Genomic DNA, 267,812 nt, shown 5'->3' with positions numbered 1-267,812 from the left:
CAGACCCCGGGGGTCATTCCAGACTTTCCGCTCCCTCAGCTCATCAATCATCAATAACAACCATAATAATCGGAGATCATCTATACCCTGCTTCTTGTAAATCACTTTTGTAATGATAGATGATGTTATTAAATGATGATAGCTAACATTTATTGAACATTATACGCTGGGGGCATTAATTTCACAACTCTGTGTTAACTACTGTTAGTATTTCTATATATTTTTAAGTTTACTTATTTATTTTGAGAGAAACAGAGATGGCGGGGGTGTGCAGAGAAAGGGAGAGAGAGAGAATCCCAAGCAGCCTTCATACTGTCAGTGCAGAGCCAGATGCGGGCTCGATCTCACTAACCAGGAGATCATGACCTGAGCCAAAACCAGGAATCTTATGTTCAACCGACTGAGCCACCCAGGCGCCCCAATATCTCTATATTTTTTACAGATGAGGAAACTGCAAGCCGTGTTTGATCAAGAAGTGCGACCTGATCACACAGGTGATAAGAGATGGAGTTGGGCAACCACTGATCAGGGTTCCTTATGACAAATAAGTCAGACACAATTTTCTTTCTTTCTTTCTTCCTTTCTTTCTTTCTTTCTTTCTTTCTTTCTTTCTTTTCTTTCTTCTTTCTTTCTTATGTTTATTTATTTTTGAGAGAGAGAGAGAGAGTGCAAGCAGGGAAGGGGCAGAGAGAGAGGGAGACACAGAATCCACAGCAGGCTCCAGGCTCTGAGCTGTCAGCACAGAGCCCGACGCGGGGCTCAAACCTACGAACCTCAAGATCATGACCTGAGCCAAAGTCAGAGACTTAATCGACTGAGCCAGCCAGGTGCCCGGAGTCAGACACAATTCTCAATTCAAATAAACATGCAAACCTGAGACAACCATCTCACATCTGAATTCTGACTCTGATGGCGATGGATGGGTAAATACAGCAGGGAGTCTAAATGAACTACACTCCTATGCTTGTATAAGCTCCACAGTGAGGGCTGTTTCTTCCGGTGAGTTCTCTCTATGGTAGCCCTAACCTTGCAGGATCAAGGATACCCTTGCTGTGTTTCCCATCCTGGAGAACTATAACTTTTGTCTCTGTTATCTCTAGCATCTGGCACAGTGTCTTTTCCATTATAATAAGGGTAATGATAATTCTCGTTTATTCTCGGCTCACTCTATGCCTAGAACTGTACTAAGGGTTTTACATGTGCAATCTAATTTTATCCTCAAATTTTACCCTCTGAAAAGGGTAATATTAAGCCACACCTTCCACAAGAAGAACAAAAGCTAGGAAAAAAGAAAAAAGGAAGGAAGGAAGAGAAAGAAAAAAAAAGAAAGAAGAGAAAAAGAAAGGAAAAGAAAGCTTAGATAGCTTAGGCCATTTGCCTATGAGGACGAGGCTAATGGACAGTGAAGCAGAGATGCCAACATTGTCCACACACCAGGCTAGATGAGGAAGCCCAGACACCATGCCCTGACTCACTGGACCTGTCGCCTGGTCTGAAAAATTGTCCTGAGCTTGCTTCTGTCTCCCAAGCACTTGAACTGGAAATATACAATCAGGCCCTTGTTAGCTACAGGGATGCTGTGAAGTAGACCCAGCTATGAGGTTTCACGGCCTGAAATTATGAGGTAGAACTGTCTTAAACTGTGGAAACATTCATTCAGATGTGTGACATTTCCATTATCATTTTACTTAAGCTAGTCCAATTAACAAAACAAGGGGGAAGACTGTAAGGAGGAAAATTGTATTTATTTTCATTTTAAGTTTATTTATTAACTTTTATTTTGTTTCATTTATTTATTTATTTATTTATTTATTTAAAAAATTAGATTTTGAGAGAGAAAGAGCAGAGGGAAGGGGCAGAGGAAGAGAAAGAATCCCAAGCAGGCTCCACACCCAGCAGAGAACCCCATTTGGGCTCGATCTCAAGACCATGATGACATGATGACCTGAGCCGAGGTCAAGAGTCGGACACTCAACCAGCTGAGCCACTCAGGCACCCCTAGTTTATTTATTTAAGTAATGTCTACACCCAGTGTGGGGCTCAAGCTCATGATCCTGAGATCAAGAGTTGCACGCTCTTCCAGCTGAGCAACCAGGTTTCCCTGTAAGGAGAGAAATTTAAACTACAGCCAAATATGCATCCACTTGTTTTCCCAAAGGATCAGTTACCTCACAAATATCCCCAAATTCCTCCCAAATGGAACACGTCTTAAGAGTTCATGGAAAGGGGCGCCTGGGTGGCTCAGTCGGTTAAGCTTCCAACTTCGGCTCAGGTCATGATGTCGCGGTCTGTGAGTTCAAGCCCCGCGTCGGGCTCCGTGCTGACAGCTCGGAGCCTGGAGCCTGTTTCAGATTCTGTGTCTCCCTCTCTCTCTGCCCCTCCCCAACTTGCGCTCTGTCTCCCTCTGTCTCAAAAATAAATTAAAAAACGAGTTCATGGAAAACAAGGTCTCCAACCTGAATGGCCAGTGTTACATGGCAAAACTAGAGAAACAATCTTCTCAGGGGCCCTCCGTCTTTGCGATCTCTGGAGACTAGACACAGAAACGTTTTTAGAAGATGGATTTGGTATCATTCTCCACTTAAAGAGGGACACAGTAGTCAAACTAAAAGGTACACTAAAAAGTCTCATGATAAAAGGATTTTTAAATAATTTTTTTCAGTGAAATCTATGCCTGAGAAAGAACAAAGTCATTCTAACACTATATATACATCTAAAGAACATGCTATGTAGTTAAAAAGATTGAGACAGGGGCGCCTGGGTGGCGCAGTCGGTTAAGCATCCAACTTCAGCCAGGTCACGATCTCGCGGTCCGTGAGTTCGAGGCCCGCGTCAGGCTCTGGGCTGATGGCTCAGAGCCTGGAGCCTGCTTCCGATTCTGTGTCTCCCTCTCTCTCTGCCCCTCCCCCATTCATGCTCTGTCTCTCTCTGTCCCAAAAATTAAAAAAAAAAAAAAAAAAAAAAGATTGAGACAAAACTTTATGTATTGATTGATACAAGACAGTATCCCAGAAAGCTATATCTGTATCTATATCGATATAGATGTTTTATGTATGTATGTATGTATGTATGTATTTAGAGAGAGAGAGCCTGCACTCGCATGAGTAGGGGACAGGCAGAAAGAGAGGGAGAGAATCTCAAGTAGGCTCCACACTCAGCCAGACAAGGGACCTGATCCCATGACGCTGAGATCATGACCTAAACCAAAATCAAGAGTTGAAGCCTTGGGGTGCCTGGGTGGCTCAGTTGGTTGAGCGTCTGACCTCAGCTCAGGTCATGATCTCACAGTCCGTGAGTTCGAGCTCCGCGTCGGGCTCTGGGCTGACAGCCTGTTTCAGATTCTGTGTCTCCCTCTCTCTCTGACCCTCTCCCATTCATGCTCTGTCTCTGTCTCAAAAATCAATAAACATTTAAAAAAAATTTTTTTTAAAGGGTTGGAGCCTTAGCCGACTGAGCCACCCAGGTGCCATCCCCCCAGATGTATTTTTTTAAGTAATCTCCACACCCAACGTGGGACTCAAACTCATGACCCTGAGATCAAGGGTCACGTGTTCTTCTGACTGAGCCAGCCAGGCACCCCCTCCCCAATATATTTTGAAGTAAAAAAGAAAGGTAGACCCACTACTTGCATTTAAAACATGGGGGGGGGCGGGGAATGGGCATATATATTCATGTTTGGCTGGAAAATCTCTGGAAGGGTACATAAGAGGCTGGTCATCACAGGGGTCATCTGTAGAGAGAGGAATGGGGAACAAGATCAAAGGAAGGCTTATTTTTCACTGTGTATTACCATGTGCAAATACTTGTTCAAAAAATACTTTCAAGGGGCGCCTGGGTGGCTCAGTCAGTTAAGCATCTGACTTCAGCTTGGGTCATGATCTCCCGGTTCATGAGTTCAAGCCCTGCATTGGGCTCTTTGCTGTTAGCACAGAGCCTGCTTAAGATCCTCTGTCTCTCTCTGCCCTCCCCTCACCCTCATGTATGCTCTCTCTCTCTCTCTCTCTCTCAAAAATAAACATAAAAAAAAGATTTCATTTGGTTCAGAAAACAACCTGAAGGAGGAACAAAAGCATGCCTGCTACATTTGTAATTGCTATGGAAGATAAACCTGATCATTTGATGCTCATATCTTCCTGGGGTCTGTCCTGAGTAGAGCATTCAATGCTTCTCACACTCTAACCCCAGCCTGTCTTTCTAGCTTCATCTCCATTTCTATCTTTGCTCTACTCCTGCAATCCACACAAGGACGGGGTACTCCGGGTACACAAAATTGCACATCTTCCTGTGTTTTTGCTCACATTATTCCATCTGCCTGGAAGGCTTTCCCCCTTTCCACCAGGTGATATCCTCCAAAGCTCAGCTCGTGAAGCCTGGGACAAATCCAGCAAGGTATCATCTGTTCTTGGAGCACATTGTTAACCCTTTTATAACCCCTGTGTGTTAAGGGCTGTAATACTTAATTATCTGTCTCATCAGGCAACCTGAGATTCCTGGAGGGCCGGGCTCCTGACTGACTCATCTCTGTCACCCAGCACATAGTCCAGTACCTGAGCCGTAGATTCATTCTGCTTGCATCAAGTCCAGTTTAACTAGTACTCCATCTAGAATAACTCCACTTTTGCTGCTTCCCACTAGCCTGGGGTCATCACACACCAAAGCATTTCTGGGTTGTGGGTGAGTCACAGGAAGACCTGGTTATCCAACAGCCAACGCCAGGGCAAAGCCTCAAGGAATAGACACACCCAGGCCATACCCACACATTTGGAGTGCAGTGGTTTCTCTGGAGTCTGTTTACAGCACACATGTTACACTGAGGATGATGTTTTGATGAACTGCTTCAAAATATTTTTCCCTACCAAAATTCATCGGGCTGAAGGTCCTCCCCCTTAACTCAGAAAATCAAGCTTTAGGGCACCTGGCTGGCTCAGTTGGTTGAGCAGCTAACTTTGGCTCAGGTCATGTTCTCGCAGTTCATGAGTTCAAGCCCAGTATCCAGCTCTGTGCTGACAGCTCAGAGCCTGGAGCCTGCTTCGAATTCTGTGTCTCCTTCTCTCTCTGCCCTTCCCCGGCTCGCACTCTGTCTCTCTCTCTCAAAAATAAATAAAACTTTTAAAAAAATTTTTAAAAAGACAATCATGCCTTGACATCTAAGGCTGATTTAGAAATCATTTTCTGTCTGGCTTCTCGTTATTTATGACCATTTCTGCTTCCACAGCATGTTTTTTCCCCTGTTGCAGAAAAAAGGAAAGAAAGAAAGAAAGAAAGAAAGAAAGAACAAATCCTGGAGACTTTTGTTTGTATTTCTCAAGGAGCAATGTGAGGCTTTGCTAAGCAACTGTGTTGATGCAAAGAGCAGAGAAGAGGAGGTGGGGGCAGGGGAAAGGCATTTAATACCATTTCTTTACACACACACACACACACACACACACACACCACAAATTACCTCCATTATTCTAGCTCCATTATTCTAGCCACTGAACTCAGACAATACAAGACTCTGGACCATGGTAGCCTTTCCTTTAAAAAGAGAGTAAAAGTACTTAGCCAACCTAAGAACGTCTTAGGGTCCCTTCCAGCTTCCTGGTGCTACAACTCCACTTTCACACCCAAAGATAGAAACCCAAATGTAGTTTAAATAGTCATTGAGTCCAATGAGACACTAAGGGACGCAAATTCAGAGGCTGAGAGCCGGATATCCCAAAGCTGATTCTGATTTGCCTTTGAACAGTCCACTTTATCTCTCCAATGGCAAGAGGCCAACCGAGAAATAAATATTGGAGAAAAAAGGATCCTTAGTTTGGAACACTTAAAGGCTAAGAATATTGGAAGCCCCATGATTCTGACGTGAGAAGTGTTCAAGAAAAAATTATTCCAACACTTGCTAAACTCGTAAGGAAGACTTTATTCAAAACTTTGCAAAGTCTAGACAGCAGAGAGTTGTAAAGCAAAGATAGCAGAGGAGTTGGGATTTCAGCCAAGAAGCAGAGTGAGGGAGTTAGTGGATAGAAAATTACTAACAAGACTTCTGGGGTAGGGGGTTTCTTGCTAAACTGACCTAGTAGGACTCCTGGCTACGGGCAGGTCAAGGATTTACACATCAAAGGTGGGGAGTGAAGAACTTGATCAGATATCAAGGGCCAGGGATTCATACTAAACTGACCTTGGCAGGATTCTGGCTAAGGCTGGACTGGGCAGGCAGAAGACACTTTGGGGCCCAAAGGTGAGGCTTATCCAGAAAGAAGGCTTGGAGGAGAGGCACCTGGCTGGCTGACTCAGTGGAGCACCTGACTCTATCTCAGGATCCTGAGTTCAAGCCCCACTTTGGCTGTGGAGTCTACTGAAAAAAAAAAAAAAAAAAAAAAAAAAGGAAAAAGAAAAAAAAAAAAGGAAAGAAGGCTTAGAGGAGCCTGACCCAAAGTTTGGTCAAGGAGAGTCTTTGTCAGGAACCAATACTAACTTCCTGCACTCTGCCCCTCCCCACTGGTTAAAGGAACTAACACTCAGAAAACATTTAAAACACCCTCATAATATTTTTTTTTAATGTTTATTCATTTTTGAGAGAGAGAGAAAGCAGGGAAGGGGCAGAGAGGGGGACAGAGGATCCAAAGCAGGCTCTGAGCTGTCAGCACAGAGCCCTATGAGTGGCTTGAACTCATGAACCACAAGATCATGACCTGAGCTGAAGTTGGAAGCTGAACCGACTGAGCCACCCAGGCGCCCCAATCCTTTTTTTTTTTTTTTTAAATAATCTCTACCCCTATTGTAGGGCTCAGGGCTCAAACTCACAGCCCTGAGATCAAGAGTCACATGTTCTACCCACTGAGCCATTCAGGTGCCCCTATAACCCTATTTTTGTTTGGGGAGGGGGAACTGGAATTTTATCATTATATTACAAAAGATTATTTCTAGAAGGTGGAATTGCAAGCAATTTTTATTTCTTTCTTTGAGTTTTTCTATACTTACCAAAAAAAAAATTTTTTTTAAGGCCCCAATAATGTTTACTTTAAAAGAAGTGAAGGCAGCTGGCTCTCCTGCACTGGGGCCATCGGTGCCACTAAGCCTTCTAAACAAAATGAAGAGACTCTGTCATTCCACTTACCCATTGAACTTGGGGTCAGAGGGCAGGTCTCAGAGCTGGAAAAAATTACTTCCAGAAGGAAAGCTGCAACGCCAGCCTGTTTAAAAAACATGCAGTGAAGTGCCCTGGAACCAGAGCAAGTCAGCAAAATTCTTATTATTTGAAACATGGAAAATCAAATTAACTCTTTCCCTACACCTTAAAAAAAAAAAAAAAAAAAAAAAAGGAATAAAGTATGCAGGCCTAAGGCAAGATGCCAAACTTAGTTTCAGGATTTTAAAGGAGAAACCACTTCTCTTTAGTTTTATTACAGCACAGGGTATAAAGCTGGGCCTCATATCCATTATTTCCATGCAAATCCCTTCAAAAATGAGTTGGCCGCACTCCAGATGCCCAGATCTCAAAGGAACTCTGTTTCCAGTGAGGCCCCTACCCTGTAGCTAGGAGTCTCTTTTCTCTACTTTCTTTTTTTTTCTTTTTTAATTTTTTTAATGTTTCTTTTTGAGAGAGAGAGAAAGTGCAAGTGGGGGAGAAGCAGGGAGAGAGGGGGACAGAAGATCCCAAGCAGGCTGCACGAGGACAGTGGTGAGCCTGATGTGGGGCTCGAACCCACGAAACATGAGATCATGACCTAAGCTGAAGTCAGAGCTTTAACTGACTGAGCCACCCAGGTGCCCCTCTTCTTTGCTTTCGTATGAAGGGAAGGGAGAAAAGATGCTGTCTTTTCTGTCACACACTGAAATTGTCTTGGATTGGGGAACAAACTGTTACTTTGTCCCTTCTCACAAGCTACCTGTTACCAGTTGTTTAAGCTTCTTAACAGGAATGCAGGATTACCTCATGTTCATCTGTACCTTCTAGAATCCGCCCCCCCCGCCCCCCGCCCCGCCAACCCCAGCATGGCTCAAAAGCCAGACAATGGTTCTCTGAACAAGATGGTTAAAGAACAACAGTGTGATACGGAAGGACTGCATGTTCAAGTCGGTGCTAACCAACCCTGGTTTGGGGCTGCATGGATGCACTTCATTCAGCGTTCACTAGAGCATCCAAATAGAACAGGAGGCTTTGTAGAAGTACCTATAATACAACAAGAAAAAGTACTTGGGGCGCCTGGGCGGCTCAGTTGGTTAAGCATCGTGAGTTTGCGCCCTACATCGGGTTCTCTGCTGTCAGCATGGATTCTGCTTCCAATCCTCTGTCTCCCTCTCTCTCTTTCCCTCTCCCCCCTCTCTCCTGCTCTCAAAAATAAGGAAAAAAAGAAAGAAAAAAAAAACTTATTGAGCCTGCTAAATCCCAGGTGCTGCTTTGGTTAATAAAGAGGAAGACACAGGGGTGCCCTGGGGGCTCAGTCGGCTGAGCGTTGAGCTTCCGACTCTTGATTTCGGCTCCAGTCATGATCTCATGGTTTGTAGGGTCAGGCTCTGAGCAGACAGTGCGGAGCCTGTGTAGGATTCTCTCTCTCTCTCTCTCTCTGCCCTTCCCCTGCTCTCTCTCTCTCTCAAAATGTTTAAAATAAAGAGGAAGACACGAAGATGGAAGAAACATTTCCATTCACTCAGATAGCTTGCAATCTAGTGTTTTTCAAAACATCAGAGCCTTGGGGCTCCTGGGTGGCTCCTGGTTGAGCGTCTACTTGGGCTCAGGTCATGATCTCCTGGTTTGTGAGTTTGAGCCCCATTTCTGGCTCTGTGCTGACAGCTCAGAGCCTGGAGCCTGCTTCAGATTCTGTGTCTCCCTCTCTCTCTGCCCCTCCCCTGCTCATGCTCTGTCTCTCTCCCTCTCAAAAATAAGTAAGAAAACTAAAAAAAAAAAAAAAAAAATCAGAGCCTTCATAACAAATTTATGGTGAGAAAAACAAAGCAGGGGAAGAGCATAAAGTAAAAAGAATGAGCTATCAACTAATGCAATGGCTAGTGTAGACCTTACTTGGATCCTAATTTGAACAAACCAAATGTGAAACAATTATGAGAAATTTGAACACTTGACGGGGTATTTGATACAAAGAACAAAAGGAAAAACAAAGGGATACATGAATGTGATTTATGAAGAAATGAATATGTTCTGAAAATACTTCCACCTTAAAAAAAATCAGCGTGTTGGGTAAGCTGTTTGGTGATTTTCTTTTCTGATCTTCAGTAAAAATGATTACTAACCCTCCGTCATCACCTCCTACAATAAGGTATATCCGGTAGCAGAGAGCTTATAAAATATACTTGCCAATAAGTTGCAAAAACACTAACAATTTTTTAAGTTTATTTATTTATTTTGAGAAAGAGAGGATATGTGCACAAGAGAGGGGAGGCAGAGAGAGAGAGGAGAGAGGGGGGTAGAAAGAGAGAGAGGGAGAAACAACAAAAAGAGAGAATCCCAAGCAGGCTCCACACTCTCAGCACAGAGCCCAATGTGGGACTCGAACCCACAAACTGTGAGATCATGACCTGAGCCGAAATCAAGAGTTGGATGCTTAACTGATCCACCCAGGCACCCCCCCCAAAACATTAACATTTTAAAATAACACCTTTGAAGGAGAAACATTTCCGTTTTCCAATAAACTCTGGGATCATACTTTCCCCACCCACCAGAAAGAAAGAAAGAAAGAAAGAAAGAAAGACCCAGGAAAGAAAAAGAATAGCATTGGCAAAACAAAAAGAAAGGGTGTGAGCCTTCAAATAGAGATAGGAGGCTACAAATTTTGGTCTTGCTCTCAGGATGGTGACATTGCTCCTCTTACTAGGACAAAGAATCACATTGAGAATATTAAGATTTATGTGTTTCCTTTAACTTAACTAATTTCCATTCCACATACATAACATTGCTTGTGTTGACTTACACTCCTAGAATAGACTCAGGAAATCTAATATAGCTAAAAGGAACTTTGTTTCATTTGTTTCTGTTCCTCCCCATTCTGTCAAAACACACTGGATAAAGAGACCGGGGCCCACGGAAGTTAAGCCAGTGCTCAGGGTTCCACAGCTCAGTCACTAACTAGCTGGCGTGGGAGCGAGGGAAAGTTCCAAGTCTTGGTCGGAAGCAGAGGTCAGCAGTGCTTGCTCCCGTAGCACATATACTGAAATTGGAATGATACAGAGATTAGAATGGCCCCTGAGCAAGGATGACACACAAATTTGTGAAATGTTCCACATTTTTTGGGTGATATAAAGGGGGTTCAGAGTACACACATCTTGATGAGCAGCGAGAAATGTATAGAATTACTGAATCATTATATTGATTCTAATATAATAAAACTAGTATAACACTGTATGTTAATTATACTTGAATTAAAAAAGAATTATGGGGGCATCTGGGTGGCTCAGTAAGTTGAGCGACTGACTCTTGATTTCAATTTCAGCTCAGGTCATGATTCCAGGGTCGTGGGACCAAGCCCCAGGTCAGGCTCCTTGCTGAACATGGATTTCTTTCTCCCTTTGCCCTTCTCCTCCACTTGCTCTCTCTCTCTCTCTCTCTCTCTCAAATTAAAAAAAAGAATTATGGCCTAAAAATAAAATAAAATAAAATAAAGCAGAGGTTGCAAATTATGGGTGGTAGGCCAAATCTGGCCCACTGCCTGTTTTTGTATGGCCTGTAAGCTAAAGATAATCTTTATATTTTTAAATGCTTGAAAGGAAAAAAAAAGGAAGACTATTTCTTGACATGTGAAAAGTATATAAAACTCAATTTTTCACGTCCCTACTGTTGTGTTGGGAGATCGGCACATGCATTCACATACGTATGCTATGTGGCTGCGTTTGTCAGTCGAGTTGAGTGGCTCCAACAAAATCTGTATGGTCTGCAAAACCTAACCTATCTCTGTCTCCTCTCTGGCCCTTTACAAAAAAAGTTTGCAGAATCCTGGTCGAGAGCCCTATCGGCGCCAAGACTGCTTTGCAGAACAGGGCCAGACGTTTGGCAAGGATCATTCCTTAGTGCACACACGACAGGCCTTCAGACCTCCCCGATCTAGTCCGTTGCTTTACATGTTCGATGCCGCTGAAGAGGGGAGAACTGGTAGCTTCCCCCTCGGTGTCCTTCAGCCGACATGCGACGTGCGGAGCTGAGGTGGGGTAATTTAGTTTCTGTTCTCACTGCCTACTCAATCACGGGCTCTCAGTGAAGCCTGTCAACAGGGAGACCAATTAGTGCCAATTTCTGTGTAAAAGGCGTTTCCTTCAGGCAAGACTGAGATCACCACTTCATTTCACACAAACAATTCAGGGTCACAAGGTTAACCCGGGTTAGATTCAAACCAGGGCTTAAAAAGTGCAAGGCAGCCTGCTTACCAATCCTTAGAGCTCTCCAGACTCCTTAGGAAAAAAGTGCCAAAGAATTCACCTCATTTACCAGACGGGGACCTAACACTTCGGGGGTAAACAGCCAACAGGCCCTGCAAATTTAATACCCCTCTACAAGATTATCCCCAGATTTCCCACAGATGTTTACGGCAAACTTTATTCGAGCCCTGTGTAGCAATCAGTTTCCTTGGAATTCAAAACCACCAGAGAGCAGGCCCTCTACTTCAGAAAACTGAATTTTTTAGGAAATCAGAGAACTCCAAGGGCCAGTGAGTTCTCAAAGCACATTTCTTTCTTTCTTTTTTTTAATGTTTATTATTTTTGAGAGAGAGAGAGAGAGAGAGCAGGGGAGAGGCAGAGGACCTGAAGCAGGCTCTGCACTGACAGCAGAGCCTGATGTGGGTGGGGCTCGAACTCAGGAACCTTGAGATCATGATCCAAACTGAAGTTAGACATTTAACTGACTGAGCCACCCAGGCTCCCCTCAAAGCACATTTCTTACGAGTGTAAATATCCTTTTGCATGAGGGGAGAAATGCATTTATAGGCAACCTTGTTTTATACTAGATTGTCTAAAAGTTTACTGTAAATAAATTTGCATGTGTATGTTAGAACATTTTAATAAGATGAGCAGAGCAAACTCTTTGGTAGATCATTTCATAAAGAATATCTCTTTTTGGGGCACCTGGGTGGCTCAGTCAGTTGAGCACCCAACTTTGGCTCAGGTCATGATCTCACAGCTCACAAGTTTGAGCTCTACATTGGACTCTATGCTGACAGCTTGGAGCCTGGAGCCTGCTTTGGATTCTGTGTCTCCCTCTCTCTCTCTCTCTGCCCCTCCCCCACTCATGCTCCGTCTCTCTCTTTCTCTCTCTCTCTCTCTCTCTCTCTCTGTCTCTAAAAATAAGTAAACTTTTTAAAAAATTAAAAAAAAAAGAATATCTCTTTTTGGGGGCCACCTGGGTGGCTCAGTCTGTTGAGTGTCCAGCTTTGGCTCAGGTCATGATCTCACAGCTCAGGCATTTGAGCCCAACATTGAGCTGTCAGCACAGAGCCCACTTCGGATTTTCTGTCCCTCTCTCTCTGCCCCTTCCCCGCTTGCACTCTCTCTCTCAAAAGTAAATCTTTTTTTTTTTTTTTAAAGAACATCTCTTTTCTTTTTTGAGAACTCGTAGTTATGTTATTCAAAAGAATCACATTGTTTTTATTTTTTTTTAATTTTTTAACATTTATTTATTTTTGAGAGACAGAGCACCAGTGGGGAAAGGGCAGAGAGAGAGGGAGACACAGAATCTGAAGCAGGCTCCAAGCTTTGAGCTGTCAGTACAGAGCCTGAAGCAGGGCTCGAACCCACGAACTGTGACAACATGACATGAGCCAAAGTTAGATGCCTAACCGACTGAGCCCTCAGGTGCCCCAAATCTCATTATTTTTAAAAATTAAAATGCCATTGATGTAATATAACTTACTTATTCTACCTACATCAAAAAATTGTTCATTCTTACGTGAACAACTCCATGACATTCACGATATCAGGATTTTTTTTTAATCATTTTTTAAAGTTTATTTATTTATTTTGAGAGAGACAGAGAGAGTATGAGCTGGGGAGGAGAAAGGGAGAGAGAGAGAGAGAGAGAGAGAGAGAGAGAGAGAGAGAAAGAGAATCCCAGGCAGGCTCTGCAGAGTCAGCACAGAGCCCGACAAGGGGCTCCAATTCACAAAACTGCCACGATTTGTTTTAACATCAATGTAGCCTTTTTTCATTTGCCTAAAATTTCATTTATATTTTGAATATTAACAGTGTACATACACCCACAGTGTACCTGCTGCTCAGAAGAATTTGAAGCCAATAATTGTTTTCTAATTCCTCACAGATATTCAAATTGCCAAATGATGGTAAATAATTCACACTAGCAGACAACAGGAAAAGAATTCTTTTAAACTGATTACAATCGCTCAGAAAGGAGATTTGCTGGGGTTTTGTAATTTTTTAAATTTTGATTTAGTTTTATTTTTGGGGGGAGACAAAGCATGAGTAGGGAAGGGGCAGAGAGAGAGAGAGAGAGAGAGAGAGAGAGAATCTTAAGCGGGCTCCAGGCCCAGAAGGGAGTCTGACGCAGGACTCATCTCACAGTCGTGAGATCATGACCTCGGCCAAAATCAAGAGTCATGAAGGCTCTGGGGGCACCTGGGTGGCTCAGTCAGTTAAGCATCCAACTTTGATTCAGGTTATGATCTCACAGTTTGTGGGTTCAAGCCCCAGATTGGGCTCTCCACTGTCAGCGCAGAGCCCACTTTGGATCCTCTGTCTCCATCTCTCTCTCTGCCCCTTCCCACTCCCTCTCTCTCTCTCAAAAATAAACATTAAAAAAAAGAGTTGAACCGATTGAGCCACCCAGGTGCCCCTAATTGATTTTTTAAAAAATCCTTATTTTTGAGAGAGAGCACGCATAAGTGGGGGAGGGGCGGAGAGAGGGGGACAGAGGACCCCAAGCAGGCTCTGTGCTGACAGCAGAGAGCCCGATGTGGGGCTGGAACTCAAGAAACGCAAGATCACATCTGATACAGCCAAAAGGCCAAGAAGCAATGATGAACCGTGAGATCATAACCTGAACTGAAGTCAGATGCTCAACCTATTGAGCCACAAAGGCAGCCCTGATTTTTTTTTTAAAGTTTATTTTTGAAAGAGAGAGAGAGAGCATATTCATATGTGAGTGGGGAAGGGGCAGAGAGAGAGAGAGAAGGAGAGAGAGAATCCCAAGCAACGTCCATGTTGTCATGCTGTTGTGGAGAAGATACGGATTGTTCAAGGTCTAAGAGGTGAGTGTCAGCTCTCAGCAGCACTCTCCCTTCATAATACTTGGGGCTGTTCTCTCACTGGAGATTGGAGCTTTCCCTCCATTTTATATTTGTGTATTTTTAGTAGGTATGAAGAGAATCATGAGCAAATATGACTTTGTTTCACAGTTTTTAATTCAACATACCATTCCCCACCCCAAATATTTGGGACAGCCGCTTGCTAAGCATCCGGAATGAAGAGGTGTGCTCTCTTAGCTTTCATCCATCCACTTTTCATCTTCAAACATTTTATGTACATGTGATTTTTTCATCATGGTTGATAACATCTCCATTCTTCGACCCCAAGCTCAACATTCGCAAAGGAAAAGGGGAAACCACAAAGGACTTCTGTGAAACAAAGTGCCTTACTCAGCTGGTTGTGAAACAGCAGTATAGAAGCCCTACATGAAGTTTATGGTAGGAGGGCACCCAGCTGGCTCCGTCAGTAGAGCATGTGATTCTTGATCTTGGAATCCTGAGTTTAAGCCCCACATTAGGTGTAAACTTACTTAAAAATAAAATTATGGGGGCGCCTGGGTGGCTCGGTCGGTTAAGTGTCCGACTTTGACTCGGGTCATGATCTCACGGTGTGTGAGTTCGAGCTCCACGTCGGGCTCTGTGCTGACGGTTTCAGAGCCTGGAGTCTGCTTCAGACTCTGTGTCTCCATCTCTATTCCTCCCCCACTCACACTCTATCTGCCTCTCAAAAATAAGTACACATTAAAAAAATATTTTAAACAATTATGATAGGAACCATGTTAAGTGCCAAGGAAACACTCTGAGCAGGAAAAAAGAGGACAGATGTGTGAACCTGTTACTGAAGCAGCAACATATGAGTTTCTGATCAGTTCATCATAGCTACATCATTCTTTGTTTTTAAGTTTTTTTTTTCCCTAATATTTACTTATTTTGAGAGGAGGGGGTGAGAGCAGCAGAAAGAGAAGGAGAGAATCCCAAGCAGGCTCAATGCTATCAGCACGGAGCCTGACATGGGGCTCAATCTCATGAACCTGTGAGATCATGACCTGAGCTGAAACCAAGAGTCGGACGCTTAACCGACTGAGCCACCCAGGCACCGCACCCACAGCTACCTCATTCTTAAACTACATCGATTGTAAACTGCTTTTCCAAAAATAGCATAGGCTCTCAAAGAAGAATTTATAGTAAATTTCTCCGAATTCCAGTTCATAATGAAAAGAATCCAAGACATCTTGTTTTTATTTGGTATCTCTCATGAGAATTAAGAAAAACAATCCAAATGTTTTCACTTCCTTAAAAAGCCGGGGAGAGACTGCAGCTAGTGTTACATGGTTTGGCAGGCAAACATTCCTCACAGTCCAAGTGTGATCTGAGCTAGGTCCCCACGGTTTTGGTTCATTGCCAAAGTATTCTCAGCTGCAAAGTGGGAGGATGAGAAAAAGCCCTACCTTGTAACCTGAAAAGGTGACTGAATGAAAGATGATTTAGGGTAAGGACTGGGGTAAGAAAGGTGTAAAACAATATTGAAATAAGATTAAGATTATACAGTATACTTTGAAACATAGATTTTATGAAATAAATATAATTTCTTACATCTATCTTAGAACTATAAATATCTATCTTATTTACACAACATTCCAGAATTATGTCACAATTTTTTTCTTATCCAAACCTTTTTGGTTATGATTTATATTTCCTCTGTCGTCCTCTCAATTAAAGTTTGAATGTAAAACCACTTTCATTTGAGACAGTGTTGTCTTGAAAGTACTCAGTAAAGCTTTGAGCATCTTTGCAGTGACTAGAACAATGTAGTTATCTATGGGATTACATCATTTAGGGATAATATATATTTGCTCAAAGTAATTTACATTAAATTTGAATCATTATGTTGTATACCTATAACTAATGTAACATTGTGTATCAACTATAATAAAAAAAGAAAAAAATTGGGGCGCCTGGGTGGCCCAGTCGGTTGAGCGGCCGACTTCGGCTCAGGTCATGATCTCGTGGTCCGTGAGTTCGAGCCCCACGTCGGGCTCTGTGCTGACCGCTCAGAGCCTGGAGCCTGTTTCAGATTCTGTGTCTCCCTCTCTCTCAGACCCTCCCCCATTCATGCTCTGTCTCTCCCTGTCTCAAAAATAAATGTTAAAAAAAAAAAAAAGAAAAAAAAAGAGAACAAATTAATACTCCCTTTACAAATGGGAAGCATTTTAAGATGGGCGAGATGACACTTAAATAGTTACCGCAAAAAAAATAAAATAAAATAAATAATAAAATAAATAAATACATAGTTACTGCAAGAAACAGCTCTGAGCCTGCAGCTTAGACTTTCAACTCTGCTGTTATCTTAATAAAGAGTTTTACTGTCAATATAAGTACTATTAAATCACATCTGGCCCGAATCAGCATTTTTTTCTTTTTAGTGTGGAATAGAGCTGAAGGTTGAACTCCTAATTTTTTTTTTTTAATTCCAGGAAAAATCCATTTTAGTTTGCTAGGTCAAATCAATCCTTCATATCTACACTGACTAAACCCCACCCACCATACCTTTATTAGTTAAGTTTCTCTCTTTTATACTGTGACACTTCAACTTTTTACTTTTTCCGACTGCCATTTTGGATACAGGTAAAATTAACAGAGTAACTGCCAATCCTCTCAATAATTATAACAGAAGTGTATGTGCGACTTCATAATCTTGGGCAATGGAATCAAAAGAAGTGATGACTTTCTTCTATTCAAGCAGATAAAGACTGGCTTTCAGGAAACAGGAACTGATCTGCTATTTATTAAAGAGGAATCTTTACTTATAACAAATCCTTAATAATTAAAAAAATTTTTTTTTAATGTTTATTTATGAGACAGAGAGAGACAGAGCATGAACAGGGGAGGGTCAGAGAGGGAGACACAGAATCCGAAGCAGGCTCCAGGCTCCAAGCTGACAGCACAGAGCCAGATGTGGGGCTTGAACTCATGGACCACGAGATCATGACCTGAGCCGAAGTCTGATGCTCAACTGACTGAGCCACCCAGGCGCCCCACAAATCCTTAATAATTTAAAACAAAAGTACTGCTAGAACTATGCTGAATGCACAGGAAAGCAAGAAGCTTGTGGATCATAGCTTCTACCTCTAGGCTTCAATTTCCTCAATTTATCTGCAGGCGGCTGGAAGGCGCAGGCAACCGAGAGCTAACCACGGCCATACCTTAAAATAGATGCAAATTAACTACGGAGCTAAAGAATTAACTTTAGAATGGTACACGTCTCATTTTATTCCAAATTCCAATTCTTTTTCTCCTCCTCCCCCTCCTCCTTCTTTTTTTAATGTTTATTTATTTTGAGAGAGAGAGATTGAGCACAGGCAGGGGAGGGGCAGAGAGAGGGAGGGAGAGAATGCGAAGCAGGCTCCGTGCAGTCAGTGCAGAGCCCAACGGGGGGCTCTCACAAACCATGATATCATGACCTGAGCCCAAATCAAGAGTCAGACACTTAACCGACTTAGCCACCCAGGTGCCCCTCCAAATTCCAATTCTTACAGTGATGGTTGATACTCTTCTGGAAACAATAGCTAAAGGTTAAACATTCACCTCTTGTAAACATTTCCAAAAGCCAAGTGACTGCCTCCTGAATTTGCAAAGCTGATAAAAACTCTGGGATAAATAACAGATGGTTTGGGAAATGGCTTAAGTGTATCCCAAGGCTAGTATATTTTATACCTTAAGGAAGAATGGTTCAAAGTAGGTTTTAATTAAATATTTATGTTATAGCCAGAAACAGCAAGCGTTCTTTGTATGGCCAGGGACTGGCTTTCAACAGGTCTATCTATCTCAGCAAGGAAATGAATGGACATTAAGTATTTATTCTATACATGTTAAAAATAGATTCTGCTTTTTCCCTGCCTGAAGGAAGATAAAAAAGGCTAGAGATAACCAGTGAGCTCCATTTGGAAATATAATATTAAAAAAAAAAAAAAAAGGAAATATAATCTCATAAAAAGACTGGGAGGCCAGGTTCAAGTAGGAAGCAAACTTGAGGTTTTACTAAGGCAAGATGATGCGAAATATTAAACCCTATGCCATTTATCTGAATTATTCAATAAAGGAATAACTTTTTTGGTTGCATTTTCTCACCTTTAGAATGGGGAAATATGATCAAAAGAATTTTTTTCTGCAGCATAAATAATTGTTATAAAAAGAGTCAACAGGCCCAAGATGGAGTCATTTGTGCTAAGTCCACATCACCAAATCAAGACTTAATGCCAACTTAATTACAGTTTTAACTTTTCCCAGAAGTAGAAACTTAAACTAGTCAATCTGGAATTATCTAGTCAACTCTAAATGAGGCAATCTGCTTGAATGACCCCTGCCATCTCCTAAAGGAAGGTGACCTCGCCACAAATAATCCACTTTGCTAGGAGGCTTCCTTGTCCCACCCCCAGCTCTTTGGAGTTCGTTTAAAAAAATTTTTTTTGTTTGTTTAATGTTTATTCATTTTTGAGAGACAGAGTGCAAGATGGAGTGGGGCTGAGAAAGAAGGAGACACAGAATCTGAAGCAGGCTCCAGGCTCTGAGCTGTCAGCACAGAGCCCGACGTAGGGCTCGAACTCACGAGCCGTGATATCATGACCTGAGCCCAAGTCGGATGCTTAACCGACTGAACCACCCAGATGCTCCTGGAGTTCCTTTTCATTTGCTAGATGGAATGCTACCTGGCTCATAAATCATTGAATAAAGCCAATAAAATCTTTAAAATTTTCTTAGTTGAATTTTGTGTTTATACTAATTGCTGTATCAAGTCTCCAAACTTCTTTTTTTCATGTCTCTAAACTTTTATATGACTATTCCAAAGGAGAATTTGGAATTAATTAGCAAACTAATCCCAAGACCATCTTTTGGTTTATTTTGAATTAGAAAATTTAGAATGATCATGAACCATAGGGCATGCAAATTCCTCATATTTTGTCTCTTTAGATGTGAGAAAATTCCAATAACCTCCATTTAATGGCTTTCCATAGATTACACTTCAAGTTATTCCCTGCTCAAAGGGGTGCCTGTCTGGCTCAGTCCGTAGAACATGCAACTCTTGTTCTTGGGGTGGTAAGTTTCAGTCATTTTGGGTGTAGAGTTTACTTAAAAAGAAAAAAAAAAAAGTAGAGCACCTGGGTGCCTCAGTCTGTTGAGTGTCCAACTTCGGCTTGGGTCATGATCTCATGACCTTGCAGTTTGTAGGTTCGAGCCCCCTCATCAGACTCTGCTGTCAGCACAGAGCCTGCTTAGATCCTGTCTCCCTCTCTTGCTGTCTCTTCCCCACTCAGCACTCTCTCAAAAATAAGTAAACATTAAAAAAATAAAGCTATTCTCGCATTTCATGAAGCTTCATTTGACTGAACTACAATGGTACAATATCAATTATTGTTGGATCACATGCATATGTAACCAAAGTTGAAACTTCCACCCGATTTAGTAGTTCAGAGAGTTTTTAGGGCAAAGGTCATGAAAATACAAATAAACACCAACTTTAAAAAAATGTTTGGAAAAAGTCCAAATCTGAAGTTAAATTAATCCCCCAAACTTGAGAACCTAGAACAAACTTCATACAAAGAGGTACCCTCTTAGCCATATGTTAATAACAACATTGGCTATTGTTACAGCCAGTAACAGTATTGCCTTTAGTGGCTACTGCAGTAGTGCAATAAAGGATAGAAATTAACATGATTATATGACATTCTTTGATGTTATGTCCAAGGCACATGCATCCTAAAACTGATGAATTAGAAAGCCATCTGTTCTCAAGACTCTTTAAAACAATGTCAAGAGCCAAATATTTAAAAGATGATTGAGATATCTAAACCTAGACTTAAAAAATTTTAAGGTTTAAACACCTTCGCTAAGAATAGATGTTTTATTTATTCATTTGTGTTTATATATTTTTGAGAAAGGGAGGGAGAGAAAGAGAGAGCACATGAACAAGGTGGGGATGGGCAGAGACAGAGGAAGACAGAGGATCTGATGTGGGGCTTAAACCCACGAACCATGAGATCATGACCTGAGCCACAGGCTTAATTGAGTGAGCCACCCAGACACCTCATGATTAGATGTTTTAAAATATCCACTTAGGGGTGCCTGGGTGGCTCAGTCGGTTAAGCGTCCAACTTTGGCTCAGGTCATGATCTGACAGTGTGTGGGTTTGACCCCTGCATTGGGCTCTGTGCTGACAGCTCAGAGCCTGGAGCCTGCTTAGTATTCTGTGTCTCCCTCTCTCTCTGCTCCTCCCCAGCTGGCACACTCTCGATCTCTCTCAAAAAATAAACATTAAAAAAATGTTTTTCTTAAAAAATTTTTTTTTAACATTCATTCATTTTTGAGAGAGTGTAAGGGGGAGAGGGGCAAAGAGAGGGGGACACAGAATCAGAAGCAGGTGCCAGGCTTCCAGCTGTCAGCACAGAGCCCAACACAAGGCTCGAACCCAATGAACCATTAGCTCATGACCCGAGCCCGAGTCAGACGCCCAAGCATCTGAGCCACCCAGGCGCCCCTAAAAATTTTTTTTTACAATATCCACTTAGAGGGCACTTAGGTGGCTCAGTCAGTTAAGCATCTGACTTTGGCTCAGAGCCTAGAGCCTTTTTCAGATTCTGTGTCTCCTTCTCTCTCTGCATCTTGCACTCTCAAAACTAAACATTAAAAAAAATTTTAAAAATATATTAAGATGTTTATACATATTTTGAATAAATAGTGGTGTGAACCCAAATGCCCCCACCCACATAAAGCTCTTGTCTTCAGTCAAACTGATCCATTTCCCTGGAACTGAGATTTTTCAGTCCACAGCCTAGAGGATTACTACCTCCTCATCCCCTTTATTCTCTCCACTCACCAGATTATACTTTCAGGCAATGATGTCAGCCTGTACACGGGAATCTGGACTATCAGCCTGCCCTGGGTTGGGTCTGGGGGAGTGGCACAGTTGGGATGACCCCCACATCACCAGATTCATTGATTATCGACATATTCTAGTTCCTTAAATGCTCGATGGAGCAACATTTTAGGATTTATCTAATTTAGCCAAATAAAGTTTCTCCCACCATTTGCTTTGCCCAGTTCAAAGCAATTTCTCTAGGGGGTCCTAACTAGTCCTGGAAGCTCCCCTTCTGCTTCAAGGAGAGAACACAGCCTTTTCAGTTGAGGTTTCAAAGGATGAAGCCAGTCTTGAAGAATAAATAGTCCCTTTAAATCCAGGCAGACGTTAGACTAAACTCTGGCTGGGGACACACAGAGAACCTGGAATCTGTGCCTTCGCACGCAATTCACACCGCTTCAAGAGAACCTCCCCCATAGCTTGTTGTTTGCCTAACTCTTGCCTTGCCATTTTCTTGACCTCTCCGTTGTCAAAAATACTTTGTTGCCTACTGTTTACCCCTCCCTCTGCTGACCATCTCAATTCTTTAATTTTTTCCCCTCTCAGCCCAGCAACCCAGTGTTCTTGCCCAACCCAGCTGATCGGCCCCTTTACCACCTACCTGTTCTCCCAACCAAGCACTTAACCACCTTCACAAACTATTATGTCTGAGCATCCTGCTTGTCACCCATCCAACCACACACAGACACTCCACCTTAGATTATGTTCAGAATGATACCTCATAAGGGATTATATAGTCATGTCAGCTTGAGGGTGAGAAGTGAAACAAAACACTATGAAGAAAATTGATTTTTCCCAGATTTGTTCAGTAGTTGTGACCCTTCTCATAAAAAAACTATCTCAAAGTAGCTTTTCAAAGTCAACATCCTGCAGGTTCCTAGACTTGCTTATCCAATGTAGAAATATTTACCCCTACAGAAAATGCTCAAATTGCTCAGATCATATCTCCAAGACAATTGCTATTTTCCTTGGAGTTAGTTTTAATGTTTTTTTTAGATTTTATTTTTTTAAGTAATCTCTACTCCCACCATGGGGCTTGACCTCACGACCCCAAGATCAAGAATCGCATGCTCCACCAACTGAGCCAGTTAGGCGCCCCCCTCCTTGGAGTTGTTTTTTAAAAATCACGCATTAATGGGGCACCTTCGGTGGCTCAGTCAGTTAAGCATCCGACTTCGGCTCAGGCCATGATCTCACAGTCTGTGAGTTCAAGCCCCGCATCAGGCTCTGTGCTGACAGCTTGGAGCCTGGAGCCTGCTTCAGAGTCTGTGTCTCCGTCTCTCTGCCCCTTCCCCACTCACACTCTGTCTCTGTCTCTCTCAAAAACAAATAAACATCAAAAAAAATGTTTTTAATGAAAAAAAAGCAGATACTAAGTAGGGAAACCTATTATATATACCTTAGTTAGGAGGGTCTCTAAGTACGTTAAGCTAGAACAGCATCAGGCCCCACCCCAAACCTTCTCAATCAGAAATTCTGAAAGTAGGCTTGGCCTATGAGTTTTAATTAGCCTGTCAGAAAAAAAGCAAAAACAAAAACAAAAGAACACAAGCCTGTCAGGTGATTCTGATGAGTACCAGTTTGAAGTACCATGCCTTAGTTTAGGCATAATGATCACATTCACACTCCATCATTAACGGGCTCAAATAGGAGCTGACTCAGTGACTTAAGCAATATCCTGACTATCTAATAATATATGTTCTCTACATACACAAGAAAAACTAATAATTTATGGTCAAAAGTACTTTGGGATGTAATCTTCATTCATGTATAATAAGCTTGAGGCTTGTTTTTAAACTAGTGAACACCAAGAGAGCAGGTCAATATTACCCACAAGATGAATAGTAGGCAATAATTAATTTGACTTAATCCTGGTTTATACTCGATGTCTTGGTATAATTCTTGGCATCGTCCTCTCAAAAGAAGTTGCTGGTTTAACAATAAATTATGGTCTATATATCACCCATTCTATTAATATATCATAAAACAAGGCAGTGAAATGTGTCAATGATTCTTGAAACATTCTCATTATTCCATTAAGCTTCATCTAATAAAAACAATTAGTAAAGATATTCTTAGAAATTAATTCTAACTAACGTCAAAACAATCTGTTTATGAAATTATAGTGGGAAACACTTCTTTTCTGGAACCCACAGATACGGCAACTATACTGCAGTTAAATTAAGAAATGTGGTACACACTACATGGCCTATAGAGGAGCCTTTTACGGTGCCTCTACTTACTGTGTTCACTTCAATCCTTTGCTTAAAACCAATACATGTTTTTTGAACTTACTTGCGGACTTGCAAAGGTCTCCTGAGATGGGTATGCTGGGCTACAAAGGCTGCATCAAGGAAGTAGGTATAGGACTGTCACAGAGTGCTCTGAAATCCCTTTTAGTATTAGGTCAAACTCTTATCTATAGTCCTCACTATAGTATTTTATTTTTTATTTTTAAATTTATTTATTTTTGAGGGATATATAGAGAGGAAGAGAGCACACGTGGGGAAGGGGCAGGGAGAGAGACAATCCCAAGCAGCTGGAGCCCACTGTGGGGCTTGAACTCACATACAGTGAGATCATGACCTGAACTTAAATCAGGAGTCAGATGCTTAACCAACTGGGCCACCCAAGTGCCTCTAGTATTTTTTTTTTTTTAGGTTTATTTATTTTGAGAGAGCACGCACACGTGAGCTGGGCAAGGGCAGAGAGAGGAAGAGACAGAATCCCAAGCAGGCTCCATGCTGTCAGCAGAGACCCTGACACGGGGCTTGGATTCACAAACTGTGAGATCATGACCTGAGATGAGATCACCTGAGCCAAGATCAAGAACCAGACACGTAACCTACTGAGCCATCCAGGCGCCTCTCCACTATAGCATTTTTGATGAATTCTAGTCAGTATTCCAAAATATCAGGCTCTGAGTAGCCTCTCAAGGTCAATTAATACCTGGATTACAGAGAACTCGCCAAGGTTGGCTTGGATCCAGTCAACCACAAAAGAGATCATTCCTTTCCTGCTGGAATGTCAATAACTCTATCTAGATACCTAAACAGAGTATCTTTACTGTTTGCTATATACAAGTACCACTATCTGTTTTCATCAAATTCTTTAATGCCTTTTGGGCATAGATATCCATGGGTAAATTCCCTAATACATTTCTGATAAATTTTGTCCACATTCTAATAAGCAAATTCATCCATAGTTAACACATTTCACATTTCTATCCATTCAAATGGATAATTTCCAAATGGTTTTTTGCTTTCTACATAATTATTGTACTTTTTTTTTTTTTTACCAGAAAGTGACCACCACTGTATGAAGGCACAACACAATTACATTGTCATTGTAGCAGAAACCCATTTTGTCCCCTTGATCTCAGGTAAGGCTCTGAGTTGTGGCCCAGAGACTAAGGCCTTGGAAATTTTCCCCCCAACTGAAGCACAGGGAAAGTTGAGACTCTTGGGGCTGTTGTGGTCTTTGGCCCTGTGTCCAAGTTTACTTGTCTCCACTGGTGCTAAAGATGGACATTAAAATTTACCAAAAATGTGAAAGCATCAAATGGCTTTCCTCTTGAGTCTACCTTTGGCAGTCTCCAAAGCTTGACCCCTCCACAAAGGTGCAACCCCGTATCCTGCCAGTCTTAGGGTCTAGAGACAATGGCCCAGGGGTACACAATTGGGACATTCTCTGTGAATCATGCACCTGTGCAGAAGGTGAGGTGCAGTTACAAGTGACACACGCAGTACTACCATAAACTCTCAGAAGGCAGAGAGGGCAGGTAAAAAGGACATGAGCAACATCTGTCCGACCTAGTCCAGCCCGTGAAGTTCAGGGTGTTTATGTTTCTTTTGCTTTCCACTTACAGTAAGACAATGTTTTCCAAGGAATTACCATTGAAGAGTGAACTATTTAGGTTTCACTCTGCTGAAACATGAAAGACAAGGTGGAAAAGTCCTATGTTAGCTCTTAACTTTGCCACCATGATTCTGGAATTCCTTGGGACACAATTTGTTCAAGGTATTTATATAAGCTGTATCAATTATATAAAAATATTCTTCTATCTATAAAATTTATTGTCATCCCAAATCTGGTGTTATTAGATAAATACCAAATCACCTCTGAGATTTTAAAAGGCTATTAAGTGAATGTTAGTGAGAAGTTAATTCTAACTTTATGCTGAGCTATTCCCCCTTGATCACTTCTATAGATTGTTTAGAGAAGGCATTCCAAATATTCTGAAATATCCTGTAACATTAATTCTCTGGTCTGCATTCAAAATTTTTATGGTTTTACCTTGCTATTTTCAGACAACTAAGGCCTAAATCTTTTATTTCTCTAATATACAGTTTTGTTCATCTAGATTCTGAAGTTAAATTTTATCAAGAACAATAAAGATGCTGGGATTATTTGTACAATGTACTTCCACTGTCCCGCGATGGTTCATTATCAATTTCATCAGAAATAGAAGCAGGAAGTTCTCGCGGTACCTGGGTGGCTCAGTCAGTTAAGCGTTTGACTTTTGGCTCAGGTTATGATCTCACAGCCTGTGGATTTGAGCCCTGCATCAGGCTCTGTGCTGACAGCTTGGAGCCTGGAGCCTGCTACGGATTCTGTGTCTCCCTCTCCGCCCCTCCCCTGCTTGTGCTGGGTCTCCCTCCCTCTCTCTCAGAAATAAACAAATATTAAAAAAAAAAAAAAAAAAGCAGAAAGTTCTCCTTTACTAATATAAGACCACTGATACCAAAGAATCAGCACTCTTTTACCACTTTAGAGGATGTTTTGCATTTTATAATAGGATTAATGTTATTTACTTCATCAGTAACATGATCCATTTATTCAAGCTACAAGACTTTATGATTAAGGTTATAGAATTGTTAGGATGAAAGGCAAGAGCACCTCAAACTTTCTTAAAGTGGCATACAAACGACTTCAAGTTGAATAATCCTACAGTTTCTGAATAAACACGGATTCATAAGAAAATATTAGTTATCTCTAATTCCAAGTTGTGATGTAATAGGTTGCTGTTGGGGATCAGACCAGGTGAAATATTTAAAAGTATGTGGCTGAGGGCCACCTGGATGGCTCAGTCGGTTAAGCATCTAACTCTGGCTCGGGTCATGATCATAGTTTGAGCCCCACATCATGGTCTCTGTTGTCAGCACAGAGCCTGCTTCAGATCCTCTGTCCCTCCTCTGCTCATGTTCTCTCTAAAGTAAGTGTCCAACTTTGACTCAGGTCATGATCTCTTGGTTAGTGAGCTCGAGCCCTGTGTTGGGCTCTGAGGAGCCTGACTGGGATTCTGTGCTTCCCTCTCTGCCCCTCCCCCACTTGTACTCTCTCTCTCTCAAAAAGATTAAATTTTTTTTTAAATTAAAAAATAAACATTAAAAAATATGTGACTGAACAGTAGTATTTTGAGAGGAATGAAAAATGTACCTACTAAAGTCTAAGTGCCACTTAAAAGATTTTTTGTGTTGCTACATTTCTACCTTGACTTAGACAAATTTCAAAAAAACACCTGAAATTCTTAAAATTTCAATTGTTCTACAATGACCGAATCAAACAATAGAAATGCAAAAACAGGGGAACCTGAGTGGCTCAGTCAGTTTTAGTATCTGACTTCAGATCGGATCATGATCTCAAGGTTCATGAATTCCAGCCCTGAACAGCCCAAAGCCTGCTTTGGATTCTATGTCTCCCTCCCTCCGTCTCTATCCCACCTCCGCTTGCACTCTCTCTCTCAAACATAAACACTAAAAAAAAAAAAAAAAAAAGCAAAAACAGGGGGCACCTGGCTGGCTTCGTTGGAGGAGCATGTGACTCTTGACCTTGGGTCATGAATTCAAGCCCCACATTAGGTGTAGAAATCACTTAAATAAAACTTTTAAAAAATGCAAAAACAGGTATCTAGAACATAAAAAGGATGGGAAAATAAAACTAAATGTTTTCATAGTCCTGCTTTATCATTTTTGTTAATTTTTTAACTTGGTCAAGGTCAGATGACAGTACAAAGATATTTACTTCTGAATAATATTCAAAGCAGTTATCTATTTTTTAATGTTTATTTATTTTTGAGAGAGAGAGAGAGACAGACAGACAGACAGACAGACAGAACATGAATGGGGAAGAGGCAGAAAGAGAGGGAGACACAGAATCTGAAGCAGGTTCCAGGCTCTGAGCTGTCAGCACAGAGCCCCATGCGGGGCTGGAACTCATGAACCCTGAGAACATGACCTGAGCAAAATTCAGTTGCTTAACTGACTGATCCACCCAGGCGTCACTAATGTTTATTTATTTTTGAGAGCAAAAGAGAGACAAAGCGGCAACAGGAGGGGGGCAGGGAGAGAGGGAAACACAGAATCTGACGCAGGCTCCAGGTTCCTAGCTGTCAGTAAAGAGCCTGATGCAGGGCTCAAATCCACAAGCTGGGAGATCATGACCTGAGTTGAGGTAGGATGCTTAACTGACTGAGCCACCCTGACACCCCCAACGCAGTTTACTTTTTAATTTTAATTTTTTACAAAGCAGTTTAGAAAGGAAAAAATAGGTCCCTTCTCTTTCCTTCATTTTCTCTAAAACCATTTTTTTATATGTAACTTGCTTTTCTTTTTTCTAAATGATCTCACTTTCCACTTCCACTGAATTTATAAAAAGTTTAATACAATTTAAAAATCTACACTTTTTCTTCATTCTCCCAATATTACTGACTTAAATATCTGGGAAAAATAAGTCTAACAAGTGGACTTTACAATGATTTTTCTCATTTACAAACATACTCTATTAAAGAACTATACTGTTTATTTTTATTATTCTTTAATTTAAAACAGTATTTATTTTTGAGAGATTATGAGCAGGGGAGGGGCAGAGAGAGAGAGGGATAGAGGATCCAAAGCTCGCACTGTGCTGACAGCAGCAAGCCTGACATGGGGCTGGAACCCATGAACCATGGGATCATGACCTGAGCTGAAGTCAGAAACTCAACAAACTGAGCCACCCAGGTGGCCCCTTTTAGTCTTTTAGTTGAAAAACTTTCCAACTACTCAGAAATGTTTCATTTTACCTTAAAAATGGAGAAATGTTTATTTTATGATAGAGAGTGAGGAAGGGAGATACAGAGAGTGAGAGAGAGAGAACCTCAAGCAGGCTCTGTGCTGTCAGCACAGAGCCTCAACTTAGGATGAGATCATGACCTGAGTGGAAACCAAAGTCAGATTTAGCTTAACTGACTGAGCTGAGCCACTCAGGCCCCTGGAGAAACATTTATACAGTAACAGTAAAATTATGGATTAATCATTAATTGTTCTTCAAAGAAGCTCAACAAACCCTAAGACCAGAAAGCGCAGTTTAAAACAAAAATCAGTTTGAAAGAATTTCAGGTATTTTAATCTATTTCTTAATAAGAGCCACGTGGATTCAATTTAGCTTAAGACACATATAACATGGCACTTACATTCTCATATTAATCTATTTGGAACACCTTGCCATTATCCTAGCAAAATAAGGTAAAATGAAGTAAAATAACCCTAATATGGCATATATTTCTATGATAGAGAAACATTCCAGTAAGGGTTAAATACAAAAAAACCCCCAACCATCTGCTAAAGATGTGATTCAATTTTCACCAGTGTTAAAAGACATGTCATTTAATCCTAGATTTTTCTTTTCTTTTTTTTTTAAAAAAAAATTTTTTTTAAACGTTTATTTATTTTTGAGACAGAGAGACACAGAGCATGAAGGGGGGAGGGGCAGAGAGAGAAGGAGACACAGAATCGGAAGCAGGCTCCAGGCTCCGAGCCATCAGCCCAGAGCCTGACGCGGGGCTCGAACTCACGGACCGCAAGATCGTGACCTGAGCTGAAGTCGACGCTTAACCGACTGCGCCACCCAGGCGCCCCTCTTTTCTTTTTTTAAAGATTGTTTGTTTATTTAGGAAGGCTCTGCACCCAACATGGGGCTCAAACTCATCACCCTAAGATCAAGAGTCACATGCTGTAGTGACTGAGCAAGTCAGGCACCCCTAATCCTAGACTTCCTTTTTCCCCCCCAAGATTTTATTTTTAAGTAATCTCTACGTCCAATGTGGGGCTCAAACTTACAACCATGAGATTTAAGAGTCACATGCTCTACCAACTGAGCCAGCAGGTACCCCTCCTGTATTTCTTTAGACCAGAGTTTCTCAACCTGCATACTGACGTTTTGGGCTAGATAATTCATTGCTGTTGGGGGGCTATCCTGTGCAATGGAGGATGTTTAGCATTTTACAACTAGATGCCAGTAGCATTCACCCAGTTGTGACAAGCAGAAGTGTTTCCAGACATTGCTAAATGTCCTCTGGGACAGATGATAGGATATCCCCTGTTAAGAACCACTGCTTTACAGTATATCACATTTCCTATGCTTTTCACTCAACGGTTAATCAACTCTTATATATTCACTTAAATTCTGAAGGAAGTACACAGACTAATAAAAAAATTATTTTTAATTAAAGAAGGCTTAACTTAAGACACCATACTGACATCTACTGGCTTGGTACTAAACTGTACATTTGACATATACTGCATTTAAAAAAAAAAACCCTCAAAATTAAAATATAGGTGCTATTTTGGGAAAGTAGAACAATTAACTGAAAGTAGTAACATTAACATCAGTACTGTTCGTTTTTCGTAAGTCTAACATATAATAACAATGGTAACGGTCTATTATTTTCTTAATTTTTGATGTACTGTCTTTTGGATAATTGAATTTGTAATGAACGGCTTAGAGACTGATAATTAAAGGGATTTTTTTAAACAAGTAAAAAAGTATGGTTCAAAAACTTACAAAAAATTAAGCAGCATGCTATTTTATGATTTATACTGAAATTTTAGAAGACTGAAAAATTTATATAAAAACCTAATGGTAATTCTATAAATAAAATTACAATTTTCTAGATATTTTAATAAAAGACATTTGGTAATTAAATACTACTATCAATTAAATTGATGAACTTTATTGGGGTTAAAACTATAACAAAGTTCATCCTAAAACATTTTGCAATGCAAAATTATTTCACTCAAGGAGTGTTTAATATTTGAATGCCAGGAATTACAAGCAATTTTCAAAAGCAGAGACTCTTCACATTCATAAAACTTTATACATCATTTGAACTAACAGATATTTATACTACTAAAATCAAACATGCATCACTTTCAAACATTCTTGTATCATGATTTTATATATTACATTATTTAACACCGTTCCTCACTGCTACATGTATTTATCATACGCTTGCACCATTCTCCTTGGATTTCTGATCTTTATCTTCATTCTTCACGTTATCCTGCAACACAGTAGACAAACAGATTTTATTAGATTCTCTTAAATGTTACTTTAAAAGTAAACATTAGTAAACAGATACTCTAAATAGTCCATTTTACCATACATAAAAAACTGACTCAGGGGGCAACTACGAAAGAAAGCTCTCAATTCTACTACGCAGAATGATTTCTAGTATGTGAGAAAGCTATCTAAGTCCTAAGAAATTTAAAGTTCTTAGGAGTAAGAGCAGTATATTAGGAATATAGCAGTATAGTAGGAATTTTTACTCCATGTTCTGAGTGACACTGAGGATATGGCAGATCTCTCAATTACTGAAATTATTTTGTAATGGCACTGAGTCACAGATTTGTCTTTTAGTGACAAAGCACACATAAACCACATTGACATTTCAATTAAGTTCTAGAAAAATAAATCTTTTGGAAATTGCTTGTAGTTAATCTAACAAAGGACAGAATGATACCATTATTTAAGCCTAGAAAAACTACTAGGAGCTTAAGAACATTAAAATTTCCAAACACAAATTTAAAAGTTGAAATAAATTGAAAATACGAAAGTACAAAACTGCTAACCTTCTTCAGAACAGTGTGGATTTCATCCATTACTGTAGATAAGTTTCTGATTGTCTTACTGAGTTGGTTTTCAAATTGCAAATTCATGTTTTCTGTAATCTTTAAGTTTTCTTGTAACTGACTAAAGTCCTTTTTAACTTCTCTGAGTTCACCAGAGAGGCTTTTGTTGGAATTCTCCAAATTTAATATGGTTTTTTCATCCTCATCTGTTAAAAAAAAAAAAAAAAAAAAAAAAAATCATCTTTCTCCTGTAACATCCCCAATTTAACTTAAAAAAATTTTTTTTTTTAATTTTATTTTTGAGAGAGACAGAGTGAGAGCGAGGGGAGGGGCAGAGAGAGGGGGAGACAATCTGAAGTAGGCTCCAGGCTCTGAGCAGTCAGCGCAGAGCCCGACATGGGCTCGAACCCACAGATCATGACCTAAGCCAAAGTCATATGCTCAACCGACTGAGCCACCCAGGCACCCCTCCCCCAAATATAACTGTGAAGTTAAAAGTATAATGGGGCCCCTGGGTGGCTCAGTTAGTTGAGCATCTGACTCTTGATTTTGGGCTCAGTCATGCTCTCATGGTTTGTGGGTTTGAGACTCCTCCTTGGACTCTGCATTGACTGTGTGGAGCCTGCTTGGCATTCTGTCTGTCTGCCCCACCCCACTTGTTCTGTCTATCTCTCAAAAATAAATGAACTTAGGGGCACCTGGGTGGCTCAGTCCATTAAGCGTTCAAGACTTGATCTCAGCTCGGGTCATGATCTTACAGGTTCATGAGTTCCAGCCCCACAATAGGCTACATGCTATCAGTGTGAAGCCTGCTTGGGATTCTCTATCTCCCGCTCTGTTTCTGTCCCTCCCCCACTCTCTCTCTCTCTTTCTCTCTCTCTCTCTCAGAATAAACTTAAATAAATAAACTTAAAAAAAAAAAAAGTAGGGGTGCCTGAGTGGCTCAGTCAGATAAGTGGCAGACTCTTGATTTCAGCTCAGGTCATGATCTCATGGTTCCTTAGATCAAGCCCCACACTGGCCTCCACACTGACAGTGTGTGAAGCCTGCTTCTGATTCTCTGTCTTCCTTTTTCTGCCCCTACCCAGCTAGTGCTCTCTCTCAAAATAAGTAAACAAAACAAAACAAAACAGGGATTTAAGGAGGGGCACATGGGTGGCTCAGTTGGTTAAGTATCCAACTCTTGATTTCAGCTCAGGTCATAATCTTACAGTTCATGGGTTCAAGCCATGCACTATCCATGTGGAACCTACTTGCAATTCTCTCCCCCATCGTTGTCTGCAGCCCCCTACCCCCTGCATTCTCCCCCTCTCTCTTAAAATAAAATAGATAGATAGATAGATAGATAGATAGACAGACAGACAGACAGACATGCCTGGGTGGCTCAGTTGGTTAAGCATTCAACTCTTGATTTCAGCTAACGTCATGATCTCACTGTTAGTGAGATCAAGCCCCACATTAGGCTCCATGTTGACAGCATGGAGACTGCTTAGGATTCTCCCTGACCCTCCCCTGCTTGCATGTGCTCTCTCTCTCTCAAAATAAATAAACATTTAAATAAACAAACAAATAAATAAAAGATGCAACAGAATAGGGATGCCTGTCTGGCTCAGTTGGTGGGAGAGACAACCCTTAATCTTGGGGTTTTAAATTTAAGCTCCACGCTGTGTAGAGAAAGACTGTTTAAAAATAAAGTCTTAAGGGTTAAGGGGCACCTGGGAGTTTCAGTTGGGTTAAGCATCCAATGATTCTGTCTCCCTCTCTCTCTCTCTCTGCCCCTCCCCTGCTTGTGCTGTCTCTCAAAAACAAATAAACATTAAAAAAAAAATAAAAAATAAAGTCTCTCCAGGCTCTGAGCTGTCAGCACAGAGCTTGATGTGGAGCTTGAACTCAAGAACTGCAAGATCATGACCTGAGCTGAAATCGGACACTTAACCAAGTGAGCCACCCAGGCGCCCCAAAAATAAAGTCTTAAAAGATTCAACAGAACAATAAAGGAATCTAAGAATGCACATGAAAAATCAAAGATTCTTCTACAGCTAAGCAATGTTGTAGTTTTTATTAAAGTGGTCAAAAGTAAGTTACATTATGTGCCTACTCTAAAAGGCAAAGGATGGATATGCAGGTGTATGTAAGTATGTATACATATGAGTACATGCATAAATCCCAACAGGGTGTTAAAAGTACCAAAATACCCAATGCTGTTCCTTACCCGTTTTTTCTTCTAGCAATTGCAGCTTCTGTTCTACTTCAGCTCTTACTTTTTCACTTTTTTCCAATTTTTGCAAGAGGCTTCCTACATCTACCATTGCACCATTGTACACGATAAGACCAACATTTTCTTCCACATCCTTTGGTTCCTGTTTTACTGTTGGTGTTGGAAGTAACAACCTGTTTCCTATTAAAAAATTTTTTTTATCATTATTTTTTCTTTAATAACATAATTATAAAATGACATAATCGTAAAATAATACACTCAAACCTAGCATATCTTCCTGCAATGCTTCAGACTCTTCATGGTTTTCTTCATCTTTTGAAGTGTCTGTTAATTTCCGGTAAAAGCAAGATTCACGGAGTACTACTTTATTCAGAAGTTTCTTTACCTGTTATTCAAGCAAGTAAACAAGTTAAAAAGAATATGTTTTTGATTTCCTTAATTGTGTTATTTTCACATTATGAGGAACATCAATGGCATTTGTGTTCTTAGTACCTCTCCCTTTGAAACACTTCTGCTTTTTTTTATAACTGTCTTCCCCATAAACCTAAAATTCAAATAATCTTTTGAAAAAAATTTGTTAAAAAAGAAAAAGTGTAACACTGATAGAAACACTAACACATATATTAAGGTATATGTACAAAGATATGACAGCATATAGCCTGTAATTCTAAAACATGGAAACCGCCTAACAGAGACTACTTAAAGGAAATTATAGTACATCTATGTTACACAATGCTATGCAATCATAAAAAGAAAAAAGTGGGGTAATTGTGTGTGCCTGGGTGGCTCAGTCAGCTGAGTGTCAGACTCCTGAGTCTGGCTCAGGTCATGATCCCAGGGTCTTGGGATCATGACCTGTGTTGGTCTCTGCACTGAGCATGGAGCCTGCTTATGATATTCTCTCTCCATACCCCCAACCCCCTGCTCACACACACTCTTTAAAAACAAAAACAAAAACAAAAACAAAAACAAAAACAAAAACAAAGTGGGTCTCTATTTTCGTGGCAGAATAGCCACTATACATCGTTAAACGAAAAAAGCTGTCCAGGGGCACCTGGCTGGCTCAGCTGGTAGATCATGGAACTCTTGACCTCAGGTTGTAAGCTCAAACCCATGGTGGGTGCAGAGGTTAGTTAAAATCTTGAAGAGAAGAGAAGAGAAGAGAAGAGAAGAGAAGAGAAGAGAAGAGAAGAGAAGAGCTATCAATAACGTATAAAATGGTTTTATGTGTTGTATCTGTGTACACACAGATCGTATATACATGTATATGAGTTGCTTACAAAAAGATCCAGAGAACTATATATGAGGCCAGAGGTGTAGAAAAAGCTTTTTTTTACTTCACACATTTCAATATTTCTTGACTGTATTACTTAAAATGGCTTTTCGTTTTAAATATTCATAAGACAGATTACCTGAGCCCGAGAAAGATGTAGTCCAAGAGTATAAAGTATTTCTTCCAAATCCTTTTCAAGAAGGTAACCACAATGGCTTTGATCAAAATAAACAAATGCCATTAACAAATCCCTGTTAATTGTGATCATCTGAGTCTTTTCTTTTTCCTAAAGAAAATGCAGAAGATAACAGTGAAAAGTAAGAAACTGAGAGTGTGTCTATATAATAGCCAAAATCTGAAAAGACCTTTGTCTCATGTTAGAAGTTAAAATGAGTTGGGGCGCCTGGGTGGCGCAGTCGGTTAAGCGTCCGACTTCAGCCAGGTCACGATCTCGCGGTCCGTGGGTTCGAGGTCCGCGTCAGGCTCTGGGCTGATGGCTCAGAGCCTGGAGCCTGTTTCCGATTCTGTGTCTCCCTCTCTCTCTGCCCTTCCCCCGTTCATGCTCTGTCTCTCTCTGTCCCCAAAATAAATAAACGTTGAAAAAAAAAATTAAAAAAAAAAAAAAGAAAAGAAAAAGAAGTTAAAATGAGTTGATCTGGTTTATGTGTATGGGAGAAAGGAATAAGACATACCAGTTTACCTGACATAAACATAAATACCAAAATACAACTGGCTGAATTTTGCTCCAAGTGGTAATATATACATATACAAGGATGAATAAACTTCATGTGTTATGCTTAAGTTTGGATTATGTGAGTAATGGAAATTATTATATTATAAAGAACACAGTATCCAATAAATACCTTATCTTTAGAGGGTCTCTCCTTGCAGTACCTGTTGACATCTCTTTTGTCATCTCGTTTGTTTATTTCTTCCTCATCCCTATCTATAAAATCAGAACAACAGCAAAATACTCATTAATACAGATATTTCCAACTATTACAGAGGCCAAAGATAGTTTTCTATTACTTACTTTCAAAAGACATAAGGGCAAAAAAAATTATATGAATAAAAATGGTTTGGAATTCATAGGAAAGAATTATGAAGAAAAATGGGTGCCTGGCTAGCTCAGTCAGTGGAGTACGTGACTCTTGAACTCAGGGTTGTAAGTTTAAGCCCCATGTTGGGTGTAGAAATTACCTAAAACATTAAAAGAAAAAAAAAACTATAAAGAATAATAAGAAGAAATGTATAAAGAGGCTAGAAGGAGGAAAAATTTAACTTTATTAAATCAATTAACTTTGTTCCATAAAAATTTCGAGGACATAGTTCAAAAAATGAATGTTTTATACATAAAATTAGAAATTATAACACAAATTTAAACAAAGCGAAATATATTTTCTAAGAATTAAAAGGAAAAATATTCAACACAATAAAACTAACTGCAAACAGATTATTGCAAAATAAAACGTGAGCATCTGAGATGTTAAGATAATTTTAGAAGACCTAACTAACAGTATTAATATCCAGAATTTGCTGACATTTACATATCTATTCCACAGTAAAAGATGGGAACTTGGATAAATCATTCTTTTTATTTTAAAAGATTTCTTTTTTTAATTTTTTATTTTTTAGAGAGAGAGAGAGAGCGAGCATGAGCTGGAGAGAGGGGCAGAGGAAGAGTGACAATCTCAAGCAGGCTCCATGACCAGCACAGAGCCTGATGCCGGGTTCATGACCTGAAAGGAAATCAAGCTGGATGCTCAATGGACTGGGCCACCTGGGCACTCATTCCATTTTAATTTTTTAAAAAAGATTTTATTTTTAAAAATCTCCATACCCAACTACGGGGTCTGAAACCACAATCCCAAGATCAAGAGTCACATGCTTCATCAACTTAGGCAGCCAGGTGCCCCTGAATTGCACTCTTTAAAAAAACTTTATTTAAAAAAACTTTATTTATTTATTTTCAAATAATCTCTACACTCAACCTGGGGCTCAAACTCATGACCCAAGATCAAGAGTCGCATGCTCATGACTGAACCAGCCAGGCACCTGAACTGTACTCCAAATTTTAAATGAAGGAATTACATAGTATGTGAATTATATCTCAACAAAGCCATTATTGTAAAACATAAATAGGCAAAAGGTCTAAAACTGGACTGTGGTGATGGTTTCAAAAAAAGTTACTAAGAATGATTAAATTGCACATTAAAAAAAATTTTTTTTTTTTTAACATTTATTCATTTTTGAGACAGAGAGAGACAGAGCATGAGCGGGGGAAAGGCAGAGAGAGAGGGAGACACAGAATCTGAAACAGGCTCCAGGCTCTGAGCTGTCAGCCCAGAGCCCGACGCCGGGCTCGAACCCACAGACCACGAGATCACGACCTGAGCCGAAGTCGGACGCTTAACCAACTGAGCCACCCAGGCGCCCCTAAATTGCACATTTAAAATGAGTTTTGTAGTATGTATTAGCACCTCAACAAACTGTTTAAAAACAAATATGTCCTTGGAACCATACTACAGTACAGAGCAGTTCAGCTGCTTTATTAGGTTTATTACTTTATAGGGTAAACTAATTTACTGCTAAGAGCTTCAGTTTCCTCCATCATAAAATACAGAAAATACCCTCTGAGTAGAACTATAATTACAAATAATTTTTATCAAGAGTATTATCATATACTACACAAATGTTAAATTCCCTTCCTTAATATTTTATAGACATGATCCACCTTATTTGAGTATTTAACTTGAAAGCTGTCATTTTGAAAACTTTGACTCTCCTGGAACTTAGATTTTTTTTTTTTAATTTTTTTTTTTAACGTTTATTTATTTTTGAGACAGAGAGAGACAGAGCATGAACGGGGGAGGGTCAGAGAGAGAGGGAGACACAGAATCTGAAACAGGCTCCGGGCTCTGAGCAGTCAGCACAGAGCCCGACGCGGGGCTTGAACTCATGGACAGTGAGATCGTGACCTGAGCCGAAATCGGACGCTTAACCGACTGAGCCACCCAGGTGCCCCAACAATTTTATTCTTAAGTAATCTCTATACCCAATGTGGGTCTCAAACCCACAAGCCTGAGATCAAGGGTTGCATGCTCTACCGAATGAGCCAGCCAGGAGCCAAAAAAACCTCCCTCTTTTCCTTACTAAGAGCTCGTATGTATTCAACTAGGAAAAAGACAGTAAGTAAAATAAGTAATTAGTGTTAAGAAAATAGGCTTAAAGTTCTATAAGTAGAACAGAATAAGGAAGGATGAGGAATGTGTACTGGTGGGGAGGACTACATTTTTTTTTTAAAGAGGGCTGAGTGCAGAGTAGGCCTTACTGAGAAAGTGATAGCTGAACAAAGACCACAAATGTGAAGGAGTCAGGAAGGCAGATCTCTGGGAAAGAGTGTGCACATAGAAGGAACTGCCAATGCAAAGGTCCTAATATGGGGGCATACACAATGGGTTCAAGAAACAGGATCCATTAGGTGCAATGTGCAAGTAGAAAGAGTGGTAAGAGATGAAATTACAGACTTGATGTGGTAGAGCCTTAGACAGATGTCACTGTAAACACTTTGGCTTTTAACATGGAGTGAAATGGAGACCCACTGAAGGGAGTCTGAAAACAAATGAGAAAAAATAAATGAAATGACTTAAATTTTACAAAGGTAATTCTGTCAATTGTGTTGAGAAGAGACTTTATTTTTTTTTACTTTTTAAAAATTTTTTTAATGTTTATTTACTTTTGAGAGAGACAGAGAGCAAGAGAGAGAGGGAGACACAATCCAAAGCAGGCTCCAGGCTCTGAGCTGTCAGCACAGAGTCTGACATGGGGCTTGAACTCATGAACTATGAGACCATGACCTGGGCCGAAGTTGGACACTCAACTGACTGAACCACCCAGGCGCCCCGAGAAGAGACTTTAAAGGAGAAGTGAGCAGGCCAGGAAACCAGACAGGAAGATATTTATTTATTTAAATCTTTATTTATTTTGAGAGTGAGTGAGCGAGCAGGGGGTGGGGAGAGGCAGAGAGAGGGAGAGAGAGAATCCCAAGCAGGCTCCGTGCCACCAGCGCAAAGCCTGACTCGGGCTCAATCCCACAACCCATGAGATGATGACCTGAGCTGAAATCAAGAGTTGAAAGCTTAAGCAACTGAGCCAACCAGATGTCCCCAGATAGATTTTTAAAAATAAACTATGCAAGGGGCAGCTAGGTGGCTCAGTCAGTTAAACATCCAACTCTTGATTTTGCCTCAGGTCCTGATCCCAAGGTTCATGAGATAAAGCCCCATGTGGAACTCTGCACTGACAGCAGGGAGCCTGCTTGGGATTCTGTCTCTCTCCCTGTCTCTGCCTCTCCCCTGCTTGTGCTCTCGCTCTCTCAAACAAAACAAAACAAACAAACAAAAAACAAACACTTGGGGCATCTGGGTGGCTCAGTCAGTTAAGCATCTGGTTATGATCTCACAGTTTGTGGGTTTGAGGCCTGCGTTGGGCTATGTGCTGACAGCTGTGGTGTGCTTCAGATTTTGTGTCTCCCTCTTTCTGTGCCCCTCCCTTGCTTGCTCTCTCTCTCTCTCAAAAATGAATAAACATTAAAAAAATAAAAATAAACTAGGCAAGAGAAACATCGCTTGGATTAAGGTTAGATTAGTGGAGCTGGTAAGATATGGTCTGCTTCTGGATTTTTTTTTTTTTTTTAATGTTTATTCACTTTTTGAGAGAGACAGGGTGCAAGCAGAGCAGGGGCAGAGAGAGAGGGAGACACAGAATCCGAAGCAGGCTCCAGGCTCTGAGCTGTCAGCACAGAGCCCAACGCGGGGCTCGAACTCACAAACTGCAAGATCATGACCTGAGTTGAAGTCAGATGCTCAACTGACTGAGCCACCCAGGCACCCCTGGATGTTTTTAAGACAGAGAAAATATGACTTCCAGATAGGATGGAAATGGCATATGACAAAAAAGAGGAGTTTAGGAGGATTCCTAAATTTTAGCTTGAGCAATTTAAAGGATGAAGTTGCCATCAAATTAGTGTAATAAGGCTGAGGGTGGAAGGTTTTCTGTTTTCTTTTTGGTAAAGGGGGAAAGCAGGAGTTCAGTTTTAGATACATTTATTTTGAAATGTCAGATAACTTAATGGAGATACCAAGTAGGCAGCTGATAGGGAAATATGGGAGAGAGGTCTGAACTAAGACATACCTTTGAGAACAGTCAGTATATAACAGTACTTTATATATAGTATATATATAAACAGTATATAACAGACAGTACTTTAAGCTAGGAGAATGGATGAGAAAACCACCAAGGTAATTATATACTAGAATAAAGAAGACAAATAAGGATTGAGAGCCAGAACATTCTGACACAGACAAAATAATGAGAAAACAGTTTAGTGATTTAATTAAAGCAGTGATAGGACCATACTGGAGAATGGGGTGGGGAGGTGGGGGGAACCAGGACAATAAAAAAGGGCTAAATTGGACAAAGCAGGTTATAGAAGATAAATGAAGCAATATTGCTATTGAGATTATTAGGACAATTAAGACTAGATATTAGGTGGTTAAAGTGGAATATGATGTTATTGTTAATTTTCTTAGGTGGGATTATAGAGTTATGGTTAAGAGAATATCTTTTCTTAGGAAAGTTGAAGAATTCCTACTTTCAAATGGATCAGAAACACACAGAAGACAAAATATTCACAAATGAATGAATTGTTGGATATGGAGTGTTTGATGCACTATACTCTCAGCTTCCTTTATGTTCAAATATTTTCATTAATGCAAAGAAAAGTAAAATGCTGTGGTAGCAAGAAAAGGTAGAGGCAAACCAAAAAATACCTTAAATAGTAATAATCCTCAGAAAATATATATTATAAAAAATCTCTATCCTAAAAAAGGATCTTTAGGGGCACCTGGGTGGCTCAGTTGGCTAAGCATCCAACTTCGGCTCAGGTAATGATCTCACAGTTCTTGAGTTTAGCCCGCTTCGGGTAATATATGTGCAGCATTCCCAGGCAGTCCTAAGTGTCCTACAGAAAAACCCTGGGTTGAACATAAAGGGGGTCTGGGTGGTGTTAACAGAAGGGAAGGCAGAGCTGGTGCAACTGGCCATGGAGAAAGCTGACTTGGCTTGTGTAGCACAGAGAAGACAGCTGGTTTATTCCATGACTGCTTGTCCTAAGTAGAAAGTGCCTTTCAGGATCTATTTTTGGAGGTTTATTACATATGTCTGGTTCTCAATTCCAACAGTTTAGTAAGATCTAAATAAAATGCTAGATTCTACTTAAAAAAATTCCTCTCATCTATTAATAATATAAACGGGTTTTTACTAAAAAATATTTTACTGTTTCTAACAAAGAAAAAATACTAAAATTCTAGATTGTGATTACATAAAGTCAACAAACAAAAAATATAGTTCATCCAAAGGACAGATAAAGAAATTTGAACCATACCATCTTCTTCATCCTCAGCTTCTTCTGCTTCCATTGGATCATACTCATCCTGATTATTATCTTCTTCAGTTTCATCATCATCTTTAGAATCATCTTTTCTTTTATCTTCTTTCTATAATTTAAAATGTCTTAAAATTAAACAAGATATCTGACCAAACGTTAAATGACTGAAACCAAAAATCATTAAATTCATTAAATTTACTTGAAAAAGATACTATAAAATCTTAACAATGCACTTTAAAAGTAAACTACCATTCAAATGTATGTAAATAAACCACTATGCTATACACCTTAAATTATAAAAAAGAAATAAACTATCACAAACAAGATCTAGATGTTTATAGAGGCTTAATTCAAACAATTAAACTTCTAATAATACAGTAAAATCTTTAGTTTGGCCTTTACATTTCACTATCATGATGAAATTCATCATCATTTTTATACTCTAGAAGACTAAATGAAAACTTCTAAATCAGGTTGGTGGCCATGGAAATAATTACAGACCTTCCTTTCATCTCTATCTTCTTTTTTATCCTTATCATCGCCTGATTTTCTCCGCTTGGGTTTTGGTTCATCAGTTTCATCATCTCTATCTTCTTTTTTATCTTTTCTCTCATCTTTTTTGCTTTTCTTCTCCTTTTCTTTTTTGTCCTCTTTCTCAGGAAGAGATAATAATGATTTGTATATTCTGACACCAAAATCTCTTTGAAGCATTTCATTGAAAAGTTCTGCAAACAATGAAACCTATAAAAAGATACCAAGAGTAACGCAACTTTAATAAAAATACTGAATACATCCAGCACAGTAATTTATCAAATAATGACTTGCCACATCTAACAATTAACATTCACTAATAATAGAGTTGTAATAATTGGTGTCAATGATGTTGAAGATTCTCAAAAGACTCAAAAACTCTTATGAATACTATATAGTGTACTTTGGGCCAAATTTAGAAAAAATAGTAAAACTGTACCACAAAAAATTTGAAAATGAGTAGAAAAAAAGGGTTTCTACTATTTTACACAGCAATTCATCTTCATGATTAACGAATTTTATTCATTTACTCAGCAAGTTTTTCTGAAATGCCTACTATGTAACATGGAGTGTTTTAGGCATTGGTGATATAGCATTAAAGAAAGCAAACAAAAATCTTGACTCTAATGAGCTAATAATCAAGTGGGGGAAAGTAAAAGTAACCAAACCAACATCAAATGTTTAAGCAGGATAAACACAGAGAGAGTAACAAAATGTAATATAGTCAGAGAAGGCCTCTCTAAAAAGTGAGCTGAAGGTGGCAAGGGAACGGGCCATATAAATATCTATAAAAGCATTTCAGAAGAGGGAGACCAATTCAGAATTCTGAGTAGGGAGTATGCATTATTATTATTATGCAAGTGTCCATGTATACCGACATACTCATGAACCTAAAATCATATAATGAATTTTCTACATAAAGATTTCTAAGGAAGGGGCACCTGGCTGACTCAGTCGGTAGAGCACACAACTCTTGATCTCGGGCTTGTGAATTTGAGCCCTCCACCAGGTGCAGAGATTACTTAAAAATATTAAAGAAAGAAAAATTCTAAGGCTAATTGTTTCTAATAGATTGAAAGGGTCCAGGACTTGAAATGGTTGACCACAGCTCTAAAATATGTATTCTTGGGGGGCGCCTGGGGGGCTCAGTGGGTTAAGTGTCTGACTTTGGCTCAGGTCAAGATCTTGAGCTCCATGCATACAAGCTCCAAACTGGGCTTGCTGCTGTCAGAGCAGAGCCCACTTCAGATCCTCTGTTCCCCTCTCTCTGCCCCTCCCCTGCTTGCCCTCTCCCACTCTCAAAAATAAATAAACTGAATAAATAAATAAATAAATAAATAAATAAATAAAATAAAATACATAATCTTGGGGTGGCTGGGTGGCTCAATAAGTTAAACACCTGACTCTTGATCTTGGCTCAGGCCATGATGTCATAATTCATGAAATCAAGCCCCACATGCGGCTCTGCAATGACACTGCAGAGTCTGCTTGGGATTCTCTCTCCTCTCTCACAAAATAAATAGACTTAAACACATACATACATAATCTTATACAATGTGTTCAGTATATTTGACTATTTTTATGATCATAAAGGATAATATAATGTATTAAAATTGATCTTATAGTCTATTTTCTTTAATTCATACCCAGTCTTTACACATTTTAAGAAAACAGAAATCTATTATCTGTAAAATGACCACTAAGATGTTGAAAACTCCACTTTCTCTTAACCATTAGTGTAAATAAATTAAGAAAAATAGCAAGAAGCATATCTTTTCCTAAGTCTTCTCTTTTCTATTACCTAGAGATAAAAAGTAGTAATTTATTTTATTTTATTTTTTTAAATTTTTTTTTCAACGTTTTTTATTTATTTTTGGGACAGAGAGAGACAGAGCATGAACAGGGGAGGGGCAGAGAGAAAGGGAGACACAGAATCGGAAACAGGCTCCAGGCTCTGAGCCATCAGCCCAGAGCCCGACGCGGGGCTCGAACCCACGGACCACGGGATCGTGACCTGGCTGAAGTCGGACGCTCAACCGACTGCGCCACCCAGGCGCCTCTAAAAAGTAGTAATTTAAAGGCATTAAATAAGAAGCCCAGACCAGTAACTAGAAGAATAGAATTAATTTTTTAAAGTTTATTTATTTATTTACGTAATCTCTACACCCAATGTGGGGCTCGAACCCACTGCCCTGAGATCAAGAGTTACATGCTCTTCCGAATGAGCCAGTCAGGCACTACCTAGAAGAGCAGAATTGAAACTGAAAGAGATAAGCCTAGAATTAATATTAAATCAAAGATTTAGAATTTTATGATAAATGCTTTTTCTTATAGAATTTTTAAAGATTTTATTACCATTTAAAAATTTTTTTTCAATGTTTATTCATTTTTGAGAGAGACAAAGCATTAACGGGGGAGGGGCAGAGAGAGAGGGAAACACAGAATCCAAAACAGGCTCTAGGCTCTCTGAACTGTCAGCACAGAGCCTGACATGGGGCTTGATCTGACGAACCATGAGATCATGACCTGAGCTGAAGTCAAATGCCCAACCGACTGAGCCACCCAGGCACCCCATTATTAGCATTTTTTTAAGTAACCTCTATACCCAACACGGGGCTCAAACTTACAACCCTGAGATCAAGAGTACCATGCTCCATCGAATAAGCCAGCTAGGTGTCCCTCTTACAGAATATTTTTTAAAAATTCATGTACCAAAATGACATCTGCATTCTAAACAGATTAAAAGGAAATTAACCCAGAAGATATGTTAGGTGAGGAGGAAACAAAGAAAGGATCATTTTACTAATGAAGGGCTATTTCACAAATTGCTTTGTTTCCAATACAATAGCATTAGTTTGAGATCCATGGACACCATCAGTCAGATTTACATTATATATTGTATAAACAATATACAATACCAAAGACTAATTTTTTCATTTACTTATTCAAATTACTACTAAGAGTTATATTACTATCAAGAGTTATATTTATGGCAACTAGTAATAAAAATAAAATCATATAGCCATAATATTTAAAAACATTTAAAAATACTATAATATTTAAAAACAGTATTTAAAAACACAAAAAATTATAAATATTTTACTATTTGTAACCTGTCTTATATCACGACCAATAAGCGTGGACTTCGTGTTTTATAATTGCCTCAGTAATTCTCTGTGTTTGTAAATGTCTCTAGTCTTAAGTAATTCATTTTCATCTTGTGGACAAGGATATCTTAGGTCAATTAAGTATGACTGACTTTTCCAATATAATTTATAAAATAAAACAAAAACAAAAAGACCAATGTGAAATGTGTTAAGATACAATAATTGAATACAATTATAATTTTTCACAGGCTATTAAGAAATTAACATTTTTAAATATTTTACATTGTTTTACTTAAAGAATGAAGCTATCACTTCTTTAGGGATAAAAATCTTCAATTACTTTGAAAAATAAATATGTTGTAAATCTGCAGTACAGTAATGTTAAAAAAGAAATAGATTCATATTGAAAAATAAATATCAATTATTTTTTATCTTATACCTCAATTACAAGCAAAATTTTAAATCCTATTAAATGAGATTTTAATTATAGAGTAAATAAAGCATTACTTCATTCTAAAGGAAGCAATTAGACATAATGTATCATGTGTCCCCTGTAAGTCTGATAAAAGAACACACCACTGGGGCGCCTGGGTGGCGCAGTCGGTTAAGCGTCCGACTTCAGCCAGGTCATGATCTCGCAGTCTGCGAGTTCGAGCCCCGCGTCAGGCTCTGGGCTGATGGCTCAGAGCCTGGAGCCTGTTTCCGATTCTGTGTCTCCCTCTCTCTCTGCCCGCCCCTCCCCCGTTCATGCTCTGTCTCTCTCTGTCCCAAAAATAAATAAACGTTGAAAAAAAAAAATTAAAAAAAAAAAAAGAACACACCACTACTTACGAAGTAGTTTTTTAAAAAAATAATTAAATCAGAATCTGATTAAAACTTCAGATCTATCTATCAATTCACAAGAAATACAGAGGCCACAGGAACATTTAAACAATCCTACAGGAATGCAATCAACAAAAAGGAGTCATTTAGAAAAATCAGCTGCTGTCTCCACCCCCACCAAAGAATAAAATTGCAAGGAAAAAACAAAAACCCAAAAACAATCCATGAAAAAGGCCATCAAAGAAATTTAAGAGATATATTAACCAATCAAAATGTATGTACCTTATTTAGATCCCAATTCAAACTTAAAACATTACCTCGAATGAATGTTCCTTATTATCCTCTAATCTGTAGTCCAAAAGTACACTCAAGGACATAATGCTACAGTCAAACTTGCCACTTTTTGCAGCCCAGTTTGGATGTACTATGATGGCTGGTTCATCCGGCAAAATGTATCTTCTTTCCCGACGCTGGCGTTCCATTTCTTCTTGACGTTTTCTTTCTTCTTCCTACATATTTGAAATTTTAAGTGCTGGTTATATCTCCACATACTATATATATATATTAAACGCACATCATGGAAAGAAAAAGGGCAAAATTCCCATGACTCCTTATGGTGATTATGCCAAACATAGGGCTGGAAGAAAGTTCAAATTTACTAAAGACAGCAGTTTTTATGGCTCCTACTTTTCTTTCTTTTCAGTTTCTCAGCATAAGAAATTGTCTTCTAAGGGGGCTGGGGGGACACCTTTATTAACATTATATAAATCAGGGTATTTGGAAAATAGTGATGGTAGCATAGCTTCTGGATCTTCTTGAATCCCCACATTAAAAAAGAATAATCTATATACCAAAACCAACATCCAAGTACACTCACAACAAAACAAGGTGAAATGGTATCCCCATAAACCCCAGTATACAAGTGGGTAGAAAAAAGTCACAAGAGCCAAAAGACCTATAGGTTACTGGCATTTGTATAGAGAGAAAGCAAAAGGAAACAATGGAGTTGTATGATGGATCTAAGAACAGGAAAACTAGGGAGGAGGAGTTAAGATAGAAGAGTAGGGAGACCCCGAGGCTTGTCTTGTACCTTGAACACAGCTAGATAAGTAATAAATAATTGTGAACACCCAAGAAATCTGAGGAGAGAGCAACAATGCACAACTAGACATGAAAAAAACACCATGTCATAAAAGTTCAGCTGAGGATCTAAATCCTCAGAACCAAGGGAAACCCCAAGATGGAGATGTCCTTGCCAAATACCAAAAGAAGGAACGAGCCAGCCCACAAGACGAGCCAGATGATGGGCACACATCTTTGACACTGGCCTCATCTAACGCATAGGAGCACATGTGGGACCTTGGTAGGATCTCCCACCTTTGGTTTCAAGTCCCTGACCTCTGTTTTTCTACTTAAAAAAAAACATAAAAAACAAAAACAAAAACACATTAGGATATATACTTATTTTCCCACTGACTTTGTTTTCTAAGTGAAATCTAAAATTAAAGTCAATAAAATGTGTGGCTTTCCTCATCCTCCATTAATGATTAAAACTGTCCATTTAAAAACTACACAAAGACAATGTAGTCCTAAATAGCAATCCAGCTTTAATTGTAGGGCACTGAATCACCTTGCAAACAAATTACAGTCACTATGATTTAACAATAGATACTGTACTGGGTATTGCTGGGATTTTTTTTGGCAAACTTGTAACAAACCAGAGAATAAAATTTAACTCTTAATCATCATGTAGAAAAACACAATAAAGAAACCTAAAATATCTTAAAACAAACAAGGAAACCACAAAAGAGTCAATAGGTATTCACTGGAAAGTGAGCAGGTCAATTTCATAAAAGCAGCTGAAACTAGGCAACATTTTACTCCCAACGATAGTGAGTACAAGGAGCCAGTGTTTAGCCGGTGATCTAAAAGTGCCTAGAACATTCTAGGTCTATGAACTTGCAAGGCTGATTTACCACGGCATCTTTACAGCATAGGGCCTTACACTGAGGAGGTTATTTCTGGAAGTAGAATCATTAGAATAGGGAGCAGGATAGCGACAACAGAGACATGGGAGGAGAAGGTCCTGATAAACAGTGATAGAAGGGCAACAGAGATTGAAATCTCAGAAAGCAAGCCATCATATATTTTGAGAAAATAAGAAAATAACACAATATAGAGCTCAGTGAAATTTTAAAAAGCTATCTCGGAGTACCTGGGTGGCTCAGTTGGTTAAGAATCTAACTTTGGCTCAGGTCATGATATCATGGTGTATAAGTTCGAGCCCTGCATTGCTTCAGATTCTCCATCTCCCCCTCTCTCTGCCCCTCCCCCCCTTATACATGTGTGTTTTCGCACTTTCTCAAATATAAACATTAAAAAAAAAAAGAAGGTGTCTTAAGCAATCTCTTCTAATAAAATGTTAGGCAAACTAAATTCACCTAAAAATGAGCAACAGGAAGTATTGAGGTCAAGTCCTATACAAAGTTACTATTTAAAAAGAAAGAGAACAAGGAGAACTATATCCCTACAGACAATGAAAGTGGGCCAGAAAAACAGTCACAGATAAAAATCTTAACTTACTATTTTACTATTTTAAAGTGTGCTAAAAGAGATTGAGAAAATCTCACAAACTATCAAAGAACAACATAAAGAATTTTAAAAGTAAAAATAAGGTGAAAGGGGTGCCCGGGTGGCTCAGTCAGTTAAGTGTACGACTTCAGCTCAGATCATATCTCCCAGTTCTTGAGTTTGAGCCCTGTGTCAGGCTCTGTGCTGACAGCTCGGAGTCTAGAGCCTGCTTCTGATTCTGTGTCTCCCTCTCTCTCTACCCCTCCCCTGCTCACCGTCTGTCCCTCTCTGTCTCTCAAAATATATAAACATTAAAAAGATTAAAAAAAAATTTTTTTAAGTAAAAATAAGGTGATAAAATACAGGAAATAATTACAAAGAAAAAATCGATTCAGAAATTTAAAATAAACTAGAAGGAATACAAAAGCAAATAAACTCAAGAGCCACTGCCTTAAGCAAACAGAAGACAATGGGAAAAAATTTTAAAACAAGAAATGAAGAGGAAAAGGATCCAAGCAAGAGATAGACGCTGAAAAGGCAAAAATACTGAATATGAGATAACAGGATTCTTATAAGAAAACAATAGGGAATAGACCAAATACAAAACAACTATTACTTAAGAAAATGTGACTGTTGGGGACAATTTTATTCCCAAGAGCCAAGAGATGAAAACAACAAGTGTCCACCAGAGATGAATGGATAAACAAAATACAATATACACATGAAATGGAGTATTATTCAGCCTTAAAAAGAAATGAAGTTCCGATATATACTAGGACATGAACTTTGAAAACATTACATTAAGAGAACCAGACACAAAAGAGCAAATACTGTATGATTCTACTTACATGAGGGATCTAGCACAAACAAATTTGGAGACAGAAAGCAGAACACAGGTTACTAGGGTAGAGAGGAAGACGGGTATGGGGACTTAATTGTTTAATGAGAGTTACCATTTGGGATAATAATAAAGTTCTGGATGTATAAAATAGGGATAGTTCCACAACACTGTGCATGTACTTAATGCCACTGAATTGTACAGTAAAAATAGTATAATGGTGATTTTTATTAATGTATATTTTACTAAAAAAAATTTTTGTTAAAGAGAAATTTTGCTCAGAAAAAAAAAAAATCTGAAATCACATAGCGAAAGAGCACACCATGGGTCTAAAGATAGTAACTCAGAATGACCAGTATCAAAATACCATTCTAAAAAAATGAGAAAATCGGTGCATCTAGGCAAAATAGCAAGTGATCATATCAGAAAGTAAATTGCCTTATCATCAATTTTTGACAGCAAAACTCTACATGTCATAGAAAAGAGAGTTTATTAAAAACATTCAAAAGAATATAAATGTGAATCAAAGATTTTATAATCACCAAAACTGACTTTAAAAAATTATTTATTTTTTAATTTACATCTAAGTTAGCATATAGTGCAACAATGATTTAAGGAGTAGATCCCTTATTGCCCCTTACCCATTTAGCCCATCCCCCCCCCCCCACAAACCCTCCAGCAACCCTGTTTGTTCTCCACATTTAAGAGTCTCATGTTTTGTCCCCCTCCCTGTTGTTATATTCTTTTTGCTTCTTTGCTGTTTTATATCTTAAATTTCTCATGAGTGAAGGCATATATTTGTCTAATTTCACTTAGCATAATACCCTCTAGTTCATCCACATAGCTGCAAATGGAAGACTTCATTCTTTCTGATTGCCAAGTAATACTCCAGTGTGTGTGTGTGTGTGTGTGTGTGTGTGTGTGTGTGTGCGCGCGCGCGCGCGTGCGTGAGCGTGCATTTAACATACCAATTGCTGGGTTGTAGGGTAGTTCTATTTTTAATTTTTTGAGGAACCTCCATACTGTTTTCCAAGGTGTCTGCACCAGTTTGCATTCCCAAAAACTGACTTTTAAGTATAGTCAAACTGTTACCAACATACAAGAACCTAAATATTGCTACCATGAGCTCTGAAGAATCTCCTAGAGATGACCTTCAGAGACAATGACAAAAGCACTAGTGGTGAGCGTTAGATATAGAACTATAGAACCAAGACTAAAGGAGGATTAAGAGTACAATATGTAATGCTACATGCTAGCCCAATGTATTTATAGTACAACATAAAAACAACAGGGAGAAAATAAGGATAGGAAAAGCAAAAATAACTTTATAAACAAATTTCAGCAGTAACATTAGTGGTATATCATTAGTACTGTATTAGTGCTGTGTATCTGTATATATATATTCCCACCCACTGGCCAAAAAAAGACAATTTGAGCTTCAATAAGGATAAGAATTGCAAAGAACTGAAGCCCATCAAATACATTTAAATCTATAAATTCACAATGTTTAATAAACAAATTTTTTAATGTTTATTTTTGAGAGAGAGACAGAGTACGAGCAGGGCAGGGGTAGAGAGAGAGGGAAACACAGAATCCAACAGCTGCACTGTCACCACAGAGCCCGATGCAGGGCTCCAACCCTTGAACCTTGAGATCATGACCTGAGCCGAAATCAGACGCTTAACCAACTGAGCCACCCAGGCACCCATGTTTAATTTTTTAAATGTTTATTTTTTAAAAGAGAGAGCACGAGCGAGCGTGAGTGGGGGAGAGTCAGAGGGAGAGAAAATCCAAATCAGGCCCCGAGCTGCCAGTGCAGAGACCAATGTGGGGCTTGAACTCACAAACTGAGATCAATGACCTGAGCCGAAGTCGGATACCTACCCAACTGAGCCACCCAGGTGCCTCAATAAATTCGTAATGATGTTAAAAAACAAATAGGTAACCATCATAAAACAAAGGAAAACAGTGCTTGCTTCAGCAGCACATATACTAAAATTAGAACGATACAAAAAAGATTGGCTATGGCCCCTGCACAAAGATTGTTCATATGCAAAAAGTGTTCTATATTAAAAAAAAAAAAAAACAATCAAGAATTAATCCTGCCTTGGGGCGCTTGGGTGGCTCAGTTGGTTGAACGTCCATGAGCGTCCAACTTCGGCTAAGGTCGTGGTCTCACAGCTCGTGAGTTTGAGCCCCACGTCGGGTTCTGTGCTGACAGCTCCGAGCCTGGAGCCTGCTTCAGATTCTGTGTCTCCCTCTCTCTCTGCCCCTAATCCACTCGCATTCTGTCTCTGTCTCTCTCAAAAAATAAACATTAAAAAAAATTTTTTAAAAGAATTGACCCTGCCTTCTTCTATATGAATTTAACAAGAGAGAAAACTATACCACCAGGAAACCAAATAGGAGATGAGGGAAATATGTAAAAACAAAATGGTACGAATTATAATATCACTATTTTCCAACCCCAATGGCTGCTAACATCAAAAAGTGAAAACCAGCTCTTCTTTGCCTTCTCTTTCTAGTCTTTCGGTCCTGAACAATTCAGTTCTAAAGCAACTCCTCCAACAAAGCAGGTGTCTATACAGAGGATGGAGGCTGGCAGACAAGCCCACCAGTCAACAGGTACTGACACAAATGGAGCAAGAACATCCAGAGACACAACACAGGGTAGGGAATCGGATCAAAGTAAAGAGAGTATCCAGATAGCAGAGGGAATGCAACAAACAACTGAGCAAGTAAACAAATATATTAAGTACAGTGGAAGCTACATTTCTCATTATTGGAAAAGGGAGTTAGGTATGCAGAAAGGAGGAAACTGAAGTGAACTCTGGTGTTGGGAGTACAACTGGAGATACTAGCATAAACTCATGACTTTCAATACATATACTGTAACAAATATAGATACAAATACATATATGTAGGTATATATAAGTATAAATTAATATATATCTGTACCATAGCTCTATTGACTAACAGGGGTCATGGGAAGCACAATGATACGAGTATGTCTTGGCTTCTAAATTATCATCACCTTCACTAAAAAGTATGAGGGATTTTTATAGTTCTATCTTAAAAAAGTATACACACACATATTTCCTTGGGAAATGGCTAATTCCAAAGCCAGGGCAGGGAGTGTACACAGTGAGATGGCGACACTGTTTTGGGCTCCAAAATAAGTTTAGTCCTCAAAATATAACGAGGACATGTGAAAGGACACAGAAGCCAACTCAAAAGGGCTCCTACTACCCAAGTGATATATTTTCATTATCAAGATAAATATTATCATTGAATGAAATAAGGAATCACAACTCTCTTAAGAACAAGGTAGTTCAACATAACAAAAAACCATTATCACATCCAAGAAATTTAACACTGCTTCAAAATAATCTAATATCACACCCATATCCATAATCAAATGTCTCCAATTATCCACAAACTATTCTTCACGGCATTTTTTTTTTTCCTATTCGGGGTCCAGTCAAGTTTCATTCAATACATCCAGTTATCATGTGTTGCTAACCTCTTTTAATGTAAATTGTTTATTTTTATTTAAAGTTTATTTATTTGAGAGACAAAGTGTGTGTGTGTGGGGGGGGGGGGACAGAAAGATAGGGAGGGTGAGAATCCCAAGGAGCCTCCACAGTGCCAAACCAGAGCCCAACATGGGGCTTGAACTTTCAAAACCACGATATCATGACCTGAGCTGAAACCAAGAGTTGGATGCTTAACAAACTGAGGTGCCCCCAATGTAAATCATTTCTTTTTGTCTCTCATGACATAGACATTTCAGAAGTTCAGATAAGCTGCTTTGTGTAACTTTTTACATTCTAAATCTGACTATTCTCTCACAATTAGATTAAGGTAAAAACATTTTTGGCAGGAATACTTCATAAATAATTATGTATAATCCAGAATGCATCACATTAGGAAATACATACTGTTGGTCTGTCCAATTACTGGCATTCTGACATGCTTCTTCTATTGCTCTCTTTCAAATTCAGAAAACAATGGCAGGCTTGTGCATCTAGGAGTTATTGTAAGGGCATAAGATGCAATGCAATCAAACACACAGCTGTAGAAGCAGCAAAATTCTGGGATAAGCACTTCACTCGAACTCAATCTCTGAACTTAATGGCTCTGTCAATCAAATTCTCTCTAAAACACAGGGATAATTTTTTAAAGTTTATTTTTATTTTTGAAAGAGATACAGAGACCAAGTGGGGGGAGGGGCAGAGAGAGAGGTAGACAGAATCCCAAGCAGGCTCCAAGCTATCAGTGCAGAGCCCAATGCGGGGATCGAACTCACAAGCAGTGAGATCACGACCTGAGCTAAAATCAAGTGTTGGATGTTTGACTGAGCCACCCAGGTACCCCTGAATAATTTTTTAAGTAAACTCAATGGCCAATGTGGGGCTCAAACCCATGACCCCAAGGATCAAGAGTCGCATGTTCTGCTGACTGAGCCAGCCAGGCACCCCAAACATATGAATAATTTAGCATTCATTTTTAAAAGGGAAGATTAAAAATACATGATTTGGAAATAACTCAAATTTCTCTCGAGTAGAAAACAAACTGTGATACATTGATACTATGGGATATTATGGGATATTATTAAGCAATACAAAATAACAAATTAGTAATATATACAACAAAATGGGCAAATCTCTAATGCATTTTGCTAAGTTGAAGAGGTCAGACTGTAAATATTATATATAATTCCATTTACATGAAATACTGGAATAGACAAAACTACAGGAAACAGATCAGTGGCTCCCAGAGGCTGGTGTGAGAAGCAGAAGGAGCACATGGAGAGAAGAAAATGCTTACGTAAGGGTAGAGATTTTTAGAGGGTGACAGACCTGTTTTACGTCTTAGTTGTCGTCATGGTTATATAACTATATTGCATTTGTCAAACTGTTCACCAAAAGCGTTGAATTTTACAGTTATGTAGTTGTATTTTTTTTTTTTTTTAATAAATGTTTATTTAGTTTGAGAGAGAGTGTGCACGCAGGCAAGCTTAGGGAAGGGGCAGAGAGAGAAGGAGAGAGAGAGAATCCCAAGCAGGCTCCATGCTGTCAGTGCAGAGCCTGACTTGGGGCTCTATCTCAGGAACCATGAGATCATCACCTGAGCCACAATCAAGAGTCAGACACTTAAGTGACTGAGCCACCCAGGTGGCTTAATAAAAGTACACACGCACATATTTTAAGAATTCCCTATAAACAAGCATTATATTTAATAGTGTATATATACCTCTTTATCATCTTCAGATTTCCTATCATCCTCCTCTTCCTCTTCTTTTTCTGATTTCTCTAATTCCTTTTGTTCTTCTTTTTGCTCTTCTACTTTAAGCTGTTTTGTCAATCGGGCTATTAACTGAGATTTTAATCCTTTGGAACTAAGGGCTCGACTTTCTAATTCTTTTCGAAGGTCATTTACCTAAATATGCAGAACATAAAAAACACAGAAAAAGAAAATGGGATATTGAAATAAGGAACAAACTGCAAATATCTTTAGTTTGATTTCTTAAAATTGCTCAGCTCAGAACATGTTTGTGAAAATGCAAACTGACAGAATATTTTTGGAAAATAATCTGAAACATGTTTTAAGATGCTTAAAAAATTAATTCTCTTTGACACAGTTATTCTAATTTTGGGGAATTAACCCTAAAGAAATATTCTAAACACAGGAAAAACAAAACACTTTACATATTCCTTGTAACAGTCCCTTTCTCAAAAAACTAAAGAATCTAAATATCCAATGAAAGAATAATACCACATCAACTAAATAGAAGAGTATAGAACATTTAAAAATAATTATATGGGAAACACTAATATTAACTGAAAAGGATGAAACTGCAACTTTTTAATACAATGTGATCAGAACCAACCAAGCAAAGTGTGTACCTCTTAAAAAAAAAAAAAAAATCAACATTTTAACAGTGGTTCTCTTTGAATCATAGGCTTTGGTAACTTTTTTCTTCAATTTTTCATGTATGTACCAATTTTTAAAATAAACATGTGTTATATTTATAATCAAAAGAAATACAAGTTTTAAAATAAGAAACTTAACAGTAAAGTCATCAGTTTGAAAAGAAGTCCTGGGATGCAGGCTTAAACTAATTGACTGTATTTTCTTTCTTTTTTTAATGTTTGTTTATTTTTAATGTTTGACAGAGAGAGAGAGACAGACAGACAGACAGACACAGAAACAGCACAAGTGGGGGAGGAGCACAGAATCTGAAACAGCCTCCAGGGTCCAGACTCAGAGCTGTCAGCACAGAGACCATCTGCAAGATCACGACCTGAGCTGAAGTCGGATGTTTAACCGACTGAGCCACCCAGGCGCCCTCCGTTTTTAAATTAATGTTTGAGACAGAGAGACAGAATGCGAATGGGGGAGAGGCAGAGAGAGAGGGAAGCACAGAATCTGAAGCAGGCTCCAAACTGTCAGCACGGAGCCTGACGCGGGGCTCAAACCCATGAGCAATGAGACAATGACCTGAGCTGAAGTTGGACACTTAACGGAATGAACCACCCAGGTGCCCTAATTACCTGTATTTTCTGAATCCACAGTTCTCTATACAAAACCTGATGCTGATCAAGACAACTTGAAGTAATACAAGAATAACAAACATTCTTATGATACATATTTACTTATTAAAAAAGCAATGTGAATTAAAAAAGTATAGTTTCATACAAAGGAAGAAAACCTGCTTTTTGCTGAGAACAAAAATTAACCAAAAGGTCAGCTTTTATGTGTTAAAAATAACAAGATGCAAAAGCAATTTACAATCAGCTTCTGACTTATGTAGAAGTCACATATACAGAATCTATGAAAATATACTCACATTAAAGGCCCAGAGACGAATAAGTGCGGAAAGATAACAGGTCCAAAAACATTGGGGAACAAAGAAAACCTAGTACAGGTTAACCAAAGATTTTCAAAAGAGACTTTTAAATTATTATTTCCTTCCCAGTTCAGATACCTTTTTTTTTTTTTTTTTTTTTTTTAGAGAAAGAGCACGAGTGTGGGGGAAGGGGCAAAAGAAGAGAGAATCTTGAGCAGGCTCCACATTCAGTGGAGCCCGACATGGGGCTCAATCCCATGACTATGGGATCATGACCTAAGCCAAAATCAAGAGTTGGGTGCTCAACTGACTGAGCCACCCAGGCACCCCATATCAATCTACTTACAAATTTTATTTTTAAAAACTAAAATAATCTTGATAATCTTTTCCCAGTTTCTTCCCTTTTCCTTGAATATAAATTACTTAAATATAAAAATTCTGCCTTCTTGGACAGTTCCCCAATCAGAAAATGATGTTGCTTACACTATAGCCAATTGTATATTACATTAAAAAGATACTGGCTGCACTGATTTATAAAGTCACCTTTTGTTAATAGAATTTTTTTAAAAGGTTTTTATTTATTTTTGAGAGAGAAAGACAGAGTGTGAGCAGGGCAGGGGCAAAGAGAGAAGGAGACACAGAATCCGAAGCAGGCTCCAGGCTCTGATCTGTTAGCACAGAGTCCGACATGGGGCTGAACTTGGTGAACCTCAAGATCATGACCTGAACCGAAGTTGGGCACTTAACCGACTGAGCCACGCAGGCACCCCTGAAGTCACCTTTTATTTAATTATTATACACATGCACATAAATACAATATAGAATATTTATGTAAAATTCATGGACGATTTGGAGTGCCTTTTATCTGATAAAACACTGTCCACATTCTCTGTACCTATTCAGAGACTTAAAATTAAATACCATCAATTTCAAAGTTACCTTCATTGTCTTTGGATCAAGTTTAGACCAATGGGTAGGAGTGGAAATTTCTTTAGCTTCACCATCATCCTTCTCTTCTTCATCCTGATATACAAAGTTAAGAACATAATTACTATTCTGAAACCTTAAAATTATGGTAATTTATTTTTAAAAGTCTGTTGCTGATCTGTGCAAGGTCACAAATGTTTCAGATTGTCTTCTCCTAAAGTTATTATTTAGGCAAGTCCACGTACATACATTCTACCACTTTTAACTGATCACAAAGACACTCATCAGCCAATCAAAGCCAGATCTGTGAAACACAAAAGGGTGATAAATTACAACACAAAGGATATCAGGGATGCACAAACACTGCCGGTCTCCACTAACCACACAGTGTGTGATCTTGCCCCAATTTTCAAGCCACCCAAAGTTAAGACTGATTTAGTCAGACCTTTCAAATGTACCAAAGACGATGCCACATAGCCTGAAATGTCAAATCTCTCAGACTTGTGGTTGTCCAATTTCAAATATCCATGACTAGAACTGATGACCGTGAAAGAGAAAATTTTTTAAATTTTAGAAAATGGCAAAATGTTTAAAATGGCTTAATACTGAAACTTGCTCAACAACTGGTCCCAGATTCCAGCAACTAGACCTATGATAAAAACAAAATTCTGTGCAATTTAAGCACAACTTATTTTCCTTTGAGGTCTCAGCACTCTTAAAGTTAGCATACTAGACAAATTTTTTTTTAAAGAAAAGAAAATAAAACTATACTGCTGAAAGCTGGAGTACCAGTCGCTGTTACCAGTTATGTTCCTCCATGTGTGTTTGTTATGTAGTGTGTGGTGTGCATTTGTGCCTGTGTTCCTGTGCCTGTGAGAAGCGGAAATAGAAAAAGGGATTAGCGTTCAGTGCCTGTTCTCCATCAGCCTCCTTGCGTTCACCCTGAAGCTTCTCGACCAGCTGCTGCTTGTATCCTCGGGAGAGGGTTTCCCACTCTGAGCGGGTGGGAAGGCAATGCCAAACATCCGGGAAAAATAAAACCACTGTCTCCACATGAGCTGGAACTGTACGCCCCTTGTGGGTCTCCTCAGGGCGATGGTAGCGAATCTCTGCAAAACGGTACCTGTTGCAAGGGAAGAAGCATGTTGGAAAAAAAATTCTAAAATACATTTTAAAGACCCTAGTTCACTTGTAGCACATCAAGTAAAGAAATTTTGCTGCAAGAACTTGAGGTTGGTCTAAAGAAAAAAAAATTATAGAAGCCATAGTTCCTCTTTTGGTACATTTGTACAATATTTTATGGTTAAAAGAATATGTTCCCCAAAGCATTTTCAAGTTTGATTACAGTGCTACCCATATTTTAGAGAATACCTGAAGAAGCTGGATAGCTGTTCAGATTTCATGTGCTAAAAAAAGAATGTTCTCAATTAAATCACAAGAAATACACTAAAATACACAAGACAAATAAGCCTCAAGAGAAAATATGGCTGAACAAAAATAATCAGCAACTATATCATTTTATAACAAAAGAATTATAATGAAATGAAGTTCTCTCTTGACGATCTTCTCCAGCTATGCATGAAATGAAAAATATTTTCAACATACATCCAACTTCCAAAGTAAAGCATAACAAAACATTTAAATAATTTTCAGTTTATTTTGATTAGTTCTTAATCCTTTTTCCCCCAAACATTTTGGCACCAAATAAACTTTTGCTACAAATGGGGATTTTCCTTTGAGATTACCTGCATGATCAAGGTTGCTAAAGTAAGGGTGAGGGGATGGGGAGAGGCTGATAGATAAGAACATCTATATAAACTATGAAAAAATATTTCTAATCAAAAAATGAATTAGTACTTACCATTGTGTGCATACACTTAGATCAATGCCTGTCAGAGCCTTACAACAACGAATAGCAGTCTTAATCAACACAGATGGGTCTTTTTCTGGGTCTGGTCCATCCAGCGAAGGAGACCAGTGGCCTCCAATGGCCATGGCTTCATCCTTGCCTTTCATGCCCACTAAAAACTAATTCAAAACAAACAGTCATTTACATATATTATGCAACTTGTCAAATTACAAATAAAATACTTGAAAAGGAAAGGTACAAACCTTTCCAATATCATTTTTACTACCTCTGGTATCTGTCAGTCAAGGAAGAGTTCAGTTCATCGTGTTCCACACTGCATTTCAGCAATGGAATAGGATTTATACATCATAACTCATCCTTCTAAAATATTTCTTCAGATAAAGAATTCTTTAAAGAAACAAGCTAGAATTCACACTTTAACAGCATCCAAAGATACACTAAATCCAATACCACTAAGATTTTACTACGCTTCAAATACAAAACATCAAAATGGTAGCTGAACTAGTGACATACAAATAACATATATCTATAATCTGCAATGAGAAAAACATCCATATCATTAAATTTTAAGTGCCATCATACAAAAATTAAACTAATCAGCAAGCTAAAAATGTAGTGTTTTAAAATTATGTATATACACACGCGCGCACACACACACACACACAAAATCAGAAATAAGCAAAGGAAGTATACACCTGAGGTTAAAATAAATGTTTCATTTTACCTTAACAAGTCTAGCAGGATGTTGAAATCCATCTCGAAGTTCTTGTGGGTCTTCGGCAAGAGCACATGACTTATGATACAAATCTTCCATACTAGGACTAGCCATCAGCATTACCTATTATAGTCAAATAATTCAATCCTGTCAAAAGTCTAAAGTAATGTAAAAAAATGAGAAGCACTACTAATTATCCTTACATATTTGATATCCACAATTTTTACAAAAATGGAAAGTAAAATGCTATGGCAGAAACGGCATTAGATATTGTATAATGATAGAGTTTTAACTTTTCAAGAAATGCTTTTTGATTAATGTGCTAAAAATAACCAAAAACTGTGAGACCATAAACAATATACAGAATGTTACCCTGAAGACTAACCTATAGGGCATACACCAACATTATGTTTTATCAGAGGATACCAGAAGTTACAGAACATTCTAAAAAGCTCAATAAAATCAACTTCATCTTCAGATTTTTATAAGTTTCAAAATGTTAAAACAATAACCATAAATTTTAAGAGGTAAGGCAAAGAGAGGTTAAATTAAATTATTTAAGTAACCAAAACAAAATTAGGCAGACAAGAAAAAAATAGCTATTCAGGTCTTAAACCTAACAACCACTTTATGAAGATTAATTCCACATTCTTAATATGAATAACTGCTCAGAAATTTTAGCTGTATATCACATAATACAAACCTTTGCACTGTATAAATGGTCAGCATCTGGCGGATCAAGAACGGCCATATTTTTTTCTAAGGACTCTACTTCTCTGTGCATTACATAGAAATTGCAGTAATTTCCCAGCTGAAATGGTCTTGACAAAGGGAAAGCATCCACCCATGTAAACTGAGCATCAAAAAAGTCACTAGGTATATATAAATTCTGATAACGGCGCCTTAGTTCCATCATGTCACAACTAGGACTGAAAAACAGACATAAGTAGTGAATAAATAGCCTTAATATCAAAAATTATACAAACATCTACTCCATACTGAATCTAAATATACAACCTGACAGTTAAAAGGCAGCTGAAAATGGTCAGAGTCAATTATTAATGGGTTACAGAGTTGCACAGAGGCATAGGAGAACCTCATTTTCAAATTTATTTACTTACAGTTTAAAGAAATAACTGGTATCTAAATGTTACCTTTATTTCTTTGCTTTTTGTGTGTAGCTTAAAATTCATTAGAGACCCTTTGAAATAACTTCAACTCCACCTCCAGAGAAAATATGAACAAAAAGCAGTTCTGCCTTAGTTGAAACTGCATTTTTGAGAAAATTATAATTCACATAGAATGGATAAAAAGAAGGGACAAGAGAGGTACCAAATAATGAGTACTCTTCAATCTGGTTCATATAGTATAAAAATTAAAAAAACCTTCATTTTATAAAAAGATCCTAGATCAAGCATATTTACATTCATAATTAAGCACAATAATCCACATGAAAGCTAAATCCAATGTTTTTTTGGATTATCCACATTTCTCTGTATTAATGGCAATGATCCATACCTGAGTGTTTATTAGGAAAAGAGGATAAATTTCTTGCCTTTTAAATCTGGCATAATGATTTTTTTTTTAAGTTTATTTATTTTGAGAGGGTGGCACACTGATTTTTTTTAAAGGATGATTTCCTTTTTCCTAAGAAGCAGAACTTGTAAAGGAAAGGAACTCAAAGGTAAACCAGTCTGGTAAAAGAACAAAGAATTTCTATTAAAAGCATAAAAAGTGTGGAAAAGAATAATTTGTAAGCTGAAAAGCTCACTATATTATCTTTTTTATTAAAAAAATTTTTTTTTTAATCTTTATTTATTTTTGAGAGACACAGTACAAGCAAGGGAGGAAGGGTAGAGAGAGGGAGACAAGGAATCCAAAGCAGGCTCCAGGCTCTGAACTGTCAGCACAGAGCCTGACACAGGGCTCAAGCCCACAAACCGTGAGATCATGACCTGAGCTGAAGCTGGATGCATAACTGACTGAGCCACCCCAGCGCCCCTTACCTGGTCTTTTTTAAAGGCACCTAACAACAAAGCTAAAAAATATGACCTAATATATTTGTAGGAGTGTCTTTTTATTTGAAGCCTAAAAATAACAAATATATGATAAACTTGTCAGGTGTGGTTGCTGACATAATTATACTTTATTTGTATAAAATTCTGCTGTCAAAATAAGGAAAATGTGAAAAACAGTATTTGAGGTGTTTTTTTTTAAGTGTTGCAAACATAAAGTATGTGTAATAGTTTCTTAGTTTCCCATCACTAGAATTTTTGAAGTTGTTTTTTATCCTGTAAGATTAAAATCTAAAATAAAAGATTAAGTACAAACGAGCCATTTCTTAGCATACAGTCTCTTATAACTGCATTACTACAAAACAATCTTGATTTACACAACTATAGATGAGAAAAGGTGTGCAAATTTTAAAATCATTTTTATTTGTCATAGATTGATTTGATGTTCTGGGAATTTATTTCAAAGTGGTGAAATGACACTGTCAGTGTCTAACTCGGAAGGAGATAGCTGTGATTTTATATCCTATCCATGAACTCTCCCCAAAAAGGAGCATTATAAACTGGAACAGAGGAGTTTAAAAGCAGAGCTCCTCTATTTAATATCTTTGAGACTGGAGAAGTCGGTTACAGTGAATTTCTCAGATGTATGCAGTCTAGACATTTTAAAATATACAAGTAAATAGAGTAGTAAGTAGTACAAATTAGAGTAGTTGCTCATTTGACCACAAGGCTAAATGAACATCAACTACACAACAATTAAGCAAAGTTACTAAGCAAGATTTTTTTTTTGGCACTGAGTTGCGTAAGTAAATTACACTGTTTTTACTCAATCTAGAACTGAATATATAGAAATTTAAACTTTTGATAGACTAGAATTATGAATATTATTCTTTGATAAAATGCAGTTAATACTTTCTCAGGATACTAAAGTAAATACAGTTATCTGTGCCTATGTTCAACAGCTATAAACACTGCTTTCAATGATTCATTTTTCTTACTTTACTGTCAATTTGTTTTCCCCATTTGTTAATTTATCCTATACACAACTGCCAGTCTCAGGGCCTTTGGATAATTCTTCCTTTCCCGTAGGCTAAATTAGTCATTTTGCCAATCTTTTTATGAATTGCAACTTTGTAGCTATCTACTACCTTGTTGGCCACCACATCCCACCATCCATTAAATGCAGAGTATCTACAACTGCCATAGACTGATCAAGTGCTTTAGATACAAGAACTCAATTTAACCTTAGTAATTCTGCTAGTTAACAGAATTTCCATTTTGCAGGTGAAACAGAAAATTTTTTTTTTTTAACGTTTATTTATTTTTGAGACAGAGAGAGAGCATGAATGGGGGAGGGTCAGACAGACAGGGAGACACAGAATTCGAAACAGGCTCCAGGCTCTGAGCTGTCAGCACAGAGCCCGCCCAACATGGGGCTCAAACCCACGGACCATGAGATCATGACCTGAGCCAAGTCGGACGCTTAACCGACTGAGCCACCCAGGCGCCCCAAAACTCAGAAATTCTTGGTAACTCACCCACTCACCACCTGATTCCAAAGGCTGAAAAATCTATTTATGGATACACACACATGTGTATGTTATATGTCTATGAGTGTATATGTAGGTCCATTTTGCTATTATGCCACATTGTCACAGCTAACTTGAAATAACTGGTGCACTGCCGTATTACTTTATCAAACACAACGGAGTATGTAAGAAAAATATCTCTGTATATATAACACACTCTAGTAAATTATACAAAATCAGAAACTGGTAATTCAATGAAACAATTGAGGGGCAAAGAACTTACCAATCTAAAGAAAATTTTGAAAACTGAACTGTGTAACGTGGAACAACACGTCGAACTCTTCGAGGTGATCGTTCTCTCTCTCTTCGAGGAGATCTCTCCCGGGAACGTTTTCTCTGAGGAGATCTTTCTCTGGATCTACGTCTTTCTCTCTCCCTTTCACGACTTGAAACAGAATTTTCTAAAATTACTAATATTTCTGGCATTATTGAAGAGTTCTTCAATAAAATCAATACTTACTACAAGCAAGATTTCAATATACTTTAATAACTTTTAAAAACTATTATAAAACGTGTAAGACAAACTTAGCATTTAACCACTTTTAAATGTACACTTCAGTGGCATTAAGTGCATTCACACTGTGCAACCATCACCACCATCAAACTTATACTTTTAAAAACATACCTTCTATCATCTTTTCTGTTAGGCACTTGATCACCTCTGTCATTCCTTCCTGAAAATCTGGATGGTGGATCTAATCTCCGTGCTGGTTGTGGCTGTGAAACTATACGGACAGGAGGCTGCAATAAACCAGCTTTAAAAGACACAGAAAAAATATTTTAACTTATATAAAAGCATCACCTAGTTATGTTTTACAAATAGAAAAAGTAAGCTAACATCTTAAGCTTTGTGGCCAAAAAATTGTAGAGATCATTTATTTGTATATACTTTTTACAACAGTTTAAAAATGCAAAAGCTCAGAGACCATATAAAACCAGCCCATGGACCAAATCCAAGGGCTGTAGTTTGAAATTCTTGATCCACAGACAGTAAACCAGAGTGCTGTACAGTAAGATATTCACAGGGTGCTAAAGTATCAGCCAAAGATTACCCAGAGAAAAAGCTCCTTATAATGGAGAGATCTATGGCCACCACTTGGACCAAGTAATCAAATTTAGCATCAATTAATACAAGAATCTGACATGTGCCTCCTAGTATGATGCAATATGAATTACAAAACATCATTTATGATGTGTTCTTGCCAAAGCCTTCAGATTTAATTCTAGTTCATAGTTTATATGACGGATAGCGGAACAAGGTAAAAATATTGCAAGGAATCCCAGCAAATACAGAATACAACATTCCAAAAGAATCTATAAGTCAACAAGCCTACTCTCTTCAAAAAGTCAATGTCATAAAGGAAGAAAGGAAAAGTGGGAAACTATTCTAGAATAAAAAAAACTAAAGTAACATAACCAAATACAATGGATAAAAGCTGACTGGCTTTTTGTTTTTCACTTTTGTTTAGGAAATAAAAATAACCTTGAAAAACATCTAGGAGACAAATGGGGGGATATGAATATATTGAGAATATGTAAATATATTCTTAGATATGTCTAAGATATAAATATATTCTTAGATATAACAGACTGTAGTTATTAGAAAAATGGTCTCTTTGAGGAAGGGCATGCTTAAGTACATAGGGATGAAATGTCACTGTCTGCTAATTACTTTAAATGATTAAGCAAAAACGATTTGTATATACACATGTAAAACACAAAGTAAAATGTTAAAAATTTTTACAAGGTTGTAAGTATGTAAGTGATCACTATACTGTTCTTTTGACATTTTTGAATGCTTGAAAATTTTCATGGTAAAAACTGGAGGAAAAATTAGCTAACTTATGTTTCTTATAATAAGGAATCCTAGTTCCCAATGGACAATTCCCTACCCTTCTGCCAACACATCAACTCCTCTGAAATCCTCATCCTACCACACCACTTTTCACTCTTAAGATTTTAAGCAATCTCTATACCCAACATGGGCCTCGAAATCACAACACTAGAGTTGCAAGCTCCTTCAACTGAGCCAGCCAGGTGCCCCTATTTTTCTCTCTTCTATTTTTTCTACCCTACTCATTGCTTCTCTAAGTCATCCACCAAATTCATGGGACTTAGCTGCCTTCATCCCTCCCACAGAGGCCATTCTCTCTTCTTGACACAATGACAAGGAAAAAGTGGTATTCAAGTCCCAGCTCACAAACAGAAAACAAAACCTCTTAGGAAAAACATGAAAAGGAAAAAAAAAATATTAGAAATCACATGACTGGGGTGCCTGGCTGGCTCAGATGGAAGAGCATCCTGATTCTTGACCTCAGGGTCATGAGTTCAAGGTCCACATCAGGTGTAGAGATTACTTAAAAATAAATAAAATTTTAAAAAATAAGTAATGAAACTTTAAAAATTATTTTTAAAATTAAATAAAAATTAAAAAAAAAAGAGAATTCACAGGACTACTAATCAAATATCTGGAAGAACCAAGAGCTTGGAAATGGTCTCACATTACCTAGTAAGTTTAAGTCACACAAACCTTCAGACCCCGCAATGCCACCTGAAGGTATATGCCCTGGACACATATATGAAGAGAAACCTAGGCACATTCCCCTGAGACACACATGTGAGGACATTTATAACAGAATTTTCCAAAACCAAAAACTAGAAACAATCCAAACGTTTACCAAAGAACAGATAAACTATACAATATTCATACATATAATATTTTCTAATGATAAAAATGAAGAATAACCCACATGGAAAAAAAGTATAAGAAACTGTCACAACATAATATTGAATAAAGTAAGTCTTACACAACAGATTACATAAATGGAATCACACACTATGTAAAATTCAAAAACAAAGCTAAACTGTATTATGCGGACATCCATAGTTTAGAGAGTAAAACTATTAAAAAAGAGTAAACTAACAATTTTAACTTTTTACCCAAGTAGTGATTGCGCAGGTATTCATCTAAGAACTCATTACATTATAATCTCTTTAATAATTGTAAGTGTGTCATAATTTATAATAAAAGAGAAATTGCCACAATTACACTTTAAGAAAATACCAATTAAGTAGGCTTCTGTTAAGCCAAGGCTATCTTTGTTAACACTGGTTCAGTAAAAAACTGTCCAGAGCTTCAAATAATTAATTTGCAAAGGAAAAATGTAAAACACGGCTCATTTCATGCACTAGAGTTCAACAAAGTACTACCACTAGACAATATATATATATAATGTTATGTTTATATGACACTTTCTTCCATTACAGATAAAATACCAATGAAGGGACAAGGGATTAATAACTCTAATATTTATGTCAAGTTCACAAAGAGCAGGTCTTCCTATAAAAGCAACAAAATAAAAATACTTCCAAAGAGGTATAAAATACAAGCGGTCTACATAAGATACTTACACTTCCTTTCAAGTATTCTGGAAATCCCTGCCTTTTTTACAATTAAAAGCATCTTCTCATTATTTTAACAACTAAAAAGCTGTAAAAGTTATATATTAGTCTGAAACAGAAAAGATACACTGCATGTAATACCTTTCTGCTGTGGCTGCTGTAATAAAGGCTGTGGCTGAGTCTGCAATAATGGTGTAATAGAAGCTGCTGAAATCTGTGCCTGCAGCAGTGACTGGGGCTGAGGCTGAGCCTGAACACCAAATGTCGTCTGTGGTGCAATTGGCTGAAGTACAGCAGGAGGAGTCTTGAGTAAAGGTTGAGTTTGGGATTGATTCTTAACAAAAATAAAAAAATAAAATAAAAATTTTTTAAATGAAGAAAAAAAACTTCAATTATTAGAAGACTGAATCACCAAGTTTCTGTAATACTTAACTCAGTATTTTATATACCTGGTTTGGTAGCGTCTGAATTCTTTGTGCATTCCATTTAAAAGGCATATTGGGATTATATGTAGCTTCAACCAATACTCTGTCACCCACTTGGGGGGTTTTCCCTTTGACAGCACTGGAAAAAAAATTGTTAAATATAAATGCAATTAAAAGATTCCTCCAAAAATTATTTACATTTGTAGTATTTTAACTAAAGTAAACTATCTGAAATGGAAGTCTAAAAAGCTCTTAAAAAGTCTACTTTTTGTCTGCTACTCCTACACTGATTTGAGTACTGATCATGTTTCACCCTCCCTGTAAAAACACAGGGTTTGAAATGGAAGAAAATAATTTCCACCTCATTTTCTCCATTTTCTCCCAATATTGTGTCCTTCCTTCTACAGTATATTCTACCTTTTATAGCCCAAGAGTAAGATTTCCTTTGGGCTGTGGAGAGATAAATGAGGTGGAAAATAGGAGACCCATTTTTTTTAATGTCATACAGCAATTACATTTCCCAAAAAAGTACCTCTAAGGCAATTCATTAAGAATATATTTGAGATATCCATGGAAAATCTTATTTCATGCAACCACCATCACACTAAAAAATATTATTTTGAATAGGTTAGTCACTAATCATTCAATTTGATACGCTAATTTTTCAGTTGAAAATGTTTTAGTATATATTGTCATTAGATATGTCAAATAGAAGATTAATTTTAAAAGGTATAGGACTAATTAAATCTCTAATCCTATTTTAAGTCTGCCCATGAAGAGTTGGAAAATAAACTCACTCCTATAAAACATGTATAAAGAATTCACCATTAACTACTTTGTTCAGTAACCAGAAGATAGCTTCATTCATATTCTCCATCAAAAAAGGCCAGATACAAATATAATAAAAGCTGAATGACTAAAACAAAAACTTAGAACTAAACCACGATCCTCTGCCGTAATTAAGCCTTATCAATATACTTCATGCTAAATACAAGAAGGCTGGGGCGCCTGGGTGGTTCAGTAGGCTAAGCATCCAACTCTCGATTTCGCTTCAGGCCATAATCTCACAAAATATGAGTTCAAGTTCTGCAAGGGGCTCTGCCCTGATGGTACAAGAGCCTGCTTGGGATACTCTCTCGCTCACCACTCTCTGCTCCTCCCCCACTCACTTGTGTGCACAGGCACATACGCACTCTCTCAAACAAACAAATAAACAAACAAACAAACAAACAAATAAATAAATACAAGAAGGCATTTGTCAAAACCTAAGTTTACCTAAGCTGAAAGAATACATCTTCATCCACAAATCCGAACGTATCATGTAGTTTTGTGACTACACCTGTAAAAACACGCTGTTTTTGAGGTTGGGTTTGTTGCTGACTGGACCTAGGTGTTGGATATGATACAGTTATCTGTGCTGCAGGCTGAGGAGTAGACAGGCTAAGGCTTGTAGGCAGTGCAACAGCTGGCTATAAAACAAAATCAACATCAAATTAAGCTAATGATTTGAAATACTCTAGAAATTAAAAATGACTACTCAAAACTAAAAATGCTAAAAATAACTTAGTTGAAGTTAGGAAATACACATGTACACCTTGAAGATAAGATAAATATTTAAAAAAATCTACCTCAACATTAAATTCTCTCAAATGAATGTTTTCACAGATCATTCCAAGAAAAGAAGATACCACAGTGAAACAAGTTTTAAAAATACTGCATATTTTAGGGGTGCCTGGCTGGCTCAGCTGGTGGAGTGTGTGACTCTTGGTCTCCGGGTTATAGGTTCAAACACAATACTGGGTGTAGAGATCACTTAAAAAACAAAAACAAAAACAAAAACCAACCACTTGCAGCTATGTGGATGGAACCAGAGGGTATTATGCTAAGTGAAATTAGAGAAAGACAAATATCATATGACTTCACTCATATGAGGACTTTAAGACACAGAACAGATGAACACAAGGGAAGGGAAGGAAACACAGGAAGGGGACAAAACATAAAAGACTCTTAAATATGGAGAATAAACAGGGTTACTGGAGGGGTTGTGGGAGGGGGGATGGGCTAAATGGGTAAGGGGCATTAAGGAATCTACCCCTAAAATCATTGTTGTACTATACGCCAACTTGGATGTAAATTAAAAAACAAACAAAAACCTGTGTATTTTAGTTCCTTCTCACAAATTCAAAAACAATAATGTGATACTCAGGTAAAGTCCTATACAAGTGAAAGACAAATACATATCTCACTTATGTGTAAAATCTTAAAAAACACAAAAAATGAACAGAAACAGAGAACAGATTGGTGATTAACAGAGGTGTGGAGGGAAGGGGAATGGGTGAAAATGGTCAAAAAACACAAACTTCTAGTTATAAGATAAATATAAGGATGTAATGTACAGTGTAGTGAATATAATATTGTATTGTGTATTTAAAAGTTGCTGAGACAGCTCTTAAAAGTTCTCATCAGAAAAAAATATTTGTAACTGTGAGGTGATGCATATTAACTAAACTTCTTATGATAATCATTTCACAATATACATAAGTCAAATTACATTGCACACCTTCAACTAATACAGTATCATATGTCACTTATCCTTAAATAAAACTGGAACAAAAAGAAAAAAAGTTAACACTTTCATTGTTCTTTCGTGGCACAATCAAGCATGAATAACATATTACTGATTAAAACTTCTCTACATAAATAGGAATAAAATCATTAAAAAGAAACATTCATCTAATTCTTCAAGACAAACCATTGTTATTTGTTTTATACCTGCCACGACGAGTCTCTTAATTTCTACCATTTAAAAAAAAAAAAAAAGCAAAGTCCTACATATAGTGAAGGAACTCAACATTTCTCAAATTGTGACCATAAAATTATTTTCCCACGAAAATAATTAACATCCTAAGACACTAATGATTTATGGGTACACAATGGGAAATGCTACTCTAAGAAAAGACAAATTTTTATAGCTTTTCTAATTAGTTTGGAAATTCTACTATTGGAGATTGAAAATACAAGATCAGTGTTAGTTGATTTTGATTCTATAATAACAGAAAGTGAGGTTGACTTCTCAACTCAAGTGCATTTTTTACAAAAATAACAGATTCAAGACTAAAAAAGTATGAAAGGTTATAGAGTAAACCTTCTTCTCCTGTTCCTTCAATACCCAATTCCTTAACCATGGGGAAATGGTCACCAGTTATTATTAGAGGTTCTGTTTTGTTTTTGCCAGTTGCATAGTATTTCACTCTCAGTGAACCATGGCCCTTGGGCCACATCCAGCCCACAGCTTCTGATTCATGTATAGCTTATAAACCAGGGATGGTTTCTTACACTTTTAAATAATTTCTAAAATGAAAAAAATATGCAACAGGGACTGTAAGTGGTCCACAAACCTAAAGGAGCATTAAAAGTTCAAAACATTTTTATGCTGCTGAAAAATTAAGCTGATAATGTAAACAATACCTTCACCTACTAAGGTCAAGCCAAAAAAGATACATAAAAACTTCCTAAAATTATTAGTTACAAAGGAAATGTAAATGCCAAAATCAGTTTTTTGGTTTTTTTGAACAGCAGGCAAAAGTTTATTAGAGTAAAAGATCAGAAAGGAAGAACAGCAGGACAGCTCTCTTTATAGAGGGGACATTCGAAAGTGAATGCCCCAGAATTAAGTTTAAATAAGACCTCATATTTATTCAAACTAGATCACAGCTGGATCTGTGACCAAAAACCATAAAAGAGAAAACAAAACCATATGCTTTCCAGCTGTATTTAACATATTGTTAAATTATTATGTGAATTCAACCAATATTCATCTTCAAACTCTGGAACACTAGAATACAAATAAAATTGTGGTCTATTCTTCATTCAGATATCCAAAAGAAATTAAAATAATGGCAAACTAACCTGTGTTAAAAGGGTCTGTTGAGGTTGCTGTAACTGAAAATAGAAAAAAGAAAAACAAAAAAGATCAACTGAAATTGTTTCACAGATGCTTTATATAAGGAAAAATTCCTATTAAGTCGGTACTTCATTTCTAATTAAGAAATACAGTAAAAAATACCAGAAGTCATTAGGTGTAAGGTTTCCTACAACTATTTCTTTTTTTTCCTACAACTATTTCTAAGCGTAGATCTGATATATAACTAACTCATTCAGTGGAACAACCTGGCTGCCTCCATGAGCACAGCATGCAACTCTTCGTCTCGGGGTTTTAAGTATGAGCCCACACTGGGTGTAGAGATTACTTAAACATAAAATCTTTAGGGGTCACTGAGCTTCTGACTTTGGCTCTGGTCATGATCTCGCAGTAGTGGTTTAGAGCCCTACACTGGGCTCTGCACTGACGGCAAGATCTTCTGTCTCCCTCTCTCTGCGCTTCCCCTGCTCTCTCTCTCTCAAAAATAAACATTAAAACAAACAAACAAACTCCTTAACAAAAGGTGTGTCTCGGTGGCTCAGTCAGTTGAGTGTCCAATTGTTGATCTCTGCACAGGTCAAGATCTCATGGTTCATGAGATCAAGCCCTGCATCAGGCTCTGGGCTGGCCATGTGGAGCCTGCTTGGGATTCTCTCTCATTACACTTTCCCCACTCACTTGCTCTCCTCTCTCTCAAACATTTTTTTTAATCTTAAAAAAAACCGAAAACCAACTAATTCGTTCAATAAAGAAATTGATCTTTTATCTTATTTCATAAGAGTAACACCCACAAAAAAACCCCATGAGACCCTAGACAGGAAAATTTCTAGTTCTACCACGTTAATCACTGTGCTACAGAAATGATTAAACATCATCAGTATGCTACCTGTATCAAAAATATCATTGGCTATCTATTTGCATCTGGCTGACTCAGTTAGTAGTGCATGAGACTCTTGATCTCAGGGTCCTGAGCCTTAGCCACATGTTTGGGTGTAGAAATTACTTAAAAAATATATCATTGACTATCTACATGATACATCTGATAAAGGATAAATTCCCCATATATATGAATGACTCACACAGTAACTCACACCAAAAAACAATCTTATTAAAAAATCGGCAGAGGATCCAGACATTTTTTCCAAAGACATACAGATAGATGAAACAACACATGAAAAGATGTTCAACATCATGCATCATCAAGGAAATGCAAATCAAAGCTACAACGAGCTATCACTTCACACCTGTCAGAATGGCAAATTCAAAAACACATGAAATTAAGTGTTGGCAAGAATGTGGAGGAACTGTCATGTACTGCTGGTGGAATGTGAATTGATACAGCTACTGTGGAAAACAGCATGGAGGTTCCTCATAAAATCAAAAATAGAAATACCATATAATCCAATAATTCCACTATTGGATATTTACCCAAAGAAAACAAAAACACTAACGTGAAAAGATATATGCACCTCTAGGTTTACCACAGCATTATTTATAAGCCAATATATGGAAGCAACCACACACACACACACACACACACACACACACACACACACAAACACACACACACAGGAATATTACACAGCCACAAAAAAGGATGAGCTTGTGCCATATCAGACAATACAGATGGACCTAGAGACTATTATGCTAAGTGAAATATGTCAGACTGAGAAAGACAAATACATGATTTCACTCGTAAGTGGATTAGAAAAAAATGAACAAAAAAGAATCAGAGCTATAAACACAGAGAACTGATGGCTGCCGGAAAGGAGGAGGTTTGGGCAAAATGAGTGAAGGGAAGAGGGAGATTCAAACTTCTAGTTACGGAATGATTAGGTCACAGGAATGAAAAGGCACAGCCTAAGGGGGAGCTTGGATGGCTAAGTTGGTTAAGAGTTCAACTCTTGATTTCAGCTTAGGTCACAATCTCAGTTTGTGAGAGTGAGTCCCACATGTGGCTCTGTGCTGACAGGGCAGAGCCTGCTTGGGATTCTCTCTCCCACACTTAAGAGCAAGCAAACATGCACATTCCCTCTCTCTGAAAATAAATATTCATAAAAATAAACATTAAGGGGCGCCTGGATGGCTCAGTTGGTAGGCGTCCGACTTTGGCTCAAGTCATGATCTCACGGTTCATGAGTTCAAGCCCCGCATCGGGCTCTACGCTGACAGCTCAGAGCCTGGAGCCTGCTTCGGATTGTGTCTCCCTCTCTCTCTGCTCTTCCCCTGCTCACACTCTGTCTCTCTCTCAAAAATAAATAAAAAAATAAATAAACATTAAAAAATTTTTTAAAAATCTGAATGAAGGTTCAAAAAACTGAAGAAGTTCCTAGTTTATAGTTCTCTTACATTACATTTTACAATAGTGCTGTACAAGCTTGCAAAGATAAGAATATGGGTCGTCAGTCTTTACATCAGACTTCAGTTCCTCCATTTGGAATCAGAAAGAGGAGGGATCCTGAAGAAATCATATGTGGAACATACTTTGACACCTACTGTGTTATAAAATGTATCATCAGATGTGCCTTGAGAATAGTAAATGTAACATTAAAAAAAGCTGCTGGCTATAAAAATTTTTTTTTTAAAAAAAGCATAGCATAAGGAACACAGTCAGTGTTGTTATAATAACAATGTAACAAGACACATGGTAGCCACATTTGCGGTGAACGTAGCATAATGTATAAATTTGTCACATCGTTAAGTTGTATACCTGAAATTAATGTAACAAATGTGTGTCAACTATACTCAAAAAGAAAAGCTCAGCCTAGTAAAAGAAAATAAAATTAGGGGTGCCTGGGTAGCTCAGTCAGTTAAGAGTCCAACTTCGGCTCATGTCATGCTCTCACGGTTCTTGGATTCAGGCCCACATCGGGTTCTATGCTGACAGATCAGAGCCTGGAGACTGCTTTGGATTCTGTGTCTCCCTCTCCGTCTGCCACTCCCCCACTCACGCTTCATCCATCTCTCTCTCTCAAAAAAAAAAAAAAAAAAAAAAAAATCACAGGCTATCTAATTCATATATATCCTCCTAAAATGAGAAGCCTTCTCAGATTTGCCACATGCATGGGGCCCATAAGGGACCATACACTCTGACATCGTTTTTTTGGCAATAGTAAAGGATAACACTCATTACCAGAAAATACAAGGAATTGGTGTAAAAAGAAAAAAATTTAAATTATGGAATAGAAAGTTGACTTAAGCTAGGATAAAAGAATCTATGTGGGGTCCTATTCAAAGCACCCGGCTTACCTGGGATTACCATGTATTAGAGGTTAAATCTACCAAATTATTTTTTCTCTAAGTCAAGAATAAACAATGGCATTTTTTAAGGCAATAGCATTTGAGCCTTTCATTTTCATACGGTTCAACCTAACACATAATCTTTAACGATAAACTTCATAACAGTAATAAAATAAGTCTAAGGATATTTTTGAAAAGCAGGTAGCCAACTCTGACATCAATCTCTTGCCAAATTTTTACAAGTTTACATCAATATTAGGCGGATAGTATAACCTTCAGCGAAAGTGCAATGCTTCTGAAGCCCCAAAGGACTTAGCCAAGAATGAAATTGGGTCATGGATCCACAAGGGACAAGACCTTATGGATAAGAAGCCTCATGTTTATCTAGTGTTTTTGGATCTAAGTTTTTGGTCCTTCTCTCATATCCCCTTTTCCCCTCCTGACTACTATACTTTCCTGAAGCTATCAACAACACTGAGAAGAAAGAAGACTACCTCTACTCTTAAAAAGCCTTGAGTGGGTGCTTAGGCTAGAACCTATCTAGATTTCAGCAGGGCAAACTCTTTTCTCCTTGACATGCCTCTTCTTGGGTTCATTTTTTCTTAGTTTTTCCTATCATCACAGATATAAGACTCCATAGAACATAATTATAGAACAAGACTAGGGAAAAAGGGCTAAAAAAACTTGCTTTTTCCCTACGTCGGGAGTTTTCAAATTGTCAAAATGTGCTATGAGAGTAGGAATGGGAAAATACAACGGGAGGCTTCTACCTACTTTCAACAGCTCTATTTTAATATTTTATATATTGAGTTTCAATACACGATTTCATTAGGTGAAAATAGAGAGGATTCTGTTGCTTTAAAAAAAATAAAGGCTCACGGGGCACCTGGCTGGCTCAGTTGGTAGAGTGTGCGACTCTTGACCTCAGAATCGTGACTCAAGTCCCACACTGGGTATAGAGCTTACATTAAAAAACCAAAATAATAAAATCAATAAAAATAAAAAATAAAGGCTCAAAGCCAGTGGTCTATCTAGGGCTTAAGTTTCAAATCAGAAAAAGGACCTTTTCATTTTCACATGTGGTCTAATACAGCACAGTAGGGCTAGATGCTCCAGACAGAAGTACTGGGCCACTGACTCAGTAACAGATTCTTTCCAGATTATCCTCTGCATGCTTTCTTAGCAACATGTGACAAAAATGGCTGCTAGTTGAAGATTTCAATTTCCACAGGACACCTCTCCTACCTTCCTCTCCCTGGGAGACACTCCTTTTAACCTACCTCATTTCCCCACCCCAAAAGAATTCAAATCACACATTAATGTAGCTGAAAGGACATAAAATCTGTATAAATTGAATCTGGGACAAATGGCTTTTTAAAAATCAGTTTTTAATATGGAAAATATAAACTAACCTGCTGTTGCACACTATACAAGGCCTGCTGAGGTTGTGAATATTGCTGGAAAAAAATTTTTTTTCAAAGAAAAATATGGATGTTAGTTTTATTCATTCTCAAAAAGTGATATACATATATACAAATACATAAACAAAATTATACTAAATAGAAATTTTCTTGAACAGCTAAACTTGATGAAAAATAAGCAAAAGATATAAGGACTATCCGTTTTAAGAATTTTGACCATGCAAACGCACTGCTCCATATATCTTAGCATACATAGTAATTTTAATCACCTGAAAAATAAGCATAATAAAACCCCACAATTATTAAGTCTTTAAAAAATGAAAGTACCTACTGTGGCTACACAGAATTAATAGTTTTCTACGTCACATATTAAAAGCCAACAAAGGGGGTGCCTGGGTGGCTCAGTTGGTTGAGCGTCCAACTTTGGCTCAGGTCATGATCTCACAGTCTGTGAGTTCAAGCCCTGCGTCAGGCTCTGTGCTAACAGCTCAGAGCCTGAAGCCTGCTTTGGATTCTGTGTCTCCCTCTCTCTCTGCCCCTCCCTTGCCCATGCTCTGTCTCTGTCTCAAAAATAAATAAAAACACTTAAAAAATAAATAAATAAAAGCCAACAAAGGAGTGCCTGGGTGGCTGAGCTGGTTGAGCATCCAACTCTTGGTTTTGGCTTAGATCGTGATTTTACAACAGCCCCAAGTTGGGCTCTGTACTGACAGCGTGGAGCCTTCTTGGGATTCTCTTTCTCTCTCCTCCTCTCTAACCGCCCCCCCCCCCCACTACTCACGCTCTCTCGCTGTCAAAATAAATAAATAAACTTAAAAAAAATAAAGAGATTCACCTGTTGCAATGCAGCTGCTGCAGCTGCAGCTTGTTGCTGCAGCGCCGCAGTCTGAGTTAACTGATAGTTTGCTGGGGTTTGTGTCGTAAGGCCCGCTGCTGCTAATGCAGTTTGCTGTGTGTAAATGGTAGGAGATGCTCCAAGGAGTGATGGCTGTTGAACACCCAATGCGGCTAAAATGAGATTAAAAAGGAAAGAAAAGAAAAACATTATTTGGATCCTTCCTAGGAATCTTCCATAAGTACTTAGTTATGAATAATGTTGTAATTGTTTAGTAATAACCTAAAGCAGAATTTGAGTAAAGCGTGTTAAACTGAACTGATTCAAGTACCGTCCCAGATCCCAGTGGCTTTGTACTTAATGTTGATGTCATGATTGAAAACATAATTCTATAAAATCAAACTGCACAATGAACACAACCAACCTTACCTAGATCAAAAGTCTAAAGTACTCTTAAGAAGTATTTTCAGGAAAAAAATGCAGAAAATAAATTGTATTATTTTACTAATCTAGAATTTACTGTTTTATCTTCAAGAAGATGAAAATCATATATTATAGGCAGTGCTGCTGCAACTTATCCACCTATAACTTTCTACTGGACAAAATTTTCATGTATTTCTACTTTGCATTAAAGATTTATAAAACTAGGGGCACCAGGCTGGCTCAGTTGGTAGATGGGATTCTTCATCTCGGGGTTGTAACCTCAGAGTCCCATGTTGGGTGCACATTACTTAAAAATAACATCTTAAAGGGGCATACCTGGGTGGCTCAGTCGGTTAAGTGTCTGACTCTTCATTCTGGCTAGGGTCGTGATCCAAGGGTCATGGGATTAGGCCACATGTCAGGCTCCATACTGAGCCCAGAGCCTGCTTGGGGTTCCTTCCCTCCCTCCCTCCCACACTCACTCTCTCCCTCTCTCTCTCTCTCTCTCCCCCCACTCTGCCCTTCTCCCCAACTCCTGTGCTCTCTTTCAAAACAAAACAAAACAAAACAAAAAAGATTTAGAAAATACTAAATAACGAGGAAATAATAAACCAGGAAATACACCAAAGCAACACTTTAAAATTGTTGCACTACTTTATGGGACAATGCGACAAAATTAACCACAGCAACTTAAAATTACCACCTGATTAAACCAAATTGGGGAAAGAACTCAGAAGGACAGATTTAGGTATGTAATTGTTTAATGTATGCTTAGAGCTAAGATTTTACTTGAAGCTTTCATGCAATTCCACTGAATGCAAAAAAGCAATCAATTAAACACTGCAATCTAAAAAATAAAATAAAAATTGCATCTAGCACTATCCTTCCCAAAATTGGATCTCCTTGTACAATGACTAGTTCCCCAGGACATTAAAGTCTGAAAGCAAAAAAAAAAGGGTCCAAGGTTTAAAAAGCTAAAGAAACGGGGCACCTGACCGCCTAAGCTGGTAAAGCATGCGACTCTTGATCTCGGGGTCATGAATTCAAGCCCTACAATGGACACAGAGCTTACATTAAGAGAAAAAGAAAAGTTGGGGCACCTGGGTGGCTCAGTGGCTCAGGTGATTGAGCAGCTTTTTTTTTTTTTTTTAATGTTTTTATTTATTTTTGAGACAGAGAGAGACAGAGCATGAGCAGGGGAGGGGCAGAAAGAGAGGGAGACACAGAATCTGAAGCAGGCTCCAGGCTCTGAGCTGTCAGCACAGAGCCTGACGTGGGGCTTGAACTCACAGACCGCAAGATCATGACCTGAGCTGAAGTCGGACACTCAACCGACTGAGCCACCCAGGCACCCCGAGCAGCTCTTAAAATATGCTCAGGTCATGATTTCAAGGTCCTGGGATGGAGCCCTGCATCAGGCTATGCACTGACAGCAAGGAGCCTGCTTGGGATTCTGTCTCCCTCTCTCTGCTCCAAACACACTCACATGCACCACCTGCCTTTCAAAATAAATAAACTCTAGGGGCATCTGGGTTGCTCAGTGGGTTGAGCATCCAACCCTTGGTTTCAGCTCAGGGCAGGGTCTCACAGTTCAAGGGACTGAGCCCCATGTCAGTCTCTGCAATGACAGAGCAGAGCCTCCTTGGGATTTTCTCTCTCTCCCTCTCTCTGCCCTTCCTCGCTTGAGTGTGCCTGTGCACACACACTCTCTCTCAAAATAAATAAACTTTAAGTAAACTTTAAAAAAAGTATATGAAACAACTTTTTTAAAAAGTATAGGAAACAATGAATTAAGCACATAATTTTACTCAGAACCTTTAATGTGCCAAATAAGCATTAGGAACCTCAAAAGATTGCCATAAAAGTAGTATTTACTCACGGAACACACTCTTTTACAAAGCATCTTGCTTGTATCTGAAAATACATATCTGTAAAATATCTGGGAAAAATGCTGCCCTATAACTATTAAGTTAACACCCTTATACAAAGAATAGTATTTTGCTGTACAGGAAGAGAACAGAGAACATTAATGAACTAAACAAAGCACCTAATCTAGAATATCCCAGAAAATCTTTAGAAGTGTGAGGTCCATTATCAGTCATTTAAAAGTTCAAATTAATTTTACTTAAAACAAACCAACGACAAAGCAAAGCAAAAACAAAAATCTCAGAAATTATATTTGTCATTCTTATAAATTACAAATGACTCCCTGCAAAACATACAGATCGTTAAAAATTTAAAAAGAGGGGGGAGGAGAACCTAAGGGGGGAAAAAAGTTCTAAATGTCCTAAATCCTTACCACATTAATCTTCTTTCGTTTTTAAGTCGTTTTGTCTTTAAGTAAGTGAGATATCACAGATGGGCAGAAAGGAGAAACCAGGCCTAACTACATGAATTTAAATAGAAGTTTAAATAAAAGGGCAACTAGGTGGCTCAGTCAGTTAACCATCAGGCTTCAGCTCAGGTCATGATCTCACAGTTTGTGAGTTCAAGCCCCTCTGTCAGCTCAGAGCCTGAAGCCTGCCTCAGATTTTGTGTCTCCTTCTCTCTCTCTGCTCCTCCCCTGCTTGTGCTCTTTCTCTCTCAAAAATAAGTAAATAGGAGCACCTGGGTGGCTCAGTCAGTTGAGCATCTGTCTTCGGTTCAGGTCATCATCTCATGGTTCATGGGTTTGAGTCCCACATTAAACGCTCTGCTGTCAGCTCAGAGCCCACTTCGGATCCTCTGTACCCCTTTCTCTCTGCCCCTCCCCGACTAGAGCACACTCTTACTCTCTCAAAAATAAAAATTAAAAATAAATAAGTAAATAAACATTAAAAAAAGAAATTTAAATAAAAGTGGAGAATCTCTTAATGCTAGCCCAAGTTCAAAATGAAGTTAACTGCATTGAGAAAAAAAGGTACTGAAATCTAGGACGTAAGTTCTAATCAGTGGATCCTGTTAACATTTTTTTTTTTTTGATCCTGTTAACCTTTTAAAATTGTATGCAAAATTGCAAACAAGAAAGTCCAAAGCTTTCCTCCATTTTAAAGAGAATTACAGACCCAAAAAAGGTTAAGAACTGCTGTTCTAGGAAAACAGAAGCCAGATACTCATTGAACACAAGATAAGGACCATAGCGAAAATTATTAGTGTTTTAAATTCTAAGACTGGCGTGTTACACATTTGACAAAAGTGGCACCAAGGATTCAATTATCATACTCATCTCCTTCACCTACCTGTGGTGTGACCTCAGATCTGCTCTGTTTCATTCTGTTAGTACCAATTTCCAGAACCCTGGATGTTGCCACAGCAGAATGGCGCAAAGCCAGGATCTCAGAAAGTCTGGTTTCTTTTCTTAAAGCTTTTCTAGGTGTTCTGAATCCTGGCAGCATACACAGCAGCCTACCATAAGTAAGTAGGATGACAGACACATCTCTTTTTCACTGTTACCAATCAGTGTGATAAATCAGAAACTACAAAAAAATTAAGGTGACTCCTGAATAATGTGGGGGTTAAAGGTGCTTGACCTCCTCAAACAGTGAAAAATCCACATAAAACTTTTGATTCCCCCCAAACTACTTCCAGTAGCCTAGTGGTTTGGGATAAAATATTCCTAAATGAAAGAAATTCCAATTAGCTAATTTGTTGATGACATTATTTTTCTAGGACCTCAATACAGTGTTAGGTCTATGTAAGCCATTCACATATAGGGAACCAGTCGGTTAAACATACTGATGTCTTGAAAGTTGAAAAGAAAACAGAGATGCCTCACTGGCTTAGTTGGTAGAGTGAGCAACTGCAAGTCTTAATCTCAGGGTCATGAGTTCAAGCCCCACATTGGGGGCTTACTTTAAAAAAGGTGGAGTGGTGCCTGGGTGGCTTTGTCAGTTAAGCATCCAACTCTTGATTTCAGCTCAGGCCACGATCTCATGGTTTCTTAGATGGAGCCCAACATTAGGTTCCATGCTGGTTGGGATTCTCTCTCTCTCTTTCTGCCCCTCCCCCGCCTGATCTCTCAAAATAAAGAAACTTTTTAAAAAATGTGTTAAAAAAAAATTCCATACACATATATTAGCAGTTAGTGATTGGACCAACACTTAGTCATAAAAGTTTGTCCCTCCTATGTTTTCTAATTATAATTTCTCCCTGAATTTTGCATTGTAGGATTACTGTTTAAAGATTTTTGGAAGAAAACAAAGTAGCATAAAGTGATACACTAAAATGAGGAGAAAGAAAACTATGTGGCATAGAAAAAGTATAAAGCTCAGTTTTATTAAAAATTATTTCAGGGGCGCCTGGGTGGCTCAGTCGGTTAAGCGTCCGACTTCAGCTCAGGTCACGATCTCACGGTCCGTGAGTTCGAGCCCCGCGTCCGGCTCTGGGCTGATGGCTCAGAGCCTGGAGCCTGCTTCCGATTCTGTGTCTCCCTCTCTCTCTGCCCCTCCCCCGTTCGTACTCTGTTTCTCTGTGTCTCAAAAATAAATAAACGTTAAAAAAAAAAAAATTATTTCAGGGGGTGCCTGGTTAGCTAAGTCGGAAGAGCATACAACTCTTGATCTTGGGGTCGATTTCAACCCCCACAATGGGTGTACAGAGGTCACTTAAATAAATCAATAACCTTAAAAAAATTAATTCAGGATTGATGTAACCCACCAGAATTCAGGACACGTGTTAATGGTATTTATAAACCACTAAAAACTTAGGTCCTGTATTGTATTTTTTCCTTTAAAACTTTTTAAGGGGTGGGGGAAGACTTCTTAAGAAATCTTACCTGGCTCAGTTAGTTAAGCATCTGACTCTAAATTTTGGCTCAGATCATGATCTCATTGTTTGTGGCACGGAGCCCCATGTTGGGCTCTGTGCTGGTAGCGTGAAGCCTGCTTGTGATTCTCTCACCTTCCTCTGCCGCTCCCCCACTCACATGTGCTCTCTCTCTCTCAAAATAAACTTTAAAAAATAAAAAACTACTAATAGCCTACTGCTGACTGAAAGCCTTACCAGTAACATGAATGGTTAGGATATTTTGTATATAATTATATGCTGTATTCTTACAATAAAGCTAGAGAAAAAAAATCATAAGGAAAACACATTTACAATACTGTACTTATAAAAAAAAAACTGCATAAAAGTGGACTCACACAGTTCGCACCCCTGTTGTTCAAGGGTCAATACCTGTTGGTAATGAAGGGTTCAACTGCTAGGAGAAATTTAGGGGAAGGAAATTTATATTCTATTGGTTGTTATCACACCACTAGCTAGTTAATTCAAATTTTGTGAAATTACTGTGCATGTGGTTGTAGCCTTTATGTATCTGTGATATAGCTCTTTTTTTTCCTAATGTTTATTTTTGAGGGACAGAGCATGAGTGGGGGAGGGGCAGAGAGCGAGGGAAACAGAATCTGAAGCAGGCTCCAGGCTGAGCTGCCACCACACAGACCGAAATGGAGCTCGAACTCACAAACCGAGAGATCATGACCTGAGCCAACGTTGGACACTTATACTGACTCAGCCATCCTGGTGCCCCAATACAGTTCTTGTTAAAATCATTTGAGACTTTATTCTGAATAAAATATATTTCATTATTAATGCTCCCCTTTTTTGTGGTTATCTGAGAAACTATCCTTGAATATTTTTAATTTTTTAATGTTTTTATTTATTTTTGAGGAGAGAGAGCGTACTCACGAGCAGGAAAGGGGCAGAGAGAGGGGGAGACACACAACCCAAAACAGGCTCCAGGCTCTGAGATGTCAGCATGGAGCCCAGCACAGGGCTTGAACTCAAGAACTGCGAGATCATGACCTGAGCTGAAGTCAGATGAGTACTCAGGAGCCCCATATCCTTGAATATTTGTAGACAGAATTTTTTCCAATCATCCACAATGGGACAGTCTGTTCATTTATCTATTATCTGATTCAATATGATTGCTGAAGGTCTTGTAACCCTTCTGAAACAGATAAGCTTTTCACAGTGTTATCAGTACTTTCTTTGACAAACCTATGAAATGAGCCCTAAACCACATAAATAAGTAAATAAGGACTAAGCTTTCTTAAACCTTTAAGAACTGTAAATTTTATCATTTCCAAAAACATAAAATCAGTTTCATATGACTGAAAAACACTTGTGTTATGACATACTAATAGTTACTAGTTATCACTGTTGTATTTTAAAATCTTTATTGTGCTCTATCTTTACTAAGAGGAGTCATCCTGAGATAATAAAATTCAAAACCTCAGGCTGATATCAGATACTTCCTTTTTTCACCTTATGCAAAATTTAAAGCATTGGTCAAGCAATGATTCATCCTTTGAAATTTCCACCTACCAACTATGTTCAAAAAGCAATCTATTTAGAGAGAAAAACAGCATGAATATATGGGGGATTTTCTTCATAACTTGTGGATTTATAAAGTACTTATACACCCAGTTTTAAATCAAGTGAACAAATCTTTTAAATGTCATCTTTCGATACCCTTTTAAGATCAGATTTCACACAACTATAAAACCTCTGATGCTCCTATTTGCAGATAACTATTTTAAAATTGGATACCTCATTGATCAATGCATTCCTGTGGCTTTCAAGGTTCTACTCTAAGCCCATGATGTACCCACTGATTAGAAATATTCACTACCTTTTAAGAATAATAGGTTAGGGCATTAAGAATAAGAAATTAAGGGGAGGGGAGAATAAGAAATTAAAGAAGTCAAATGCACAAATTTCCCTTTATAAAATAAATGAATTTGTGGGTAACGTTAAAAAAAATAAGGCACAACATAGTATTTTAAATACATTCTAAGTATTGTATGCTTCCATAACTGCATTGTTTGATACATTAGCCACCAGCCATACGTGGCCATTTTAATTTAAATTTGTGAAAATTTGGTGTGTCTGGGTGGCTCAGTTGTTTAAGCAACAGACTCTCAATTTGGGCTCAGGTCATGATTTCGCAGTTCACGAGATCGAGCCTCACATCACACTCTGCACTGTCAGCCCAGAGCCTGCTTGGGACTCACTCACTCTCTCTCTCTCTCTGCCTCTCATCAGCTTGTGTACACGCTCTATCAGTCAATTAGTGAAAATTAAATAGAATTAGAAATTCAGTTCCTCAGTCTCAATAACATTATTTTTTTAATGTTTATTTTTGGGAGTGTGAGCAGGCAGGGGCAGAGAGAGAGAGAGAGAGAGAGAGAGAGAGACACGGAGGGAGGGAGGGAGGGAGGGAGGGAGGGAGAGAATCCCAAGCAGGCTCCCCACTGTCAGCACAGAGCCTGATGCGGGGCTCACAAACTGTGAGATCGTGACCTGAGTCGAAATCAAGAGCCTGATACTTCACCAACTGAGCAACCCAGGTGCTCCTCATAGTAACCACATTTAAAGTACTCAACAGCCCCATGTGGCCAGTGGCTACCAAATCAGGCAATGAAGATAAATATCCATCATAAAAGAAAGTTCTTCTCAGTGATCAGTGCTATTCCCTAAGAAAAAGGCAAAGCCTTAACTAATTATCTGTTATACGGTTTTCTTATAATCTCTATAAAGATTAATACCCTTGAAGACAACTGCTTTTCCATTCTTTTGACGTGCCAAAGAATTGATAAGTTGTGATCCTGGCTATAATCTCCTCCAGCTATTATTCAAGTAATAATAATTGAATAATTTATTATTCAAATAAATAATAATTCAAAGGGAAATCGTCAACAATGATTTCCCTTTCAGGCAGTTGAAGACACTATTCATAATGTCCTATGATTTCTTCTATCCTTAATTGCCTCTGATATTTACCTGATTTTCAGCCCTGTTTCTTTCAAGGAGTCTTGTACGATCCAAAGTTAATATTCAAGCTTTCAAGATTACTTCCAGGGGCGCCTGGGTGGCTCAGCTGGTTAAGCATCTGACTCTTGATCTTAGCTCAGGTCATGATCTCATGGTTTGTGAGATCAAGCACCACCTGCCCCTGCCACCTCAAGCTCTCTCTCTCAAACAACAAAAACTTTTTTTCACTGTTACTTCCAATACATTTTCAGTTATAATAGACTAAAATTATTTCCCAGATCATAAAACACATAGTGGAAGAGAAGTCACAACTGCATAAACAGAAGGGGCATGCTCAAGTTAGGACAGAGAGATGGGGCACTCACTGGTTTATAATCTGATATGTTAATGCAGCTCTCACCGAATAAGAGCACAGGTATGGCATATTCAGAGTGGGGTGGGGGGAGGAGTTGAGCCTTAATAGACTTTATGTGCATTTTTCTTTACTCTCAGGATAAGGTTTTAGAGACTACCTGCTATTACACAGTACTAGTAGTGCTTAAAGAGGGTTAAGCCAGGGGTGCCTGGGTGGCTCAGTCAGTTAAGTGTTTGACTTTAGCTCAGGTCATGATCTCGTGGTTTGAGGGTTCGAGCCCCACATCGGGCTCTATGCTGACATCCCAGAGCCTGGAGCCTGCTTCAGATTCTGTTTCCCCTCTCTCACTGAACCCTCCCCTGCTTGCACTCTCTCTCAAAAACAATAAATAAATAAATTTTTTAAAGCAGGGTTAAGCCAACGCCAGTAGCAATTCTTTCCTACCAAATGAGTTATAAACATCCAAGTCTGTCTAGAGATGACTAAGATAAGTGAAGTATACATACTATATCAACTATTACTCATTTGAAAAGGACCTTGAATGTTGGAATTTAATAATTTGAGCTGCTGATTCAAGAGATTAGGGTTTTAAAAGATTACTATTGGGCAAGAATAAAGAGGTAGAAAAAATGGGATCGTATTTAAAACTGTATTGATATTAGCTTCAGCCACCTGTGTAAAAGCACATTATCACTATATTTTTAACTCCTAAACCAGTTCATGTTCCTCTATGGACAAAATGTAGTCATTTTACAAAGAGGTGTAAGAAATAGGTGACAAACTGGTTAGAATATGCTAAATCATTCCCAATACTTCAAAATTATGATTATAAACACATACAAACGTAAGTATTTTCAGTCAAACCTAAAAACTACCCCTAGTCAATAATAAGGGCTAAAGATTCAATCAGTGGGGCACATGACTGGCTCAGTAGTGGAGCGTGCAACTCTCAATCCTGAGGTGGTGAGTTCAAGCCCCACACTGAGTATAGAGAGTACTTAAAAAGTAAAAATAAATAAATAAAAATAAATAAATCTCTCATAAACATTCAATCAGTGGTTGGCCAGCAATCTCTATCAATGTCTCTTTATACACAGAAAACTGTTAAAACTTTGAAACATAAAAGTTCTGGAACCAAATTAAGAATGTCACTGAATACATACCATAGCACTTCAGTTAGAAAATGGAAAAAAAAAAAAAAAAAAAGGAAAATATTAAGAACAATTATCTCAGGGGGCCTGGATGGCTCCCTCAGTTCAGCATCCAACTCTTGGTTTCACTTCAGGTCATGATCTCAAGGTTTGTGAGTTCAAGCCCTGTACTGGGGCTCCAGGCTGACAGTGTGGAGCCTGCTTGGGCTCCCTCTCTCTCTCTCTGCCCCTCCCCCATTTGTGCGCTCATGCTCCTCTCTCAAATACTCTTCAAACAGACACACACACCCACGCGCGCGTGTGCACACACACAATTATTTCAGTGTGGAAAAAATGAGATTTGGACTGGAAAGACAGAACATCTTGAATACCATCCCAAGAAGTTTGAAATAAATTCTAAAAGTACTTGAAGATACTTTTGCAGATAAGAGAAAAATGGAAGATATAATGAACCACAATTCTGATGTGCTAACATGGACTCTCTTGTGATGTTCTATAAGACCTAAACAAATTTCTTCATCTTTCTGGGCCTCAAATTCCTTATCTGTTAGAGAAAGGAGTTGAGACAGAATCTAGCTCAGGTTTTATTCAGGTTTAAAAAATTCTGTGATTTAGACAGAAATTATGCTTTAGGAACATGACATCTGACATACACATTGGAGCAGAGAGAGAAATAACAAGTAGCCTATCCAGTAAATAAAAGAAGAAAGCAAATAAAAACAATTAGAACTAAATAAAGAATAATAAAGAACAATGCCACCAAGTGACAGATGGGAAAAAGAACTTTTTCACTGGAGGCGCCTGGGTGGCTCAGTCAGTTAAGCATCCAGCTTTGGCCCAGGTCACGATCTTGTGGTTTGTGGGTTTGAGACCCATGCCGGGCTCTGTGCTGACAGCTCAGAGCCTGAAGCCTGCTTCGGATTCTGTGTTTCCCCCTCTCTCTGCCCCTCCCATGCTCATGCTCTGTATTTCTCTCTCAATAATAAATAAACGTTAAAAAATATTTTTAAAAAGAACCTTTTGACTTAAAGATCTATGGTAAGCATCCTGGATTGGGTTTGAGATAAGTATGGAAAGTCCTGAAAGTTAGGTGAGAGACTCTGGTATATGAACTGTAAGCAAGAGAAAGCTGCTTGGTGGCAGTTATTCAAACGTGAAGTGCCCAGGGCCTAAATGTAAAATAAGAGTATACCTGAGGCATTTTCAAAGGGGAAAAAAGTCATGATTTGGTATTTGATTGAATATGGGGGGTAAAGAAAAAGAAAATCAAAGATGACAGATGATGACACCTAGGAATTAGTAACATTTTAAGTGAATATGCAAGGGTTTTTTTAATGTTTATTTATTTTTGACAGAGAGAGAGAGACAGAGCATGAGTGGGGGGAGGAGCAGAGAGAGAGGGAGACACAGAATCTGAAGCAGGCTCCAGGCTCTGAGCTGTCAGCACAGAGCCCGATGTGGGGCTTGAACTCACAGACCGCAAGATCATGACCTGAGTTGAAGTCGGATATTTACCTGACCGAGCCACCCAGGCGCCCCTGAATATGCTCAGTATTAAAACTAATCAGGAGTGCGTGGGTGGCTCAGTTGGTTAAGCGTCCGACTTCAGCTCAGAGCATGATCTCATGGTTTCTGAGTTCGAGCCCCTAGTCAGGCTGTGTGCTGACAGCTCAAAGCCTGGAGCTCGCTTTTGGATTCTGTGTCTCCTTCCCTCTCTGCCCCTCCCCCACTTGTGCTCTGTCTCTCAAAAATAAATAAATGTAAAAAAAAAAAATTAAAAAAAAACTGATCAAAAACAATTCAAATACTCATCTTCACTTTTACAACAGATTTCAACAATACAACACAATTATGCATGCTTTTACTTAAGTCATCTGCATGGATGCAATGAAATTTTCCTATCACTGTTAGCTGAGAATTTTCAAAGTTAGTAAAAATGCTAAAAATATCCTAGAAAATGGAATAGCATAGTCTTTAACTGAAGTTATATGTTAAGTTATATAACAGAAGAGTAGCAATTTTTTAAAGCTATTTATTTGGAGAGAGAGGGGGAGAGGATGGATGCCAAATGCAGGGGAGGCAGAGAGAGGGAGACAATCCCAAACAGGGCTGGAACCCAGGAACAGTGAGATCATGACCTGAGCCGAAATAAAGAGCTGAAAGGTTAACCAACTGAGGCACCCAGGTGTACTAATTTTCATATTGCTCTCAAAAGAAAATGAGTCAGGGGGCACCTGGGTGGCTCAGTCAGTTAAGTGCCCGACTTCAGCTCAGGTCATGATCTAGCAGTTTGTGGGTTCGAGCCCCACATCAGGCTCTGTGCTGACGCCTCACAGCCTGGAGCCTACTTCAGATTCTGTGTCTCCCTCTCTCTCTGCCCCTCCACCATTTGTGCTCTGTCTCTCAAAAATAAATAAATGTGAAAAAAAAGACAGAAAATGAGTCAGAAATATAAGCACAAAAATAAAATATTTAATTCAAGTTGAATTATTCAGTTAACCTTTTTCTGTTCCATGATCATCTAATTTATGACAGTGGCCTCTGATACTACTATGTGTATTTTGTTTTTTCAATAGAGTAAAAAGTGACACCTACACTATTGCCTTAAGTCCTTATATGTCCTTTGTTGAAATTTTTTTCTCAAATTGTATTTGAAGCTGCCAGGAGAAAACTTAAAGCACTGTAATTAGGTTAGAATGTTCTCCATTGAGGGGCACCGGGCTGGCTCATTAGTGGAGCATCTAATTCATTTTTTTTTTAAATGTTTATTTACTTTTGAAACAGAGACAGAGCGCAAGCAATGGAGGGGCAGAGAGAGGGGGAGACACAGAATCTGAAACAGACTCCAGGCTCTGAGCTGTCAGCACAAAGCCCAACACGGGGCTCGAACCCACAGCCGTGAGATCATGACCTGAGCCGGTCAGACGCTCAACCAACTGAGCCACCCAGGCACCCCTGGAGCATCTGATTCTTGATCTCAGGGTTGTGAGAGTTCAAACCCCATGTTAAGTGTGGAGATTACTTAAAAATAAAATCTTTTTTTTAAGTAGGCTTCATGCCCAGTGCAGACCCATCGTGGGGCTGAGATCAAGAGTCAGAAGCTTAACCAACTGAGTCATCCAGGCATCCCAAAAAATTCATCTTAAAAAAAAAATAAATGTTCTCCATTGAGATGAGATGTAAGTAAGTCATTCCAATTGCCTGAGGATTGAAAATGTAACTTTTACAAAAATTTGAATGGTTCTAAAAATCAGATCCAATAAGATGAGATACTGATTAATCGCAAATAAGACTTTTAAGATGAAGGCAAGAAAACAGCAAGCTATAAGGAAGCAGCCTGATATACAGCACCTGGAAATTATACATTTCAATAAAAACAGTATCGCTAAAGCGTTCCATTTAGAGCCTACTCCAGGATTTTTACACGAAGGCTAAGAGTAGATACATGCTAACAAAACACTTGCCTACTTACTGAAATCATGATATGTTAATAAAATTTGATTTTGAAAATCTCTGATTAACAACAGGTCTAAGATAACCCATAATTTCCTACAGCACAAATACAAGCTCCATTTACACAAATCCCTTTATGTTTGGACTCTATTGCTAAATATCGAAAAGGAGACCTAAATTTACGATTGACTTTTTGTTTGACATTTTTTATAAGCCTTTGCTGTCTCCTTGGCTCAGCCTGAAAACAAAAACAAAAAGAGTATAACCTATATTTAAGTAATTACAATACAAATGTTAAGAGCTATAGAAAGTAACTTTTACCATAACAGCTATTTTGTTGGAACAATACAGATACAAATTTAAAACAAATTATATGCAGAAAAAGCTGGGTAAAACATGTTTAGTTTACCAGCATACAAGTACCTAGTACTTGTTTCCGGACACACAGTAATTGCTAAGAATTCCTGTTTCATCAAAACGAACACCAAGTCCCCATTATTTAACATAACAAAATACCTGGATCTGAATTAAATATAATCTATAACTACTATTTCATAATATCTTCAGTTACCTGTAGAACTGATCATTTAACCTCCTAAACAAAGAGTAACTAAAATAAAAACTCTAAAGTATCTATTTCTTTAAGGAAAAAGGCCACCTAACAAGATAATCAAGTCCACTGAATTTTAGAACACCCAAGTCAGAAGATTATAGTGTCTCTATAAGTGACCTCAAATTACTAAAATATTTCAAGTACATAAAACATGGCAAAGAACCATTATTAGAGAGGTCATAAATAAAAATATACTCAAATTAACAGAATAAGCTGCAACTTTTCTGAGTACTCAAAGAAACTAAAATTCATTCCATAGACTCCTTGGGAATTTATTTAAGATTCAAACAAGAAATCAAGAAATGGTGTCAAAAAAAAAAAATTCCTACAAGCAAAGAAGCTCAATGAAACATTTACAGTGACATTTTTTTTGTTGACCACATTTAGAAAATGTAAACATTCATTGGCTCCTTTTATATCTATTTATCTTTCTCCTTTGCTTGGTAAATTCTTCAGAGTTGGGTTTTGTACTTTAAATTCAAACAACTGAAAAGCAGTCGTATATAATTTCTCATAAAACATAAAATTTTAATACATTTATTTTTAAATATAACTTGTGAATATTGACACCTTAACATGCCAAATAAGATAACCTCTAATCAATCAAGTAGCTAACCTAGTTAAGCCGAAGTTAATAATTTAATGTTTAGGGGCGCCTGGGTGGCGCAGTCGGTTAAGCGTCCGACTTCAGCCAGGTCACGATCTCGTGGTCCGTGAGTTCGAGCCCCGCGTCAGGCTCTGGGCTGATGGCTCGGAGCCTGGAGCCTGTTTCCGATTCTGTGTCTCCCTCTCTCTCTGCCCCTCCCCCATTCATGCTCTGTCTCCCTCTGTCCCAAAAATAAATAATAAAAAACGTTGAAAAAAAAATTAAAAAAAAAAAGATAAAATAATTTAATGTTTGAAAAACTATATAAAACTGTCCAAACTGCAGTGTAAAACATGTTTTGCTAGTTGATCCATGAATTTTAAAAGCTTCACAAATAAAAGATACATCATTTGGAAACATTTTACAGTATTACATATAGCTTAATTCACATAGTTATAATATGTCCTCCCCCAACCCCCAAGTTTACAGTACTTGTGTTCAGCAGCCTGACCTGGCTGAGATACCGCAGTGGCTGTAAACTGAGTAGCCCATGGCGGATTCTTCTGTCCTCCAAACTGAGCCATGATGAAAGCAGGAAAAAGCCTTCGCTTGTTTGTCTTCTATAGCAGCGATCTATTAAGAAAGAACCCACATTTCAAACTTGAAAGTATAAACATCATGAAAATATTTTAAAGAAATGTTTGTCAAGGACACCTTCGTAGATCATAGTATAAATAGCAAGGTGTATACCAACGTCCGATATGCAGCAAAAACATTTTACATCAAGTATCTCACCAAAAATACCCAAATTCAACATAGGACATTAGGGGTAGACTAGTAAGAAAGGCACTTTTTTCTGTGACTACAAACTCACATTTCAACGAAGACCATGTGCTATTATCAACCCAAGTCTTAACAAAAAGAACTACACAGCTGCGGGTTCAAACAAAATAAAGCCTGCGTGTTTCTTTTGGCAATGAGTTGGAGATTGAAAGTGGTAAAACCAATAACGGAAATTGGGACAAGACACTGAATAAAGGTATTTAAGACTATCATCTAAATAACGAACATCTTACTTTCTCGGGATGGAAAGGGCCGAGGGGCTCCTTTTCCTTCCCCTCCCTCGAGGGGGAAGGACAGTTGAAATAACGGATCCCTCCCCCCAAAGAACCATCGCCAAGACCCCTCCCCCCCAAAATCAGGCCAGAAAAGGCGAAGATCTCAGCCCGCGCACCCCCTCCTTCCCCCGCGACTCGGAGGGGCCAGAGCACTGCCATCCATCTTCCTCCAGCCCCAGCTCCTTGCGGGACGCTGACCGGAGAAGGCAGAATCCTACGTCTCACGAGACTGGGCGAAGCGCCAACACTGGGTATTGAAAGTCCTGGTCCCCTTAACCACCGTGCCGGGCAGAGAGCCTCTATCCCCCAAAACCCGCGCCGCCGCCAGCCGCCAGCCGCCCGACGCCCTGGGCCGGAGACCGGGAAGCTAAAGCTCAACGGCTTCGCAGCGAGGGACGGCGCTCGGCAGCCCCTCTCGACCCGCCAGACCGAGGCTGAGGGGCGCCGGGGGCACCTGAAGAACCCCGGGGGAGAGAAGGCGGGGGGAAACGAAGCGGTGGGGGAGGGGCCTGCCGCGCGGGGCCTGCTTCGACCCGCACAAAAGGGACCGTGTCCCTCCCGCCCCAGTCCCACGAGAACCCCACCGTCGCTGGCCTACGGACGCCGTGATCCCCAAACGGTCGATCCCAGCCCTTCTGCGAATCCGAAAGGACGACAGGAGCCCCGGTTTCGCCGCCCGCTGCTCCAACCGCGAGGACCAAACCTTCACCTGAATTGGGTCCCGGCTAACACCGAGGCCATTTCAAACCCGTCAGCCTTGGGCGCATGCGCCAACTTCCCCCTCTTCCTCCACGCCTCTCCCCTCCTCCTCATCTCTCCGAGGACGGCGCTGACGGGTTTGCGTTCTGCGTGCGCGCTCCCCAGCTCGCCTTCAATACGCTCACCGCTTTCGCTACGCAGCTAGAGCGAGAGCGCGCCTGAGAAGAGTTACCTGGGATTCCCATAACAATGAGCCAGCGGAGTCTCAGCGCCAGCTCTGAAGAAAAGAATTTTGTTAGGCTGGGCAGGAAAGAATCGGCGGTCACGTGATCCGGTCGGCTTGCCGCCATTTTGTGCTCTTCGCCTTTTTTGTTTTTTTTTTTCTCATTCAAGTACTTGGAAGAATGAATATGTCCTGTGTCAGCTTCCTTATTTTTTTTTAATTGAGATAAAATTCACTTACCATATAACTCACTCTTTTAAATATTTTTCACAATTCGGTGGCCTTTATTTTTTATTTATTTTTCTAGTGGCCTTTATATAGTCATAAGGTTCTGTAACCATCAAGCCAGCCCTTAAACTCATACCCATTAAGGAATCACTCCTTAATCCTTGCTCCCACCATCCTTTCACAACCGCTGATCTGCTTTGTCTCTGTGGATTTGCCTGTCCTAGATCCTTAACATTAATAAGAGTATATAATACATGTCCTTTTCTTATTGACTTCTTCAACTTTATTGTTGTTTCTAATGTGAAATGTTGGGGTTTGGGAGCAAAAGGTCAAGAAAATTCTTGAGACATCTTTGATGCCAAAAGGGTGGTTTTATTAAAGCACGGGACAAGACCCGTGGGCAGAAAGGGCTGTATTGGGGTTGTGAGGAGTGGCTGTTCACATATGCTTTTAAGTTGGGAGGTTGTTAAGGATAGAAGTCTCCAAGGAATTTGGAAGCAAGGTTTCCAGGACTTTGAGGGGCTAGATGTTGTTAGGATAAGGTTATTTACTACTAGCTAGTGAAATAGTCATGAGACCCTTCAGATGTGTATCAGTGGGCCATATGCTTGGAGGATGATTGTTCACCTATATCTTGGGGGATAGAGATAAAGGAAGTTTCCAAGGGGATTTTTACAGGATCCTGGAGGTTGGCTAAAGTTAAACTGAGGTTGCCTTTTGCCTCTAGCAAAGTATTAACATTTAGGCAGCTAAGCTCCTTAAGGAAGGTTGCTCTGTAATGGGCTGTAAGTTACAAAGTTTAATTTTTTTTTCATATTTCTTTTGCCTTTGTTCTCCACAGCGATTTCCAAGGTTCCATGTAGCAAGTATCAGTACGTCATTACATTTTATGGCTAAAACTATTCTTTTAAATGGACGTTGCCATATTTTGTTGTTTTTTTTCTTCCCTTCCTCCTTTCAAATATTGACACATTTTGTTTATTTGTCAGTTGGTCATTTAGGTTGTCTTCATTCACTTTTAGCTATTATAATAATTCTGCTGTGAATACTCAAGTTTTTGTTTGAACTCTTGTTTTCAATTTATTTAGGTATATGTTTAGGAGAATTCTACATCACATGGCAATTCCATACTTAAATTTTGAGAAATTGCCAAACCGTTTTCACAGTGTCTACACTAATTTACATTACTACAACCTCCTCAACCCTTACTTTCTTTTTAAAAAGTTGTTACAGGGGCGCCTAGGTGGCTCACTCAGTTGAGCGTCCGACTTTGGCTCAGGTCATGATCTTGCGGTCTGTGAGTTTGAGCCCCGCATTGGGCTCTGTGCTGACAGCCTGGAGCCTGCTTTGGATTCTATGTCTCCCTCTCTCTCTGCCCCTCCCCTGCTCATGCTCTCTCTCTCTGTCAAAAATAAATAAACATTAAAGAAATTTTTTTAATAAAATGTTGTTACAGCTGTGATGCCTGGGTGGCTCAATTAAGCATCTGACTTCAGCTCAGGCCTTGATCTCATGGCTCCTGAGTTCAAGTTCTGCATCAGGCTTTGTGCTGACGGTTCAGAGCCTGGAGCCTGCTTCAAATTCTGTGTCTCTGTCTGTGTCTGCCCCTTCCCTGCTCATGCTCTGTCTCTGTCTCTCTCTCAGAAGTAAATAAACGTTAAAAAAAAATTTTTTTTAATATGTATGTATACTAAAAATAAATAAGTAAATAAATAAATAAAAGTTGTTCATTATAGCTATCCCTGTGTATGAAATGGATTTAATGGGTATCCCTAATGACTAACAATGTTATCTTATTGGCCATTTGTTTTTTGGGTTTTTTTTTTTAATTTTTTTTCAACGTTTTTTATTTATTTTTGGGACAGAGAGAGACAGAGCATGAACAGGGGAGGGGCAGAGAGAGAGGGAGACACAGAATCAGAAACAGGCTCCAGGCTCTGAGTCGTCAGCCCAGAGCCTGACGCGGGGCTCGAACTCATGGACCGCGAGATAGTGACCTGGCTGAAGTCGGACGCTTAACCGACTGCGCCACCCGGGCGCCCCTGTTTTTTGGGGTTTTTTGACAGTGAGTGGGTGAGCGGCAGAGAGAGAGACTGAGGATCCCAAGCAGGCTGCTCTGCACTGACAGGCTGATAGCAGGAAGCCTAATGTGGGACTCGAACTCATGAACCATGAGATCATGACCTGAGCTGAAGTTAGACATTCAGCTGACTGAGCCACCCAGGCACCCCTCTTATTGGCCATTTGTATATCTTACTTTCAGAAATGTCTGTTTGAATCCTTTGGTTCCCCTTACACTCCCTTGGTTTTTTTTTTTTTTTTTTTTTTTTTTTGCAGTATAAAATATGCAACATAAAATTTATCATTTTAATCATTTTGAGAAGTGTACAATTCAGGGGCATTAAGTACATTTACAGTGTTATGCAACCATTACCTTTGCTCAATTTTAAATGTAGTTGTTAGTCTTTTTGACTGAGTGCTAAGAGTTCTAGTTCTGTGTACAACTTGAAGCCAAACTTATCTATTTTTTTCTTTTGTTACTTCTGTTGGGGAGGAAGATTTTTATGCTACACTTCAAGATTATTCTGGCTGATCAAAGAATTAAATTGAGATGAGACAACTTAACAGAAGAAAAGTCAAATTTAATTACATGCATGTGGAACATCCACATAAATATGAGAGATTCCAAAAGACAGTCAAGCAAAATGAGGTGTATATGTCATCCTGGACTAAGGAGAAGGAGGTAGTGGTCTGAGGCTTGAAAGGGAAGGAAGGTAATTCATAGGAAGAATATAAAAAGTAAATTTTGATAAATGTTTGCTGGGCCATCCAGAAACAATGGGACATAGAGATCAAAAAGGCCTTGCCAGAAAAAAACAAAAAAAACAAAAAACAAAAAACGGCCTTCCCAGGTTCCTCCCTGTGTAACATACCTAGTTCATATTGTACTGTAGTTACCTACAGGGTGTCCAGTTGGCTTAGTTGGTGATTCATGCAATGCTTGAAATTGGGGTCATGAGTTTGAGCTCCACTTTGGGCATACAGATTACTAAAAAATAATTAAAAATTAAAATAACAATAATAATAAAAGGGGCCTGGCTGACTCAGTCGGTAGATTATGGGACTCTTGATTTTGGGGTTGTGTGTTTGAGCCACACATTGGGTGCAGAGATGGCTTAAAAATAAAATATTTAGGGGGTGCCTGAGTGGCTCAGTGGGTTGAGTGTCTGACTCTTGATTTCATCTCAGGTCATGATCTCATGGTTCATGGGCTCAAGCTCTGCTTCCCTCTCTGTGCTGACAGTGTGGAACTCTCTGTGCTGACGGGGAGACACAGACTCCAAAGCAGGCGCCAGGCCCTGAGCTATCAGCGAAGAGCCTGCCATGGGACTTGAACTCACAAACCTCAAGACTGTGACCTGAGCCGAAGTCAGACACTTAACCAACCCAGGTGCCCCAAAATAAAATATTTAAAAATAAAATAATAGGGGTGCTTGGGTGGCTCAATTGGTTAAGTGTCTGACTCTTGATTTCAGTTCAGGTCCTGATCTCACGGTTTGTGGGATAGATCCCCATGTGCTGTTAGCATGGAGCTGGCTTGGGATTCACTCTATTCCTCTCTCTCTGCCCCTACCCCATGCTTGCTCCCACTCTCTCTCTCTCTCAAAATAAATAAATAAACCTTAAAAAAATAAAATAGGGATTGATTTCAGCTCAGGTCATGATCTCATGGTTCCTGAGTTCAAGCCCTGCCCACAGAATCTGCTTGGGATTCTATCTCTCCCTCTCTCCCTCTCTCTCTGCCCCTCCTCCACTCGCCCTCGTACAACCATGCTCTCTCTCTTGAAATAAATAAATAAAAACTTAAAAAAAAAAATCAATTGGCTATACATGAATAGGTTTATTTCTGGAAATTAAATTCTATTTTATTGATCTATATGTCTGTCCTTATGTCAATACCGTACACTCTCTCCCTCTTTTTAAGTTTATTTATTTTGAGAGAGAGCGCACATGCAAGTAGGGGAGGGGTAGAGAGAGAAAGAGAGAGAGAATCCCAAACAAGCTCTACACGGTCAGTGAAGAGCCTGATTCAGGGCTTGAACTCACGAACCACGAGGTCAAGACCTGAGACAAAACTAAGAGTAAGACACTTAACTGAGCCACTCAGGTGCCCCAGTACCATACTCTTTTAATTACTGTGGCTTTGTAGAAAGTTTTGAGAATTGTGAGTCTTGTGACTTTGTTCTTTTTCAAGATTGGTTTGGCTTTTCTTTTTTAAAAAAAAATTTTTTTTTTTAACGTTTATTTATTTTTGAGACAGAGAGAGACAGAGCATGAACGGGGGAGGGTCAGAGAGAGGGAGACACAGAATCTGAAACAGACTCCAGGCTCCGAGCTGTCAGCACAGAGCCCGACACGGGGCTCGAACTCACAGACCGCGAGATCATGACCTGAGCCGAAGTTGGCCGCTTAACCAACTGAGCCACCCAGGCGCCCCTGGTTTGGCTTTTCAAGGTCTCTTGCAATTCCATATGAATTTTAGGATCCGATTGACCAGTTCAGCAAAAATGGTGGTTGGAATTTCTATAATTTTATTTATTTATTTATTTATTTATTTATTTATTTATTATTAAAAAAATTTTTTTTCATTTTTGAGAGAGAGAGAGAAGGAGAGGGGCAGAGAGAGAGGGAGGCACAAGATCTGAAGTGGCCTCTGTGCTAACAGCTGACAGCAAAGAGCCTTATGCGGGGCTCAAACCCAGAAACCATGAGATGGTGACCTAAGCAGAAATTGGATGCTTAACCAACAGAGCAACCTGGGTGCCTCTGTCTATCTATCTATCTATCTATCTATCTATTATTTATTTCTTTATTTAAGTAATCTCTACACCCAGTGTGGGACTTGAACTCAAAACCCTGAGATCAAGATTTGCATTTTCTTCCAACTGAACCAGCCAGGTGCCCCAGTGGTTGGAATTTTGATAGGAATTTCACTGAATTTATAGACCAATTTGGGGAGTATTGCCATCTTAACAATATTAGGTATCCGTTCCACAAATATGGGATGTTTTTCCATTTATTTAGTTTCTTCTTTAATGTCTTTCATCATGTCTTAAAGGTTTCAAAGTTCAATTTTTGCTACTTCTGGTTAAATTCTCCAATTATTTTATTCGTTTTGATGCCATTGTAAATGGAACAGTTTTCTCAATTTCATTTTTGGATTGTTTATTACAAGTGCACAGGCATACAATTGATTTTACTGGGACGCCCGGGTTGCTCAGTTGGTTTATCATCCAATTTCAGCTCAGGTCATGACCTCATGGTTCATGAGTTCCAGTCCCAGATTGGGCTCTCTGCTGTCAGTGCAGAGCCTGCTTTGGATCCTTGTCCCCCTGTCTCTCTGCCCCTCTTCATTTTCTCTTTCAAAAATAAATAATATATTAAAAATAAATAAATAGGGGCGCCTGGGTGGCGCAGTCGGTTGAGCGTCCGACTTCAGCCAGGTCACGATCTCGCGGTCCGGGAGTTCGAGCCCCACGTCAGGCTCTGGGCTGATGGCTCAGAGCCTGGAACCTGTTTCTGATTCTGTGTCTCCCTCTCTCTCTGCCCCTCCCCCGTTCATGCTCTGTCTCTCTCTGTCCCAAAAATAAATAAACGTTGAAAAAAAAATTTAAAAAAATAAAAAAAATTAAAAAAAAATAATAATAAATAAATATTTTAAAAATTTAAAAATTGCTTTTGGCATGTTGATTTTGTATTATACAGCTTTGAAAAAAATTTTAATGTTTTATTTATTTTTGAGGGGTGCCTGGGTGGCTTGGTCAGTTAAGCGTCTGACTTTGGCTCAGGTCATGATCTCACGGTCCGTGAGTTCGAGCCCCGCGTCGGGCTCTGTGCTGACCGCTCAGAGCCTGGAGCCTGTTTCAGATTCTGCGTCTCCCTCTCTCTCTGCCCCTCCCCTGTTCATGCTCTGTCTCTCTCTGTCTCAAAAATAAATAAAAGTTAAAAAATATATATTTATTTTTGAGAGAGAGAAAGAGTGAGTGGGGGAGGAGCAGAGAAGATCTGAAGCAGGCTCTGCTGACAGCAGAGAGTCCCTGGTGTGTGGGCTTGAACTCACCAACCGTGAGACATGACCTAAGCAGACGTCGGATGCTTAACCCACTGAGTCGCCCAGGCACCCCTGTATTTTACAACTTTGTCAGTTTACTTGCTATAATAGTTGTGTTTATATATGTATTCATTAGGATCAAATATAAGATCATGTCATCTGTGAATTGAGATAGTTTAAATTGTTCCTTTCCAATTTGAATGCTTTTTATTCCTTTCTTTTTTTCCCCCTTGGCTTAATTGCCCTGGCTAGGACTTCCAGTACAATGTTGAATAGAAGTGGTGAGATCAGACATCTTTGTCTTGTTAATGATTGTAGGGGCAAAGCTTCAGTCTTTCTCTATTAAGTATGATTTTAGCTGTGGGTTTTTCACAGATGCCCTTTATTAGATTAAGAAGTTTCTATTCTATTCCTAGTTTATTGACAGTTTTCCTCATGAAAGGATTTGGATGTTGTTAAATGGTTTTCTTCCATCAATTGAAATGATCATGTGGATTTTTACTGCTTTGCATTAATACAGTGTGTTAGATTGACTGGTTTTTGTATGTTGATCCATCCTTGAATTCCTGAGGTAAATCCCTTTTGGTTATGGTGTATAATCCTCTTCAGATGCTGCTGGGTTTGGTTTGCTAGTATTTTGTCTAGAATTTTTGCATATATATTGGTCTGTAGTGTTTGTATTAAATTTTTTTTTTTTTTTTTTAGGTAATCTCTATGCTCAATACGGGGCTGGAACTTAAGACCCTGAGATGAAAAGTCATATCCCCTAATGACTGAGCCAGCTAGGTCCCCCTCTTGTGATGTCTTTGACTGGCTTTGGTATGAGAGTAATATTTTGTTCATTTTTATGAACAAAAATGCTCCTTTGTCCTGTTTTTAGAAGTGTTTGAGAAGAAGTGGTGTTAATTATATTTTAAATATTTGATAGAATTCACCTTCATCAGTGAAGTTATCTTGTCCTGGACTTTTTTTTTTTTTCCTCAGTGGATAGTATTTTTATTACTGACTTAAAAATTTTTTGTTACAGGGATGCCTGGGTGGCTCGGTTGGTTGAGCGTCTGACTTTGGCTCAGGTCATGATCTCACAGTTTGTGAGTTCGAGCCTGCTTCGGATTCTGTGCCTCCCTCTCTCTGCCCCTCCCCACTCACACTCTGTCTCTCTCAAAAATGAATAAAAACGTTTAAAAATTATTTTTGTTACGATTTTATTTTTAAGTAATCTCTAGACCCAATGTGTGGCTCAAACTTACAACCCTGAGCTCAAGAGTCACATGCTCTACTGACTGAGCCAGCAAGGCACCATTTCTTTTCTCCCCATTTTTACACAAAATCTATACCTTGCATTTTAAATAATATATATTGGAAATTGTTTCATATCAGAATAAGAGTGTATCCCCATTCTTTTTGCCAGCCAAGTAATATTTTTTGTACAAATTATCATAATATAGTTACTTGATCCCCAATTGATGAATATGTAGGTCATTTTTAAAAATTAAAAAAAATTTTAATTTAGGGGCACCTGGGTGGCTCAATTGGTTGAGTGTCTGACTTCTGCTCAGGTCATGATCTCATGGTTCCTGAGTTTGAGCCCAGCGTCGGGCTCTGTGCTGACAGCTCAGGGCCTGGAGCCTGCTTCGGATTCTGTGTCTCCCTCTCTCTGCTCCTCCCCTGCTCACACTCTGTCTCTCTCTCAAAAATAAATAAGGATAAATAAAATAAAATAAAATAAAGTAAAAAATATTTATTTATTTTTGAGAGAGAGAGACAGAGTGCAGGTGGGGGAGGGCAGAGAGAGAGGAACACACAGAATCCGAAGCAGGCTCCAGGCTTTGATCTGTCAGCACAGAGCCTGACGTGGGGCTTGAACACATGAATGGTGAGATTGTGATGTGAGCTGAAGTCAGATGCTTAACCCACTGAGTCACCCCAGGCACCCCTATGTAGGTCATTTTTTTTTAAGATCTCTTTTTCATGGAAAGAGGCCTTTTATTTTATTTTATTTTATTTTAATTTTGTTAAGTATGCTCTACCCCCAATGTAGGGCTTGAACTCATGACTCCAAGATCAAGTCACATGTTCTGTCTACTGAGCCAGGCAGGTGCCCCCTATGTAGGTCTTTTTTTATCCTTTGCACTCATAAGCAGTGCTACAGTAAACAATCTCATTTCACTCTTGTACAGTTTTATCAGAATATGCTCTTAGAAGTAGGATTGCTTAGTCACAGATCTTGTGAATTTACACTTCTAACATTGTAATTAATTTGCAATTTGTAATTAATATTTAATACATATTGCCAACTTGATTTCTCCATGAGTTATACCAATTTACACTCCTACCAGTAACATATGAGAGTATCTGTTTTCCCACACCCTTGCCAAATAGTATATTTTCAAACTTTTAAGCCTGAAAAAAGGTGAATGGCACTGTTTTTGTTATCTATTACAGTATAACAAACCATCACAAAATGTAGTGGCTTAAAATAACAACTTCTTAATGTCTGCTGGCTCTGTAGGATGACTGAGCTCAGCTAGATGGTTATTGCTTAAGGTCTCTAATTTGCTTGCAGTCAGATGGCAGCTGAGGCTGGAGTCATCTGATCCCAGCCTGTCCAAGGTGATTTCTTGACTTACATATCTGGCACTAGAGTGTTTCTTTACTCTCGGCCTGTCTAGCAAAGCAGCCTGGCCTCCTTTTATAACAGCTCTGGGTTCCAAAGTAAGGAAGGGGATAATGTTAGCTCCGGTTCAATAGAGTGGAAGGGATAGATGCCAGCTCTCAATGGGTAAGTGAAGTGCACAGAGAGGGAGGAAAGGAGATGGCCATCTCTGGTATCCTGATAGAGTTTTGGTTAGTAGTTCTCTCAGTTTGAGTGAGGCTGTTTTTTCACACATATAAGAGACATTTGTATTTCCTTTTCTAGTAAGCAATTATTCAGTTCCTTTGTTGTTTTTCTCTTTGGACACTGATCTTTTTCTTCTCAATTTTTGGGAGCTCATCTTAGTCCTTTATCATCTAATCTGCAAACATTTTATGTAAATTTTTGTTTTTTTATTATTTTTTATGTAAATTTATGATTTTTTTAACTTGGATTTTGGTGAGTTTTACTGAGCAAAAGTTTTTATCTTTAGGTAGTAAAATTTATAAAATGTTTCTTTCATGGCTCCTGAATTTCACACACACAAAGAAAGCCTTTCCTACTCTGATTATAAAAAATAAATTCTACAAGTGTTTCTTCTAGAGTTTTTATTTATTTTTAAAAAATGTTTATTTTTGTGAGAGAGAGAGCGCACGAGAAGGGGAGAAGGGGAGGGGCAGAGAGAGGGAGACAGAGGATCTGAAGTGGGCTCCACACCGAAACAGGTTCTAGGATGACAGAGAGAGCCCAAAGTGGGGCTCAAACTCACAAACCGCAAGATCGTGACCTGAACCAAAGTCGGACACTTAACTGACTGAGCCACCCAGGGGCCTCTAGATTTTTTATCTTTTTTGTCTGTTTGTTTAAGTTTTCAATCCATTTAGAATTTATCCTGGGGAAAGGAGGTAGGACTCTAACTTTATTTATTACAAATGGCTACCCAGTTATTCCAACTATTCATTGAATAATCCTTCGTTTCCCTAGTAATTTGAAACGCCACCCATCTATTATTGATCACACCTGTACCATATTCTTTCATTATAGCTTTATAAAATATTTTATATTTGTAATACTGTGTATTTGTAATCCTTTAATTACCTTTTCTTTCCCCCTGACCCCTGAAGTTTTTGGTTATTCTTGTCTGTTCCATATGAACTTTAAAGTAAGATAAGAGTCAGACACTTAACCGACTGAGCCACCCAAAAAGCGCCCCTGTATATTTATATTTTAGAGAGAGTGAGTGAGGGGGGGAAGGTACATAAGGAGAGGGGGGACAGAGGATGTGAAGCAGGCTCCACACTGACAGCAGACAGCCCAATGCAGGACTCGAATTCATGAACCAGAGGTCATGACCTGAGCCAAAGTTGGATGTTCAACCAAGCCAACCTGGCCTGCTTAAATTTTATTTTAGAGAGAAAGACTGTGAGCAGGGAGAGTGGCAGAGAGAGAGAGAGAGAGAGAGAGAGAGAATCCCAACCGGGATCCATGCTGAGCGTGGGCTCAATCCCATCACCCTGGGATCATGACCTTGGCCAAAATCAAGAATCACACACTCACTGACGGAGCCACCCAGGTGCCCCAACATGTAAACATTTTTAAATGCACTCAAGTATCCCACTATATACTTAATATACATTTTAAAAACATTTTTATGTTTTTGCTTATGGAAATATTTTGCCACAAGTGACTCTTATTTTATACTCAGCTAACATTTTTGTTTAGTATTTATGCATATATGGAATATCTTTTCTTCTGTTTTTTAATTGAAGTATAAGTAACATACAATGTGATATTATTTTCAGGTGTACACCATACAAATTCAACAATTCTATACATTACTGATTGCTCACCACAATAAGCATTTACACCATCTGTCAGCCTACAATGTTATTACAATATTATTGACTATATTCCCTATGCTGTAATTTTCTTTTGTGTATATATATAATTTTATTAAGTTTATTTATTTTGAGAGAGAGACAGAGGGAGTGTGTGTGTGTGTGTTCGAGAGCAAGAGAGAGACAGGGAGAGAGAGAGAAAAAGAGAGAGAGAATCCCAAGCAGGCTCCACACAGTCTGCACAGAGCCCCATGCAGCACTAGAACTCGTGAACTATGAGATCATGACCTGAATGGCAATCAAGGATAGGAAGCTTAACCAGCTGAACAACCCAGTTGCCCCCGTATGCTGTACTTTTCACCTTCATGATTTATTTTGTAACTGGGAGTCTGTACCTGTTTTTTTTTTAATTTATTTTTAAAATTTCTATACCCAATGTGGGGTTCCAACTCAAGACCACGAGATCAAGAGTCACATGTTCCACTGACTGAGCCAGCCAGGTGCCTGGAAGGCTGTACTTCTTAATCTCCTTTCTGTATTTCACCCATCAACCTCACCCACCTTTCCTATGGCAACCACCAGCTTATTCTCTATAGGAATTCTTAACAAGTGAGAAAAATCCAACCTGCAGGTTTTCAGTGAAATATAATTTTTATGAAAAGCGTACTGGAAATTTAATGAAGTTTTTAATTTGCTTAGAAGTAATTCAGCACTCCTGGATGACTCATCTGGTTGAGTAGCCAACTCTTGTTTTTGGCTTGGGTCACGGGATAGAGCCGCAGTCAGGCTCTGAGCCGAACATGGACCCTCCTTTAGATTCTCTCTCTCTCTCTGTCTGTCTCTCTCTCTCTCTAAAATAATAATAATAAGGGGCACCTGGGTGGCTCAGTCAGTTAAGCGTTGGACTTCGGCTCAAGTCATAATCTCACAGTTTGTGAGATCAAGCCCCTTATCGGGCACTGTGCTGAGAGCTCAGAGCCTGGAGCCTCCTTCGGATTCTGTGTCTCCTCTCTCTCTGACTCTCCCCCATTCATGCTCTGTCTCTGTCTCTCTCTCAAGAATAAATAAATCTAGGGGTGCCTGGGTGGCTCAGTCGGTTAAGTGTCTGACTTCGGCCCAGATCATGATCTCACAGGTCATGAGTTCAAGCCCTGCGTCAGGCTCTGGGCTGACAGCTTGGAGCCTGGAGCCTACTTCGGATTCTGTGTCTCCCTCTCTCTCTCTGCACCTCCCCAGCTCATGCTCGCACTCTGTCTCTGTCAAAAATAAATAAAATTTAAAAAAATAAAAATTTAAAATTAAAAAAAATTAAAAAATTAAAAAAAAATTAAAAATAAAATTAAAAAAATAAATATAAAACTTTTTAAAATAATAATAATAAAAGTAATTCAATTTTTGGTTTTTGCAGTTTTCCTTCCACATTACATTGAGCTAATATTTTACTTTTATTTTTTAATAAAGTTTATTTATGTATTTTGAGAGAGAGAAAGAGAGAGGGAGTACTAGCAGGAGCAGAACAGAGGGAGAGAGAGAATCTCAAGCAGGCTCCAAGCTGTCAGTGCAGAGCCCTACTTGGGGCTCAAACTCAGGAACCTTGAGATTTGACCAGAGCTGAAATTAAGAATCTGACACTTAGGGACACCTGGGTGGCTAAGTCAGTTGGGTGTCAGACTCTTGATTTTGGCTCAGGTCATGATCCCAGGGGTGTGGGATTGAGTCTTACATTGGGCTCCCTGCTGAGCAAGAAGCTAGTTTGGGATTCTCTCTCTCTGCCCTGCTCTATCACTCTCTCTCTCTCTCTCTCTCTCTCTCTTAAAAAAAGGGGGGGTGCCTGGGTGGCTCAGTTAAGCGTCCAACTTCGGCCTTGGTCATGAACTCACGGTTCATGATTCTGAGCCTTGTGTCAAGCTCTGTGCTGACAGCTCAAGCCTAGAGCCAGCTTCAGATTCTGTGTGTCTCTCTCTCTGTCCCTGTCCCACTTTCGCTCAGTCTCTCTCTCAAATATAAAAATAAACATTAAAAAAAATTGGGCGTGCCTTGGGTGGCTCAGTTGGTTAAATGTCCGACATTGGCTGAGGTCATGATTTCATGGTTTGTGGGTTCCAGCCCCATGTCAGGTTCTGTGCTGATAGTTCAGAGCCTGGAGCCTGCTTCGGATTCTGTGTCTCCCTCTCTCTCTGCTCTTCCCCCTTGCTCTCTCTTTCTCTTAAAAACAAATAAACATTAAAAAAAATTTTTTTAATTAAAAGGAAAAAAGGGTCAGACACCCCGAGCTAATACTTTTTTTTTTTTAATTTTTTTAACGTTTATTCATTTTTGAGAGACGGAGAGAGACAGAGCACGAGTAGGGGACGGGCAGAGAGAAGGGGAGACACAGAATCTGAAACAGCCTCCAGGCTCTGAGCCATCGGCCCAAAGCCCAACGCTGGGCTAGAACCCAGGAGCTGTGAGATCATGACCTGAGCTGAAGTCGGATGCTCAACCGACTGAGCCACCCAGGCGCCCTGAGCTAATACTTTTTTAAACTGGATTTTACATTTCAACAGATCTTTGGAGTGCTTATAAATTCTAGATGCTTAGATGTGACCCTTGATGTAAGAGAATGAAAGGATCTTTTGTAAATACTAATTTTTTTTTAAGTGACTGTGACTGGAAGAAAGAAGACAGAAACGGTGGTGTTAGCAGAGGGATGTGGTGCTAGGAGGGGGTTGTGGGGCTGAAGAGCAGTTTCTTATTTGCTTTATGAAGCCAGAGACTAGGATGTATTTGAATACTGCTAGGGAGGATCCAATATTGAGATTGAAGTTAAAGGGAATGAACAAATAACTCTCTCTTGAGGAATTGAAGTCCCTGAAAAGGCTAGATGGGACAGAGTACACAGAGAGGGATGAAATCCTTGTGTGTTTTGTTGGTTTTTGTTTGTTTGCTTTTGGATTTTTAAAAATTTATTTATTTTTTAATTTACATCCAAGTTAGTTACCATATAGTGCCACAATGATTTCAGAAGTAGATTCCTTCCACTAAGGAATCTACTTACCAATTTAGCCCATCCCCCTCCACAACCTCTCCAGTAACCCTAGTTTGTTCTCTATATTTAAGAGTTTCTCATGTTTTCTCCCCCTCTCTGTTTTTATATTCTTTTTGCTTTCCCTTTCTTTCCATACTTTGGCTATTGTCAACAGCGCTGCCATGAACATAAGGGTGCATGTGCCCCTTCGAAACAGCACACCTGTATCCCTTGGATAAATACCTAGTAGTGCAATTGCTGGCTCCTAGGGTAGTTCTATTTTTAAGTTTTTGAGGAACCTCCATATTGTTTTCCAGAGTGGCTGCACCAGTTTGCATTCCCATGTTTATTTGATTTTTTTAAAACATTTTTTTTAAATTTAACATTTATTCATTTTTGAGAGATAGAGAGGGACAGAGCATGAGCGGGGAATGGGCAGAGAGAGGGAGACACAGAATCGGAAGCAGGCTCCAGGCTCTGAGCTGTCAGCACAGCCAGACGTGCGGCTTGAACTCACGAACCATGAGATCATGACCTGAGCTGAAGTCGGATGCTCAACTGACTGAGCCACCCAGGCGCCCCTGTTTGTTTTTTAAGAGAGAGTGAGGGAGAGAGAGAGAGAGAGAGAGAGAGAGAAAGAATCCTTTTTTTTTAATGTTTATTTTTGAGAGAGAGATAGAGAGAGCACGAGAAGGGAGGGGCAGAGAGAGAGGGAGATACAGAATCTGAAGCAGGCTCCAGGCTCTGAGTTGTCATCACAGAGCCTAACCCAGGGCTCGAACCCAGGAATCGTGAGATCATGACCTGTACCAAAGTTGGATGCTTAACTGACAGAGCCACCTAGGCACCCCAAGAAAGAATCTTAAGCAGGCTCCATGCTTACCACAAAGCCTGACTTAGGGCTTGATCATAAGTAAAACTTTAAAAAATGTTTTAGGGGTGCCTGGGTGGCTCAGTCAGTTAAGCTTCAGACTCTTGATTTTGGCTTAGGTTATGATCTCAGGCTTCGTGAGATTGAGCCCCAAGTCGGGCTTTGTGCTGGGTGTGGAGCCTGCTTGGGAGTGTCTCTCTCCCTCTCCCTCTGCCCTTCCTGTGCTCATGCTCTCTCACTCTCTCTCTCTCAAAAATAAATACGAATAAAAATGTTTTAAATAAAATAAAAAGTCTTGGCAGAAAAATGCTTTTGAATAATGTCTACCTCCTGAAGTTCTGAACTTTTCATTCACAGTTATATAAAATAGCCTGGTAATAAATTTGGTGCCTGGCAAGGAGAAGGGATTTTCATTGATCTTTGGCCAAATATTTTTCCTTCAACTTCCAGAAAGGGCTGATTAGAAAGAGAAAATACAGTGTTGGCAAGAAAATGATTGAAATCAGGAAATGCAATCAGGGAAAGATTGCATAGGAAGAAGGATCAATGGAGTCTCCAGTGAGGTAGAAAGAGACTTGTGGAAACAGCGGGTAGGACAAACAGAACAGATAGGAGGTTGAGGTCATGATGTGAGATGTATGAGCTGATGCTTTTGGAAGTGATGATATGTTCCATTCCATGACTGGAGAAAGGAGGCTCTGGTGACGTGGGAGAGAAGGTGCCCAGATAAAATCAAGGAACTGAGATGTGAAGGTGTTGGGATGAGTTATCTATTTGCTCAATGAAATTACCCAGAATGGTAGTAAAAATCAGGGCAGGGAGGAATAATGCAGGCCAACAGCAAAGCCACCAATGAATGAGGAGGAGTGTTCAGGAAGGTAATAGAGAATGGGAGGCGTGGCAGAGCTAAATGATGTGAGAGTTTTCAATTTTTTTTAACGTTTATTTATTTTTGAGACAGAGAGAGACAGAGCATGAACGGGGGAGGGTCAGAGAGAGAGGGAGACACAGAATCCGAAGCAGGTTCCAGGCTCTGAGCTGTCAGCACAGAGCCCGACGCGGGGCTCGAACTCACAGACTGCGAGATCATGACCTGAGCCGAAGTCGGAGGCTTAACCGACTGAGCCACCCAGGGGCCCCGAGATTTTTCAATTTTTAAAATTATTTATTTGTTTGTTTCTATTTTTATTAATTTCTTTTTTTTTTTTAAGTTTATTTATCGGAGTGCCTGGGTGACTCCGTTGGTTAAGCATCCAACTCTTGCTTTTGGCTCTGGTCGTGATCTCACGCTTCATGAGCTCAAGACCTGCATGGGTTCTGTGATAACAGTGTGGAGCCTGCTTGATGTTCTCTCTCTCTCTCTCTCTCTCTCTGGCCCTCCCCACCCTCCCCCAATAAATAAATAATCTTTTAAAAAAAGAAAGTTTATTTATTTATTTTGAGAGAGAGAGTGTGTGTGGGCACACCTGCATGTCCAAGTGGGGGAGAACGACTGAGCCACCGAGGTGCCCTGATGTGAATATTCAAAGGGAAAGCACATTGGAACAAGAACATCTCTTACATTTACCCCCATTCAGAGGTTTGTACAGTGTGGGATATAAGCTTCTCCAGTTATGAGGCTCTAGCCTCATGTCACCCTCAGGGGAAAACCAGATTTCATTTTCTGCAAGGTAATAGAACATGCTTTTTTTTTTTTTTTTTTTTTTTTAGAGAGAGAAAGAGTAGAGGAGGGGGAGAGGGAGAGGGAGAGAATGGGAATCTTAAGCAAGCTCTATGCCTAGCTTGGAGCCTGGTGGGGAGCTTGATCTCACAACCTTGTGATCATGACCTGAACTGAAATCAAGAGTCAGGACACTTAACCGACTGAGCCACCCAGGAGCTCTTGCACCTTACATTTATTGATTGATTGATTGATTGATTTCATTTTGGGGTGTCTAGGTGGCTCACTGGGTCAGACGTCGGACTCTTGATTTTGGCTCCGGTTGTGAACTCATTGTTTGTGGGATTGAGCCCCACACTGAAGTGTGGAGCCTGCTTGGGATTCTCTCTCTCACTCTGTCTGCTCCTCCCTTGCTTGTTTTCTCACTCTCAAAATAAATAAATAAACTTAAAAAAATAGATTTTATTTTTAAATAATCTCTACACCTAACACGGACCTCGAACTCATAACCCCAAGATCAAGAGTTGCACACTGTGCCTACTGAGCCAGCCAGACACCTCAAGAATAGAGCATGCCTTATAAAAAGATGACTAGGGGTGCCTGGCTGGCTCAGTTGCTACAACATGCAACTCTTGGTCTTGGGGTCCTAAGTTTGAGCCCCACATTGGGTGTAGAGTTTACTTAAAAAAATGAATAAAAAGAAGTTGAGGCAAAGTCACAGGAAAAATTGCTAATCCCAGAGGGGGAATTCCAGAGGACTCCTTGGAGGGATGGAAAGGAAGGTGGGGGACTCCGTGGTTAGATTAGAAGATGTATTACAGAGTTACAGAGCAGTGTGTGGACGACCACTTGTTAGGTGATAGCTGACCAGCAGAACTTACACTTTGAGTGATGGCCAAAACAAAGTAGAATGTGATGCATGTGGCATTTAGTTCTGAGAGGCACTTCTAAGAGAGTCGGCCATCTGGCAGTACAGATTAAACTATGGTTGGAAGTGAAGACCAGTAGGTGGAGATGGGGTCTCTGGTTTCCTGTGGTTAGCTGGTGTGGGTAGCTGCAGGGAGAGTAGCTGTGGGATATAGCCAGTCTTGCTTTTTCTGGCATTGGCTGGGGTATCTCAAGGAAAATGTACATACGGTTTATGTGTTCATGGTGTTATGTACCTTTTACCATATTCTTTAAAAAAATTTTTTTTTCAACGTTTATTTTTGGGACAGAGAGAGACAGAGCATGAACGGGGGAAGGGCAGAGAGAGAGGGAGACACAGAATCGGAAACAGGCTCCAGGCTCTGAGCCATCAGCCCAGAGCCTGACGCGGGGCTCGAACTCACAGACCGCGAGATCGTGACCTGGCTGAAGTCGGCCGCTTAACCGACTGCGCCACCCAGGCGCCCCATACCATATTCTTATCTATCATCTCTCTCTCTCTCTCTCTACCTATCTACTATCATCTACGTATTTATTTTGACATTTTTTAAAGTATTTTTTTTTAATTTAAGTAATTGCTACACCCAATATGGGGTTTGAACTAATGACCCCAAGATCAAGAGTCACATGCTTCTCCAACTGAGCCAGCCAGGTGCCCCTCACTTACCATAATTAAAAAAAAAAAAAAATGTATCGTTCCACTGACAATGGACTAGCAAAAAGGTGCTGTACTTCCAGAAGACAATTGGGGAATATCTATCATAAATATTTAAAAATATACATTCGAGGCGCCTGGGTGGCTCAGTCAGTTGGGCGTCCGACTTAGGCTCAGGTCATGATCTCGTGGTTCACGGGTTCAAGCCCTGCGCCAGTCTCTGTGTTGACAGCTCAGAGCCTGGAGTCTGTTTTGTGGATTCTGTCTCCCTCTCTCTCTGACCCTGCCCAGCTCATACTCTGTCTCTCTCTCTCTCTCTCTCTCAAAAATAAATAAAACATTAAAACAATTTTTTAAAATAAAAATATACATTCCAGGGTACATAGGTGGCTCAGTCAGGTAAGCATCCAACTCTTTTTTTTGTTTGTTTTTAAATGTTTATGTATTTATTTTGAGATGGGGGTGAATGGAGGAGGGGCAGAGGGGGGGGGGGGGAGAATCACAAGTAGGCTCTGCACCATTAGTCCAGAGCCAGACTCGGGGCTCAATCCCACAAACATGAGACCATGACATGATCTGAGCTAAAACCAAGAGTTAGATGCTTAACTGATTGAGCCAGCCAGGTGCCACCAGCACCCGGCCCTTTTTTTTTTAAGTTTATTTATTTATTTTTGAGAGAGAAGAGAGAGAGAGAGGGAGCAAGGGAGGAGCAGAGGGAGGTACAGAATCCCAAGCAGGCTCTGCGCTGAGCCTGTCATCTCAGCTGAAACACACAAACCTGTGAGATCATGACCTCATCCAAAAACCAAGTCATACACTTAACCCACTGAGCCACCCAGGCGCCCCCTTCCAATTCTTGATCTCAGCTCAGGTCTTGATCTCAGGGTTGTGAGTTCAAGCCCCACATTAGGCTCCAAGCTGTTCATGAGGCTTACTTAAACAATAATAATAAAATTTAATTTAATTTAATTTAAAATATACATTCAAAAGACTGGGAAAACTTATATGTCTATCAATAAGAACTAGTTAAATAAGACATGATTTGTCCATACAGAGAAATATACTATACGGGTATTAAAAAATAAAAAAAGAAGGGCCACCTGGGTGGCTCAGAGGGCTGAGTGTCTGACTTTGGCTCAGATCATGATCACACATTTTGTGAGCTGGAGCCTTGCATTGGGCTCTCTACTCTCAGCCCCAAAGCCTGCTTTGAAAATTTTTTTTTTTCAACGTTTATTTATTTTTGGGACAGAGATAGAGCATGAACGGGGGAGGGGCAGAGAGAGAGGGAGACACAGAATCAGAAACAGGCTCCAGGCTCTGAGCCATCAGCCCAGAGCCTGACGCGGGGCTCGAACTCACGGACTGCGAGATCGTGACCTGGCTGAAGTCGGCCGTTTAACCGACTGCGCCACCCAGGCGCCCCCCAAAGCCTGCTTTGGATCCTCTGTCAGCTTCTCGCTCTGCCCCTCTCTCATTCACACATGCATGCACACACTCTCTCTCTCAAAAATAAATAAACACTTAAAAAAATTATTAAAACATAGGGGCGCCTAGGTGGCCGACTTCAGCTCTTGTGGTTTCGTGGTCTGTGAGTTGGAGCCCCACGTGGGGCTCTGTGCTGACAGCTCAGAGCCTGGAGCCTGCTTCCGATTCTGTGTCTCCCTCTCTCTCTGCCCCTCCCTTGCTTGCTCTCTCTCTCTCTTTCTCTCTCAAAAATAATAAACATTAAAAAAATGTTTTTTCATAATGAAAAAATAAAAAAATAAGAAAACAGTTCTACATACATTTATCTGGGCTGCTAGATTTAAAAAAGAGAAGCAGATTTTATTTCGTTTGCATATGTGCGCAGCCTCTGGGTAGGCACAAGAAGCAGCTAAGTATGGTGGCCTTTGGGAAGATGAAATGTGAGGCTAGGCTTGGCAGACTGATTGGATGCTTACTGAAAAGCCATTCTCCCCTATTTCTTCCTTTGCTGACAGAGCCCACATTTTGCTCAGATGTGACTTCAGGAGAAAAGGATTTCTTCAACCCCAAGAGGTAAATATTGATTGGCATAAGCCAATTATGGTACTTCTTCTCCCTGCTAGTGGTTGTTTTAGGCATGTCTATGTGACAAAATATTGGCCAATGAAACAAAAGTAGTATATTATTAGGGGCTTCTGAGTTTTGTTACTGATTAGGAAGAGACTAGAGGGTAAACTCCTTTTTAGGATTTTTAGGTAAAGTTGGGAAATGTCCTGATTCTTTGAGTTGTCGCAGCAATCTTGAGACCATGAAGGAAACCTAAGAGAATTGCAGATCAGGAACTCTGGTATCATTGAATTGCTGAGTTTATTAGCCTGGAATCACTTATCTCTGGATCTCTTGTTAAGTCAGAAAATGCACTGTTTATTGTTTAAGCCACTTTTAGTGGTAGCCAGGAGCATCTTTAGTACAAACATTGGACAACAGAGGTAGTGATTAGAGAACAAAGGCAAAAGAAAAATAATTAAACTTCCTTACATTCACAGCCCATTGACAGGTCCTTGAGACAGGCAGAGTGACCTTCCTCAAGAAACTCAACTCCCCTGATGTTAATACTTTGCTAAAGGCGAAAGGGAACTTAGCTTGACATTAGCCCAACCTCCAGGATCTTGTCTTTTTTTTTTTTCTTTTAATTTTCATGTATTTGGAGAGAGAGAGAGCTCCTGCACATGTGTGTGAGTGGGAGAAAGGCAGAAAGAGAGGGAGAGAGAGAATCCCAAGCAGGCTCCACGCTGTCAGCACAGAGCCCAACTGGGGGCTCAGTCACAAGAACTGCGAGACCATGACCTGAGCCGAAATCATGGGTCCAACCAATGGAGCCACCCAGGCACCCCTGTAAGTCTGTAACATATAAAAACCCCTTTGGAAACTTCCTTTATTTCTACCCTCCAAGATACAGGTTAACAAGCATCCTCCAAGCATATGGCCCACTGATATACACCTGAAGGGTCTCATGACTAATGTTTTACTAGACAGTAGTAAATGACCTTTTCCTAACAATAGTGAATCACTCAGTGTCCTGAAAACCTTGATTCCAAATTCCTTAGAGTCTTAAGCTATCCCGAACCCCCTCCCAACTTGAAGGAATATAATCAGCCACTCCTCACAACCTCAGTGCAGTTCTTTCTGCCCATGGATTCTGTCCCTGTGCTTTAATAAAACCACCCTTTTTGCACCAGAGATGTCTCAAGAACTCTTTCTTGACTGTTTGCCCCTGGACCTCAACATTTCACATCAGTGGGAAGTTCATTACTTTTTTCCTCCTTTAATATCTTTTGTACTTCTTGAATTTTGTACCAATGGAATGTCTTAACTATGAAAAAAATGTCTTTCTTTTAAGTTTTTTTTTTGTTTTTTGTTTTTTGTTTGTTTTTTAATTTAAGTAATCTCTACACCCAGCGTGGGGCTGGAACTCATGATCCTGAGATCAAGAGTTACATGCTCTTCTGACTGAGCCAGCCATGCACCCCAAAAATGCCTTTAATTAAGTGCATTCCCTTTAATACAGAGTTTTAATGTTTATCACTATGAAAAATTGTATAAAAAATAGAACTACCCTACAACCCAGCAATTGCACTACCGGGTATTTATTCAAGGGATACAGGTATGCTGTTTTGAAGGGACACATGCACCCCAATGTTTATAGCAGCACTATCAACAATAGCCAAAGTATGGAAAGAGCCCAAATGTCCATCAATGGATGAATGGATAAAGAAGATTTGGTATGTATATACAATGGAGTGTTACTCGGCTTCACTCATATGAGGATTTTAAGACACAGAATAGATGAACACAAGGGAAGGGAAGCAAAAATAATCTAAAAACAGGGAGTGGGATGAAATGTAAGAGATTCTTAAATATGGAGAACAATCCCTACTGGAGGGATTGTGTGTGTGGGGGGGGCTAAATGAGTAAGGGGCGTTAAGGAATTTACCCCCGAAATCATTGTTGCACTATATGCTGACTAACTTGGATGTAAATTTTAAAAAATAAAATAAAATAAAATAAATTTTTAATGCTTATTTTTGAGAGAGAGAGAGAGAGAGAGAGAGAGAGACAGTGTGAGCAGGAGAGGGGTAGAGAGAGACAGAGACACAGAATCCAAAGCAGGCTCCAGGCTCTGAGCTGTCAGCACAGGGCCTGTGCGCAGGGCTCGAATTCATGGAGTGTGAGATTATGACCCGAGCTGAGGTCGGACGCTTAACCGACTGAGCCACCCAGGCGCCCCACTAGGGGTATGATCTTAGCCACTTAAAGCTTCAGAATTGATCTGTAAAATGGGGTTAATAAGAGTCCTTACTTAATAGCATCACAGTGGGAGTTAAAGGATTTATATAAAATGCAAAGTTTTGGGCATATAATTATTCCATACATGTAGCCATCTTGATTTAGGTTGAGCAAAATTCATACATTTGAACATCTCTAAATATTAAATCTTATAGCCTTATATAGTTAAAAATGTGTGATTTTTATTTGATATTAAAATTTTTTTAATATTATTTTGAAGAGGAAAGAAAAATTAGACTACCAGGTGCAAAATAGAAGTATAAAATTTATTTAAAACCACCCACAAAGTTCCGTGTAATCAGGAATGATACAATTTGCAATAGTTTTTTTAAAAACTCATGACAAAGATTTAAAATATAATTTCAATTACAGTATTCATTTAGCCTTATTCAGTTAGAACACTTAATAAAAAAGAAACTTTATGCTCTAAATAAATGAGACACACAAGGAAAATATAATAGACAATTTCCACAACTATCTTTACATGTATGTTTCAATACTAGTACATTTCAATGCATTTTGCTACATAAACATGAAATCATGTACAACTGCTGTGCACCAAAATTTAGCTTAATTAGGTTCTTTCAAGTAACATGCAATTCCAACTCACAAGTCTTCAAGTACTGCTAATAAGTGTTCCCTTGTATGCAGAGCACTACATGTTGAACTGTAATCATCACAATTAAGATTATTTCTTTCCCTTCTGCATGGTGAAGTGCTTTTTCTTTAAACGGTTTCTCCCATATGTTAAGAACCAAAACCAGATTTTGTAGAATTTTAAAATCTTTTTCTTATTAACTTATTTCATTGTATGGGATATTTAATACAGTAGGACTGCAATAGGTAAAAATAAACCCCCCTAAGCAAAAAATCAAAGGTACAAAATAAATAGTAAATATACCCTCAGAGGAGGAAAAGTCACCTAGAGACAGGAATATTAACTTGTGAAATTGATACTTCTTTATTGAAAGGTCAGTACTACTCTATTTCCCCATGATGAAGTGTCTGTGAATATTTCACTCCCACTATTGAGAAGCAGTCATTCTTCTCCTTTGAACCAAAGTATTGATATGCACGTGAGTCTACTTGGTAGGTCATCATATAACACAAGAGAAAATGAAGAAACTAGAAAGTCATGCTTTTCCTTCTGCCAAGTAGCTTTACAAATTTCTCTTCAGGGAACACTTCATGATTTCTTAGTAACTCAAAGATGACCATCCACCCATAGGTAACAATGCAAAAGCTGCCCTCCCCACCCCCCCCCCCTTTATTACTATAAAACCGTTTCTGGAAAAATATTTCTCTTAAAGCACCTATCACAATGTTATCTGTTATAGAAGTTTAAAAAAAATGACCATACATAGTAATAAAAAATATTTAATCTTCATTTTGCTTTTTTTTTAAGAGCTGTTTTTGTAAGGTCCTATGTTGTCAGCCATTTTAGAATATCACAAACAGGCATTAATTAGTGAGGATAGGCAGTTACTGAATCAAATCACCAAAAGTGGAATTTATTTTGACTATTTAGGGAAGTTTGGGTTTTTCATTAGCAACCCATAATGTATTGATGGAATAGGCAAAATATCCTACCTCTTTATTTTTATAAAGAACTTACTAAAAACTTTACAAATACATCTCGTTATTTTTCTTAACTCTCTGGGCAAAGGTATGTTTAAACTTTGACTAGAGACTTTACATGGCTGGAAACGAAGAGGAAGGAAAAACAAAACAAAACAAAACAAATTTAAATAAGTGGGAGACAGTACGATCTCTTAGAGATGTCAACAACTTTACATTTTTACTATGAGTACCTGAAAACTAAAATAGTCAGTTTACTGAGCACATTCCCTTCTAGAAACCTGCACTTCAATATAACAAATACATTAAACTTTGATTATGAACTGCTGATCTTAGTCTTTTTAAGAGTAGTATTTTTTAAGCAATTATTATTGAGGTTTCCCTTTGTTTTCGTAGCACAGGGACATTCCTTATTAAAAGGTTTATTTACAGGGGAAAAACTGAAACTTCATTAATCTAAGCCCTAATGCAAAAGTTCTGGGAATTTAGGGAGACCTTCCAAAGTATGCATTAAAAAATCACTGGCTAAATAAATAGTGGAAACAAAATACGTCAGAAACATGTTTTGCCTATGTTAAATAGGGTTTACATTATTCTTAGATCTGGTCTGACAAAATTTCTACCCACTAATACTAAGTCATTGTTTATGATACCGAAATGCATTTATTTGTTTTTGAGAGGGAGAGTGTGCACACAGGGAAGGGGCAGAGAGAATCCCAAGCAGGCTCCACACCACCAGCCTGGACCTTGATGTGGGGCTCGAACTCGTGAACTGTGAGATCACGCCCTAAGCCAAAGTCAGACACTTAACTGACTGAGGCACCCAGACGCCCTGATGCAGAAATGCACTTAGCAGTCTGCAGATATGAAATGGTTTAGTCTCAGATGGGTTGACTTGGTGTATGACTTGGAGCAAGCCATTTGCTACTCTTGCCAATCAGCAGGTTCACCACCAGTAAGATGGGAACATTTGGACATCTGTCCAACCCTCAGTGTTGGGGAGAAAAAAATGAGCACATTGTAAAGCAGTTTGATAACCTAAAACTTTATAAAATACAGGGATTATAATTTTCTTACTACCATATTTGCATTCAAAATGGTTCCTCATTTTGAGCTATTTTTCACATAAAACTTATAGGGTGGGGAGGAGAGCTATTAATGAATTTTTGGCTGGGCTGGTGGAGTGAACCAGCAGATTGTGAATAGGGGCACAAATCTCCCTCCTCTCTGCTCCTTAAATCCCCCCTATTACACTCAGAACTCCTGATAACTGATTTATCCCATCTTTAAGAATTCCTCAAGTTACTTTCAGTTCATTTTTAACCTTTCTCACCCAGATTTTAGAATATTTCCTATTATTGTCAAAACCCAATTTCCAAAGGGGTAAATTTACATTAGAAAGTAGATATCATCCACAAAACTGGGCCAGGAGATAAAACGTGCAAAAAATATATATATCTACTCTAGAAATCAGACCTGTTATTAATTCAAAGTCACTGGTCAGACAACTTATAATTAGCATAATGTATTGTACAGAAATAGCAAAGCTATGCAGAAATAGTGCTAGAATATTTAACTTCTTATACAATTTTTTTTTGCAAAACACTCAAGCACTAATAAAAAAGTTAAGAGACAAACATTGTTGGGATTGTTAAAGAGAACAATGGGCGCATGACCACTATCTAATCCTAAAAACTGAATTTGCCTCTACCCAAAAATGGCTAAATAAAATATTTTGATTCTTTTTGGTATTATTCCACAAAGGATTTGTGAAACATGATTTTAGAAGACAGGAAAAGACACCTTGACCAAGATCACTGCTATTCTTGAAATGAACCATGTGTATATGTGTAGGGGGCATGGGGAAAGGAGGCAGAACAGGGAGAGGAAGCAATAGAATTTTAATTTAAAGAAAATCAGAGGAAAGGATAAAAACTGTAAACAGAATGAAAGTACACTAGTAACAGCATAGCGTCAGTGAAATGAAAAACGAAAAATAACAAGCACAGTTTCTGGTCAAAGATGGCAAGTCTATACCTAGCCAAATGAAGAAGGAAATTACTTCTTAATACCGTCTCTCCAAAAGTGAACATGTTTCTGACAGCTGCAAGATTTTTTTCTGATGAACAAGACAAGAGAGAATGCCTTTCATAACAGCTGCTGGGGACAAAATTTCTATTTTAGGAAAACTAGGTTAAACTATTCAACAGGAGTTTCGCAAGTTGCGCACAAACATAAATCGGTTAAATCAGATGTAATGTGTTTAAAATCTGATAATAACATTCCTACCTTAGACTAAGTTTTGCTTCAGTTATAGGGGACATGTAAGGCTGAACAAACAAGAAAAACTTGTGATCCCGGCGGGATCATGGTATCAGAGTAGGAATGGGAAAAGTATGGCCAGCAAAGCTGAGACAAGGGTTTGACTTCTAAAGCTAGAAATATTAAATATTGCATACTATCAAAAGAGAAACACATTGTGGGGCCCTTAAAGGAGAAGTGAAAATTAGGAGTGGCAAAATGAGGAATACCTTTGGATTACTTGAAGGAATAAAATACATGCCTTTCGAAGTAAACAGTGGTATTTGATCAGGTGCCCAGAAGACAAGGGGATTGAAACAAAGTCACCTAGATGTACTGGAATAAAGAGAATTGAAGTTTGTAGAGTTCAAGACAAAAAGAGTGATGTCTTGCGTAAAAGCCAGTTTTATCATTTCCAAAATTAAAAGAAGAACTTAGACACTCTTTTATACATGAGAAAAGAAAACAAAGAAACAACAACAAAAACCCGCCAATAAGTCTTAATACATTCTAAGAAAATACATGAATCCAGCTTCTGATAGACATGCTGATTCTTTCTGAATTGCATTCCAGAGCCATAAGTGGCGTCATTTTCTCAACCTGTTAGAAGAAAGCTCAAAATGGAGCACAATTTTGATTTAGATAAGTCCAGACTCTTCAGGAATCAGGGCACTCATTATCATCACTTGGTTGAGTGTACCTTACTGTTGACATTGAAGTTACAAGTTCAATACACTTATGGGCAAGTTTAGGAACTGTGCACAATGAAACAGTATTCTAATACAGGTAGACAATCACTTCAAAATTAACTATGCTAGGATTTACTTGTGAGGCCAACTTGGCAGGAGGTGTGACTAGACTGTACAACCATGGCTAGGTAGTATATATATATACACTGGATATACTTTCTCCAATTCTTTTAATCATTCAACTTTTCATAACTCCTTATATATGCCTAATAATTGTTCCAGGGGAAATAAAAGCCTGTACCGTGTAAGTACTTGATATATATATATTTTTTATTGAAATAGCAAATAAGACTATTGCCACATTTTGTTGGATTAGTTAACAGGACAACTTCATAGGTAAAAAGTCAGCTAGATTTCCCACACAGGGGAATCTTGATCCAATTTCACTTGACTTATTTTCCTGAAGCCCTCAGGAAAACAAACAAAAAAATAAATAAATAAAAAAAACAAACAAAACAAAAAAAGTAATAGAAAAAATAAAAGGCCATTTTTATCTTTCACATGTACTGCAATAAGGTTATTTCTCAGTGATACAATACTCCCTGGGTGAGGAAATCAAGTTTGTTTCCTAAAATCCTCCTACGAACAACAAAGTGGCCTTCATTTGATGGTTTAAATTCTATTTATAAACATAAGTTATACACTGACATTAACATCTGCTCTTTAGGCCCCAGTGATTTAACTATAGGACTTCTAAGGTGTCTTCCAGGGCTATGAGAGGCCACTACCATATTACTTCACAATTCTTGTCATAAAATTGTACAGAAGATCAAAACTCACAGTTGTACTAAATCTAGACTAAAAAGAAATTTCCATGCAGCAAGAAGTTGTGAAATAGAAGGTAGCTATATATTATTAAAAGTCACATACAGCTACTGATTTACTCAGCACATTCAAAGGAAGTCCTGTGCTCGCTATAGGTGGAAGTTGTCATGCAATGTCAAAACTTTGTCCCAGATAAAAAAATCTGAATAGAATTTGTCTTAAAGAATAAACTTAAGTAGTTTGGGGTTATTTTCATACATGCTATTGTGGAATAAATGATGATCCTTTCAAATCCACTGAAGCAATAACATTAGAAAGTAGGTTACTTCATATGAATTGTTATCTCATTTACACAAGGGTATGCATTCAATTAAGTATGTACTGGGGTTATGTCTTAAGTAAATTGCTTACGGATTTCATCTAGTTGAAATTCTATATTTAACAAATTAAATTATTTCACATGCAGATTGCATAACAAAGATGTTGGTAGGGTAAGCTGCAAACATTTTGCTAACATATTGCAAAAATTTACCTACAGCTATACATTTTCAGCTAGCCTCACTTTCCAATAATATGTTTCAATTAGGTCTATGACATGATGTACTTGGTACTTCGTAGATGGATTGGAAGATACAGGTGAGGCTGATAAGCAGAAGAAAACATTTTTTTCCAACCATGGCCTGAGAGCCATTAGAAACGGGAGTCTGAAGGGCAGAGTGATATATTGTAGGATTCTAAAATAGGCAGTTCATTGCAGTTAGTAAGTTTGTAACATATTATGGACAGGTTGGGTTGACACGGGGATCACGTATCAATGAATTCAATTATCATACCATGAACAAAGGCAGAAGATTCAAAAACTCAATTTGAGTGCTGTAAGAGAGGTGAAGCAAAAGGTGATCGTGACGGTAAAACATAAGAGGTGTAGAAATAATGTTAGATGACCAGTTTTCTGAGTGAAAATGTCATTTCAAACAAATTTATTTCCTTGCTTCATAAAAGCAGTCTAAAAGCAGTGTTGCTAGCATACAATCACAATGCTGTAGAACATTGAATAAGCAGGAGTTAAAAAAAAAAAATCACAGGGCAGACAAAGGGATGGTAAACTGCTAATTTAAACTTATGAAGTAACGTCCAACAAAGTAGGGATCACGTGTGGTTCGCACCATGGGGTTATCGGTTGAGGCAGGCTATTGATGGTGTGAATTATAATAAGGAATGGAAAACATTTTAGCTGAGAAGGGATATTTTCATATATGTTTTTGGGGCAACTGCAGCCAACTTCACAATTTTCAATATTACCCTAAGTCAACACTGGAGCTTCAAGTTCAGTTGTTAAGAAACTTATTCAGTTAGTGACCCTGATGGGAATTTCTGCAGATATATTATAATGGATTCTTTTGAAGGAAACTTGCTGTTTCTTTGAAAACCATGGATAAAAACATCTTTTAGGATTTAAATTCTTCAAGTTTACTTTGTCATGGGCGGCGATTCAAAGAAAATCAAAAGCTAACATTTAAATTCTGCAGACATTTAGTAAGTGTTGAATGGTAAGAAGATGGATGGATGGATAAAGGGTGTTAAAACTTGAACCATTAAATCTGGTGATGAAATAATTTCTAGTGGGAGCTAAGGCCTAATATCTAAAATGAAATATCACAAGGGCGTATTCCTGATAGTCTAATACTAGTAAATATCTTATTGAAGCAGCAGAAACAATAAACAATCACTTATTTATATACTTATATGTATAAGAAACCTTAGGCTCACAAAAATATACATGTTTTAAAACGGAAATCTAAGGCACACAAAATACTAAAACAAGTCAATGAATCACCCTATTTTACATATTCAAGAAGCAGAAATCTACTTGTACAAGATGATGGTCTACCAATGGATATTTGTTATATACAATCCCTTCATATTCCTTTACTTGTATTAGTCAAAAGCTTGAAACTGATACTTTGCACCATATATTATTTTAATATAAGTTACAATGAGTTTTTCTTTAGAGAGCTTACTGGAACTGTTTGCTTTTGCACCAAAATTGTTGAGTGTTAGCAGTTGTGGGCTTCCTATGGCATTTCCAAGGGAGAAGCACCATTAATTAGGTTTTCCACACTCCCAAGGAATCTGACACTTTGAATGTTATAGCACCTCTGCATTTTAACAGAATCAAGTATTTCATTGAAATTTCTTGTTCTAAACATTTTGCTCGGGCAATCCTTTTTGTTTTGTTATAAAATGAGCCAATAAAATAATGGGAATATATAATGGGAGGGCTAACATAAATGGAATGCCTATTTTCCTGTTACCTAGAACACAGGCAATTATCAGAGAAGATGAGTTTTCATTTTCCTAGAACGAATGTGCTTAAATCAACTACTTTGGATTAGTATTAATGGGCAATACCATTCCTACTGTTTCGGATGTGTGGATATATGATGATGATAGGGAATTTATTTTTAAAAGATTCCTACGGGAATTTTATTCTTATTCTGTACCAGAATGATTTTAAGAACAAATAAGGCAGTTGGGATGGGTAGGGTTTTTGCTACTTTATTTTTATATTTGAACACCTTGAAACTTTAGAAGCATTTGACTCTTCTGATTCCTACTATGTTTCATCTCCTTTTGGAAAAACCTTTCATGATTATACTGAGAAAGCTGGAGGGAAAGTAAATTGGGGCCACTGTTGCTTGATAAATCAGAAGAGAGCACTCTTACTCAGCTCCAAATAAAACGTTAATCGATATCGGTGATACGCTTCCTAATTCCGATTTTAGAGAAAATGAACAATTTTTGATGTTCTAGCTATTTTATAAGTAGCTAATATTTGCATGAGGACACATTAAAAAAAAAAAAGAACACAACAAACCATATACATGATTAGAATACATATTGCAGTTAACAAGATGGAACTCTACACAGCAATAAATGATTTCTCTTGTATGCAAATATGCATAAACAATAGACAATAGGATTCTTATACTATACTATTTCAAGTTACTTTTAAAAATAGAAAGTGCTTTTAAAATATATATTTACAATTTATGAACAGCCTCCAACCATTATTAACAATAATGAATTATTTTATACAGGAGAGATATTTTGAGAGAAAACATTTCATTGGTTTATTTCAAAGGAATATGCCGATTTTCTAGCAATGATTGGAAGATGTTGGAACAATGGCACCATGAAAAAATAATGCAGCTTATTTTTAACTGTTGATGTGGGTAAGCACCAGGAGCTGTGTAGAGTTAACACTGTGTCTTGATTTTACATCATAGCACATGAACCTGTTAAAATCCTCTAAAAATGACTCTTGTTTCATAGTAAACAGACTTAATTTAAAGCACCAAACTGAGTGATTCTATCAAGGTTAACACCTAACCAAAACATTTCTTTATGTATTGAAAACTATAAAACTTTTATTTTTGCTTAAAATGTGCACCTTCTACCAATTGTCAAAATATAGTCACAGTTAAGAAATACCCACCCCATTTTTGTTTTTTTTGTTTTTTTTTTACCTCAGCCTTCAAATGGGTGAGATGAAGATATAAGTAAACGACAACATGACTTTCTTTTAACAGCACCTTGAAAAAATACACAAAACTAGCAAAGGCATTAAGAAGGGGAGAAAAGCTTTCAGACCCAATGGTTATAGGGCCCTGCAACATGTGTGAGAGCATAGGGGGACACTGTGACAATATTGTCGTGGGTTAATGTTAATGCTTTATGAGAAGGAATTTGGTTCAATTCATTAACTTCAGGGGACAGTTCAGGACCCTCATTAGCTGCCTGGTCTTTCTGCTCTGAGGCCTTAGTTTTCTTATTCTTAGCTTCTTTAGCCTCAAACTTCATTTTGTTTAGTTCAAAACCATGTTGGGGCTTATTCAGGTTTTTGTGCTGGTAGAAGACAAGGGAGAGGCGTGTGGGATGATTCCGGTTTGGGTGTTCGACAGGAGTCGTCGCGTGAAGCTCTCGCCGGGCACACTCGATCAAAACGGAGCCATGAGCAGGCGCGATAGCCACCCCACCAATGTTGGCATCCAAGAAGATGTGCTCACTGTCTGACCAGTACTCATCAATGTGGGGCAATTTCTCCTCAGCAGGTGACAGGGGGTCATCTGAGAGGGGATCATCTGAGAGAGGCTCATCTGCTTCAGAGTGTGGCTCATCTTCTTCCACCAGAGAGGACGCAAGGTCATGAGGAGAGGCGGTGAATGGGGGTTGCTGGTTTGGATGATTAGAAGATAGCTGTTCAGATGGACCAGTGGGAGGCTCAGAATAAACCAAGGAATCTGGCATGGGAGTAGACAAGGTGGGAAGAGGAACCACTTCACCAGGCTGTGCAATTCCAGCGCCTTCCCCTGCAGCTGCATTAGCACCACCGTGTCTCGCAGAAGGCATTGTGCAGTGAGGATTGCTACTTCTTTCTGAAAACCCGTACGAAACTGACGACACATCGTTCTTAAAAGGAGCTGTTGTGGCCGACACAGTCTTAGGGGACCAGGAGAGACTTGGAGGTATGTTAGCCTCTTTCCATGTGTGAGGAATGGATGGGGTCAATGAGTAGGTTTTAGTGTTGTCCGAACCTTTGAAGATAAAATGGGGTTCAGTTTCATTTTTTATTTCAAGGTGCAAGGCTTCGGTTTTATTCCCTAAACAGAGAAAAGGACACCAAATGCGAAGATAAGTACAAACTACTTTAGGTAGTTGTCTTTAAGGAGTATTTTAAAGAGAAATACATGACAAAACATTGATGATGGCAGTGTTGGTCAGTTTTGTTCTATTTACTTTAAGACAAACATACAAGCATGCTTTAAAAATTGCATGTAGTTTGGTATGCTGTTCCAACCAACAAATTTCCTTAAAGAATGCTTCCCTAGGCACACATTTAGCCAGAAGGATGCCCAGTGATTAAAATACTAAGAAATTAGAAACAACCTAATTGGCTATAAAGTAAATATTGAAATCATACATTGGAATACAACACAGGTAATAACATGATGATTCAGAACAATATTTCTACCCAAAGAAATTATTGCATGATCTCATTTCCAAAAAAGTAAAAATAAGTAATAGTTTATAAATATTTCTGGGTCATGATAACATCATAACTGGCAAAGTTAATTACTAGGCAAAGGAAGTCACAGAAGAAGTTTTAGTTGAAGAGGCACCTAGGTGGCTCAGTCAGTTCAGTGTCTAACTCTTGCTTTTGGCTCAGGTACCATCTCACAATTTGTGAGTTCGAGCCCCCTGCTGCTTTCTGTGACAACAGCATGAGCCTGTTTGGGATTCACTGTCTCCCTCTCCCTCTCTCTCCCACTCTGTTCATGATGCCATTCTCTCTCAAAATAAATAAATAATACACTAAAAGAATAGTGCTTATGGGTTAATATTACAAAAAGACACGGGGTTATAAGCCTAATATTGTGCAGAGCGCTACCAACAGGGTATGTATTATTATTATTATTATTTTTTTTTTAATTTTTTTTTCAACGTTTATTTATTTTTGGGACAGAGAGAGACAGAGCATGAACGAGCGAGGGGCAGAGAGAGAGGGAGACACAGAATCGGAAACAGGCTCCAGGCTCTGAGCCATCAGCCCAGAGCCCGACGCGGGGCTCGAACTCACGGACCGCGAGATCGTGACCTGGCTGAAGTCGGACGCTTAACCGACTGCGCCACCCAGGCGCCCCTTATTATTTTTTTTTAAAGTTTATTTATTTTGAGAAGGAGACAGAGAGCGCATGTGTGCACAAGATCATGACCTAAGCTGAAATCAAGAATTGGCCACTTAACCAACTGAGCCACCCAAGCACCCCATCAAGGTATATAGTATTAAAAACATAGCAGTAGGGGCGCCTGGGTGGCTTGGTTGGTTAAGTGGCCGACTTCGGCTCAGGTCATGACCTCGCGGTCCGTGAGTTCAAGCCCCGCGTCGGGCTCTGTGCTGACAGCTCAGAGCCTGGAGCCTGTTTCCGATTCTGTGTCTCCCTCTCTCTGACCCTCCCCTGTTCGTGCTCTGTCTCTCTCTGTCTCAAAAATAAATAAACGTTAAAAAAAAAATTAAAAAAAAAACCATAGCATGTAAAGATGCTACTGGGGAATGACACAAAGATAAAGTTGGTAGAAGTGCTGTTTACAGGCAGTATGGAATCAGGTATGTGAATCTTAAAATAAATCCAAAATAAGTGTCTGTAAAATGGAGCTATATTCAAACAAACTTATCCTAATTCTCCCCATCTTGCCTCTTCACTATCTCTCTATTAAATTTTTCTTAGCCTTGTATAAATGCCTGCTCTGTCATTTCTCTCATCTTACAAAAAATAAATAAGCAAACTCTTGTTGTAAATATGAAAAAAATCAAACAAGTTAAGGAATACCCCGTAATTCTATAGTTGAGTAAAGTTGAATACAAATTCATGGTGTATTTTGTTCCCTCAGGCTCCTTGGAGAGATGGCTGAATTTATATATGGGGCAGTGTTATATAAAACAAGCCTGGAACATTGTGTTGGAAGCTAAGGAAACTATCAAAGGCAATCGAGGTCATGACAAAAAAATTCAGAAGCCAGCATGATGGGTTTCTGCTGATCAAAGATGGAACAATTTGAGGATTTTTTGGTTTCAATTTGAAGATTTTTAAAGCATTTTTCATATTTAGTTAGGAATAAAAACCTTATTTAATATGCACTGAAATATGAACTATAAATAATAATAAAAATACTAGTAATAAAATAATAAAAATTAAAAAATTTTGAGATCCAAAAGATACTAAATTAAAAAAAACTGAACACACTGGAAATTGCTTAGGAACTAACTTGTATTCTAAAAACCGGTGAATAAAGGCAAATAGCCAAGCATTTATTCTAATTTCCCTACATGAACCGTATCTCAGCATTAACAAGTTATTGGTAAGGGCAATATTTCTTTGTAAAAGAAGATCAACCACCAAATGGAAGAATGGTGGACTTTGTTGCTGCTCATGTAATAAAGAATATAGAATATGAGGGCACCTGGGTGGCTCAGTCGCTTAAGTGCCCGACTTTGGTTCAGGTCATGATCACATGGTTCATGGGTTTGAACCCTGCGTCAGGCTCTGTGCTGACAGCTCAGAGCCTGGAGCCTGATTCGGTTTCTGTGTTCCCTCTCTCTCTGCTCCTCTCCTGCTCATGCTCTGTCTCTCTCTGTCTCTCAACAATAAACAAATACTAAAAAAAAAAAAAAAATATATATATATATATATATATATATAATATAATATTAAGTGTTTCTAAAATGATTGGGTAAAAAGTTCATAGGGAATGTTATGATCAGTGATTCCCATTGATAACACCTGGACCATGGATCAGTCTTAACATCATAAAAAAGAGATATCACTGGACACTATATATTTCCTGATGTGAAGAAACAAGAGTGTTCAAATTGGACAGTGGTCTTTATTTTTTTTTTTAATTTTTTTTTCAACGTTTATTTATTTTTGGGACAGAGAGAGACAGAGCATGAACGGGGGAGGGGCAGAGAGAGAGGGAGACACAGAATCGGAAGCAGGCTCCAGGCTCTGAGCCATCAGCCCAGAGCCTGACGTGGGGCTCGAACTCACGGACCGCGAGATCATGACCTGGCTGAAGTCGGACGCTTAACCGACTGCGCCACCCAGGCGCCCCTGGACAGTGGTCTTTAAATAGTGTTTTTAAAGTGGAAGCTAAATTTGTCTCCACAGGACAATGGTTTTGGCCATATGAAAAAAAGAGAAAAGAAAAATTGGAAAAGCAAGCTTAAATAAAAAAGGTTTAGGAGACATATCAAATAACTATAATGTGTGACCTTGTTTGGATAATAATTTAAACAAAACAAAATGTGGGGCGCCTGGGTGTCTCAGTCGGTTAAGCATCCAGCTTCGGCTCAGGTCACGTTCTCAGTCTGTGAGTTTGAGCCCCGTGTCAGGCTCTGTGCTGACAGCTCAGAGCCTGGGGCCTGCTTCGGATTCTGTGTCTCCCTCTCTCTCTGCCCCTCCCCTGCTCATGCTCTGCCTCTCTCTGTCTCAAAAATAAATAAAAACATTAAAAAAAAATTTTTTTAAACAAAACAAAATGAAAAACAAAAGAAAAATCATTTAGGAGAAAAATGGAGAATTTTTTTGGTTTTGTTTTGAAGTAGGCACCATGCCATACCTATGTGGGGCTTGAACTCACGACCCTGAGATCAAGAGTCAGGTGGTTCTCCTACTGAGTCAAAAAGGCACCCCAAACGGAGCAATTTGAACATTGATTGGTATGAAAACAATATTTGATTTGTTTGTTTTAGGTATTGGAGTTATAAAAATTACTTATTGTTTAATGACATACTGATGAAGTAATTGATAAGATAATATGATGTGAGTTCTGCAATTTATTATTGAGGGAAGTGAGATTCATTAAATAATTCACTCACTCTATACCTTTAAAACATTTTTCCATTTAAGAAAAAAACCTCTCAACCTTTAAAACTTCACTGCATTCAACTGATTCCCTTTATAACCAAGCACAAGAATCTCTCCATTTCTCTCCCATTTTGCCAGCAATCTACTTCAATAATGCTCAAGCAGGACCTCCCACCGCCTGTAAAACTCAGAGTGAAACTTCAGTTTTCATCTCACTTGACATGGTTGATCACTCCCTCCTTGAAACACTGCATATACTCTTAGAGTTCCATTAATACCTCACCAGACCTTCCAAGACTGTGTTCATCTCTGAAGCCTGTACAAATTGGGAATTCCCAGGACTTCTCCTTCTACCTCCTTTAGTTCTCTGTGATTTCATTTACTCTCAGGCTTTGAAATTCTATCTCTATGCAGCTGACTTCCTAAGTTATACCTCCAGCCAAAATCTTTTCTTTGAACTACACTCTTATTCAAGTGTTTACCTAACGGTTATCTGACAGGTGTCTTAAACTTGACAGGTCCAGAAGTGAGCTTCTGATCTCCCTCTGTATGTTTCCAAATTTGTTCTTTCCCATTTCTCATGATTCTTGGTGATTTCCCCAGTCACTCCAGACCAATAACACCAGGGTAAACAGTGAGACTTTTTTTTGTCCACAATCCAGATTTTTCAGAAATCCTGTTGACTCTACCTTGAAAACAGATCCAGAACCAGGCATCTCTCATGTCCTCATTAGCCAGTCTGGTTCAAGCTCCATCACCTTTTTCTTGAGCTGTTAGGATGTAGCCTCTTCTTTACCATTACCCTACTCTTCTGTTCTGTCTACTGGTTTCTAGTTCAACCCAGTAAGCAGAATGTTAAGTTTGAGTCACATCATACACCATCTCTATGTTTTTTTTTTAAGACTTTACTTTTAAGTAACCTCACACCCAACGTGGGCTTGAACTTAGAACCCCAAGATCAATAGTAAAATGCTCCACCAAATGAGCGAGCCAGGTGCCCCAGCCCCTCTCTATTCTGAAATCTCCAGTAGCCTTCCTTTCACTCACTAAATGCTAATATCTTTACAGCAGTCAACAAAGCCCGAGATGAAACGCTCCAACACCCCTCTTCCCTCTCCAATCTATTTCTTACTCCTCTCCCCATTTCATGCTCTGCTTCAGCCACACTGGCCTCTTTGCTTGCATAAAGTATTCAAGGTAACCTCTTGTCCCCTGATCTTTACATTTGCCATTTCCTCTGCGTAGAATGCTATTTCTCCCAATAAAAACACTAAGGGTTCTTATTGGCCTAAGGACTTTACTCAAATGCTCCATTCTCAACAAATAGCTTTCTGACAACCATATCTAAATAGAATTCTCTCACAGAGCTCTCTCTCCTCTTTCACTGCTCACTTTCCAACACCCAGAACAGCACAAAGTGGTACTCAGTAATATTTGTTGACTGGATTACTTGTATTTGATGCTAAATGTGACCAAGGAAGACTTCAAGGAAGTGATGTCATTTCCCATGTTCCAAGAAGGAGTAGGGCTTCAAAGTAGATGGGACCAAACAAGAAGAACAGGTTTCTGTTTGTTTTCTTAAAGCATAAATAGAAAAAATACCAAGAAATACTGATGGGTCACTTTTTTGTTGACTTTTAGTTTTGGAAAGTATGTAGAAATTGTGTACATGTATGGATTCAGTGTCTTATTTTGAACTCTAAAGCAACATGTATTAGAAACAAGTGAGATTTAAGAATAATTACCTAATTGAATTAACATCTGATCTAAAGTTGTTTTTTGCTATGTTTTGTTTTCATAATGCCTCATTCCTAAGAGAGCAGCAAGGATAAAGGACAGGGGAAGTGGGGTGCAAGGGAAAGTCCCAACACTTTGGCTAGTGGGAGTTGTGCACAGAGACTCAGCAGCATCCATAGGCCTCACCTAAAAGCGACAGCGATGAAGCCTTGCTATTGTTTGTGGTCGAGTTATTCTTCCGCTTGATTCGAGGAATGAATTTCTTCTCCACAGCTCTTATCTTATGTGCAAGAACTTCTGTCATCATTGCTGCCCTTTTCTTCCCAGAACGAGGAACAGGCTGAGTGAAACGTGTTCTTTTTTTACGGCGGGGTGTGAGCACCTCGATGGCCCCAGATTTGATCTTGGCTTCCATTCCTTCACTAGAGCCAAACTCATCTGTGTCTGAGAGTTTGTAGAGCGGTAGCACATGCAGCTGCTCATCTTGAGGAATAACCCCCAAGGAGCGATTATCCTCTCGTGTTAAAGTACAAACCTGACAGAAAGAAAACATGAAATAGGTCCTGCACATTCAGAGTTGTTTCTACCTTCTAATTGTTGCCACTGTGAAAGGGATCTATGTTCCCATTCTATGTTCCATTGGTTCCTGCTGGTATATTAATTTTGCACAACTAATATACATCAAGCCACTCAACATTCTTCAATTCTAGTAATTTATCAATTATCTGTAAGCAGACCAGCATACTTTTGAGTTGATCTTATAAGTACATATTATGCACGTTTATGTATTTTATAATATTTATAATGTTTATTTATTTTTGAGAGAGAGAAAGAGACAGAGAGAGAGAGCAGGGGAGGGGCAGAGAGACCGTATCGTAGGTAGGCTCTGTGCCATCAGCACAGAGCCTGAGGTGGGGCTTGAACCCATGGATCGTGAGCTCATGACCTGAGCGAAAACCAAGAGTCAGACACTAAACTGAGCCACTGAGGTGCTTGTTTAAAAATTTTTTAAATGTTTATTTCTTTATTTTTGAGAGTATAATATTTTTAAAAAGTAAACTCTGTTGGGGTGCCTGGGTGGCTCTGTTGGTTAAGCATCCGACTTTGGCTCAGGGCACAATCGCATGGTTCATGGGTTCAAGCCCCACATGGGGCTTTGCCCTGACAGTGCAGAGCCTGCTTGGGATTCTCTCTCTCTTTCTTTCTCTGCCCCTTGCCCATTTGCACTCTCTCCCTCTCAAAGTGAATACATAAAACTGAAAACAAAACAAAACAAAACCACACAAGTAAACTCTATCCCTGATGTGGGCTTGAACTCATGACAAAGAGATCAACAGTTGCATGCTCTACTGGCTGAGTCAGCCAGGCACTCCTGTAATATTTTAAATACTAGGTCTTTTTGTTATATTTCATCTTACTCCATTGTCCAAGTTAAGGAATGTTTACTGGACTGTCCACAGCTTTCATACTAAATATTAACTATTAAGATATTATTTTAGCCTATATATTACCATATTTCTTAACTATTTAAATAATGACACATTCATTGGGTAGAGGGGGATTACTTATGAAAAATTTCCAGATTGTAAGGTTGACAGAACTTGATGAATACAGATGGTAAAGAAAGATAAACTTAGTTTTATTTTCTCAGTATCTATAGTCACGTTTACCGGCAAGACTTGAAATACTAAAGTCTCTTGGGTGTAATTTGTGAATAATTTAAAGTAATCATGTTAAAAATTAGACTCTTAAAAAAAAATTAGACTCTTGCATCAATAAATGTTTAAGCGGTTTATTTGTTCACAGGGACACTAAGAAGGGGCCGAGGAGACAAGATACAAGGAGCATAATTAGAAAGACTGAGGCAGCAGACAGGGAGGCAAGTGAGTTGGTAGCTGAAGGTCAAGATTCCAGGGTTTCAGAAATGCAGAACTTTGGAGTCAGGGCAAGTTCTAGGTGCAAGCCTCATTGCATGAGCAATGACAGCAGAGGAGAAGAGGCCACACTGAATGATACACAAGAGAAGCACAAGAAGAAGAGGAACCAAAATCCAGTTTGACTGAACCTAATTCACCCTGATCATGGATATTGTGTCATGAAGCAATTCAAGTAAAGTGACTAGCCAAGCACTAGCCAAGCAGTGACAACGAACCACACTGTGGCCACGGTTCACCTGGACAGATTTCTACTATTTCAACTTTGAAAATAACATTTGTCTCAAAGACTATAGTCAATGACAGTGGAGAGGAATGATAATGCAAAAAAAAAAAATTTTTTTTGGCTCCTTAATTCTATCAGTCATAGACTTCACTGGCTAAACAAGGAGGGAAGGCTGCCTTTTGACGGATTAGATTGTGTCCTTCTAGTCACAGGGTAAGGGACTGTAGCTATGCCTTTCTTCTATGGGGCCAACCAGACTGGTATCATGCAAAAACAGAGGAAATCACTCCATATTAATCTCTTGTTTTACTAGGTGAGGAGATAATGACTTGAACCAAATCCATTTCATTTAAAAAAGACAACTGTGTGATTTTTCTCAGGGTCTTTTACCTAATTTAAGTATTTCTTAATTGAGTTCACGCTATGGGCGTACAATTCTTTTCATGGCTGTAAACATAAGTATGAGCACTGAAATGCAAATATTTCTGATAATTCTGGAATATTAATGGAACTTTATACATACATACTGGTATTAAGAACAAACATGAACAAGAAAACGATACATTCGGGATAATTCCATCACAAAAACCCTTTGGTACCCAGAAGGCAAAAAAAGAGAACTGATAAATTGCTTAACTTCCTACCTATCAGTTTGAGAGCATACAAGAGTCCTCCTACCTGCTAGCAAACACACCACAATTAAATATAAGATTCAAGACCTTCAAAAAATAATTTAAGGCCAGTTCTGTAACTTTGTGGAAGGAGTTGGACAATAACGTAAATGCTATTGATGTATATACTATGTGAGACAGAACATAAAATATGATTTTTAAAATTTAATTCATCTCTGCACCCAACGTGGGGCTGGAACCCATGATATTGAGAACAAGAGTCATGTGCTCCTCTGACGGAGTCAGCCTGGGGCCCCTAAAATAAAATTTTTAACAGTAATCATATTCAGCCTAACCACACAGAGATGGAGCTTTTAGAATCAAAAGCCATCTATGTACATACCACAGTGCTTCCATTATTCATGTTGTGAATGTCCCTGTGGGGATGGGCACAGAAGTCTAGGCAAGCAGTGACCCCAGAGAAAGGACGACCCTCTTTGCTGCCAAGCCGACATTCTCGGGCAACATGTTCATATTCTACCTAAAAAAGAAATGTATGACACACAGTTGTGAGAGACAGGAAGAATCACCTTCAGTAAAGAATAAAAGTCACTTCCTGACCAGGCTCTTAAACTAATGACACATTGCAATTTCAGATATTTATGACCATAGTGCGTTAAAGTAGTGGATGTGTAGCTCAGAAACATTCAGGAGGAAGAGTCTGATAGTACACAAAGTAAAATGCAAATCCCTGGCTGTGACTGATGGTAGGATGATAAAAATACCTGCTGCTGGTGAATAAACAAGCAGAGCAAGCCTAATTTATTCCATTAGGAAGAGAGACGAACATAGTGCATTAATTATGTGGGAAGAGTCCTCAAGGTCTATACATATACATGTATTCATAAACCAGTATAAAAAATGAATTTATAACTATTTTATTTTATTTTTATTATTATTAATTTTTTAAAGTAGGCTTCAGGCAGGGCTCCAACTTAAGACCCTGAGATCAAGAGTCAGACGCTTAAGCGACTGAACCACCCATGTGTCCCTATAACTCTTTTTAAAATGAAAAGTTGAATTTAACAGAAAGGATGTTATTCATGACAATACAAATAAAGATTTAAGAAATATAGACCATAGGTCTCTGGTTATGTTTAAGATAAAAAGATATTGGGGTGCCTGGGTAAATACACACAATGAAATGCTATTGAGCCTTAAAATGGAATGAAATTCTATGGTGCCTGGGTGGTTCAGTCAGTTAAGCATCGAACTTTGGCTCAGGGCATGATCTCGCGGTTTGTGGGTTCAAGCCCCGCGTAGGGCTCTGTGCTGACAGCTTGGAGCCTGGAGCTTGCTTTGGATTCTGTGTCTCCCTCTCTCTCTCTGCCCCTCCCCAACTCTCTCTCTCGGTTCCTGAGTTTGAGTCCTGCATTGGGCTCTCTGCTGTCAGTGCAGAGCACACTTTGGATCCTCTCTCTGCACCTCCCCCAGTCTCGCAGACTCTGTCAAAAATAAACAAACTTTTAAAAGATATTTACACGTATTTTCCACCTTGTGATGACTGCACACATGTGTGTATTGCAAAAGGATTGCCACAGGAAGGTTAGGTAACATCTCAATCCGTTAACACTATGAGGTTTATTTTGTGTGTGTAGTGATAATTGAAGATCTCTTAAAAACTTGTAAGTATATAATATAGTATTGTTAATTAAATTATAGCGTCAATGCTGTGCAATAGATGCCCAGATTGTATTTATCTTATAGCTAGCTGGAAGTTTGTACCCTCTGATCAACTCCCTGCTTCCCTCAACTCTCATTTCTTTTCTTTTATTTTTTTAATTTATTTTGAGGGGGGGGGGGGAGAGAGAGAGAGAGAGAGAGAGAGAGAGAGAGAGAGAATGATTGGGAGAGAGGCAGAGAGAGAAAGGGAGAGAGAGAATCCCAAGCAAGCTCCATGCCTGTAGCACAGAGCCCAACATGGGGCTCGAACCACAAACTGGGAGATGGTGACCTAAGCCAATATCAAGAGTCAGACATTCAACTAGCTTAGCCACCCAGGTGCTCCTCCTTTAATTTGTGGATGATGTCCTTTGAAGCACAAAATTTTAAAATTTTGAATTTCTTTCAGTTGTCCTTAATAGAACCTTCAGCAAAGTGTTTAATAGAAATGGTGAGAGTAGATATTCTTTTTTTTTTTTTTTAAGTTTATTTCTTTATTTTGCAGAGGGTGGGGGGCAGAGACAAAATTCCAAGCAGGCTCCACACTGTCAGTCCACCTCAGGGCTCAATTACAAAAACCATGAGGTCATGACCTGAGCCGAAGTTAAGAATCAGAGGATCAACTGACTAAGCAACTCAGGCACCCTGAGAGTAGATATTCTTGTCTTGTTCCACATATAAAGCAAAAAATGTTTTAGTCTTTTATCATGATTATGATATTAGCTGTGGGTTGTTATAGATGTCCTGTATCAGGTTGAGCCAATTCACTTCTATTTCTATTTTGATGACTGTTTTAATCATGAAAGTGTTAGCTTTTGTCAAATGTCTTTATACAGAGAGATTATGTGGTTTTTCTCATTTGTTCTATTAACATATTCAGTATACTGGACTGATGAATTTTCTTGTGTAGAATCAATCATGCATTTCTGCTTTTATAAATTATATTTCTAGAAATAACCAGAATTTTGTCACTCTGGAATTTCAATTTAATTCAACTGTCATAACAGTAAGTTTTTAAAGACAGATAAATATACATATCTTTTTAATTAAAAAAATAGAAAAAAGTTTTTCTTTACAGTAATCTCTACACCCAATGTGGGGCTTGAACTCACAACCCTGAGATCAAGAGCCACATGTTCTGCCATCTGAGCCAGCTAGGCACCCCCAGGCTAGATAATTTTTGAAGTTGTTCTATAAAGATAGATAACCATGTTCAAGAGTACTGCATCTGGTCCCCAAACATACCTGGTTTTGGTAAGCAACTGGAGCATACTGCTTATAAATTGGAGCTAATCGTGTAGCCAAACTCTGTAAATTATCTTCAAGGTTTTTTTCCTATAGGAAAAGACAGTCCATAAAAGTTGTTTCATAATGACATACAAGTTTTAGGTGTGTGAAAAAGAGTCATAAATCATTGCTGATGTGTGGTTGATGCACAATTCATACTTACCCTAATAAAAGAGATACCACAGAAAATAAAATGGGTTGTTTTTTTATAAAATTGAAAGCCTTAGTCATTGTTATGGTTTAACTATGTTGTAAGTGAGTTAGAAATGTAAATGGTGTTAGAGATAAGGTGTAAAACTGCTCACGTTGCTAAATATAAATACAAGAACCGTATTTTATATTTATTTAGCAGTACTGGGCACTTAAATCAAGTAGGACTATAAGGAGCCTTGACACCATATCAAGAATCTGGATTGCTACTGATGGAAGAAACATGGAGGACTTTTCAAAGGAGAACAGTCTTTAACAAGAATCTCCATTAAAAATGTCACTGATGACAGTATGAGGTATCCAACACAAAAGGAGAATTTGGAAACAATAGTTGAAAGAGCACTGTGATAATTTTTCAGAGAGGATTGTACTCTAAATCAAATCAAAGACTTGATAAATGATCAATCACATCCAAGGAAGACTATGGAAGGGAAACTGAGAGAGCAAGGATGAAAGGAAGAATTAAGGAGGCTCAAGGCTTCTGCTTCATTTCAGATTTGATGGATGCCAAAAACACAGAAAGACCTGTGGATACGTATCAGATTATAAAAGCCAAAGCCACACACAGTATAGACATAGGAAGTTAATTCTTTTTCTTTTCTTTTTTTAAAGTAGGCTCCACAACCAGCATGGAGCCCAATGTGGGTTTTGAACTCACGACCCTGAGATGAAGACCTGAGCTGCAATCAAGAGTCAGACACGTAAACGACTGAGCCACCCACCTGCCCCAGGAAGTTAATTCTTGGGTGCCTTTAACAAACCCCAATTTGAGCAACTGAAAAGCATCACTGGTAATAACCTTTTTTGTTTCCTACTGATTTAGGTTGATTCTTTCACTGAAAAAGAAATTTATCTATTTGGCATATATCTAAATTACTCTGTTCCTTTCATCTGTTTTCTTATGTATGTGAAACTTAGTATAGCTTAATAAATATCGTCAGGAAAGTCAGGACCCTCCTTTAAAAAACTTCCTGACTATACTCACCCATTAATTATTTCATTTATTTGAAGAAAACTTCACAATTGTGATTTAAGTACCTATTGAAAATATTTTGATTATGTTTTGTAACACCTGAAATATTAAGTGGAGTAATTGTGTTTTACTACTGGTAGATAATGAATTCACAAAGAGTATCAGAAGTTAGACTGAGTATATGGTCATCAGGAAATATTTATTGTGTGGAAATGTTGAAATAAATTAGGCCCACAGAAATTAAATAAAGCTTATATAGGTGACCATTACAAATGTAAGTCTCATTATTCATAATGTAAGGATCTTGACACTCTGTTTCATTAGAACAAATGTGTTTGTCAGATATAGATGTTTCTTCATATCAGGTCCTAACATGTCAGGGCTCAAGCCTATATTCCTCTTCTCTTTTCATCCTAAACCTGATCTCTAGGACTGTCATATCCACATCTGTGGTTATAATTACTATCTGGACAAGAAATCACACTTGAGCTTCAGATTGTTATTATTGACCTGACATCCCCACTTGGATTTACCATAGAAATCTCTCACCCAGTGGTTCCAAACTGAATTCATAATCTGCCTTTTTGAAACCTTATGTCAAGAAATAGCACTACCATCTGATTATGAAAACCTTTCCAGACTACCACTATCCACCATGTCCTCTGTCACAACCAATTCCAAGTTACTATTATCCCTTCTCTGGACTATTCTTTTTTTCTTTTTTTTTAAATGTTTATTTATTTCTGAGAGAGAGAGAGAGAGAGAGAGAGAGAGAGAGAGAGAGTGTGTGAAAGGGAGAGGGGCAGAAAGAGAGGGAGACACAGAGTCCGAAGCCAACTCCAGGCTCTGAGCTGTCAGCACAGAGCCTGATGTAGGGATTGAACTCACAAACCGCAAGACCATGACCTCAGCCCAAAGTTGGAAGCTTAACTGACTGAGCCACCCAGGCACACTTGGACTATTTATTCTTAAAGCTAGCTCAACTTGCTAAACACACTCTTCAACAATTTTAATACATTATTCAAGGAGCAGCTAAAGAGACCCCTTTGAAAGACAAGGGTAATTGTACCACTATTCTCATTAAAACCCTTCAATGATTTTCCAAAATATTTGACATATAAGGCCACTGCATTCACCTTACTCTCTCTTGCCTGCTGAGCTTCATACTGGCCTTCTGTCAGTTCCTGGAATGAGAAATGCTTCTTCCTGTATTATAAGCACTATATAGATATTACTCATTATTTATAAAGACCATAGAAAAAGATCATGATTCATATAATATTATTATGTTGTAGAATAAAAATGTAACACTCATGTCAATACTCTGATGTATTTATACACAGGCAGTTTCATCATAAGATATTTGTAAAGAAAAGTGATTAATTTTAAGGGAGAATGGACATCACATTATCAAGTGTTCTTATGTTTGAACATAGCACCTTTCCATGATCAGGTATAGCCTTTAGTAAATTTTATCATTTTCTCCCTAGAGGTCTAATACACTTCTTCGATTTTTAAATGTAAGCTCTACACCCAATGGGGCTTCAACTCATGACCCTAAGATCTAGAGTTGCACACTCTTGAGACTGAGCCAGCCAGGTGCCCCTAACATACTTATTAGATTTCTTCTAAGGTATTTTATCTGCAAATGATAGTTCTCTCACTAAAATCATTTACATGTTTTATTGCAACAGACAGGAACTCTAAAAAATGCTAAATAATTCCACTTACCTCTTTAAAGGGATCATTATTAATTCTGAGGTTCTTGGAAAGATGATATATTCACCTTATTATGGCTATAATTGAGAATCATTCCTGCTGTTGTATTTTGTGTTTCCTATTTATCTTGTATTCTAATGACTTTTAAAAATCCTTTTGCTGATTTATGTATAGGTTGTCTTCCTTAGAAAGATTTTTTCCCCACACTACTTTAAAATGCAAAAATTCTATTTAAATTCATCTAAAAAAATTTTAAACATATGATTTCTTAAATATATGTTTTTCTGACAAATTCTAGAGCAGTGTTTTCCAAGCTGTGGGTCATGACTCAGTAGAGGGCTATGAAGTCAATTTAGTAAGTCACATCTAACAAAGAACAATGAAATTTTATAAAAAGTATTGTAGTGAATACCAGTGATCCTTCGCTATAATTAAATTAGATATTAAGTTTTTAATATTTTAATATCTTCTCTAACATATAAGATGAAGTATTATTTACTGAAGGTTTTGTTTTAATTATTTACTTGCATATATCTATTGTATAGCAGTTTATAATATAAAATGTTTTTTATTCTTGGTCACAGCTCAAAGTTTGAAAAACACTGATCTTAGAGTTAATTGGTATCTAAATCATCTCCACTCCAAACAAAGCATAAAACATCACCACATTTAGTTCCTGTAGGTGCCCCACCCCCTCCCAGTGCCTACCCACCCTTGAGCTGGTAAGAGTATGGAATTATACTTATCGGTTGTTATTTTAATTTAAAAAAATGTAAGTACTCAACTTATTTAAACTTAACAGTAAGGTTGACTAATTTCTTTGCTCACCATGGCCTCGTGTCCCGGACAGATTGGTTCCGGTTTCATATATCTTCTTTCTGGATTACGTCCTTTAGTAATTCTTTCATAGTAGTTCTGTGGGTAGTAAACTTTCTGAGTCTTTGAAATGTTGGCAAATGGTTTTATTTATTTTTCCTACTTTGGCTGGGTATAAAATTCTAGGTTCTTTGAACAATTATTGTCTCTGGGGTTTGGGGAGAAGGAGGAGGGAGCCAGGGACAGTGGTAATTTGGGCTCAGAGATGAAGTCTTTACCTAATTTATTGAGAATTTTAAACTATTTACATATATATATTCTTACTGTTTTTTCCACTACTTCTAAAATATTTAATTGTTTTACTATTTAAAAAACATTTTAAGGAATGTACTTATAAACTCATTGTGAAATTTAAAAGTAAAAAAGGGCACTTACGTGTAAGGGAGAGCTTGGATCAATTCTAAATCTTCTAGGGCTTGGGCTTCTACCAAATTTACATCCATTGAAATACATACTCCAGGAACAACCAAAAGAGAAGGAAGCTCCACAAGTCTCTGGATCAATTCCTTGACATGTACAGGTACGACTGTAAGATGATAATTGCAAGGGAATGAACTGATAAAGCGGGCCAATACCTCAGAAAGAACATTTCAGATTCCTATAATTTTAGAAGTATAGATGACTAATGAATTGATTTTAACACATCTATTTTATTACTGAATTTACCTTAAGTAGTGTTGACAACCCAAAGCTAAATGCCCTTGAATATAGGCCAATTTTTAACTAAAATGTTTGTTCACGATTGGAAATCCAAATAAATAGCAATAAACTATACAGATATATACATATGGATGTGTCCAAGGAGAGGAAATAAAGAATCTAGATTTTAATCCTGGATCTGTTCCCTATCAGATGTGAAAATTAGAGTATCTCATTAGCTCTTTGGACTTTAGCTCCTTCATCTATAAACTGACATTGATATAATTCTCTGAGGATTGACAGTGGATAAGATATTTTGCATGTGAGATCACTCTCAATTTTAATGAAGGTCTTTATTAGGGCGCCTGGGTGGCTCAGTTGGTTAAGCATTGGACTCTTGATTTCGGCTAAGGTCATTATCTTGCAGTTTGTGAGTTCAAGCCCCATGTCGGGCTCACTGCTGTCAGTCTGTCAGTGCAGTACCTGCTTCAGATCCTCTGTCCCCTCTTCTCTGCCCTTCCTCCACTTGCATTCTCTCTCTCAAAAAATAAATAAAATATAAAAAAAAAAAACCATTAAAAAGTCTTCATTAAGGTTATAAATGAAAAAATTGAACTGAAAGTAATTTGGTTGTTTTATCACATTGGGGGCATTTCTGAGGTCCTAACAGACCCAATAGTAAGGATGACAATGATTACAATATTCATACAAAGATATGAAACCAAGGAGGTAAAAAGCACTCTTTGGTTTCTAATTGCATAATCCTCAAAACTTGAATAGTATGTGCATAGTTCTTACGTAATGATTAAAAATACAAACAAAAACCCATATTTTAAAAAGTCAATAAAAAGAATATAGAAATGTAAAGTTTGAAACTATTATTAGTATTTTTAAATGGTAAACATCAGGAAAATGTCTAATACGTAAGGTAACACTGAATATGATAAGAAAGTATACAAAAAGTATCATTTAAGATACTGCGAAGGGGAGGAATCGTCTAAGTACCCCTAAATCTTCTTACCAAGATGGAAGATATATTGTAAAATGACAAAATGTTACAACAACTTGAAAAGGAAGAAAAAGGGTATGCAAATGGGATTAAATTTGAAATTACAGAAGGACATTAACGTTGCCAAATAGAAAAATAAATAGCACATTTATGTCATTGAAATGACACATGGAAAGGAAAGAAAATTGTAGTTTCACTGAAAGTTGACAGTTAAACAATTAAAAACACAGGAAATGTAGAAGTTCGTGAGACCTACAAGAGCTTTTGCAAACAGTCAATATCACTGATAATAGGACAAATGAAATGAAGGTAGGTCCTTATCTTATGGACTAAATATGATAGTCCTGCCAATAATTTCTCAATTGAATTACATTAGCAAGCAGCAATCAAACTCAAACTGAGCAATTGTCTATAAAATTAGGACCAAAGCAAAAATGTGCTATTGGGACCTCCTCAAAATAAAAGTCTTCTGCACAGCAAAGGAAACAATCAGGAAAACTAAAAGGCAACCGACAGAATGGGAGAAGATGTTTGCAAACAACATATCACATAAAGGGTTAGTATCCCAAATCTATGAAGAACTTATTAAAAATCAACCAAAAAAGAAATAATCCAGGGAAGAAATGGGCAAAAGACATGAATAGACACTTCTCCAAGAAGACATCCAGATGACCAAGTGACATGAAAAAATGCTCAACATCACTCATCACCAGGGGAAAATACAAATCAAAACCACCATGAGATATCACCTCACCCCAGTCAGAATGGCTAACATTAACAACTCAGGCAACAACAGATGTTGGCGAGGATGTGGAGAAAGAGGATCTCTTTTGCACTGCTGGTGGGAATGCAAACTGGTGCAGCCATTCTGGAAAACAGGATGGAGGTTCCTCAAAAACTTGAACATAGAACTACTCTACAATCCAGCAATTGCACTACTATAGGTATTTATCCAAAGGATACAGGTGTGCTGTTTTGAAGAGACACATGCACCCCAGTGTTTACAGCAGCACTATCAACAATAGCCAAGTATGGAAAGAGCCCAAATGTCCTTTGATGGATGAATGGATAAAGAAGATATGGTATATATACACAAAGGAGTATCACTTGGCAATCAAAAAGAATGAAATTTTGCCATTTGCAACTACATGGATGGAATTAGAGGGTATTATGCTATGTGAAATTAGTCAGTCAGAGAAAGACAGATATTATATGATTTCACTCATATGAGGACTTTAAGATACAAAACAGATGAACATAAGGGAAGGGAAGCAAAATAATATAAAAACAGGGAAGGGGGCAAAAACATAAGAGACTCTTAAATATGGAGAACAAATAGAGGTTTGCTGGAGGGGACATGGGCTAAATGGGTGAGGGGCATTAAGGAATCTACTCCTGAAATCATTGTTGCACTATATGCTAAGTAACTTGGATGTAAATTTAAAAATAAATAAGTAAATAAGTAATAATAAAATTAAAAAAAAATAGGACTTCAGAAATATCAATACAATGAAAGACAAGGCATGAGATTTAAAACAAAAAGTTAATGTTTTATTTTTGAGAAAAAGAGCTCAAGTCAGAGAGAGAGGGAGAGAGTATCCCAAGCAGACCCTTCACAGTCAGTGCACAGTCCATTGCAGGGCTAGAATCTACAAACCAGCGAGATCATGAACTGAGCTGAAAGGAAGAGTCAGACACTTATCCAACTGAGCCACCCAGGTACCCCAAGTCTTCCTGTTTTTGATTATTGTACAGGAGTTATGTAAGAGAATTTTGTCATTCTTAGAATATACTCTTGAGTAGTATTTACAGGAAAAAGGTATCAAGCCTGCAACTAACTCACAAATAATCCAGAAAGAAAAAATTTTAAAAATAAAAATAGCACTAGTAATAGTAGTTGTTGTTGTTGTTGTTGTTGTTGTTATTTATTCTTTGAGAGACAGACAGTGCGTGAGCAGGGGAGGGGCAGAGAGGGAGGGAAGACAGAGAATCCGAAGCAGGCTCCAGGCTCTGAGCTGTCAGCACAGAGCCTGATGCGGGGCTCGAACTCACGAACGGTGAGATCATGACCTGAGCCGAAGTTGGTCACTCAACCAACTGAGCCACCCAGGCACCCCAAGTAGGTTTGTGTGCATGTGTAAAAAAGCAAATTTTACAAATTGTTAACAATAATGAAATCTATGTGAGGGGTATATATGATAAGAGTTCATTGAAATATTCTTGCATCTATTCTGTCAATAAGAATTTTTCTTAATTTTTCTTTATTTTTTTTAAGTAGGCTCCAACTCACAAGCCAAGATCAAGCCCCACATTGGGTGTAGAGATTACAGAGGGGATGTCGTGTATTTTTGTTTATATTTTGTATAATGACATTTCTTTTTTTTTAATGTTATTTATTCTTGAGACACAGAGAGACAGAGCATGAACGGGGGAGGGTCAGAGAGAGAGGGAGACATAGAATCCAAAACAGGCTCCAGGCTCTGAGCTGTCAGCACAGAGCCCGACGCGGGGCTCGAACTCACCATGAGATCATGACCTGAGCCGAAGTCGGACGCCCAACTGAGTGAGCCACCCAGGTGCCCCATGTAATGACATTTCTTTAAATACTCTCTAGTAACTGGAGTTGGCTTAAATGGAAAAAATGATAGAAATAGATCTCCTCCTCCCATGATTGACTAGCATAAATTTTCAAGTTTATTTATATATTTTGAGAGAGTGCGCACGTGCATGTGAGTGGGGGCAGGGCAGAGAGCGAGGGAGAGAGAGAGCCATAGAGAATCCCAAGCTGGTTCTGCACTGTTAGCGCAGAGCCTGAAGTGGGGCCCGAACCCACGAACCATGAGTTCATGACTTGAGCTGAGGTCAGACTCTTAACAGACTGAGCCACCCAGGTGCCCCAACTGGCATAAATTTTAAATACGTCACAAATTCAGGTTTTTAAAATTTACAATTTCAACAAGAACTAAAAGAAACCACGGGTGAACTACTATATAACTTGCAAGAAAGAAAAATGTTCTTTAATGCCACTTAAAATGCAGACAGAAAAGAAAAATAGGTATGATTAATTATATTATACAAGAAAGAGGATGGGGTGACTGGGGGGCTCAATCGGTGGAGCATGAGACTCTTGATTGTGAGCTTGAGCCCCACGTTGGGTGTAGAGATTACTAAAAATAAATAAATGAGTAAAGGAGAATATCCTAAAAGGGTCTCAACTCACTATGAAACCAAAGGAGAATATCCTAAAAGGGTCTCAACTCGCTATGAAACCAAATTTCTATTAAAGAAAAAACAAAAACAAAAAACCCCACTTGATTATTTTTAGTTTTAGAATACCTAAGTTTATGTTCTCCCATATAATACACGTCATTGGTAGTTAACTAACAATGTAATATTACATAATAGAGGTCTGAACAGGAAAGCAGTAATAACTAAATTTGATTACTTTTCATTGAGCGTGCATCTTCGGTCTGTGGGATGACCATTGTAGGACTTCAGATTTTCAGTGAGCTCTGTATACAGTCTGTCGGCCATGGGGAGAGGGATGCCGTCCCACACCATGATGAGGACCACCATCACAGCTGTTGGACAATGGTGGCCTGTGCGCTGCCGAACCAAACAGAGAACTTTTTCTTCATCGCTGCCTCTTCTTAAAACCTGGAAAAGCAGAGTGCATTTGTTTATAGAAAACAAGAAACCTAAACTTGAGTGCAATGGATATTGGTTTTAAAGCTCTGTATTATTGCATTTCAGGTCTTTTTAAACATGACTATTTCTTAAAGGGTTGAAGCCTATTTAGTTTTTAGACTAGTTGCCTCCACACAACTCAGAGTAACCCAGGTTACTTGACTAACAAACAATAGGCAGAACAGGAGTCTGTGGTATGTGGTTATTACTTGTGAAAGGAGACGAAAGCAATCTGTGGTTTCTTTCGCTGTCGATACAGTATTGCAAAATAGACAACAGAGGATTCCCTGGAAAAGAGCCTAACTGTTTTGCTCTTACACAAATGCCACAACGGGACAAATCTAGCCAGATGCAAATAACCAGGGACCCTCAATATTAAAAATGGACTTCAGCACTTGGGTGAATGGTTTTATTAGACAGAATAATTAATATATAAAGCAATGCTCCTAAAATTCCTGTGACCTTTCCATGCTATCACAAGGATCTAGCATACCCATATTATAAGATTAAGGTGGTTCAGTTGACACGGTAAATGCAAAATACAACAATTAACTTTGAATAATTATTGATTTTTCTTACACTGAATCGTACCCATGGGGTGCTGTAAAGGTCTCAGAAGTATTTAAAATATAGCCCAGTGGTCCTAGTGCACACCAAAACATTACATAAAAATGTTGACAAGACATAAAACCAACCAATTCTGTTTAAAACTCCCTCCATAAATCACAAATTTACACAGCAGAGACACTGACCACATTAATCAGCACATAATCAGTAAATGATAAAGGTGCCCACCCCTGTGACCAAAATGGAGTAACGAACAGCAAAATTATTATCCCATTTCTGTTGCTATAATAATATTACATAAACTTGAGATGAAACTTCTTAAGATGTTAGTTACCCAATATCACTTTCTTCTGTCACTCCAGATGGTTAACAATCATTGCTACCAAGGCATCCCTTGAGTAGAGTTGGCTTTAGGACCTTCCCCCTAAACACAATTATTTATATTAAAATTTTTTTCTATACTTATATGTCCTTTTACAGCCAAATAAGAATACATTTGCTTTCAAATAATCTCAAATACAAAATGATATATAATGTATTAAACAAAATTATACCAGATAATTTTCAAGTTTTCAAGCAAAGAACAAAGTTACATTTATCTAGTCTTTGTATGGGAAATGCTAAAATGCTATTTATTCATGGTTATCTGTGCTTTTCTCAGATTCTCCAAATGTCATTCAGTGAACATCAGAAAATTAAGCATAACGAGTCTCTAAATTCAGATCTAGGTTCAATATGCTGCTTAAGTATTGCCATGGTATGAAGATTTGTGACCACCAAAAATCCATATATTAAATCTTGAATCCCAGTTGTGGTGGTATTACAAGGTAGGGCCTTTGGGAGGTAATTAAGTCACATGGGGGAAGCTCTCATGAGTGAGATTAGTGTTCTTATAAATAGACACCACAGAACTCCCTAACACCTTCAAACATATGACAACACAAAGAGAAGAGGACTCCCCCCACCCCCCCATCCCTCCCCCCGCTCCACCCATGCTGGCATCCTGATTTGAGACTTCCACACTCCAGAACTGGGAGAAATATATTTCTGTTGTATAGAAGCCACTCAGTCTGGTATTTTCTCATAGCAGTCTAAATGGAGGAAGACAAGTATTATACCTGTCTAAGTCTATAAAAACTATAAAACATTAAAAGAAATTAAAGGTGATCTCAATAAATGCAGAACTACCATGTTCATGGGATAGACACTATTATAATGATGCCAATTTTCCCCAAATGGATTTCCAGATGTGATAGGATCCCAAGCAAAATCTTATCAGAGTTGATTTTGCTTTGGGTGGAAGTTGACAATCTTGTGCCAAAATTCAAATGGAAATGCAGAAGATGAAAAAGGGCCAAGAAAATGAATGAAGGCAAAGTGATTTACCAGATTATGAATCTTGACCCTTACTGCACATAAGTAGCTTGAGTTATATTGTTGATATAAATATGAAAGTTCAAACAACACGTTTTTGAAAGAAAACATCTTCATGACCTTGAAGCAGGTAAAACCAATTTAGAATAGATTACCACATTTAATAACTATAAAGAAAAATATTAAGAAGGTGGATTGTACAGGCGCTTGGCTGGCTCAGGTAGTAGAGCATGGAACTCTTGATCTCAGGGTTGTAAATTTGAGCCCCATGTTAGGCATAGAGATTATGTAAAAATAAAATCTTAAAAAAAAAAAAAAGAACTTGGATTATATTATAAAGTACGTCTGTTCATGAAAAACATTAACTAGCAAGAGATTAAGAAGGCATACAGGCAAGCAATACAGTGGGAGAAATATTTATAATACACATAATTGATAAAGTATTTTTACCCAAAGTATATAAGGACATTTCTCCAAGTGAGTAATAAAAACACAATAGAAAACCAGCCAAAGATTTGAACAGGCTCGACACAAGAGAATATCAAACAGATGATGAGCATATGAAAATATGCTCCACATTACTCGTCATGTAGCAAAGTAAGAAAATTTTAAGGCACCACATATGTTGGTGTGATGATAAAATAGTGAAAACTGCTATAGAAAACAGTCTGGAAGTTCCTCAAAAAACTAAAAATAGAACTGCCATGTGATCCAACAATTCCACTCTGGAGCTTACATCCGAAAGAACTGAAAGCAAGGCCTAAAACAGTTATTTGCGTGTTCATAGCACCACTATTCATAATAGCCAAGTGGTGGGAGCAATTCAAATGTCCACTGACAGATGAATGGATAAACAAAACGTGGCATATCTATACAATATCCAGACTTAAAAAGGAAGCGAATCCTATTACATGCTATATACAACATGGATGAACTTTAATGATACAATGTTAAGTGAAATAAGTCAGCCACAAAAAAGCAAATCTATATGATTACAGTTATAGGAGGTACCTAAAGTAGTCAAATTCATAAAACATAAAAGGGGAATGGTGGATACCAGTGGCTGTGATAATGGGATAATCGGGAGTTATTTAATGGGCATAAAGTTTCAGATTTGAAAGATGAAAATGTTCTGGAGATTTATGCCACAAAAATCTGAATATATATTAATGCTGAAGAATTATACACTGTAGTTAAGTGGGTAAGATGGTAAATTTTATGTTTTTTTAAACATAGTATAAAAAAAGTGGAAAGAGGTCTTAAAAAAAAAGGCACTAAACACCCATTAGAATGTCTACAGTGAAAACGAAAATATCGAGTATTGATAAGAATGTGGAGCGACTGGAAGAGTTGTATGTTAGTCATGTGACTATAAAGAGATAACCACTTTGGAAAACTGTGTGTTCCTATCAACCAAAGCTGCACATATGCACACCCCACCCTCCCCACCCCTGCAATTTAGCAATTCCACTTCTAGATGTACAGCAAATAAAAATGTATTCTTATATTTCCCAAAGATTTCGCCAATATTCATAATTATCCCAAATTGGAAACAACTCAAATGTCAATCACCAGAAGAATATAACTCCATAAATTTTCAACATTTATGGTAACAGAACACTACTGAGCAATGAGAATGACTTACAGTTACAGAAAACATGAATTAACCTTACAACTCTAATGGTGCATAAAGGAAGATAAGACGAAAGAATAATTATTGTAAGACTGCATTAAGATGAAGTTGGAAACAGGCAAGAGAAACCCATACTGTTGGAAGATAGGACAGCGGCTACTTTTAATCGGGGATAAGAGGGGACAAGAGTGCTTTTGAGGTGCTAGTAATATCAGATGCCAATTACACAAAGGTGCTCACTTTAGAAAAATCCTGTGACCTTAGGATTTCTGTAGTCTTCTGCACATATGCTACAGTTAATTAAGAAGTCTACCTTAACCTAAATTAAAACAAAAAACTGGAAAGGCTGGAGCACCTGGGTGGCTCAGTCGGTTAAGCGGCAGACTTCGGCTCAGGTCATGACATCACTGTCTGTGGGATTGAGCCCGAGCCCAATGTCAGGCTCTGTGCTGACAGCTGGGAGCCAAGAACCTGCTTTGGATTCTGCGTCTTCCCCTCTCTCTGCCCCTCTGTGGCTCGCACTCTGTCTCTCCCTCTCTCTCTCAAAAAAGAAATAAAAATTAAAAAAAATTAACAGCAAAAACTTGTAAAGGCGGTCATTTACTACTTCAGGATACTTTAGCAAGTTTCTTAACCCATGTATAGCAGCACAGAGCTAGAGCTAATTAATATTAGCCACTATTTCATGTCTCTTTGATTTATTACTGCACACTTGGCTCCTGATCATAGAATTTCAGCTCAAATATTTGTTGAATGAATGGTTAAAAACCACAAAAGCCCAATGTGGTTGCATTTTACAAAAATTCCAAAAAATACAAGTTACACTATTAAGATGAAAACTCTCATTTCAAAAGAAGATTTTAAATGAGTATAAATATCCCCAATTTTAAAACTTTTCTCGAGAATTGTATCATTTAGAAAGTGGGAGGATTTATTAATTTATAAGCTGTTGAATCTGTGGTCACGTGGCAGTCACTTTAGATGGTAAATGGTACATACAAACTTCTGTGGGAAATGTTTGTGTAATTAAAAACACACCACAAACTGAATGAAAAATGTTTTAAATAGTTTTCATAAATATGATCGACTTGCCATATATGTAAAATAATTTAAATACCATGAAGTCCATCCTTTTAAAGTACAGAATTCATTGGTTACTGTATACTCAGCGTTCACCCTCTCCCCAACCCCTTAGAAGTCATGCCACTTTTTTCTCCATCCTCTGTCTGCTTCGGTCCCAAATCTATTTTCTACCTCTATGGACTTTGCTCATTTGGGACATTTCATATAAATGGAATCCTCTAACACGTGGCCTTTTGTATCTGGCTTCTTTTCCTCAGCCTATGTTCATTCATGTTTGTAGTACTTATCGGTACTCTATTCCTTTTTACTGCCAAATAAGTATTCCATTGCATGGACATGCCATTTAGACTGTTTCCACTTTTGCAGTTATGATTGATGTTACAATTAACATTTATTTAACAAGTTTTTCTGTTGACATGTTTTCATGAGACCAAGCCCTGCAATGACAGTGTGGAGCCTGCTTAGGATTCTCTCTCCCCCTCACTCTGCCCCTCCACAGCTCACGGGGGGTGCATGCTCTCTGTCAAAATAAATATATTTATTTTTTAAATATTTATTTCCTTGTTGAGAGAGAGGGAGGGAGAGAGAGAGAGTGGAGAGGGGCACGGGAGAGGCAGAGAGAGAAACCCAAGCAGGCTACTCTTTGTCAGCAGAGACCAATGCAGGGCTTGACCTCATGAACTGTAAGATCATGACCTGAGAGGAAATCAAGAGTCATACAAGCCACCCAGTCACGACTAAATAAATAAATATAAAGAAAGAAAGAAAGGAACAATCAGACTATTTTCCAAAGTGCAAGATCTATTTTGTAATTACACTAGGAATGTACAAATGGATCCAATTTCTATATCCTCGACAACTCTTGTTATGGCTTGTCCTTAAATTATAGGCATTCTAGGGTAAAGTGGCATCTCATTTTAACTTTGATTTGCACTTTTCTGCTGAGTCATGATGCTGAGCATATTTTCATGTGCTTATTGGTCACCTGTGTATCTTCTTTGAAAAAGGTCTGTTCAAATACATTGTTCATTTTAGTTTGGATTGTTCATTTATTATTGATATATAGGAGTTCTTTCTTATAGTCTCTATACAAGCTCATTAGACATCTGCTTAGCAAACATTTTCTTCTATTCTTATTGTTTTTTTGACCTTTCTTTATAGAGTTGTGTGAAGCACAAAAGTTTTAAATTTTGATGAAGTGCAATTTATCTTGTCATTTGTGCTTTTGGTGTTTTATCTAAGAAAAAAATTGTGTAATCCAAGCTCAAAGATTTACAGCTATGTTTTTTGTTGTTATTGTTGTTGTTAATTTTTTAAATGTTTATTTTTGAAAGAGAGAGAGAGAGAGTGCTCAGGAGAGGGGAGAGAGGGCAGGGGGAGACAGAGGATCTGAAGCAGGCTCCATGCTGACAGCAGAGAGCCTGATGTAAGGCTTGAACCCAGGAACCGTGAGATTGTGACCTGAGCTGAGGTTGGATGCTTAACCAACTGAGCCACCCCGGTGCCCCTACAACTATGTTTTTATGTTTTGACTAATGATTACATAGCTTGAACTCTGACATTTGAATCTCTGATCCATTTGGGGTCTTTAAGTGACTAGGACATTTCATGACAAGTTACTTCATTGTAAAGTTTTAAAGTTAAAAGATGTGGTAAATAACTAAATATAAGTGATCCTGGATTGAATTCAGACCCAAGAAAAAATATGTTGTCTTTTTCCATAAAGGATAGTTAGATATAAGACCTAAAGATTAAACAATAATATTAAATCAGTTTTGATAATTGTCCTGTGGCTATGTAAAACTTTCTTAATTATATTGTGGTTATATAAGGCAACATTCTGGTTTGTTTGTTTTTTTTAAAGACTTCATGGGGCTCAAACTCACAACCCTAAGATCAAGAGTCTCATGCTCTACCAACTGAGCCAGCCAGGCACCACGCACCATCCTGATTTTTATGAAAAACATAGCAATGTATTTAGGGGAAAAGGGCATCATGTTTACAAATTACTTTTAAAGTATTAAGAAAAAATAGAGAATAAAGAGAGAGAGGGAGAGAGAAAAATAAAGCAAAGCTAATTTGGTAGAAAACTACATTTGCAAAATGTAGAGTATACAGAAATTCTGCAGTATTCTTGCAGTTTTTGAATAAGTCTAAAATTATTTTAAAATCATAAGTTTAAAAATAATCCTATGATGTTGGCCAAAGTTCCATATTGTATATTTTATTCTCAATACAAGCTTGGGATTCTTGTGCTCATTGTCCATAGGGATGGATGACAAGTTTCAAAACAGAGCCACTCAATCAGTGAGATCATAGGTCAAGACATAAGCTACAGGCAGATCTCTGGAAAGTGCCAAACCCAGGGATTCAAAAAAACAGGCCACTGTCAGAAACGATGTAAGAGCAAAGAATAAGTCTGCATAATCGGAGGAGTGAAGAATGGACATATATTTTGTAAAATAAAAGATCTCCCATTCTGAGGTTAACTCAGTCTGTGGGACAATGAATATTCAATGCATACCAAGGCCTAGTAACATCTGAAATAAATTAATGTAAATTAATAAGTATGTGAACTTAGATAAAGCAATTAGTCGCAAGTCCAAAATACTGTCAGGTTAACAAGATGTCATTTTGTCTAATTATTATGCTGCAAATTGTAATCACCTGGGAAGCCGATTAAGTACCACTGCAAAGGAAATCAGACAAATGCAAAGTTGAATATACAGTATCATTTTGATTAATGGGGAAAGTATTAGTCATGTACTTTTCTATCGGGATATTGTAGGGGAGGTAGACATTTGTAAGGGGTCTGTAGGAGTTAAGTGTGCAAAGCAGGGCTAACTCTGTTTGGAGAGCGGGAAGGCTTTATGGAGGAGACTCCTTTTAAAGAACGACAGAAGTTTGCCACCACAGAAAAGAGTACAAAGACCATTCTAAGAATTTTGGAAAATAAGTCCCACAAGGCAAGGATGTTATTTAAGGAAGAATTCTGCTAGTTGTCCAGATACCAGATGGCTTCTGTGTCTTATAAAACCTCCTTTATTAAATTATTATTCATAGTTGGCTCTATTTCTGGGATCTCTGACATAAAGATGATGTTCACTCTGTATATAAGATGCAGCTCAAGAGTCAATACCTTCCCAAAGCCCTTCCTGGACCCTCATCTCCAAATATTACTCTTGGTCTCCTCCCTACTCCTTCTATATGCTCTTCTTAAGCAGGCAAGTGGTAGCATTTCAATAGTAACAGCACACTGGTGACTGCTTAAGGCACAGCCATGAATGAACTCACCCAATAAGGAACACTTGACGGGCTGAATGAATTGCTGAGGAGTGATGGGGAAAGCTGTGTGATGGAAACTCTTGCCACACACCAGCTACTCCAAAGATGTAGGGTAACCAAAAGTTTGAGCTGCTGAAGAAAATCTATGAAGACCCAGAATTTCCTTTGGCAGTTTAGGTATTGGTTGACCATTGGGAGAGCACGCTCAGAGAAAGGGTGAAGAAAGAAGATAGAGCAGTCTGATGATCATTAGGAAAATATTTCCTAGCAAATCTGTGATAGAATTCTCTCATCCCAGGTTATACATGATTCTGCCTCTACAGCCTCTTTACGAATAGCTCTGCAAAGTACATTCTTAACGATTTTCCAAGAACATGGTCCAGATGGGACAACCTATAGAAATTCCCCATGGATAGTTCTTAAGATTGGGATCAAGAGTGACAGCCTAGGGGCGCCTGGGTGGCGCAGTTGGTTAGGCGTCCGGCTTCAGCCAGGTCACGATCTCGCGGTCCGTGAGTTCGAGCCCCGCGTCGGGCTCTGGGCTGATGGCTCAGAGCCTGGAGCCTGTTTCCGATTCTGTGTCTCCCTCTCTCTCTGCCCCTCCCCCGTTCATGCTCTGTCTCTCTCTGTCCCAAAAATAAATAAACGTTGAAAAAAAAAAATTTCAAAGGAGTGACAGCCTAGGATATTCTAAAGAACTCTCTGGTGGTGTGTGTGTGTGTGTGTGTGTGTGTGTGGGTGGGTTCAGGACAACTCATTACTAAGTGTATGAAAACTGCTGGGGAGACAAGACTGTCCTGAGAAACAAAATTACTGTTATAATTTCTAAGGAGGCAGGTATAGGTAAACAGTATTTTCACATGCTTAGGGGCATAGAAATAAGAAACTCAAAGACCTAGAGAGGTTTCCCCTAGGGCAGGCAGATTTGGGTTCTAGTCATATTGTATTTATATAGGCAACAAAAAATTATTGAAGCAGCTGTCTAATCCACACCACTTCCAAAAACCAGAGAACATTAGGTATTTATAAAAAAGGTTTAAAAAAAATGAGAGGAAATTGTCCTTCTAAATTTCAATTTTTTCTTTAAAGCTATAGCAAAGCACGTTTTACCAGCCAAGCAATGGTCTGCTCTAAATGGGTCAAGGAACAATTTCAACCAAAATGAACATATAGAAAATGGAATTTTAAATCACTGAAAAAAATTCAAATTAACTATGGGATCCATACATAAAATTATGAAAGTACAGGGAGACACTATGTTTCTAATAGCCCAGTAAAGACTCAGGCTTCCTCAGCCAGATGAAAAAAACTCTGAAGGTATAGAGTAAATGACATTGATTTGACCAGGTAAGAATCTCTTTTTTTTTTTTTTTTAATTTTTTTTTCCACATTTTTTATTTATTTTTGGGACAGTGAGAGACAGAGCATGAACGGGGGAGGGGCAGAGAGATAGGGAGACACAGAATCGGAAACAGGCTCCAGGCTCTGAGCCATCAGCCCAGAGCCTGACGTGGGGCTCGAACTCACGGACCGCGAGATCGTGACCTGGCTGAAGTCGGACGCTTAACCGACTGTGCCACCCAGGCGCCCCAAGAATTTCAAGCTTCTGTACAAAGATAACAGTCAAGCACTATGACTAAAAGAAAATCTACTGGGGGGCCTGGGGGGCTCAGTTGGTTAAGCGTCTGACTCTTGGTTTTGGCTCAGGTCATGATCTCACAGTTCTTGGGTTCGAGCCCGGCATTGGACTCTGTGCTGACAGCACTGAGCGGGCTTGGGATTCTCTCTCCTCCTTTCTCTGCCCCCTTGTTTGTGCGCTCTCTCCCTCTCTCGAAATAAATAAATAAATAAATAGATAGATAGATAAACGTTAACAAAAAAATAAAAGAAAATCTAGTATTTAAACAATAGCAGACTATATAATAGAAGTTTTATTTACATACCACAAAAAAAGATAACGTAAATAAAACATGGTTATGAAGAGTGAATTCATGGAAGAAATACAAATGGTTAATAAAACTTTTTTTTTTTTTAATTTGGGGGAAAGAGAGCAGGTAAGAGGGGCAGAGGGAGAGAAAATATCAAGCAGGCTCTGCGCTCAGTGAGGGGCATGACTTGGGGCTCAATTCAAAGAAACTGGGATCATGACCTGAGCTGAAAGCAACAGTTGGACACTAAACTGACTGAAACACCCAAGCACCCCAAATGGTTAATAAACATTTAAAAGAAACCAATGTAATTAGTTACAATGTAAGTTCACTCATAGTATCAATTTTTGGTTACTAGGTTAACAATGATGAAATAGATTACACTATTAGATACATATATATAATTCAATTTTTTAATATAATTCAATTTTTAAGAAATTAACAATAACTAAAAGATTTATTGTTAACTCAAGTATTTAAAAAATTTTTTTAACATTTCTGTGGGTGCATGTGCAAGAGACAGCACGAGCGGGGGAGGGGCAGAGAGAGAGAGGAAGACACAGAATCCAGAGCAGGCTCCAGGCTCTGAGCTGTCATCACAGAGCCCTACACGGGGCTTGAACTCACCAGCCATGAGATCATGACCTGACCCGAAGTCAGACGCTTAACTCACTGAGCCACCCAGGTGCCCCTGGGGTATTTTAAGCAAAGAATTTGTAAGAGTTTATTTATTTATTTATCTTAGCATCTTTAAATATTAAGCAAGTTCTCAGATGCTTTCTTTTTTTTTTTTTAATTTTTTTTTTAACGTTTATTTATTTTTGAGACAGAGAGAGACAGAGCATGAACAGGGGAGGAGCAGAGAGGGAGACACAGAAACCGAAACAGGCTCCAGGCTCCGAGTGGTCACCACAGAGCCCGACGTGGGGCTCGAACTCACGGACTGTGAGATCATGACCTGAGCCGAAGTCGGACGCTTTACCGACCAAGCCACCCAGGCGCCCCTCAGATGCTTTCTTTATAATTTCTAATATTGGATCCAAACTATACATGAAGAATTCCATTTCAGCATGCAACTAAGAGTAAATGCCCTTGAGAAGATTCTGCTCCAAAACAATCCCATGCTTATTTTTTAAAACATGTTTATTTATTTTGAGAGAGACATGGGCAACAAAAGGGAGAGAATTCCAAACAGGCTCTATGCTGTCAGGGCAGAGCTAAACCAGAGGCTCGATCCCACAAACCTCAAGATCATGACCTGAGTCAAAATCAAGCATCACTCAACGGACTGAGCCACTCAGGCACCCCAATCCCATGCTTATTTAATCAACCTTTCTTGGGGCGCCTGGGTGGCGCAGTCGGTTAAGCATCCGACTTCAGCCAGGTCACGATCTCGCGGTCCGTGAGTTCGAGCCCCGCGTCAGGCTCTGGGCTGATGGCTCAGAGCCTGGAGCCTGTTTCCGATTCTGTGTCTCCCTCTCTCTCTGCCCCTCCCCCGTTCATGCTGTCTCTCTCTGTCTTAAAAATAAATAAACGTTGAAAAAAAAAATTAAAAAAAAAATCAACCTTTCTTGAAATTTAGAAAGTTTTTGCCATAATATTAACCCTGTCACTTCTCTGCCCAACATGCTTCAGTAGGTGTCGAACATTTTTAATTGAATGTTTTAACATCCAAACTTAGTTTGGGTATGCCCAGGGTTGTTAAACATCATTATCTCAGAAAGTAAATTTAAGATCGATTTTTAAATTTGAAAGTAATCAATTTTTACGCAAAGGAAACAATCAACGAAAGTAAAAGACAACCTACTGAATGGGAGAAGATATTTGCAAATGACACATTCAATATAGGGTTAGTATCCAAGAGATACAAAGAAATGATACAACTCAACATCCCCAAACCAGAAGAAATGAACAGACATTTCTCCAAAGACATAGAGAGGCCAACAAACACATGAAAAGATGCTCAACATCACTCATCATGAGGGAAATACAAATCAAAACCAGAACCGGATATCACCTCACCCCTGTCAGAATGGCTAAAATCAAAAACACAAGAAATAATATGTATTGGCAAGGAGGTGGAGAAAAATAAACCCTCATGCACTGTTGGTGGGAACACAGTGCAGCCAATGTGGAAAACAGGATGGAGGGGCCTCAAAAAATTAAAAATAGAATTACCATGTGATCCAGTAATACTACTATTGAGTATTTACCCCAAGAATACGAAAACACTAATTCAAAAAGATATGTGCAGCCCTATCCTAATTGCAGCATTATTTACAATAGCCAAAGTATGAAAGCACCCCACATGTCCATTGAATGGATAAAGCAGATGTGTAAAAGATGAGGAATATTATTCAACCATTAAAAAAAAAGAATAAGGGATGCTTGGCTGGCTCAGTTGGAAGAGTATGTGACTCTTAACTTTGGGGTCATGGGTTTGGGCCCCACATTGGGTGTAGAGATTACTTAAATAAATAAAACTTAAAAAAGAAAAAACACAAAAACTGGGGCACCTGGGTGGATCATTCAGTTAAGCATCCAACTTCATCTCAGGTCATGATCTAGCATTCTGTGAGTTTGAGCCCCACATCGGACTCTGTGCTGGCAGCTCAGAGCCTGGAGCCTGCTTTGGATTCTGTGTCTCCCTCTCTCTCTGCCCCTCCCCCACTCACATTCTGTCTCTCTCTCTCTCTCAAAAATAAACAAACATTAAAAAATTAAAAAAAAATTACTAAATCTTGCCATTTGCAATAACAGGGATGGAGCTAGATAGAGAGTATAATGCTAAGTGAAATATGTCAGTCAGAGAAAGACAAATACCTTTATGATTTCACTCATACATGGAATTTAAGAAACAAAACAAAGAAAAAAAATGGAGACAACCCCCAAACTAGACGCTTATTTATAGAGAACTAATATTAACCAGAGGGGAGGTAGGCAGGCAATGAGTGAAACAGGTGAAGGGGATTAAGAGTATACTTAACTTGATGAGCAGTGACTAGTGTACAGAATGTTTGAACCACTGCATTGTATACCTCAAATTAATATAACGTTGTATGTCAACTATACCTGGAATTAAAATAAAAAATTTTTTTTAAAGTATGGTTCCTGTAAGTACTTCAATACCAGGTCAATGTGTGGAATGGATGGTGCAAGCTCCTATTCCATCTCCTTGCTCCAAACCCCATTTAATATAGGTACAGATACTATACTTGATCTTAGCCAAAAGGCCAAGTGACTTAAAACTTAATTTTAATTTTATATAGGGTTTTAAGTTTCAGTTTGGATACTTGACCTTGATTTAGTTTTGAATTTTAATTTAATAGTTGCATAAATATAGGACTACATTACTTTTCTTAAGGAAAAAAAAAACCAACAACAAATAGAATAGTCCTTCTAATACAATCTCAGTTGTAAAGATGTTAGGTGATTAGGGTTCTGCACCAGCTCCACTGAAGACCTGGGGCCCACAAAAGGACTAGTTTAGAATCACAGCTAGGAGTAATATCTGCATCATGTATGGAGTCTATTACCAAGGTGAGATCATTTTTGAGTTTATTAATAGTCACAGGGGAGAAAAAATTGAGCAATATTTTCAGCACAAAATAATGGTGACCAACCAAAAAAACCAATAAATACAAACAATCAAACAAAAACAACACAACCCTTTGGTAAAGACAATTTAAAAGTACCTATGTATGATAATAGAATAAGCTTCAGCCTTTGGGGATAATGACTGGGTACATGCGAGAGACTTCTAGGGTGTTGGTAATAATTGGGTGTGTTCCTCTTGATCTAGCTGGTGGTTACATGGGAGTGTTCACTTTGTAAAGCTTAACTGCGCTATATATGAAGACTTGTGTAATTTCGTTTGTGTATATTATACCTGAATAATAAGTTTCCTTAATAAACGAACTCTATAAAAGTAGTTCTAATGGTGGTCTTAATTCAAGAAAAATATGTTTTATAACAAAAAAAGGCAAGGACAGTGAAAAATGTCTGTTCAACATTAGCTGAGAGTTAGCATCAACTTCTTGGCTTCTGCCTAATTTTGAATAAGGAAGCATAAATATTCTTCTCACATTATCAAGGTATCACAGAAACCAAACAAGTAGCCCAGGACACTATACTCCCTTTATTACACACCATAGTAATATTTCAGAGAAGTGCCTGATTTGGGGACAGAAATATGCAGCAACATGATACAGCCCAAAGACATCGAGGACAGAACCTTGGAACAAAGGAACCAAACAGGGAAAGGAAAGCATTCAAAGGTTATATACATATATAAATCCAGACAACATGGTTTGAAAACTTGTGGATACTTGGTTTTCTTCTTACCCTAAAACTCTGCTCACCTCAGACCAGAGCAGGCAATAAAATATTCACTTGTATATATTTACTGCCACACCTGCTCTACTGACCACAAAACAATCCTATAGAGGAGAATCCATAAACTGATTCCTGCCGTGAACTGATCAGGCACTGGAGCCATCTGGGCAGCGTACTGTTTGAATTCTTGTCCCTACTCCTCCCACCACCTCAGAGGCTTAAGAGCGTGTGCATGCACACGCGCAAGCGCTCATGGAGTTAGTAGTATAGGGAGTTAACAGAGCCTACTGTATCCAAGAGACTCCATCCTTTCCACCAAAATCTACAGAGTAACAAGATAACTAGTCCTTGACAAGACTCACAGTGACATGACAGCAGAGAACAGAGTCAGAAACATCTGCGAAAGGCTAACAATTATGGGGGAGGGTTAATGACTACCTGGCAAAGAAAAGTGTTAAGAGCAAGGGCACAACAATGTCAGAAAGGCTCAAAAACCTGTCCTGCCTGGTTAGAATTTGCTGCTAGGATTTTTCTGTGTGACCATTAAAAAGAGGACCAATAAGTCTCTCCTTCAAGAAAAGGAGGCCAAGTGCAGCACAATAAAAACAGGATAGAGTTCAACCACTATGAACAAACGTACATGGAAAAATAGAGTGAAAAGATTTACATAAAAAGTCACAATGTCTGATTTAGGTTAAAGTTGAATATCAAATATACGATAAATGTACACTGTACAGGACGAAGAGTAAAAATGGAACAATGCAAACCACTAGTTAACTGTTTACTGAATTCTTTCATTTAAAATGATTGGTCTTCCTCTACCCCATCCCTTTACTTCATTCCTGCATAAAGCATCCCTGTAAGACTCAGTAATGCTAGTGCCATTCAAAATAATCTGCTCTAAAGTCCTAAAAAAGGATGTAGACTATGGAGACCTAATTCTCTCAAATTTTTATTTGACCCATATCAAAGTTCAAATTTGAGATGGACAATTTTATCAGACTGTTAATTCTCATACTCCAAGTTCTGCATGCCTTAGAAAAGAGCTAATAATGAACACCACGGCAATACTGTTCCAAGATACCAATTCAAATTCAAAATATTCAATATTCTATAAGACTTATTTAAGCTCTATGTTCATTCATTCAACAAAAATTTTTCAGTGTTGACTATGTGCTGGGCAGTGCTTTGGGCACTAGCAATGAACATATGAATATGTTAAATTAGATAATTTGGAAAGGTTGCAAAAAATAAAGTTTGATTAATATTTTGATTTCTCTAGGACATACAAGCTTTTACGAGACCTAGCTTTTCTTTTTCACAGATATACAAAATCAATTCTTGGTTTTGTTATCAAGATTACACTTTTGACTTCTCATTAGTAGACACCAAATTTTCATTAAGTTGCTTAGCAACCGTGCTTTACTTCATTCCTTATCTCTGGATTGCTTTTGTATTTGTGAAAAGTGCCAGATATGTATCACGATGTATTGAAATGTTCTTTTATTCTGAGATAAGTATTGCAAAAGGGAAAATAAAAAAGTAATTTTACTATAGCTGCTTCATGGAAAATGCTAACTACTCTTTTTTGTCCCTAAGAACCCCTGAAGACTTAAATCAATAATAGCAACAGAATGATGCTACCAAAATCTTTGAATGGTAGATTTCATTTTTGTCTTCATTAAAAAAAAAAAGAGGTATACACTAAATTCTGTCAGTGTAATTATTATTGCTTAAGAGAAGGTATGGAAGGTAGGAAGGAAGGATCATCTAGAATCCCACCACTTAACCCAACTACCTTGCTTTCTTTTGGATGACTCACTCTAGGGAGAGCCAGCTGCCATGTCCTAAGGATATTTTTACCCTTTGCTACTAAATAGGCAAGAAAGTAAAGAATTCAGAAATATGTAACAGATATAGATTTAATGAACCCATGTCAATTGTCAATACCAAGTATTGGGACCCAGTCTCTGCTATTTGTTTCAGCAAATGTGCAAGGTACTATGTAAGGGCAAGATTCAAAATAATGAAGCCAAACAACATGTGAGTAATATGTGAGTAGGGGGAGGGCAGGAAAAGCAAGAAAATTATTACCACAAAAGTCAGGATGGGAAGTTCTTGGGCTTCCAGGAATCAAACAATATTCTGACCTGGGTAGTTGCTTTATCAATGTTTTCTTTACAATTATAGGTAAACTGTACTTTATATTTTATGAACTTTTCTGTTGATATATTCCATAATGAACAACGTTAATACTTAACAGCATTATTTTGTTAATAAAGTTCACAAAGGACTTCTTTTCCTCCTTACAAAAATACAGGACTATGTTAGATTATATTAAATATTAACTATATTGGATAAGGCTGAGATAGATATATTTTACAAGGCCAATATAGTGTCTTTAACATGATATTTTTAGTGAAGAAGAGATATAGAATATTGCTGTAGTCATCTCCAAGACATCTCCAATGACTGCCACCACCTAGTATTTACACACTTGCACAGAACCTTCCTACACTGAATAGGGTTCACTTGTGTAGCAACTTCCAAGGCTAACACCCTAAAAGACACTGTTGGGACATCTGTGTGACTCAGTCAGTTAAGTATCCAACTCTTGATTTCAACTCAGGTCAAGATCTCACTGTACAAGAGACTGAGACCCACAATCGAGCTCTGCACTGTCAGCTCAGAGCCTGCTTGGGATTCTCTCTCTCTTGCACCTCCCCTCTCTGTTCCTCCCTTGCTTGTGCTTCCCCCCGCCACCCCCCCCCCCCAAAAGACATTCTAGCTGTTTCCTTGTTATCTTTTGATTGACTTACTATGGCCATGGCAGGGCATGGGAAAACACCTAAGTCCTATGATAAGAAAGCAAGGCCTCTAGCAAACAACCATCAATGAATCTCCTGCAAATGACCTGGGAAGTAAACCTTCCAGCTCCACTCTGTACTCTCCAAATTTGCAGATGACTTCAACCTCATGAGAGACCCTCTTCCGGAAGCACTCTGCTAAGCTACTCTCAAATTCTTTTAAAAAAAATTTTTTTTAAGTAGGTTCCATGCTGAACATGGGGCTTGAACTCATGACCCTGAGACTGAGTCAAATGCTCTGCTGACTGAGCCAGCCGGCACCCCTACCCTCAGATTCTTGATCCACAAGAGCTCTATGAGATAATAAAAGTTCCTTGTTCAAAGCTACTAAATTTTGGAGTACTTGGTAAGCAGCAGCAGATAATACAGATTTGCCAATTAATTCCTTAGAATGCTCTTTATAAAACATAAACCAGGTAGATAACATATCCCTAATTAAAATACCTCAAAGACTTCATGTTGTTCATGGACTAAGACCCAAATTGCCCACTATGGTCTATAAAACCATTCATGCCCTGGCTTCTGCCTAACCTTTTTACCCTCACACGGTTCCATTCTCTACTTCTTCAGTGACTAGACTCCTCTGAGGTTATTAACGAATATACTCTTTTCTATCACCTTTTTTTTTTTTTTTTTTGCTGTTTTCTCTGCTTAGGAATGTTCTTCCCTGCATTCTTGGGAGTATTCTTTGCACACTTGGCTCCTTTTTGTCTCTCAGTTCTCAGCTTAAATGTTCCCTCCCCAGAGAGGCCTTCCCTGATGACCCGTTCATGAGAAAGCCCTGGAAAGTTCCCACTAAAGAGAGAAACAAGATAAGGAGGCCATATTTAAAGCAATATAAAACTGGAGTTAGTCTGTTTGAATAATTGTATGAAGTGAAAGAAATTGTATAAAATTTGAAAAAATATAAATTTGTCACTACAGACTACATGATTGCACATCTGAGATCACAAGCAAAATAAACTGAAAAATAAGAAACAAAAGAAAAAGAAAAAAGAAGAAATATATAAACTCTGGGAAGTAAACTTTAAGACACCTCTGAAGGAGGGGCACCTTGCTGGCTCTGTCAGTGGAGTATGTGATTCTTGATCTCGGGGCTTTGGGGACTCTCTATGTGTTGGGTGTAGAGTTTACTTAAAATTAAATCTTTGAAAAAAAATTAAAGCACCTCTGAAGGCCAAAAGAATACCCTAGCCAGTGGAAAGGTCTCCTGTGTAGGACAGAAAGACTAAGTATATTCTCCAAATTCTCTGTGCGGTATGGTTACAATAACACCAATAGGACTTTAGTTTTGCAACTAGACAAACTGATTATTAACTTAGGGGAAAAATAAACAAGACAGGAATAGTCAAGAGATTTCTGAAAATTAGAAGGAATTACCTCTACCAGATATTAAAATATAATGTAAAGTATATATATTTGTGTATATATACAAATATATAGTATATAATATACAAATACATAGTATATACAAATATATAGCATAAATATATTGTAAGAGTAATTTGATGCTTATTTGGGAGACCCATAGCAATGAGATAACAACAGAAAATCTAGTAGTATAAACAAATACAAATCAGTGGAGAAAATATGGACATTTAAATAAGTGGTGTTGGATGTCTGCACAGTCATCTGAAAAAATATAAGCTGTTATTAACATCCTACATGCAAAAAATGGATAAAATAATGCAGAAAAATCAAATCATTAAAATACGACAGAAAGATTTATCAGCTTATAAGCTAGAAGTGGTAAAGATTTTTCTAATTAAGACACAATACACTAAAGTCAAAGAACAGATGAAAGGTATTTACCTTAAAATTTTTTTCATCTCCAAAATTTTGTTCAAAATTTAAAATTTGATTTAAAAATTCTGAACGTTAAAAATAACAACCAGTGGAAATACATCTGCAACCTTTATGACAAATGTCAATTTTTCAAAGGGGCTCCCATAAAATCAATAGAAGACTAATAATCCAATAGAAAAATTGGCAATCTGTATATTGTTTCCTACTTTAAAATGTTTTGCATCGCCTGTATTTTTCAAGAGTGATTAAAACATAAAAATAAACATCACTTTGGCTACTGTTTAGATATATCTTCACCAAAACTGTTACACATAGAGATTGACTCATATGGGTGTTACATGGGGACTGAAGAAAGGATGTACTTTCACAGCTGAATTGACACAGTCTGAAAATCAGTGCTTGGCTAGGACAAGAGGTTGATCCATGAATGAGGAAACAGTCGTTCAAAACTAGTTGGGGAGCATTTTAAGGAGATTTTATTTAGTTCTTGAGAGGTGCGGTGGCCCAGCAAACATGTAGTTAGCAAGCCTAGTCTGAAACTCTGTGATGGCTGGAAGAACCCTGGCCAGTTTGTTCCCATCTACAAAATGACCGGTAGATCTTAATTCATGTTTGCATCCCTAATATCTAGCCCAGGGGCTGACAATAGAAAGTATTCAAGAAGCACAGTTTCTTCACTTATTTTTCTCCTTCTGAAACTGTTTCTTTTCTCTTCTAAAACTCACCCACATTCTAACAAATTGAAGGCAAGTTATCTTGGAACTTGATTCTATCTCACATAACAGAAAACCCCCAAACAACACGTTTTTAACGTGTTAAAAAAAATTCTCTCTCATGTTAAAGAAATTCAGATTTAAGGGGCACCTGGGTGGCTCAGTTGGTTAAGGGGCCGACTCTTGATTTCAGCTCAGGTCATGGTCTCATAATTCATGAATTCAAGACCCGCATCCGGCCCAGCGCTCATAGAGCAAAGCCCCCTTTGGATCCTCTGTCTCCCTCTCTCTGTCCCTCCCCGCTGTTCATGTTTTCTCCCTCTCTCTCTCTCTCCTTCTCTCAAAAATAAACATTTTTAAAAAATTCAGATTTAAGAAAGACTGAAGTTAGTTTGGCAGCGCTCCTGGTATCATCAGGAACTCATGCTCCTATCTTTCTTCACACTAGAAAGTCAATCTGTGCTTCAAAAGTGGCTGTTGGAGCCCCAGTCATTAAATAAACTCATGTTCTATAAATGTTGAGTGAAAGGAGAAAGACACAAAAGAGCACACACTATATGAGTCTGGGTATATGGAGTTCATCAAAAAGACCTTTAAAGAGATAAAGGTCAAAATAGTAGTTACCTTTATGTGGTGTTATTGTCTGGGAGGGCCCTTCTGGAGTGCTAAAATGATTATATCATCATCTGGATAGCGTTAGACACAAGAATAACCTTGATATGTATGTACATCTAAGCATTTGGGGACTTTACTGTAAGATAACTAAACAAGGTAAATTCTAGATCTTTGAGTTTATCTGTATTTTGACAAGACTAGGAACTCCACATAGATTGAAGAAACAGTATTTTGGAGGCCCCTGGGTAGCTCAATTGAGTAAGTGTCTAAAGGAAGCTCAGGTCGTTATCTCACAGTTCATGAGTTTGAGCCCTTCGTCGGGTTCTATGCTCTAAACACAGAGCCTATTCAGATCATCTGTCATCCTGCCTCTCTGCCCTTCCCCCACTCTCTCTCTCAAAAATAAACACTAAAAAAAAAAAAAAAAAAGAAAGAAACAAAGTATTCTAGAGTGTGCAGCTCTTGTGCTTTTAATTGCTTCCAAAGGTTTAAAAGTAACCAAGACAAATACTCTACTACTAGAGCAGCTATGGGTGTGGCAATTGTCTTGCTTTAGGAATACCTGGGTTTAATCCTACTTTTATTTTGTATTTAATGTCTTTAATTTCTCCAAAAGGGGTATGAAGTTACTGACTTTGACCTTATTCAAAATCATAACAGAGTCCTTTTGTGAGGATTCAAGTTTTTAACATAGTACCTGATGTGTAATAAAAGGTAGTTGTTATTATTTTATTACCATTATTACCAACATCAATTTTTTTTTAACAACATCGTCATCATTATTAACAAATGATGGCACAGGGATCTAAAATGATTCTACGATTGGGGCGCCTGGGTGGCTCACTTGGTTGGGCGTCTGACTTCAGTTCAGGTCATGATCTCATAGTTCGTGGGTTGGAGCCCCGTGTCGGGCTCTGTGCTGACAGCTCAGAGCCTGGAACCTGCTTTGGATTCTGTGTCTCTCTCTCTCAATCTCTCTGTCCCCCCCCCCCCCCCCCCCCCGGACATGCTCTGTCTCTCTGTCTCAAAAATAAATAAACATAAAAAAATTTTTTTTAATGATTCTATGGTCAAAAATTCCAAATAAACTGGTTAATATCCTTGTGGGTGTAAATGTCCTACTGAATATATATATTTGGCTAGGAACTTGTTTTACAGTTGAGAACTTCCCAAAGAAGTTGAATTCAGTTCTGCATGTTTAGAAAACCAAAGTAGTCATGGGTACAATTTTGGGAGTATGTTGTAAAAAAATTTAGTTTTGCTTTCAAAATTATATGATCCTCATTAAGGTGGTCCTATGGATAATGGCTTGGAAATAATTTCAATACAGAAACAGATAACAGATATAAAGCAGTATGTATAATTTAGTACCATTTACTTATGTTACCTAACTATAAATTCATTAAAAGATCTCTAAAAGTACATAAGACACTGACAAAAGTGGTGACCTTGGGGAGCTGAAGATCACTAAGTAATAACTGGGAACTTTTGTTCATTTAACATAAAAAGTCCAGGCTAAGATAAAAAGCTTCCTGATTATTTCCCAGGGAATAATAAGGGTGGATACTTTTCTAGTCCACATATTCATGGAAAATAAATTGATTGGTTTTATATGTGGAATAAATCTAGTTTTGAAAAATGTGTAAGCACAAAATACTTACCCACTTAGCAATTGGACACCCGTGAGAGCTTTTTCCTTCTTTTCCCGTGTACACTACAATTTCTATCCTTATTGCGTTTCCTTTTTGACCATACCTGAGTACAAAACACAGTGAAGGGAAAATAATTGCAATTAATTGCGATATACACTTTTGACATCTTAATGTACATAAGATACAGCTTTAAAGAAGTACAGAAATCAAACACTCCTCATAATTTACATTTGTTAAAAATGTATTTTTGTGTGGCCAATATTTTTGTTATCCCATTCTGCTTACTTATCCTTAAAGATCACTCCTTTAAAAAATGGACTGGCTCCAAGATAAGCATAAGGAATGTGAATGCAGTGTTGATGGAGGTAATCTGAACTATCACTATGATTATACAGTAATATAAAAATAAGTATTTCTGAATTTAACAAAGACAGCCTTGCTCTGTGAGTGTCTTGTTGAGGGCCCCAAGGCTCAGGTGATGAGTGACTCAGCAGGGACACCAGGACACTATTCTTTGCCTGGGCCCTAAGAAACATCCAACTTCCACTCCTGAAGGTATATATATACTTCTCATTTGTTCCAGAGATAATTTCTCTGCATTGAGTCAGGTCCACAGTAATGAAGGATTTTAACAGGGAAGGATATTTCCTCACCTATTCTCCATGATTTCCCTGATAGCAGCAACACTTGGTCCTGCCCCAAGGTGTGTATAATATGGGCCTTTGTCTTTTTGTATAACTCGATCTGTGGAAGGAATAAGATTATTAGACCCAAAGCTTTACAGAATTGCATAGGGGCAAGGAGGATATAGTTTTATTATTTGTTTTCGAATTCAGAACAATGAATCTTGACAAGCTTTTGGAAAGATTTAATAATTAATGTCTAGGACAATAAGCCCTAGAATTTCACTTGTTTCTTTCTTTCAGCTCCTAACTATTTCATTCTTCCTCTAAGAATCAAAGGAGAAAAATATTTTAAGATGTGGGTCATATTTATTTTCCTACCTCCTGCTTTAAAAGGAATCTATTAATAATTGAGGTACACAATTAAAAGTTATGAGAGCAATACATCTTAAAACCCTGGCCTTACAATCCTATTAAAATCGAGCCCTGCAACTGTACTGCTAAGAATTTATTATACTATACACTTGCCTAATTATATATTTATAATGCAAATGTACGCAGGAATGTTCCTTGTCACAATTATTTGTACTATCAAAAGAGAAAAGCACATTTAGCATGTCATTAAATGATAGGTTGAATAAATTGTGGGATGTTTATATAGTGGAAAAATAAAAAAAAACTATCAAAACAATAATATTTAAGCAATGAAAACCCTGAGATTTCATATTTTTAAAAGCAAGTTGCAAAAATATAGTATATAGAGTATTTTTTTTTAATTTTTTTTAACGTTTATTTATTTTTGAGACAGAGAGAGAGCATGAACGGGGGAGGATCAGAGAGAGAGGGAGACACAGAATCTGAAGCAGGCTCCAGGCTCTGAGCGGTCAGCACAGAGCCCGACGCAGGGCTCAAACTCACGGACCGTGAGATCATGACCTGAGCGGAAGTCGGCCGCTTAACCGACTGAGCCACCCAGGCGCCCCTATAGAGTATTTTTAAGTATATTTTAAAAGATCCAAATTTTCTAAAACTGTAACCAAAATTTAAATCAGTAATAATGTTAATTCATATAGAAAAACTCTGAGGATTTATCGTTAGAAAATTACACTGTAAGAAGACATTTGCATCGTATTTCTGTCCTACCTGAAATTTTATGGGTGTGAATTATATATTTCACAAAAACAGTATGTTTAACTTGGCCTCTCAGAATCATGTCTAGCTGGAATCGCTCAGGAATGCATTTCGGGCTGTGGTGCATCTATACTGACTGAAAGGTCATTGTGATTGGACATTGGATACAACACAAGATTACTTTTGTGGCTTCCTAAGATACACTGAACAGATTTTAAGTTATTACTGATGATCTAAAGCAGTGGTTCTTAACCAGGGGTGATTTTTCTTGAGTAGAAAATTTGTCCAACCTTCTTGGTTGTGACAACTGGGCAGGGGTGTGTGTCTGTGTGTGTGTGTGTGTGTGTGTGTGTGTGTGTGTGTGTATTACAGGCCATGGATGCCACTAAACAGACTAGGTTGCAGAGGACAGTTCCCCTACAATAAAGAATTATCCTTTCCTCAAAAACTTAAACATAGAACTACTCTACAACCCAGCCATTGCACTACTAGGTATTTATCCAAGGGACACAGGTATGCTGTTTCGAAGGGACACATGCACCCCAATGTTTATTGCAGCACTATCAACAATAGCCAAAGTATGGAAAGAGCCCAAATGTCCATTGATAGGTGAATGGATAAAGAAGATGTGGTATATATATACGATGGAGTATTACTCGGCAATCAAAAAGAATGAAATCTTGCCATTTGCAACTATGTGGATGGAAGTAGCGGGTATTATGCTAAGAAAAATGAGTCAGGCAGAGAAAGAAAAATATATGACTTCACTCATATGAGGACTTTAAGATGCAAAACAGATGAACATAAGGTAAGGGAAGCAAAAAGAATATATAAAAACAGGGAGGGGGACAAAACATAAGACTCTTAAATATGGAGAACAAACAGAGGGTTGCTGGAGGGGTTGTGGGTGGGGGATGGGTGAAATGGGTAAGGGGCATTAAGGAATCTACTCCTGAAGTCATTGTTGCACTATATGCTAACTAACTTGGATGTAAATTTAAAAATTAAAAAAAAAAAAAAAGAATTATCCTATCTAAAATGCCAATAGTGCTCAATTTGAGGAGGCGTGATTAAGAGGTTAATTACTCTTACTTTGCTAGAACACAATACCTGCATGGAAATCTTTTACTCTTAGATACGATCATCCCACTTGGGATGATTTCTGAGTGAGTCTGCTTTTTGTTTTTTCATCACTTCCCATTTCTACACAATGAGCACAATAATCTTGCATGTAATGATTATAGGAACACATGTAAGTGACAATGTATAAAACAATTAACGGGTGTACTGCCGATGTTCAATAAACTTTAAATGCTTAGTTGTGTCTCAACTCCTACCCTGTGACTAGTTACTATCTCTACGGAAAGAGTTTTGAAACTAGACAATCATCCTACTGAAATTATGCACACAGTAAAATTATACTAGCTCAGTAAAATTAGACTAAAATATAAATTTTAATGGCATTTTAAATTACAGATTTTTTTTCCATTTCTAATGATATTAAAAAAATTACCGTCCCTTTTTTACTTCAGATTTTTGAAACAAGAGGAAGGTAGGCTCTCAAGTTGTGACTGTCTTTGAAATCCAGTTTAGTCATTCACTAGCTGTGAACTTCCCTGTGACTTAGTTTCCTCATTTGTAAACTGGAGTTAATAAGCCTTCCCTTTTTTTTTTTAATTTTTTTTTTCAACGTTTATTTATTTTTGGGACAGAGAGAGACAGAGCATGAACGGGGGAGGGGCAGAGAGAGAGGGAGACACAGAATCGGAAACAGGCTCCAGGCTCTGAGCCATCAGCCCAGAGCCTGACGCGGGGCTCGAACTCCCGGACCGCGAGATCGTGACCTGGCTGAAGTCGGACGCTTAACCGATTGCAACACCCAGGTGCCCCAATAAGCCTTCCCTTTGTAGGGATGTTGTGAATATAACAAGTCAGGGCCATTGTACTGTATCAGACTTGGCAGTGAAAGATCTGGAATGGGAATCATCATTATTACACTCTTCTGTACTTGGTCCAAGAACCTCTCATTCATTCTCCTGTTTCGACCCCACTCAGCATTGTCACCCCTTTTCAGATTATGAGATCCTTCCAAGAAGAGCTTATCCTTGGTACCTGGCACATGGCAGGCTGTCTAAGTGGTGTTGAATGATGAGCGGAGAAATAGAAGGATTGACTTCAGAATGTCAAATGTACTTTAGAAAATCAAGAGCAAATAGTCATGGCTATATACTTCAGTAATTTTTCTACTGTGGTTTTGAAAAAAAATCAGAATGATATAGTTTATCCTTCCAAACAATCCTTTACCCCTTCTGGAATGTACTAACCAACCACCTACTTCTGACAAAAAAAAACTTCCCTTGTTCAAGGCAAATCTTAAATCTTCGTGATTTGGGGCTATATTTTAAGACTTTTTTTTTTTTTTAAAGACTCTTAATAATCAAACCTATTTGAGTTCAGAACAGGTTATTTCACAAATTTTGTCCTGATAAGCTGTATAAAAGCTGAAATAATGAGGGCATCAAGTAGTGTAACAAACTTGAATGACCCAATCTATTTAATCTCTCTATTACAGCTACATTAGAGTAAATTAATTCTTCTTTTACAAAAGCTCTTACATGAAATCTGGCCATAAACAACGACTAATTAGTACAGGGTTCAAATTAAGCTTTTGTATGTTTTAAATACTGAGCAAATTTCTCATAAGGCCTGCCTAAGAATCTTTAGTCCTGCAAGATTTTCTCAGGGCTGATAAAAATTCTAATTACTAGTTCCTGAATGATCTCTTTCAATGACTCCTAAGACACAAAATATGTATTAGTTAGAAATCACTTCCCAGCTCAGCTATTTACACATGCCTATTTGTTTTTTAAACAGGAAAACAATATTATACAACAACTTAATATTTTAGAATTTCAAAAGGTTTTCAAATTCTTCAACAGCTAAGATTATGGATTTGTTTCATATATAAGGACATCCTTTGTATTGCAGAGCAGAAGAGCACTAAGCATTGAAAAAGAAATAAACCAGGTCCAGTTCTTTAATGGGGTGGCAATCACACATACTTTGTATAGTTATTTGTTAAGTTGCACATATATTTTATGTTCTCTGTGTGTAGGTTTTATATTTCACAATAAAAAAATATTTTTGAAACAAAATGCTTACAGGTTGAAATTCTTTTCCATATAGTAAGAATAAACTATAATAAAGTATTAAAGGAATTCATTCCTATCATATTCACAATAAAATTTGGCCAAGAGAAATCAGCAAATTTTCCACTTAAGAAAGTTTCCAAATTATGCATTAAACTTCCCAATTATTTGAGCATAATCAGTAAAGGTCCCACAGAAAAATCGGCATAGATTTAGTCCATTTCAGCTAGAACATGAATGGGGCAAAAATGCCACATATGAAAGACAACCCAAAATTTGATTTGGTCATGAGGAGGCAATTAACGGAAGTAAACAAAGAAGAAACACATAACACACTCGGCCCCACACTTACCAAGACAGTTGCAGGTTGGCAAATCAGAATCTTTCGTTGTGGACACCAGGTTTTTTGTAGGATTGGTAAAGAAGTTCATGGCATAATCATTAAAACTTTTCTGTGCACTGTCTACTGGGGAAAATTCTGATGCTCCAACACTGGATGAACAGACATCCTCTTCACTTTTGGTAGAAACCACTGTAATTCCACCTGAACACACTACATTTACATTCCTGAGAATTTGTGCTGGGTCTGGTAGGGGGGTCTCATGAGAGATACCAGGCAATGTCGGCAGTCTCTGATGCATGACTTGGTCTTTAACATCCTGCTGGAATTGTGTTTGGTCTTCGCCAGCCATTACATTAGCACACTGGTTAGTTGGAGAGGAGGCCTGGAGTAAAGGATGAGCTTTCTGATTGACATTCACGGATGGCTGTACCTGAGAATTATAAACTTTTTCTGTAAACGCCTGCCCATTGGATTCTGTTTTTAACTGGAATAATGGGAGAGAATCCAAAGGTTCAACCTTCATGGTTTTTTCCTGTGCTAATTCGGGATAATATCGCTCAAATTTTATCTGAGTGAGTGGAGGAAATAATTTTTTGTGTTCTAATGCTGAAGTCGTTTGAGTCAGTGGTTTCCATACTTTGGTTAGGGGAGGAATTTTTCCTAACAGAATGGGAAAATCATGTGGACCAAATTGACCAAATCTTTGAAATTTAGATGCTATCCAAATGTCATGTAACTTACTGTACTCATATGACAGCTGTTCCCTCTTTTTCTGGTCATTATCTTGACCAGTTAGGACTACAGGCTTCTTTTTCCGCCGATCTCTTGATGGGGTAGATTTTGTCTTTTTCTGTGTCGTGTTCTTGTGCTTTGTTAATGATGAGCTATGATTGTTTTGTACATTGGAAGGTGGTTTCTGTTGTACTGTGATTTTCTCCTGACTGCATTTTTGCTGCACATTATATGCAACAAGATTTGTTGATGTACTTTCAGCCTTTTTGTCCTCTTGTTTTATATAATTGAATTTAATTATTGATGCAAGTTGTGTTAACTGTGTTGCAACATCTTCCTCTATTTTACTATGAACTGTATCTTGACACGATGGATCATCTTTTGAGTCTATCTGTTTACTGCTGGCCAGTGACTGGTTACAATACCCCAATTTATCACTTGTTGGTGGCAACTGATGCAAATTCTTAGAACCCTCAAGGGTAATTCTAGCTTGAGCAACATTTTTATTGGTGTCAATTTTAGACGAATTTGGATTTGGTATGAAAAGAGATCCTGAATTTGTGACTTTTGAATATTCCTGTGACTTTGTAGATGTTTGGTTAGCAGCTGAGTTGTTGTGTGACTTGGAAATATTTTGGCCATTAAATACCACCGTGCTGCATGGACTTTGCTTTTCCAAAGATGGATAGTGATGAAGGCTTTCTGGCTCCCCTTGTAAGGTTGGGTCTTGAAGGTCTTTTTTTACCGAATAAAGGATAGCTTTACAGCTATTAAGCAAACTCGCTGTTCTGTGCTCTGTTTCTTCATCCTTCTCAGACTTTGATGGTGAAGAATTTTCTGATGGAGCTTCTGATAATTGGGTCAGAGCTTCTATGGCCACCACTTGCTCCAATGTTAATCTCCTATCTTTCATCAGGGATAGAAGACTTGGTTGAACTGGAGATCCATCTTTTGATTCTTTACTTGGTATATTTTCTAGAGATTTGGGTTGATCACTTTCATTGTGTGTACTAGTATGACTATTTAGGTTGAAATTTGCTGGATCTGGGATAGACTTGCAGTTAAAGCTGGGCTTCTGGAAGACTGAAACATTACTTCTCCCCTTGAGATGATCACAGCTCGCATTAGTGGCAATGGAGCTCATGGCATTATGGTTGGCAGTGTCTTTCAGGAATTTATAGGAGTTGTTTTCAAATGCCTTGCCAAATTCTTCAATACTGAATTTTTTAAAACACACGTTGGTCTCGGTTGGTAAATAGTGTACATTTTTAATGCCATTTCTTACAGTTTGTGCAAACAATTTCTGAGGTTCTGGTAACTCGGTGAGTAGGACTTTCTTCTTGTCATCTTCAGAGTTTTTCAATTTTTCAGCTTCAGTCACAATTGCCTTAAATTCTCCTTTGACATGATCGGTTAAATGTGATTTCTTATTTTGCGTCCACTTCTCCACTTCAATACCTGTCATACTGTCTTCATTTTTAGTTACATTTTCAAGGGGAGGTGGGTTTAATTCCAATTTCTGTTGGTCCCCATGGCATTTACTGTATTCCATGGATTCTGACTTGGGGCCATTTACTGGTTTGTTGTCAAAATTTGCCTACAAAATGAACACAGAGATATCTCATATTATCTATGCAAACATGCGAGTAAGAGCCATGGGAAATTTACAGTTTAATAGAAACTAAATGTAAAGCCCTGAAAAAATATTTTTGCTTTTTTTATGTGTTCAAGAAAATAGCAATAATGGGTGTGTAGGAAAAAAGAAAAAGACCGAAGTACAAACTATCAGAACCCACGTGTATTAATATTTTGGTATACTTAATTGTTTTTCCAAATTAATTTTTAAATATTTTTATGTTGGTACCATTCAATGGGCAATATCTATTGTTTGAAATACAAAATACACGCAGAAAAATGTGCAAATCATAAGTACATAACTAATTGAATTTTCACAAAACGAACACCTATGTGCCCAGATTCCAGGCCAAGAGACTCCCATCTGGTCATCATTTCACTGCCTGAGGGTAACCATTGCTTTGACATCTATCATAGATTTCTTTTACTTACTTCCAAACTTTAAATAACTGACTTCCTTTCACTCAAAATCGTATTTGTGATTCATCCATCTTGTTAAGTATACTTGAAGTCCATTAATTCTTATTGTTGGACAGTCAAACAATGACTACAATGTATTGATTCTACTATACATGGACATTTGAATTATTTTTGGTTTTCGGTTATTGTTATTGCTGTAACATATTACTCTTACAAAATTAGTTATTTTACCACTTAAAATCCTACAATTCAGTGGTTTTTTTTAGCATATTTACAATGTTATGCAACAATCGTGTCTAATTCCAGAACATTTTCATCAACACTAAGAGAAACTTTTTCCCACTAAGCAATCACTGTTTACCCTAAGTTCCATAATTTATTTTTTTTTTAATTTTTTTTTTCAACGTTTATTTATTTTTGGGACAGAGAGAGACAGAGCATGAATGGGGGAGGGGCAGAGAGAGAGGGAGACACAGGATCGGAAACAGGCTCCAGGCTCTGAGCCATCATCAGCCCAGAGCCCGACGCGGGGCTCGAACTCACGGGCCGCAAGATCGTGACCTGGCTGAAGTCGGACGCTTAACCGACTGCGCCACCCAGGCGCCCCCATAATTTATTTTTAAAAAATATTTTATCTTCTTAAAATTTTTAATTTTTTAATCTAATTTAATTTTCTTTTCAGAGAGAGAAGAGGGTTCAAGCGAGTGAGCGGCACAAAGGGAGGGAGGGAGAGAGAGAGAGAAGCAGGGCTTACCCAAAGCGGGGTTCGTGCTCATGCTCTCTCTCAAAATAAATGAATAAACGTTTAAATTTGTTAAGTTTATTTATTTATTTATTTATTTATTTATTTATTTATTTAGAGAGACAGCGAGAGCAGGGGAAGAACAGAGGGACAGAGAATCCCAAGCAGGCTCTGCACCACCAGCAGAGCCCGACATGGGGCTTGAACTCATGAACCCATGACATCAGGACCTGAGCTAAAATCAATAACCAAACGCTTAACTGACTGAGCCACCCAGGCACCCCAATCTCAATTTTTTAAAACCATGAAACAGCTCAGCCAAAATTATAGCACAGGAATTCAGACACTAAGGGCATTTCCTCCTGCTGTGAGGGGCAAATGCAAAGACAAGCTCCACCTCCTAATCTTTAATATGGCTCTGCACATTCTACTCAATGCCTCAGGGAGAAAAAAATGTTAAGTATCAAAACTTAGGAGACTTCCTCTTTAATGAAGATGATATACCCAACTCCACAGACGAACAAGGAGTATTGGCTGAAAAATGGAATCAATGTTCAGGATAGTTATAGTTACATTCAAAATATAAAATATTGAAGCATTATCCAATTGTGTAATTAAACACTAAACAATCTTAGTAGAAATAAATTCTAATTTCTTAAAAAAAAATTTTTTTAAACGTTTTATTTATTTAAAAAAAAATTTTTTTTTCAACGTTTATTTATTTTTGGGACAGAGAGAGACAGAGCATGAATGGGGGAGGGGCAGAGAGAGAGGGAGACACAGAATCGGAAACAGGCTCCAGGCTCCGAGCCATCAGCCCAGAGCCTGACGCGGGGCTCGAACTCACGGACCGCGAGATCGTGACCTGGCTGAAGTCGGACGCTTAACCGACTGCGCCACCCAGGCGCCCCAACGTTTTATTTATTTTTGAGACAGGGAGAGACAGCATGAACAGGGGAGGGTCAGAGAGAGGGAGACACAGAATCTGAAACAGGCTCCAGGCTCTGAGTCGTCAGCACAGAGCCTGACGCAGGGCTCGAACTCACGGACCGTGAGATCATGACCTGAGCCGAAGTCGGCCGCTTAACCGACTGAGCCACCCAGGCGCCCTTCTAATTTCTTGGTCAGGGTACACAAGTTACACAGGTTATGTTCAGTTTGTCAAAATATATGATACACACATATATACACATACATTTTCTGTATCCTTATTACATTTCAATAAGATTAATTAAAAATTAATCTGAGATAGTGGACTTTTTTTTTAAGACAGCAATGGTCTTTAATTAAGGAGCGACTGGGTGGCTCAGTCAGTTAAGCGTCTGACTTCAACTCAAGTGAATCTCATGATTCATGGGTTCAAGCCTGAGTTGGGCTCTGAACTGACAGCCTGGAGCCTGCTTTGGATTCTATGTTTCCCTCTCTCTGCCTCTCCTTCACTCATTCTTTCTCTCTCACTCTTTCAAAAATGAACAATGAAAAAAATTAAAAAAAAAAAGAATCTTAAAAAAAAAATTCCATTGTTAATAGTCAAAAATGTCCAGGATATACCAGACAGTTGAAAAAACCCAACCAGGGGCGCCTGGGTGGCTCAGTCGGTTGGGCGTCCAACTTCGGCTCAGGTCATGATCTCGAGGTCCGTGAGTTCGAGCCCCGCATCAGGCTCTGGGCTGACGGCTCAGAGCCTGGAGCCTGTTTCGGATTCTGTGTCTCCCTCTCTCTCTGACCCTCCCCTGCTCATGTTCTGTCTCTATCTGTCTCAAAAATAAATAAATGTTAAAAAAAAAAAAAGAAAAAAAGAAAAAACCCAACCAAACAAATAAGAGGATATAGAACCTGTACACATAATGCTTTTATTTTTTAAAATAAAAAAAAGTGGGTGGGGCACCTGGGTGGCTCAGTTGAGTGTCAGACTTCAGCTCAGGTCATGATCTCATGGTTCATGGGTTAGAGCCCCGTATCAGGCTCTGTGCTGACAGCTTAGAACCTGGAGCCTGTTTCGGATTCTGTATCTACCTCTCTCTCTGCCCCTCCCCTGCTTGCATTCTGTCTCTTTCTTTCTCTCTCTCTACCCCTTCCCCACTCACACTGCCTTTCTCTCTCAAAAATAAATATTAAAAAAAAAAAAGTCCTAATTAAATAGAGTTTTGATTTTTAAAATTTATTTCCTTTAGGGGCACCTGAGTTGCTCAGTCACTTAAGCATCTGACTGGCTCAGGTCATGATCTGACAGTTCCTGGGATCAAAAACAACATCGGGCTGTCTGCTGTCAGCTCAGGGCCAGCTTTGGATCCTCCGTCGCCCTCTGTGTGCCCCTCCCCTACTCATGTGCAAGCGCAGGTGATCTCTCTCTCTCAAAAATAAATAAACATTAAAATATATTTCCCTTAAATTTAAACCAAAATGGGGCACTTGGGTGCCCCAGTTGGTTAAGTGGTTGAACTTCAGCTCAGGTCATGATCTCATGTTTCGTGGGTTTGAGACCTGCATCAGGCTCTATGCTCTCAGCTTGGAGCCTGGAGCCTGCTTCGGATTTTGTGTCTCCCTCTCTCTGCCCCTCCCCCACTCCCACTGTGTGTGTGTCTCTCTCTCTAAAAAATAAACATTAAAAAATAAATAACTAAATGTAAACCAAAATTGATTAAGCTTCCTATGAAAAGATTTCTAGCATACAGTAAGTGAAAAAAGCTCAAAGTTTATGTAGTATCAAATTACAAATTAAAGCATAAAGAAAGGGTGTGGAGTATATATGTATTTTATATATACATAAATATATAGTAAGTTTATATATTAAAATATTTCAGGAATACCTGGCTCGCTCAGTGATTAGAGTGTGCGACTCAGTCTCAGGGTTCTGAGTTCGAGCCCCACGTTCCATGGAGAGATTGATGAAAAAAAATAAAATATAAAAAAAATATTTCAGGAAGGCTATGCACAATTGTCTACTTGTGTCGTATAGAAACTGTACTCAGTAGAATACTGGTAAATGTTTGACAATCAGATTGGGAAATAAGAGGGAGGAAACACTTTTGCAGTGTGGGCCAATTTTCATGGTGTGCACACCTCCACCATGGTGGACTGTAAATTATCAGCATGACACCCGAGAGGGTGTTAGGAAGAAAGGCGCACAATCCCAGAGCTGGAAGGAACTGATTTCATCATACCACTGAGTGCGCCAACAGAGACTGCTGGTGCAACAGGCTCCAGTAACTACATTATGAATTTTTCTTTTAAGTTTACTTATTTTTATTTTAAGAGAGAGCGAGCAGGAGAGGGGCAGAGAGAGGGAGGGGGAGAGGGAGAGGGAGAGAGAGAGAGAGAAAATCCCAAGGAGGCTCCAGTGCGGAGCTCGTTGCATGGCTCTAATCCAGGAACTATGAGATAGTGACTTGAGCAGAAACAAGAGTCGCACGCTTAGCTGACTGAGTCACCCAGGCGCACCTGAATTTTTCTTTTTTAATGAAGACTTCCTTGACATTTAATCTACTTAGGCACAGTGAATTCCCAAATATCCATTTTGTGCCTCAAAACATTTTTTAACATCTACCTTCTCTAATGAGAAGCCAACTCTCCAAAGGGAGTGAATACTGAAATGATGGCTGTTTTATTCCCTAACTTTCTATATGCACCCTGGGGACCCAAACTCATGCCACCTGCCCACTTGTGTTTTGTCTCTTCCTCCTCTACCACCCAAGGCTACCATTTAAGGGACAGTGAGTAATTCAAAGTCTCACAGCTTTCTCCTTTGGGCGCTATACGAGTCACAAGAATAGAAGTTGCTCTGGGCCCCTCTCACCCATCCCAAACCAACAGGAATGTTGAACACCTTAGATCAGATCTGAGCCCAAGAGTTGCTGAGCCCCCTCTGTTCTCTTATTTCTCCACATTCCTATCATAGTGATACTCTTACACCCATTCCTGAATGAGCTCAAATGGCATTGAGCAAAGTGGTATTTGATTCTGAAATGACTATGCCCTTTGGACAGAATCTGACTGTAGCCTCTCCCAACAGTCACATTCCATACATGCTGTATTCCATACATGCTGTATCAAGAAACAGGTGCTCAGATGACATGAAAACATCTTTCAAAGCATGTACAGAGACATGGTCCACAAGACTCTGACCTTTACTATAGGTAGATCAGTGCTTCAACCTGCCTTTTGTTTTTGTTTTGTTTCGTTTTACCGCCCGGTCTCCCCCCCATCCCAGGAGTCTTTTAAAGCTTTTTTTTCCCTAATAAACTTAGGGAAATGAAATTTAAATTTCACAAATATAGTGTGTATGTTTATGGAATATAGCCCCATTGTAATTTCTACGATTTTTTCCACCTTTTCCCCCCAACCAAGATAACCTTTATCCCCTTTGAGGAAAAAATAAAAATTAAAAAAAATAACACGCAGAAGAAAAGGAGCATCCCACAAAGTGCTTATACCTAATCAGAAGCAACACCCTCAGGACTTATGTTCTCAACCTAAAAATTAAGTGTTTGGAGAAAAAATTCAGGAGGCCCACTGGTGGTTCCATTAATGTTGACTTTCAGATGATGCAATCATGCTGGATACTGTATTTTACCTCCTACATTCCCACAGAAGCATGGAGGTCAGCCCCTGCTCTGCACAACTGCTTGTGAACAAACCCAAATTTAAATCAAAAGGAAAGATTAACCAGTCATTCACCAAAGCGAAAATAAACATTTAACACACATACACAAAAAAATCCTCCTTCAAAGTAGACCTGCAAAATAGTTACCTTATTTTGCTATGACAGTAAAAATTGTCTAGCTCTTTCCTTTTTTAGGCATAAAAAAAAGGACACCTAGCCACCAAGTGTTGTAGCCCTAATATTTGAGCATTGCCTCTATCCTGTTTCTCCAGTTTGCCTACAGCCACCCTGTGAGATGTCCAAAGTTCAGAGAAAGGCAGGAGAGGGTGGGGTCTAAGGGACTGAGTTTGCACGTGTCCCCACTGGTCCCCACTGGTCCCCATTGGTCCTACCTTGGTGCCAGAATGAATTATGGTTCTTCCACACCTGGGCCAAATAGAAGCCATTGCAGAGACTTGGAAAGTTCCTTTTCCAATTCAATCCACCAGATACAGACGTCTTTTCTATTCTAAAGTTTTTACTCCAATCCCCAACAAAAACCCCACCCTTATTTGGCCACAGGGTCTCAGAATCCAAAGTAAATCCTTTACGTGGGGGTGGGGCAGAGGAGGGGAATCATGTCATTAGAGGGAGGGACAACTACTATTTAATACAGAAACATGTAAATTGTAGATTGGCTCCAAATGTATACAAAACTGAGGTAAGAACTCAACCTCTCTGGTCCCAGGTGCTCTTGTTCCTGACCTCCTCCTCTGAAGCTTTGAGCCAGTACAATTTACTCCAAGTCAAAAAGACTAAAACCATTCAGACCCGAAATCTTCCTGAAGCTATCATGCTATCAAATTCCCTGGACATTCAAATATCTTAAATGGCTACCAGAAGATTAGACATGAGTCCTCAATCACCAAATTCTATCATTCCTTAACCTACTCTTTTTAGACCTCCAAGGAGAGTCTCAACTGAAATTCTAAAATCTAGGTCTCCTTGGAGCTCCACACTTATGTGCCTCTGTCCCCAGGCTGTAGGTGTGTCCCCCTGAGCCTACAACTTGGAGGATTCCAAAGAGAAACCCGTTGTCCTTTTGTTCTTCAGACTTTTCATGAACAATCTTACCCATGCTTAAAGTTAAAAACCAACTCTTATCCAGTGTATTTTATTCTTTATATTTTGTGTACCTTCTTTCAAGTACTTGTTGGAATATGGGCTTTATTAGAATCAGACAGACTTTGGCTACTTTCCCTAGTTCCATCCTTATAAAACATGTGGCCTAGAGTAAGCCTTGCTCTATAGAGCCTCTTTGAGCCTCAGTTTCCTTTTTTTTTTTTCCTTAAAAGAATTTTTACATGATTATTTTTTAATTTTTTAAGTAGGCTTCACACCCAGCATGGAACCCATTGTGGGGCTTGAATTCACAATTGCGAGATCAAGACCTGAGCTGAGATGGAGTCGGATGCTTAACCAACTGAGCCACCCAGGTGCTCAAGCCTCAGTTTCCTTAAGAAAAATCAGGATGGGTAACAGCATTCACTGAACAAGTTTATTTTGAGGATTAAATGAAACTATGTATTTACATATATTGTTAGACCTTATTACGTGCGGAAACGAACTATTTAGGGGAAGGATATCTATTAGGTAGTTCTTTCTTTGCTACATATATGTCCTTCAATATATAGCAAAACCTACTAATTCCAGTGTCAAGTCCACAATTAAGAAAAAAGAATATTTATTAGTGGTTATTATGGGTTGAGCATTGACTGCTGGCTAGTCATCAAAATTAACACTCTATTGGAACTATCTCATTTATGAGCTTCTCCTACTAAGTGTATTAATATCTCCATTTTTTCTCATAGAAGTTTAAAAAGCTTAAGTAACAATCCAAACTCAAATGAATACTCTCAGAGCCAGAATCAATCAAGGTGCCTGTCTCTCACAAGACCTTAGTGTTTAAACTCAAGGCACTGCTCTTTAAGTAATAATTAACATTTATGATGAATTCGATTAGTTACTAATATTTAGTAATGTTTACTGAACTAAGATTATGATAGATGCTTAACACTTAAAAGAACAACACAGTTCCTGTGATACTTTCTTTTCCCAGATTGTGGGAATTCTTGTTTTTCTGGACCCACTAGCCTACTTTCATTCACCTGTTTTGAGTTGTAACAGCATATACAGCATTGCTATTCAAAATATTATCACCTTTTGTGCAAATTCTATATATGCACTCTATATCAAGTGATGAAGTAGACTTGGGTGAAATTAGAATCCAATTTACAATCCAACTCTTGAGGATATGGTAAGAGGCCATTGTCTCTTTTCTCTCCAAATGTTCCTTGGACTATATCCCTCCTTACTTCTGAATAACCCTGATTTGCTTTACCTTTTCCTAACTTTTTGCTCAAAATGATCAGTTTCATCTAATTACAAGGTTCGGTGAAAATGTACTGGTATTAAGTAATACCCCAATATGTAGTACCACATTAATTTTTAAAAAACAATTAAAAGAACACACAAAAAAATGGCAGCTTACTTAATTCAATCAGACAGGAGTCAATCACAATGCAGTTTATATGCACTCATACTGTCAACGCTCGGCATACAAAGTAGGTTCCAAATACCTTGTTTTTCTCTTTTCTTTTCAGGGCATTTAAATGCTCCTCAAGATTTCAGGAGACTTGTCCCATGACAACTCCTGTTTTTCACTAGGGTTTATCCCCTATCAAGTCATTTTGCTTGGAATGCTCCTCCCTGGAATGATCAAAGATAAATCCAAGGACTTTGCCTCACCTAACTCCATCCAGGAGGCCATCAGATAACTAGTTTAATTCAAGATCCCACAAAGTAAAGACAAAGGTTTCTTCAACTTTCAGTTCTTTCCAATATGGCTCACGTGGCCTTGGATCTTCCACGTGACATTGGGCCCTCCCTCAATGTTTCCCCTTGAAGAAAAGAAAAAGTGTCTACTTCTGTCTAGGCTTTCTAAGAATATAAGCTCCAAGAATACTGAGTATTTATTCAGCACTTAGCACTTATGCACAGAGGTATTTACACATTCCTAACAGAAAAATCAGAGACCATTCTGGAGCCAAAGTATCAAGATCTGTATATCTTTCCCTTCTAGCTCCTTCCCCACAGGCCATAACAAACTCAAGTCTTTTCTAACTTAAAACAAAACAAAACAAAACAAAAAACCACCAAAAAACCTAGAGAAGCATTGAGCTCTCACCCTATCTCACTGCACCATTTTTACAAAAAAAAAAAAAAAAAAAAAAAAAAGGCCTTCAAATAACTGTCTGTGATTCTGGACTAGAGCGCACTCTTCAGCCTACAATATAATTAGGCTTCTGCAGCCACCACCTCACTAAAACTGCCCAAGACTCACCAGTGCAGTCCCAATTCCCAAATTCATTTCAGTGTCAGAATATCTTTTGATACTGTTGCTCAATTCTTTAAGATTCTCCCTTCAATTCTCCACATGTCATTTCAGTCTCCTTTGCTGGCTTTTCTGCCTACTTATAAGTTTTCATTTTTTTAATGTTTAGTTTTTAGAGAGACCAAGCTTGCGTGAGTGGGGGAGGGGCGGAGGGCAGAGGGGGGGTGGGGACAGAGGATTTGAAGTGATCTCTGCAAACCGTGAGATCATAACCTGAGCCGAAGTCAGACACTCAACTGACTGAGCCAACCAGGTGCCCCTTTTCTGCCCACTTATAAGTGATGTTGTTCCCTTTTGCCTTCTCTAACGTCTCCCCGTTTATCTACATAAAGGCCTTCAGTTTACACTTGCTTGCTGATGACTCTTACGGCAAAACAAGATCTTTCCTCTAAACTACAAACTCAGATGCCAACTGGGCATCCTCACCAGGCAGCTGAAACCCAACCACATCTAAAAGTTAATGAGTTATCTCTACTCTCACCCTGCTTTAACTCCAAAACCCACCTAGTATAATAACCCATGAGTCTTGTCAGAAGCCTCCTGCATTCAAAACCCAAATTCAGACAATGAATTCAGCAGTCTTGTTAAAACCTCTTCCTTTCATCCTGTGTTCTTCATTCCTACTGCTTTTGGCTCAGTGCATTCATTCTACAAATGTTTACAAGAGTACCTGCAACATGCTGTAGGCATGGTTAATGGGAGAGTTAACCCAAGAGGTACCAGATCTTACGGATATTACACTCAAATGAAGGTTAGGTAACAAACATTTTCAGAATCTAGTCTTTCACCACTACCCTTAGTGGATTAACCTCAGCAATGGGATTAGTTTCCAGTATGTAGTAGGTTGATACTTTTATATACTGTAGTTCTAAGGAAGCACTTTCCAATGAAAATACAATATGGGCTCCGAAATCATCTTAAAATTTTTAGGAGGTGTCTTTCTTTCTTTCTTTCTTTCTTTCTTTCTTTCTTTCTTTCTTTCTTTCTTTCTTGTTTATTTATTGAGAGAAGAAAGAAAGGGAGGGAGAGGTTCCCAAGTAGGCAAAATTTTTAGAAGGGATGTTTCTTTCTTTCTTTCTTTCTTTCTTAAGTTTATTTATTTATTGAGTGAAGAAAGAAAGGGAGGAAGTGGATCCTAAGCAGGCTCCAAGCTGCCATCGTGGAGCCCAACCCGGGATTTGATCCCATGAACTGTGAGATTATGACCTTAGAGGAAATCAGTAGATAGATGCTTAACTGACTGAGTCACCCAGGCACCCAAGGAGGTATATTTCTTAAAAGTAAAAGGAACAGGTGAAACAAATTTTAATATATTTCGATTTAAGTCATCATATAAAAACTATTATTACAACATGTATGAATATAAAAATTAGGAGATATTTTAGTGTTTGTATATTAAGTCTAAGAAATTCAGTGCATGTTACACATGACGCAAATTAATTCATTGCCAAATTTTCAATGGTTAAAGTAAAATGTAACCTCAAAACAAACTTGTATGGTAATAAAAATATTTCACTTTAATTCACTTTTAGCTTTTAAACCAATTAAACTTAATTCAAATTATGAAGTCAGTTTCTTAGTTGTACCACCCATATTTCAAGTATTAGATATGCAGTTATTTAAGGAAATCGGTTTACATGCAAATCTCATGGCTTTAGGCCACATTCCACAAGCACCTGGCTAAACAACAACATCACCCTGGGGTTTTTAGAAAACGAGATTCTAAACTAGCCCCTGCACAGTTCCTTTATTCTGAAGGTGGAAACTCTAGAAAGATTCAAACAGAGCATGGTAAGGGAACCTGGGAACCACTAACCACCAGAGCAAAATTCACATTTTTCAGTACAAGAAAGGCCTCCAAGATCCTAGCCTTGGCCAAATTTTACACAATGCATCTTGCACTGGCAGTATCCTCAGACCAACCCCACCCCCAAGTTTGCTTCCCCTTGGCTATTTTAGGCAGCCCAGTCTTTTCTCAAGTAGCAGTTTTTATAGTAGAATGCCCCTTAATCATTCAACCCTCCCCCAACCATTTTGCCCCCAAAAAGACCCCACCTAGAATTAGAAGAAAGGTATCTGTAGAAATCAACTATTTTTGACAATCCCCCATCTGGTAAAAAATCAAGCATTTCTTAACCATCCCCCTCCCCACCTGCCCCCACTCAGATAAACCGAACACTCCTTCCTTTACTATCTCTGAATGGCCATTTATCATTATCAATTGATTGTACCTACTTATTTGTTTGCAACGCTGTCTCTTCATCCTGGACTTCAGTCCCCAGAGTACAGATCTTGGTGATTTGTCTTCTAGGCTCAAAAATGTGTTTTATTTTGGGGCACCTGGGTGGCTTAGTCTACTGAGCGTTCGACTTGGGCTCAGGTCATCATCTTACGGCTCGGGGTTCAAGCCCCACATTGGGCTCAATGCTGTCAGCCTCTCAGCACGGAGCCCACTTTGGATCTTCTGTCTCCCTCTCTCTGCCCCTCCCCCACTTGCACTCTCCCAAAAAGAAATTTTGAAATATCAAAAACAAATAAATAATTTCTTTACTGTGTTTTATTTAGGGGACAAATGGGGAGATCTAAGTATACACTTGGTATTAGATAGTATTAGGGTATTGTAATAATGTATGATTGTATGGTATGACTTAACTTTAAAGATGATTACCTACAACTTTCCAATGGTTTGTACACATACAAAAACTCAGTTATTGGTGGTGTTCACTGCCATATTCTCTCAACTTGTTTTCTGTGTAAATTTTTTATTTAAAAAGCTGGATGATTATCTGAATAAAATATGAATGAGAGGTACGTGGGTGGCTCAGTTGGTTGACTGTCCAATTCCAGCTCTGGTCAGGATCTCATGGTTCTCGAGTTTGTGGCCCACATTGGGCTCTGTGTTGCCAGTGCGAAGCCTGCTCCAGATCTTCTGTGTCCCTCTCTCTCCGCCCGCCCCTCCCCTGCTCGCTCTGTCTCAATACTAAATAAACTTATAAAACATAAATACATAATGAATAAGTACACGAATGAACTTAGAAGAAAAACACAGGATGCTTTAATCTGGGGAGACTTTCCAATTTAGCTTGTATTCATTTGTAAATATTATTTTAGAATAAAGGAACAGTTCTTCTTTTCTAAATGTCAATTTTTCAAATACTTGTTTTCAGAAAGTGCTGCTTCTGAAACCAGACACCTTAAGTAGCAGGATTGGTTAGGAAGTTATTTTATATAAACTTGTTCTAGTCTTTTCTTGTCTCCCGCAAAACAGTCCCCAGGACATAGCATCACTAGACTGACTCCTTTCTCATCCACCACCAGTCTGTATATAACACCTTTCCCCACAACCAGAGCTCCAGTTTTCTTCTATCTAATTCCCCCCTTTTTTTAAAAATTTTTTTTAACGTTTATTTATTTTTGAGACAGAGAGAGACAAAGCATGAACAGGGGAGGGTCAGAGAGAGGGAGACACAGAATCTGAAACAGGCTCCAGGCTCTGAGTTGTCAGCACAGAGCCCGACATGGGGCTCGAACTCACGGACCGTGAGATCATGGCCTGAGCCGAAGTTGGCCGCTCAACCAACTGAGCCACCCAGGCACCCCTAATTGCCCTTTTAATGCATGACTCAATCTTGGCAAGAAGAGAAACCCAGGTAAGCACTTACAGGCAAAGTCATGAAGCTAGGAGCTACTACAAACCAATACAAGTTACCATCGTGGGTTTACTCCTTTTTTCCTTCTTTTATTTCCATAAAATAAGTACAATGATGGAAATTTTTGCCCTATCTTTCCCTTTTTATTAGAAGTAATAATTTGGGGCGCCTGGATGGCTCAGTCGGTTGAGCGTCCAACTTCGGCTCAGGTCATGATTTCGTGTTCTGTGAGTTCGAACCATGCGTCAGGCTCTGTGCTGCCAGCTCAGAGCCTGGAGCCTGCTTCTGATCCTGTGTCACCCTCTCTCTGCCCCTCCCCCGCTCATGCTCGCGCTCTCTCTCTCTCTGTCAAAAATAAATAAACATTAAAAAAAAGCTTTAAAAAAAGAAGTAATAATTTAAGTGGCACCTGAATGCCTCAGTCAGTTAAGCATCCAACTCAATTTCTTCTCAGGTCATGATCCCATGGTTCATGACTTCAAGCAACGCGTGGGGTTCTGTACTGACCGCATGGAGCCTGCTTGGGATTCTATCTCTCCCACTCTCTCTGCCTCTCTCTCTCAAAATAAATAAATAAACTTAAAAAAATAAAAAGAGAGGTGCCTAGGTGGCTCCATCGGTTAAGCGTCCGACTTCAGCTCAGGTCATGATCTCACGGTTCGTGGGTTCGAGCCCTGTGTCGGGCTCTGTGCTGACAGCTCAGAGCCTGGAGCCTGCTTCAGATTCTGTGTCTCCCTCTCTCTCTACCTCTCCCCCGCTCGCACTCTGTCTGTCTCTCTCAAAAATAAATAAAATGTTAAAAAAAAATTTTTTAAATAGAAAGAAATAAGTGATAATTTAAAAATATTTTGGGGCACCTAGGTGACTCCATCGGTTAAGCGTCCGATTTCGGCTCAGATCATGATCTCGCGGTTTGTGGGCTTGAGCCCCGTGCCGGGCTCTGTGCTGACAGCTCAGAGCCTGGAGCCTGCTTCGGATTCTGTGTCTCCCTCTCTCTCTCTCTGCCCCTCCCCTGCTTGTGATCTGTCTCTCTCTCTCAAGAATAAACATTAAAAAAAATTTTTTTTAATAAAAATATTTCTATATTTACATGTTTCTTTAATAAGAAAAATAATTAAGAAACATTTATAAGAATGTTTATGGAAGACCTGTTTGAGCTGCATCATAACAGCAAATACTTCAAAAACAATACAGGACTAGGTGAAAAAAGCATGGTATGGTATGTCTGTATAATGGAATTCTAGGTAGCCAATGAAATATCATGTATCGAAATGGCAAAGGGTCCAAAACATTTCATGAGAAGAGCAGTTGAAGAGGAACATGTAATACAGTTTTCTATGTGTGTATGTGGGGATGTCTGGGGAGAAATCTCTAAGTGTAGATTTAAAACAACCAAGAAGCATCTGGGTGGCTCAGTCGGTTAAGCGTCCGACTTCAGCTCCGGCCACGATCTCACGGTTTGTGGCTTTGAGCCCCACATTGGGCTCTGTGTTGACAGCTCAGAGCCTGGAGCCTGCTTAGGATTCTGTGTCTCCCTCTCTCTCTGCCCCTTCCCCACTCACACTCTGTCTCTGTCTCGGTCTCTCTCTTTCTCTCTCTCAAAAATAAACATTAAAAAAAATTAAAAACAACTGAAGAGGGGGCACCAAGCTGGCTAAGTGGGGAGAACACTCAACTCTTGATTTCAGGGATGTGAATTCAAGCACCACATTAGGTGTATAGATTAATCATAATAAAATCTTAAAAAAAAATAAAAAATAAATTAATAGGGAGCACCTGGGTGGCTCAGTTGGTTATGCATCAACTCATGATTTCGGCTCAGGACGTGATCTCTCTGTTCATAGGTTCCTGGGTTTCAGCCTGGAGCCTGCTTGGGATTCCCTATCTCTGCCCCTCCCCTGCTCTCTCTCTCTCTCTCTCTCTTTTAAACACATAAGTATTTTAAAAAATAAATAATAAAATAAAACATCTGAAGATATACACAAAAAACTAGTCCTGAGGTTACTGATGTGAAATAAAAGAGATGGAAAGGACAGGAGAAAGAAAATGGGAATTGTAACATTTAGCACTTTGCTATTTAAAATTTTTTTCAACTAGTATCTGTTCCATTTATATTTTTTAAATTATAAATGCATACAGAACTGAAAAACCAGAAAAGTACATCTGCCAAATTCCAGTATTAATTAATTTTCTATAAACAGAGGTTTCATTCCATTAATAATAAATAAATGTTAAGGATCTAAATAGGTATTTTTCCAAAGACTAAAATGCATATGGCCAACAGGTACTTGAAAAGGTGCTAATCATGATTAATTATCACAGAAATGTAAATCAAAAGCAAAATGTGATATTACCTTAATGAGGTAGCAGCATTATTCACAATTGTCAAGGTAAGCAATTGGGTTAACCGAAGTGTCTCCAGACAAATGAATGGGGACAGATAAATGGGTAAAGAAAACGTGTGTATATGTGTGTGTGTGCGTGCACACATATTGGAATAGATTATTCAGCCTTTGTTTGCTTTCTTTTTAAAAATTTATTTTGAGAGAGAGAGAGAGAGAGAGAGAGAATCCAAGCACCCTCCACACTGTCAGTTGTAGAGCCTAACACAGGGATCAGTCCCAAGAACCATGAGATCATGACCAGAGCTGCGATCAAGAGTTAGACAATCAACCAACTACCCAGGTGTCCCTTATTCAGTCTTTAAAGTGGAGGAGGAAATCCTGTCATTTGAAACAATATGGATGACCCTCAGAGGCATTATGGTAAGCCTCTGAGCTTGCCTCTGAAATATGTCAGAGAAAGACAAATATTGCATGGAAACACTTACACATGAAATCTAAAATTTTTAAAAGACAAACTCAAAGAAACAGTAAAAAAAAAAGTGATTGCCAGAGACTGCGGGGGTGGGGGGGGGGGGGTGGCGGCCGGGAGTGGAGCAAATAGGGAGAGGTTGGTAAAAAGGGCACAAGTTTTCAGTTATAAGATGAATAAAGGCTGTGGATCCAATGTACAACATGGTGACTATAGTTAATAACACTGTACTATATAATTAAATTTGCTAAAGGAGTAGAATTCAAATGTTCTCACTGAAAAGAAAAATTAAAGTTAAATCTGTGAAGTGACATATGTGTTACTTTGATGGGGGAATTCTTCCATGGTGCTATACATAAATCAAATCACCACATTACACACTTTAAATATCCAAATTTACCAGTTATACCTCAATAAAGCTGGAAAACCCTTAGTAATAATTTTAAATGTAAAACAATACAATCAATTTAAAAATGTCAGACTGACAAACAATAATAATTCATAATATCTAGACACGAGAAACTCGTTACTCTTGGTTCAATTTCAAATTTATAGATGGCAGGGAGCCTGGTAGCTCCGTTAAGCATCTGACTCTTGATCTAGTTTCCTGAGATGGGAGCCCTGCCACTGGCTCTCTGCTGACAGGGTGGAGCCTGCTTGGGATTCCCTCTCCCTTTTTCTCTGCCCCTCCCCTGCTTGCACAAATGGGTGCAATAAATAAAGAAAGAAATGGCAGTAGTTACCAAAAATTTAAATGTATGCATCAAAGCATATTCTACTTTTGTTTATATTTCTCTGAAATATTTTTGCCCCTCCTATGAGTTTGAACTCTCTTTCCTTTAGAAGTGTCCCTTGTGCGTAGTATATCACTTAATTTAGACTTCGTTTTATTTCCCTAATCTGAAGCATGTCTTTTAGACGGTGGTTATATTTTATAGACACACTGTAATAATAAGTGTTTGGTGCTGGTAGGTTTTTTGCTAAATGGGTTATTTTTCTTTTTATTCTCTTTTCCTCTATTAATTTATTTTATTTTTTTTTTAAATTTTTTAACGTTTATTTATTTTTGAGACAGAGAGAGACAGAGCATGAGTGGGGCAGGGGCAGAGAGAGGGAGACACAGAATCGGAAGCAGGCTCCAGGCTCTGAGCCATCAGCCCAGAGCCCGACGCGGGGCTCGAACTCACAGACTGTGAGATCGTGACCTGAGCTGAAGTCGGACGCCCAACCGATTGAGCCACCCAGGCGTCCCTCCTCTATTAATTTAAAAGACATAGACTCTCTTTTACATTTACTACTGATTCCTGTCATGTCTTTAAATATTATTAACTCCATATTTCTCAATTTATTAAAATGATAATGGATATCTACTTAAACTGATCCAAAAAGGAGCACACAGTAAATTAATATGAAAAGAACCAAGATGCAAAGAAGCAACATGGCACAGTCTAATTTTTATAAAACAATAAATGTTAGTACGGTCATAGGACATTTATCATATAAGACAATTGTTAACACTAGGTACATCTGAGTAAGATGGGAGAAGTAAATTTTCCACAAGAAATAAATTTACAATTAAAGAAAACGAGAGGCTCCTGGGTGGCTCAGGAGAAACAAACTCACGCTCCGTTTCTCTCTCCCAAAAATAAATAAACATTAAAAAATAAAATACAATAAAGAAAAAGACACTTTCTACCATGGGGGAGGGAGGCTCGAACTCACGATCAAGAGTTGCATGCTCCTCTAACTGAGCCAGCCAGGTGCCCCATGAAAAAGATACTTTCTTTTTTTAATTTTTAAAAAATGTTTATTTATTTTTGAGAGAGATAGAGACTGACAGACAAGAGCGAGTGAGGGGCTGAGGGAGAGGGAGACACAGAAGCCAAAGCAGGCTCCAGGCTCCAAGCTGTCACAACAGAACCCGACACGGGGCTTGAAACCACAAACCATGAGATCACGACTTGAGCCGAAGTCAGACGCTGAACTGCCTGAGCCAACCAGGTGCCCCAAAGATACTTTTAATAAGTGTCTAGAATGTAACCTGCTTGGATTCACATCATTTGGAATAAAACACCAGCACATATCATCGTTTCATGTATTTCATAGTGCAAACAAACTGCCACAGAGGGCACCTGTGGGGCTCAGTGGTTTAAGCATCTGACTTCAGCTCAGGTGATGATCTCACAGTTCGAGTTCAAGTCCCGAACCAGGTGAGCGGGAGCCCCGTTTCTCTCTTTCTCTCCCTCCCCCACCTCTCTGCCTCTCAGTCACTTGCGCGCCCCCCCCACCAAAAAAAGCCACTGATAAAAATGAAGCCATTACAAAAAACTTCACTGAAGTTATGTCATTACTACCTATGCAGCGGCCACTGTATTTTCCCTCATCATCTTATGTATTTCTTTGACAGTTATAAACAGACAAATTCAAATCTGGGACTATATTGCTTTTTAAATCTTCATAAACACCTTAAACATCCTGGAATATAAATCCAATGAAGAAAAAGGGAAACAAGAATCAGAAAGGGGCACGATTCGGAATTCCACAGTTCCCAAAAGACTGGTGTGATACAATAAAACAGAAAATCACACACTTTAAAACCATACCACTGAGGACAGTTGTAGAGACTGACATAGCTGAGCATAAGGCTTTTAATAAAAATAAACAAAGAGAACACCAGAAAAAAAAATGTCTCCTAGTCTGTGAACATTGACTTTCTGTTGCCACTGAATTTTTCTCACCTTTTATGAATTTCAAAGCTACAACCTGACCCTAAAATACCTCTATTCTGTTCCTCACTGGAAAGCTGCCAGGAGAACTTTTGTGGCCTGTTCTTAAGCCATTCAGATGCTTGCTAACAAATGATATGACAGCCATAGAAACTAACAGAACTGTTGAGAACATGAGGCTCCAGGCATGAAGGAGCCTTAGCAGATGTTGTTATACATTTGGACATTAATAATGAAGCAATTCCTACAAGGCCTCTTGGTATTATACTTGCAAAACTGATTCAAACAAATCAGCTCGGGAAAGAGCAATCAGTGGAGCTAAAAGCTGGATTAAATATGGTAAACAAAGGAGCCTTGCCAGGGGTGAGCAGAACTTGGCTAGGAGAGACACAAATAACATCCTAAGACCTACTAACTCTAACAACGAATTGAAAAACACAGAAAAGAGTCACGTTGGGGCCCGTGATCAATTTACAGCCAATGCTACAAACCAATGCAAGGGAGAAAATTTCAATAACATTCTAAATGAACACAAAAGTATGGCAATCATTTCACAGTAGATATGTATACCAAATAAGCATGTTGTACACCTGAGACTTACATGGTGTTGTATGTAGAGTATGTCCCAGTAAAGCTGGGGAAAAAATAAATTTGAAAAAATTCAAATAAAGTTCAATTTTTTTTTTTGTATAATATTTCAGAAACTGTGGAAATAAAGACAGGTAGAGAATTCATTTCAAAAGATGGAAAATGTCTGGGGAAGTATAAACCAAGGCTGAAATTCTAAGGAGGAAGTGTGGAAAAGATCAGGCAGAAAATTAAAAGCAAAGCAGTTGGTTCTAGAAAACAACACAACTACACCAGCAAATGCAATAATCCCCTTTACACAACCCAAGAAAAAGTCACCTTGAGCTATAAACTTACTCATTATTATGTTTAGTTCTAAGAGATAAGAAGCCAGCTACTCGAAAGTGATGGAAACTATCAGGCCTGGCGTTTTTACATCACATACACTGCAGTTCCAAACCCCTTACCCTTTGCCTGGGGTGCCCGCTGGGTTTTACCAATTATGCGACAGATACACCAGAGGCTAAACATGCGCTGATATAAAACCCTTACCACACAAGCTTAGTAGTTAAGTAAGTTATGAAGTGACCATCTGTGTTTTCTGCTTAAGCAGATGAGAGGATCTCAAGGTTAGAAGAGACCTTCAAGGGCATGGCATCCACCTCCTTATGCTAGGCACAATGCCTCTATGAAGTGATTCATCAGTATTTGCTTAAGTACCAAAAGTAACAAGAACTACCTCTCAACAGAACAGTATGCAGTTTCTTCCTACTCCATACTTATCAATCTTATTTTTATGCTTGGAACCTGACAGAGCAAGTCTTCCTTAACCCTTTAATTACCGATTTGTGATGGAGTACAGCCCACAGAATAAAATAAGTAGCTCTGAGTCCATACTGAGATAAATAATTGAATAAATAAGTGGGAGAAGAGGGACAGTGCTTTCTTACAGTACAATTTCCATTAACAGATGGAGAGGAATGGTAGAAACAGAAAATGACCATTTGGTAAGCACCACGTTAATAATTCTTGGGAGCAAGAATCATGTATGAGTACTAAATAAAATCAGAGGGTAAAATTATGAAGGAAAGCAGGATATTTTCAGAGTGTCCAAGTACCTCCACAGAGGATACTTTTAAGTAAGGTCCACTCCCACTATGGAGCCCAAAGCAGGGGTAGAACTCATGACATTGAGATCAAGACTTGGACCCTTAACTGAATTAAACATGCAGCGCCACCACCCCCCGCCCCCCCACCCTGCCAACACACACACAAGATAATTTTAAAATATTTTAAAGTTGGGGCGCCTGGGTGGCTCAGTCGGTTAAGCGTCTGACTTCAGCTCAGGTCACTATCTCACGGTCCGTGAGTTCGAGCCCCGCGTCGGGCTCTGAGCTGACAGCTCAGAGTCTGGAGCCTGTTTCGGATTCTGTGTCTCCCTCTCTCTCTGCCTCTCCCCTGTTCATGCTCTGTCTCTCTCTGTCTCAAAAATAAATAAACGTTAAAAAAATTAAAAAAAAATATTTTAAAGTTTATTTATTTATTTATTTATTTATTTGTTTGTTTTTAAAAGTTTATTTGTTTGTTTGTTTAGAGAACCAGTGGGGGAAGGGCAGATAGAGATGGGGACAGAGGATCCAAAGCACACTCTTGAGATGACTGAAGACAGCCTGATGTAGGGCTTGAACTCCCGCCCCTATTTATTTATGTTTTGAGAGAGAGTGAACAGGGGAAAGACACAGGGAGAGGGAGAGAGATTCTCAAGCAGGCTCCGCGCTCTCAACACAGAGCCTGATACGGGCATCATGACCTGAGCTGAAATCCGATGCTTAACCACCCAGGGTCTCCAAGATACTTTTTAATTACAAAGGGAAACAGTAATTTCATAGAGAAGAATCCTGGCAGACACCTAAGCCAAGAAATCAAAGTTAACTCAGACATGAGACCTGATATCATACACTGAGAAAGGCCCGTTGCTTCTGTTGATTCTTGCCAAAAATGCATATCCTAAATTTAATCATGAAAGAGCATTAAACAACCCAACTTGAGGGACATTCTACAAAATAACTTACGAAGAGGGCACCTGGGTGGCTAAGTCAGTTGAGCGATTTGGTTTCAGCTCAGCTCATGATCTCACAGTTCATGACTACATCAGGCTTCATACTGAAGGTGAGGAGTCTGTGTGGGGTTATCTCACTCTCTTTCTCTCCTCTCTCTCTGTTCCTTCCTCTGCTGAATCTGTCTCCCTCTCAAAATAAATAACTAAACTTAAAAAAATAAATAACTGGCCAGGATTCTTTAAAAGTGCCAATGCAACGAAAGACTTTAAAACACTGAGAACTATAGCAGTCTGAAGACTAAAGAGATGTGCCAACTAAATGTGATGAGGTTGGTTTTTTTTTTAATGTTTATTACTTATTTTTGAGAGAGACAGAGCACAAGTGGGGGAGAGGCAGAGAAGGGGACACAGAATCCCAAGCAGGCTCCAGGCTCGATGCTGTCAGCACAGAGCACAAAGCAGGCCTTGAACCCACGAATGGCAAGATCGTGACCTGAGCCAAAGTCGGACACTTAACCAACTGAGCCACCCAGGCACCTCGAGAGAGAAAGAATCTTAAGCACGTTCCATGCCAGTGCAGAGCCCAAGGCAGTGCTCAATCCCACAACCCTGGGATCATGACCTCAGTAGAAATCAAGCATCGGATGCTCAACTGATTGAGCCACCCAGGCGCCACTGATGATGAGAGATCTTAATTGAACCCTGCGCCCCCAACAAAAGGACAGTAGTAGGGAAACTGGCAAAATTTGAATTAGGTCTTTAGAACAGTAAGTAGTATTGTGTCAATGTTAATGTCCTAGTTTTGATCCATGAGATGTGAGACATTAACATTTGGGGATGTTGCTCAACATCACTCATCATCAGGGAATTTCAAATCATATCACCTCACATCTGTCAGAAGGCAAAAATCAACAACACAAGAAACAATAGGTGTTGGTGAGGATGTGGAGAAAAAGGAAACCTCATGTACTGTTGGTGGGAATGTAAACTGGTGCACCCAATGTGGAAAACATAAGTTAAAAAGAGAACTACTCTATTCCAGCAATTGTATTATTGGATATTTACCAAAAAAATACAAAAACACTAAACGAAAGATATACATTTACCCCTATATTTATAGCACCATTATTTTCAATAGCCAAATTACGGAAGCTGCATAAGTGTCCATCGATTTATGAATGGATAAAGAAGATATTACATACACACAAATACATACAATGGAGTAGTATTCAGCCATATAGAAGAATGAAATCTCATCATTTGCAACAACATGGATGGAGCTACTGTGTATAATACTATGTGAAATAAGTCAGTCAGAGAAAGACAAATACCACATGATTTCCACACACTTGGAATTTAAGAAATAAAACAAATGAGCACAGGTGAAAAGAGAGAGAAACCAAGAAACAGACTCTTAAAAAGAACAAACTGATGGTTATCAGTGGAGAGGTGGGGGGGGGTGAAATAAATAAGTGATGGGGATTAAAGAGTACACATAACATGATGAGCACTGGGTGATGTATAGAACTGCTGAATCACAATACTGTACAACTGACTGTAATATAACACCATATGTTAACTATACTGGAATTAAAATAAAAATTTTAAAGATCAGTTGGGGATGTTGGGTAAGTTCTTTGTGCTATTTTTACAGTATTCTTTATTTTTAATGTTTACTTATTTATTTTTAAGGGAGAGGGAGAGGCAGAGAGAGGGAGACAGAGAATCCCAAGCAGGCTCCGTGCTGTCAGCGCAGAGCTCGACTTGGGGCTTGAACTCATGAGCCGTGCGTGATAGCATGACCTGAGCTGAAATCAAGAGTCAGACACCTTGAGCCACCCAGGTGCCACTATTTTTGCAATAGTGTTATAAATTAGAAATGATATTCAAATAAAAACTCAAAAATATTTACTTGTCATAACCAAGAGCCAGCCCATTCTCCTCTACCCAAGACTTCTCTACCCTCAAGGCCTCTATTGGAATTTTACACAGAAGGAGTACTTTTTGCAATATTCAGCGTACTAGTTGCTTCTCTTTAATCACAATGGTAGGGCTTACATTTTTTATTTTAATCAAAATTTCTTTGATTTTATTACATTCTTATTACAGGAAGAAAAAAAACTGGCACATTAAGGAAAACCAGAAGAAAGACTCCAAATCATTTACTCAGGCAAAACTAAATTGTAGTCTGCCAGATCCTTTTTTATGTATATAAATATATTATATTTGATGCACTGTATTTTTAAAACAAAAACGAGATCTATACCATATGTCATTTTGTAACCTATTTTTTTCACTTAAAAAATACAGTTATATCTCTCTTAAAGGCTAAAGCATACTTTTAAGACTCTAGCCAAACTGCTCTCCAGGAAGATAGTATCAATTTATTGTCAAAGTGCCATGTGTCCCATTTTAACTCCAACTTCCCATATTTCCTAATCTTGTTGTTTTACCTTTCCAAATTCATATAAAACAAAAATGAAAACAGAATCTTGATTCAGATGTTCAAATTATTGTAGAGGTTGACCATTTGAAAACTATTTCTTGAACATATTTATAGTTCTTCTTTTGTGATGTTGACTCTTTAGTAAGTTTTTTCATTTATTTTAAACTTCCAGACAATTCTTTCATTTTCTTTTTTTTTTTAACATTTATTTATTTTTGAGAGACAGAGAGAGATAGAGCATGAGCGGGGGAGCATCAGAGAGAGGGGGGGACACAGAAACTGAAGCAGGCTCCGGGCTCTGAGCTGTCAGCACAGAGCCCGATGTGGGGCTCGAACTCACAGACCATGAGATCATGGCTTGAGCCGAAGTTGGACCCTTAACCAACTGAGCCACCCAGGCGCCCCTACAATTCTTTCATTTTCCATGACATCATAAACATCATTGATATTATTTAGGTGCTCTTATTTCCAAGTACTGTCATTATTATGGGATACCATCTATCTTAACTAGAAATTTGAACTCTGTTTAGACCAACTGTGAGCAAAATTTTGTACACTATCACCAAATATCCTGAACTTCAATTCCTCTTCTGTATGTTCTTCATTTCTTTTTATGAAAAAAAAATTTTTTTTTTAATTTTTTTTTCAACGTTTATTTATTTTTGGGACAGAGAGAGACAGAGCATGGACAGGGGAGGGGCAGAGAGAGAGGGAGACACAGAATCGGAAGCAGGCTCCAGGCTCTGAGCCATCAGTCCAGAGCCTGACCCGGGGCTCGAACTCACGGACCGCGAGATCGTGACCTGGCTGAAGTCGGACGCTTAACCGACTGCGCCACCCAGGCGCTCCATTATGAAAAAAATTTTTTAACGTTTATTCATTTTTGAGAGACAGAGACAGAACATGAGTGGGGGAGGGGCAGAGAGAGAGGGAGACACAGAATCTGAAGCAGGCTTCAGGCTCTGAGCTGTCAGCACAGAGACCGACATGGGCCTCAAACCCACAAACCATGAGATCATGACCCGAGACAAAGTTGGACACTTAACCGACTGAGTCACCCAGGCACCCTATTTTTTTATTTTTAGACAGAGAGTGAGTGGGGAAGGGGCAGAGAGGGTCACAGAAAGAATCTTAAGTAGGCTCTGGGCTCAGCATAGAGCCAGACGCATGGCTTGAGCTCCCAAACCAGGAGACCATGACCTGAACCAAAATCACGAGTCAGATGCTAAAATGTCTGTGCAACTCAGGTGTCCCTTGACTCTACTCTTCATACTGCTATTACATATTCAATATTATAAGACAGATGCATGGATAATATACCTTTAAATATCTGTGCTTAGTTAAGTATGTATATTTTAATACTAACTATAATGATGGAAAACTAGAAGTCAATTCATTCTCCTGGATGATAAGGTTTTCTTCCAAAATTATTAACGTAACTTAATAATGTTATTTTAAAGTAATATAGAGTATATTTTTCAAAAATAAATAAAGATAATTATCATAGAGCCATATGATGGGTTAACAAGAATAGCCATCATTAGTAGGATTAAATAAAAAAATTCCTAAACCAAATGTTGGTTCAGATGTGGAGAAACTGGAATTCTCATAATTACAGTAGAAGTATAAAATGATACATTCACTTTAGAAATTTAACGTATTTTTTAAAGTTTATTTTATTTATTTTGAGAGCAGAGAGAATGTGTACACACACAGGGTAGGGAAGAGACAGAGAGAGAGTGAGAGGAGATCCCCATGCAGGCATGGGACACAGAGCCCAACACAGGGCTTGACTGCATGAACCATGAGGATCATGACCTGAGCCAAAATCAAGAGTTGGATGCTTAACTGACTGAGCCACCCAGGTGCCCATGGCAGATTCTTAAAATACTAAACATATACCTCCCATGACTCAGCAATTCAACTCCTATTAAAGAACTGAAAACACATGTCCACCAATAAAACCCTTGAATTATATCTTAATAAAGCTGTTAAAAAAAAAAAAAAAAAACTAAGGATGTTCAAATCTACCTACCTACCCAGTCCTGAGTGAAAGAAGCCAATTTATTCTATATAATTCCATATGCAAAAAAAAAAAAAAAAAACTAACATATGATAACAGAAAACAGATCAGTAGTGGCTTGGTGGGGCTGGGGCGGGTGGTGTAATATTGACTAGGAAGAGGCACAAGGGAGTTTGCACAAGGAAATAGAAATGATTGGTATCTTTCTATGCACTCATCAAAACTGCTTGAAAAGGGGGCACGTGGGTGGTTCAGTCCATTAAGCGGCTGACTTTGGATCAGGTCATGATCTCACGGCTCGTGGGTTTGAGGTCCATGTCGGGCTCTGTGCTGACAGCTCAGAGCCTGGAACCCATTTCAGATTCTGTGTCTCCCCCTCTCACTGCCTCTCTCTCTCTCTCTCTCTCTCTCTCTCTCTCTCTTTCTCTCAAAAATAAACATTAAAATTAAAAAAAAAAAAGCTGCCTGAAAAATATATGTAAGACCTAAGTATTTCAACGCACATAAAGTGTATTTCAAAAATACCAATATAAAAATGAACAAGCTGATACATCTGTATATACATGACATATATGTGACTATGGATACACTTGTATGTCTACAGACTACATGTGGAAAATACTCACAAAACCGTTAAGCGTATGTACCTCTCAGATGTGAGGGTAAGGGGGTTAAAAGAAGGGAAGGACAATGAGCATATAGGACAACTTTGGGCTTTCCAGATATCTGTTTTAATTTCTTTCAAGTTTGTTCTTCTTTTGTAGTTTAAAACTATTTTAAAATGAGTTCACTAGATTTTCTTTTAAATCATACTGATCTTTGCATTTTCTTATTTAACCTAATTTTGACTATACTTTGATGTTTCCACCAGATCATTAGCTGTACACAGGATTGAAGTGTAATTTTGCTATTATTATAACCTATTAATTCACTCAGAGGTAATTTTCTGAGTTTTGTTTCTTATATATATCCTGAAGGATGTTTAATGTAATTTGTTTCTTATCTGGTTCATAAATAAATAAATATTCTTTTTCTTTTCTTCAAAGCTCCTTGGTCCTAGATTGAGGGAGTAGGTTATCACTGATTGGTTATCTTCTATTTTACTTTGTCTCCATTTGAGCTAGACGCCTTTCTTTTGTATTAAGTTCTTGGTAAGATAGGGTTGTGGGGAAGATAAGTGGCGGAAAGGGCAAGATAAAGAAGGAATGAAGTCTAAGTCACATTCCCTTCGAATTCTATGCCTACTTAGCCTCATCATCCAGATATCTGCTTTTTCTCAACATCACAGATACTATGCCCACATTTTACCACTACGTGGCCTGAGTCCAACTACATTCTAAACCAAAATAAACCATTTGCCTACACAGTGCAATAGGACATTAACTGGAGCCAGAGGCATTTTTCGTTCTTAACTGAAAGTTTTATTCATTTAATCTTTAAAACTTAAAATCTTTTAAATTCAACTGTTTTATGCCCCCCCCCCCAAAGTCAAAGTGCCTTACAAGTAACAAAATATAAAACAGAATGTTTAGGTTAAAAATGGAGTGCGTAATATTTCATCCAGACAGAAAGCATTAATGGATGCTAAAAATCAATGAAAAGTAGTACTAAAGTATCTCCACAAAAGATAACTACAAAAGCTAAGAGTATAGTATTACCTGGCAGATATCACCATAACCAAGTGATCAATGTTAGGATCATAGTAATGGAACAAATTGGCATCACGTGCCTCAAGATATGATCCACAGAGAAGAACACAAACTCGCTTCTGTGGCTTTCTCGTTAAAAATGCAGAACCTGAATCTAATCATGAGCAAACATTGAATAAATCCAAATTAAGTGACATCTACAGGAATAACTGACCCATATTCCTTGGAAACATCGGATTTGCAAGACTAAAGAAAAAACAACTGAATGCAATGCATGATCTGAGATTATCTTTTGATATACACTACATTAGAGACAATTGGTGAAATTTGATCAGTAGATTAGATAAGGAGAGTATCATATCCATGTTAGTTTACTGATTTTGATCTTTGTACTATCATTATATAAGAAGAGGTCCTTGTTTGTAAGAAGTACACATTTTAGTATGTCTGAAATGTACTCTCAAAGAATTCAGGGGGAAATCCATGTACGTGGAGAGAGAGATAAAGCAAACAAGATAAAACATTAACATTTGGGAAAACTTGGTGAGGGGTGTATGGAAATACTTTGAACTACCCATAGCTTTTCTGTTGCTTGAAATAAAAAATAATTTTTTTTTAATGTTTTATTTATTTTTGAAAGAGAGACAGGGAGTGAGTGGGGGAAGGGCAGGGTGAGAGGAAGACAGTCTGACTCGGGGCTCAAACCCACAAACTGAGAGATCATTAGTTGAGCCGAAGTCAGCTGCTTAACCAACTGAGGCACCCAGGTGCCCTCTAAAATTTTTAAAATTTTAATAAAGTCCACAAGAAAGCAGTGGGAAGACCAGAGTCTTTCTCATTTCAAAGTGGAGCACATGACACTGCCTGACCTATGAATTTGATTGAGTTTCTGACTGAAAAGTCAAATTGGAAAACATTGCTTACATTGTCTTTCTGTGACTGTGGGCAGCATGCAACTTCTTCTTCATGGACAATTTTTACTAGAAATTATATTGAGCAGACATTAGCCTGTCAGGCCCTATACAACTGTATTATGTATCATAATGCATAGGACCTTAGGAAATGTGTACCGAGTAACTCAGCTTTCTGATGGTCCTAACTTATTTTAGTGAAGTGATCAAATATCAGAGGCTTTAAATAAACCCTGGACAGCTGGATTAAATTTCTGATGAAATGTTCTAACCTGCAGTGCAGTTATTTTATACCACCCATTAAGTGAGGGGATAAACTAGACTTCATGAGTAGGGTGATAAAATTAACATTTTGAAATAGTTTTTATTTATCTTAATCAAATAAACTTCAGATTTTTATAAGATTCATCAAAACCCTTACTTCAAGTCAATAATACTTTTGTAAGTGCTTCCCCATGGCTCTGTAAATACTTTTACTTCATTTTTTTTTCATTTCTTTATTTCAGTGCACCGATATGCAAGGTATCCATTCCTTGCCTCCAGTGTAGATGGAGAAGATCAAGTTAATCTCTGAATTTACACTTTTTTTTTTCAATGTGCTAACCTCTTATCAAAAATTTAAGATCCAATCCAGGAATCACTGGACGCTCTCCAACAGCTACATCTGGATTGGACAATCTACCGAAAACCTGAAATTTACTGCCTGTTACCCAGATTTCTTGACAGTCAAACCAAAACATTTTATAAGAATGTAAGAAAAGACAAGTAGTGTTAAAAGTCATCAGTCAAGAAAGAATACACATACACACAATGGTAGGAAGACCAGAGAGACATAATCAAATGCAAGACGTGATCGAGGACTCATTGTTAAATCAGGAGGAATACAGCTAGAAAGGATTGGGGGGGGGGGGAGGATAATTGAAAAGATTTTTAGATGGACAGTATCTTAGATTAGACTGAATCAATATTAAATTTATTTAGTGTGATCATTGTATTGTGGTTACATTGAAGAATATTCTTTTCTTAGGACAGGTATGCTGAAGTATTTACAGGTAAAATGTCACATGCTCCAGCAAAAAAAAAAAAATATATGTGTGTATATATATATATATATATACACACACATATACATATTTTTTTTAAGTATATAAAATAATACAGATGTTCAATGTATTTTTCTTTCAACTTTTTTGTAGGCTTAGTTTTTCAAATAAAAATTAGACAAAAATGAATCAATTAAACTAAATGTATTAGATATGTATTCTGATTTCCACAGCAATTCATTAACACACACTATTCAGACCTGGACGGATGATTTGAGACAACACAGTTTCTCTTATACACTGAGATGTCACTATAGTAACATCTAACAGTTCCAACTTAACTGACTAAACTTAGGCCATGATATGTATTGATTTGATCATTCATGAAACTAACATTTATTGAATTACAGGCACAAGGTATTACACTAAGATATTCTGGAGACCACAAAGTGACTGCTGCTCTAAACCTAAAAGTTATGATTGTTCTCATAACAAAAACAATAATGATGGTGAAAGCTATCATTTATTGAAGACCAACTACATATGGGATAAATTAAGAAAATTAAAAATTATGCAAGCTGCCAAATAATCCTGTGGATTAGTTACTGCTCCCCTTCCACAAATAATGAAAATGTGTCTCAGAGAGTTCACTTAAAATTTCTTAGGTCATGCTTCAGACTCTACATCTCCCTTTCTCTCTCTAGCTCATCCCAGCGTTTGCTCTGTCTCTCAAAAATAAATAAAAACACTAAGAAAAAAATTTTTCTTAGGTCATATAGTAAATAGAAGAGGAAGAAGCAGAGCTTAACTCAGGGCTATGTGACATTAAAGGTCATGTACCTTCCTTTGGGTGCCGCTGATTCAGGAGATACACAGTTCAAACATGAACTGTAACTGTACGTCCAAAAATGAAAAGTAATCAAAAGCACTAAATATTTATGATATCAACATTTAAATACTCAGAAAATTTCAATATGTTTTTTCCTATTTTGTCTAAAGTAATTTTAAGCTTATTTCAAAAATTGAAAATTAGATAACTTTGTCTTTTTCTAAAGTAGAATGAATACATAGGATATTAAGTGAAAACATTGCTTTCTAAGAAAAAATACTTTCAGATATTTAAGACAATTTTTTTGATAATTTAGTGATTGCTTTCTAAGCAATTTAATAATTGCTTTCTAAGAAAAAATACTTTCAGATATTTAAGACAATTTTTTTGATAATTTAGTGAGAACTTTATTATGTGACTCTTATCTGTAAGAAAACAGGCTTAAAAGATACATAACCTGGAAACATCACTAAAACTTATATTCTGCTTCAGATGTCTTCATATCCATCTATCTTTGTCTCTGTACCCGAGTTGTTTTTTTTTTTTTTTTTAGGTTTGTTTATTTATTTTGAAAGAGACAGAGACAGCACAAGTGGGGAAGGGGCAGAGAGCGAGAGGGAGAGAGAAAGAATCCCAAGCAGGCTCCCTGCTGCCAGTACAGAGCCTGATGCAGGGCTGGAACCCACTAAGCAGGGAGATCATGACCTGAGCCAAAACCAAGTCTCAGATGCTCAACAAACTGAGCCACCCAGGTGCCCCTGTACCTGAGTTCTATAATTCAAACTAATCATCAAGTGTGAGATTATTTTTCATACTGATGATATTCTAGCTTTATTAATAGAATACTTGATTCTATGATATATTTATAAATAAAGGGGGAAAGAGAAACTTAGTGCTTTCAAGGTTTAAAGTCTTATTTCTGGGGCACCTGGGTGGCTCAGTGGATTAAGCATCGGACTTCAGCCCAGTTTATGATCTCGTGGTTTGTGGGTTCCATCCCCACATCCGGCTGTCTGCTGTCAGCATGAGCACTCTGCAGATCCTCTGTTCCCCCCCTCTCTCTGCCCCTCTCCCACTTGCACTCTCTCTCAAAAATAAATAAACATTTAAAAATAAATAAATAAATAAATAAATAAATAAACAAACAAATAAATAAATAAAGTCTTATTTCTGATATTCCTCATGATAAAAAGCAGAAATTACATTTTTACAAGGAAAGAAAAGGCTTTCTGGGATATAAGTTTATATATTTCTTTTTATAACTTTTTAAATATTTATTTATTTTTGAGGGGGAGGGTAGGGGCAGAGAGAGAGGGAGACAGATGATCCAAAGCAGGATCTATGCCCAACACCAACAAATCTGATGCAGGGCTTGAACTCACAAACCATGAGATCATGACCTGAGCTGAAGTTGGACCTTAACCAACTGAGTCACCCAAGTACCCAGGTGCCCAGGTTTAATGAAAGAATGAAGCGAATATGCTGCTAAGAAAATACACATTTTCTGAAAGACTCAATAATTTTAGTAACATACATTACACCTTCAAATATAATAATATACTGATAAATTACTATATGCCATGCTGTCTTAACCACTTTACATGTATTAAAAAAATTTTTTTAACGTTTATTTATTTTTGAGAGACAGAGTGACAGAGAATGAGCAGGGGAGGGGCAGAGAGAGAGGGAGACACAGAATCCGAAGCAGGCTCCAGGCTCTGAGCTGTCAGCACGGAGCCCAACACGGGGCTCAAACCCAGGAACCACGAGATCATGACCTGAGCCAAAGTCAGACATTTAACTGACTGAGTCACCCAGGCGCCCCACCACTTTACATGTATTAAATAATTAATTTACATGTATTAAATAATTAATTTAACTCTACAACAATCCTATGATCTTATGTGGGTATGTTTAGGTGTGTACTATATTTAAAATTAAATACACACAATACATAATACTTAAACAATTTAGTTATTTAAAATAACCTGGTCCCTATAATAAGTTTATTGTTTAACATCTGGTTCCTTAGAACCATGAAAAGAACATGTGTTTTAATCAAATTCATATGACATCAGTAATTTTTAAAAATAGATGATAAAACTATAGCATCTCTTCTCTTAAAATCTGTCACATGCAGAAAGTCCTGCTTTTAGTTCAAAAAGGATTCAGAGTCAGCCTTTAAAACAATAAATCAGGGGTGCCTGCGTGGCTCAGTCAGGTAAGTGTCCAACTCTTGACTTTGGCTCAGGTCATGATCTCGCGGTTCCTGAGTAGGAGCCCCACATTGAGCTCTGTGTTGGCAGTGGGGAGCCGACTTGGGATTTTGTCCCCCCCCCGTCCCCCCCCCACTTGTTCTCTATCTCCCTTTCAAAATAAATAAAAATAAAGCTTAAAAAATTTAAAAACTAAAAAAATAACCACAATAAATCATCAGAACAAGTCAAAAAAAGATTCTATAATCTTTATTCTCTTGCTTAGGCCACTGTGGCAGGTAAATCTTATCATCAAATCTTTAAATAAACATTTTTAGAACATATTTTGGGCATTAAATTAATTACACTTGAAAATTAATTACAATACTAGTAACGTTTCGACAAAAATTTAATATTTTTTATTTAGCTCTTTTTATCTGACTCTTCAGAATACATTCTAGTCCAGCACTATCAAAACACAAACACAGTATCAAATGAGCATAAACATTCAAGAAACAAGGTATATATTCTTTTCTTAGCTAGGAAGAATTCAACAGATTTTTTTTTTTTTTCTGGTAGCTTGAATGAAATTTTCCTCAAGCCCATTCACCCCACTTGGCTTTTATTCACTGATTCTTTGGGATCATTCCTAGAAATTACAGAATGAACATGGGCCTTGAGTCACTGGAAATGTACGTGCTCCAATAATAAATGAATGATTTGACTGTGTGTGAGCTTGGCTTAGTGAGAACCCAGCCCTGAAATCAGTCTGATCATCTCTGGGCAAAATGCTATATTACAATTTCTGGGTATGCAAACCAGAAGCCCCATGTGTGCCTTTGATCATGTGAATAAACACTGATGGATGAGCACACATCTTTGACAATTTTTGCCAGTTTATGACATAATGAGGAAAATAAGGACCATGTGTTGAATCATTAAACTAAATAATTAAATTTATATGACTGTCCTGTATTCTGAGATTATCTTCTTATAATTTATACGGATTTTTTAAAGCTAGTATTGCTTTGTGGATACTGTCATCACCCACTCTGAATTTTTTCCGCACTGCTCTATTATATTCAGAAGACCGGGATTCATTGCATGAGACTATGAAAGACTATCAAAATGGCATGCTTTTTTTCCTGAACAATGGTCAAGCTCCGCATGTGATCTATCACTTAAATTTGCAACATGTTACTATAAATCATAGAATGTTACATTATAACCAGAGTTAAGAAAAGTTTACTAATGATTTTTTTTTTTACTAACTGAAACAAAGTTGTAGATAAGTGTGCAGAGAAAATGTTTTAGTAACGTTGTTATCTTCCTTGTCTCCTAGCTCAATGGGTTTTAAAAATAAACAAGGTAACTCAATGATATCAAATTTGGTACTTTTTTCAGCACTAGTATCGGTAACAATTTACAAATGAAGTAAATTTCCCTAGCTTGGCATTTTGTTTGTTTGTTTGTTTCATTCAAAGCATGTACAATTTGTAATTTTTTCATTTGTCTTTAATTTTGTTTTGTTTTGTTTTTTTGCCTGCCTTCCCTAAGTAATAGTTAACCTCTATGAGGGCAGAAATAATTTTGGTCTTGTACACCATTGTAGTCCCAGCATTTAGTAAATGCTAAGAAAATATTTATTGGATATAAATGATGTTGTTCAGCAAACTGAACTTACTGAGCATTTACTATGTGCCAGACAATGACGGTACTAGATATTTTGAATGTCACTATGTCTTGCAAATCAAGACCATGTATGAATATGATTTATTATTTATTCTCCTTTTAAAACATAATTCCTAAAGACCTAAGAGTAGCTATATGTGAGTGTCTTCTTCTCCCCTAGTGAGATACATGTCTTATGTCCCCCCCCCCCCCACTTGTTCTTTTCCTTTATCAGCATCATCAAGGAAGGAAGGAAATAGTGAAGAGTAGGGCCTGCCAGTGTAGAAGCTAGCAGGAAGATCACTTAGCTTTCATTTTTTCTTTTCTAAATAATCTGTAGACGGTTTCCTGGTTTAATATCCACTGACATTTCTTTAAATTTGTTCACTCAGTTCTTCCAAATACTACTTTGATGATATTTTGTAACCAAATAGCTAGAAAATATCCCTTATTGGCCTAGACAGAGTGTGTCTAATTACAGAAGGTATAAATGTGGCCCATGCTCAGGGATGCCCATACTTTTTATTCTGAATGATTTTAGATTTACAGGTAAGTTGCAAACACTGTATGGGGTTGCTTATATACATTTCACCCAGCTTTGCCTAATGTTACTCTCTTACATAATAATGGCTCTAGTACTATTTTTGACCCTACTATACTGTCCCTGTAGTCACTAGTGATGCTGAATATGTTCTGTTTGCCCCTCTAGGTCCATACTCCATCTTATACACCCTCTTACATGCCACAGGAGGTTCACTGGGACATATTTTTATCCGTATGCTCCCTTCCCTTTTGGTTTCTGATTGGATCCGCCAATGAAAGCAGCAAGAAACTGGGGGGCAGGGTATTTATTTCCAACCCCCCTACCTCCCGACCCAAAGAATTTTATTTCTGCAGAAACATCCCTTTACCAAATCCACAACAAAGCCCTGCGACATCTCTTCCACTCCAGTCATGCTTTATGCCTGGATACTTGCTCCCACACGCTGGTCTCTCCAGGCCTATGGGTGGTGAGAACTCTCTGCTGTCACTAACCCTGGGATTCTTTGACATCCCTAGTTTTTTCCTTAATCTTACTTACAGTTCTTAAACAATTCCCTTTTTAAATTCCCCCTCACTACCCTCAAATAACTGTGCGATCTGATTTTTTTCCCAGGGACAATGATTGGTAACCTAACCAAAGTGATATTACTTTAAAATTGATTTTCTCTTAAGAAAATGTAAGGGAATATATCCTTTTACTCTGACACACCAAGTTGAGATTATTCATGTAAATGTTTCTACCAAACAGAGCTCCAAGTCATGCCATTCACAAGTGCAATTTTATGAATCAATCACTGAAATTACTTCATACGTTTAGCTTGCTCAAGAGTCAAGGAGACAATTACAGCACAGCCAATAAGCTGCCATGTATATATCACAGCAACTCTAGTGATAATCAATAGGGTTTCAGTTGGAACCTGTCCTCCAGAACCAGTGGGGGCAAGCATCTGTGCCAAGCCCCCCCCCCCCACACACACCACCACCCCCATCATCTGATATCCATTCTGGCCATGAGTGCTTTGGACAGAAACTGTCATTTCAGTTAGAGGAAATTATCTCTCTTGGCAGGGATTGGAGGTCACATCTACAGTTTTAAAATATGAACTACAATAGAATAAATATGTTATCGACATAGACAGTAGATTGCTTAAAAATTAGAGGTATGAGACATACCAGGCAATTTCAGCCCCACAACTGGATTCAATATTTAGTTGGCAAGTTCAGAGTAGGATGGACAAGCTTCAAGTCTGCACCCAATTTCCTTAATCAGACTCTTCACCTATCCAACTGCTTCTCCACAGATAATGAAAGTGAAGATCAGTGGGGATGCCTGCAGCATCTACCCTGACAAAGAGCAGGGGACCCAGGAGATCTGAAGATCTAAGAGGCCAGAGTCAAAGCAAGCAGACTGGATCTCTGGCACAATGCCAAATGCAAAGAGCCAATTACAGAAGGAGACCAAGTTGTAACCTGTAGACTCCCGTCACCACTCTCCCAGGTAGCAGCCTGCTGGAACCCTAAGTCCTCACCTATAAAACCTTAAACTGAAGGTTGTGCTCTTCCCCCTCCCTCCCTCCCCAAGTATGGATTCAGTTTTCCTAACATCTCCTTCAGGGTTGTACCATATTCTACTTATTTTACCCATATCAAACGAGAATCTGACAGCATTTTAGCATTTCTACTGTGGAGCGAAGAAACAAAGCTTTCTTTGGAGAACAAAATACATTACAGCCAACAGAAAACTGAAGAAAACAATTTAAAATGCCAACATCAGGGAGAAATTATTATTTTTTCCTTTAAGGGCATTTCCCTACTCTTGTACAACAATTGATAGATAGAGGAAAGTGAGCAACAATTCAGTTCTGCTCTCCGTGGCCCATGAAATTCAGCCACCCACAGGCATTTATTTTAAAATAAGTCAGAGTCCATTGCCATGATTCAAAAAAGCAACACACAGTATATTTACTTCTGAAATTTATTTCAGGTGACAAGACACCCACAGACTAACAAAATAAACATAGAATTAAATAGTATTCCCAAAGCCCAACTCTACTTCTTAGCAAAGGCAGATGATGCTTTAGCTACCAAGCTTAGTCTGTATTAGTGTGTCCATGTAATTGACCTCTTTCTCCTATACCCTCATTCCACCCCCTGCAAATTTGAGAGCCATTTTAACAACAGCACTAAAACAATTTCTCACTTGAAGATTTGAAGACAAAACACCTAAGATGGACACACCCAACCCAGAAAGTGTAAGAAGAGATGAAGAAATATAATCAGGGCTTTTGATGATATTAATTCTATAGTTAGAGGAAGGGAAGGAAGTGAGAGGGGGTGAGCGAATCAACATGCAGAAGAAAAACAGGAGGGGTTAATTTACCCTGAAAATAACCAGTATTCTATTTGTCCAGGCCCAATGAGAATTTGTGCCAAGCAATTTCATTCATTTCACGGTGCCTAGAACACTGATGACTGTGTGGTAAATATTAAACAAATACTTGTTGGTTGATGAAAATGTACATGGCAATGCCATATACACACAGGAAACAGAAACTCAAGGTGGTCAGACAAATTTGAAAGCAATGCAAGGTTTGGTTCTCCATGGTAATAACATTTTCAAGGCACACAACTGGGGAAGCAAATGAGATAAAAATTTGCCACATCCATAGCTCAACATGTTGTTCCTCTTTGAGTGCTAAAACTTTATTTGCAAAAGAAAAGCTAAGATTAGGTTTAAAATATTTTTAATTATATATACATAATATAATTTTAAAGACCAGTTAAGTTTTATTGCTTAATATGTCTTTATGATTTAAAAAGGTTACTTGCTCAGGTTGGTTACATTTTAAATAGCAATATGCCACTTGAAACCTTTAACACATAAGCACCCATTTACTGAACTAAAGCTAGCCTTGAACTTTTAGTAAGCCATATGCTTTTAAATTAACCCTTCTAAATACTGTACACAGCTCATAACACAGACTGTTAGCTTATAGCTGAATTAGGTTACTACTAAATACTCATTAGGCAAACTATTGAAAATAATGAAACCATGCATATTCCTACAGCTCTATGAAGCCCGAAATTAAAAATGATACACTGAGAATTTGGGATTAAGCAATTTGGCTGATCTCAATGGCTTACACATTTTAAGTTGAACTAAAACCTCTAAGGACCTTTTCCTTTGGAAAGAAAAACCACACATTTTAAAATAGTATCTAATGGAAGGTCTATTAAAATCACAATGGATCATAGCTGTCAACTTCAAATAGTGTCTCTCTCCTTAAGAGCTTAAGTTTACACACTGGTGCAACACCACAAATGCAGATGCTACAAAGGGATCTACAGAGGAAAAACAAATTTTATTCACAACACTTTGCATATAAACTTTTCCTTCTGGAGACTTGTGTGGGGTTGAAAATAAAGGATGCTAATATGCACATTATGCAGCACATCAAGAAAAGAGAAAACACTTTAGTTGAGTGAAAATTCATTTATCTACTGAAAATCCGGGAGAATTCACATCCACTGTACTGCAAATTTACTCCTAAGTGACAGAAAAATACTATATGAAATGGAAAAAAAAATTAAATATGATTTAATCAATAGCTGATTACCTTTAAAACTTTGGGCTTCTTTTCCCTCTGGGGCCTCTTGTTTTCTTTTATAACCTAAAAAAAATCAAATTGCAAAATGAGCCTCCGTTTAAGAAAAAAAATTAGCTCCCACCCCCCCAAATTTTTTGGCTATTTCTCTAGAAAACTACTTATACCATTTAAAATCATCAACATGTTTGCTAGGCAGAACCTAAAGAGCTTATGTAAAATGTAGACTTTAAAAGTCACTGAAAAAAAGCCTTGCATAAAGATGAAGTAGGGAAATACCCTTTTTTCCCCTTAAAGTCTGTCTTAATTAGCCTCTGCATTCTTCACAGCGAAGCCCACGAGGTAGCCATCTTGCTTGCTTCTGCAGAGGAAGCCTCTACAGTGGAACAGTTCTGCAAACTGCTTTTTGGTATTATTATCATGGTGTTTAAAGGCAGCCCTGGCCTGCCAGCACTGTAGACGTGCTGGGCATGCCTTTTGCAAAAACAGCCCCACAAAGAGTGCAGCCAATGGCAATGCAGAGCTTAGCAACTCCAAAGTGATCTTCTCTGCTAGCCTTCCTAGACAAAGGATCTCCTGTGCGGCTCCGCTCTCACCACAGGACACAGGCAGCCACAAGCTGCGACATGGAGTGCGCTGCAGAGGATCTGGTCGCGCCGAAATCACAGGAGGCTTCAGCAAAAACAATGCACACAAATCCCCCAGGTCTCCGCCATCGGATCGATGGCGGAGGCTCCCTGATTAGTAACCTCTTGGCGGCTCCGAGGGCAGGTCTGCGCGGGGGGAGGGGTGCGCGGCTCTGCCTCCAACGTACAGGAGATATAACTGAGCCGAGGGGGGCATTTGGGCTTGCTGAAACTCTGGAAGGTATTGTGCATTTTTACTTTATAAGGCAAGGCTAAATATTGGCGATATTTAAGGCAGGGAGGTTATGTGAGGACAGTGTAGGCTCAGCTGTTGGGCTGCGTGTCTCATTCCCCGGGAACCACACCTCTTTGCAGCAGGCGCTTTGCCCAGAAACACAGCAATTTGATTTCTGTCAATAAATGTCCAATGACAAAGGCGGATTAGAAAATACTAATGAAGCCACTTAAAAGGAAAAGGACAGGATGAGGACAAGGAGAAGGGGAGGAGTTTACAAAATATACTTGCCACTCTGAGTGGCTGGAGAAAAAAAAAGACTTCTCTCTTGCTCTGCACATTTCTGGTGACCTTCATTTCCCAGAGAAAATTCCTACTGTCCCAAGGTGGGCTCAAACCTTTGGGATAGAAGGGGCACCTTTGGCTCCTCTGTCTCCCAAGATCATCAGCTGTCACCGAGCATCTCCCGGTGGAGCTGCCAAGTGGGTCCCCACGTGGAGCCTGTCTGCGCAGCAGGCTGATGGTCAGTCGGGGCCACCCACTTCCCAGGAATTGGGAGCGAAGCCAGAGGTGGCACAGGCAGCCACCCACACTCACGCACCTGGACTGCCACTGTGCCCAGTGGGTGGTAGGCACTGGGAGAGCTGGGCACCAGAGCCAGAACTTGCCAGACCCTGAGAGTGGCAGAGCCAGAGGAGTTCAGCTCCCTCCCCTTAAGCCCCCTGGCCAGGCAACAGTGGCAGGAGAAAAAGAACCAAGACAGCTGCTGTGAGCTGGCAGGTCTCAAGGTCACTGCCAAAATGTAGTGAAGAGGCCAGTCACAGTCCCATCACAGCCACCTTGACAGCTGCACAGATCTTGGGAAGACAGCCTCAGCTCCATCCTCCCAGGGCCAAAGTTTCAGCAACACATTTAGGGGATTGGCAGGAGGGCCTCCCTTGCTGCTCAGCCAAAGATGGGTTTTCCACTTGCAGTTGGATTCAGAACAGATTCCCACAACCAGAAATCAGGAACAGAGCAAGGGCCGGAAGGCCTGTATTTCATCACCCTGGATTCCTAGCCTTTCGGTTTGCCACAAAAGCACGCTTTTCTTGTTAGGATGGTAAGTCCAACATGCACTCTTTTCTGACTTTAAACTACCTCTCTCTCACCTACCCACCCTCAAATTTTTAACAAATGTAAAAAGCAAGCCTCCTGGTAGCAAAACCAGTGGATTCTGACCTATCTACATCTTTCAGGGCAACTTCAAGCACACTGTGCCCACACCAAGAAGCTCTCTGTGGTGAATGAAGCATCCACGAAGCAGGTAGGAAAACAGGACATAATACAACAAGATTTGAAAACGGCCCTACATTTCTTTTTCTTTGAAGTTTGTCTGTGTGTGCATGATAAAATATACATAACATAAAATTTGCCATTTTAACCATTGATAAGTGTACAAATTTAGTAGCATTACATTCATTCACAATGTTGTGAAACTATTCCCCCCCTCTCCATTCCCAGATGTTTGATTATCCCAAACAGAAACTCTATATCCATTCCACAGTAAGTCCTCATTCACCTTCTCTCAGCCCTTACTACCTTTTATTTTGCCTTCTGTCTCTATAAATTTGCCTATTCTAGTATATCATATAACTGGTGTCACACAATAGTCGGCCTTCACTTCATGTAATGTTTTCAAGGTTCATCCATGTTCTGAGATTGTCACAATTTCATTCCTTTTTTTTTTTTTATAAGATATTTTTTTAAGTTTGGGGCGCCCGGGTGGCTCAGTTGGTTAAGCATCCGACTTTGGCTCACGTCAGGATCTCAGGGTTTGTGAGCTGGAGCCCCGCATCGGGCTCTGTGCTGACAGCTCAGAGTCTGGAGTCTGCTTCAGATTCAGTGTCTCTCTCTGACCCTCCCCTCCTCACACTCTGTCTCTCTCTCAAAAATAAATAAACACTTTAAAAAAAGATATTTTTTTAACATTTATTTATTTTTGAAAGAGAGAGAATGAGCAGGGGAAGGACAGAGGCTCTGAATTGGGTTCTGTGCTGATAGCAGATGTGGGGCTCCAACCCATGAACCGTGAGATCATGACCTGAGCTTAAGTGACTGAGCCAACCAGGCGCCCCAGAATTTCATTCCTTTTTAAGGCTCAATAGTATTTCACTGTGTGTATATACACCAAATTTGTTTATCTGTTCTTCTGTTGATGTACATTTGGGTTGTTCCCACTTTTTGTCTATTGTGAAAAACACAGCTATGAACATGGGTACAAGTATCTATTGGAGTCCCTGCTTTTAATTCTTTTAATATATACCTAGGAGTAGAATTGCTGGATCATGTGATAATTTTGGATCATATGATAATTTTAATTATTCAAGGAATCACCAAACTTTCTATGGTGTCTATACCATTTTACATTCCTGTCAGTGCATGCAAGGGTAGCTCTACATTTCTTAAAGTTCCTTGCATTTCAATTACAAATAATGCCTCTCCCCCTTGAATACTTGAATATAATTTTTAAAAAGTATCAACATTTTCCCAGCTTGATTGCTCAATACTTAGTGAAGTTGGCCATGATATATAATAAATCATATGTGATCCATGTTCATCTCAATAAAACAAAATCAGGCTCCAAGTGTTAGGTGTACCGAAAATCCACATCAGTGAGAAGTCAGTCCCCTTTTTAAAGCCCCACTGACAGAATTTTCACTGCATGGGATACTCATGAAGTCATACAACACTGCATTTGGCAACCTAAGCAAACATTGGAAGTCTGTGTGCAGTGTTCTGCAAAATGAATTAATAAATAAAGCCAAAGCTCATCTCAGCTAAATATGAGGGTTAATTAAAGTGACCAGGGCTAACATTGACTCAAAATAGCCAACTGATACTATACCATGAAGATCTGCACTTGTTTGAACACAGAATAGATTGGTAACCTGCATTGGTTGTGACCATCTGCTCTAAATCCTATACTTAGTGATTTGTCAGTCTCTCGACTCAAGGCTTAGGTGATGGCAAGCTTTGATGGAGAAAATAATCAGACATTGCTAGCTGAGAAATTGGAGGTCAGGAAAGCCATTCCCACTCTCTTATCACTCAGGGCAAAGTACACACCACTAGATTGTGTTGGAAAATGGCAGATCAGAAACTAAGAAACCCTATGTTGTAGTCTTACTTACTCAGAACTTGCTTATGTCACTTAAGTCTATTTGTTTTTCTCACAAGAAATCATGATTATTAAGTTGCATGAGTTGTACTTAATTTTGTAGTAACTTCTAGGTTCTTTCAAATATTACAAAATAGAATCTCTTTTCTCTTAATCCCATGATTCTAGGGGCGCATCAGTTAAGTGTCAGACACTTGATTTCAGCTCAAGTCGTGGCTCTGCATCAGGCTCCACGCTGACAGTGTGGAGCCTGTTTGGAATTCTCCCTCTCTGTCTCTGCACCCCTCTCCCCTGCTAAGGCTCACATGTGCACTCTCTCTCCAAATAAATAAACAAACTTAAAATTTTTTTTTGAAATCGAATGATTGTAGAACTAAAAGAGAACATCAGAGAAAAAAATTGAGTCTAACTACATTATTTCATAGATAAACTAAGGCTCAAAGAGAAACTTAATTCACACTACACAGGAAGTTAGAACTTGACTTGAGCTAAAGTTTAACGGTCTACACTGCTTTGTCTATAACTCCTCTTCATTTTCAATACCCAACAATAGACATTGGTAAATATCCCCCAAATAACCTTTAAGGTTGAAACATCTTCAAAACTACACACTCTGGGAGCAGGGGGCCTGGGGGACTCTCTTGGTTGAGTGACTGACTCTTGCCTTCCACTCAGGTCATGATCCCAGGGTCATGGAATGGAGCCCCACATCAGGCACTCTGAGTGTGGAACCTGCTGGGGATTCTCTCTCTCCCTCTACCTTTTTCCCCTGCTTCCACTTTCTCTCTCCCCCTCTCTCTCAAAATAAATAAATTTAATTTAATTTAAAAAATTTTTTAAATCTTTTTAATGTTTATTTTTGAGAGAGAGAGAGAGAGAGAAAGAGAGAGAGAGAGAGAGAGAGCGCACAAGCCAGGAGAGGGGCAGAGAGAGAGGGAGAGACAAAGCAGGCTCCAGGCTCTGAGCTGTCAGCACAGTGCCTCATGTGGGGCTCAAACTCACAGACTGTGAGATCATGACCTGAGCCAAAGTCAGATGTTTAACCAACTGAGCCACCCAGGCACCCCTAAAAAAAATTTTTAAATGCAAAATCCTACATACTTCGTAGTGGCTCATATTCCTAGAAGACTGGTATTTAAATGAATATTGCATTAAATGTGCTTTTAAAAAAATAAATCGTGTGCCCTCAGAGATAAATTTATGAATAATTTTAAAATTCTACTTCTCTTTCTAAGCATAAGCCATTCTGCATCCACAAGAAACTAGACATACAAACACCACCTAGGAGGAATTTTCTTCTAGGTTAATCTCAGGAGTGATCATGCTTTCTCAAATTGGACACCTCTGTAGCACAAAATCCTTCCAGTATTACCCCACTCCCCTCTCCCATAAAATCCTTCTGTATTTCTTTTCTTACACATTGTTGGGGGAGAGGGGGTCATAGCTTTTGTGGTGATACCTGGGTAAAGATATTTTAAGTACTGTACTTTATAAATTTCCAATCATTAAGAATAAGAAAAGGATGGCTCATATTGTTCACAACTCTTACAGAGATCTTAAAGTTAGCTTGGTTTTATTTCTTGTGAGACACAGAAACCTTAGGTTAATGGGAGATCTTCCTGGGTGATTGGGTAAACAATAATAGTCTGGGTATAGGTGGCTGATCTCCTCACACAGCCTTCCCTGGCTTCTTTCCGTCCCCCACTTCCTTCCCTGAGGCTTATCTGCAGTGACCCTTTTTTCCTTCCAAGGGGCCAGGTCTACATAGGGTCTATCCCACTCCCTCTAGCAGTCCTGCTTAGTGCTGGTAAAAGTAACTGCTTTTTGGGGCCCTTGGGTGGCTCAGTCAGTTAAGCGTCTGACTCTTGATTTCAGCTCAGGTCATGATCTCACGGTTAGTGTGTTGGAGTCCCACATTGGGCTCTCTGCTGATGGTGCGGAGTCTGCTTGGGATTCTGTCTCTCTCTCTGCCCCTCCCCTGCTTGCTCCCTCTATCACTCTCTCTCAAAATAAATAAACATTTTTAAAATTTTTAAATAAAAAATAAATAACTGATCTTCAAAAATAAGAATTAAGGAACAAGTGAATGATGGTCTTCAATAATTGCCAAGGGAGAACTGTTGTCAGTGAGAGGAAGCAGAGATAATGCCAGAGATTAATGGGGCTGAAATATCACCTCTCCCTAGTTTCTCAACAATTCTTAGTACTAACTTCAAATTGACAAGCTTACTCCATTACAGTCTAAAGCCATAATTTGGACACAGAAATCCAAAAAGAGTATCTATAGGTGCTTGTCAAAAACAAATCACAAAGGATGCTGATATTTAGAAAATGTCCCTTTTTGTGAATGATATATTGAAATTTGCTTCTTATTATTGCTAGTCTGTCCTGTGTATTTTATATCAATAATATCTTTAAAAAAGAAAAAAAAAGGACGCTCTCTATCTTTGGGCTCCTTCTCCACGTGCTAGAGAGCTGACACTAGATAGCACTGAACCCTCAGTTTTTAGATAATCCTATTGTCTCATCAAGTCTAATAGCAAAATCATAAAAATTCAGTTTCTCTGAGAAGCTCTAATCATTTTACATACACACAACTTCTTTCCTGAGGTTTAGATCTAATTATCTCCTAAGTTTAACAAAATCTAACTTAAAATTGTTGAACAACCTTAAAAAACTCCACATCCAAAAACATTTTCTTTGAAACTTGTTAATTCATTTTTTATAATGAACCTTTCCATTTAAATCTTTAAACAACTTAATAATAATAACAAAAAATAAATAATCAAAACCCATACGATGACTTCATAAATGTTGGGGACTTCCAATATGCAGAAATGGTGCTGGGCCTGGCCCTCAGAACCTAACATCTCAAGGGGCGCTTGAGTGGGTCAGTTAACCATCCAACTTCAGCTCAGGTCATGATCTCACCTCTCATGAGTTCGAGGCTCATGTCAGGTTCTGTGCTGACAGCTCACAGCCTGGAGCCTGCTTCTAAATCTGTGTCTCCCTCTCTCTCTGCCCCTCTCCCACGCATGCTCTCTTTCTCTCAAAAATAAATAATTGTTAAAAAGAATTTAAAAAGAACCTAACATCTCAGGAGAGACACAAACAGACAATCATGATGCAGTATAGAATGGGGATGAGCCCAGAAAAGCTATGAAAGAGAAGTCTTCCCAGAGGAAGTGACATTTCCACTGAAACCTAAGGAGGATAAGCAGGAGTTGGTGACATTTAGAGGAAGAGAAGAAATGTATGTGCCCCCGATGAAGGTTCACAGCATGTGCAAGGACACTGGCAGCACTATGGCTATGGAAAGTCACACTGGAGCGTGGCTGTGAAGGAGCTAAGGGAACAATGAATATAAGAGGCACATGGATAGATGTAATCAGCTTTTAATTCTCTACTTTTCCAGTTTGAAATGTTACTTTTTTTGTACCGTTTTCCATAATTAGTCCTTTCAAAAGCCAACAATGATGCTCCTATTAAATTCATCATCACAAATAACAGCTACTTTTTCAAAGGAAGAACTAAGGAGGGGTGATTGGTTTGTCTTAGATCTGAAAACCCTTACTTTTCAACTAGAAATCATCCTTGTATAACTAAGTCTCCTAATCAGAGAAAAGTATATTTTGAAAATGAACATATGCAAAATTTTTTGTTGAGACAAGATCAGTTATTCAAGAAAGGTTAACTCCTTTAGTCCTTGAACTCATTTCCTAGAGTTTCACACAATCTATGGAGAAATGTATTTGTCTGCCTAGAAATAAGTTATATTCTTTCAGCAGGGCAACTACTAGACAGATGTTTTTGATGTTTGGAGTAAAGGGTGCCCTTTGTTCATCCCGGTAATGGAACAGAGAATAGCAACTATATTGGAGCCACTTCATACCTTTGGTGTTTCTGATTTAATGAATAATTCTTTTTCATGGAACTTAGCTCAGGTTGAGAGAAGACAGGAATTACCACTTTTTTCAGGGAGAACCAAAAAATAAATAAAACCAAAAAACTTGCCATTGAGCCTGTAATATTTTTATAATAGTAGAATGCCTAAAATTAATTTTTCCCAAAGTCTGGTTTTCCTGACAGCCAAATACTTATTCAATGGACACATTAGTTCTTATGTAACATAATAAATAGGGCACCTGGGTGGCTCAGTTGGTTAAACATCTGATTTTGGCTCAGGTCATAATCTCGCAGTACCTGAGTTCGAATTGCACGTCAGGTGAGCTCAAGCCCCACTTTGGGTCAACAAGAACCCTGCTTCAGGAGAACCCCACTTCTCTCTCTAAATCTCTCTCTCTCTCTCTCTCTCTCTCTCTCAAAAATAAATAAATAAATAAATAAATAAATAAATAAATAAATAAGACAAATAAAATAAAATGTCCTCAAGGTTCTTCCTACTTCTTACTAGGTCCTCAGTTCTTCTAACTTGGCACCACTTCTGTGTATGAAGGTGATCCTTTTGAACTTTTGCAATGTAAAGCCCTTTAGAAATACTTTGTGAAGTCCGGAGAAGATATACTTGCCGCAACAAAAGAACAAAAAGGTTATTTTCATCACAGTTCACCTTAGAAATCAACAGGTATAGAGCTCAAGCTTGTAGCTGTGCTAAATGTGCAGATTTAAATAAAACAAACTTGCATATCTTTATTAGGAATGTTTTAGCATAAATGATTATAATAGTGTTTCCATAGATACTTTTTTTCTTTTTTTAAAAAGATTTATTTTTAAATAATCTCTATGCCCAATATGGGGATCAAATTCACAACCCAGAGATCAAGTTGCATGCTTTACCAACTAAGCCAGCCAGGGGCTCCCATAGATACTCACTCTTAGTGACTACTTTAAAAAATGCAATTTCCCCCCAAATGTGTTTGATTTACCTGACTTCCGAATACTTATTCAATTGCCTCTTGTTTAAAAAAAAATAAATGGTTCTTAATGTTTTACTATTATTTATAAATTGTGAATGCCCATCATTAACTCCTTAAACTGCATCATTTGAGAATGAGTCAAACTGCATTCACTGATGCTGTAATTAAAATTTTAACTTTATGAACATAAAGCCATGTTTTATAGGGCTACTTTTTGCTTCATCATAATAAATGAAGTGTTAGCGGGTTTGGGGGGATTAAGGATTGCTATACCCACCAATTCTCTTAATCACTAACTATGCATGTAATAAAAGAAAATTACTGTAGATGTCTTGAAAAGAAAGTTTTGGGGCACCTGGCTGGCTCAGTCAGTGGAATGTATGACTCTTAATCTCAGGATTGTGAGTTTGAGCCCCATGTTGGCTATAGAGATTACTTAAAAATAAAATCTTAAAAAAAGAAAGAGAGAGAGAGAGAGAGAGAGAGAGAGAGAGAAGTTTTATTTCCTCCTGGCCTATACATCTTAAATATATTTTTAATTTTTTTTTAATGTTTGTTTTTGAGAGACAGAATGTGAGCAGGGGAGGGACAGAGAGAGATATCAAATATCAAAATATTTGAGGGGCTCAAACTCACCGACTGCAAGATCATAACCTGAGCCACCCAGGAGCCCCAACCTTAAAATATGATATTATACAATATCAAAATATTATCTTAAATAAGATCAGTATGTCCCTGGTGGGTCCAAGTCCCAACTATACTATTAAATATGGGACCTTGGGGTACCTGGGTGACTCAGTTGATTGAGCATCTGACTCTTCATTTCGGTTCAGGTCATGATCCCAAGGACATGGGATGGAGCCCCAAGTTGGGAGCCTGCTTAAGAGACTCACTCTCGGGGTGTCTGGGTGGCGCAGTCGGTTAAGCGTCCGACTTCAGCCAGGTCACGATCTCGCGGTCCGTGAGTTCGAGCCCCGCGTCAGGCTCTGGGCTGATGGCTCAGAGCCTGGAGCCTGTTTCCGATTCTGTGTCTCCCTCTCTCTCTGCCCCTCCCCCGTTCATGCTCTGTCTTTCTCTGTCCCAAAAATAAATAAACGTTGAAAAAAAAAAAAAAGAGTCTCACTCTCTCTCTGCCCCCTCCCCCACTCGTGCTCTATCTTTTCCAAAAAAGAAAAAAAAAATCTTTAAATATGGGACCTTAAGCAAGTCAACCTCCCATAGACTCAGTGAAGGACAATGCTGACATTAGGTTTAAATGTTGAAATGACTATGAAAAGCATGTGATATGGTGCTTGGCTTTCAGGCAGTTCCATTACAGCAGCCAAGAACCATGACTGTCATTAGTTAAGAAAACTGTATATGAAAAACAATGTAATAAAAAAAAAAAACTAAAGAAACAAGTGTTGGCAAGGATGTGGAAAAAAAGGAGCCCTCAGGCAGTGTTGGTGGGAATGCAAACTGGTGTAGCCAAGGTATGGAAGTTGCTCAAAAAATTAAAACTAAAACTACTATATGATCCAGTAATTCCACTACTGGCTATTTACCCAAAGAATATGAAAACACTAATTTGAAAGGATACATGCATCCCAATTTTTATTGCAGCATTGTTTGTAATACTCAAATTATGGAAGCAACCCAAGTGTCCATTGGGAGATGAACAGATAAAAGAAGATGTGCTATATATACACAGTGGAATATTATTCAGCCATAAAAATTAACGGAATCTTGCCATTTGCAACAACATGGATGGATCTAGAGAGTGTAATGCTAAATGAAATAAGTCAGTCAGACTTATTTGACCATACGATTTCACTCACATGTGGGATTTAAGAAATGAAACAAATGAACAAAGTAAAAAAAAAGACAACAAAAAAAGACTCTTAACTCTTAGGAACAAACAGATGATGAGAGAGGAGGTGGGTAGGGGGATGGGTGAAATAAGTAAAGGGGATTAAGAGTACACTTAATATGATGAGCCCTGGGGCGCCTGGGTGGCTCGGTCGGTTAAGCCTCCAACTTCGTCTCACAGTTTGTGGATTCGAGCCCCGTGTTGGGCTCTGTGCTGATAGCTCAGATCCTGAGCCTGCCTCAGATTCTGTACTCCCTCTCTCTCTCTCTCTCTCTCTCTCTCTCTCTGCCCCTCCCCTGCTCATGCTCTGTCTCTCTTCCTCAAAGATAAATAAACATTAAAAAATATATATATGTACATATATGTATATGTGTATATATATATACATATACATATATACATATACATATATATATGATGAGCCCTGAGTAATGTATAGAATTGTTGAATCACCATATTGTACACTTGAAACTAATTTATAACACTGTATGTTACCTATATTGGCATTCAAAAAACAGTAATGAGCAATTAACGTTAATTTAATATAAAAACTGAAGATATTTAAGAACACACTGTTTGGGGACATCAGAACCTCTCCCAGATAAATCTAGTATCAACAAGATTTCTGCTAGAATTGGGGCATTCTAATTCCACCATTCCATCATAACATAATCTTACATTTATTAACTTAAAAAGAATATAACGGGGCGCCTAGGTGGCTCGGTCGGTTAAGCATCCGACTTCGGCTCAGGTCATGATCTCACAGTCCGTGAGTTTGAGCCCCGCGTCGGGCTCTGTGCTGACAGCTCAGAGCCTGGAGCCTGTTTCAGATTCTGTGTCTCCCTCTCTCTCTGCCCCTCCCCTGTTCATGCTCTGTCTCTCTCTGTCTCAAAAATAAATAAACGTTAAAAAAAAATTAAAAAAAATAAAAAGAATATAAAACTTTCACTGTCATTGATAATAGAATTGATAGTTTGGAAAAACCGTCCCACTAAAGACAATTAGAAAAGCTGCACAAAATATAAAAACATCTGATAGAAGGCATAGGAGAGTGTAGAATTACCATACCAACATTCAGAGGGGAATGAGTCCAGGAAGGGTAAAAATATTTTAAGTAAAAATATAAAATTTGAGAGAAAGAGGTAAAAAGGTGGCTAAAGAGAAATGTAACCTTGGAAGTAAAATATAGAATCAGTGGAATTGGCAAACTCAAAGAGTTTCAATATTTGATTCATGTCAAAAAAGAATTATAGTTTTGGGGGCGCCTGGGTGGCTCGGTTGGTTGAGCGTCCGACTCTTGGTTTCGTCTCAGGTCATGCTCTCACAGTGATTTCAAGTCCCATGCTGACAGCACAGAGCCTGCTTGGGATTCTCTCTCCCCTACTCACACTCTGTCTCTCAAAACAAATAAACTTAAAAACAAAGAAAGTATTATAGTTTTGCAAAATGAACCTATAAGACTCTTAAACAACATCTATTTCGGGGCGCCTGGGTGGCGCAGTCGGTTAAGCATCCGACTTCAGCCAGGTCACGATCTCGCGGTCTGTGAGTTCGAGCCCCGCGTCGGGCTCTGGGCTGATGGCTCAGAGCCTGGAGCCTGTTTCCGACTCTGTGTCTCCCTCTCTCTCTGCCCCTCCCCCGTTCATGCTCTGTCTCTCTCTGTCCCAAAAATAAATAAACGTTGAAAAAAAAAATAAAAAAAAAAAAACAAAACAAAAAAACATCTATTTCAAAGTTTCACAAGTCTGAAAGATAGCATCAATGCCCTTAGCATGACTATTCACAACCAGTCTGCCTCTAGGTTCCCCTCCTCCACATCCTCTGGCTTCTTCACCTCCTGCTTATTGCCTTCACTTGAGAACATGGTGGTTAAAATGAGCACATACCATCCAAGCCAAGGGTTCTTTCAAATCCCAATTCAACTGTGTGGTCTTAGACAAGTTACTTGGCCTGTCTAAGCATCAGTGTCTTTATTTTTTAAAAAATTTTAAAGCTTACTTATTTATTTTGAGAGAGAGAGAGAGAGAGAGAGAGAGAGAGAGAGAGAGATTGTGTGGTGGAGGGGGAGAGAGATGGAGAGAGAGAGAATCCCAAGCAGGCTCTGTCCTGTCAGAGCAGAGCCCAAAGAGGGGCTGGAACCCACGAACTGGGAGATCATGACCTGAGCCAAAATCAAGAGTCAGACTCCTAACCAACTGAGCCACCCAGGCACCCCTTCAGTGTCTTACCTTACACACTGGGGGAAGAACGTATACTTGATAGAATTGTTGTAAGGATTAAATGAGACAATAAGTATGTCAGTAGTTGATACAGTATTGGGCACTAAGTAAGTACTCAAAACATGATAGCTGTTATTAACCCCTTCAGATAAATGCTTACTGCATACCAGTTCCACATCTATGTTCACTATCATTCAACTCATTGGTGGCTACCCAATGCCAAACACAGCATAGGGAGGGACATGAAGGGCAGGGAAAAAAATCCTGGCCTCTTCAATCAACTCAGTGATGTTTCAAAAAAACAAAAAAAAGATTAACGCTCAGGTCATGATTTGGTGGTCCCTGAGTTCCAGCCCCATCGCAGGCTCTGTGCTGACAGCTCAGAGCCTGGAGTCTGCCTTGGATTCTGTGTCTCTTTCTCTCGGCACCTCCTATGCTCTTTCTGTCTCTCTCAAAAATAAATAAACATTAAGGAAAAAAAAAAAAAAGATGGGCCTTTGGGAAATGCTTCAGTCATAAGAGTGGAACCTTAAAGAAGGGACTAGTGCCTTATAAAAGAAGCTCCAGAGAGATCTCCTAGCTTACTCTACCATATAAGAACACAGTGAAAATGCACCAGCTATGAACTATGAAGAGAGCCTTCACCAGAATTTTATCATGCTGTCACCTTGATCTTGGATTTCCCAACCTCCAGAACTTTAAGCAATAAATTTGTGTTATTCATAAATGACCCAGTCTGTAGTATTTTGTTATAGCAATCCAAAAGGTCTAAGGACTAAGACAGAATTGCAAAGTATTCATGGAAGATATACAAATGGTCAATAAACCCATGAAAAGATGCTTGACATCATTAATCATTGGAGAAATGCAAATCAAAACCATCATGAGATAATCACTTCACATTCACTAAGATAGCAATAATCAAAAATTCACAGGTGGCTGAGTTGGTTAAAGCACCCAACTTCATCTCGGGTCATGATCTCACAGTTCGTGAGTTCAAGCCCCATATCAGTCTCTCTACTCTCAGGGTGGAGCCTGCTTTGGATCCTCTTTCTCTTTCTCTCTCTCTCTCTCTCTGCCCCTCCCCCACTCGTGCTCTCTCTCTTTCATCTCTCAAAAATAAATAATAAATAAGTAAACATAAAAAATTGGAATAATCAAAAAGATAATAACAAGTGTTGGTGAAGATGTGGAAAAATTAGAATCCTCATACATTGCTGCTTGGAATCCAAAATGGTCTATTTTGGAAATCAGTTCGGTAATTCCTTAAACAGTTACCATTTGACTCAGCAATTCCACTTCTAGGAATATGCACAAAGTAACTGAAAACACATGTCTACAGAAAAACCTGTACACAAATGTTCAGAGCAGTATTACTGATAATAGGCAAAAAGTGGAAACAACCTAAAAGCCCAAAAACTGATGAATGTGCATACAGAATGTGGTTTATTCATACAGTGAAATATTATTCAGCTATAAAAGGGAACAAAGTACTAGTATATGGTACAACATGGATAAACTGTGAAAGCATTATGCTAAGCAAAAGCAGCCAGACACAAAAGACCAAATACTGTATGATTCCATTTACATGAAGTGTCCAGAACAGGCAAATCCAGTGACAAAAAGCAGATTAGTGGTTGCCAGGAGCTGGGGGAGGGGAGAATGGATGACTGCTGAGTGGCACAGGGTTTCTTTTAGAATAATGAAAATGTTCTAGAATTAGATTGTGGTGATGCCTGCACAACCTTGCAAATACATTATAGAACACTAACTTGTGCACTTTTAAAAGAGTAAATTTTATTATGTGAACTCTATCTCAATTTTTTTAAAAAGAAGAGATTAATTCTTTAATTCTCCTTTATTACAGTGAAAAAAGTGCCTCTACTACTTGCTAGCCATGGGGAATTAAACACAATTTTTAAAGTGGGTTTCTATTTACCAGTCTGCAAAATCAAAGTCCAAACACTTAAACTTCACCGATCACTGTCAGGATCAATTATGGTAACATTAAGACTTTTAGCAGTGTCTGGCCCATAGTAGACCCTCAATAAACGTTAATTTCTATCTTCTTCCTTTCCTTTGCCAGTTTCCTGTTTCAAGTCAAAAGTTTAAATTTTGTTAAAATCTTATGTACCCAATTAGCAATGAAGATAGAGTTCCCTAGTTGTTAGTTCTTTAAAATAGATAAAAGTTAAACACTATTGTTTTGTTTTCCTGGTTTTTAAATTTTTGTTTGTTTTAACATCTCATAATGCACTTGAAAATATAATTAGGTGGGGGCGCCTGGGTGCTCAGTTGGTTGAGCTATTGGCTTCAGCTCAGGTCATGATCTCACGGCTTGTAGTTTTGAGCCCTGCATCTGGCTGTGTGCTGACAGCTCAGAGCCTGGAGCCTACTTCAGATTCTGTCTCCCTCTCTCTCTGCCCCTCCCCCACTCACATTTCTCTCTCTCTCTCTCTCTCTCTCTCGTTCGCTCACTCTCTCTCAAAAAAAAAAGTAAAAGAAAAAAAGAAAGAAAATGGAATTAGGTGAATAAAGGCATTTGAATTTCTATATTACCTAGGACCAATCTCCCTGCAGTTTTGTATTAACTCCTAAACAATTTACTTACACACACACACACACACACACACACACACACACACGGCTTTCTATTAAAAATTTTTTTTTTTCAACGTTTATTTATCTTTGGGACAGAGAGAGACAGAGCATGAACGGGGGAGGGGCAGAGAGAGAGGGAGACACAGAATCGGAAGCAGGCTCCAGGCTCTGAGCCATCAGCCCAGAGCCTGACGCGGGGCTCGAACTCCTGGACCGCGAGATCGTGACCTGGCTGAAGTCGGACGCCTAACCGACTGCGCCACCCAGGTGCCCCCACACACGGCTTTCTAAATCTAAACAGTATCAACTCTGCCCAAATTTCATTCCTTGCATAAACTGTGGACTTCCATTGCCTTATCTTCCCACTTCCTCCTGTCTCGATCCTATGTTTGCTCTTTAACGTAAAATTCACCACAAAATGATACTGCATATGAAATCTATATGAAAAGGGCACCTGTGTGGCTCAGTTGGTTGAACGTCCAACTTCTGCTCAGGTCATGATCTCACGGGTCACGGTTCAAGCACCACAAAGCACCACATGGGGCTCGATGCTGTCAGCTCAGAGCCTGCTTTGGATCCTTTATCCCCCTCTCTCTGCCCCTTCCCTGCTTGCATTCTCCCATAAATAAATAAATAAATAAATAAATAAATAAATAATCTGATATGAAAATAAACTGTAGTGTAAGTGTCTAGAATACAGCAAACACCAAACCCCTCTCATTATACAAAGAAAAAAACTGTACCGTCATCATCTCACTGGAAACCACAACTATAATTCTATATCACATGGGAACAGTGAAACCAATTCATTCATAAGGCACCTTAATCCTCCAAAGAAAATGCTTTTGCAGATACTGCAAAACTGTGGGTACTGGCTACTTCTGAGTACTTCAGTTGCTTTGCTCTAAATAACATGAATCAAGTGGCAAGAGGGAAATGGCTGAAAGTAATGAAATGAATACACAAATCTCTTCAAGGATGTAATAACCACCACGTTTAGGCACCTAGTGTTTAGCAGGCACACTGCCAGGCCTTTCATAGACATCACTTCTGCTCCTCAAGTCACAGGTCTGTCACAATGTTACGAATAGATCCATTCTCATACTGGTGACCACGTGGGGAATAATCAAAACTCAGTATAACTGGTTTTTCCTTATCTGTAGGAATAGTTGTCAATTTCATTCCTTCAAATTTGTAAAAGAGTGGTATGATTCTCTTACCTGTTTTACTTTTGGGAAGTGAGAGACGTAATTGCACAGTTCTACGAAATCTAATAAAAGTCACGGACCATCTCTCCAGAAAAATGCATATAAAAATAATATACTGTAAACTAATATAGCACTGTATGTTAACTATACTGAAATATACATATATATATGGCATAAAAATTTAAGTTTTACTTAATTTATTTTTTTTAATTTACATCCAAGTTAGTTAGCAATATAGTGCTCAACAATTTCAGTTAGATTCCTTAATGCCTCTTACCCATTTAGACCATCCCCCCCACAACCCCTCCAGTAACACTGTTTGTTCTCCATATTTAAGAGTCTCTTATGTTTTTGTTCCCCTCCCTGTTTTTATATTGTTTTTGCTTCCCTTCCCTTATGTTCATCTGTTTTGTATCCTAAAGTCCTCATCTGAGTGAAGTCCTATGATATGTGTCTCTCTGACTAATTTCACTTAGCATAATAAATACCCTCTAGTTCCATCCACGTAGTTGTGAATGGCAAGATTTCATTCTTTTTGATTACAGCATATAATTTTGAGGGAATGGGATCACAGAACACTGAAGCCCATCCTGATTAAAAAGCCTCTAATGCAGAAATTCTATTTTTATGATTACTGAAATATTGTATGAGTGTTGGGATCATTTAAACCGGGATCAGCGGTGCCTGGGTGCCTCAGTCGGTTAAGCTTCCAACTTCAACTCAGGTTCATGATCTCAAAGTTTGTGGGTTTGAGTCCTGAGTCAGGCTCTATGCTGACAGCTCAGAGCCTAGAGCCTGCTTCAGGTTCTGTGTCTCCCTCTCTCTCTCTGCCCCTCCCCAGCTAGCTCTCTCTCTCTCAAAAATAGATAAACATTAAAAAATTAAAAAATAAACTGGGATCAAATTGGTCTTAGAAATGCTTGTCTAGCAACCAAAATACATGTGCAAATTTTAGTAGGACTAAAGAACTAATATAATGATAGCAATTTAAAATTTTTGGTGTTTCTGTAAATGCTGAAAATTTATCAAGTACCTAATCTGATCTGGCTAGTATCCAGTCATTAGTTAGAAATGCTGAAATGCTACCTCAATCACCATCTTTGAGAAAGCAAATAAGATGTGTTAACCAAAAAACAATGTAACAGAAACTTCAGTCTCTCATTTTGGGAGAAGGAAATAAACCTGACTTTCCAAAAAATACCTTTACTGTAAATACAAACCTCAGGTTTCTAAAAACGGTAAAGATTTGGAAATCATTAGGCATTAACATTAGAAAAATACTAAGTATTTTGGTTACGCTAATACTTTTAGCTTGAAATAAAGGACTAATGATTCCAGTATCAAGGAAAAATCTGAAATAGAAAACAAGATTTATCCTGAAAAAAGTTCACTGCCTAACAATAAAACTGTAAGAAATTGAAGCATCCAGCAATGGAAAATAATTTAGTAGGGTTAAGTTTATTTTTCACAGTTTTTAAGTCTTTACACAATTTTAATTACAAGGGAAAGTGAAAAAAGGAGAAGAAACACATTTACCTGATTTGACTTCAACTATGTGTTTTTAATGCAGAAAAAATACTCAATTTTTTATATATATGCCATAAACCAATATATGTATGGGGGTTACCTTTAGTAGAATTATAGTTCTTTTTTTCTTGCTCCTAAACTTCCTTTTTTTTAATTAAAAAGTTTTTTGTTTTTTTTTAGTTAACAGGGTTTCTTTGGTAATATTTATTTATGTATTTATTTTTAATTTTTTTTAATGTTTTATTTTTATTTTTGAGAGAGAGAGAGACAGAGCGTGAGCAGGGGAGGGGCAGAGAGAGGGAGACACAGAATCTGAAGCAGGCTCCAGGCTCTGAGCTGTTAGCACAGAGCCCAGCGCAGGGCTCAAAGCCACAAAACTTGAGATCATGACCTGATCTTATGTCGGAAGCTTAACCAACTGAGCCACCCAGGTGCCCCAATATTTATTTTTGAGAGAAAGAGACAGCATACAAGCGGGGGAGAGGCAGAGAGAGATGGGGACAGAGGATCCAAAGTGGTCTCTGCACTGAGAGCAAAAAGTCTGATGCGGGGTCAAACTCGTGAACTTAGAGATCATGACCTGAGCCAAAGTTGGAGGCTTAACCAACTGAACCACCCAGGCGCCGTCCCACTTTTTTTTAACATGTTTATTTATTTTGAAAGAGAGAGAGAGTGGGGAGGGGGAGGCAGAGAGTTTGAGAGAGAATCCCAAGCAGATTCCCTGCTGTCAGCACAGAGCCAACACTTGGGGCTCGAACTCAGGAACCATGAGAGCATGCCTGCCCTGTGCCAAAATCAAAAGTCAGACACTCAACCGATTGAGACAGCCAGGAGCCCCCAATGTATCTTTTTCAAAAGCACACTGCAGGGGTGACTAGATGGCTCAGTTGTTAAGCATCTAACTTGAGCTCAGGTCATGATCTCACGGTTCATGAGTTGGAGCCCCCCATCCGGCTCTGTGTTGAGAGCTCAGATACTGGAGCCTGCTTCAGATTGTCTCTGTCTCTCTTTCTCTCTCTCTCTCTCTCCCCCCTCCTCCGCTTATGCTCGGTCTCTATCAAAAACAAATAAACTTTAAAAAATAAAATGTTTAAAAAGCACATTGCAAATCATCATTATACCCTATATGTACCTATCTATAGGTGTCAAGCAACTCTTGATCTTGAGGTTGTAAGTTCCAGCCCCACGTTGGGTGTAGAGATTAGTTAATTAAAAAATCTTTTTAAAAATAAAATAAATTAAAAAAATAAAGATACATTGCTATGTCAGAGATACACTGAAGTCTTAACATTTTTATTTTTTTAATTTTAGAGAGAGGGTGTGCATGAGCAGAGGAGAGGAGCAGAGGGGTAGATGGAGAGGGAGAGAGGGAGGGAAGGAGAGAGAGGGAGAGAGGTGGGGGGTGGGGAGAGAGAGAGAGACAGAGAGAATCCCCAAAAGGTTCCATGCTCAGCATGGAGTCTCACATGGGGCTGGATCCCATGACCCTGTAATCATGACCCTAGCTGAAATCAAGAGATGGACATGCAACCGAATGAGCCACCCAGGTGTCTCCCATTTTTTTCAAAGTCTTACATTTTTTATAAGATTTCATTCTTTCATTTATTAACTGAATCATTTGTTCACCAAACATTTATTGAGCAATTATTATGTGCCAGTACCTGCTAAATCCTAGGCTTGGGCTTTAAAGTAATTTAAACATCTCACTTCTAATCATTTTCTCTCTGTAGGGGAACACTGACTTTTTTTAAGTTTGAGAGAGAGAGAGAGAGAGAGAGAGAGAGAGAGAGAGAGAATTCCAAGCAGGCTCCACACTGACAGTGTAGAGCCAGATATGGAGCTTTAACTCAGGAACTATGGGATCGTGACCTGAGCTGAAACCAAGAGCCAGACACTTAACTGACTGAGCTACCCAGGCACCTCTATGACTTTCTTTTAAGAACTGTGACTCAATAATTTTTTTTAGTTTATTTATTATTTTTTAAATAATCTCCACACCCAACATGGGGCTCAAACTCACAACCGGAGATCAAGAGTCACATGCTCTTCTGACTGAGCCAGCCAGGTGCCCCTGTGACTGAGTATTAATGGAACATAATTAAAGTGGAAGAAAAGCAAGATTTCTCTTTTGTTTCCTTCATAGTCAACTGAAGAGCTGATGATAATTAGCCAAGCTTTCTGGATACTCATGACTTGAGTACTGAATCTCATTATCAGATTAATAATCTGAATTACTCTGATTAGTTTGATTCACTTGCTAGTTGTATTATTTTAATATGATAATAATGCAAAAAGAGAAGAGCTCGCCTCTCTCCTGGTAACACAAGTACCACATGTATCAAAGTGCAACAATGACTGGCTACTTTATAAAGAGAATGACTGTTGCAGCTTTGAAATCATGAACTCTTGAAATACTATTTTGGAACATGGAAACCAAGAGTCTGACCAACAAAAGGAACTATGGAGTTAAGTTCTGTAGTAAAGTGAACATGTACCATACTATGGTGCTCACTATCATATAATAGTATAATGTGGATAATGCCGACACTAGATGAAGGTGTTCTCCAGTTCCACACACTTTCCTTCTTGGTTAAGATGATATACACAAAATGGCAAGTAAGATTTGAACCACATTGACAAGATTCTGGAAACTAACACCTGAGGTCAGAATCAATCAAGGTCACCATGGTTTTGTTGACATAGTTGGGGTTTACACATGCAAGGATCCTAGACACCAAAGGGTTTTTTCCCTACAGTCAGCTCTGTCCTGGATATGCTACCAAAGCCTCAGTAGTGATCCAAAGAGATTCCTTAAAGGCATATTTAAGGACATACAACATCTGCCCTCAATTGAAGGAGTTAGTAGCAAAAATTTGTTCCATATGCCGTATACAACATAAACCAAAATGAGTTCCGACTGTTTATAAATACTAAAAAAGCAGTAGCCGGGAGAGGCTTGTCCCACCTCACTCCCACTAGAATGAATAAAATAAAATAAAACAAATATGTCAGCCAATTCTGAAATGATAGCTCTGGAACTAGACTGTTACCACACTATTCACAAAATAGTGGACAGTCAGTGGCTCAATTTGTATCATACAATACTACTGGACTTTTAGCTTTGCAAGTATAACTTATGGGGGTATTGTTATTCGTCCAGAGAGAATATGCATTAGCTAAGAAGATAGCATGGTAACGGCACATTTTACAGTGTTTTCTAGTATACTGCTATTTAATCTGACCAAACATATAATAACCCTTCAATACTTTGGGAAAAAAAATCATTAACTAGAGTAAATACAAGAGATTATTTCAATTTGGCAGCCAAATAAATCAACAACTGCTTGTTGATTTAATTAATGTTAATTAAATGTGTGATGTACTATACCCCAACCATTAGGATACAGATATATAATTCAATACCCTGTGCTCAGAAACATATCAACAAACAGCTGTGTTTTGTTTACTTTTGTTTTTGTACACACTAAAAATTATTTGCAAAAGTGTAGTCTGGCCAAACACCTACTCTCTGCCTCTAAAAAGTACCCCCTTTCCTTTTTTTTTTTCCTTACTTGTAACATTATCAAACAAACAGGGTAATGCATAGGTCATAAAATGCTAAATTACAAATACACAGAGGTATCACCAGCCAAGAATAAAATCCTAGATGCCTATGAATTATAAAGTTAGTGGTTTTAATTATTTGCATTTTGGACTGTTCAGACAGTAACCTGAACTAAATTTGGCAGAAAAATAACATTTTATATTTCAACCAAAAGATATCTCTGCGGAGACTATCTAACCACCTTGTTGACAAATAAAAACAATTCTTTGTGGGAGACAAAAATGTGATCTATGACCAAAAAAAGCAATAGTAGCTAGCTTTTTGGCAAATGGCACATGCTAAGTATATTTTAGACAAAAATTTTTTTTTAACAATTCTGTTTTTGAAATATACATTTGTTTAGGGCACTTGGGTGCCTCAGTTGGTTAAACGTAGACTCTTGATTTCAGCTCAGGTAATGATCTCATGGGTTCATGAGATAGACCCCAACATCAGGTCCTACACTGCTAGTGTGGAGACTGCTTGAGATTCTCTCTCTTCATCACAATAAATAAACATTAAAAAAAATTATCGGGGTGCCTGGGTGGCTCAGTCGATTAAGCATCTGACTTCAGCTCAGGTCATGATCTCCAAGTTCAAGAGTTCAAACCCCGTATCAGGCTCTGTGCTGACAGCTCGGAGCCTGGAGCCTGCTTAGGATTCTCTGTCTCCCTCTCTCTCTGCCCCTCCTACCAGTGCTCAGGCACTCTCTCTCTCTCTCTCTCTCTCAAAAATAAACAAACATTAAAAAAAACATTTTTAAAGAATAACTTAAAAAAAATAATTATCCATCTTGACTCCTTATACCATACGCAGAAGTCAATTCCCGATATACTTTACATCTAAATGTGAAAAATTTTTTAAAGTGACTTTTTAAAATTTATTTATTTATTTTTGAGGAGGGGAGGGGCAGAAAGGGAGAGAGAATCCCAAGCAGGCTCCGCGCTGTTAGCACTGAGACTGAGGTGGGGCTCGAATGCACAAACTACGAGTTCATTTCCTGAGCCAAAATCAAGAGACAGATGCTTAACCGACTGAGCCACCCAGGAGCCCCAAATAGACAAAATTTTCTTAAACAGGACATAAAGGAAAGAAAGCATTGTTAAGTTGAACATTGAAGTTAAAATTTTCCATTCATTAAAAAGCATGATGGGAGGGCGCCTGGGTGGCTCAGTCGGTTGAGCGTCCGAATTCAGCTCAGGTCACCATCTCACGGTCCGTGAGTTCGAGCCCCGCGTCCGGCTCTGGGCTGATGGCTCAGAGCCTGGAGCCTGCTTCCAATTCTGTGTCTCCCTCTCTCTCTGCCCCTGCCCCATTCATGCTCTGTCTCTCTCTGTCTCAAAAATAAATAAACATTAAAAATAAATAAATAAATAAATAAATAAATAAATAAATAAATAAAAAGCATGATAGGGGTGCCTGGGTGGCTCAGTGGGTTGAGCGTCTGATACGATCTCAGTTTGTTTGTGAATTCGAGCCCCACATCGGGCTGACTGCTGTCAGTCTGTCAGTGCAGAGCCTGCTTCAGAGCCTCTGTTCTCCTCTCTCTGCACCTCCCCTGATTGCACTCTCCTAAAAATAAAAATATTTCAAAAATTAAAAAAAAAAATTTATCAATAAAACATAATGGGGGTGCCTGGGTGGCACAGTAGGTTAAATCCTCCAACTCTTGATCTCTGGTCAGGTCATGATCTCATCGTTCATGAATTTGAGCCCCCCAAGGGGCTCTGCACTCATGGTGCAGAGCCTGCTTGGGACTCTGTCTCTCCTTCTCTCTGCCCCTCCCCCACTTTTGTGCACACTCTCTCTTTCAAAATAAATGAATAAACTTAAAAAAAATTTTTCAACATAATAAACTCTTAAATAAACTTTAAAAAGGCATAATAAACTCTTATAAACCAATAATGAAAAGGCAGAAAAACCAATTTAAAGATGGACAAAGACTATCTAAATGGCTAAGAAGCAACTAAAAAGTAGCTCAATTTCATTAGTTATCAAGAAAATACTATGTAGTGGTACCACTACACATCCAACAAAGTTATTAAAGAAGACAGAAAATAGCAAATGTTGACAAGGATGTGGAGCAAGTAGAACTCTCATACATGACTGATGAAGAGTCTTAATTGAACAACCACAGCTGTTGAATAATAACGAAAGCTAAACATCTGCATAGTCTATGACCCAGCAATTCCATTCCTAGGAATATACAATAGAACACACACATATATTCACCAAAAGGCATTCATGATAATGTGCACAGTAGCAGTACTGATCATTAAGAGTAGAATGGATGAGGGGCGCCTGGGTGGCTCAGTCGGTTGAGCATCCGACTTTGGCTCAGGTCATGATCTCACGGTCCGTGAGTTCAAGCCCCATGTCGGGCTCTATGCTGGGCTCTGTGCTGACAGCATGGAGCCTGGAGCCTGCTTCGAGTCTGTGTCTCCCTCTCTCTGACCCTCCCCTGTTCATGCTCTGTCTCTCTCTGTCTCAAAAATAAATAAAAACATTAAAAAAAAAATTTTTAAAACAGACACTTGCTAATATTATAAAAAAAAAAAAAGAGTAGAATGGATGAATGTATTGTGATATAAACATACAATGGAACACCATACTGCAATAAAAATGAATAACTATAAGCAACATTACTGAATATTAAGCAAAGAAACCAGAAACAAGAGTTTACAATTGTTGTTTGTTCCCTCAGAATGAACTTCCCTCAAAGAAGTGTTCCCTGTGTTCTCCTCTGCCTCTCCAGGACTTTTGGATGGGCAGATCTATCTACTGCCAGAGTAAGGACAACATAATACATTCTTCAGGATCAGCTTTGTCAGTGATAAAAGTGACCTTTTGGAGGAGGGGAAGAGCAAGAGAGAGCAAAAAATATGAATATCAAGTATAGGGGGAAATGTGAAATAGAATATCAACAGGGGTGTCTGGGTGGCTCAGTCGGTTGAGTGTTGGACTCTGATTTCGGCTCACATCATGATCTCACCGTTCAGGGCATCCAGCCCTCTGTCAGACTCTGCAATGACAGTGCCGAGCCTACTTGGGATTCTCTCTCTCCCTCTCTCTACCCCTTCCCTGTGTGCACCCTCTCTCTATGAAAATAAATTAACATTTTTTTAAAATGTGGTTTTAAAGAATATAAAAAAAAATGGGGGAACCTGGCTGGCTCCATCAGTAGAGCATGAGACTCTTGATCTCAGGGTTCTAAGCTTGAGCCCCAAGGTAAGTATAGAGATTTCTTAAAAATAAAAATCTTGAAAAAAAGGAGGAAAATCTCTTAGAGTTGAAAGCTAAGCTCGCTAATAGATTTAGAAGAAATGATGGAAACAGAATCACTATTTGGCAGCCATCAGGCAAAACTCACTAATAAATGTAAAACTAGGGGGTAAAAGTTTGAGGGATAGCAGGATATTTACAAAGTCTCAGTCTCCCTATAAGATATTCATTAAGCATATAAAGTGAAAACTACTGACTTTACAATGGAGAATTCTGGAAGATATTACCTTAAGCAAGAGATCAAAATTAAGATCATAGGAGTGCCTGGGTGGTTCAGTAGGTTAAGCGTCCAACTTCAGCTCAGGTCTTGATCTCAGGGTTCATGAGTCTAAGCCCTGCATCAGGGTCTCTGCTGTCAGTGCAGAGCCTGCTTTGAATCCTCTGTCTCTCTCTCTCTCTCTCTCTCTCTCTCTCTCTCTCTCTCTGCCCTTCCCCTGCTCATGCTCTACCTCAGTCTGTCTCTCAAAATAAATAAATCTTAAAAAAAAATAAGATCATAATAGTAGGACAAACTGACATCATGTCCCACCTGATAAGAAGACATTCCTACAAAAATGTATAACCCAAACCTCATCATGAGGAAACATTAAACAGACTCAAATTACAAAATAAGTGATCTGCACTTTGTAAAAGCATCATAAAGGACGAATCCTGAGGAACTGTCCTATGACACCCCCCGAAGAAATAGAGTATGTATTGTATGATTCTATTTATATCAAATTCTAGAAAATAAAAAAACTATAGTGACAAAAGATACTATTTGCCTAACAGAAAGGGTGCAGGGAGGGGGTAGGGACTACAAAGGGGCACAAAGGAATTTTTGGTGGTGATGGCTTTTGTGCTAATAGTTGCACAGTGTATACATTATGTCATAGCTATCAAATTATATACTTTATATTCTCTCTTTTTAAAAAAAATTTTTTTAATGTTTATTCATTTTCGAGAGACAGAGTATGAGCGGGGAAGGAGCAGAGAGAGAGGGAGACACAGAATCGGAAGCAAACTCCAGGCTCTGAGCTGTCAGCACAAAGCCCGACGTGGGGCTCAAACTCACGAACTGTGAGATCATGACCTGAGCTGAAGTTGGACGCTTAACCAACTGAGCCACCCAGGCACCCCCCCCACCTCTTTTTTAAGTTTATTTATTTTTGAGAGAGAGAGTGCGTGGGTGAAGGAGGGGAAGAGAGAGGGGGAGACAGAGAATCTCTGTGCTATCAGCAGAGACCAATGCAAGCCTGACTCAGGGCTGGAACCCACAAACCATGAGATCATGACCTGAGCCGAAATCAAGAGTCAGATGCTTAATCAACTGAGTCACCCAGGTGCCCCTGCTTTATATTGTCTTATCATTTGACTTATTTAGCACATATCACCATGCCAAGTCTAGGCAGGCACTAGAAAAACAACCTGGGGAACACACACAAATAGTTGTGGCACAGTGAGGGGTGAGTGAATGGGTGGAGTCTTGTCAGATAGGGAAAGGAAGAATGTGTACCATAAACATGGACACTGAAGTTGGAACACACATGGTGAGCTTGGGGAAATACAAGTAGCTGGATACTACTGAAACTTCAAGATTAATATGAGAAGCAGTGACATGACAACAAACAAGACAGAGATCAGCTGTGTCAAGATCTTGAAGATCTTGTATTTTATGCTAAGAAAGTAGGCTTCACCTATACTTGGCAGGCACCAAAAGCTTTGCTCCATTTTTGTTTTGTTTTGAGTGAGATATATCACACATACAGAAGAGCACTAAATGTATTTAGGTAAGAGAATCATCAGGGATTTAGAAAGAAAACTCAGACTGTACTTAAGGAGAGGTTGTTCAACATCCTGACTTCTCTGCTAGCCAGTACACTGACAACTATATCCCCAGTGCACAACCCAGAGTTGAAGTGCAGTAAATACTTGCTGTGAGAGAGAGAACACTGAAATTGTCCCAATAAGGGATAAAGGCATCGTCTATAGAAGTGGCTAAGAAAATGGAGAGGAAGGAGTGCTCAGATCTCATAAACAAGAAATCTAGAAGAGGGAGAGGAAGGGATCAATGATGACTGAATTTTCCATTTGGGGTGACAATGCAGACAGTAAGCCATTAAGCCAAATATGTAATGACAAAAGAGGAGCAGGTCTAGGAAAAAAGAAAACAAATTCACTTACACCTATCAGAGACAGAGTGAGTACCTTTGGCAATGATGCCATTTGGCAATCTTACAGATCAGGAACTTACGAGGGAGGTCTCTGCTGTAAGATACTGCTGCTGCTAGGTATTGTCCATGTACGTTTGTAAATCATCAGGTTGCTGGCCACTCCCACATGTGTGAAGCCACTTGAGTAAAAATTACTCATTGCAGTAAGGTTTGGAATAACAGAGTATTTTATTTATTTAAAAAACTTTTGTAACGTTTATTCAGTTTTGAGAGACAGAGTGTGAGCGGGAGAGGGGCAGAGAGAGGGAGACACAGAATCTAAAGCAGGCTCCAGGCTCTGAGCAGTCAGCACAGAGCCCGACCTGAGCTGAACTAGGATGCTTAACTGACTGAGCCACCCAGGTGCCCTTGGAATAACAGAGTATTTTAGAAACACCTTAGGGGTGCCTGGGTGGCTCAGTCGGTTAAGCGTCCAACTCTTGATTTTGGCTCAGGTCATGATTTCATGGTTCATGGATTCACACGCCCCACATCGGGCTTTGCATAGACTGTGGAGTCTGCTTGGGATTCTCTCTCTCCCTCTCTCTCTCTCTGCCTCTCCCCTGCTCACTCTCGCTCTCTATCTCAAAATAAATAAATAAACATTAAAAATTTTTAAGGAAAGCAAAAATAATATACAAACAAGGAAGGGGACAAAACATAAGAGACTCTTAAATATAGAGAACAAACAGAGGGTTGTTGGAGGGGGAGTGGGCTAAATGGGTAAGGGACATTAAGGAAGATACTTGTTGGGATGAGCACTGGGTGTTATACATGGGGGACGAATCACTGGAATCTACTCCTGAAATCATTGTTGCGCTATATGCTAACTAAGTTGGATGTAAATTAAAATATTAATTAATTAATTAAAAAAAATTTTTTTTAATTTAAAGAAACACCTTAAATGCCCATCAATATATGATTAGTTAAATGTCTGATCTCTTGTTTGCAATGGGTCAAATAGAAAGTCAGCATTTTGGATAGATAAGAATGAAATAGAAAAGACTAACTTAAATTTAAGCTCACAATACTTTAAAATTAATCTCTTCTACTATACCTTTATTCACAGCAGACACAAAATAAGCATAACTTCAAGTGAGTGATCTAAAAATCATAAAACACCAAGTTGGCATGTGTTTTAAAGGTCTGAAAAGCAAGTTTAAGTATTAACCAAGTTCCATAAAAACCTTTAAATAAAGTCTAAGTCAACCAATACTTTTAGTGCCTTGGGTTCATCAACTGTAATAATGAGAACTAAGGTTTATGTACCACTTTAGAGTTTACAAATTCTTTTTAACTTCTGATGACCATTTAATCCTAACCACATGAGATATGTAGAGCAAGTGGAAATCACCTACCAAAAGGTGCGATGAAAGCTTTATTGTTGTTTCACCTTCAAGGCAAATTTTCAAAATTAACGATACCGACCATTTTATTCTTTCAAAAGAAAAGAAGTTTAACTCCTCTGGTTCCTCAAGCTGCAAGGGAGTTAATGAATGTTCCACTGTTAATTTAAATTTAAGTTAAACCTGTAACTTCCAAAAAAAGACACACAACTAGCCAAAATAAGGCAAAGTGGAAATCTTTGCAAAACCATGTTTCATGTCACTGCTCTGTCTCATCAAATCCTTTAATGTAAAATTTTATGTTCTAGTTTTGTGAGACAAATTCTAAAAATAAGCTAATGTATCACTGCACAAGACATATTTCAGGTAGATCCATACATTCTTATAGATAATATAACATTTTATCAAAGTAAAGTGTTCTGCACAAATCACTCTATGAAAGTCTTACAGGCGTCTCCCAGCCCCTGGGACGTTTACTTACCTCCGAAGGCACAATGACGGATGGTTTCTTTTTCAGTTCCTCACATTTCCTCTTCTTACAGATCTGATGGCTATTCTTTCTGTTCTTACAGTAAGTACATTCACCACAATTGGTCTTCTGCTGGCAGGGCCCACACACCCCACACCGCTTTCGTTTCTTCTTTTCCAAAGTAGGTAGCAAAGTTGTATAGGAGGAAGGGGAGGCCCTGGCAATTGAACCTGGCCTAGATACCACTGTGGTATTGATGTCAACCATGCTGGTCACGCTGATCTGGGAGCTCCCTCCTTCCAATTTGCTGGGACCAGCCTGGGAGAGTTGGGTAATGCCCTGTGAAGCATGGAAGAGTCCTCTCTCAGGGGCTAAGGTGAACGCCTGAGTGTTAGCTGGCAGAAAGCTTATATGAACCTGCTTCTGATTTTCTATATTGCTAATAGTCATCACAGGAGGTACCGAACTTATCTCAGAGTTTAATGATGGCTGAGGAGTGTGACCTGAGCCCAAAGGCAAAATCTGCATTGCTCCCTGGACCTCAAGCCCATATGAAACAGTGCTCTGGGGCTCAGGCCATTCTGGGAGAACACTATAGGTAGCAATTGGGTTTAGCGGAGCAGGAACAAAGATAGGTGGGTCTGAGGCAGTACCGCCACCCATCCCAAGGATTTGTTGGTCTAGGATAGCACCAAAGACCTCTCCTTGGACTGGAATAGCACCAGGAATCTCTGGTGGGGCTGGGGTCTCATCCAGAGCCTCTCTGTGTACTGGGTTAGCACCAGGAACTTCCCATTGATGTGGGACAGCACTAAAAGCCTGTCCTAGGACAGGGGTGGTAGCAGGAATTGCCTGTTGATCTGGGGTAGCTTTGAGTACCTCTTGATTATCTGGTTTAGCACCAAGCGTTTCTTGTTCAGAGCTTGCCAAGAGGAGTTTTATTAATGAGGTAGGATATATTGACCCACCAATGGACAAACAGTTTCTAAGGTCCAATTCAGGTATAACCTTATTAAAGCTGGAGGTGGGGTAGCAATCATGTTCACTTTTGATAGGATCCAGGTAAGAATCAGATAGCTTAAGAGATTCTACTCGTGAACCCAAATCTTCTAACTGAATGCTGGAGTTTCCTTCGTAAGTAACCTTGAGGGCTGCTCTTTGGAGCAAAGGAGCACACAGAGTGTCCTGAGCAAACATTTTAGGGGAATCACTTGTATCAGTCAATGTCTCTTTAGAGAATAGTCCTTCACCACCATGTGTCCCTTCCAATGACCCAGAAGGGATCTCTACTGCAGGACCACTGTGAGTGGAGATAGTTATTTTGGTATCCTCCACCTTTTGGGACCAAGACTGGGTTGTCTCTTGGCTCTCACCTTCAATTAAAGATGCATTTTGTACACCAATTAGATTCTCTGTATCAGGAGCAATTAGGGGAACTTGGGTTGGAATTGAATCATTTTCTGAGTGTTTCACTCCTTTGTCAGTAACTACATTACAATCACATTCATGTTGCTTTTCTAAATGCTTAGCAGGTGGAATTTTCTTAGGTTTGGGTATGATCACTGGAGGTTGGGAGAGTCGTCTGCTAAGAGAGGTACTTCGGAGAGCCATTGTAAACCCATTGCAAGTTAAGGATTCTGGGTTCTGAAAAAGAACCTCAGTCCTATCCAAATTCATTCGTGCCGCTCCAGCCCTTGTCAGAAGGCTTCTGACTGGCATAGGTGTTTTGGGTTCTATTTTTTTCTTAACATCTCTTTCTTGAATTAATTGCTTTACTCCTTTTCCAGGGCTCACAGTCTTGACTGATGCCACATTTTTATTGGCTAGCTTAGATGTCTTCTTCAGTTGGCTGCTTTTCTTTCTGTTTAGATCTTCCCTCCTGATTAGTCTGGAAGGCCTTGCATGGCGGGATCGAGACATAGCTACAGAGTAGGAATAAATGAAAGGGCACAAGGAACAGAGTCATTGGTCCTTTGGAAAGTCTCGCCTCTGAGGAGAATCTGAATGTACCATGGTTGAGTTCAGCCCACAAAATTTTGGTCTGAAATAACAAAAAAAAACACTGGAAGTGAGTCTTTTTCCTATGTATTCTCCCATTCGAAATAAAATACTAACAATTATTAATCAAAATTGGGAATGAGAACGTTTACTGCAAAAGAAAAATATAATAAACACAAAAGATACTAACATATCCTTTAAACCCCAGATTCACAAATAAAGCTCCTTTAATTACTGTGACAAATGATTTAGCTGATGAAGTTCTACGAACAGGGTAAGCATGTGGGTTATTCTACATTAGAAACCACAATTGTTGTAGGTACATGTAGTTTAAAGATCAAATCCCAATCTTTACAAATTTTGGATACTTAAAAAATTATCTGTTAATCTTTCCTCAGCATATCACCACACAAGATGAGGTATCATCTGGTAAAACCAGAGAAGTTTATATAATTCAAGAAACTCTACTCGGAGATCTAGTAATATTAATACCACATTCCAATTAATAATCTACAAATTTTAAGCTTTACACATGCACACAAAAATGGCATAAAATCTTAGGAGTTAGTATTGACAGATTAGGTTACAGATAAGACTCACGGGTCCAACAAATATCTGTTGAGTACCTACTATGTATAAGGAAGGCATTGTGGTGGGCACTGCCCACACCCAGAAATGAGGTCCCTCTTTTCTCTTTCACCCGACTTAATCCAAAGACTGCTGGTTCTAAATCCCTTCTACCAAGGATCCCAAAAGTCTCATGATGAATGCCTAGGCAAGGAAATTGGAAATAAAGAGAAAATGAGATAATTAGAACAGTAAAGCATACTAGGCAAGCAACTATTATTTGAAAGGTAAGCAAGAAAAAGGAGAAAATGAAAGGGGACTAAGAGCTACCACTGTCTTTTGGTCTCCTTTGATTGCTTACCCTAACCCAAAATAAGACCAAACTATGAGTAAGAATGAAGCTCACCATACAAGATGTATCAGTCTATTCCCTAAAGATCACAGAATCAAGAGTGGGACAGCTGGGTTGGTGAGGATTCTTTAACAGTTAACACGTTGTTGGATTTGTAAGAAAATATGTTGTAGGAGAATAGTTACCAAAAACTTGGTCTGCAACCAAGTGATCAACAGTCTGTGGCAAAATCAGGGGCAAAAAGGGCAGTATAAAGTTTTTCCATAAAGTTGAATTTATTCATTTTAGACAACTCTTCCTTACTCTGAAATGCCTCCCTGTTTTCTCTCATTAAAATGTCCTTTCTTTTAGAAAAGTAAAAGTCCTTTATTTTTTTGAAAAGGTAGGGATAGATTTATTTTATAATGTTATTACTTGGCCAAGTAAAAACTTGACAGCCCTCTATCATTCTCAAGTTGTGCATTTGTTTTTGTTGCACTGATCTGATCCAGGTAATCCTGGGACACACTGGTGGGTTTAGTGGCTAGAGAGATGTGCCCCATCAGAAGGCTGCGAGTTTGAATTTGTGATCACCTGCTAGTTCCTTCCACATCCTATTTAACTGAATCAAGGTTTCTACATCTGAACTGAGGTCGTTTTGAGGTATCATTGGGCTCCTACAGGAAAAGCTTATGTGAGGTTGAGGAGGGAGCGGGGAAGGTAAGGGAAGGACTTTGGAAATAGACAGACTTGGGTTCAGTTTCCAGCTCAGAAACATTACTAGCCATGTGATTCTGATAAATTCTTCAGTCTCTCTATACCTCAGTTTCCTCATGTGTAATAGAATAGGAAGCATAATAGTACTGACCTCACTGGGTTACCATGAGAATAAAATGAGATGAGTTGTATAAACACTTAGCATAGTGCTGGCATATACTTAGGTGTTTAATAATAAATGGGAACTTAAAAAAATAAAGGCTGCTTATAACTCCAAAAAACAAAAAAAGAGAGATAAGCTAAATGGTTATCATTATGGAATCAGTTTAACCCAGTCTGCCATACACTGCAAAACAAGATTTAGTTCTTCTGTTTCTGTTATCACCTAACACATAGTAAGCTACACACTGCAATAAAAGACCCCAGAGCACTCATTGAGTTAAAGTCAAAGCCTTTAGGATATTTTTCTTGGGGCGCCTGGGTGGCTCAGTTGGTTAAGCATCCGACTTTGGCTCAGGTCATGATCTCATGGTTTGTGGGTTTGAGCCCCATGTCGGGCTCTGTGCTGACAGCTCAGAGCCTGGAGCCTGCTTCAGATTCTGGGTCTCCCTCTCTCTCTGACCCTCCCCCATTCATGCTCTATCTCTCTCTGTTTCAAAAATAAATAAACATTAAAAAAAAAAATTAAGATATTTTTCTCTCTGTGCCCCTCCTGCACTCTCTATCTCTCAAAATAAATAAGTAAACTTTAAAAAGAAATAATGATAGCCTTTTTGTTTCTTTTTTTTTTTTAAGATTTTATTTTTAAGAAATCTCTACACCCAGTGTGGGGCTCAAACTCACAACCTTGAGATCAAGAGTCAGAAGCTCCACCAACTGAGCCAGCCAGGCACCCCAAGACAGATTTTTGATTTTTTACTTAATTTTTCCCCCAAGACAGACTTTTTAATTATTTTATTTTTAATGTTTATTTATTTATTTTTGAGAGACAGACATTGAGTGAGCATGAGCGGGAGAGAGAGAGAGAGAGAGAGAGAGAGAGAGAGGGAGAGGAAGACAGAGAGTCCAATGCAGTCTCAAAGCCATCAGTGCAGAGTCCATGAGGGGCTTGGGGCTTGAACTCACAAACTGAGAGATCATGACCTCAGCTAAGCATGGCCAACTGAGCCACTCAGGCAAGTGCCCCGTCCCCACCTCAAGACAGACTTTTTAAATGGGCAGCGATAACATTAACTACAAGAAAAATAAGTTTGATAAATGTGTGCTAAATACAAACACTAGACTGGAGAATACTGGAGTTCTTGGTATCTAAACTTACTGCTTTCCCCCTTTAAAAAAAAAAAGGTTTTTGGCTTGCACTAATTTTTTGGCTGTGAAAAACTGTTAGATATTTTCTCCAAAGACCATTGCTTTTTGTACCAGTATTTTTAGAAAACAAAAGACATTCCAATTCTAATCTCCAGAAAGTCAGCAGTCTTTATAAGGATGTTTTTTCAGATAGCAAAAAGCAATCCTTTCCATTCTTTAGAAATTCAACAATATCAGTATAAGCTTGCTTTATCTCTTGCATCAAGATTGCATTTCTAAAAAATTATTAGGAGCATATAATCTAGGTATTGCAATAGGCCACGAAAATTAAAATTCACGTTATGTAGGCAAGTAATCTGGATATACCAGAAGGTGTCATGGGATCTGCCTTTGAAAGTAGTTTATAAATTGATCTCAGCCTCATATATTCTTTTATATTTTTAAATTAAAGTGCTTTAGAAATTCAGCCTTGTAATTAAGATAATGTTTACCATTCAAACCTTATCTCCTGAAAAAGAGCCTGCCAAGGAAATGGAAAAGGTATGAGCAACATGGATTGGGAAGATGTGGTCTCTTTAAATGGTAACAGCCTTTTTATGAGATCGTGAAAGAGGCCAATGACCCCTGAAAAACCCAACTGCAGGGGAGAAACCACTGGGTACCACCCAGCCAAAGAAATAGACAATCAGAAACAAAATAAGGGCTCCCACAAGATCCTAATTTTATCACCCAAGGCTCCAATGATGAAATGTGACCTTCTTTTGTGATAAACTAAGTTATCCCCAGGGCTGAACTCTGGGAGGAGAGGCAACAAGCTTTTTTTGAAATTTGTGGGGGGAAAAAAACAATGCAGTCCATTCTATTAAATAGGTTCCTATTTAAATATGAAGTTATCCCCACAGATCTCCTGAAAATTATTTTCCTTTTTAACCTGTACACATTATTAAATGCTCCATTTCCCCCTTTTTTGTTACTTTTATTTATTATAGAGTACTTAAGTCCTACAAAAAGGTATATTTACAACCAAAAAGTAATTCCACTTACATTTTTCATTTCTGATGAAAATTGACGTTTCAATATTTCTCAAAATCAATTTTATTCTACCCTAGAATATATTGAAGAGTTCTGAGTGCTACAGAGATAGATATAGGATAACACGATCAGAGCAGAAAATAAGAGAATAGTGTCTCTGTTATTAAATACAGATCATAGGTCCTAATTATTTGCAATTGATACTATTCTGTGGGTTCTTATTTTCCTGGAAGAGAAAACAAAATGAAACAAGCAAACAAAACTCCCAACAATTGTGAGATATAAAACATTAGTTAACACATCTTTCCACCACAGGGCACCACAAATAAAAATTCTTTTTAATAAAATATCCTTCTGATGTAGAGGACTAGAGCAGTAGGAGATTCAAGAGGCCAACACATAATTTGAAACATGAAAAGACATGATGCCTACCTAAAGTAGAGAGTATAAGGTTAAAGACAGAGGGAAGAAGTGGCAGGAGCAGGAATAAATATTTGACTGTCTAAGGATTGACTAACTATTCACAAATAATTTAAACTTAACCTAACCAAACTGGTGAGCAAATAGGATCAGGTATTTTCCTCAATATTATTTGAGCTTACTAAGTACTCAATCTTTCCCTACAGAGGACCTTTTTTATAATTACTGAAGTAATTCCCTGGTCTAGAAAATAAAAAGTGACTTCATGAACTATGTCAGTTGTCTGTAAAGGACAATATTGACAACAGCACCATGTCAGAAAATTCTCTCCCACCTCCATCCCTCCTCCTTCTCCTGGATCTCCCAAAGTCCCTTGGGCAGGAAGTGGCTGAACTGATGTAACCATCCAGCCCGCATGTCAATTTAAAATTATATTGCAACCCTTCCCACTACCAGCAGTGGCCAAAAAAGTGGTGAGTATTTGCATTCATATGGCTGGAGGCAAAAGAAGCTCTGATTTCAGAGTCACTCCATTCAGCTCCTTAGAATTTAAAGGCTACTGCACTTGACTGAGAAATACAAGACTTACAGCATTTCTTTTAAAAGGCACCACCTGACTTAGTTTCCTCCAGCAACTAAGTTCTACATCTAAAGGAAGAGGAGGTGGGCGGGCGGCTTGCAGTTCCTAGATAGTCTTCTACCACAGGAAGTGTGAGAGCCCTCTGCACAAGGAAAGGCTGTTCAAGGAAACTCACTAGAATGCCAGCAGATTTAGTCAAAGGCTCCTTCCATATGTAAAACACCCCTGCTGCCCTGCAGAGAGCAAGAAAAAAAAAAGGCCTAAGAGAGCCACAGAAAAGGGAAGGGAGAAGTTAAAATGGAGATGGAAGGATTCTTCCAAAAACAAGAAAAGTATAAAACACACTGGGAATAGTAAAAAGCATAAGAAGGAAGAAAATGTCTAAAGGGGAAGGGGGAGTGGGCGAAAAACTAAGGGGAAGACTTTTGTAGTAATAAAGCTAGAATGTAAAAAAGATAACTGGGATCAAAACGCTGAAGACTAAAGGTAAAAAGACCTAGGGGAGAGAAAAAAGAAATTTAATTGTGCAGGGAAAGAAAAATAGATGCAAAGAGAGAGTGGGGGAGGGGATGGACAAACCAGATAAAGAAGATTGGAGAGGGAAGAGAAACAAAGAGCAGAAACAGTGGTGATCCAAACCTCAGACCCATCAATTCTGGAAAACCAGAGCTGAGTGCCATAGTTAATTCTCATTATAATGGTAAGTGATGGTCGCAGAGTTGTAAATCCGAGCTACTAATCTGTGCAAAGAGAAAGGGACAGTGTGTGCCAATAACTCCAGAATATCTTGATTCTGAAGTTTAACCGAAATCATAACCTGGCTTTAAACAGTGTCAGAGGCTGACAACCAACCTATTTAAGATCCCTCACTTGGGGAGGGAAGTGTAACCCAAAACTGGTAAAATCAGGAAACACGCCCAAAATCGCAGTGCCGAAGTCTTTCAGTTCTTGGAAATAATACGGACTAATCTCCAAGCATCTCCTTATCTATGCACCTATCTGGTGCACCACCCTTGTTTAATTGTAGTCATACATTCCTGATATGCTCTAAATAATTCTTGCCCTAACTGGTTAACAAGCCCCAAATACATGAGTATGGATGCATATATATCTGGCATCTTGGGCCTTAAGAAACCATCGTCTTTATTTTACTTCTTATCGTCGGAGGGGGAGGAGAAGGGAAGGTGAGCACATTTCGTTCGGGGCAGACCTGAGGCTGCTACCCTACAGCGCCGCCCTTCAACTCATCCCGGTGCGGTGCGCAGCGCACCCGGCGGACACTAGACCGTGCACCTTATCTTTAACTCGCTTAAGTCTCGAAGCACTTAACCTTTATCTCTTCATAAGCTATTACCATTACGTATTGTGCAGCTCGTTTGGTGCCCGAGAGTGGAACCGGGGAGAAGTGGCACAGGGGTGACCTATGCAAAATGGTTAATTTGGGAAAATGACGAGTTGGGGGCGGGGGAAAGACTCCTAATCCAAGCAATTTTTGTTCTTGGTGATATATTCATTTTTATTGGGTCAGAAATGCGCAATTTGGGTTCCCCATTCACGTGGAAGGCTGCTGGGGCGGGTCGGTAACCTCCTGACCACTTTTAGTGGAACTATACGGACTGCAAGTAGCCCTTCCAGAAGCTCTATCAGTTGAGGGTGTGGGTGAGAAGCAGGGCCGGGAAGGGAGGAAGAGAGGAGAGAGGGACAGGGAGAGAGATCCAGCCCCGTCCCTCCACGACACGTGAAGTGCCTGCGGCCCTGGCGGGACTCGGCCCCTCCCGGACGGCACCGCTCGTCGGAGGCACCCAGCTCTGCGCACCTCCCACCCCGGGGGCCAGCTCCCCGGACCCCGCGGGTGGGACTGACCAGACCGCAACGCCAGGGCGCTCCGCAACCCGGTGGCGCCCAAAAAAGGTTTTCAAAAGCCATTTTGACAGAACACTAATTCTACTCCCTATTCCCTACTTCCCGGATCGCTGTAACTCCAGGTCACCTCGGGTCAGACTCTAAAGTTTCATCTATGAAGTCCCTTCCCCGAAATGCTCAGGGAGGGAAGTGCCAACAGTTTCCCAAAGAAATCTGTCCCCTACACAAGCATGGGGGAGGGAGAAACCCTGTTTGGGGGTGCGCTTGATTGTGCGCCAGGACGGGCTCCTCACCCGCAACTTGCCCTAACTCTGCCTTCTCACCTTAAGGAGCCAGACCTGCGACTCTCCTCCGAGGCGCATCAGTCTCCGGCACTTTCAGGGATCCCCGCAGGCACACTTGCCCTCCCCCAAGCCCGGTTTGCGGCGGCGCCCGGGGTCCGAGCCCGCGGCGCCCCCGCCCCGCTCCCCTCGTCCAGCGCCGCAGCTGGGCCTCCGGGGCCGGCGGCCGCGTCCTCCGGCCGGGAGCATTGTTTACCACCCGCAACAAAAGCGCCCCAAGCGGCTCGGGGCAGGGGGTCGCCGCGGGGAGTGGGCCCACCCTAGCGGACCCGGAGGACCCGCGGACGCCGAGCTCCGGCCCTCACCCAGCCCTAGCCGAGTACCGCCCCTCGCACCCCCTTCCGGCCTCGGTGTGAGGGTCCCTGCAACCCTGCCCTCTGCCCCAGCCCCAACTCACCACTGGCCGGCGCCGGCTCCGAGGGCAGCGCGCGTGCCCCAGGCTCCAAGCCCGCACCAGCCCTCGGGTAAACTTTCCAACTCGCGCTGGTCCCCACAACTTGAGAGCCCAGAGTCTCGGCGGGCACGAGGGGCGCGAGCGGGCCCCGGGCGGACACCTACCGGCTGCCTGGCAGGGTCAGGGCCCGAGACCCTGGGGTGGGCGGCAGCTTCCCAAAGGTCCACAGAGGAGAAGCAGGTAGAGTTGCATGACTGGGGCGGGGCAGGGGGTTGTCCCAGGGGGCAGACCCGGGAGCCGAGGGGCCGGCGGCTGCGCGCACAAAGCAGTGCGGGAGCGGATTGCGCTGCCACTCCCCGCCAGGTCAGCCCCCCGGAGCAGTAGTGTCTCCCCAGGACAGACCTCTGGGAGTGAAGCAGGGGCTCTGCCTTGGCTGGACCCTGCACCGCTGAGCGAGAGTCAAAACGCGAGCTGGATTTCCCCAAACTGGAGCTGGACTCCCCTCTCGACCCTTACCCCTCCCCTTAGCCCTCCTCTCTCATAACACCTTTGTGTGTGTGGGGGGTGTGTGTGTGTGTGTGTGTGTGTGTGTGTGTGTGTGTGTGTGATGTCAAAGGAGAGTATTGGATAGGGAGAGAGGTGTTAAGGTTTTCTTGTCATTATCTTTTTTCGGAGGAGTTCTTGGGCTGAGAGAAAAATTTTAGGGTTTCTAAATTGAATGTTTATAGATAGATCAAGGGAGTGCCAGATCAGAGATGACACAACTGAGCAATATCTGAGTTGCAGACAATGGTAAACTGCCCTCAACACTAAAGAGAGGCCAGAGGACGGTTGTGTTTCCTTGACTCAACACTTGATGTCTGCAGATGTCATAACATTTTTTGTTAGCTATCTGGCCTTGTATGTTGAGGGTGGTCATATTCACTTTATGGATGAAAAATTGAAGGCATCGGAAGAAGTAAGTTTTTAGCATTAAAAGGAATAACCAAGTGGCATTATGCCAAAATTAAGACTCAATGGGGCATTGGAATTTCTCCCTAAATGTTTGATGGCTGTTGCTTCTTCCAGCAGTCAGTCATTACACAGACAAGGGAATCCAGATCTTTCATGGGCTCACCGTGGTAAGGAAAATGCTGTTCATGGAACTATCTTTCCTCCCAGGTCAAACTTCAACCGAAGAGAAAGATTCATTCTATCATTGCCTTCAACACCATTCTACCCCATCCTGCACAAAATTTGTATTCTTGTTATACTTGCTTTAATAAGCATAACCAGGGGCGCCTGGGTGGCGCAGTCGGTTAAGCGTCCGACTTCAGCCAGGTCACGATCTCGCGGTCCGTGAGTTCGAGCCCCGCGTCAGGCTCTGGGCTGATGGCTCGGAGCCTGGAGCCTGTTTCCGATTCTGTGTCTCCCTCTCTCTCTGCCCCTCCCCCCGTTCATGCTCTGTCTGTCTCTGTCCCAAAAATAAATAAACGTTGAAAAAAAAAAATTAAAAAAAAAAAAAAAAGCATAACCAGATTGTTCTTTTGAGATAGATTCCTAAACTTTCAACCTTTCTCACGGATGGATTCATTCAAATTTACTCTTCAGCCAGGATATAGGTATACAGAGATGAATAAAAATTGCCTCTTGCCCGGAAAGAACACACATTCTGGGTTGGCAAGCAGAGCAAATGAACACTACAGTGTTTTCAGTGCTACGGTCAGATAAATACGTTAGTTGGAGGAAATTTAAAATGTGGCTTTTAAAATAAATCTTATCTTAGGGGCGCCTGGGTGGCTCAGTCGGTTAAGCGGCCGACTTTGGCTCAAGTCATGATCTCGCGGTCCGTGAGTTTGAGCCCTGCATCGGGCTCTGTGCTGACAGCTCAGAGCCTGGAGCCTGTTTCAGATTCTGTGTCTCCCTCTCTCTGACCCTTGCTTTGTCTCTCTTTGTCTCAAAAATAAATAAACGTTAGGGGCGCCTGGGTGGCGCAGTCGGTTAAGCGTCCGACTTCAGCCAGGTGACGATCTCGCGGTCCGTGAGTTCGAGCCCCGCGTCGGGCTCTGAGCTGATGGCTCAGAGCCTGGAGCCTGTTTCCGATTCTGTGTCTCCCTCTCTCTCTCTGCCCCTCCCCCATTCATGCTCTGTCTCTCTCTGTCCCAAAAATAAATAAACGTTGAAAAAAAAAAAAAGGATGAATACGCCCATTTATAAATAAATAAATAAATAAATAAATAAACGTTAAAAATTAAAATAAAATAAAATAAATGTTATCTTCAAAAACGGACTCTTTTCAATGTTTAAAAAAACCTAATTATTAATACTTTGTCAAAAACAATCTCCTAGGACTTAGATGAAAAGAATGTTGGGAGAGTTTGACTCATAACTTAATCTCTATAAAGAACAAAAAAGAAAGAACATTTGAAAAAGAAGAACAAGGGGAAAAGATTATCATGAAATAGCAACATCCTGGCATTTGTCAGTTAACTGAAATGACTATCTTTAAAAAGTATTGAGGCGCCCCTGGGTGGCTCAGTCCTATAAGCAGCCAACCTTGTCTCAGGTCATGATCTGGCCATTCATGAATTCAAGCTCTGCTTAGGGCTCTGTGGTTCAGAGCCTGGAGCCTGCTTTGTATTCTGTGTCTCCCTCTCTCTCTGCCTCTACCATGCTCGCACTCTGTCTCTATCTCTTAAAATTTTTTCAAAATAATAAAAATAAAAACTATTGAAATGGGGACCTGGGTGCCTCGGTCTGTTAAACGTCTGACTCTTGATTTTGGCTCATCTCACAGACATGATCTCATGGTTCTGATCTCAGAGTCATGATCTCAAGGTTTGTGAGTTCAAGCTCTGCATAGGGCTCTACACTGACAGTGTGGCGCCTGCTTGGGATTTTCTCTCTCTCCCTCTCCTTCTGCCCTTCCCCCATGAGCTTGCTCTCTCTCTCTCTCTCTCTCTCTCTCTCTCTCTCTCAAAATAAATAAACATTAAAAAAATTTTAAGTATTGAAATGGGAAAATCACACAAAGATGTAGAAAAATATCCATGGTAACACTCATTCTCTTCATTCCGTAAATGTTAGTTGAACCTATACTATGTGCCAGGCACAGTTCTAAATCTAGGGAAGCAGCAGTGAGCAAAATGAAACCTCTGTCCTTGTGAAGCTTGCATTCCATCATGGAGTGGGGTTGGGGCCGAAAATGAAGAAGTCAAATAAGCAAAATATATGTAGTGCATCAGATGGTCATAGTCAGAGGGAGTGGGAGAAAAACAGGCAAGGGGAAAGGAAGTGATGAGGAAAGCTGCAATTTAAAAAATTTTTTTAACGTTTATTTATTTTTGAGACAGAGAGAGAGAGATCACGAGTAGGGGAGGGACAGAGAGAGAGAGAGAGACACAGAATCTGAAACAGGCTCCAGGCTCTGAGCTGTCAGCACAGAGCCCGACGCAGGGCTCAATCTCACGGACCGCGAGATCATGACCTGAGCCAAAGTCGGCCGCTTAACCGACTGAGCCACCCAGGTGCCCCAAAGCTGCAATTTTAAATACAGCAGTAAGCTCATAGAGTAGGTCCGAAAAAAATAAGGGAGGGAGCTGGGGGGGGGGGCGGATTTTATGTGTAGGAAAGAACAAGTGTAAAGGTCCTGAAGGTGGGATTGTTTTTGTGGAAATACAATAGTTTTCACTGTGTTTCACAACAGGAAGACACTGGAAACTCTATGTGCCTGTCAGAAAAAAAGTATAGATCACTTCCATTGGCCAAGTCTGGGATAATTTTGAATTTGGAAAAGAGATTTCCTCTGGAAAAACAAATTTGGGAGACATCAGCATGTAGATGATATTTACAGCCACTCTGATATCTGAGTCTTAACATCTCACTGAACAACATCAGTCAATCTGATCCTATCCAAAAAGTGTCTGGGGGCGCCTGGGTGGCTCAGTCAGTTAAGCGTCTGACTCTTAGCTTAGGCTCAGGCCATGATCTCATGGTTTCATGAGTTCAAGCTCTGACTCAGGCTCTGTGCGGACAGCGCAGATCCTGCTTGGAATTCTCTCTCCCTCCCTCTTTCTCTGCCTATCCCTTGCTCACGCTGTCTCTGTCTCTCTCAAAAATTAAATAAACTTAAAAATATATATATTTAAAAAAAGAAAGAAAAGGGGTCTGATTTGATATTTTCATAGAAACTGAAAGGTTGAACAATACATGAGGAGCTAGACAGTAATATGAAATGTCTACTCAAGGAGAAGAAAAGGAAGTGAAATTCTTTCCAGAACTCATTATCCAGGAATAAATGTTTAAGCAGTTTCCCACTTTCCTTACAGCTACCTCACCTTATTCTTCCTTAATAACAAAGCAAGAATTCCTGTCTTATTCCAATCATCTCTCTAGAAAAGAGATTTATTTACACATATGTGGGTCCTGGAACTGTGTTGATTTAACTTCCTAAAGATATAACTAATTTCGTCTTAGCTGCCCTGCTTACTAATTTACCTTAGGCAGTGCCCTAGGGAAAAAAAAATAGATATACTCTCCTCAAACACACATGCATATACACAGATACACATGCATCCCACACACAGTTTCTACCCTAAAGAAAATAATCTTGGGGCGCCTGGGTGGCTCAGTTGGTTAAGCATCCGACTTCAACTCAGGTCACGATCTCGCAGAACATTGAGTTCGAGCCCCGCATCCGGCTCTGGGCTGATGGCTCAGAGCCTGGAACCTGCTTCCGATTCTGTGTCTCCCTCTCTCTCTGCCCCTCCCCCGTTCATGCTCTGTCTCTCTCTGTCTCAAAAATAAATAAACGTTAAAAAAAATTTAAAAAATAATCTTGATTCTCAAAAGTTTTTTAATTTGGCAATACTGGAAAAAGACAATCTCTTCAACAAACGGTGTTGGGAAAACTGGACAACCACATGTAAAAGAGTGAAACTGGACCACTTTCTTATACCATACATGAAAATTGGGGTGCCTGGGTGGCTCAGTTGTTTAAACGTCTAACTTCAGCTCAGGTCACAATCTCCTGGTTTGTGAGTTTGAGCCCCGCATTGGGCTCTGTGCTGACAGCTCAGAGCCTGGAGCCTGCTTCAGATTCTGTGCTTCCCCCTCTCTCTGCCCCTCCCTTGCTCAAACTCTGTGTCTCTCTGTCTCTCAATAATAAATAAACTTTAAAAAAATTATTTAAAAAAATTTAAAAAAATAAAAAAGAAAAGAAACTCAAAATGAATTAAGGATTTAAATGTGAGTCTTGAAACCATAACAACCCTAGAAGAGACCAAAGGTAGTAATTTCTCTGACATTGGCTATAGCAACATTTTTTAAGATATGACTCCTGAGACAAGAAAAGAAAAGGAATAATAAACTATTGGGACTACATCAAAATAAAAAGCTTCTGTACAGCAAAAAAAGCAAAACAATCAACAGAATTAAAAGACAAGCTACTAAGTGGAAGAAGATATTTGCAAATGACATATCCAATAAAGGGGTATGTATCCAATATATGTAAAGAACTGATACAACTCAACACCAAAAAAACAAATAATCCACCTAATAAATGGGCAAAGTTCATGAATAGACATTTCACCAAAAAAGATACACAGCCAACAGACACAAAAAGATGCTGGTTCATTTGGTAGAGCACACAACTTTTTTTTTTGTTTTGTTTTAATGTTTTTGAAAACATCTTTTTTTTACATTTAAAATTTATTTTATTTTATTTATTTTTGGGGGAGGGAAGAGGCAGAGAGACGAGAGAGAGAATCCTAAGCTGTCTCCACGCTGTCAGTGCAGAGCCTAATGTGGAGCTTAATCTCACTAACCGAACCATGAGATCATGACCTGAGGTGAAATCAACAGTGGGACACTTAACTCACTGAGCCACCCAGGTGCCCAGAGCGTGTGACTCCTGATCTCAGGGTCTTGAGTCAACCCCATGTTAAATGTGGAGCCTACTTAAAAAAAAAAAAAAAGAAAAAGATGTTCAACAGCACATCATCTGGGAAATGCAAATCAAAAGCACAATGAGCTATCATCTCACATCTGTCAGAATGGCTAAAATCAAAACACACAAGAAACAACAAGGGTTGGCAAGAATGTAGAGAAAAAGGAAGCCTCTTGTGCTGTTGGTGGGAATGTAAACTGGTGCAGCTACTGTGGACAACAGTATGGAGGTTCTTCAAAAAATTTAAAAAAAAATTATCATATGATCCAGTAATTCCACCACTGGATATTTACCCAAAGAATATGAAACATGAATTTGAAAAGATATATGCATCCCTAGGGTTATTACAGCATTCTTACAATAGGCAAATTATGGAAACAGTCTAAGTGTCCACTGATAGATGAATGGATAAAGAAGAGGTCTCTCTCTCTCTCTCTCTCTCTCTCTCTCTCACACACACATACACGCATATACACAGGGAATATTACTCAGCCATAAAAAAGAACAAAATCTTGCCACTTGCAGCAACATAGATGGATCTAGAGAGTATAATACCAAGAGAAAGAAGTGAGAGAAATAGAAATACCATATGACTTCACTCTTATGTGGAATTTAAGAAACAAAACAAATGAGCAAAGGGGAAAAAGAGGGACAGAGAGAGAAACCAAGAAACAGACTCTGAACTATAGAGAACAAACTGATGATTACCAGAGGGGAAGTGGGTGGGCGATGGGTAAAAGAGGTGAAAGGGATTAAGTGTACACTTATAGCACTGAATAATGTATAAAATTGTTGAATCACTTTATTGTACATCTGAAACTAATATAACACTGTATGTTAACGATACTGGAATTAAAATAAAACAAAAAATAATAAAATCAAAATTTGGCAACACTGTTCTAGTATTGGTGAGGAATCCTGGTAGTATAAATGGCTAAGAAGACAAAGTATTTTCTATATGGAGCTCAGGGATGGATGGATAGATAGATAGATAGATAGATAGATAGATAGATAGATAGATGTAATGTAGGTAGGGGAAAGCTAATTGTCCCTTGGTGATCTAGCACAGCACATTTGCATGATCCTGGGAGATAGGAGGGGAGGCTGGGCAAGATAAATCTGCAATAGTAGCTTAGCACTGAAAAAGAACTATGCTGTCAATTCTGCCAGGAGTTCAAGAGAGCAAGAAAAACTTAGAGCAAAAAAGACCCAAGCGAATTACTCGAGAATTTGCACGGAGCAAGTTTGCAGGAATTGGCATTTACTGGTCAATTTAATGGCAGACACAGAACTAAAATCTTTTTCTTACTCAAGTTTTTAAATTGAATTCAACAATTGTCAAGAATACACATGGTATGGGGCGCCTGGGTGGCTCATTCGGTTAAGCATCCCACTCTTGATTTCGGCTCAAGTCATGATCTCACTATTTGTGGGTTTGAACTCCATGTAGGGCTCCATGCTGACAGTGTGGAGCCTGCCCGGGATTCTCTCTCTCCTTCTCCCTCTGTCTCTGTCCCTCCCCTGCTCACGTTGTCTCTCAAGAATAAATAATTTTTTTAAAAAAATTAAAAAAAAGAATACACAGGGTACATAGAACACATAGTAGGTGCAAACCAAAAGACACCTCCATGGGGGAGGCAGAAGAAAGGAAATCAAAGTAGTAGAAAGAAGGAGAAGAAAATTGGGATTGCCAGAATTGTTTTGGAAGCAACTAGAATTACCATGTCTTCACAGTGATTGTAAAGCATGAAGATATATTCTAGTTATAATGAAGAAACAAGATCTTTTGTATTATAGACAACTTCCAAAAGGACCAAACCCCCAATGGAGAACTGTCTGCATGTGGTCAGGTGAGCCTGTTTCGGTGCAAGCTCCTTCCCTACTTCTTATGACAAGATTGTAGCCATTTGCTACATTTATGTCTTGTCCGGCAACTTCCGGCAACTTCATTGGTAACCTTTTCAACCCACTAATTTAATTCTTCTTTTGACCTCTCCCAAACTCAACCTGGAAGCACCCTCACTTGGCCTTTACATCCCCCTCATCCCTTTTCTCTACTGCTTGCAAGCAGCAGAATTCTCTCAGACTTAGCCAGCTTCAAAATCTTAGGCCCTAAATCTGCCTGAAGTCTTTATTGCTCCTCAACAATCTGTGTTTGTGGAGATTTTTAGCCTCTTTCTGCCATGGGACCTGTTCTAAGCCTTCATTTTTTCCTCACCTCCAAAGCTGCCCATAGCTCAGGCTGTCAAGTAAGGGCTTCAAGCAATAGATTTCTTACCTTTCCTACCCTTCCTCCGCAGTACTATTTCCTTCCTTAGCTGAAGTTTCTTGCCTTGTTATATGACTGTTCTTTAACTTCACCCCCTTGAGCCCATAGTGTCCATGCTACTTTATTTAAGCCTTTTTTTTTTTTTTTTTACTGTTTTTGAAGAGCCCTTTTCTTAGTATCTCCAGTTCGTCTTCAATGCTCCATCTTCTCTGCTGTCTAGAGGTATTTTTTTTTCCCTAGGTAGGATTCACACCCAGCACAGAGCCCAATATGGGGTTTGAACTCACGACTCTGAGATTAAGACCTGAGCTGAGATCGAGAGTTGGAGGACTAACCAACTGAGCCACCCAGGCGCCCCAGAGTCTTTATGCGTATCATGCCTAGGTCACCCCTTTGCCTGATCTTGTTCTCCCATTTAACTTAAGTTCCATTTCTCTCCTTGACAAATGGTATTTCTTGCTTTTTCTTGTTCCTATAACACCTATTTATTCCTGAGTCCACTGACCCACTCCTGAGGTTACATTCACAACACAGTTTCGTTCTCCTTCCTGTCCACGCTTAATTTTGAAATGCCTCCATCCTGGAATTATGTAACACATGCAGTCCATCCTTATTCTCCTCTTACACATCCAGCCAAAATACTTCACCATCTTCTCTCTCTTCTTCAGAGTTCTCTTGGCACTCACTGCAAGCACTTTAGGACCTGCAGAACACTTCCAAAGCTGGATCTCTAGCACAGAATGCTTTGCTCTGTGAACTCCAGCCCATTATCTCTCACCTCTGAAGCCATATGCGATGTTCCTGATCTACTTTCCTTTCATTTTCACCTGAAACATGCTGGGACCTGCTCCACTCTGATGTTTCTCTGAGTCACACGAGATGACCTCTACTTATTAGGCACTTGAAAAGCAATTGACTGAATTATTTCTGGACATTTTCTTCCTCCTCACTGAAGATTCGTTCAAAGCCGACTTAATTACCCTGTGAGTCTCTCCTAACAAACTTATTTTGTCTGGCTTTGTGAATAGAAGGGATGGAATGGTTGGAACAGATACAGGTCTGCCTGGAATGTCATCCCTTCTGTTCTGTCTCTCCTTCCTCTATATTGCTCTTATTCTTGTCAGCCTGGCAAACTTATCCTATCCCTCAAAACCCACCTCGCAGAGCTCCTTGAGCCTCACGTAATGACCCAGGCAGAATTAGGAGTATTGCCGCTCCCCTGACACTGCTTCTGTAGCATTTCCACATCAAGCACTTCTCACACACTCTAACCAGTTACCAAGTTGTACACCCTTCAAAGGGCTTATCTTTCATTTTAAATTCCCAGTGCTTAGCGCAGGACTTGGCACATAGCAAATAACAAATAGCTCAAGAAATCTTTGTTAAATGCCTCCCTGGGGTCCTATCTAAACTGTAAGGCTGCAATCGCGCAATTCTATGTTGGCACAACTGAGAGTAACTTCTTGATAAACTTCACAGTGTCACCATACCTTAAACATGACAGTAAAAGACCTATACTAGGCCCACACAAAGCAGGATCTCTGTGGGTCCCTTTCCCATCGCCTCCCCTTATATATAAGAAGCACTTCAAAAATATTTGTCTTTGCCTTGAAGATCTGCAAGGTCCTTACCATCTCTAGAATTCTATTATTTAAAATCCAGGAGGGGCACCTGGGTGGCTCAGTCAGTTAAACGTCTGACTCTTTTTATTTTATTTTATTTTTTAATATATTTTTGAGAGAGAGAGACAGACAGAACACAAACGGGGGAGGCACAGAGAGAAAGGAAGACACAGAATTCAAAGCAGGCTCCAGGCTCTGAGCTGTCAGCACAGAGCCCAATGAAGGGTTTGAACTCATGAGAGCCATGAGATCATAACCTGAGCAGAAGTCAGAGGCTTAACCAACTGAACTACCCAGGTGCCCCAAGCGACCAACTCTTGATTTTGGCTCACATCATGATCTCACAGTTTGTGAGTTCAAGCCTCATGTCAGTCTCTGTATGACTGTGTGGAGCCTGCTTTGGATTCTCTCTCTCTCTCTCTCTCTCTCTCTCTCTCTCTCTCTCTCTCCTTTCTCTGCTCCTCCCCTACATGTGTGCATGCTCTCTCTCTCTCTCAAAATAAATAAACTAAAAATAAAATTAAAATTAAAAAATTTTTAAAAATCCAGGGGTGCCTGGGTGGCTCAGTCGGTTAAGTGTCCGACTGACTCTTAATTTTGGCTCAGGTCGTGATCTCACAGTTTGTGGGATCAATCCCTGACTCGGGAATCCCATCTGTGATTCTCTCTCCCTCTCTCTCTGCCCCTTCCCTTCTTACGCTCTCTCTTTCTCAAAGTAAATAAATAAACATTAAAACAAAATAAAACAAAATAAAATCCACTGACAACTCAGTTCCTTTAGAAAACTGTTCTTGAACAACTCCACCAAATGTAGATAGCCTCTGAATTATCATCCCTCTTCAGCATTCATGAAGAATAGTGTTGAACTTTATTAAGTATGTAAATATGTAACTGTTCATTAGTATTACGTATGTAAATATTTTATTTCCCCAATTGCGGGAAGGCTTCAGGGCGACACTCATACTTTCTATTTCTTTTGTATCTTATCTTTCCATAGGACTTCATACTATAATACCCTCAATAAATATTGCTGACAGACCAAATATTGACTGACAGAAGCAATTGGATAATATCTCCAAAGTGTTTTTATCTTCTGGGACGAAAACAGTAAGTAAATCCATCAGTGTTATTACTGCTCAAGTGTGTGAATAGTAACTGCTACTGTTGATCGAGGACCATCTTTACAACATTACACTCTGTTCTCTAAATAAATATGGCTTAACTTGCAACTTAAGTGCCCCAAACTTCCAAGTTTATCTTTCTAATATTAAGTCCATTTTTGAGGTCCAGATTATTTCAACCTAGACCCTTTGTAGACCTTTTAAACTCAACATTTCCAAAGCTATATTTATTACTCTTTTTTCTTGCATTCTAATCACTGTAAGATTATTTTGTCTTTATTTTTATTTATTTTTAATTTTAAAAAGTTTTATTTATTTTTTTTTGAGAGAGAGAGAGCACGAGTGGGGAAGAGGCAGAGAGCGAGAGAGAGAGAGAGAGAGAGAGAGAATTCCAAGCAGGCTCCACACTGTCAGAGCAGAATCGTGAGATGATGACCTGAGCTGAAATCAAGGGTCGGTTGCTCAACCGACTGAGCCACCCAAGTGCCCATATTTATTTTTAATTTTATTCCAGCATAATTAACATACAATGCTTTATTAGTTTCAGGTTTACAATATAATGCTTCAGTAATTCCATGCTACTCAGTGCTCATCATCCAATACTGTATTATTCTTTTGTTAAAAAATTTTTAGGGGTGCCTGGGTGGCGCAGTCGGTTGAGCGTCCGACTTCAGCCAGGTCACGATCTCGCGGTCCGTGAGTTGGAGCCCCGCGTCGGGCTCTGGGCTGATGGCTCAGAGCCTGGAGCCTGTTTCCGATTCTGTGTCTCCCTCTCTCTCTGCCCCTCCCCCGTTCATGCTCTGTCTCTCTCTGTCCCAAAAATAAATAAACGTTGAAAAAAAAATTTAAAAAAAAATTTTAATGCTTATTTGTTTTTGAGAGAGAGAGAGACAGAGACAGAGAGAGAGAGGCAGCGTGAGTGGGGGAGGGGCAGAGAGAGAGGGAGACACAGAATCTGAAGCAGGCTCCAGGCTCTGAGCTACAGCACAGAGCCCGACATGGGGCTCTAACTCCTGAACCACAAGATCATGACTTGAGCTGAAGTCGGACACTTAACCGACTGAGCCACCCAGGTGCCCCTTATACTGTATTATTCTTAAAACACTCTTTTCCATTGGCTTCTATAACTCTTGTTTTACCCTCTACATCTTTAGCTACTTCCTAGTCTCCTTTGCCGGTCTTTGATTCTCTATCTAGACATTACGTGTTCTAGTTACCCAAGGCTGAATTCTAGGTTCTCACTTTCTCCTTAACTTTGATTTACTAATGTTACATCTTTAGCCCAGGCTGCTTCTTATATATTCAACTCTTTAGTATCTCTTCTTGGGTGTCTCTAAGGCCTCTGCATACTCAATATGGCCCAACCAAGTAACTCATCCTTTCCTCTGTCCTTCCACTTTGCTCTAAACCAACAGTAAACTGATTCTCTTCTAGTGATCCCTGCCTCGGTGGTGAATCCATAAAATTATGTTAACAGGAAACTAGGAATTATCCTTGACATCTTCCTCTCCCCATTGCCTTATTGAATCCCTTGCCAAGTCTCATCCATTTTATCACTTCAGAGTCCATTTATCCATTTCCCTCCATTTGTGTGGCCTTTACTCTAGACTAAGTGCCACATCTTGCAATAGTCTACTCATATCTGCTTTTGTCTCTGTTACATTATCCAAGCTATGGGCAAGGATCTTTTTTGAAATGTACACCTGACCATGTCAACCACGGCTTAACACTTTGGCTTTGTGTTGCTTTTAGGATAATGACAAGACCTCCACAGTGACTACAAGGCTTCTAGTGTCAATAAGATTTTATATATATATGTTTTATTATTTATTTTTGAGAGAGAGAGCCTGAGTGGTGGAGGTACACAGAGAGAGGGGGAGAGAGGATCTGAAGTGGGCTCTGTGCTAACAGCAGAGAGCCCAGTGAGGGACTCGAACTCATGAACTATGAGATCATGACCTGAGCCAAAGTTGGACACTCAACCAACTCAGCCACCCAGGCACCCCTAGATTTGACCTATTTCTCTATTTTATCTTATATCACACACTTCCTAGTTCTTCCTACTCTAGTCACAGTGGTTTTCTTCTATAGTTGCAAACCAATAATTTTGTTCTTATGAACCAGTTAATTTCATTTGCAGACAAGTTTCATTGTAGGCTGGACAAACACTTTGACACTTCTCCAGTCTAGCAGCTCCCTCTATTGTCTCATACATTTGTCAGCATAGGTGACCTGCCTGATCCCTGGAAGGCATTTGAATTCTTGACCCTTAAAGGACATAGTGTAGTAATGTATTTGAGGTTGTGATCAGACCTTTGAAAACACCAGCTCTCCTACCAGAGGCTCTGTTTCCTTTTTGTGGCATGCTTTTTCTTACGCCTTTCCTCAGTTAAGCCCTTGTCATCCTCCACTTCTGAGTTTAAGCATCACTTCCTTCCTCAAAGAAGCCTTCTCTAAACTTATTTAGGTCAATGGGGCACCTGTGTGGCTCAGTGGCTTGAGTGTCTGACTTTGGCTCAGGTCATGATCTTGCAGTTTATGAGTTGGAGCCACACATCAGGCTCGTTGCTGTCAGCCTGTGGGGGCAAAGCCCTCTTCAGTTTCTCTGTCCCTTTCTCTCTCTGCCCCTCCCCTTCTTGCATTCTCTCAAAGATAAATATTTTTTTTAAAAAAAGTAAATTGTTTTAGGTCAAATTACTTTTTTATGGTTTTATATCACCATGTACTAAACCTCCTCTCAAACGTACTAATCTCAGTTTGAATTTTACATGAATTGCTGTGATTATTTGATTAAGATCTGTCTTTCCCACTGGAGTATAAGCTCCCTGAAGGACATGGGCCAAGCTTTTTTCTTTGTTTTAGGTTTTATTTTTTTATTAAAATGTTTTTAATGTTTACTTATTTTTGAGAGAGAGAGAGAGAGAGAGAGAGAGAGAGAGAGAGAGAGCATGAAAGGGGAAGGGCAGAGGGAGAGAGCGGGGGGAGACACAGAATGCAAAGCAGGCTCCAGGCTCTGAGCTGTCAGCATAGAGTCCAATGCAGAGCTCAAACTCACGAGCTGTGAGATCATGACCAGAGCCAAAGTTGGACGTCTAACCGACTGAGTGCCCCAGGTGCCCCATTAAGGTTTTATTTTGAAGTAATTTCCACATCCAACATAGGGCTCGAACTTATAACCCTGAGATCAAGATGGACCATGTTTTTATCAACTATTGCATCTCTGATGCCTACCATCTGTACAAGAAATACCTATTGAATGAATGAAAGAATAAATTAGGTCAGTTCTGTAAACAACTTCTAGTTCATTGCTATATCTAATTGTAACTACATTGACATAATACAATTCCTCTTCTGCAATATTCTTTCTCCTACAACTGCCTGGAAAACTCTTACTCATTTTTCAAGGCTCAGCTCAAGTCTCTTTTCCTAATCTCCTCACTCCTCCCATAGAATTGGTCTCTCCCCTCTTTCTGCCTTATAGTACTCCATGCATACTCCTAATATAAAATAGGTAACTGACAAATTGTGCTCACTTTTTGTAGCTGCTTGCTCTCTTACAAAAGACTGTAGAAATGTTGTCTTATTAATTTGTATATCTTGGTCATCTAACATAATGCCTGGAACACAGTAGGTAGACAGTGGATGTGTGTTGACTGAATGAATATAGATCTATTCTGTAGGTCTAGGGGTGTACATACTAAGGAAGTGAGAGGAATATAGCACCTAATATGTGCTGAGCACTGCAGTAGCTCTTATGCCTCAATGATCTCATGTGATATTTGCATCACATGGAGGGGATCACTCATATTTTACAGATTAGAAACTGATACTCGGATATTTAGTGAGTCCTTAAGATCATTATCTAAGTAGAGAACATTCAATGCTTTGGTTCTTTCTTATTCTACTGTGTTGTTAGAAATTAATGTGCAGCAACTATACTTAAATTAAAAAAATTAATGTGAAGATTTGATGGGCTTCAGAAAAAGACTTGACTCAAAAAATGTCAGTTTTGGGGCACCTGGGTGGCTCAGTTGGTTAAGCGTCCAACTTCAGCTTAGGTCATGATCTCACAGTTCATGAGTTTGAGCCCTGCGTCGGGCTCTGTGATGACATCTCAGAGCCTGGAGCCTTCTTTGGATTCTGTGTCTCCCTCTCTCTCTGCCCCTCCCCACTCGTAGTCTGCCTCTCTCTCTCTCTCAAAAATAAATTAAACATTTTAAAAATTAAAAAAAAAAAGAAAAATGTTGGTTTTCATTTTTTCAAATACCAGATTATTAAAACCAAAATAAAAAAGAAATCTGAAGCAATTTCCTAAAATTTCTGCTCTCCTTATTAGCTTTGACCTTATGTTCACAAACTTTTCTCAACTTCACATTAGCCATGGAATTCTGATGTCACAACTTCAGAATATCTAATATTATTTCTAGAGTTGAGCAGCACCTGGCCGGCTCGGTTGGTAGAGCATGTGACTCTTGATCTCAGGGTCATAAGTTCAAGCCTCACATTGGGCATGGAGCCTACTTAATTACAAAGAAAAAAAGTTGAAAATATTAAGAATTATGTTCATCTCATGCAATTTCTTAATATCTAATTACCATAGATCAAAAATATAACCAAAGTATGCTTTAGAAAATATCCAAACCATAAAAAAAGCGTATAACGAAAAGTAAAAGGTACAGGTCTCCTAAGTTTCATCAGTCCCATCCCCCAGAGGTAATCACTGCTAGACAGTGTCTTGTGTATAATTTCAGAAATAGTTATGGCATTTCTTCTGATATACTAAAATACGCTATATGCATACAAAAGAAAACAAAGATGTCCAATTTCATGTGATGTTGCATGACATCTAAAACATTTTAGGAATGCCTGGGTGGCTCAGTTGGTTAAGCCTCCAACTCTTGATTTGGGCTCAGGTCATGACCTCATGCTTCGTGAGATATCATGCTTTGTGAACCCCTACATTGGACTCCACCTTAACAGCAAGGGGCCTGTTTAGGATTCTCTCTCTCCCTCTCTCTTTCTGCCCCTCTCCTGCTTACGTGTGTGCACGTGCATGTGCTGTCTCTCTCAAAATAAATAAATAAACATTTTTAAATATTTAAAATTTTGTTTGTGGATAAATTCAACACTGAAGGAGCAAAGGTCTCCAGGCACCTGGGTGACTCAGTCAGTTGAGAGACCTACTCTTCATACTGGTTGAGGTCATAACCCCAGGGTCATGGAATCAAGCCTAGCGTTAGGCTCCTCTTGGATTCTGTTTCAGATTCTCTGTCCCTCTCCCTCTTACCCTTGTGTATGCATACTCTCTCTCCCTCTCTCCCTCTCTCAAAAATAAGTAAATAAATAAAGGAGCAAAGGTCTTGTGTTAGACATAGGATAAAATATATATGCCCCAAAGTTATTGAAATTAGTTAGGCATCTGTGATACATTCCTGACAGATACAAGTAAATGAAAGTCTGCGGTCTAAAAGACTCTTTAACAGAAGACTTGCAGATAGCTAAGGTCCATGCCAATGTTTATTAAAATTGCACTGCAGGGCATCTGGGTGGTTCAGTCCGTTAAGCATCCCACTCTTGATTTCAGCTCCTGTCATGATTTCACAGTTCCAGACCTGCAATGGGCTCTGTGCTGACAGAGCCCTTGTGGA

General features: G+C 38.9%; 3 protein-coding genes, 3 non-coding genes and 1 pseudogene across 12 annotated transcripts; 3 read left to right on the top strand and 4 right to left on the bottom strand.

Annotated features, from left to right (window-relative positions):
- Nucleotides 1-10,121: 10,121 nt before the first annotated feature.
- Nucleotides 10,122-10,225, top strand: LOC125148493 (U6 spliceosomal RNA). The gene has a single exon (XR_007145575.1). It is a non-coding gene; the product is annotated as a U6 spliceosomal RNA (small nuclear RNA).
- Nucleotides 10,226-29,560: 19,335 nt separating this feature from the next.
- CCAR1 (cell division cycle and apoptosis regulator 1) lies at nucleotides 29,561-92,281 on the bottom strand. 3 transcript variants are annotated; one of them, XM_047825234.1, is made up of 25 exons: nucleotides 92,169-92,281; nucleotides 90,853-90,974; nucleotides 76,009-76,181; nucleotides 75,165-75,209; nucleotides 70,500-70,532; nucleotides 67,866-68,059; nucleotides 66,615-66,729; nucleotides 66,307-66,499; nucleotides 63,389-63,518; nucleotides 62,987-63,148; nucleotides 59,863-60,088; nucleotides 59,169-59,282; nucleotides 58,436-58,602; nucleotides 57,487-57,697; nucleotides 56,587-56,670; nucleotides 54,051-54,236; nucleotides 45,703-45,894; nucleotides 41,427-41,666; nucleotides 40,923-41,034; nucleotides 35,341-35,423; nucleotides 34,617-34,763; nucleotides 33,469-33,589; nucleotides 33,199-33,384; nucleotides 30,987-31,192; nucleotides 29,561-30,418 (listed from the first exon to the last, which is right to left on the bottom strand). In XM_047825234.1, exons 2-25 carry the CDS (start codon nucleotides 90,923-90,925, stop codon nucleotides 30,359-30,361), a joined length of 3,453 nt encoding a protein of 1,150 aa, XP_047681190.1. In that variant the 5' UTR covers nucleotides 90,926-90,974; nucleotides 92,169-92,281; the 3' UTR covers nucleotides 29,561-30,358. The 3 variants fall into 3 exon arrangements, with proteins under 3 accessions (XP_047681190.1, XP_047681189.1, XP_047681191.1); XM_047825233.1 differs by having other exon boundaries at nucleotides 92,044-92,230; XM_047825235.1 differs by lacking the exon at nucleotides 75,165-75,209 and having other exon boundaries at nucleotides 92,044-92,230.
- On the top strand, nucleotides 50,763-50,868 carry LOC125148522 (U6 spliceosomal RNA). Its single transcript, XR_007145604.1, has one exon. It is a non-coding gene; the product is annotated as a U6 spliceosomal RNA (small nuclear RNA).
- LOC125148543 (small nucleolar RNA SNORD98) lies at nucleotides 58,734-58,798 on the bottom strand. The gene has a single exon (XR_007145621.1). It is a non-coding gene; the product is annotated as a small nucleolar RNA SNORD98 (small nucleolar RNA).
- A 22,636-nt stretch (nucleotides 92,282-114,917) lies between the features above and the next one.
- Nucleotides 114,918-243,595, bottom strand: TET1 (tet methylcytosine dioxygenase 1). 5 transcript variants are annotated; one of them, XM_047826018.1, is made up of 12 exons: nucleotides 241,688-243,595; nucleotides 212,493-212,546; nucleotides 172,194-174,513; nucleotides 167,592-167,682; nucleotides 166,948-167,041; nucleotides 144,839-145,050; nucleotides 140,121-140,271; nucleotides 139,698-139,784; nucleotides 135,926-136,015; nucleotides 133,362-133,499; nucleotides 130,374-130,722; nucleotides 114,918-124,685 (listed from the first exon to the last, which is right to left on the bottom strand). In XM_047826018.1, exons 1-12 carry the CDS (start codon nucleotides 243,593-243,595, stop codon nucleotides 123,670-123,672), a joined length of 6,510 nt encoding a protein of 2,169 aa, XP_047681974.1. In that variant the 3' UTR covers nucleotides 114,918-123,669. The 5 variants fall into 5 exon arrangements, with proteins under 5 accessions (XP_047681974.1, XP_047681975.1, XP_047681976.1 ...); XM_047826019.1 differs by having other exon boundaries at nucleotides 114,918-124,619; XM_047826020.1 differs by lacking the exon at nucleotides 139,698-139,784.
- On the bottom strand, nucleotides 158,048-158,196 carry LOC125148466 (uncharacterized; annotated as a pseudogene).
- A 6,563-nt stretch (nucleotides 243,596-250,158) lies between the features above and the next one.
- Nucleotides 250,159-251,610, top strand: LOC125147588 (basic salivary proline-rich protein 2-like). The gene is made up of 2 exons (XM_047824672.1): nucleotides 250,159-250,208; nucleotides 250,821-251,610. Exons 1-2 carry the CDS (start codon nucleotides 250,159-250,161, stop codon nucleotides 251,608-251,610), a joined length of 840 nt encoding a protein of 279 aa, XP_047680628.1.
- Nucleotides 251,611-267,812: the final 16,202 nt, after the last annotated feature.

This window comes from Prionailurus viverrinus, chromosome D2 (assembly GCF_022837055.1).
Source record: "Prionailurus viverrinus isolate Anna chromosome D2, UM_Priviv_1.0, whole genome shotgun sequence".
Taxonomy (NCBI): domain Eukaryota; kingdom Metazoa; phylum Chordata; class Mammalia; order Carnivora; family Felidae; genus Prionailurus; species Prionailurus viverrinus.
This window is presented reverse-complemented; position numbering and strand designations above follow the sequence as displayed.

Bases quoted from the DNA above. Each gene is read 5' to 3' on its own strand.
- CCAR1 (XM_047825234.1), bottom strand. From the start codon at position 90,925: ATGGCTCAGTTTGGAGGACAGAAGAATCCGCCATGGGCTACTCAGTTT. The intron at 63,149-63,388 runs GTATGTTTTTAA...TTCTGTTTCAAG, and splicing joins AACAGAAAAGATGATAGAAG to TCGTGAAAGGGAGAGAGAAA. The intron at 34,764-35,340 runs GTATTTATTGGA...CATTTTCTTTAG, and splicing joins AGAGACCCTCTAAAGATAAG to GAAAAAGAAAAGACTCAGAT.
- TET1 (XM_047826018.1), bottom strand. From the start codon at position 243,595: ATGTCTCGATCCCGCCATGCAAGGCCTTCCAGACTAATCAGGAGGGAA. The intron at 167,042-167,591 runs GTGAGGAAATAT...TTTTGTACTCAG, and splicing joins AGGGAAATCATGGAGAATAG to GTATGGTCAAAAAGGAAACG. The intron at 124,686-130,373 runs GTGAGGCCTATG...TTCTCTGTTTAG, and splicing joins TTCATCGCTGTCGCTTTTAG to GGAATAAAACCGAAGCCTTG.
- LOC125147588 (XM_047824672.1), top strand. From the start codon at position 250,159: ATGCGCAATTTGGGTTCCCCATTCACGTGGAAGGCTGCTGGGGCGGGT. The intron at 250,209-250,820 runs GTAACCTCCTGA...TCTCACCTTAAG, and splicing joins AAGGCTGCTGGGGCGGGTCG to GAGCCAGACCTGCGACTCTC.